General features: G+C 45.9%; 5 protein-coding genes and 3 long non-coding RNA genes across 32 annotated transcripts; 5 read left to right on the forward strand and 3 right to left on the reverse strand.

The window, feature by feature from the left end:
• The first annotated feature begins 5031 nt into the window (after positions 1-5031).
• CNEP1R1 (CTD nuclear envelope phosphatase 1 regulatory subunit 1) lies at positions 5032-24379 on the forward strand. 3 transcript variants are annotated; one of them, XM_070611833.1, is made up of 7 exons: positions 5038-5206; positions 6239-6310; positions 8450-8523; positions 11076-11185; positions 11838-11892; positions 23666-23706; positions 24362-24379. In XM_070611833.1, the coding sequence occupies exons 1-6, from the start codon at positions 5182-5184 to the stop codon at positions 23702-23704; spliced, it is 375 nt and encodes a 124-aa protein (XP_070467934.1). In that variant the 5' UTR covers positions 5038-5181; the 3' UTR covers positions 23705-23706; positions 24362-24379. The 3 variants fall into 3 exon arrangements, with proteins under 3 accessions (XP_070467932.1, XP_070467934.1, XP_070467933.1); XM_070611831.1 differs by lacking the exons at positions 23666-23706; positions 24362-24379 and adding an exon at positions 16315-17655 and having other exon boundaries at positions 5032-5206; XM_070611832.1 differs by lacking the exon at positions 24362-24379 and having other exon boundaries at positions 23666-24302.
• On the forward strand, positions 24362-59453 carry HEATR3 (HEAT repeat containing 3). 4 transcript variants are annotated; one of them, XM_070611827.1, is made up of 15 exons: positions 24362-24778; positions 24895-25067; positions 26828-26915; positions 28333-28442; positions 30391-30500; positions 33142-33282; positions 34768-35045; positions 39562-39652; positions 39762-39919; positions 40194-40276; positions 41230-41366; positions 46734-46822; positions 53714-53857; positions 56268-56444; positions 58669-59453. In XM_070611827.1, exons 1-15 carry the CDS (start codon positions 24647-24649, stop codon positions 58789-58791), a joined length of 2034 nt encoding a protein of 677 aa, XP_070467928.1. In that variant the 5' UTR covers positions 24362-24646; the 3' UTR covers positions 58792-59453. The 4 variants fall into 4 exon arrangements, with proteins under 4 accessions (XP_070467928.1, XP_070467930.1, XP_070467929.1 ...); XM_070611829.1 differs by lacking the exon at positions 30391-30500 and having other exon boundaries at positions 24431-24778; XM_070611828.1 differs by lacking the exon at positions 26828-26915 and having other exon boundaries at positions 24506-24778.
• LOC139082163 (uncharacterized) lies at positions 38112-80731 on the reverse strand. Its single transcript, XR_011537890.1, has 5 exons — positions 80347-80731; positions 62904-63122; positions 43863-43980; positions 42076-42195; positions 38112-40029 (listed from the first exon to the last, which is right to left on the reverse strand). It is a non-coding gene; the product is annotated as an uncharacterized lncRNA (long non-coding RNA).
• LOC139082162 (uncharacterized) lies at positions 79039-85442 on the forward strand. Of its 2 annotated transcripts, XR_011537889.1 has the most exons (3): positions 79039-79466; positions 84795-84897; positions 84996-85442. It is a non-coding gene; the product is annotated as an uncharacterized lncRNA (long non-coding RNA). The 2 variants fall into 2 exon arrangements; XR_011537888.1 differs by lacking the exon at positions 79039-79466 and having other exon boundaries at positions 84761-84897.
• Positions 85443-86956: 1514 nt separating this feature from the next.
• Positions 86957-154705, forward strand: TENT4B (terminal nucleotidyltransferase 4B). 2 transcript variants are annotated; one of them, XM_070611826.1, is made up of 13 exons: positions 86957-87655; positions 134534-134657; positions 136343-136389; positions 138217-138337; positions 140009-140116; positions 142260-142388; positions 143132-143345; positions 144582-144708; positions 144806-144909; positions 145013-145200; positions 146995-147159; positions 148658-148703; positions 154315-154705. In XM_070611826.1, exons 1-13 carry the CDS (start codon positions 87078-87080, stop codon positions 154365-154367), a joined length of 2004 nt encoding a protein of 667 aa, XP_070467927.1. In that variant the 5' UTR covers positions 86957-87077; the 3' UTR covers positions 154368-154705. The 2 variants fall into 2 exon arrangements, with proteins under 2 accessions (XP_070467927.1, XP_070467926.1); XM_070611825.1 differs by lacking the exon at positions 154315-154705 and having other exon boundaries at positions 86960-87655; positions 148658-151301.
• Positions 154706-162604: 7899 nt separating this feature from the next.
• ADCY7 (adenylate cyclase 7) lies at positions 162605-220984 on the forward strand. Of its 17 annotated transcripts, none has more exons than XM_070611841.1 (27): positions 163292-163347; positions 190907-191014; positions 192997-193423; positions 194774-194977; positions 195910-196071; positions 197939-198088; positions 198422-198570; positions 199615-199726; positions 202995-203122; positions 204536-204694; positions 204881-205013; positions 208159-208350; positions 208642-208676; positions 209197-209280; positions 209587-209659; positions 210750-210847; positions 211784-211868; positions 212290-212415; positions 213273-213371; positions 213994-214187; positions 215032-215122; positions 215501-215656; positions 216300-216446; positions 216976-217080; positions 217377-217491; positions 218076-218200; positions 218418-220984. In XM_070611841.1, the coding sequence occupies exons 3-27, from the start codon at positions 193253-193255 to the stop codon at positions 218562-218564; spliced, it is 3240 nt and encodes a 1079-aa protein (XP_070467942.1). In that variant the 5' UTR covers positions 163292-163347; positions 190907-191014; positions 192997-193252; the 3' UTR covers positions 218565-220984. The 17 variants fall into 17 exon arrangements, 13 of the variants coding, with proteins under 13 accessions (XP_070467947.1, XP_070467943.1, XP_070467937.1 ...); XM_070611840.1 differs by lacking the exon at positions 163292-163347 and adding an exon at positions 181850-181917; XM_070611839.1 differs by lacking the exon at positions 163292-163347 and adding an exon at positions 183076-183156.
• A 1209-nt stretch (positions 220985-222193) lies between these two features.
• On the reverse strand, positions 222194-257347 carry BRD7 (bromodomain containing 7). Of its 2 annotated transcripts, none has more exons than XM_070611849.1 (17): positions 257029-257347; positions 256673-256881; positions 244832-244961; positions 244426-244483; positions 241324-241468; positions 238026-238136; positions 233144-233328; positions 232004-232127; positions 231284-231359; positions 228904-229011; positions 228383-228518; positions 227820-227931; positions 226025-226081; positions 223808-223919; positions 223043-223186; positions 222710-222853; positions 222194-222375 (listed from the first exon to the last, which is right to left on the reverse strand). In XM_070611849.1, exons 1-17 carry the CDS (start codon positions 257075-257077, stop codon positions 222320-222322), a joined length of 1956 nt encoding a protein of 651 aa, XP_070467950.1. In that variant the 5' UTR covers positions 257078-257347; the 3' UTR covers positions 222194-222319. The 2 variants fall into 2 exon arrangements, with proteins under 2 accessions (XP_070467950.1, XP_070467949.1); XM_070611848.1 differs by having other exon boundaries at positions 223808-223922.
• Positions 257348-270227: 12880 nt separating this feature from the next.
• Positions 270228-273537, reverse strand: LOC139082159 (uncharacterized). Its single transcript, XR_011537885.1, has 3 exons — positions 273292-273537; positions 272355-272612; positions 270228-270913 (listed from the first exon to the last, which is right to left on the reverse strand). It is a non-coding gene; the product is annotated as an uncharacterized lncRNA (long non-coding RNA).
• Between the last annotated feature and the right edge of the window lie 10722 nt (positions 273538-284259).

The raw sequence follows: 284259 nt of genomic DNA on the forward strand, positions 1-284259 counted from the left end.
GTTTGCTCCAGCATCATTTGTTGAGAAGACTATTCTTTCCCCAGTGAATTCAATGGCACCCTTGTCAAAAATCAATTGCCCATAAATGCAGGCCACTAAAAGGGCAGTGTATGTCCGTGCCTGGAAACCAAAGCCAGGTCACCAAAGCAGAGCGTGCCAAATTTAACCACCAGGCCACTGGGGCTGGTTCCACATGAATTTTAAAATCAACTTGTCAATTTCTGCAGAAAAGCCAGCTGGAATTTTAACAGGTATTGCATTGACTCTGCAGACCATTTTGGAGAATACTGCTATCTTAACCATACCGTCTTCCAATCCATGAACATGGGATGTCTTTCCATTTATTTAGGTCTTCATTAATTTCTTTCAGTAATGTTTTATAGTTTTCAGAGTACAAGTTTTGCCCTTCTTTTGTTAAATTTAGTCTTAAACACTTTATTCTTTTTGATGTTATTCTAAGTGGAATTGTCTTATTAATTTCATTTTTGGATGATTTATTGCTAGTGTATAGAAATACAATTGATTTTTGTACATTGATCTTGTACCCTGCAACCTTACTGAATGCATTTGTTGGTTCTAATAGTTTATTGGTGGATTCCTTAGGATTTTCTACATATAAGATCATGTCTTACACAAATAGATAGTTTTACCTCTTCCTTTTCAATCTGGATACCTTTGATCTCATTTTATTGCCTAATTGCCTGAATAGAATCTCCAGTATGATATTGAACAGAAGCGGTAAGAATGGACATCCTTGTCTACTTCTTTATCTGAGGAAGAAAGCATTCACTGTTAAGTATGATGTGAGCTGTGGGTTTTGTAGATGCTCTTTACCATATTGAAGAAATTTCCTTCTATTCCTAGATGTGTGTTTTTATCAGGAAATGGGGTTGGATTTTGTCAAATGCTTTTTCTACAACTATTGAGATGATCATGAGGGGGTTTTCCCCCACTTTTTTTATTGAGGTATAATTCATATACCATAAAATTCACTTTTAAAGTGTACAATTCAGTAGTTTTTTAGTATATTTACAAATTTATGCAACCATCATCACTATCTAATTCCAGAACATTTTCATCACCCCAAAAAGAAATTTCATACCCATTAGCAGTCACTCCCCCTTTTCCCTTTCCCTAACCCCCTGGAAACCACTATTCTACTCACTCCATGAATCTGTCTATTCTGGATATTTAATATGAAGAGAAACATACAGTATGTGGTCTTTTGTGTCTGCCTTCTTTCACTTAACATAATGTTTTCAAGGTTCATCCATTTTGTAGCATTTATCAGTACTTTACTCCTTAATAATATTCCACTATTAGAGAAACACCACATTTTGTTTATCCATTTATTAGTTGGTGGACATTTGGATTGTGTCCACTCTTTGACTATTATGAATAATGCTGCCATGCACATTTGTGTACTAGGTTTTTCATGAACATATATTTGTTTCTTTCTTTGTTTTTAGTGAGGAAGATTGTCGCTGAGCTAACATCTGTGCTGATCTTCCTCTATTTTGTATGTGGGACTCTGCCACAGCATGGCTTGATGAGCGGTGTGCAGGTCCATGCCCGGGGTCTGAACCCACAAACCCTGGGCCACCAAAGTGGAGCACACAAAGTTAACCACTACACCACCAGACCAGCCCAGTAAATATATGTTTTTAATTCTCTTGGGTATACACCTAGGAGCAGAATTGCTGGTTCATATAGCAACTATGTTTAACTTTTTGAGGAACCACAAAACTGTTTTCCAAAGTGTCTGCACCAGTTTACATTCCTACTCACAATGTATGAGTGCTCTAATTTCTCTACATGCTCATCAAATCATGTGGGTTTTATCCTTTAGTCTATTGATACAATGTATTACATTAATTCATTTTTTGATGTCAAACCAACTTTGCATTTCTGGGATAGATCACACTTCATCACGTTGTATAATCCTTCTTATATGTTGCTGAATTAGATTTGCTAATTTTTTTTGAGGAATTTTGTGTCTATGTTCAGAAAAGACGTTCATGTATTTTTAAAGGGACGATGGTAGGTGTCAAATTGCCATGGTATTTAGATTCCACTGAATACCTTTAAAAGAGTAACACAACAGTTTTATTTCCAAACATCAATAACTACAGTATATCAGAAATTACATCTTTTATAAGGATACAAAGCCAAGACGAAAATTTCAGATGTCATTTTTAAAATGTGTAAGGAGGCATACTGTTTGTCGAAATTATTTCAGAAGGAACAGCCATGGAAATGGCATGAAGATCACGGGTGTGGTCACTCTGAGGGGCCGTTGGAAGGTTCTGAGCTCAAGAGGAACGTGATCTCTCAGTGTTGTACAAACTATTTGGGACAAGGGTGGAAGCAGACCAGCTGGAGGCCACTGCCGTAAATCCAGGTTTTTGGAGCTGATCAACTCACCTAGTCCTCTATAAACTCATCTCTGAAATGGGTTTGGCAATACCCTTTGCTCAGAGAGCTATTGCTGTGAGGTTGAAGGGAGATATAATGCTCCTGAACTACAAAACGTGGACTGCCAGGCCCCGCAGTAAAGTATAACTAACTGCAGCTATTGCGGTGGAAGCAGGTCTTCATCTTAACACTGATGTTCGAAGAGGCTTTGGTGCTTTGTCTTTTGTGTTTATACTAAACTTTACCCTTACGGAGTGCGAGAGCGAGAGATCTTTACATTCTGGGCTCATATCCCAGTGCCTGGAACATGTATTTCTTAAATACTTATTGACTATCTTCTTGACAAATCTCATTGATATGATGTTTCTACAAATACATATCCTTTGGTTTCTCCATTACCTCAAGTTCCAAAATTTCTTACCAGACTATGAGGCCCTATTTTCCTCTCCTCCTCCCTTACCAGCCCCAGCCCCCATAATCCATACACGTAGATGCCAATGACAGGCTAATAATGTGCATGCTTTTGAAGGCATGTTCAGCATTTATTTGAGCACAGTTGAGAAAGACGGAAAGGGAGGACCCCAGGAGGTAGTCCTTTGTCTGCCCTGTTGTCCCAAGTTCTTGCTAGAAACATGCACACCCCATCGGGCAAACAAAAGCCGTGCAGTTAACACAGCTGTCTCCTTTGAAGGCAAGTTAGCAAAGCTCCCACTTACCACAATGCATTGCAGTGTCCCATTCATCAGTCTCTGTCACTCCTCACCCCCCCAGGACCTGGCCCAGGATAGCTTGTCACACAGCAGATGTTCAATAGCCATTCTCTAAGCACTGCTGGGTGCCGAAGGGAGATGGGATGAATAAACTTGGAGATGGAGAACTGGAATACTGAGCAAGAAGTCAAAAGGGATAGTTTGAGGGCTGGCCCCGTGGCCGAGTGGTTAAGTTAGCACGCTCCGCTGCAGGCGGCCCAGTGTTTCGTTGGTTCGAATCCTGGGCGCGGACATGGCACTGCTCATCAGACCACGCTGAGGCAGCGTCCCACATGCCACAACTAGAAGGACCCACAACAAAGAATATACAACTATGTACTGGGGGGCTTTGGGGAGAAAAAGGGAAAAAATAAAATCTAAAAAATAAAAACTAAAAAAAAAAAAAGGGATAGTTTGACTTAGGGCTCAAAGCCAGGCTATGGCAATAGTCGCAAGACCTGGGCAAACTTACCTTTACTTTTCTCAGTTGTAAAATGGGCCTATTAATACCTACCTTGGTGGCTTTCAAACTTTCAAGCTGTTTTTTTAGTGGCAACCCCAGTTAGGTATATGCTTTACATTACGATCAGAACACAGTATGCACACATATACACAACTGAGAAAAAAGTTCATGAAACAATAGTTATCTTTACCTACAGTGATGCTGATATTTTTTATTTTACTTTAGTTCATTTTTTAAAAAAATAACAGTCATGACTCATTAAATGGACTTCATGACCTCAGGGATTTTGACCCGCAGTTTGAAAAATATCATCTTGGAGGATTAAATGAGATAATGTATGTCAACAGTTTGGTCCAGAGGAAGGCTTTCTAAATGGAAACTTTCAAAAGTGCTGAGATAAAGGAGCCTACAAAGTGAAATAACGGTGGCGGAAGGGTCAGTTAATTCTACTGGTAAGTGGGAAAGAGGAAGACTGAAGGATGAATAAAACACACAAAGTATCAATAGTGAAAAAATTCCAGTGCTGCTTGGCACTTTCTTAGCCCTCATCTCTGCATGGCTAGTTGCTTCTTGGGGTTCTCGGCTCAGATGCCGAGCTGGTGAAGCTCTCCCTGCTACCCCTCCTTTATCTCACTGTATGGTCTTATCCTGTTACCTCCTTCACAAAACTATCTTTATCTGAAACCAATTCTTATTTGCATATTTATCGCCTACTATAATCTTTCCACTTTGAGGACAAGAATCTTACCTTTCTCATAACTGTATCCTTGATAAGTACAGTGCCTACCGCTTCGTGCAATAAATAATTCTTGAATGAACGAATGACAAGGAAATAAGCAAGAAAGCATTTTAATCAAATATAAATGTAGTCAATGCCTTACAGATTTTTTTTAAGTTCTAGGTATTGGAGCTCATACCTTATGATTTATGAAAGTTGGGTGACGTGAGAAAAAAGTAATCGAGGGAGAAATGCTTACTTAAGGGATTGGGTATTTAGGAAAGAGGTACTAAGTAAGGAATTCCATTATACTGGGTTTTAGTTAGTTCTGTACATACCTTTTCTCCCCTTGAGTCCTAGAGGGGGGACAGCTCATTGATTTCTGTACCCCTCGTTAGCGACCAGAACACTGCCTGGAAGGTAGTGGGTGGTCAATAAATATTAGACGAACGCAAGAACCAAGCGGGAAACTAGGAATATACGAATGAACGAGCCGGCTCGGACAGGCTGCAGTTCCTCCCCGGAGCAGAAGGCGGCGCCAGCGTTACGCCAGCCCGACCGCCGGCAGTTCTTGGTCCCTCCGGCTAACCGTCCAACGCTGGGACCCGAGGCCAGTGAAGGATTAGCCAATAGGAAGCCGTCTTATTGTGGGGTCTGCAGAGGTGCCCAATGAGCGCAGCGGGTCTAGGCAAGGGGCGGTGCGACGAGGAGGGGCGAGGGGAGCGGTTGGAGGTGGGAGTTGGCGCTGCGGGCCGGGCGGGGGCTGCGGGCCGGGCGGGGGCCGCGGGGCTGAGATGCGGACGGGGCCGCGGCGGTGACCCGAGCTGCCGCCCGACATGAACTCGCTGGAGCAGGCTGAAGGTACGGTGGGCCGCCTGGGCCGCCGGGATCGTCACGGGCTCCTCCCGGAAGGGAGCTGGAGTCGCGGAGACCCCGCCCGGGGAGAGGAGGCCGCGAAGGATGCGCTGGCGGGGCCGGAGCTGGCGGGGCGCGGGGCGCGGCGGGGGCCAGAGGCCGGCCAGACGCTGCGGCGGCGCGTGGCCTCCGCGGACGCGGGGACGTTGGTCAGCCGCCCGGCCCCGACCGCGGAGCTCCTCGCGCGGGCTGCTTTCGCTTCTGAGCCGTCGGCGCACCTTCGCACGGTGCTGTGCCGATCGCTTCCTGTGTGCCGATAGCCCCGCGCGTGTTCCCCTGCCTCTTGCCGGGTTTGTGGTGACCGGCGCGGTGAGGGGGCGCCTCTTGATCCCCTTTGTAAGGTGTAAAAGACGTGATCTCACCTGCTCTCCCGGAGGGAGCCCCTGGGACGCCCCATCTCGTAGAGCCAGGGGTCGGCGCTTCCTTGTGCCGCGAAGACCTGTACGCCCCTCGGCGGGAGGAAGGGGGAGTGTCTTTCCACACCCGCCGTTCGCAGTGTCAAAAGTCCAGGGAGCCCAGCCAGGAAGCGTAGGCGTTCATTAAATATAGGGGCTGGAAATGGGAATCGGGTAATGCGTTCAAGTAGACCGCGAAGACTTTGATGTTAGATAATAGGTTCTAATAGAAAGTTCTTGGTTCCTGTAGAAGTAAAACTCGACCTGATTTTGATCCTTTTATTTGCAATCCCCCAAATTCTAGCTTTTGGCGCTGGCTGAGGCTGCTGCTGATTTTCCACATACCATTTTACGAAGCTTCTAAAAGTCAACCCGCCAGTTTCCTTATATGTGAAATTGGAATTAAAGAAACCTAATGTTTTTGTCAAGTGCTTAAAGCTGTCATAGTAAACGAAGTAAACAGTGCAGTCATACATGTAAGTTGGTGTGTCAGATCTGAAGCAGTTAGAGTGTCTAAAATTTCGTCTTCATAGACTCAAACTGGTAAGGCAGCTAATCAGAAAATTGGAATCTTTTTACCTAGATCTCAAGGCTTTCGAGAGGAGACTTACTGAGTATATTCATTGTTTGCAACCTGCCACTGGACGTTGGAGAAGTAAGTGCCTCAATGTTTTTTGCAAGGAAAATAAACTGACAATTCATGCTTTTATCCCTGCCTAGCAATGATTTGCTTTTATGTAAAACTTTTGGTTAACAGGTGCTTGCTTTACCAAACCATAAGATTTCCTTTTGTTTTGACAGTTTTTAAACTTATTCAACATTGTAAACGATGCATTATAAAGAAGTTTTTAAGAAGAGGAACTGGCCACTGTAAAAGAACAATATTTTATGTAGTTGAATTTTTATTTTTCCATTAAAATACACATACTTTTTTTTAAAACAGGTAGTACAGATCTGATAAACAACACACAATAAAAATTTCCGTAGTCTGTTCAGCACTTTAACAATTTGCCTGCAAACTATCGAAACAAAATTTCATTAAGGAAAATTATATTTGACTTATACTTGCAAAAGTTATCAAATTACCCTTAGTTGATTTTAACAGAGCATAATTGTGCCGCATTGGCTCCTAACCCGGAAAGGAAATTCACATTGTTACTGTTTATTCATGAGTATCATGAGTACTGCAGAATATGATTTGAAAGAATCGTGGTTACTGCCCCATGGAAACACATAGGAAATGCAGATCAGTATACAGTGATGACATCAGCAAACAAAACGCTTTGCTAATTTATGTAACGGCCAGTCTTAATTTCTTAGATGTTCATTGTTAAAATAAAATTCCTGCCAAGAAGGAAGTACCACTGCACCTAGCAAGCACATACTTTATGTCAAAGTGTAACTCAGTTTGCGCGACCAAAAGAGCACTGTTGAAGTTAGGGGTCTTTTTCTATGTCAAGATTTTTCGTATAGTATTTATTAGATCTATTTACAAAGTTTTAATCATACGCTGTGAGAATTCTGATTGGTCAGAATTCACAAGTAGTGATTTTCCCAGTTGTCTGGTTTACCTAGGAATTACCCCCAAAACCTGTTTCACTGCTACTTGAGAATATTTTCAAATGTGTATGATGCTGTCCTGTCTTATCAAATGTAATATAATGCTTCTTGGATTGATGTGCTTACGTATAAATGACATCAGCTTGGCTAATGTACCAATCAAATAAAGCGTGTGTGTGGGGTCTCTTCTAGTGGGTTTGATTTTGCTTTTGCTGCATACGTATGTGTGTATATATATATATTTTTAATCTGTGTGCTGTAGCATATTTCTTATTGGAAATATAGAATTATAAAAAATTGAATTTAATGTGTTCTGAGCTGAGAACATAATTTTGAAATTTTGGTTCTATTATTGAATGCCTAAAATGAGGTAGATTGTTTGTGATTTGCCTCTTGTGCAAGTACATCACCAGGAATTCTAGATAATTACGGTTTTACTATTTTTCTGTTGCTCTTTGAAGCTTGGTCTCTACATTTGCTGCATGTATGCATCCCAACTGAAAGACAATAACTGTATTGATCTCCAGAATATTTACCAGGTCTTGGTGCCCCTTTATTATTTTTTAGTAATACCATTTATCCTTGTTATACTTATGATCTATTTAGAAATTCTAAAATAATTCTAGCTTAGTAGGAAGAAAGAAACTTTTTCTAAGTTCTACTATCAGTAATTTCTACCCTGACCTTCAAGTACCTTAAAGAAAATCTGATACTGATAGGGTGCTCCACTCTTCCTAACACTGACCTTTGTTTAATTCAGGGCAGTTGTCTGCAAGGCAAAATCCTTTAGTCACAATTCTCAGTGCATTCATAAAGAAGTCTTTGTTTTGTTTGTTTACATTAGAAAATGAGAGGGTTTTTTTTTTTTATTTGAATTTACAAGATCTGCAAAATCAGCTCACAGCACATTGAAAGTTACAGCACGTTGAAAGTTACGTAACATAGAATCTTATGTTAAAGTTTTACCATCTTAGTTCTTACTACTTTTAATTTCATTAATCTTCATAAGTTCTGCCTAAAGTAATAAGGGAGACAGTGTCATCCTCAATTACTAAGGTTCACAATGTTTAAGAGAATTCCTCAAGGTCATGTGGCAAGTCTCCTCATTCCTGAGTGGAGTGCATTTTCCATTTGACGAAGTGCTGCATCCTTTAGCTGTCATTTATTAGCAACTGGTGGCAGTAGCATCAATTGAGCTTGTTTCGTTACTAATTTTGTGTTTGTCTTTCTTCAGTGCTTCTTATAGTGGTATCTGTCTGTACAGCTACTGGTGCCTGGAACTGGTTGATAGATCCCGAGACGCAAAAGGTAGAAGTTTTCATTTAAAATATTGAATAGATTAAATGAGATAATGGATATAGCAGTGCTTTGCTCATTGTAAAGTATTATTCAAATGCTACCTGTTACTACTAGGAGTGATATTAATCTTTATATTAAAAATATGCCTTATATTATTCTGCTTAAGAAAAACTTTGGCTGGCTGTTGTGAATTAAGTATCTTCACAGGGAAAAAGGCCTAAGAAATATTACTCCACTTATATTTCTTCTCATTCATTTGCGAACTTGTGTGCAATTTTTACATATCTCTTTCACATATTTTTATGTATTTCAGTGTAAACATTGTCTTTGTTCTGCTTTGTTCATTTAGTGTCATCAGTGCTAGCTTTTCAAAATTATAACGTTTTCTTTTATGCGTTATCTCTGTTAATACCTTTCCTCATCTTATAAAGCATTTGAAACAACTTTGCAGGAAACATGTAATAAGATAGCAAAACACAAGTATAATAAAAAGTTAGGACTAGGAAAAAGCAGAATAGACTAGGAGGTCAAAACCAAGAAGGAAACCAGGTCCCTAGTAAAGAGGCCATGTGGGCCAGTGCAGTTGCCAGAATTGAGTTATAAGTTAGTCTCTGAGTTACCTAATCAGTAAAGTCACAGTCAGCTCCATGGATTTCGTTGTCTGGGAAGAGAACACATGTATAAGTTCCTTAAGTCCGCAAAGCTTTGCTTTCTCAGTGTTTATCCCTCAAAAAAATTCCTTCCTGAAGTTTGACATAGGAAATATTGAGAGATCTCCCATTGGGGCCTGTCCAAGAATACCCCTCTAGCAAATGCATAAAGAATTTCATAATGTTATTTCTTGAAGCGTCCTTTGATGAAAGCTTATAGCATGTTTCTCAAGTTTCTACCTCTTTCTATTAACTTGTGCCTTAATTTCAAATTCAGGCTTTTTTATTAGAGAAGGTAGTAGTCTCCAATTTTTCAGTGAAGTTTTTTCCCCCCAGTGCAGCTTCATTTAGGTAATAATAGTGTAATTTTCACAAATCTTAACCCTACCCCCTTTTTAAACTGTAATTAGGTAGACTGCTTCCAGTAGCTTTATTTATAACCTCTTAGGTTATGCAGAAGAAAAACCTAATAGTAACACTTTTGTCAGCAGTCTAAATGGCAGTTGAGACTGCTGGGGGTTTATTTAGCATGTAGTCTCCCTGACTTTCTCCACTGGGTGGAAATAAAAAAGGATAGGAAGCAGGGGAGGTTGGTGATGGGATTTTATGTTAATAGAGGGGTTTTTATGCCAGTTAGGAAACTCTCCTGTGTGTTCATTTATAAAAAGCTGATCTTAAGGTTGTGCTTGGTATTCATCTTTAGGGGAAGGGTGAAGGAAGCTGACAAGAAGATTGAAAAAGGTCTATCTTGGGAAATGAATCTGACTTCTAATTGGGAAAAATATAAGCTGATTTCAGCTAGTTGAGATCTTAATAAAACACAGAATTAAATGTAGTTTGAAATAGGCCCAAAACTCTGTAGTTAATATAATTTTCTAAATTAGGTAAGAATATAACTATTAGCCTAAGGGTTAGTTCTTTATGTTTCAGTATTTAATAACCTCCAACTCGACAGGATTTTAGACAGCACTTGTGTCTGTAGTAGGAGTTGCCTACTCCACAGCCGGTGGCTCGCTGGAGGAGCCCCCGGAGAGAAGGCACGTGGCACCCTGGGCAGTCCGAGAGCGCCTGATCTAAAGGGGGCAGCTGCCCTCCAGATGCAGTTGATTGTTGCCGTGGAGGAAAGAAGGCTGATACCGACTGACCTAATTAAAGTTAAAACAGAAAATGCTGTATGTGCCAACATTGTGCAGGCTACGTGCTGGCCTGTGGGAGTTAAACTGTCCTCAGAGGTGTTAGGAAGACATTCCTCTAGAATATTAACCTTTCTTCGTTGTCTCATCTTTCTTCCCTCTTGATGTTTTCAGCCTTTCATTTCTTCATTTGACAAATGTATTTAATCAGTACCATGCTAGGTCATCTACCTGATTCTTTCAGTAAGTTTAGTTCTCTGCCTTGAAACATGGATGTATCTCCTGCATACATGAGAGTGGAGTGCACATGCCCTTAGCTTGATTCTCTTGCTCCCATTTAGTTACTAGTCCACTTGATTTCTTTTTCCAGACTCTAAATACTTGTCTTCTCTCCTGCTTCAGTCTACATTCCTATTCTGCAGTAGTCTGGCTTCAGTGCCTACTCTTGTTACAATCCTGGATCCTTGTCCCTCTACATATTCTTAGGATTAGTGTATTGTCCTGTTTTCTGCTATCATCTGATTATGCCCAGATCTGCGATTAGCCCTTTGTCTCTCTTAAACTCTAGTTCTTTATTGATAGCTACTAATTATTTGTCCCTGTTTGAATGTCGTATGGCCATCTAAATCGCAGTAGCTTCAAAACCAAACTCATTTTTTGTTCTGCAGAGAGGAAGGGTGCTACTGGAGCTGAGTCTTATAAGGACATGCAAAAATGGGGAGGTAGGAATCAGTGTTATTTTAAGATTTTTAACATTTTATCTTTCAAACTCTTACAGGTGTCCTTCTTCACATCATTGTGGAATCATCCATTTTTCACCATCAGCTGTATCACTCTAATAGGCTTGTTCTTTGCTGGAATACACAAGAGAGTAGTTGCACCATCAATGTATCCTTTACCATGAATTGAGTTATATTATCTGGACTAAATTAAAGCACCTTCTCAGTGTTCTAGGTTCTGTTAAAAACTTGCTCTTGAGGGGGCCAGCTGGGTGGTGCAGCAGTTAAGTGCGCACGTTCCACTTCGGTGGCCCAGGGTTCATGGGTTCAGATTCTAGGTGTGGACATGGCACTGCTTAGCAAGCCATGCTATGGTAGGCGTCCCACATATAAAGTAGAGGAAGATGGGCATGGATGTTAGCTCAGGGCCAGTCTTCCTCAGCAAAAAGAGGAGGATTGGCAGCAGCTGTTAGCTCAGAGCAGTTCTTCCTCAAAAAAAAAAACAACTTGCTCTTGGGGCCAGCCTGGTGACATAGTGGTTAAGTTTACGTGGTCCGCTTCAGCAGTCCAGGGTTCGTGGGTTCAGATTCCAGGTGCCAGCCTACTCACTGCTTATCAAGCCATGCTGTGGCAACATCTCACATACAAAACAGAGGAAGATTGGAATGGATGTTAGCTCAGAGACAGTCTTCCTCAAAGCAAAAAGAGGAAGACATGCAACAGATATTAGCTCAGGGCCAATCTTCCTCACCAAAAAACCGAAAAACAAAAAAAACAAACTTGCTCTTGAAATAAGTTTTCCTTTGACCACATTTATTCAGTATCGCCGCTCGATGTCGAACTGTATTAGCAGAGTACAATATGTCTTGTGATGATGTAAGTACTGTCTTCATTAGAACATTGTAGACATGCATGAAAGGACTGAAATGTTTTGGCTTAAGTAAAACAGACATTTTATTTATAAAATGTCTCCATGGAATTAATAGTAGATATAGTCCTTACAGCACTGATTCTAAGACTTTTTTTTTTTACATTTTAATATCTCTGAAATTGAGATGCATCTAATAGTCAATGGTGTCTTATAATTAAATTGATAGAATTGACAATTTAATCTTTCTTAATGACATAAACTCATGATTCATCTTATAATTCAAGCCATCTTAGATTCAATGAAATGTAGTTGTCATTATTGGCCTAAAGTGGCTCGGTGGGTGTTGATTTGTAAACTATTATTATTTATCTAATGGTATTCTGCCCTGAGCTAACTGCTGCCAGTCCTCCGCTTTTCGCTGAGGAAGACTGACCCTGAGCTGACATCCATGCCCATCTTCCTCTACTTTATATGTGGGACGCCTGCCACAGCATGGCATGCCAAGCAGTGCCATGTCCGCACCTGGGATCCGAACCAGCGAACCCCGGGCCGCCAAAGCGGAACATGCAAACTTAACTGCTGTGCCACCGGGCCGGCCCTATGAAAGCATTTTTAATCCTCAATTTTAAGAACTATTAAACAAGTAATACTACCCAGTTTAGAAAATTAAAGAGCAAAACAAGTATTAGAGCAAGAAGACAGCTGGATCAATGGCAGAGAATAACAACTGAACACTTCAATTTTCAAAAAATTAGTAGAGGGCTGGCCTGGTGGTGCAGTGGTTGGGTTCCCACGTTCCACTTCAATGGCCTGGGGTTCACCATTTCCGATCCTGGGTGCAGACATGGTACCGCTTGGCAGGCCATGCTGTGGTAGACGTCCCACATATGAAGTGGAGGAAGATGGGCATGGATGTTGGCTCAGGGCCAGTCTTCCTCAGCAAAAGAGGTGGGTTGGCCGTGGATGTTAGCTCAGGGCTAAGCTTCCTCAAAAAAAAAAATTGGTAGAGAACAAAGATAGTATTTCAAGTCATAGGGAAGAAATAGGCTGTTTAGTAGTGTTGAGACAATTGGCTCTTCACTTGGAAGAAAAATGAATTTAGATCTCTGTCTCGCATCAATTAAAAAACTAAATTCCAGATGAAGTCTTAAATATGTTTAAAAAGACATACACATCTCAGCATAGAAGCATTAGAAGAAAATACAGAAGAATATGTTTATAACCTTGGGACAGAAAAACATCTTAAGACACAAAACAAAAATGCTGTGATGGAAGAAATTGGACACATTTAACTGCACCAACATTTGAAATTTTTGTGCAGCATAAGGCAAGAAATTAAGCTGTGGTTAGAAGAAAGTACTTGTAAGGTATGTAATAGAGGATAGTATCCAATATATTTAAAGACCTATTAAAAATCAGTAAGAGAGGCCAGCCCTGTGGCCTAGTGGTTTAAGTTCAGTGTGCTCCTCTTCAGGGGCCCAGGTTTGGTTCCCAGGTGCAGACCTACACCACTTATCAGTGGCCATGCTGTGGTGGCAACCCACATACAAATTTGAGGAAGATTGGCACAGATGTTAGCTCAGGGTGAAGCTTCCTCAAGCGGAAAGAGGAAGATTGGCAATGGATGTTAGTTAGCTCAGGGCAAATCTTCCTCATCTGAAAAAAAAAAGATCAACAAGAAAAAGACAAATAGTACATTTTAAAAATGGGAAAAGGTAAGTCCTGTTACAGAAATGGAAATACAAATGGCCAGTAAACACACAAAGATTGGACAGCCTCATTTGTAATCAGGGATGTGCAAAGTAAAACTGAGTTTCCATTTGTGTTACCTGTCAGATAGGCAAAAATTAAATACTTTGCTAATTCCGGTACCGTGGTGAAATGGATGCACCCATACACTGCCTGTTGAGAATATACTTTGGTACAGCCATTTCGGAGGGCAGTTATCATCATTATAAAATGTAAAATGTGCGTCCTCATGACCTAACCGTTTTGCTTCTCTCCATCTACCCTGTTGAGGGGGACCATCACACATGCATACAAGGAGGGAAGTACAAAGTTGTTCATTGCAACATCCTTTGGAGTCGTGAAAAAATGGAAACAATTTGTATGTTTCTCAACAGGGGAGTAATAAAATAGGCTGTGCTATAGCCACATCATAGGAAATCAGAAGTGAGTCTATACGTGTAGACATGGGAGGATCTCTGAAACATAATGTTAGGTACAAAAAGTAATTTAGCAAACAGTATGCTCAGTTTGGTACCATTTTTTTACAATTTAAATTATGAAAATTTTCAAACAAAAAAGTAAAGAGAAGACTGTAATGAACTCCCATGTGCCCATCAGCCAGTGTCATCGTAACCACAGCTCACAGTCATTCTTATCCATGTTTACCCCGCCCAGCGTCCCTTCACTGCAGTGTTTAAACAAATCCCAAGTGATACATGTTACCCTCAAATATTTCAGCATGTTAGAAACACCAAATTTTTATTATTTATATATATGAATGTAAATCCATAGAAAACAATCTGGAAGAATTCATGCTAAAACTGGTTTCTTCTGTAAGAGGGGTAGAACTTGAGGTAGGTGGAAAGGAGGACTTTAGTTTATATGTATTATTTGAATTTTTCATAATGAGTTTACATTAATGTCTTATGTAATTTAAAATAGATTAAAACCTTGAATAAACAAATAGTGGTACAGTCATGTGTCACTTGATAGGGACATGCACTGAGAAATGCATCATTAGGCAATTTTGTCATTGTACGAACATCACAGGGTGCACTCAAACACAAACCCAATGGTATAGCCTACTGCACACCTAGGCTGTGTAGTACTAACCTTACGGGCATGACTGTATCTTCATAATGTGGAATACTGTATATTTCATGAGGTATGAAAGGTACAGACTACTGAAACATAGTAGCGTGGATGGATCTCAGAAACACATTGAGTGAAAGAAGTAGGTGCAAAAGAACACACACTGTGTGATTCCATTTATTTAAAGATCAGAGACAGGTACAGTTAATCTGTGGCAAGTGAGTGTGTCCATGTAGGGAGTGGGGATACCAATGACCAGAAAGGGACATGGAGAAACTTTCTGGGTAATGGTGAGGCTCTGTAGCTTGATCTGGGTGGCAGCTCCATGGGTGTATACATTTGTCAAAACTCATAAAACTGTACACAAGATTTGAGCATTCTGCTGTATATAAATTATACCTCATAAAACAGTGGAAAAATTAGTATCAAAGTACTACCAAGATATCAAGGAATTACCAAAAATTAAATGACCAAAATTTATGTGAAATTGAGAATCAAGAGGTAGCCAGAATCCTGACACTTTTGACCTGAGGATGATAATAAAATGTTAGTTAAAACCACCTAGAATCTTACCAACCAGAGATGATCACCATGTTTTATATATTGTATATTCTCATTTACTTTTTGTAAAAGAAAGATGTTATGGATTTTTCAGATCTGCTTCTTTGACCCAACATTAGAATTTAAAAGTGGCCGTGTATTGGACATTAACCATGTGTGAAGTCCTGGGCTTATCTTTTTACCTGCATTATCTCAATTAAGGCCTTCCATTTTGTTCAATTACATATTGTCCCATTTTATGGGGGCATCATAATTTAATCCCCTATTGGACATACAATTGGTTCCACACTTCCTTTATTATATGTGTTGTGTGTTTTCCACCAGAACTTAAAACCCTTGAAGACAGAGGACTTTGTCTAGTTCATTACTGGATCCCTAGCATTTCATGCAGGCCTGGCACATAGTAGGCACTCGATAAATGTTGAATGAGCATTAATAACACTTACATGTACATGTTTACATTCGCAGTATGGTTTCCTTCAGGTAAATTCCTAGAGGTGGAATTCTTCGGGTTATGTGGTGTGCACTTTTCTTTTTTTGAATAAACAGGGCAGCTGGCCCTACAGAAGAGTTGTTTCTACTTAAACTTAACACCAGCAGTATATGAGCATCTGTTGCTCCAACTTTGGTTTACAGTTTAACTTTAGGAAATTAAAAACTTAATGTTGGGAAAGGAGAAATGTGTTTGCTCAAATATGTAGTTTTGTTTATGTCTTATAAACTTTGGTAAGGAGCATAAATCAGTCTGCACAAGTTGGGGTGCTGTCTTATCCAGCAGGTTGATTGGCTGATTTTTAGGTAGCCAGTGGACAGGAAATTCATCAAATGAAGGTTGTATGTGTGTTCTTTAAAGGAATAAAGATTTCAGAAAAAAGCTCCACACAAAGAAAACGTTGACAACATAACCATTAATGGCTTAATCTTGACTAAATGTAGAGAGGTGTTCTCATATCCTTTGAACGCCCTTTACAGTTTATAGGTGAGTGGTGGTGTTTTTGCTAGAAGTGTGTATTGAAAAACTTTTTTTTTTCCTTTCATTTTTACAGACAGGAAAGCTAATTTTGAAACCTAGGCCACATGTTCAGTGACAATCTGCATTCATTGTTATGGGACCTAAAACAGCCTTTCTGCAAATAAGTGATAAAGCAAAAAGCCATAAGGGATTCCTCTTACAGTTGGACATGTGAAGGTCATAGTAACAACTGACGAGAAGTGTGCAATATTTCCCCAGCTTGTCCTGATGATGGTGACTCGCATCATCACTGGTTTGGTACCTTTGGTTATCTGTGTTTCAGTATTAGTGTCACTTTAGTACTTCAGACTCTGCAAAGATGTTTGCAGATGAAGGATATATGTATGTTACTAAGTTAAACTTAGAACCTCATCCAGTTTTTATAATGTATTTTTGCAAACTACTGTAAATAGTAAATCAATGCCAATGTTAAAGAGGAAACCGTTATGTGGACTTTGTTCTCCTACCCCAGTATTTCAGGAACATCTGCTTGCCATCTCCACAGCTCTTTACAGACAGCTGTTGTGTGTAGCTGTGCCTTTCGTTCTCACACTTCTCTCTCTCAGTCAATGCAGGAGTAACGTCGTCGGATTGAGCTTAGACTGAGGAAAACTCATCTCCATTATGTTGCAAAATTATAGATGTTTTGAGAAACGTTTTTGTTAAATGTGAACTTCAGCCACTATTGTGGTGGTGTTTTCCAGTTCATTGTTTTCATTTAATGCTAAATATACTTTATATTTTTTAATAATTTTAATAGTACTCCAAAGGCTTCTGAATATAAAGTTTAGTTATAAATTATGTTGTCTGGGAAAACAAATAGTCATTGTTTTAGGTAATTGGATTTTATGCTGTGGTAGACATGCTGTTAAATAGTATCGCACAAGTGTAATTGATCTCCACTCCATAACAGGGATAACTTGGGAGCTGTGCCACAAACTAGAGTCGACAATTCTCACTGTTTAGAGAGTGTTAATGACATACTGTGTATGCATATTAGCCACATGTACTATAATAGCCCTAAAAATTAAACTATTGGGATTGCTGTAAATATTTTAAAGAACTGGAGGTGCCTTTTACCTGTTTATTTGAAGATTTTGAAAAGGTTTAAATTATTTCATGAGCAATCTTTTACATTTCATTTAACATAAAGCTGAAAATTCAGTAACGGGACAAAAACTTTTTAACAAGGCTACCATTTAACTTAAATATGTTTATCTTGGCTTTCACATGTATAAAATTTTATTCTTTGAACTGCAGCAATAAAACCCTTTGCTCCTAAGAAGTCTTAAGAGGGTATTCTATACTGCTTTGTTTTATTTTCTGTAAATTTTGTAGGCAAATATGTGCATAAAAATAAATACTTTATATATAATTAGTGATTGGGCTTTTTCCTTGGTTTATTGTAAGTCTGTAACTCTGAAAAAATATAAAAGCATACTGTGTATGTCAGATATAGGCGAGCTCCAAATGAGATATTTTACTTCAATTCTGTGTCTGTTACTAGCACATGGGTTCTTGTTGTCCCCCAGGATGGAAATCAAGAGAGACAACAAACGGGAGTAGAAAAGTAAAAGATTATTAGCTTGTGCACGGGAGAGGCACAAGGGAGTCTGTGCAGAAAGGAAAGGGGCAGGTGACCGGCTAGTTAGGGAGCGGGATTGTGGAGCATTTATTAGGCAAAGGCTGGGAGGAGGGCCTTGTCATGGCATGTAGGGGTAGGTTGTGCCTGCACCTGCGTTGTGTAATACGGCACTACATGCGACACACATATCATTAGCATGCTAGCTCTCCACCGCTGGATGTGATTTTTACTATGCTAATGGAGGTAGGGTCGCTTTCAGATTTTTAGATTTTTTCATACCTTTACTTGTAGCAGAACAATTCGTTTTCCAAAAACATCTTTGCTCTGGTTGAAACGGCCCAGGGATCCTTGCCAGGTTAGCTGCCCTTCACCGCCACCCTCCGCCTCTCACACCCGCTTCCACGCGCTTCGGGAATTACTGACTGAGGCCAGTCCTCTGATTTCATAGGTGGGGAAGACAGTGTCAGAGTTTCAAAGTGACTTTACTCCAGGTCCCCACGACTTATTAAAGACAGAACCAGCACCAGAACCCAAGTCATTGACTCCGACTGGAAGGATGTTTGTGTGTGTGGAACTTAATTCATGAGCCATCACAGTGTTATGGTTAAGAATGTGGACTCTTAGGCCAGACTGTCTGGATTTGAATCTCAGATCTGCTACTTGCTAGTTTTGTAACTTTAGGCAAATTATGTACCCTTAGTGTCCTCATTTATAAAATGGGCATAATGCCAATCTCCTAGGTAGATAATATATAGGATATAGGTATAATGCCGATCTGCCGGGTTTATATCGAGTATTAAACATTTTAATTCATGTAAAGCACTTGAACAGTGTTTGGCTACACAGTCAATGCTCAGTAAATCTAGTTGTTAAACCAAATCCTAAGGTGAAAAAAAATAGATCTCATTGTTGCACATTTACCCAATGTCAACATCAGTTGAGATAACCGTAAGGAAATTCTGCTTCTCTTTTGAACCACGCAAACTCCTGAATACTAGATTAAATGCAAAAATAAAAGATACTTGGCCTCTAATGATTAAGAAACCTAAAATGGTTCTAGGTGTTTTCCTCCTCTCAAGCAACCTCACTTGAAAACATCATGACTTGTGGCTGCCTGATGGTGCTGATCTTGGGGGGCCCTTTTCTCCTTTAGAACTGGACTCTCGGTTAGCATTTGGTAGAGACAGCTCAGAATCCTAGCTGGCAAATGCTCTGCCTTCATCAGCAAGTAAAGTGGCTCTATCATTTCCTCTCTGTTGAAACCATAGAACCTTGAGTCTCATTCTTCTTCAGAATGAACTTTCTATATGCTTTTACATTGAGTAAGTATAATTTCTATCTTTTCCCCTAAAAATAGAAAGTGCATCTTGAATCCATCGTGGAACACAAACATTTTAAAAACTGATGTTTTTAGTGTATGATTGGTTATCTCTTATGTAAATCTGATTGTGTGAGAGACAAGAAAGTAAAAGGATATCTGTTGTCTGAAATTGTAGGTGTGCTCTTTCATCACCTTTGTAGACTGCCCTTTATGTGGCAGGTGCTTTGCTGGGTGTTAAAAATGTGTGAGGGAGAGTTTTTGCTGTCGCAGAACTTGTCATCCAGTGGTGAATGCAGACCAGTGATGGAGCAGTTACTATGTGGTTTAAGTACTATGAAAGGTAAAAATGTAGGACACCCAAGGGAACAGGGTCCAGCCCAGATAAGACTTTCTAAAGAAGGTTATTTCCAAACAGATGTGAAGGGTCCGGGGTGGGGAGCGGCAGGGGGAGCAGAGCGGGCAGAGGCAGTTCTTGAATGCGGCTGGCAGCATGGAGTTGGAGATGGGTTGTGACAAGAGGTGAGGCTACAAGTAGGTAGGAACCAGGGGTTGGGAGTTTGGTGAGGGCAGGGGGAAGCCGCCAAGGGTTTAGAGTAGGGAAGTGACTTAACTGGATTTGCATTTTGTGATCCGGACTGAGTGCTGTTGCAGGGGCATGACCTGGGAGGGCAGCTGGGAGCTGCTGTTGTCGTCCAGGTGAGAGCAGCGGGCTCGGGGACTAGAGTTCAGGGAGTGGAAGCAGGGAAGTAAGAGCTTTTGGAAGTCAAATGAGTGGGACTTGGTGGGAGGCCTAGAGAGGGACCAGTGGAGCGTAAAGCTACCACCACCACTACCACTACCGCTTTCTCATCCTATGTAACCTGTTACAGAAGTAAAGCTTCTATGATCACCAATTTTTGGTAACTATTATATCCTCCTCTTGGACATTCCCCATGCTCTGAAGCGTATTAAAAGTTCCAAGTGGTCCTGCAGTAGTTTCTGCCTATTTCCCTGCCATTTTGTGAAATACCTATTAACATACACTGGATATTTGGATATTTATCATGCTTTCTGTCTACCAACCTCCTTTTGAGTACCCTTGCTAGGTTTGGGGAATGGTGTCAGCCAAATCACTCCAATCTCTCCCAGGACAACCTAAAAAACATCTCTGACTCCTTTGCGTTTGGGCCCCAGGCATGAGGGGAGGCCATAAAGCCGCTTAGCTCTTGGTGGGTGTTGTTGCAGGGTGCTTAGTGCTTGGTGATGGTGGTAGTACCAGGCTCCTCATCTAGCCAGTCCGATGGCATGGGTTTGGCCATTTTTTCCTAAAAGTTTAGCCTTGGATTGGTCTCTCTAGACCTCCTCAAAATTCCATGAGTTACCCAATATCCTTTCAATAATCTGTTTTCTGTTTAATCAGCCAAAGTCAGCTTCTCCTAACTTGCAACTAAGATCCTGACTGGCAGAATATTACACAAAAGGAGTATTCCAGGGAGCACACTTTGAGGAGGGTTGATCTGTGTAAAACTAGGGAGCTGCTTCAAACCAAGCATGATGTCGTCTGCCAGCTAAGGGGGCTTCGGGCCATGTGTAGTGGAAGAGCCCAGGCTGGCAGATTGACTTGGGTTATGGTCTTGGTTCCTTCATTAACCACCTGGGCAAGTGACTTATTCTCTCTGAACCTTGCTTTCTTCATTTGGGCCTGTTAGAGCTACCTTGCAGAGTTGTTATAAGGACTAAATGAAATAATGCATGTAAGAAATAGAACTCTGATTTTTTTTATTACAAACTAGTTTTTAAGTCCCTATCCTGAGTCTTTGTCCTATGTGTATCTATAGTACCCAAGAGCACCTGGCATGTGGAAGATGCTCAGTTACTGTTGGTTGAACGAATGAGTGAATCCTGACTTTGGTATTGAAATTGAGTTTGTACATAATTACACTAACTCATAAGTTTTCTTACATAATTTATTTGGCTGTAGGAGAGGTTTTTCAGATAGAAAGCTAATGCTAAGACTTGTCCTTTCAATAACAGTAGGGAAACTAGAATAACTGTCGATTACAACTTTGTTAAGTAAATCAAGAGATGTGTCCTGGCTGGAAGTTGCTTTTTCAATTTTAAGTTTCCTACAATTATCTATCAATATCAGATTTATTCTTTTCCCTGCTCTACCCTGAAAACCATTCACAAAAAAACACCCAACAAGTTGTTATTATGGAAAATTTTAAGCACATGTAAAAGTAGAAAGAGGAGTATAACGAATGCCCATGTACCCATCACTCCAACAATTGTCAACATATACATAGCCAGTCTTGTCTCTCATATATGCTCTGTCTCCGTCCTCCCTCACCCCACAAAGGATTGTTTTGAAGTAAATCCCAAATATTTTATCATTTCTTTTATAAATATTCCAGTAAATATCTCCAAAGGATAAGGACTCTTAACCATAATACCATATCACCTAAAAAATTAACAATAATTTCATACCATTAAATATTCAGCCCATATTTTCCCAATTGTCTCATAAATGTCTCTTTTACAGTTTGTTTGAATCAGATTCAGATAAAGTAAATTTGAACAGCAACAGTTTGGAAAAACACAACCTAGGGGCTGGGACTGAGTTTCTGAAATCCCTGTTTCTGAATTACATCTGATTACATTTGTGAACTTAACTTATGCATGTAGAATATGTTTCCAATAAATAATGTAGAGTGACTCCTGCCAAGAGCTTCCACAGTAAACAGCATTCTCATAGTGAACACCACTACTCTCTCTTCATGTATTAACAACCACATAGGAAATGGGGAATCCAACACACAAGCCACAATCAAAGTCCAGGATGGCCACTGTGCAGCATCCTTAGAGAGCTCCCAGTCCAGATAAGAAGCAGGAGGATAGGAAGGAGATCGCAGGGAAGAAATTGGAACGGATATGTTTGACCGTATGGAAAACACTGTTGATAGACAGAGATGTTGGACATTTGGAAAAAAATGACAGATTGATGGGAAACCAGGATAAAGGCAATTATAAACTCCATTAAAAATGAAGGGTTGCACAACAAAGGAACTGTGGTTTTAGTGGACTTCTTAGTGCAGCAGTGAGCAATACTTGCATTGTCCTAGTACTTTAGACAGTGACTGTTGATTTAATCAAGACTTGTACAGTTTTGTTGGATGAAGGGAGAAAGGGAGGAGGGAGTATAGGAGAGCTAAGTCCTTACCTACCAGGGCAAGAAATCAAGAAATAACGTATGACAGCGACAAATTAGAAAGAGCAATAGCTTATCATTTGGGAGTATGGAGATGATAATAAGAGAAATAGGTACAACAGTTGAGAATGTTTGCTTCCTAGAAAGGGCTTGGGAAGAAAGAAGGCAAGGGACTGCTGTTCTTCCTTTTAGGACTTTTCAAATGGTGTATGCACGTGAAGTACTTCTTTTCAGTGAGGGAGCTAGAGAAATATGAATTTGCTAGATGGAGTAGTTCATTTTACAAGTAGAGGAACAGGTGTAGAGAGCCTTTCACCCAATTTGGGAGCCCTTGCCCTCCTCTTAGTCATTTTCTGTGTTCCTCCCTTTACCTGGTGTTACCCATTACAATTTGGATTTCTTCAGTTTACTAGCTCTTCAGTACATACCAGCAAATTCAGTAGGAGACTGTGTATTGCAATTATTACAAACCAACTCAAGCCTGTCCATGTAGGGTCAATCCTGTCTTTGTCATTTACAAATCATGTGCTCTTAGGCAAGTAGCTTAACTTCTCTGCGCCTCAGTTCTCTCATCTCTAACAAGGGGATACTAACATCACATGGGACTGTTGGGTTAAATAGCCTAATACTTGCAAAGCTCTTAGAGCAGTGTCTGGCACATAGTGATGGCTCAATAAATACTAAATGCCAATGGGACACTCACTCTCCAAATAGGGAACAGAATCCATTATAATTACCAATGAGTCTGAAGGGACTGATCAAAACAGGGATAGGTTCTGCAGGCTTTTTAAAATTCAACTTTATTCAGGTTAACCTACAGGTAATAAATCTCTTATTACTATAAAATATTCTACAGTTTGATGAATTTCGATAAATGTAGCACCCATATAGCAGTCACCACAGGCAAGATACAGAACATTTCCATCACTCCAAAGGATTTCCTTACATCACTTCCCAGTCAACTCCCATCCCCAACCCCTGGCCCCTGGCAACTACTGTCCAGCTTCTATCACTGTAGATTAGATTTGTGGTTTCTAGAGTTTCATATAAATGAAATTACAGTATAATCAAATAGTACAATACTCTTGTTTCTGGCTTCTTTTACTCAACGTATTTTTGAAAATTTATCTATGTTAATATGAGTATCCATAATTCATTCCTTTTTCTTTCTTTTTTGTTTCTCCTTATACCTGTTGATGGGCATTTCAGTTGCTTCCAGTTTGGTGCTATTATTAATAAAGATTCTATGAATATTCATGTACAAGTCTTATGGATATTTTCACTTTTCTTAGGAATACCTTGGAGTGGGATTGCTGGATCATAAAGGCTGAATGTATGTAACTTTAAAAGAAACTGCTAAACTGTTTTCTAAAGTAGTGTCCCATTTTAATTCCCACCAGCAATTTTTGAGAGTTCCAGTTGCTATACATCCATTAAAATGGCTAAAATGAGAAAGACTGACAATCCTGGTTTGGGGAAGGATATGGAACACTGGTTCTGTTGATTTTTTGGCAAAGAGGATGCCCTTACACTGTTTTCTCAGCACTCTAGAACAATAGTAATTAGTGTCTATTTTGATCATAACCATTTAAGGTTTGTCACTTTCCAAAGGCTGGGTAAATTAGATGGGATTTAGGGCAATCCGTATTAGGATTAAATCCTAATTTACAAGTAGAATTAAATCCTAATTAACAAGCAGAAGTGACTTGTTCTAACCTAGATATTTTTTCAGTGTTTAATTTGGCCAAACAAACAACAAGGCAGGCGATAGATTTGAAGGGCAAAGATGTAAATATCCTACAGCACAAAATTGATCTGGCTCATTTCAGCCAATGATATGTTTTCTTTAAAAAAAAATCTTTTAGAATATTGTTCTCTATTTGAAGACATTTTTAACCTGCTAGTACAAAATAAAGAATTGAAAGACTACTTCAGCAATTGGTGTATTTTTTTCACTTTTGCTCTTGGTCATTACCATTCAAATCCAGCCGCCTACTTCCCGGGAAAATCCACAGGACTCCGCCCCTCGGCCAGGTCTGGCCCCGCCCATCCTCTCCTCTACGCCTGCGCGCTCTCCGCTCCAGCCCCCTCCTCGCCCTGACACGCCGCGCGCCTGCGCACTGCTTCCCCACGTGGGCTCGGGCCGTCAGCGGGCCTAGCCGAGCAGCGGCGCGAAGCCCCCCTCAGGCGACAGGACCTTGCCACCGGCTCGGCAGCCTTGAGCGTCTTGCTCTTGCCCTCCTCTCTTGGTCTTTTCCCCGGCGCGTATCGCCATGGGCAAGAGCCGGACGAAGCGCTTCAAGCGACCTCAGTTCTCCCCTACCGGGGACTGTCAGGCCGAGGCGGCGGCGAACGGCACTGAGCAAGAGGAGGACGAGGGGCCGGCGGCGGAGCTGCTGGAAAAGGTGAGGCGGGGGTGGGGCGGGCCTCCCCCGGAGTCCCGGGACAGCGCCGCGCGCCGCTGCCGCCCCGGCCCGCGCCTGCGCTCTGCTCTCGCTCTGACGCTTGTCCCCTCCCGCAGCTCCAGCATCCTAGCGCCGAGGTCCGCGAGTGCGCCTGCGCGGGGCTGGCCCGGCTGGTGCAGCAGCGGCCGGCGCTCCCGGGCCTGTTGCGCCGGGATGCTGTGCGCCGCCTCGGGCCGCTGCTGCTCGACCCCAGCCTGGCCGTGAGAGAGACGGCGGCCGGCGCGCTGAGGTGAGCCGGGAGGGGTTCCGGGGCGGTGCCTCGGATCCGGGCGGCGCGGCGTCCAGCCAGCGCCTTCGGTGTATCCCGTTTCATGCTCAGGTCTCTTGTCTTCGGCAGTTCGAGAGGGCCAAGAACTGCCCAGGGTCTGCCGTTTGCAGGAGGGAGATTTGAACTCAGGCTTCCCACTCGAGAGGCTGCCGTGACCCCCAGACCGCACACATTCCATAGGTCCTCCTGGCTGCTCGCCTGCAGCAGCCACCTGTCAAGCTCCCTCTAGGCCGAGCGCACATTGCGCCCTCTCCAGGAAGCCTCCGTAGAGTCCTGAGGTTCAAGGAGCTCTTTCAGTGTGAGTGCCAGGTGCTCGAGGTGCAGAGGATTTTGAGCAGGCAGGACAGTGAGCAAGGCAGCCAAGTTCCCGGGCTTCACAGAACCCATGTTGATGAGGAGACAGGACACTAGCAAACAGGTAAAACGTAATATTAGATAGTGAGAAGTGCTGTGGAGAAAACCAAGAGGATGATGAGTTGGGGATGGGAAGTTTTGCAATTGGGTGATCTTTAGATGACGTTTGCGAACTGAGAGCTGATGGATGAGAGAGCCAGACTTGGAAAAACAGGGGGAAAAATCATTCAAAACAGAAGGAACAGCAAAGAAGTGCGCCAGCAAAGGGCTTGGCGTGGTTAAAGAACAGCAAGGTTAGTGCGGCTGAGGAGTATGGGGTAGGGTATTATAGGAGATGAGGCTGGAGGGATGGACAAGGATTCCATGGTGTAGGGAGAAAGGATCTGTTGTAATCAGGAGTAACGTCTCATTTACATTTGGAAAAGGCCACTCTGGTGCCTGTCCAGAGAATAGACTGTAGAGCGAGCAAGAGGAGAAGTTAATGTTTGTAGTTCTTATAGCTCTGTCTATATTTATTATGTTTCATTCATTCATTTAGCAAATATACATTAAGTGCCAGCTGTGTGCCAGGCAGTCATCTAGGTTGTGGGCATGTGATAGCAAGACAGACATAATTTCTGTCCTTAACGGATCTTACACTATCGAGAGAGACAGGCATTAACCAAACAATCACACAAGTGTATAATTACAACCAGTGACAATTACAAAGGATGCTGTGAGAGGGCATAACTGGGGGTTCAGGGAAGAAAACCCTAAGGGAGTGATGTTTGAGATGAGATGTGAGGGATGAGTGGGGATTGACCACTTGGTGGAGGAAACAGCATGTAGAAAGCCCTGCCCTTCCCGCCGAAACGTACACACGCTGGGAGCTCCTGGAAGACTGTGAGGCATCCTGTGACTTGTCTTTATATCCTAAGTGCTTAGCACAGTGCTGTGCACTCAGAAGGCAAGCAGTGTCTTCCCAATTAAGATTAAATTTAGTCAGGGTTGCTTTGGAGGTGTCATTCTCAGTAGCCTCACCCCTGCTGCCCTTGAAGTCTTGATTCCAAGAAAAGGTCTGTTCATATAAGATCAGGCTGTGATTTATTAACATTAAATAGGAGAGGTCTTTTCCCCTCTTCCTTCCCTATAACCACACACCTGTGTACTGTCTCAGACCTCAGAACTAAGCTCTCACATGACAGAGTCATTTGTTGACATCATGTACAACAAGGATTAGAAGAGATGAAAATCTGTGCATTGGTTCTGCAGCATCTTACAGAAATCATAAGCAGTTTCATCTGGGAAACCTTAAGTATGAAATAAATTTGAGAGCTTAGTATTTTATGACGTGATCTGAAAGTAAAACATTTAAACTTCTTGTGTAGAAATCTCAGTGCTTGTGGAGGCTTTGAAGTTTGTGACGACATGGTGACTAAGGATATCATGACTCCTCTGGTGGCACTGCTAAAAGAGGTATGCAGGTTTTAAAGCATCTTCCTGGCAATTTTTAAATGTAGCTTTTAGTATACAAACTTAGGTTTTTTTGTTTTGTTTTAGTACTTTGGTGTTAGTTGCTTTGTCTTCCCTCAAGACATCCTATGGGAATTTTATTTCTTTTCCTGGGAACACTGATCTCATCATTGATACAGTCTCATGTTATTTCATCCCCACTACTTTTATTTATATGCTAGTTGGAAAAGGCCTTCCTGAAACTATAGACTGACTCCTTTAGACTCTAAACTTCATACAATAAAAATTAGTATTTATTGATTGCTTATTTATGTGCCAGGTGCTGTTTTTTGTTTTGTGTCTTATTTAATCTTCACAGCAGTCTTATTTAGCAGGTATATTATTCCTCTTTCAGAGATGAGGAAGCTGAGACAGACACTAGGAATTTGGTGTGAAGATGATGTTAAGTCCTCAAATTTAAAATCATGCCAGCCTATTGCACGACGTAGTTCTGGGATTAAGGAGCTGGCTCTCTGGAGTGCCTCTAGTCCACTATTCTGTATTGATGGGTGACTTTCACTTAAGGCTGTATAAAGAATATCCAGTTTTGATGAGAGGTGTCACTCTTGTTCCCTTTGGAGCAGTGGTTCTACTTGGGATGATTTGCCCCTCAGAGGACATTTGGCAATGTCCGGAGCCATTTTTGATTGTCACTGCTTGGGGGTGGGGGTTGCTACTGGCACGTAGTGGGTAGAGGCCGAGGATGCTGATAAAGATCCCACAGTGCACATGACAGCCCCCCACAACGCAGAACCATCTGGTCCAAAATGCCAGTCATGCCGAGATTGAGCAGCCCTGCTTTGGCAGGTGTTTGGATTATGCTGGAGGGGCAGGACTGCAGAGTGGCTCGGAGCCCCGACTTTGGAGCCGGCGTGCCTGGCTCTGAACCACAGCTTTGCCGTACATTAAGCTGCACGTCTCTGTTCGGTTTCCTATTTGTAGAGAGACTGGGGGCAATAGTTCATCTCCTTCGTAGGTTTGGGGTGAGGATTAAATGACTTGATATATATTAAGTGCTTAGAAAAGTGCCTTGCACACAGGTGATACATAGATGTTAGGTCTTACTATGCATTACCTTTCTTTGCCTTATACACTATCCTTATCACGTTAGATGAAATGCTTTGTATTGATTTTACGCTTGCATTTAAAATGTGAAATCCTTTATGTCTAGTTTGTACAATGACTTGTGAACCTCTCTTGTCTGTATTTCTTGACCAGAAAAGGGCAGGGTTGTGGAAACTGTACTGCTTATGAGGATTTGATTGGTTCGTTAACCACTCTAATTTCTGATGTTCAGTTTTTGTGATTCTTCACTATCATTAGTCTTCTTTGTTTAATTATTCTTTTGAACCAGGGTGCTAATCATGATATTTGGTTACAGTGTAGTGCTGGACTGGATTCAAATGAGATGTCTCCGGAAAAAAAAGATCGGAGCAGAAATTCTATTGAGAACATAGCCAATGAGGCCATGAATGTGCTGTGGAATATCTGGTAAGATGCTTTCCAAGTGCAGCCTCCTGTTACGGTGCCCCGCAGCTGCAGAGTTCTCCTTCGCAGGCCTTTAAATCCATGATGCTGACGCTTGGTAGGAGGCGGTCTCAGGGGCCCTGAGGTCAGCCTTCCTTCCCAAGCCCTTTCCTCAGAGCATCACTACATCTGTTTTTTTGCTTTACAACTCTTCTCTCCAGTCATTGCTGCTGACAAAAATAAGAGGAAGCATGGTCGTTAGCATCTACTGCACCCGGTTTCTCCTGCTCCGCTCACATACCTGAAGCAGCAGTTGTCTTAAAGCTAGTCAGGCCGCGGTGCACTAGCTGCTTGGCCTGGCATCTGGAATGAGAGAGGACCACAGACTGGCCAGTGGTTTGTTCCTCGACCTTGGCAATTGCCGTTTGACAGGGAGGTCAGTGCCTGAAAAGAGCTCCCTGGGAGGGTGTAGGCCATGCTGCATTCCATGATGGTAGCAGTAGTGGGCTGGAGTGGACTTGCTGTTAGGAATGAGAAGGGCTAGAAACACTACCTGGATTATTTTTTTCTACCCCATTTTATGTCCCACACTTCTAGCAAGATTCTGTCATGGTTCCTTATTTTCAATCTGCAGCAATTATAACTTCTGACCTAAAAGCACAGATATTTCTTAGAATACAACATTAAGGATCCTGAAAAGCTGCCTGCATAGCAATCTGAACTTGCTTAGGATTTCATTTTATACTGGTGGATACATTCCGCCAGAAAAATTGGCGAGATCAGATTGAGGAAATGGACTTTGAGCAAGCAGGTGGGTGCTGTTTTTCTGTGCATTAGAGAACTTAACTGATATAAATTGTTGAACTTGGAAGTTTTTTAAACATTTCTTTGAAAAGAACCTGAAAAAGTGATCTCCACAATGATCTCTTTCCTGAATGCCTGTGAGTCCTATCTGTATCATTTCCGGTTATCACAGCTCTTAACATTTTTGTTTCATAGTTTATCTTTTAAATTATATTTACACATGTATATATGTGATCTTAACTCATAGGTGCTTTATCTTCCTGATTATACCTGACTTTACTGATGGCTTCTTAAGGGTAGCTCATAGCAGTATTGCAGTAAGTGGATGGATGGATGGATGGATGGATGGAAAGAAAATAGTTTATCTTTAGATAACAGGATTGAATTTAATAATTTAGTCCGCTCTGATAGCTATTAGTGTGTCATGTATATGTGGTATGTACGGAGGAATACTTTTCTCTGGAAATATTGATAAAATTATTGTAATTAGCTCAGTTTACCCTGTATTTAGTATGTATGTTTATTAATGACATTGATAACATTAATATTGGTTCTTTTATTAAAAGGTAGTGTAATTTCAAAAATATTTTTTAAGTAATTTCTCTGTTGAAGACTGTACGTTGTTGAAATTATAATAGTGGTCTAGAAGGAATGAATAAAATTTAATCTTACTTTCTTTTAAATGTGTGCCTTTTGTGTGATAAATATGGAGACCTTTGACCCTCACTTGAACTTATTACTGTGGTCTAGTGGAAAGAACAGTCGGCTGGGCCCAAGGAACCACTACTGACAAAAATATGTGATCTTTGGTCAGATCACTTTGCCTTTTGGGCCCTGGGTTTCCTCATCTATAAAACGAGGAGTTCAAGTAAATGATTGCTCAGATCTCTTCCAGCTCTAACCTTCTGTAAGGAAACTGGCATGTGGGTAAAGAAATTGGTTAAAAGATCCTACTGTGATAGAAATAAAAATACAGATAGCCAGTAGTGCTCATGTACAGTGAATATGAGGGGGCATTGGTTTCTTCATCTGTAAAAATGGCGAGTGTTTGACTCCAATTCTTGTGTTCTTTTATAAAGCCTGATTTATCTTTTTGTGAATTTCTGTGGTTGATTTCTTGATGTTAAAATGTGAATAGTAAAACTTTTTTTTCCCCCCTTCAATTTAGTGAATGCAGTAGTAGAGCAGTGTCTATATTCACCAAAGAAGGGTGTTTGGAGATTGTGTTAAAGTGTTTAAGTAGGTTTTCCACCAATGTTGACCTGGCTATTTCAGTAGGTAAGTGAAGAAAAGGTGATAATTTATTAAGTGTGGGTGGCCTTATTCAAAAATTGTTATTCAGACATAGCATGTTTATTCTTCAGGAGCAATTTTTTTCTCATTGTATGTAAATGCATAGCTGAGTTCTGTTTGTTCTGAATCTTTTAAAATCTGTATTTAAAACTTTACTTACTCATAGAATTTTCCTGCTCTTCCCTCTGAAAGGGAAGAAGGTAATTATGTGAGTATATATAGTTTCTAGTGTATTCCCATTCTTAGAAGACTTTATTAATTCTTGAAGCTTTCATCTTTCATTTACTGAGAAATAGTAACCCACAACTACCAGGCCTTTTAGCCAAAGTTAATTGGAATCTAGACTTATTCAAATGTCTTGTACCACTATCTCATACTTCCAGCAGAAAACTGATAACCTGTGGTTTTTTGAGAGAGGAAAATAAGGGATTGAAATATCGCTGGGACCTGCTTTCCTTCTTTGGGACAAGGAAAGCACAGTCTGGCAGCTTCAGCTGTGTTGGCTCCCTTGGCTTCTCCACATGGGGTTAGAGAGCCATTGGGGGCCCTCACTCAGCAGGAGGAAGAGACAGAAACTGGAGAGTGGGTGGCTCAACAGAACTCTGGGGGAGAGTGGAGAAATAATTGATGAAAAGTGCTTCTCTTGTACCCATGATAATGGTGGGCACCCACCTCTCCTTTTATTTCCTATGCGTTTCTCCTGGCGAGGACAAAGTGTGTTTCCCTTACTGAAGTGTATTCCCTTACTGGTGTTTCTCTTGGCTCTAATGGAGAAGCTTAGGAGAACAGAAAAGAAAAAGGAAATGGTGAAATAAACACTACTGGGAAAAATTTAAAAATCAGTTTCTTAAAATGGAGTCTCTGGCAGAAGGGAGATTTGTGAGTAAAAGTGAATTTAAAAACAGTTGAACTAAAAATTGATAGATGACTTTTAATCTCAGAGAACAGTTTTTATAACAATAAGAGAATTTCAGGAAAGTTAGTTCATAGCATTTAAAAGAAGAGCTTCTCTCCTATTTTACTAACTTTGGTCTTTTAGATTGCTATTTTTTTAGTTTTTTTCCTCTAATGAACTTTTAAAAAATGGATCAGGGCAAAGTAATTTTGCATTGTATAGTAGTGTTTTCCCTCTGCATTTAACTAGATTCATGATTTTTTAAACAAATGTGAAATTACTTTTGTTTTGAAAATTCAGCAGGGCTTGCAAATAGTAAAGTGAACTTATCTTGGCTTTTTGCTGAAGTGAATTTAATTAGTCTCTTAATGGAAAATGTTACATTTGCATATATGTCTATGTACATATATGCATATATGTGGATTTGTATACAAATGTATTTTGGGAACCAAACTAGATCATAGCAATAGCATGTATTTTGACTAATTTGGATGGCCATGATCTACTTTGAAATTTATAGACCTAGAAAGAAGTGGATTTGTATAGAAGACAGTATCTCAAAGAAAACAAATTTGGGCTTGCTTCCTCTTTTGTGCTTCGAAGATCTTTTCTGTCAACCTTTTATGCAATCCCAGTTGTTTTTATACTTTCAGTTAATTATTTCTAATATGCAAGTTGTAATCCATTGTCTTACTCTAATACTTTTTTTTTTTTTTTAAGATTTTTTTTTATTTTTTCCTTTTTCTCCCCAAAGCCCCCCAGTACATAGCTGTGTATTCTTTGTTGTGGGTTCCTCTAGTTGTGGCATGTGGGACGCTGCCTCAGCGTGGTCTGACGAGCAGTGCCATGTCCGCGCCCAGGATTCAAACCGACGAAACACTGGGCCGCCTGCAGCGGAGCGCACGAACTTAACCACTCAGCCACGGGGCCAGCCCCTAATACTTTTTTTCTTAAAGAAATTGCTTCACCAGAAATAACTCTTAACTTTTAAGGTCATGCTGAATTTGAAAGAAGCCGGAGTGTCCCCAAACCTAGGGCTTGTTGTTAGTGACGGCAGGACTACTCTAAGAGTGTTGTCTGTGGCCTGATGTTTAGTCCACAGGCTGTTTGCTGCTGGTCCACCATGAGTACAGAAACTCAGGATGAACCTTTATAGTATGTTTTGTTTTTTGGTTTTGGGGGGTTTTTTTTTCTGAGGAAGATTCTCCCTGAGCTAACATCTGTTGCCAGTCTTCCTCTTTTTTTTGCTTGAGGAAGATTAGCCCTGAGCCAACATCTGTGCCAGTCTTCCTCCATTTTATATGTGGGATGCCACCACAGCACAGCCAACAAGCAGTGCAGGTCCACACCCAGGACCCGAACCTCTGAACCCAGGTCGCTGAAGCAGAATGCACCGAACTTACCCACTAGGCCACAGGCTGGCCCCTATAAATGTTTATAGTAATTTCACATTGTCACAACATTTAAAGGCCTTTTAAATTGTTTTTAATAAAAGTGTAGTTCTGTAAAGAATTAGAAATTAAGAAGAAGAAAAGCAAAATGATCTCGAAGCACTGATAATTTGAGAAGCCTCATTTGTGTGTCCCATCCTTGAGGTAAAGCATATATATCCAAAAAGCGACGTGTATCTGAAGAAGTTTACAGATGCAAATGTTTTTGGATAAGTTATTCTGGTGTAAATTATACCAGCAGGAGTCATTTGTTTCTGAATATTTAATTTTTGTCTTTTAGCTTATTGTTTACAGACAGTGACCGAAGATAACCCAGAGCTACTGAGATCTTTCAGTGCCCCAGCATTGCATGTGCTGGAGTCAGCGATGCTTTCTCCTGTCAGCTCCATGGAATACCTTCTATTAAAGACACTGCTATCAGGTACAATTTAGCCGTATGCAATAGTATGCTTGTTTAGTAACTCGTAATGGGTAGAGATGGAGGCCAAAATTGAATCATTCCTTCATTTCGCATCAGGGCCTTCCACACTTATGTCTACTCTGAAAAATTTTAATATTTAAATAGAGATGCTTAATTCAAGCAGTTGTGCCTAGTTGCAAAGCCTTCTAGAATAGATTTGTTTTCAATCTAAAGAACTACTGTTGTCTGAAAAAGAAATGCTGCTGTCAGGATCCCCTCTTATTTATGAGCCAGTGAGTTCAGAACTTAACTGTGGGCACCCAGGACATGACCACTCACTTTTCTATAAGTTCTTTACCCCCAACTCTTTTCTCCTTGGAATTTCTAAATCCAGAAATGAGAAATAATCTGATGATCTGTTGAGTAACAGGTAGTTTATACAGTTTCTGTATATATTTTCCTCTTGCCCCTTAGCCTTGCAGAGGTGGTTTTTTCCAAAGTGGCAAAATACGCGTAACAAAATTTACCATCTTAACCATTTTTAAGGGTACAGTTCAGTGACGTTAAGTACATTCACATTCACCAGTCTCCACAGCTCTTTTCGTTTTGCAAAACTGAAACTCGATACACATTAAATTACGCTCCATTTCCTCCTCTCCCCAGTCCTCAGCAACCACCATGCTACTTTCTGTCTCTATGAATATGACTACTCTAGGTGCCTCATATAAGTGGAATCATACGCTGTTTTTCTTTTTGTAACTGGCTTATTTCACTTAGCATAATGTCCTCAAAGTTCATCCATGTTGTAGCATGTGTCAGAATTTCTCTCCTTTTTAAAGCTGAGTAATATTTCACACTACATATATGTATACCACATTTTGTTGATCTGTTCATCCATGAATGGCCACTTGGGTTGCTTACACCTTTTGGCTTTTGAATAATGCTGCTGTGAATGTGAATGTAAAAATATATGTTTGAGTTCCTCCTTTCAGTTCTTTTGGGTATATACCAGGAAGTATTTTTATTTTCACAGTTGCTTTTTTTTTAATTAGTCTAACTACTTAATGGTAAGTCCTGTTCTATTTTGATAAGCGAAAAACCAAGAACCTGCTCTCTGGTTTGTTTGTGAGACCTTGGAATTTTAGTACATTCCATTCCACTCTTGGAATATAAGAAGCTACTTAGGAGAGCAACTCAGGTTAAGATGAAAGAAAGTGAGGCAACTTAATTTGTTGTTTCAGAAGAAACTTGATCAGTATTCTCTTGGTCTGCTGCTATGTGATGGATCAGAGAGAGGCCAAGGCAGGGAGATGATTGTGAAAGATTGTAATAAAGTGAGCTGCTTCTGTCTAAGGCTTTTTCACATTTAATAAAAACTGAACAAAGGCAGTAGGGTTAAGATTTTTTTGAAATTATACCTGAGCTTAAAGAACCAATCTTATGGAAACTGTATTCAATAAAAGATTTCACAGGCAATTCCTTTGTCCTTATGTTCATTTTTTCCAGGCACAATGTGGAATCTAAAAGACATTATTCCATCCAAGAGTCAGGCAGAAATCATAAATGCCATTCTAAAGATCTTATCTGAGGTTTTGGAAATGGATGCTGGCAAAATAGTTATTCAAATGAAGGAGGCTGAGACTCAGAAGTTAAAAACTGCTGCAGAGACCGAGGAAATATTAGAAAATGCTAATGGTGGTGTTGTGGTTGAAGATGATGAAATGGAAGAAACTCCTCCAAGAAGAAAAGTCAGAAGGAAAACTTTCATTTCAGATTTACTTCCAGTAAGTCAGATTGATGCTTTCAAACATAGATTAATACAGCTGTTTTCTTTCAAGACGTGTCCTAAGCTTTGTAGAAAAATGTTACAGCAAAATTAATTAGAAAGTGAATTTCAATAAAAATCAGTCATGTTTTCCCATTAACTCTCACTACAACATTAGAAATCTACTCCCAAAGGGGAAGGAAATCTCCTGTGTACAATGAACTTTTGTGTGCAGGTTTCAGAGTTGGGAGAGACCAACCCTTCAGAAGCCCACGGTCGTCTTCCTGACCCACCTCAGTGGCACACTGTCTCCCAGATTGTTTCCATGCTAAAGGAAGGGTTTTTTTAGAATTTAAAAATAGTTTATTTGTTGGTTTTAGGTTTTTTAAATGCACATATGGTTTCTGTTTTGTTTTTTTTTTTAAGATTTTATTTTTCCTTTTTCTCCCCAAAGCCCCCTGGTACATAGTTGTTTATTTTTAGTTGTAGGTCCTTCTAGTTGTGGCATGTGGGATGCCGCCTCAGCTTGGCTTGATGAGCAGTGCCATATCCGTGCTCCAGCGAACCGGCAAAACCCTGGGCCGCCGAAGTGGAGCGTGCAAACTTAACCATTTGGCCACGGGGCCAGCCCCTGTTCTTTTTTTATTTGAGGAAGATTAGCCCTGAGCTAACATCCGCCACTAATCCTCCTCTTTTTGCTGAGGAAGACTGGCCCTGAGCCAACATCCGTGCTCATCTTTCTCTACTTTATATGTGGGACGCCTGCCACAGCATGGCTGGTCAAGTGGTGTATAGGTCCACACCCCAGGCCGTCGAAACGGAGTATGCGAACTTAACCGCTGTGCCACCGGGAGGGCCCCACTTCATCTGTTCTTTGGTGTGGTACGAGCAGTTGTATCATATTGAAGCACTTTCAGTTTTATGTCTACATTTTTCCAGACAAGTTGCAGAATTATTTTGTTCAGTATGATAAATTTGTTAGAGAGATTTATTGTTATTAGGCTAAAACTATAGAATAACTAGAGAAGAGATGATACTTTGAAGAGTTCTTCTTGCGGCTACAGATGATATAAGCCTCAATTTATTCACATTTTCCTGTAGGAATTTTTACTTTGCTTGCATTGGCCCTTGCATCCTTACCTCTTTTATTTTAGTGTGTAGCCTTACCAAAGGAGCAAACCAGACTCTCATTTACCCACTGCTGCTGAGCAGAGGCGGTTGGGTGATGGTGAGAATTAATGGTGTTTGTCATTTTGGCAGCCTGGGCGATTGTGGCACACTTGGGCTAGTAGGTGTGATGTCAGGGCAAGGGTACACAGTCTGGAGGCAGGAGACGCTTCAGCTGAGCCCGTCAGCAGAGAGGGAGCCATGCCATGGGAAAACGTCTCCCCCAAGGAGGGGGGACCAAGAGTTGGGTTTTGTTCATTCAGGTGCGCATTTTCTGTGCTCCTGCCCTGTGCCAGGCCCTCTGCCAGATGCTGATGATGGAAAGATGATTAAGACGTTTTTCCTGTCTTCAGGACCTTTTCCATCTTGAGAGGACAGACATATAATTATAATTTATTATAATGCCTGTGCTAAGAACAGTGCTGGGCTATGCACAGGTTTCTAAGGGAGTGGTTCCTACAGAGGAGGTTCTCCTGACTCAGCCCTGATGGGGAAACACAGGAAGAGGCTGTCAGGGAAGGCTTTTTGGACAGAACACTCGAGCTGTCTTAGAGTTAGAGTAGGAAACAGCATGGTGAAAGCAGGTTAGTGCTGTTCAGGGGGCCTGGAGGCAGGAAGATCAGCCAGGAAGCTGCTAAAGTCATTCTGAAGGAGGAGGATGAAGCCTGAACTGGAAGAATGCCATTAACGTCCTCTCGTACTTTCTGCAATTTCAGACATGGCCTGTCCTGACTCATAGAAAATGAACTGAAGCTGAGAATTGTCTTAAGTCAGTGTCTTAGAGTTTTGATAAGTTTATACCCAATAAGAACTCTTTGAATGGAATATACCTGAAAATAAATGTATCAGTACACTACTTTCTCTCATTCACAGACTTGTAAGGCATGCATTAGTGGTGTTTTAAAGAAATGCCGTAGTTAGCACTGCTTTCCCAATCCCCATGAGTAGCTGTCAGGTGCAAAGCCTCGTGCTGTGTGCTGGGTGGCACCGAATGAGGGGCTGTCCTGCCCTTGAGCTGCGTGCACATCATAAAGTGGCTTAAAAATCACAGACCCCCTTTCGGTGCAGGGGGTACGTATCTGAACCCCAGATTTACTCCTTGTCTCACCTGTGCATCTGCGTTAGTGTTGAGTAGAATTTAGAGTCAGTACAGGAGGGTAGAGCCTAGCTGTGCGCCTCGTCCTCCCAAAGGGGTGCTGTAAAGCACCTAGCAGCGTCTCCTTGGTCATCACTGCAAGGGTGAGCTGTAGGTCTGAGATGGACACAGCTTTAGCCACACGTGCAACGGCAAGTATCCCAAATCAGGGCTTGGGGCACCTGTGCAGCTGTCGGCAGTGCACTGACCTCGTCATGACTGGGCACACGTGCCATGTCTCACCACCAGGATTCCTGTCAGAGAGGAGGTGGAAGTGAGTTGGGCTGTCAGGAACTCTGGAGTAACTGGCGCCCTGCTGGGAGTGGGCGCAGGGCACTCTGAGGATTTTCCCCAACTCCAGCCTGGCTTCCAAGGGGCTCCTGGAGGGAGTAAGTGGGGATTGAGATCCTCGTCTACCAAGATTAAGTGCCACTGTTTAAAAAGTACTGGTAATTTAACTGCAATTTAAGAGAGACTTCCCTAAGTATTATTTTAAAATAGAATTTTGGTGCTATACAGTGCAGTGTTTTCTCCTAACAAAAGCTTGCTTTTTAAAGGCTGTTAACGGAACTGAGTAGCCTGGATGATTGACATGCTGGTCAGTGGGCCGATGTTGAAGTGCCAGCTGGGGGCTAGGCATCATGCTGATGCATGCCAGGAATGCAGATTTACAGTCCGTCGGCTCCCGGCTTTCACACTGCCCCGTGGCTTGTGCAGGAGTCCTTTGGAGTCCAAATCCTTAATGGCATCATTTAACTCAAGAAGGTGTAGTCACAAATAATGTAAAGAAAGAACCAACCCAAGTTGTTGTTTTAATATACGCAAAAGCAGAGTACTCCCCTCCCAGCTTTCACAGTTATCAGTTATCAAATCATAGTCTGTTTTATTTCATCTGTTTCCCCACCCACTCTCCCCTCTCGCTACTGAATATTTTGAAGCAAATCTCAGATGTCGTAACATTTCATCTAGATTGGTTCTTTATGTCAGATTGATAACAATAAGCAGCAGGAAAATGTTCTGAGCAGGAGAGTTATATAAAGAAGTGGAGCTTAATTCAGAGTTCCTCTAAGGCAGATTGTACGTTTGAACTGGTCGAGCGCCCAGCAGCAGCATGTCTTATTTAGCTGTGAGTCTGCTCTAATCAATGTCTATGTAGTTGAGCATCACACACAGGCAAATAGGAATAATTTTGATATACAGTCTTGCCAGCAGTAAGAGGAACACAAGTACAGGGATTCCTGAGCTACATCTATTGAACTAGCAATTTGCTGCTTTTTTTTTTTTTTTGAACATGGATTAAAATTGCTGCACAAAGAAGTTGCTGGAGGATTATAAATGAGTGTGAACATTCTGGAAAAAAAGTGGGACTATGTCACAGGAGCTAAAGATGTATTTTTAACCTTTGACCCAGTATTTCTGAGGAAATAAGATATCCACATAATCTGAAATAGTCCACACTGGTGGAATGTTAATAAATTATAGTGCATCGATTTAGTGGAATATTGTGTGGCTGTTAAAAAGACAATTAGAAAACTGTTGAAGTTAGGAAATATTCAAACGATAAAATGTAGCTACTTCATTTTTCATAGGAGACTTGAGAATTAAAGTCATGTAAATTTACACAGCCCATTTTAAGAATGGTAATTGATAAGTTCATGTTATTTATTTCCAGAGGAAAAAGTCCCCCTCGTTCTTCAGTCTTAAAGAAATGCTTTATTGTGGTCTTCAAAGAAAGCAGGAGGCAAGCTCTTCTCCTTAGCCAAGCTCTGTTGGTCGTTTAAGGGCTTGTTAGTAGTTCTCGTTAATGCACTCTTTTCCAGAAAGACGTCTGAGCGTCTAAGAGGTTTGTTGTGTAAAGTGCCTGCTGTCTGAAGTGAACTCTCGTTGTAACCTTAGTGAGCTGAGCTCCTTCTTAACACACTAGGTTAAGTTTCAGGGTGAATTCAGTTCAGAATTCCTGAATATTTATCTGTCCTCCACAACTAACTAAGCGACACTTCGAGTGACCATGCAGATGTATGGAGGCCCAGGCAACAGTGGCGCGTGTGCTCCTCAGCACCAAGGAATCAGAGTGCCTGTTCCTGCTTCCAGCACTTCACCACTGCTCTTCTCCTGTCCACCCCCCACCTGCTGCATTCCACATGCAGAAATCATCTAGTAGGCCTTAGCTAAGGAAATGCACGCAAAAGTATTTTCCCAAATGTTTGAGAGTTGGTTGTTTGCTTTCTTTTAGCCCACTGACAAGGAGCTGAGAGAGACCATGGCGTTGCTGACAGCTCAGCAGACCGCTCTGGAACTTATTGTCAACATGTGCTGCAATGAAGGTTGGTTACTGTTCACGTTTCGACCTTCTCCCCCTGGACTGAGAAGGCCGCTTCCAAGAGGATTTTCTTAAATATTCTGAAAGTTGTGTGTGATTTGCACTCTCCCCAGATGCTTCCGACGATGAATGGGAAGAGCTGTCTAGCAGCGACGAAAGCGACGCGTTTATGGAGGATTCCTTCAGTGAAGGTGGCGGGCAGCTGCTGTCTCCCCTCTGCCTCTGCCACGAGGTTCACTCTGCTCTCACCAGCCACCTCATCCCAAAGAAGGTAACCTCTTTTCAGTCTAGGCTCACTGTGGAGCGTGGGAAAGGCTTGAGAAGGCTCTCCATTCTGTATACAAAAGAGGCTCCCACTCCAGGTGTAGCGAACAGTAAGACCTGGGGAACAAAACAGAATTCACTCTAGAGGAAGTAGGCTGAAGAGTGTCTTTGTCAAGCCTAACCATTTCACTTAGAAGTCCTAGGTCAGGATCTTATAAAGGGATTGGATGTAAATGACTCTGCTCTTTAACCTTTGCTTTTACTGCCTTTTTTAAATCTAGGTTTTTGAAAAAACTGCCTTTCCAAACAGCGTTGCAGTTGACATATGTTTTAGGAACCCCACTTGGAAACCTTTGATTAGAAAGTAAGAACTTTTCTATTTTTAAAACCATTTGTCGTTATGTTATTATATGAAATAGAGGACCATTAAATAGAAGATGCTGACTTCCTCCCAGACTCAGAAGCTCCAATCCTGTGTCTATTCCTGAGAGAAATGTGTGCACATGCAGTAAAACATGAGAATGTACACGGCAGTGTGGTTCAGTCCGCCAACCTGGAAACAAGCTCAGTGTCCATCAATGGCAGAATGGATAAATAAATTTTGACATAATCATACAGTAGAATACGTACAGCAGTAAAAGGAATCTGAACTAGAACTGCACAACATGGATGCAACTTATAACGTTGAGCAAGAAAGCAAGGCACAGAAGAATATACACATTGCGATTCAGGGTTTACAAGGTTCAAAAACACTAAACTGTTTTGTTTAGGGACCCGTAGGTGGTGAACTTATAAAGAAAAGCAAGGAAATGTTTACCACGAAAGTCCAGATACTGGTGATCTTTAGATCTAGATGTCTACATTTATATATAGATATATAGAGGTCACCTTTAGAGGTCAGGGAGGTGGGTGTGATAGGGAAGGGATGGGGGGCTGAGAGGGTGCTGGCAGCGTTGATTTCTTACCCAGATGCATGAGTGTTTGCTTTATAAACTGTTTGTTAAACTCTGTATCTGCACTGAGAGCTTTACTCATGTATATTTCACAATGCAAAATAATTTTAAAGATGCCATGTGTAGAAATTTTTCTAAAGCAGATTTCTTATGATTCGTAAATGAATTGTCCCTCAGAGGCCTTGAGTGCTCAAGCAATTGACGTAGTAGGTTATCAGTTCACCTTAGGATTCTTTGCTGGCTGCCATAGACTTCCTGCTTACAGATACTCCAGTCAGAACCTGAAGCTTACGTTCAACTTTAATGTCAGCTTCTGTTGGGTGACTGGTGGGGAGACAGACGGCATTCTCTCACTTCCTTCCAGAATGAACACTATACAGTGCAGAGCCCTCGTGTGTCTCCAGAGTCTGGTGTCCCTCCTGGACGTGGACCATCTGGGAGGAGCCCCAGCCCTTCAGGCCCTTGCCCAACATCTGTCACAACTGCTTTTTTCTCAGCCAGGTAAATACTGAGGGCTTGTTGTGAAAGACTGCTCGGATTGAGCAGAAGTTTGAAGGAACAAAAATTTGGACTTTGTGGTTATACTTTGCCATCCGACCTGCAGAAACCTCTCCCAAACACTAGCAGTCATTTATTTATAGTTGCCAGTGGTACAGTCGAAACAAGGTGTGCAAGCAAGTCTATGGGTCATATTTTTCTTTTTTATTAAAATTGCTTGCATCTAGTTATGTCAGGCCAGTTAAGGCTGAATCACAAATATCATAAATATAGGCCTCATTAAGATATTTTGGTAATTCTCTATTTTTAATTTTTCTAAAATATAAAACCATTTGATTTGCATTTGATTGGGTAATGCATACATGTATTACAGAATTCAAGAGTTATTGAGATCATAAAGTAGAAAGCCTCCCTCCTTTGTTTCACACCATCCAGGTCCTCTCCCAGAGCCAGTCCCTGTCAGCAGTTTCTTGTGTATTCTTCCAAATTCTCAGTATAAAAGTGTGTCTGTGTGTTTTAAGGCATATGGTAGAATACCATACGCACAGTTCTGCACTCTGCTTTTTCCTAACACATATCTTTCTTCAAACACCTTCACATGCTAGGAGCTGAATCTCCAAGCTGCAGGTCTCTGATGTGGATTAATTTCATTTGTCCATAAAAACCGAGAGACATACTGTATGTGGTTAATTATTTTTTTCAAATGACTTGCCTGTACAAGGTTTAACGCATGCTCTTCTAACAGATTTTCATAGTTCGTTGTAGTGGAATCTCCTTTGGCTTAGCTACATTGAACTGGGAGCTCACACCAAATGAACAAGACAGATAGACACTGAAACAGAAGAAAGGTAGTCTGTTATGCATTAAAGGAAAATTGTCCACGTTACTCTACCCAGCGTGCGTGTCTGGGGTGAGGGTAACATGGGAGTGTGAATCTACCCAGCGTGCGTGTCTGGGGTGAGGGTAACGTGGGAGTGTGAATCTACCCAGCGTGCGTGTCTGGGGTGAGGGTAACATGGGAGTGTGAATCTACCCAGCGTGCGTGTCTGGGGTGAGGGTAACGTGGGAGTGTGAATCTACCCAGTGTGCGTGTCTGGGGTGAGGGTAACATGGGAGTGTGAATCTACCCAGCGTGCGTGTCTGGGGTGAGGGTAACATGGGAGTGTGAATCTACCCAGTGTGCGTGTCTGGGGTGAGGGTAACATGGGAGTGTGAATCTACCCAGCGTGCGTGTCTGGGGTGAGGGTAACATGGGAGTGTGAATCTGCCCAGTGTGCGTGTCTGGGGTGAGGGTAACATGGGAGTGTGAATCTACCCAGCGTGCGTGTCTGGGGTGAGGGTAACATGGGAGTGTGAATCTACCCAGCGTGCGTGTCTGGGGTGAGGGTAACATGGGAGTGTGAATCTGCTGCTCGCTCGGCTCCTCGGGTTCACATGTCTTTAGGGGTTTTTTGAGGGTAAACTTGAAGGTGTATAATACCTGCTTTTTGCACTAAGTTTAGAATCTAACCACCAAATAAGATCTAACTCCACTGTGTCACCTTCAGTGTATTGTTCATATGTTTCATTGTAAACTGTTTAACATTTCCCCTTCTCAGACACGACATTATGTCCAACAGTTGAAAGTCTTAAGAGATCAAAACATGGTCAATTTTGACAAAATACAAGTGTCTGTGTAAGCATTCATTCAAGAATATTCCCCAGTTCTAGAGACATCTATTTTGCACTCTGTCCAGTTCATAAGAGGTGCTATGTGTTTAATGGCATATGTTTTAGAAGTTCTAGGTTAGTTTTTTTTAAATTAAGTAAATGAACATCCAGAAACCCATATATAGTTATTGTTCTGTCTCTACTGACTTTTCAACGTTTGTCAGTTAATGTGGAGTCTTCAGGTGGTCTCGAGCTGTGCATTCTTTAACTGGCATAATCTTGTGAAGCCATGCCCCGCAGTACCAAAGACAGGATATAGACAGGATATGTGCAGTGCTAGCCCGATTCCCATTCCAAACCAGGGCTGGGCCAGCTCTGGAGTACACAGGCACTTGTCCGTGTGAGCTGGCCAGATTATGACTGTGGCTTTGTATTTCTCTCCCGGCCTTATAAACCTGGACGTAATCTGGATGGTATGGCAGGAAGAGGGTAGTTTTATCTGACTTTTGCTGGCATTCTAGCTCCCGTTAGCCCAGCAGGATGTTCCATGGGGTGGGGAGGGGATGGATGGCTGTTCCTCATGCCCACTCGCATCCACCCATTCCCATGGGTTCCCTGCAGGGAGTGGTAGCACACTGCTAGGCCCCACGCGAGCAGGACCTACCCTACCTCTTGCTGCTTTCAAGCTCTGTCTAAGCTGAGAGAACCGCGTCTGCTCTGGTTCCACAGTCTGCCCTCTCTTCCCTCTGGGCCTTTTCTCAGTGAAAATCTGATCAAGGTACCATAAGCCCCGTCCCCAGGCAGCGTGGAGGGTTTATTTCACTTGGAATAAATGCACGTATTCTGTACCTCTGCCCTACAGAAGCACTTCGCTGTGTTTCTCCCAGTTCAGCTGCTTTTTGTGGTCATTGATGCTTGCTCGTTTATCACCCGGAAGGATCACAGGAAGACCGTACCAAGCTGAGCCCTGGGGAAATAATGGAAAGTTTCTGAATTGTGGGAAAATAGAATTAAACACTTTGATTTTAAAGTAAATTCCAATTGCAGGGCTATTCTTGACATAATCTCTTCTTATCTGAATGAACTGTTTGATAAAGGATAATCACGTATATTTGGAGATGATATTCCAGTATAGTCCTTCTAAACATTTGGGATTTATTAAATGAGGTAATCCTATCCTATGGATTCTACATATGTGAACTCTTACTGGGAATCTGGCGGGTAGGATGAAGCTAAATGTCTCTACTTTTTCGTGATACCACGTTTGACATTTACTTATATTCTTTAACAATACCACTTGTGTTGACCTTTACTGAGAATTTGTCAGAAAGGCAGAATGATGTGAAATTCCGTTCCCCAATTTGGATAAATGACCAGAAATGTGAATTAAGTAGAAATTGCCAACATATTTTTCTTAATTCAGGCAGAGTATGAATTACACATAGTGTAAAACAGTTGTGTTGTTTAGATTAGAGTTTTGAATCTAAGGTAATGCTTATTTTCCTGAGAATGGAGGACAGAAAAAAATTGATTCTGAGATATGTTCTAGTTTGTATTGAGTTCTTCACAACATGACTCGTTTTATGTGTAGTATGAATTTCTAGGGCCACACTTACAACTTTAATCAAATAGAAATACAACGTACATTTCAGAGCCAGCGTGGTGACTTTTGAAGTTTGATGGTAACGACTTGATACCAGTTTTTGAGTGCCTGTTGGGTACGAGGCTGTATGACCTCGGCGCTCTGACCTCATCTTCCTGATGAGGAAGCTGAGACTTAGGGAGCTTGAGAAACTTCTTGAAGGTCATTCATTCTTTTAATGTGTTATTTATTGAACGCTTCCTTGATGCCATGTGCTGTTCGAGGTCCGAGGGATACAGATGTGAACAAGATGGGCAAGGCCACTATGCTCATGGAGCTTGCATTCTCGTGTAAATAAAATTTTGATGTAATTTCAGCTATGAAGAAAAACATAGAAGCTGAATGGTGTGAGGTGCTGCATTAGGCAGTTTGTGTGGAAAGTCCTCTCTGAGGAGGTAACATTTGAGCAGATACCAAAACGAAGTGAGAGGTTACATCCTGTCAAAGGCAGGATCCGTCCCAGTCTGTCTGACCCTAAAACTCTCGCATTGTCTGTTCTGTGATACTTAGGGAAAGCCTCACTGCTCTATGTAATGCAGAGCTGAAAATGAGAGAGCCAAAAATATGGTAAGCTTTGAATCAAATTTGTGCAGAAGCTGTCCCTGCTTTCATGCAGACAGCCTAAAAAGGGGCGTCAGAATCTTTATAGGGTCCCGGGCACCACAGGGCAGAAAGCCAAGGTATCTATTGCTTCATAAAAAATCACCCCAAAACTTTGTAGCTTAAAACAGCAATAATCACAGGCTGTTTCTCATGGCTTCTATAGGTCAGGAATTTAGACAGGGCACAACCGAGATGGTTTGTCTGTACTCACAATGTCTAGGCTTATGGTTCTCAACTGGGAGCAGTTTTGCCCCCCAGGAACATTTGGCAGTGTCTGGAGGCATTTTTTGTTGTTACAACTTGGGGTTGCTGCTGGTATCTAGAGGGTAGAGGCCTGGGATGCTGCTAAACATCCTACAGTGCACAGGAGAACCTATACACACATCAAAGAACGATCTGGTCCAAAATGTCAGTGTGCTGAGGTTGAGAAACCCTAGCTTAGGGCCTCTGCTGGAAAACTAGGAGTTAGCATCATCTGCAGTCTTGTTCCCGCACGTGTCTGACAGTTGGTGCTGGGGCTGTCAGCCAGAACACCCACAAGTAACCTCTTCATGTGACCCGGGCTTCCTCACATGGGGGCTGAGTCCCAGGGCAAGAGTCGGGAGAAGAGAGGGCACACACGTGAGCCAGTGGAAGTCGTGCTGCCTTTTGTGACCTGGCCTGTCACTTTAATGTGTTCTGTTGGTTGAAGAGGTCACAAAGTGCCACCTAGATTCAAGGGGAGGGAAAATAGACTCCACATCTTTATGGCAGGGGCAGGGTTCTGGAAGATCATGCAGAACTGGAAATACTGTTGTGACTATTTATGTAAAATGAAATCTACCACGCCAAGTCAGTCACTTTTCCTTTCCACCAAAGGGTTAGGGAGCCAGCGCACCCCGGCTTGCTCACCCTTCTGTGTGACGGTGTTAGCATAACTGTCTATTGTTCTTGTTCTGTTTGTCCCACGTGGGAAAAAGAGACCGTGAGAAAAGAGTAAAATGGGCAGGGGAGAGAAGGGGAAGTCGGATCAGTGAAAACATTAGAAATCACTGAAAACCAGTGCCAGGCCACTGCACAAGCAACAGCTCTTGGCTAGGCAGTGGGTCAGGCTGGCGAGGAAGCACTTTTGCTCGCGTGGTGACTCTACTCTAGGTCTGCCCAGCACTGTGATGGTGATCTCTGAAAAGCTGAATTCAGTCTGCAAAAGCTGGCTCAGGTGTGTCACATGCTAAAGGGTGAGTCAAATGAGAATCCAGTGTCTGGAAGCCAAGAACTGTCTGAAGAACACTCCCTGTCATGGTTATTTTAATGGTAGTCGTCCTTCAAATGCAAGTATATGGTTCCCACGGGGCTGTTTACTAGAAGTTTTGGCTTAAATATCAAGTGTTTCTATAATTATAGCATGTATTAACATTTGACATGCTTTGTTTTGATTCTTTTTCTACAGAATGTCTTGGAGAAAGACAAATTTATATTTCATTCTTGTGTTTTAGATTTTGCTAAACATGTTGACTTTCTAGAAGCCATAAGTAGTGCCTTGAGGGCCCTTTTGCAAACAATGGCCTCCAAGAACATTTCTCAGGTAAGATTTTTAAATGTTTATGTGAAACTAGCAAAGATTATGTATTATGGAGGCAAAATTCATTACTTAACTTTTTTTATGTATTTGTTTCTGTTATCAGAGTAATGCATGATTTTTATTTTTTTATTTATTTTTTTCTTTTTTCCCTTTGAATTTCATCTGCTTCAACCTTTGTTATATAAGAATTCTTTTTTTTCCCTAAAGATTGGCACCTGGGCTACCAACTGTTGCCAATCTTCCTGTTTTTTTCAAAGATTGGCACCTGGGCTAACAACTGCTGCCAATTTTTTTTTTTTTCTGCTTTATCTCCCCAAACCCCCCCTGTACACAGTTGCATATCCTAGTTGCACGTCCTTCTAGTTGTGGGATGTGGGACGCTGCCTCAATGTGGCCTGACAAGCGGTACCATGTCTGCGCCCAGGACCCGAACCCTGGGCGGCCGCAGCGGAGCACATGAACTTAACCACTCGGCCATGGAGCCGGCCCCGCATGATTTTTATGGTTTACAAGGATTTACATTTGTACAATTAATCCTTGTAAAAAGAAAATAAAAATGCTTTAAATAAAAAGTAAGATCTTCTCCTTCTCCCCACCACCACCACCAACATACATATAGAAGATTTTTATTGATCTAACTTATTTGACATGTGTTGTAAATATTTTTACTGAATGTCATTTGTCATTTTTTTAACTTTTTTTTTTCTGAAGAAGATTTGCCCTGAGCTAACATCTGTGCCAGTCTTCCTCTATTTTGTGTGTGGGTTGCCGCCACACCACGGCTGACAAGTAGTGTAGATCTGAGCCTGGAATCTGAACCTGTGAACCTGGGCCCCCAAAGCTGAGCATGCCAAACTCAACCTCTATGCCAAGGGGCTGGCCCCCTTTTTTTAACATTATATTACAGAAATTTTCAAGCGTGCCCTCCTGACCCTCCACAGTGATCCATTTGCATCTCTGTGATAGGTGCCTTATCACTTTTATTTTTTTTAATTAAGGAAATTTTCTAACATTCCAAAAAGCAAATAATAGTATAATGAACCTGCAGGCTCTATCACCAGCTGTCAACAGATTCTCAACATCCTGTCATTCTTGTTTCATTCATCTCCCCTATATTTTTGTGTTTTGCTTCCTGGAGTCGTTTAAAGCAAGTCATATTATTTCACCCGTAAATATTTTGTTATGCGCTTCATTATGTGTCTGTGACAGAAAATGAACTTTTAGGGGCCGGCCCCGTGGCCAAGTGGTTAAGTTCGCACACTCGGCTTTGGCAGCCTAGAGTTTCGCTGGTTCAGATCCCAGTCCTGGACGTGGCACTGTTCGTCAGGCCACACTGAGGCGGCATCTCACATAGCATAGCACAAACAGAGGCACTCACAACTAGAATATACAACTATGTACTGGGGAGCTTTGGGGAGAAGAAGAAGGAAAACAATCTTTAAAACAAGAAAGAAAATGAACTTTTAGAGAACTTAACCACAATACCATTACCCCTAACCCCCAAATTAACAGACGTTTCTTTTGGTTTTGTGTGTGTGTGAGGAAGATTGGCCCTGAGCTAGCATCTGTTGCCAATCTTCCTCTTTTTACTTCAGAAAGATTCCTGCTGAGCTAACATCTATGCCAGTCTTCCTCTATTTTATGTGGGACACTGCCACAGCGTGGCCTGATGAGCGGTGCTAGGTCTGCCCCCGGGATCTGAACCTGCAAACCCTGGACCACCAAAGCAGACGGGCAAAGTTAACCACTACACCACTGGGCCAGCCCCCAGACATTTCTTAATTTATCATTTGATATGCCTGAGTTCAGTTTTCCTGATTGCCTTAAAAATGTCTTTTTCAGTTGCTTTGTTTAAATCAGAATCCCACTCGTTGCTTTTAACAGCTTTAGTGAGATTTAATTTACATACCATACAATTCACCCGTTTAAAGTATGCAACTCAGAGGTTTTTAATGTATTCCTGGATTCTTGGGTCTCCTAATCTGTAACCTTTCCCCTGCCCAGCCCCCTTCCCCATGCTATTCATCCATTGTGGACGCTGTCGCTTGTGCTGTAGCATCTTCTGCATTCTCAGATTCGGCTGGTTTACTGCAGTGGTATTGTTCAGTATGTCCCTCTATCTCCCATGTTTCCTGTAAACTAGGAGCTGGGTCTAGAGCCTGAATTAGATTCCGGATCAGATTTTTTTGGCAAAAACAATTCATGGTGTTGTTCCTACTTTTATATCACAAATCACATAATGTCGTAAGATACTGACGTTAAGGTTAATCAGCGTGCTCACTTAGTGGTTGTAGCTCCCAGTGATTGCTGTGGTCTAGATGCATCATTTCATTACAAAATGGAGATATCCTAATTGTGTCATTCCTTTTACATTTGTTAGCTATGCTTCTTCTATAAATAAGAACTTTCTGTCTTTGATTATTTGGTAATTTTGAAATAAAGTTCATTCAAAAAAAGACAAGATAAATGTATGATTCTCCCCCCACCCTTTTTTCTGGAATAATTAGTTGGTGCCCCAGCCAGTCTCTAAGTGACCAGTGAAGTGGGTTTTTTTTAAGTATCATTATAACTCAGGGGTTTTTATAGATTTGTGTTTCATTCCATTGTAGTCATTCTTTTTGATGCAAAAGTTGTCCCATCCTTAGCTAGGAGTCTGTTCAGCTTGGCTCCTGTCTCCCTTTGACGTGGACCCAGCAGTTTTGATAGCTTCCAGGCACAAGGCCGTGTCCAACACTCATCTTGTACTTTTACTCTTTAAAACCTGACATCAGTTTTTTCAAGAAGCACTGATTTCTTTGGTGGGAAATTAAATTTTGGAGTGCTTACTGCTACTGTGTGATTGCTTCTAGACCTTCTAAGTGGAAATAGTATTTTTTAGGAAGATAAAAATACATCATAATTTCATGCTGATATTTTCAGTTTAAATAAAAAGAGTAAAGTATTTTTACTTAACTTTTGATTATATAATTGTATCTTTTTGGTCCTGGAAATTTTGCGTCTTAGTGATATTTAAATTATCATTTGCTTTATCCTACAGAATGTATTTAATTCAAATTTGTTTCAAAATGACAATGCTGTTATGATTACTAACAGTACACTGCCAAATGCAGTTTCAGCTTTCTTTGTGATTCTTCTCGTCCTTAGGAAAATCCCTCTAGGACTATACGGTCCAATTGCTGTGTTTTAAAGTTGCTTAAAAAAATTCTCTATGTGTCTTGTTATAAACTTAGCTTCAGTTGTTGCAGCTTTTTATTTTTTGAGACGTTTTTTGTTTGCTTTAGTTTTTATTTTTTAATTATAAAAAATAATTACAGTTTCAGAGTTAAAACTGAAGCAAGAGATAGAGAAAAATATGGTATATACGTACAATGGAATATTTTTCACTTTAAAAAGAAATGGAATTCTGGTACGTACTACAGAATGGGTGAACCTTGAAGGCACAAAAGGACAGGGAGTGAATGATTCCACTTTGAGGTGCCTGGTGTAGTTGGATTCAGAGGCAGGAAGGAGTGGAGTAGTGGTTACCAGGGCTGAGGGAGAGGGGGAGCAGAGTCAGGGCCTCGTGGGGACGGTTTCCATATGGGATGATGAGAAGGTCCTGGAGGTGTGGGTGGTGGCAATGGGTGCACAACAATGTGAATGTGCGTACTGCCACTGAACTGTGCGCTTAAAAATGGTTAGATGGTACACTTTACATTACGTGTACTTTATTCAAGAAAGATATTTAGAGAGGTCTAGCTTCTATCCCTTTTGCCCTGTTCTTTTCTTTCTGCCGTTGATAATCATCCTTTTTAGGTTTTTTTTTTTTTAAAGATTTTATTTTTCCTTTTTCTCCCCAAAGCTCCCCAGTACATAGTTGTGTATTTTTAGTTGTGGGTCCTTCTAGTTGTGGCATGTGGGATGCCTCCTCAGCATGGCCTGACGAGTGGTGCCATGTCCGTGCCCAGGATCCGAACCAGGGAAACCCTGGGTCGCTGAAGTGGGGCGCGAAACTTAACCACTCCACACTGGGGCCGGCCCCTTGGGTTTTGATTTATCATTCTTTTGTTCTTTTTTTGAAAACATAAGCCAGTATATATATGTTTGTATTTCACCCCTTTTCTTAAAAGTAGTGCTCTCCACCTTGCTCTTCTTCTCTCCCTTTCCAATCATCATAGTATATAGATGTCGTTTTTTTTTTCTACAGCTTCGTATTCCTCCATTGGGTAGATGTTCCATATTTATTCAGCCTGTCCGCTACTGATGGCTATTTGAGTAATTTTCAGTCTTTTGCTATTATAAACAGCACTGCAAGGAATAGCTTTTTTACAGATGTTGTTTTGTGTTTTGCTGTTGTGTCTTTGGGATAGATCCCTAGGAGTGGGCTTGCTGGGGTGGAGAGGGGACGGATTGCAGTGTTTCCGCATTGCTGTGGTCTCCTCCTCAGGTCAGCCATGGCGAGCCCCCGCAGCCGTGTTGGAGAGTGCCTCTTTTGCCGCAGCCTCACCAGCAGGGTGGGTTGTCAGAATGTTGGATTTTTACTGAATTGCTAGGTGACAAATTATATCTCAACTTTAATTTGCATTTCTCTTATTATGAGGAGGTTGGACATCTTTTAGTGTGTTTTAAGGGCCTTTGCATCTCTTTTTCTGTGACCGTTCCTGTCTTTCACCAGCTTTGCTATTGGGTTGGTAGTCGTCTTTGTATGTAAGAGCAAATCTAGGGCCTTACCTCAGTCTACTGAAGCAGAAACGTTGGGGAGGGCCCAGCAATCCATGTTTTAGCAAGTTCTCCGGGTGATTCTCCCACACACTAAAGTTTGAGAACCGCTGTTCAAAACCATCCTTGCTCTTCCTACAATCCCCCAGTTTGATTAACACGTCATCAGACCGTCCCACCCGCTTCTCTTGGTTGCAGTCATCTGCTGCCCTCTGAGGCACTTCCTGTTTCTTGAAGATTCCTGCTGTTGGGCTCTGTAACTCTTCACTAGTCCTGTCACAATTCTAGGTGACTTTACTGTCCACGCAGATGCCCTTTCCGGTAACGGCTTCGCAGCTCTTGGCCTCCTTTTCTCCAGTGTTCCTGTCTTCCTCCTCCCTTAGTCACTCCATGGCCGGCCACTCTTCTAGAGTGGTGCTCCCAAAACTTTATCTTGTCCAGAATTTAATGGGACTGTCTGCTGTTTCACTGTTAAATATAGTATGCTATTGGCTTCTAATATAAACTTTTTATTTAAAAAAATTTTTCTTTAAGGAATGCCACTCCTAAGCTTGGTCCTTTAAAAACTTCATTCCCCTACCCTCACCTTTTGCCAGCTGTGTGTCAATGCCCTGGGGGACTTTGAAAGCCTGATGTTGAAGATAAAGCATTTATCAGTCTGGTTCACTGAAGGTAACATGGAACAGAGACGTCACCACCATCTATCTCTGCCACTAATTGGAATATAGGTTATCAAGAAATAAATTGCTTTGAATCACTAAAAAAAAAAAAAAAAAAAAAAAATTTTCTTTATATATTTGAGAATTTTTTCTAAGAACGTAATTTTTGACCCTCAGTTTCTGTGAAATGAGAATGGTAATAATGCCTGCCCTGCTGTGTGGCTATTGAGAGGATCCGAAAACTCTATGTAGGGCCTATAGGAATATGAAGTTTTTCATTGATTTTCCCGTGGTGTTCGGACAGTAGCTTACTGGGTCAACCAGATGTTTAAAGAAAATTCCTCAAAGCCCGTGCACAGTGACCCATTCATATGTCTTAAGATCATGCATTCTCAGGTTGGCATGAGCAAGAAGGAGCCTGGCTCTCCAGTGCGTTCTGTGGAGAGGACATAAAGGACTAGGTTGCTGAGTGACGGCACCAGGAGCGAATACAGCTGTGCTGCTGCCCTGTGCTCTGCACCTCGCGGGTCTGTACACGCTGGGCCGCCTACGCTTGTGAGCCGTGCTGGTGCTGCACAGCGCACCCTTCCTGTTCACGGCAGCCTCGGCCCAGCCATCAAGAAGAGTTGGTGGAATTTTTTTCATGAGAGTATTTTCTGAGAAATGTGGGCCTGCTAGCTGTTACCTCTAGATTTGGCAGTAGCAATGCAAATGATTCAGAAATGAGTTTGAGGATTAGAACTGTTCAGTACTGCTATAGGTAATAACAGCGAAGACGGAGTGAGGGCTGTGTACGCATTATTTACTCCTCGCAGTAACTCTGTAGGGAGGTTACTTCGCCTGTCCCCATGTTCCCGATGGGGACGTGGGGAATCTAGTGGGTCACTGACTCGTGCTGGCGTGTGAGTGGGAAGTAGTGGGGCCGGGATTTGGATCTGAGACGTCAGGCTCCAAATCCCAGGCCTTCATCACCACACTCTGCTGCTGCCCACACGTGGCGGCCTGGCCACGCCACACTCGCTCTTTCTCTCGGAACCTCTGTCCGCGTGTGTGTTCACATTAGCTTAAAATGAAAAGGATCACTCCATGGTGGCAGCGCTGTATAATTTAACGGTTTTTACGATCTTTAATAATTTACCATAGCACATACATCTCAGAGTATGTTCTCGCCTTGTATAGATCCCACCAGTTTTTATTAAAGCAACGTGATCCTATTTACGTTTTTTATGATCAATGTTAAAAAGACATTAGAATCTCTTTAGTCTGTGTACATCTCAATGAAAGTCTCTTCAAATGAAACTACCAGGAGCTGAAGCCTGGGGTAGCTTCCAGCTGGGGTAGCTTGAATGACAGTGACGCGAACAGCCCCCTCGCAGTTCAGGATTCCCAGCTGCATTTGGGAGTGATTAAAACGTGTGGTTGCTTCTCTGTTCTAATTGTGCAGCCTATAGAAGAGATTCCTGTCAATCCTGTTTCACATTCTATTGGAATTGGTTGAGTTTAACACTGTAAATGCTCTCTTCTTCTCTTTCAACAGTGTATGACTCCTGATCAGCTGATGACGCTGTGCAAAGCAGGCATTCACAGTAGTAATGTCGGGGTTAGAGTAAATGTTGTTAGTATTTTAGGAATCACTGGGAGTGTCCTTGCCAAAGAAGATGGTACACTCGAAACTCTTAAGGTAAAGTAATATGCTTCCAACCTAAAATGGTAAATAATTAGAAATGGGGGAAGAGTATGCATTTTTAAAAACTTGCATGGACGTGAGAAGTCATATCAAGAAGTTGCTTCCTAAGGTGTATTATTAAGATAGACCCTCGGCTTGATGTCACTCCATGCCTCAGACAGCTGCTTGGAAAGTTGAGCCACAGTTTTCCACTTAACTTTACTCTGGAACTGTTTTTTCAAAAGTAAATTTGTCTTCAGTGAAAGGCCAAGTTCAAAATCGTTAAAGATTCCTCTGCCTTTGCTGTCACATAAAATGTGTGCACATCATAGTCTCCTGTGATGAAGGAGCAGTCCGCCCAGTTTTCTTAGCACACCAGGCTGAAGCACATACCAGCCAACACCACACAGTTCACTCTAAGACACTCCATACATTTTAAGCAGCAGCTCTGGTAGTGCCAATACCAAAGGAACTCACTCAACATATTTGCTTCCAGCACAGTTGCTCAGGAGCTGCACTGCTAGAGATGCAGCATCACGAGTAGCTAAACGGACAGGAATAGTAAAATTACCCTTCCTTGTGCTAGTCATTGCTGGAGTGTTATTACTGCCTAATGGGAAATAAGCCAATTACTAGAAAGCACTTCTTAACTTACTAAGTACTTTACAATGATAACCAAATATTTTAAGACCCTTATTCTGAAAAGATGATACATGCACATAGCAAAACATTTAGAAAAACAGAAAAGAATAATATAGTGAAAGGGCTCCTCTCCACTCGAAACTCCTAGTCCCTCAGTTCAGCTCTAGAGAGGCAGCTGCTGGCACCCGTTTGTTCTGTATCATTCCAGAGATTTTTGATAGGCAGCCCCAGAAGTGAGCGAGAGTGTGGCTGTGTGTGCGCACACGTACTCAGGTGGGTGTGTGTATGTGCCACCTCCGCCCCTTAAGATGAGAACTTCCAAGGCCTCACTTTAGAGGAACAGCAGTCTTTACTCAGGCAGAACATAATAGTCTTTAAATGCTGTTACTTAGTCATCTTTCCAAGCATGAAGCAGAAAGTACACTGAATTTTGTATGCCCGTCAAGTGTACTTAACAGCCGTTAGTATTCGATCATATGTACATCATAGAGTTTCCTTGCTGGGTATGTTACAGTAAATTAAAGACATCATGGTATTTTGCCCTTCGTGGTTCACTGCATGTCTTAAAACAGAGACAGTTTCTTATGTAGCCACCATTATGACTCCTTACACAGTTAACAGTTGTTTCTTAATATGTCTGATACCTGGTCCATATTCAGATTTTTCCAGTTGTCCCAAAATTCTCTCTTTACAGATAGCTTGTTTCAGCTAGGATCTAAGTCAAGTGCACATGCCATGCTTGGTTTGGGGTCTTTAGGCCTCTCTCAGTCTAGAAGAGCTCTCCCCCGGCACCACCCAGTGCCACCTGTTTCGTCCTCAGTTGCTGGGTCGTTGAGTTGCATGCTGTCGTCGTTGCCCACGGAGTGTCCAGCCTCGTGGGTTTGTCTCACTGCCGCCTTGTGGTGTTGAGTTTGTCCTTTATCCTCTGTGTTTCCTGCAAACTGGAAGTTAGGTCTAAAGGCCAGATTAGATTCAGATTCAGATTCATCTTTATAATAAAACTGCTTCATAGGTGATGCTGTGTGCTTCATGTTATATTATAGGATACTAAATCTAAGCACTATCTTAGCGGTTATCTAGCCCACTTAAATTCAGATGAGAAAGTTGAGGCCCAGAGGGGCTAGTGGACTGTCCAGGAGTCAACTGTTATTTACGGTAGAGCCAGAGCCTGGACTCGGGGTACTCAGCATTTCCAGGCTCCCACCCGTGATGCCGGACGAGCACATCACCCTTAAGACACAAAAGGTGACGCAGAGCAGCCAAAATGAAACAAATCCACTCTTGAACAGTTCTTTGCAGATTAGAAATGGTCTGTTCATCACCTAGCTAGTTGTGAAAAAATGGGTGGATGTTAAAAATCATTACAAGTGAAGCAAAATTAGGTAAGTGTTGTGGGGTTTTTAAATTGTCCTAGAGTGTTTGTCATTAATTTAAAAAGCAGAATTTTTTCTGAATATTTCTATGCATTTTGACACCATGGGGAAAGCCTTTTTGAGGAAGATAGAGGGGAAAATTTAATAATTTCCAAAATCAATTTTTCATATCTCGTTTATGGATCTTAATTCATTTTATTTAGGAATATAAACTCTAATGTTTAATTGATCTTGGTATATTTATAAATATATGCTGTCTTTAATCTTTAGTCTTTTCAAAGCTTTAATTTTTCCCTGGCATTTTTATATATAATATTATGCATAAATTATTGCCACATTTAAAGTCAGCACTTGTTTTGGAAGCTGACCTTAGACTGTTGTACGGTGACAGTGCGTTTTGTTGTCCCCAGACCATCGGGTGCCTTCTGCTGGAGGTGGCCACCAAAGACCCTTCCCTGGTTGTGGCAGGAGAAGCTCTGGACGCCCTCTTTGATGTTTTTGCCGACGGTAAAGAAGCTGAAAGGGCCTCAGTTCAAATTAAATTGTTCTCTGCTCTGAAAGAATTCCAGCCAGTCTTCAGAATGAAGGCATGTAGCCATTTTATTTGGAAATCTTAAGTGTCAGCAGTCTGTGAAAGGGCGAGTGGCCCCCTCCACGCAGTCCCAGTGCCTCCCGCGGCGCTGCCTCGTCTGTGTGGACGCCTGCGGGCTGGGCAGCTCAGCATCCTTGCTGCCGAATCACCGGGGCCTGAGCCCACACGGGGTCTGGCAGGTTCCTCTTTCTGCACCAGTTTAGTGCTGCTGACAGTGCTGCCCACAGGGAGCACTGTGTCTGCAGCCGACAGAGCACTTTCACGCACATTGGACTGTATTTTGCCTTGTAATCATTCTAGCTTCATTTCATTTTCATGACTGTTTCCCTTTGGTGCCCTGAAGAAAAGGCAAACTCCCAGCTGGTCTGTACTGGAGAATGTAGCTACTTTCCTTAGCCATTTTATTTATTTATGTTTCATCAGAAGCATCAAACCTAACTTTGAGTCAGAAAATAATTTTTAGTACTCTTTGGCGGCAGGGGGAAGAGCAACGAGGAATTTTAAAAGCAGCCTTGACTCACGTGTCTGCAAGTTGAAGTTTGCCATTCTCCTCTTATCTAAACATCAGTTTTTCCTATGTCACTAAGAAATAAAAATATTTGTATTTTTTGCTTTTAGATTTTAAACATTTTCTCTTAAGTCTTTGTCAAGAGAGTACAGGTTTTGATGAAATATTAGCTTACTTTTATTGTTTTCCAATATGTATTGCTTTTATCTAACAAGGTTCTAGCTCAAAATTCAGTTCTCATGGAGAGAACTCTGTGATAAGTTTTTAGGTGAATGTGATGGTGTGTCTGGAAATTTTAATTTTCTGGAATTTCTTTAAGGCATAAAAAATAGTTTTCTTTTCCAGAAGAAAAGAAAAACAGGAACACACACCATACACATTCTGTCATCACCACATTGAAGTCAGTGTTTGTTTAAGAGTGTGAATTTTGCTTTGTTTTTAGCATTTTCATGTTTTGGCATGTTACATTTAAAAATGTAATAAAAGTGGCTAACATTTGAGTTAAGCTTCACCAGTTGGTGACTTAATTCAGGGGGAAGAAATTGAACGGTTTGCTCTTAATTATACTTTGCTCAAGCCTGCAGTTTTTTCAGCAGTGAGAGGCTTTATTCCCACCTCTTACCTGCCTCATATGTACCAAATGGAGTGGTGTTTCTCTAAGCAAAGACTAATGGACATTAGTATTTTCCCCCTTATTATCCAAAGGGTAGCATAGTATATTCACAGCCCTGCACTCCCTGTGTTTTTCCTTAACTTACTGTCTCCTGGAGAGATTTCCATACCAGTACATGGAGCACGTCCACAGTTCTTGAGAGTCCCAGGCCCTCTGCCCTGCTGAGAAAGGAGTCTGCAGGATAGGAAGGAGACAGTCTCCCCCAGTTCCGTGCAACTGCAGGGAAGGCAGACGTGGTTAGAGCCGGCGAACTGCAGGAGCAAGTGCCTAGAAAGGAGGGGTGTGAACTATGAACTAGGAAGTAACGCGAACCTCTGGGAGGCCTGTTGTCCTGATTGATTTTTCTACTTTATACGCATTGCTATGGTAATAATATTTAATTAAGCGTTTTTCTTTTCTCAGAGGTATAAAGCCCTAATGAAATTTCTTTGTTAGCCAGGAGATCAGCCTGTAGTTTTTTATATGAAGCTCCTTTGTGAATGAAGCCACAATTTCATTAAAGGCTATTCAATATATATTTAGCCCCAAATTGCATTTAAACACAATACAGTGCGTTTGACCAAAGAGCTTCTCTAGAGCCCTGGTTCTCAGAAGTGCCCCGTGCCCGCCGCAGCAGCAGCACTTGATTACTGTTAGCAGTGCAAATCCTCAGGGCCCGCCTCCAGGCCTACTGAAAATCAGCGGCTCTGTGGACGGGTCCACCCGTCTGTTTGTAACAAGCTTTCTGGACGCTGTGGCGCCCTGAAATGTGAGAACCGCTGCTCTAGACGGGGCGCGAGGTGCAGTGCACATAACACAAAACCCTCTCTTTACGTCTGCGATTCAGCCGTCTTTGTAACTGTCATTTAAAAGGTGCACGATCTTAATTTATCTTTATGCTCATGTACTGTGTTCCATTCACCTTGGAAGTAAGAATGTTTTTACCACATTCTGGCAGCTGTCTTTTTCAGAAAATGGTTGAATGTGCCCCAAATTAAATGCTGTCTTTATTTAACAGAATTAGTAATATATACCAAATGACATGTTATTTTTTGGCAGATACGAAAAGAAGGGAGAGGTAAATACAGTCCAGATCAGCTGGGTGTCCTCGACAACGTGAAGATGAATTTGAGAAGGTTTATCACTTACCAGGAAGCTGTGGAGAAAAGACTGACTTCTTGAACCTTTGCAAAAGAGACCATCTCTTGCCTCAAAGTGTTGAGTGCTGAGGAACACCAAAGGGTTTCCTTCGAGTGTGTACACTTCTGAAAGTCATTTTTAATGCCTGTATTTCTGTACATTAATTTTGAAGTTCATAAAAACTTCAAAACCTGTCAGAAACTTTTTTTAAGCTCTGGGATCTGTGGCTTTTCCAATGCTCTCTAAATTATGTTTCCAGCGTGTTTTAATCCCGGGAAACAGGAGGAATGGAGGCGTGGAAACAAAGGAATCTCAGGTGGTTCTTTGTGAGCAGTGAAGAAACTTCCAAACAATCATGTTTCCCTTGAATTTTGCAAAAAGGAAAATCCAGAGCCTTGTTTGGATGATCTTTTAAGCCAGTATCATTTTATATTCACTCGATCTTTGACTAAAATATGATGACAAGCTTTATAAAATGTTTTTGTATGAAGTATACCAATTAGGCTTACCTTTTGTGAAGAAGTGAATGAGTTGAATTTCTGTTCCACTGTTTAGTAGATGGAGTATACTAATGAGCTAATGAGGTCATTGTCATCCTCTCCACAAGCGGATCTGATCAGTTACCGCTTTGTAACATCACTCCTTGTTTAATTTGATCAGAATTATGAGAAAATATTTTTTAATAAATAACTTTTGAATTGAAAGCTTTGTGTCTTACAAAATCTTTTTTTAAATACCAGATAACCCCATTCCTGGGAGTTAGCTTGCTAATGGATATTGCTTCAAATGCATGTGAGATACTAAAAACAAGACTTGCAGCAGGCATCTCCAGCATGACTCTCAATGTCCTTGAGGTAATAGGGTGACGGCTGGAGCGAGGGAAGGGCTTCAGTGTGCATAGTGTCAGAGAGGAGCCCTGGACCAGCTGTTTCCATCCGTTTGCCTGTTCACAGGAGTTGTCGGTGGAGATTTGACCGTTTTCACTGGTTGATCTCAGTTGCCCTGATGACAGGCCCAGTGCCCAGTATAGGCCTGACTGTTTAGTTAGCATCCATCACCTCACATAATCACCTTCTCTTTCTTCTGGTAGGAACCTTTAAGATCTACTCTCTCAGCAGCTTTCCACTGTACAGCTCAGTGTTGGCGACTATAGTCACCACACTGCACATCACAGCCCAGGGCCTGCTCACTCATAGCTGGGAGTTGGTGCCTTTCCACCCCTTCACCCGGTTTGCCCATTCCCCACCCACCCCCTCAGCTGCCCCCGGTCTGCTCTCTGTATCTGTGAGCTCCCGTTGTTTTTTTATTTGGATTCCACATACAAGTGAGATCATACAGTATTTGTCTTTCTCAGACTTACTTCATTTAGCATAATGCTTTCGAGGTCCATCCATGTTGTTGCAAATGGCAGGATTTCCTTCTTTTTCATGGCTCAATAGTATTCCATCATATATATATACCTTTTCTTTATCCGTTAATGAATGGACATCAGTGAACATTTGGGTTGTTTCCATGTCTGGATTTCATTGTGAATAATGCTGCAGTGAACATGGGGTGCAGATGGCTTTTCAAGAGAGTGATTTCATTTCCTTCAGACATACCAGAAGTGGAATTGCTGGATCATATAGTAGCTCTAGTTTTAAATTTTTTTTTTTTTTTTTTTTTTTTTGGTGAGAAAGAGTGGCCCTGAACTAACATCTGTTGCCAATATGCCTCATTTTGCTTGAGGAAGACTAGCCCTCAACTGACATCTGTGCCAGTCTTTCTCTTATTTTGTATGTGGGTCACCACCACAGCATGGCTGACGAGTAGTGTAGGTCCACACCTGGAATCTGAACCCACGAACCCAGGCCGCCAAAGCAGAGTGCACCCAACTTAACCACTAAACCACCAGGCTACCCCCGACATTTTAATTTTTAGAGAAACATCCATACTGTTTTCCATAATGCCTGTAGCAGTACATTCCCACCAACAGTGCATAAGGGTTCCTTTTTCTCCACATCCTTACCACTGCTTGTTCTCTCTTGTCTTTTATAAAAACCATTCCAACAGGTGTGAGGTTATTCTCATTATGGTTCTGAGAGACGGAGCCTCCCAGTGAAGAAAAGTTTCACAGTTCTCCTTCCTTCGAATATTTACAGAACATAATTATTTTAAAGGGAAACAAAATTTCCCATTCTGTCATTTTTCCCACACTTTCCAACCTATAGGCATTGTGCAGAACGTCTGGCACAGGGCCTAGTCTGTAGGAGGCAGTTGATAATATTTATTGAGTGAATAAATTAATGGTTTCCTGCTTTCTTAAGTAAGCTCACACACAGTTGATGAATGCAGAATCACCCCACAGAACAGTGGCAGGTGAGTTATTCCATCGAAGCTGTGCCAAGCTAAGAATGTTTCACACTCACGTTAATGGTTCGGTCTGTGTTGCTGCTGTGCAGTGTTGCTGCTCTAACAGCAGAAAAGGGGGCTGAGCATCCTCTATGGCTCTCGCTGTTCACGTGACAGCTCAGCAGAGCAGGCGAGGATTGCTCATGGCCTGGTGGAATAGAAACTATAGTTTTTCGCTGTGTGTCTATAGGAAAATAAATAGTCTGCTTTAAAATGCATGTATTTGTAAATGGTCTAGAATAGTCCACTAGAAATAGACACTGCTGTAAGCGTCGAAGGATGAACTCATATCAGATGCTCGGAGGAGAGATTTTTAAGTTCAGCCTGCCCTGGCGTGTTTGCCCAAGGAAACAGAAGTCACTGCTTCACTTCTCATCTTTGTGTTTTTTGTTTGCCTTTCAGATGGAAACTCACAAAATGTCATTTAATGACATTTCTTTATTTGCAATTTTATCTTTTGCCATAGTCTTTCAAAGAAACACCTTGGAGTTGTGGGGAGAGGAACGGCCCGGCTCTCGCGGGCTCGGCGGAGGGCTTGCTGCCTGCCTCTTGGGGATGCCCGGGCCGGTGCTTGACTGAGTTTAACCGAGATGGAGGACATGAGCAATCTCAGAACTCGCTTCACCATTCCCGAAATTCTTTGTTTTCAGCAACAATAGTGAAGTTGTGCTATAATATTTTAAAGCATCCGCTTTTAGGAGCAGCAGACTCCCTTTCCTTGCCATTTTCTTTTTGTAAAATTTGGATTTATAGTCTAGTTTTACTCCATGTATTCTATCCCCTTCAAAAGGAATCCTGTCATTGTGTCTGTCCTGTAACTGCTCTGGCCTAAGTCTTCTGTTTTGAGTAGACTAGAATACTGACAGATTTTCTTCACCAAAGAAATCTTGGCCCTTTGAATGATTCTGCCCTAGGACTTGGAATGTTGTGGAACCAACATAAAATCGAGGGTTAGTAGACATATTCATGCCAGCAGCAAGAGGCCTGTGACCACAATGGCGTCCTCTTTTCTCAGGCAGCTGCTGCTTACACTGTTCCTATGGCTGCACGGGGCCCCCTGTGCCCTGTGTCCACATCTCCTGTCCGTTTACACAGCCTGATCCTCTTTCCTTCTCAGCAATCTTGTGAGCTTCCTTGGAACTTTGTAATAAACTTTATTTTTTGATAGTCATGGTCCGTGTCTACTGCTTGCAGCCGGAAAACCCCTGATTGATAGAATATGCTGAACTTCTAGACACCTCTGTCTGTAACCTACGTGATTGCGTTGTTTGTGTAACGGAAGCATCATGTTCTGCAGCTCGGCTTTTCGCTTTCACAGTGATTCATGGTTGCACTGTCAGGTCAGGATCATGGTTAGGGTGGACCTTTCTTCTTGAAAATGAAAAATCATTTCATTTCCGCTAGATACTCTGTTAGATCTTAGCTTGATAGGTTCAGGTGGAGTTTGCTTTTCTCAGCTTGTTTTTGAGACAGCACTTTTAAACGTTCTTGTGAGTTTTCCAGTGGTTTGGAAAATTTAATCTGTTGGATCTAATCTCAAACTTGAATGAAAAATAAATCCATAGAAACTATAGGCTGAGGACCAAAGATTTTTAGAAATCTAGCAGTTGTTTCACAGCAGCAAATCTTAACCTTTTTCAGGTCGTTAATTTTGCAGAGAATCTGATGAAAATCATAGACTCTGCAAATTAATGCACAGCATCAGTTATCTATTGTGTAACAAATTACCCCAACTTAGTACTTTAAAATGAAAAATGTATTACCTCTCAGTTTCCATAGGGCAGCGATCCAGGAGCAGCTTAGCTGGTGGTTCTGTCTCAGGTCTCACAAGGTTGGCAGTCAAGGTGGTGGCCAGGGCTGCAGTCACCTGAAGGCTTGACCGGGACTGAAAGATTTCTTCCAGGGTGGCTCACTCACGTGGCTGTTGGCAGGAGGCCACAGTTCCTTGCTGAGTGTCATCATGACACAGCAGCTGTCTCCCCCTGGAGTCAGTATTCCAAGAGAGAGAAGGAGAAAGCTGTGATGCCTTTTAACGCCTAATTTGAGAAATAACCATCACTTCTGCCATGTTCTATTCACTGTGAGTCACCAAGTCCAGACCACACTAAGGTGGAGGGGAAGTAGGTTCCACGCCTTGAAGGGAGGTATCTTAAAGAATCAGTGGACGTATTTCTAAACCACCACATGCACATACATCCCTTTACTCTGCATCCGAGTTCAGAGTGTTTATGGATTTTTCAATTCAAGCATGGACATCAGGATGAGAATTGCGATTTCATATTGTACTGGTTACCCTTCAAGCTTTAAGTCAAAAGTATTTCAAGCGCTTCCAGATGCAATTGTCCAGAAATAATGATCTAGATGCAATTATTTGTTTTTATTTTATTAAACAAATATTGCCCATTTTACTTTTCCTCCAGAATGGAGTGAACATACATAGTCTTTCTGAAACGTGAACAAACAAGTTGCTTCCTTCCTTTTATGCTTTAACACCTCAGTGGTTCCCATTACCCACAATTGTAAAACCCTCGCCATAACCTGCAAGTACTTGCAGGTTATGTCAGGTTTGCCTGAGAGAGCCCGGATTTGTTAGCCTGTTAGCCCAGCATAATTATTAACAACACTCTGTTTGGCTGTCAAAAGGGCCCTGGATTAAAGTTAAAAGAAACTAAAAAGACAATGTGAAACCCAGGATCGGGTCTGGGACCAGGATGGAAACAGCTACAATGGACATAATTGAGACAACTGACCAAGTTGAATTTGTAATGTGGAGTAGATAATAGTACTTTATAATGCTAAATTTCCTGATTTGATTACTGTGTGTAGACAGTGTTCTTCTTGGAGGAAATACACATTGAAGTATTTAGGGGTAAAGGGTCATGATGTCTTCAACTTACTCTCAAATGATTCAGAAAAAAAATTCATCCATATATAAATGTAGAGAGAAAGAATAATAGAGCAAATGGGGCAAAATGTAACCAAGTGAATTGGGTAAATGATACATGGGACTTCTCTGAAGTATTCTTGCAACATTTCATTAAGCTTAAAATTAAATCAAAATAAAAATTTAGGAAAATAATTTTTTAAAGGGCTGAGAAAATAGTGCTCCAGTTTAGACATAAAATTATATGGTCATCCTACCATAAACCGCTGCATAGCGTGGTCCTGCTTGACCCTCTGGTCTCCTGCTCTGCTGTCTGCCTCACTCTCTAAGCTTCAGCCATTTGGTCCTTAATTCGGTGGTTTGAATGTGCCATGTCCTTTGTGTCACGTGCATATGCATTCTCACTGCCTGGCTTCTTTTCCCGCTTAGTCTAGTTAACTCCTGTTAAACTCAGCTCGAATAGCAGTTCTACAGGGAAACTCTCTCTCACCCTCCAGACGCAATCAGGGGCCTGTGTTCTGGACACTCACAGCATCTTGTATGTATGCTCTTCCTTCATAGCACTTCATTCTTTTTGTGTGTGTGAGGTAGATTCACCCTGAGCTAACATCCATTGCCAATCCTCCTCTTTTTTTTTTTTTTTTTCCTTTTTTGGCTTCAGGAAAATTAGCCCTGAGCTAATGTACGTGTCAGTCTTCCTCCACTTTGTATGTGGGATGCCTCCACAGCATGGCTGATAAGTGGAGTAGGTCCGCACCAGGGATCTCAACCTGTGAACCCTGGGCTACCCAAGCACAGCGCGTGGAACTTCAATCACTTTGCCACGGGGCTGGCCCCCAGCATTTCATTCTTTTCTTTTCTTTTTCTTAAGGAAGATTAGCCCTGAGCTAACATCGCTGCCATTCCTCTTTTTGCCAAGGAAGTTTGTCACTGGGCTAACATCTGTGTCCATCTTCCTCTACTTTATATGTGGGACACCTGCCACAGCACGGTTTGACAAGTGGTGCGTAGGTCTGCACCCAGGATCTGAACAGGTGAACCCTGGGCCCCTGAAGTGGAACATACAAACTTAGCTACTGTGCCACCAGCCCAGTTTCCCAGCACTTCATTCTTGATCAGATTTATTGAGGCTCCTAACTGTGTGCCAGACACTCTGCTAGACACTGAGGACACCAAGGTAAGCAAAATAGACATAGTCCTTGTCTTTACAGAGCTTATGGACTAGTAGGAGACAGACATAATCAATGTAAAATTACAAAAATGACAAGTCCTACAAAAAGAGAGTACGTGCTGCTATCAGATCACAGAGAGACTCAACCTAGTGAGGGAGGTCAGGGGAGCTTCCCTGGAGAAGTGATAGAAGCAGAAAACAAGGCGAAGAAGTAGGGAGAATAGTTCCCAGGAAGAGAGAATAGCATGTGCAAAGATCCTGGGGCCAGAGGGAGTGAGACAAGGTTGAAAGGGTCAGTAGAGGGAGTTCATTGCAAGATGTGACCCATGAGCCTGGCGAGGGCCAGATCTCCAGGGCTTTGTAAGATGCTACATATTTTTCCAAAAATCAATGGGAAAATGAAGTCCTTAAAGTATTTTTTTAGCAGAGAGGGATAGAGAGACAAGAGGGATGATATGATCAGACTTAAATTTTGAAAACCTCTTGCCTGGCTACAAAGTGGAGAAAAGATTAGAAAGGAGGCAGAGGAGAAGCAGGTGGACCAGTTAGGAAGTCATGGGGTAGTTTGGGAGACAGATGTGTTGGTTCTGGTCAGTGTGGTGTTGATGCAGTGGACTCAACAGCAGGTGGTAAAGGGTTAGATACGGGAGGAGAAGAGCAAAAGAGAGGCAAGGGTTACGGCTGACTCGGGTTTTGGGCTTACATCACTTGTTGGACAATGTTACTGTCAACCAAAATAAGAAGCAGTAGGAGAGTAACAGGCTGGGGGGAAACTGACAAGTTCACTTTTGAGTGGTCACTGTATTGGTTACGTTGTTTTTGAATGCAAATAACAGAAAATGTGAATCCATTTCTTAAATTGTAATCAACTTAACTCATAAAAAATCCAGTGAGGGCCAGCCCTGGTGGCCTAGTGGTTAAGGCTGGCACACTTTGCTTCGGCGGCTTAGGCCCAGTTCCCAGGCACAGACCTACCCCACTTGTCTGTCAGTGGCCAGGCTGTGGTGGCAGCTCACGTACAAAAAGAGGTAGATCAGCGGTGGATGTTAGCTCAGGGCAAATCTTCCTTAGGGAAAAAAAAAATTCAGTCAGAGGGTTGGCTAATTCACTAACATCATCGAATCTCTGGGTTCTTTCCACATTTTTTCTCTGCTGCTTCAGCATGTGGACTAGCTCCCTTCCGTGGTGAAAGATGGCTAGCTATCAGTGTCCAGACAGGATGGGGACTTTCTCCCTCTTGCGTCCCTGTCCCAGAAACCCCCGCAGCAGATCCCCTCCGTGTCGGTCATGACAGTTACTGTTGTGTGCCGTAACAAGCAGTCTCAATACTCAAGGCGCTTCCCTCAGGTCGTAGTTCCGTGCAGCTGGGGGTTGTTTCAGGGAGGTAGGACCCTTCTTTTGTGTGCTCCCACCATCTTGGTGTCCTTTTCTTTCAGCCTCATGAGTGGGTAGAACAGTGACCTACAGATCTCACTTGAAATTTCAGGGCCAAGCTCCAAAGTGGCAAACATCATTTCTGCCCACATTCCATTGGCCAAATGGAGTCCCTAACCTGACCCGACAGCGCAGGAGGCTGGGAAGTGTAGTCTTCATCCGTGCCCAAGAAGAGGAGCTGGGATTGGTCAGCATACAGTAAGTCAGCGGTCCTGTCACATATCAATGGCCAGAATTGGGTCAAATACCTCTTCCTACTCCTACCACTGCTAAGGGGATGGAATTCCCATGATTGGCTTATTTTAATCACATCTGTGTAAGTTTAGATTTTCCTCCTAAACTTCAGTCAAAATGACATATTGCGACAGGTTAAATGCAAAGCAACCCTGCTGGAGCCATCCTTCAGCCACCGAAGATTAGCCACCTTTCTCATCGGATTTTTTTATCAGATAAAAAATTCATTACGATTTAAACCAGTTGAGTCACATTTTCTGTTATTTGTACAGAATGAAAGTAGAAACCATATGGTCATCTTAATAGATGCAGGAAAAGCATTTGACAAACACTTAACATTCTTAGCAAACTGGGAATAAAAGGGTACTTTCTTGATGCTTTAAAGAATATCTACAAAAAAACTTACAACTAGCATACCTAATGGTGAAAGACTGAATTTTTTTCTGCCTAAGATCAGAAACATGGCAAGGATTTCCACTCTTGCCACCTTTCTTTTTTGTTTCAGCTGAGTAGGATTTGCCCTGAGCTAACGTCTATACCAGTCTTCCTCTACTTTGTATGTGGGTTGCTGCCACAGCATGGCTGCCACTGAGTGGTGTAGGTCCATGCCCAGCAATCAAATCCTGGCTGCTGAAGCAGAGCGCGCTGAACTTAACCACTAGGCCATGGGGCCAGCCCCTCCACTCTCACCACTTTTATTCAACATTGTGTTGGAGATCCTAACTAATGCAATAAGGCAAAAAATAAATAAAAGACAAACACATTGGAAAAAAAGAAGTGAGGCTGCCTTTATTTGCTGTTGACAAGATTATGTATGTAGAGTAGCCAAAGGAACATATGAAAAAGCTACTAAAACTCATCAGTGAATTTAACAAGGTCATAGAATACAGCATCAATATCCAAAGTCAATTGTATTTCTATACACTAGCAATGAACAATCCAAAAAAGAAATGCATGTAACAATTCTATTTATGTTAGCATCCAAAGATATACTTAGGAATAAATTTATAGGTGATATATAATATCTGGACATTGAAAACTAAAAAATATTGTTGAGAGAAATTAAAGAAAACCTAAATGAATGGAGAAATATACCATGTTCATGGATTGGAAGATGACATTTCTCCCCAAATCGTTCCATAGATTCAACTCAATCCCCATCAACATGCCAGCAGGCTTTTCTATAGAAATTTAGAAGCTGACTCTAAAATTTATGTGGAAAAGCAAAGGACTTAGAATATCCAAAACAACTTTTAAAAAGAAGAACAAAGTTGAGTTAAAATACCTGATTTTAAAGCTTACTATAAAGCTAGAGTAATTGTGACAGTATGGTATCGGCATAAGGAAAGACATGGAGATCAATGAAACAAAATTGCGAGTCCAGAAATAGACCCATAAGGATACGGCCAGTTGCTCTTCCACTAAGTTTCCAAATTCATTCAATGCAGAAATAATAGTCTTTTCAATAAATGATGCTAGAATAACTGATATTTATATGGAAAAAGAAATGTATTCAAGAGTCAAGGTTTAATAAAATTTAATATTTTTTACTAATTCATCAAGCAAACTCTTAAGCGCAGTTGGCTCTTTTCCTATGAGTGCATCATGGGGACGAATGCAGTGACTATTAACACAGTTTGGTGCGAATGTCTTGATTCATACTAGCTACCAGTAGTTTTACCCACCATTGCCTTTGTGCCCACAGTGTCAGTGTGTCAACACAGAGAAAAAGGCCAGTAACATTTTAGTATTGTCGCGAAAATAGTTTTGACCTTGTGGACCCCCTGAAAGGACCTGTGGAACGGACTTTGAGAACTATTGGTCTAGAAAGAGGTAAAGAGAGAAAAGAAGGAGGACTGAGACCAAGCCTTAAAGAAATCTAGTATTTAACGGCCTAGTAGGAGGATGAACCTAACCGGAAACACTGAAGGAGCAACCTGGGAGGTGAGAGCAAAACCCAAGAGTGCAGAGTCAGGGAGCCAAGAGAATGCTGTCGGGAGGGGGAGGGCGAACAGCAGGGATGCTGGGTGAGGACCAGGGAGAGGAGAGACGAAAGACGCCCATCGGCTCATCGTCCTAGCGACATGCATGTCACCGGTGCCATTAGCAAGAGCTCATTCCACCAAGTGAAGTCAGATTGGAGGGAGTTGGGAGAGCGTGAGAGGTGAGAAAATGAAGCTGGCGAGGAGAGACCTGCCTTCAGAGAAATTTGTGATGGGGAAGAAAAAGACAAGGCAGTAGCTGAAGGAGGGAGTCGCGACTGTTCATTTACCGTAAACGAACAAAGGAATGGCCTGGTGATGCATTGCATGTGGAGAATAGAGCAAAAGAAAACTCCAAGATGAGCCTGCTTTCCAGCTTATGGAACTAGGGGAATAGTGATCTGTTTGTTGAGAAGGAAACAAGACCCAAGTTTGGTGGGGCATACCTGTAGTTTGAGTTGAGGAAGCATTTATCTAGGAAATCTTAATCTCCCCTGTAAATAAGTTGGGTTTTTCTCCCCCAAACCTCGAAGCCTGCTTACAGCTTCTGTTGGTAACAAACATTGAGAGCTTCAGAGTCTTAGTTAATGCTCTTTGTATCTAGTCTCTTCTCGGAGTTAAAAGTTCACCTTAGTTTTACTATCTAATCAAAAAAATGTTATGTTTTCACATAGTGGAAGATACTCAAATTTTGTCCTATTAGAGAAATTTATATCTTTAATTAAAACTATTTTGGTCCACTTAATTGAGCATTTTCTTATTTTAATGAACAGAATTAACTTGAGTCATTTTTTTCTATGCAGAGTGAGAAATTATAAGCAAATGGTTTCCAATATTTGCCTAAATGTATTTTTATCCTCCCTAATCTTATATAGGAATTCCGAGAATACAGTTGCCCTAAAATTTTAACGTTTTCAGCAATGTATGCTTGTCCACGGAAAGAACAAATTCTTTTTAAATAAAGGAGCTCCTGTCGTCAATTATTTCCATTTAGTATGAGTGAAGGAAGGAAAAACACTTCCCTACTCTCATTTGTAGGGACCAGTTTTCTGAGTTCATTTAACGTAAAGATAATTAAGGTTATTCAAGTAAAATAGGAAGAAATAAAGATTTTTTTAAATAAATGCTACTGAATTAAAGAAATAACGGATGTGTTTTTAGAGCTACCTGATTTCAAATTACAGATAGCGGAAGAGGTACAGACCTTGGAGCTGAAATGATTTCACAAGGTGTTTGAAATAGCTGCCTCCCTTTTTATCTCAAAGATTAGTGTACAAAGTCAGAAAGTAAGTTTAAAATCATAGCAGTCTTTAAAATATTACACACTCTAATGAAAGAAAAACTCTATGTTATGCAACTATTTTCATTAAAATTTACCCATGAATTTAATGCATTTCACAATTTGAGAAAATAATCTGATAAGCTACCAAAAAAAAACTGGGAAGCCATATGAAAGATATGGAAGTTTTCACCTTTGATCTTTCACTTCCCCTTGAATTACAAGGTAAAATAAGTTCTGAAAATTTCAGAAGATGACATTTTCCATTATATTTCCTTTCAATTTTTTAAACTCTTGTTTAATAAAACAGGTATTACATGTGTATGATAAGCAATTAAAACAATGCCAGAAAAGTCCTTGAAAAATTTTTCTGTCTCCTAATTCCTCTCCCCAAAAATACCCCTACCGGTTTTGCATTTCCATTTCCAGAATGCTCCTTGCATAATAAAGCACATGTGTGTGTTCTTCGTCTGTTTTGTATGCAAGTGGCAGTGTATTCATACTGTTCAATAGCTCCTCGTTGTTAGCTAATATCTTAGAGGTATTTCCCTAGCAACATCTGTAGAACCGCCCCATTCTCTTAGCAGCTCCGTAGAATCCCATCGCAGGGTTGGAACCATAACTTAATTGGTCTCCCCTTAGACTGGGAGGCAGCATTGAATCCAGGTCAAGCAATCAGACTCGGGCCAGTCTGGGTTCGAATCCTGACCCTACTACTTCCTCACCGTCAACTTGGACAAATGACTTAATTTCTGTGCCTCAGTTTTCTCATCTGAAAAAGGGGATAATGACATTAGCCACTTAATAGGTTTTTGTTGGGGGTTAAATGAATTAATATCGGTAGAATACAGAATAATGCCTAACCCTATTAAATGCGATACAAATGTTTCTTACATACATGGATGTCTAGATTGTTTCCAGTCTTGCTGCTACAGACGATGCTGCAGTGAATGTTCTAGTACTTGTGTGAATATCTATGCACAAGATCTGAGAACTTGAGTTACTAAAGGGTAAGGAGAAAAAATATATATATATGTATATATATGTTCTATATATTATAATGTCCCTTTATCAGAGAGCCTTCCCACACCTCTCATCTAAAGTAGCACCCTACGTACACTATACCCCCTTACTATGCTGGATTTTTCTTCCTTAGTATTTATCACTGTTTGACATAGACATTTATTTAGAACTTTATATTTTTAATTCCACAAATTGGCCCAAATTTCTTCTCTTTACCTTTGGAAAGAAAAATAACAACCAGAAACCTGAGAAGCCTCCTGTGTTCTAGATTTTGTCGTTGCTTTAAAGAGGCTTAGGAAGAACCCGACATCTGGAAGCCGCGGGTCATGCAGCGCTCCCCACACTCTTTCCTGCTTGTGCTGGGAGGTGAGGAAGTTACTGTCCCTCCCTGCCTTCTGGGGGCTGCAGAATCCCCGCAGAGAATGAGGGGCTGTGACTGTCTGTGTGACACGTGTAATGACATGGGCAGCCGAATAAATTCTGGAGGAAACAGAAGAGGTAAGTAATCCTACTTTGAAGTTTCAGGAAGAGAGATGTGGCAGAGGCTGTCCTGCATATCTACCCTTATCCTTACCTGACTCCTAGCTGCCAGCCCCCATATTTCCTGCCTGAGGACTTTCTTTGGCCCCCAGGTCTCCCTTTGCCCCAGGATGACAGGTCATAAGTGCAAGGAAAGGATGAAACCTCCTCCCTCCTGACCCCTCCATCGCTGACTGATAGGAGGAGGTGTACAAATACCCAGCACTCCTGCCCCTGGACAGGGTAACCCTGAGGACCCCGAGTTCTCCAGCAGGACTGATTTCTGATTACTCGCAGTAATACCCTGTTTGAAAACAAACGCTTTTTGCTGCCCTCCCTTCCTCGTCTGACTCCCCTTTCCCGGCTGGTGTTTCCTGGGATCACCTCCCACCTAAACTGCTTGCTCTTGACACCTTGGCTTGGTGCCTGCTTCTAGGGGAACTCAAAGCAACACAAGACATGCTGGGGTTATGTTTCAGGGGGAAAATTAAGTGTGTGTGTTGGGGGGGGAGGTGTAAGATCCCTAAGTTCATAAACTCACATCCTGGGTGTGTAAGAGTTTTGTGCATTGGCCACACTCATGGAGCAGTGCTGGTCAATGTGTTAGTCAGTGTGCAGAGTGAATATCTTAGATTTCTTCCCTTAGATAGATGATAATTCTCATTTCCATTTATCAAACTAATTTCCTTCTGGAGATATCAAAAATTGCTTATCAATCCAAATCTCTATTTAGTAGAAATTAATTTGATGATAGATTAAATTATATTTAGATCTACTTAGGATCAGAACAATATAGCTTTTTGAACTGAAAAAAGGTATTAAAAAATACTAGTGGGAAAATATGATGGCATGCCCACACTTGCCACAGAAAGGCAATGTCAAATATATGGGAAGCAAATTCAAGAGGAAATCTTTCAGGCTAAAACTAAAAATTGCTGCTGTGTTCTGAGGTCTAAACAACCAACTTCAAGGCTAACTTTTGAGATCCAATCCATGAATGTGTGCATGGGAATACTCGCTGAACTGCATGTGCAACTGCAGCTGGAAAGCCTATGGATAAGTTCTTTTCTAACAGGAATGAGATGGAACGAGATTCTGGGAATGCAGAGCAGTACACTCTGGTTTGACAAACAATATTCTCATCTGGAAGAGACAGCAGGTGTAAAACGTACAGGGCCTTGCTTATCCAAGCTGTGCTTCCGTTTCTGCATCTGTTCAGGGGGACCACCTCGATGATTCTTTGGACAGGTCTGGGGGTTAATTTTTTTTTGGGGGGGGGGAAGATTAGCCCTGAGCTAACATCTGCTGCCAATCCTTCTCTTTCGCTGAGGAAGACTGGCCCTGAGCTAACATCCGTGCCCATCTTCCTCTACTTTATATGTGGGACAGCTGCCACAGCATGGCTTATCACGTGGTGCCGTGTCCGCACTGGGGATCCGAACCGGTGAAGCCCAGGCTGGCGAAGCAGGACATGCGCATTTAACCGCTGCACCACCAGGCCAGCCCAATATATATGTTTTTATAAAGATACATATGTATATGTATCTAAGAGTGTGTGTGTGTATTAAACTTTTATTTTTTACAGCCTGTCTCTCCCACTAGACCTGAGCTCTAGGAAGGCAGGGACTATGTTTTGCTCACTAGTATGTTCTCAGTATCTGTAGTAGGAGCTCAATAATTAGTTTATTTACTTGTGTGTGTGTGTGCTCCTTTCCTTTTTTGTGGTAAAATATACATAATATAAATTTACCATTTTAACCTTTTTTAAGTGTACAGTTCAGTGGCATTAAGAACATTCACATTCTTGTGCAACCGTCACCATCCATCCATCTCCAGAATGTTTTTCAATCTCCCCAACCGAAATTCTGTACCCATTAAACATTAACTGCCCCCTGATCCCAACCCCTGGCAACCACCATTCTACTTTCCATCTCTATGAATCTGACTACTCTAGGTACCTCATATAAGTGGAATCACATGCTATTTATTGTTTTCCGACTGGCTTATTTCACTTAGCATTATGTCTTCAAGGCTCATCTATGTCATCACATGTATCAGAGTTTCCTTCCTTTTTAAGGCTGAATAATATTCCATTGTGTGTGTATACATGTATATATATCATATTTTGTTTATCCATTCATCTGTCGATGGCCACTTGGGTTGCTTCCACCCCTTGGCTATTGTGAATAAAGCGGCTATAAACGTGAGTCTATATATATGTACGTGCTCAAGTCTCTGATTTCAACTCTGTGGGGTACATGCTCAGAAGGGAATTGCTGTATCATATAGTAGGTTCTAATTTAAAGATTTTGAGGAAGTGCTACATTGTTTTCCTGAACAGCTGCAACATTTTACACTCCCACCGACAGTGCACAAGGGTTACAACTTCTCCACATCCTTGACAACACTTGCTATTTTCTATGTTTTGATCATAACCATTTTAATGGATATGAAGCCATCAATAGTTATTTTTTGAGTAAACAAATAAACAAATATCTCTGAATTAGAATAATTACTATTTATTGCATTGTATCTTGTCTAAAGATATTAGTGTTTTCAAAAGGATGCTTGTATCCTTTTGAGATATACTGTCTCAGTTAAATTCAATAGCAAGAACATTGGAGTGTCCATTTTATATAAGACATCTAATAGGCCCTAAGACAAAATATATTGCTAAACCCAAATTACTGCTTTAGTTAAGATAAATAATGTCCATTGTCAAAGAGAGACTGTACTAAAAATCTTTCAAGATCCTCCTATACAGACTCATTTATGGCATGTAATTAAATATTTAAACACAATAAAAAGTAATATTCATTCTCAAAACATTGAGCATAGAATTACCATATGATTTAACAATTCCACTCCCAGGTATGTACCCAAAAGAACTGAAAACGGGTATTCAAATAAAAGCTTGCACACGAATGTTCCCAGAGGCACTATTCAATAGCCAAAAGGTAGAAACAACCCAAATGTCCATTAAGGGATGAATGGGAAAACTAAGTATAGTATATTCATACAATGAAATATGATTGAGCCATAAAAAGGAATGAAGTATGGATACATGCTACAACATGGATGAACCTTGAAAACATTACTGCAAGTAAAACAGGCCAGACACAAAGGCCACGTATTTAATGATTCCATTTTTGACATATCCATAGAGACGGAAAGCAGATCAGTGGTTGCCAGAGTCTAAAGGAGTGGAGAGCAGGAAGTGAGTGCCCGTTGGGGAGATGAAAATGTCTGGAACTAGACAGAGGTGATGGTTGCACAACATTGTGAGCATGCTGAGTGCCACTGAACGTAGGCCTTCCGATGGTTAAAATCGTGATTGTTTTTCTACGTGAATTTTACCTCGAATAAAAAAGAAAAGTAGCATACCTCCACCAGCAGAGAGGGTGGGCAAAGTGCAAACAGTACAGAAGGGTACGAGGAAGAAATTCTTCCTCCTTGTGCTCCAAGTCCCTTCCTCAGAGGTAATTGCCAATGGTTTCCTGTTAAATCGTTCCAGAAAATATTGGCGCTTAGGCTTTTTTTTTTTTTTTTTTTACAGAAATTGGATCATATATTGGAAGATTCTCTCTGAGCTAACATCTGTTGCCAATCTTCCTCTTCTTGCATGTGAGCTGCCATCTCAGCATGGCCATTGACAGACGAGTGGTGTAGGTCCATGCCAGGAACCAAACCCGGGCCACTCAAGTGGAACAGGCTGAACTTAACCACTAGGCAACCAGGGCTGGCCCTGGCTCATTCATTTTAACAGTTGAATAGTAATATTTTATTGGCTGAAAGTACCTTTCTTTGTTTACTAGCCCCCTCTTGATGGATGCTTAGGTTGTTTACAGTTCTAGCTACTTCTAGACCACAATGTAGACAATGCAACATTAAACATTCTTATTTAAAGATCTTTGTGCACATATGCAAACACATATGTAGGATAAATTTCTGAAACTGGGTGTGCTGGTTATACTGTGACACCCTCCCCAATTCATATTTGAAGCCCTAGCCTCTGATGTGACTGTATTTGGAGACAGGGCATTTAGGGAGGTAAGGTTAAATGAGGTCATAAGGGTGGGGCCCTAATTCAATAAGATTAGTGTCCTTATAAGAAGTGGAAGAGATACCAGAGATCTCTCTCTGTGTGCACATGTAAGGACATAGGGAAAAGATGCCATCTACAAGCCAGGAAGAGAGTTCTCACCAGAAACCAACCCCGATGGCACCTTGATCTTGGATTTCCAGCCTCTAGAACTGTGGGAAAGTAACTGTCTGATGTTTAAACCCCCAGTCCGTGGTGTTCTCTTATGGCAGCTGAGCAGGCTAATACGTTAGGTCAAAGGACCTACACATTGGTAATTTGATAAACAGGACCAAAATAATCCTCCAAAGCTATTGCTCCTCTTCACACTTCCACACGCAATGAACAAAACTTGCTTCTCCAATACCCTCACCAACACTGGGTATCACACTGTTTAATCTTTGTCAATCTGAGAAATGCAAAAGAGGTACTTAATTTTAATGTATGCTTCAAGTCGAGACTTTTCCAAATGTGTGTGTGACTTTTAATAAGCAAATTCTTCATCCTCCCCCTCCATCCCTGGAAGCCATTATGCGGTATGACACGAAAGCTTATTCAACTCCACAGAGACGTTTCAAGCAACTTTCTTATTCACTTTCCACTTCCTCTTGCTTCTTTCATATTTCATGAGTTGAAATGGCTATAAAAGAGCTAAAGGTAAGTGAACATTATTTTGAGGTCTCTCATATTTGGTAGTAAGATATTTAATTCACAGTGATTTGGGAAAATGAGCTATGGGTCGTATAATACTATAGATGAAAATAACATCCCACTGGAGTCTAATTTTCTCGACTGCCTGATCACAATGTGAAATGGATTTGAACAGTTTTAGAACAGAAGTAGTTACCACGTGTGTCCACAGACTCTTAGAAGTAGGGATGGGGGACGTGCAACTTCTGTTCTTTGAAATATGTTGAGCTAGAGTCTTCCTGAGCATTCTTCTTTCCTCCTTCTCACCACTTGGGAGTGCAAGGATGTGTCACCAGGACACTGCCCCAGGGGCTCCCAGGGGCCCCATTCGAGTTACGCATCCCTTAGGCCTGTCCTCCAGGTGCTTGCATTCCAGCCAACTGAAAAAAGATTGGCTACAATGACATATATTGATAGAAAACACATCCACACACCCATGGACCATTGGACCGTGAGCAAGGCCCCTGACTTATGCCTCTTTGTACCACAGTGTTAAATGTTGGTGGAATGAATGAATAAATGTATATACATACGAATGAATGGCAAAGACATCAATTAGTTAGGTACTCAGATGTTTCTTGGGAAAGACGTTATTTTGGCCAAGAGGCTGAGCATAGCTTTTGATCTTCCTAAGATTCAGTCATGACCTTGTAGCCACATTGGCAAGATGTGTAGGTTAAACAGATTGATCGAGCTGCTGTAGCCTTAGTGTCACCTAGGAGAAATTGAAATGTTTTGCACACAAACACACACACACTTATACACACTCACACAAAACTAATTACAATTTAAGAAGCTGGCATGAAATGATATCTTGTAACTCACTGTATTTTAGCATCAATTCACAGATGCTGATTAATCACTGAACATTCATTATGGTTGTGTGTTTTCAGGTCCAGTTTTAGAACTCTGAACAAGGTCAATAATCTAATGCTGCTGCGGTCACAGTCCCTCACTAATTCCTGAGAGCCAAGAACTCCGTCTCAAGCGTTCTCCTGAGCCCTGGGAGAAATGACTTTCAGTATATCTTAAATTTGTTATATAGGTTAGTTTCAAAACAGATCGGGGCTACAAATTTGAAACTGTTCCACTAGCATGATGTCACAGGAGTTTTGTAAGTGGTGACCTTCGCAGCTTCTAGTTGCGGCACATGGCGTGTGGCCTCCTGGAGCTCTATGCTTTACTCTCTTAGTTTTCCTCGCTGTGTAATGGGTCCTCCTGTTTGTACTCAGCCTGCAAATTTTCACTTGGTTTTTTTCACCTCCACCAAACAAAGACGGAAATTGTCCCCTCCTTATTCCGCCCATACTTGTCAAACCCTATAGGACCATCCTAAAACTCCAGGGTAATTGTAACTTAAACTATTCGAATTTTTCTTGAATGAAATGACTTTTAGGCTGGACACACAATAGCAATAAGGGAAAAGCTCAGCATCCTTTGTCTTGCATTTTACTTTAGAAAAGGCCCTTGTGGCTTGGCTTGCACGTCTGCAAACCAAGCTTGCCTTACTGCCTCTTTGTGAGCAGTCAAAGCACGATGTGCAAGTTCAATGCGTACTTAATTCTGTCTGTGGCAATTCTGCTGTTGACGATGCCTGCCATGAAACATGCTGGAGGGTATGAGGTGGAAATGAACAATAGACTAGGATGTTGCTTGGATGGGAAGGCAGAGTGCTGAGTGAACGAGTAAGTGCCGAGGAAGTGATCTTATTTTGGAAACTTAAAATTTGAAGTCACGGGGGCTGTTTTGTTTGGTTGTGTGTATGCTCTGTGCGTGTATGTGTTTAACACATTTACAGAGTAAATAAACATTCCAAACAGTTCAGGAGGGTACGAGATAAGATGACTGCCCCCTGCTTCACGGATTTCTAATTCTCTGGATCCCTCCCCAGCCCCCGCCAGCCTCTGTGCCCTTCCAGAGTCTGTTTATGCAGATGCACACACGGACACACTCAGGACTGGTTGCATACTGTAACACTGTCGTCCACTTGGTTTGTTCTGTTTTGCTTTTCCATAACAATACATACATTCAACAAATGCTTATTGAGCACCTAGTCAATACTGGATCCTGTTCTAAGCGCTTGGGATTGAGCAAGGAACTAAACAAACTATACGCGTTTTCTATTGCTGAGTAACAAACTACCATGAGTTTAGCAACTTAAGACAACAGACACTGATCATCTCCCAGTGTCAGTGGGTCGGGTCTGGTCAGCGCCTAGCCAAGTTCCCGCCCTCAGGGTCTTGCCAGGCTGCGCCAAGCTGCCAGCAGGGCTGCCTTCTCCTCTGGAGGCTCTGGAGCTGCCTGCAAGCTCACTCCAGTTGTTGGCAGAATTCGTTTCCCTGCGGCAATAGGACTGAGAGGTTCAGCTTTCACTGGCTGTTGGTCAGAGGCCCCGGGTTCCCTCTGAGAGGCTGCCCTCAGGCAGGCGGCTTCATCAGGGGCAGCAGGAGCTGGAGAGTGAGTCTGCCAGCAGCACGGAGTCCTGTGTTATGCAACGCCATCATGGGAATGCCACCCCATTGCTTTGCCACATTCTGTTGGTTAGAAACAAGTCACACGTTCCGCCCACACTGAAGGAGAGGGAATTTCACAAAGACAAACAAAAACCAGGGAGCAGGGATCATGGGGGGCCACCTTAGAGTCCATCTGCCTCACAAACCAAGCCCCGGCTGCCATGGAGCTCACATCATAGTGGGGAGGACGGACAACAGAAGAACGGACAAATAAATCTCGGGGCTGCAAACAAGTGGTAAAGCCGAACAAGAAAGCCCGCTGAGGGGAAGGAGCACTGTCGCAGAAGCAGGCAATCAGGGCAGGCTTCGCTCGGGCAGCAACACTGGAACAGAGACCTGAAGAAAGTGAGGGAGCCACAGAGAGAACTGAGAGAAGTGGGCTCCAGCCTAAGACAGCACGTGCATGGCCCCTGCCTCGTGAGCATGCCGGAGTCCTGTAACAGCGGACCAGTGTGGCTGGAGCACAGGGCTCCGGCAGTAGGACACAAGACTAGAGAGGAGAGCGGGTCAGATCAGGTAGGTCCTTGTGGATGTAAGGATCTCTGAGAGATGCAGAGCCATCAGAAAATCTGGGGCAGAGGTGGAACACCGTTTGGCCTACCTTTGCAAAGGATCCCATTGCTCCTGGGATGGGAACAGACTGAAGGGAGGCGTGGGTGGGAGCAGACAGACCAGTTTGTAGGCTGTTTGAATAATCTCAGCAAGAAACAATAGTGATTTGGATGGAGAGGTGCTGGTGTGTTTCCTGGATAGCAGGACGCTATAGTCAGATGGTGGAGCATGCAGCGTCCATGGTGGAATGGACGTGCAGCGGGAAGGAAAGAAAAACATTAAGGATTTTAGCCTGAGCAGCTTTGACTTTGAAGAACAAAGTCACCATTTACTGAGATGCAGAAGACAGTGAGAGAAATGGGTTTTGGCAGAAAAAATCTAGAGTTTGATTTTATTATGCACTTTAAGGAGATAGTCAAATTTGTATTTTTAAAAGTCCACTCTGGGTGCCACGAGATGGAGGGGGTTGAAGTGTGGACCTCTGAGGCCAACACTTGGAAAGGAATTGTGGAAGCCTTAGCCTGGGCAAGAAGTGGGGTAGCCAGGGCTTGCGGATGGGGTGGGAGTAGAGCGGAGTGAATGGCCTGAGACGTGTTCTGGAGGTCACATAGGGAAGGTTTGGGGGTGGTCTGAGCGGGGGATGAACACTTTTGTTGGGGGGAAGATCAGGCACGTCTGATAGACATAAAGCAGAGGGCGACTCAGAGCAGAATGAGAACAGCAGTAAAGTGGGCTACTCCAGGGGCTTGGAACCTTCTTTCACGACCAAGCGTCTTAGTTCGGGCTGCTATAGCAGAACACCACTGACGGGGTGGCTTATAAACGACAGAAATTTATTTCTCACGGTTCTGGAGGCTGGAAGTCCAAGGTCAGGGTGCCAGCGTGGTCAGGTTCTGGTGCAGACTCTCTTCCAGTTGCATGCTGCTGACTGTCCACTGTGCCCTCGTAGGGTGGAGGGCAGAAAGAGGGAACGAGCTCTCTCATGACTCTTAGAAGGGCACCAATCCCATTCATAAGAGCTCCCCCCTCACAATCTCATCTAAATCTAATCACCTCCCAAGGCCCCACCTCCTATGCCATCACGTTGTGGGGAAGGGTTTCAACACATGAATTCTGAGAGGACTCAGACATTCAATCCACAACATTCTGCCCCTGGACCCCTCAATTCATGTCCTTCTCACCTACAAAACACCCTCACTCCATTCCCCAAATCCCAAAAGCCTTAACTCACTCCAGCACCAATGCTCAAGTCTGAAGTCCAAAGTCTCATCTAAAGAGCATCTGAATCAGGTGTGGGTGGGACGTGATGATTCATCCTGAGGTTAATTCCTCTCCAGCTGTGAACCTGTGAAGCCAAAAGAGTTATGTGCTTCCAAAATACCATGGTGGGACAAGCATAGGACAGACACTCCGAGAAACAGGGAAGAAGGGAGGGGTGATGGGGCCCAAGCAAATCCGAACCCTAGCAAGGCAAACTCTAAGAGATCTTAAGCCTCCAGAATAATTCTCTTTGGCTCCATGCGCTGCCGTCTAGGCCCACAGGGGCAGAAATCCCAACATCCTAACCCACTGGGGTGGCAGTCCCAGCCCCGCTGGGGTGGAGGTACTGCCCCCAGCAGCCCCACTAGGCAGGAGTCAGCCCCCAGGGCTCTGCCAGGAAGCCCCATCCCCACAGCTCTAGGCAGCCCTGCCCCTACGGCTCTGGGTGGAGGCTGTCTGGCCTGTTGGAAGAAAGGCAATGGTCCCCTCTTCTGAAACCAAGAAGGAAGGCCTGATGATCTCTGAATCGCTTTTGTGGTTATACTACCCTTGTCTTAAAGAATTGTGCACAGTCTCAGCCAAATAGCTCTATGGTCTCATCCTGTAAAATCCACAAAGTCTAACAGCCTTCCTTCATTCCTTCCCATCTCCCACTCCCTCAGGTCAAGCTAGCAAGTTTCCACCTGGGGTGACTGATTACCTGTGGTTCATACCCATGCTCGTTTCCCAGTGACCCAGTGGTGGCTTGGCCATATCCTTAGTGTTCTCATTCTTTGCAATAAGGATAGGCTGAGAATTTTCCAAATCGTTAAGTTCTACCTCCTTTTTGCTTAATAGTTCTGTCTTTAAGTCATTTCCCTCTTCTTGAATTCTACTATAAGCAGCCAGGAGGAGCCAAGCCACACCTTCAACACTCTTTTTAGAAATGGCTTCAGTTAAATATTCCATTTCAACTCTTGCTAATCTTTTTTTTTTTTTCCGCTTTTCCTCCCCAAATCCCCCCAGTACATAGCTGTATATTTTTTCACTTGTGGATCCTTCTAGTTGTGGCATGTGGGACACCTCCCCAACATGGTCCGATGAGCGGTGCCATGTCCACGCCCAGGATCCAAACCAGTGAAACCCCGGGCCGCCGAAGCAGAGCGTGCGAACTTAACCACTGGGCCACGGGGCGGCCCCCCTCCAATTTCATTGCTTGCAAGTTCTACCTTCTGCAAAACATTAGAACACGAACACAGTTCAGCCAAGTTCTTTGCCACTTTATAACACGGATCGCCTTTCCTCCAGTTTCCAATAACATGTTCCTCATTTCCGTCTGAGACCACATCAGAATGGCCTTTACTATCATATTTCTATCAACGTACTATTCGTGACTACTCAGGTATTCTTAAGAAGACTGAGGCTTTCTCTATAGCTCTCTTTTTTTTCTGAGCACTCGCCAGAATTACCTTTAAATGTTCGTTCATGATATTGTAGGCTTTTTCTAGCATGCACCTCCAAACTCCTCCAGTCTCTACTCATCACCCAGTTCCAAAGCCACTTCTGCACTTTTAGTAGGGGTGACAGCAGCACAGCCACTTCTCAACACCAATTTTCTGTATTAGTCACGGTTCTCCAGAAAAACAGAACCAGGAGTATATACATACGAATTATTTGGATTCACTATATATAATATATATCCATAGAGAGAGATTTATATGGGGATTTATTATGAGGAATTGGCTCACACAATTACGGGAGAGCAAGAAGTCCCCCGATCTGCTGTCTGCAAGTTGGAGACCCAGTAAAGCCAGCAGCACAATAAGTCTGAATCTGAAGGCCTGGGAACCTGGGACGCCAATGGTGTCAATCCCAGTTTGAGGGCTGGAGAAGATGAGATGAGATGTCCCAGCTCAGTCAGCGAGGCAGGAACAAAGGGGCGAGCTCCTTCCTCCTCTGCCTTTGTTCTATTCTGGCCCTTGACCTATAGGATAAGACCCACCCACCTTGGGGAGGGCAATTTATTTCACTGAGACCACTAATTCAAACGCCCAGAAATAATGCTTAACCTGGGCACCCCATGACCCGTCAAGTTGATACATGAAAGTAACCATCACACCAAACAAATCTTTTTTGAGGGAAAGGTCCTGACAGAATTTCAAGTTGTGCAGGTTCTAGCAAGAGAATATTCTGGAGTGAGCCTTTGACCTTTAGAAATCGAGTCTCTGCTTGGGTGCACTGATGAGTTAAAAAGAAACGATAAAATCAGAGAGTTCTTTGGGTGTTGGACCTCAGCTGAGCCTCTGGGCTCTCTCCAGAGCGCGGCTGCCCAGGGACTGTCTCCTGTTCCGCATGCTCACGTCCAAGGATGCTACTTCTCTGACTGCGGGAAAGACGGGGGAAGGAGCTGCCTTAATAGGTTCGTGGAAACTTGAATCTGAAAAATGTTTGGACTTTTTACAGATTGGTCAAAAACTATGAGAAAATGCACCCGTTATGGCAGTGGCTTTTTTTTCGTTGTCATTAGGCTAGGCAGGCAATTCTCTGTGGGGGCTTTAGCAGCCAGCCACCAGGGTCAAACTCTATAGAAACTCCACTCAAAGCAGAGATTATCCAGAAAAGGCAAATCTATAGAGATAGAAAGTAGATGAGCAGTTGCCTGGGGCTGGGGTTGGGAAAACGGATTGACTGCAAATGGGCCCTAGAGATCTTTTGGGGGTTGGAAATATTCCAAAATTGGATTGTGGCAGTGGTTGCATAACTATGTAAATTTACTAAAAAATCATTAAATTGTATGCTTAAAATGGGTGACTTTTGTAGTATATAAAGTATACTATAAAGCTCTTAAACACACACACATACACACGCGCACACACACATACACACACATACTCACTCCAAAGATCCCACAATGGCATACCATTAGAGCAATTTTGTTTCTAAAACAGGAATGGAAGAAATTTTGACTGTCCAGAACAAGACACAGGTTTCCATATTGCCTATTATTTTGAAGTCTCATTGAAAAACGATTCCTCTCCTTGGAATCTTCTTTGTATTCACGTAGGACAAAAAACATGGTACAATGATGTATATTTTGTGCAAAAGAGGGCAAGTTTGTAAGTGTGGCCTAAGTCAACGATTACTAACACCCGGAGCAAATGCTTCATAACCTAAATACTGAAGCTACTAATAACTATATGACTATTATTCATTGTTCTTGTTAACTCTGAAGTGGAGTAATATAATCACATGCTGTCTAAGATTTAATTATAATGACATTAATAATACTATGTAGTAGTATGTATGTGCGATTCTTCTTCTGTTTTCTTCAAATTAATAAATCAATGAAATCATATTTAAATTTGCCTGGTTCTTGGTAACTTGCTTTCTTCTCATTTCTCTACTCAATTTTTACTCCACAGAATCTTGGGGTTTCAGTAAACCTTTCAAGTTGAGACCATCAGCTCAACATTTTCCCCCTAAGAACAAGAATATTGAGAATGAAGAGGACATTACATTATGTGGGAAAATGTCTTGGTTTGTGATAGCTGGGTTTTTTGGCTCAGCAATTTAATGCGGATGGTTTTGAAGACTGTAATAAATGTGTTTTATAGCAGAATGAAAAGACTGAATAATCAAAATTTATTATTGAAATTAGCATAGTCTATGTCTGTGGATGCAAAGTAATAGATTCCTTTGAAACAAAAAACACTGCAGATTTTTTTTTGGAAAGTGAATACCTTTTGTGTATGTAAAATTCCCTACTGTTTTGCTTTAGATGGGATGATTTTTGAGGAAATCTATACCATGCTACACATTCAAGACTCAATTACATTATCTTATCATCTTGCACACAGAGTATATTCCTGCCTCAGGGCCTTTGCGCTTACTATTCCCTCTGCCTGGTGGATCATTCCCTAGATGGTCATGGCCCACTGCTTCATTTAAGTGCCTGCTCAAATATCACTTCCTCAGAGCAGCCTTCCCTGATTAGCCCACCTAAAAATAGCACACGGTCACTATCCCTTTTGCTGGCTTTCTTTTTCTTCACAGCACTTAACCACTGTCTGACCTTATACACCTTACCCACTAGAAGGTAAGATGCATAAAGGCAGGGACCTCAACAGTATTGTTCATTGCTGTCTCCCCAGATACAGTAAGTACATAATACTTGCTCAAGACGTATTTGTTGAATTAATTGAATGAACTGCAGGATGACTGTAAATATTTACATATTTTTCTCTCCCTAAGCAGACGGTAAATTCATGGAAGGCAGTCAAAGACCGTGGCTGCTTATTTGTCTTCTCTAAAGCACTCAGCTCAGTTCCGCAAGGACAGACAGACACTCAGCCCAGACCCACTGAACGACCCGGAGCCTCCTGGGCTGCCCACCCCGTGCCCTGTGCAGACCCACAACAGCAATGTCCTGCCCTTCAGCTCACGTTTCACAAAGTGCATTTATGTATATTAACTCATTTGATCATTTTGCCAATATTTTAGTAGTTCTTGAGGTTTGCCTGAAGAAATGAGCACTCAAATATAACAAATGTTAATTACAGCATGTACTATTGCTAATTTTGAATACTTTTGTTTTGGTCTTACATATTGGTATTTAATGTCTTCTTAGATATCTGAAAAAGTATTTTAAAAGACTGAATAACATGTAAAAGAAACAAAAATAAAAGACTATCTTGACACTGAGATGCGCATGGAGAGATTTCTGGAAGAGTGTTTCACAAAGTCTTCACGGAAACTTCCTAATATTTACTTTGGCTTTCCATTTTTCTCCTTTGAACTTTTAAAATAAATTTAAAGTCGTCAAAAGAACCCTATTTCTATACAGTGCTTTATTTTTGCTTGTCAGTGTGAATAGCGTAAAAAATACCACTACTCATTTTCCTGGCTCTGTAATTTTCAGTATAGGGCAAACTGCATTCCGAGAAAACTTTTAAGACTGATTTGTAGTAAAGCACTAACGACAGAACGAACTAAAATTCTGAAAGTTTTTTTTGTGTGTTTTCCGCATTTATGGCCACGTTATTCTCTCAGTAAGAAAAAAAAGGCAGAGCAATGCTTTGATCCTTGATAAATACGTAGTTTTTCCGCATTTGCCAAAAAAACCCTCCAGGGCACTGAGCTCCCGGAGCAGAAGGCCGGCAGCGGGTCGGCCTCGGAGGGCGCGGGGCAGGTGCTGGCGGCGGCCCGCTCCCCGTCCTCCTGCTTCACCGCAGACGCTGGGGGACACGCAAACGTCCGCCTCGGGGAACCTGCCGTCGCAAGCGACGCGGTCCCCGTCCGAGCCGCCAAGCCCGCAGCTGATCGCGGGCACCCCCGCAGCCCCTCCGAACCCCGAGCTCCGCGGGCGCGCGCACCTTCGCGGGCGCGCGCGTGACGGAACCGGCGCCCGCGGCTCACACGCTCGGCGGGGACGCGCGTGCGGCCTGAGGGCGGCCGCCGGCTCCCCGTCTCGGGCGCGGCGGCCGGGGAGCTGCGTGGAGCGGCGCCGCCCGCGGCCCCAGAGTGCGGGCCGGCCGGCCGGGCGCGCCCCCGGAGGAGCGCTCGGAGCGGAGCCCCCGGGCGGGGTCGGCGGGCCCGCGGGCTCCCGCGGGCCGTGGGGAGGGGCGATGGGCGGGGCGGCGCCTCCCACAGCCCCTTCCCTGAGGAGCCGGCGCGACCTCCGGCCGGCCTCGCCCGTCTCAGGGGCCGGCTCCCGAGGCCCGCCGGCGCGCGCGCGAGCGCCCGGACGCCCAGGTACGAGCGGCCCCGCCGGCGCGTGGCGGTTGGGCCAGGCGGTTGCGGGCCCGCCGCGCCCGCCGCGGCCTCTATGACGCACGCCGCGGCCTGCAGGCTGCGCGAGCGCCCGGCGCGGCGCGGCGGGGCAGGGCGGGGCGAGCGCGGGCGGGCGGGGCGGGGCGAGCGCGGGCGGGCGGGGCGGGGCGAGCGGGGCGGAGCCGGCGGAGGCCCCGCCCCGGCGCCGGAGAGCGAGGACGCTACGGAGCAGGCGCGTCCCCCGCCGCCGCCGCCGCTGCTGCCGCCGCCGCCGCCGCCGCCGCCGCCGCAGCCGCTCGCCCTTCTCTGGAGCCGCCGCCGCCGCCGCCATTTGCACGGGGACCCCGGTGACAGGGGCTCGGCGGAGGGGCGGAGGGAGGGGGAGGGCCCGCGGAGCCCCGAGGGCGGGAGCGACGCCGCCGGCGGGCCCCCTGCGCGACCGCGCCGCCCGCGGCGGGCCCGGAGCAGCCGCGGCAGCCGCCGAGGCCGGGCGTGCGCCTGAGGCGCGGCGGCGGCGGCGGCCCGCGGGAGGCCGGGAGGGGCGGGGGCAGCGGCCGCCGCCGTTTGATGGATCCGAGGATCGCCTGGTTCCAGCCAGAGCAGCTCGGACCGTCCAACAGTCTGTGGATGCAGATCTGGGAGACGACCCAGGGGCTGCGGAACCTCTACTTCGGCCACCACTGTCACAGCGGCGCGGCCAGCGGCGGCGCGGCCAGCGGCGGGAGCGGCGGCAGCCCCGGCAGCCCCGGCGGCGCGGCCCCGGCCCCGGCCCCGGCCGGCATGTACCGCCCCGCGCAGCCCGCGGAGCAGCGGGACTTCCTGCCCCTGGAGACGACCAACAACAACAACAACCACCACCAGCCCGCCGCCTGGGCCCGCCGGGCGGCCGCGGCGCCCCCGGCCCCCGCCGCGGCGCCCGCCCCGCACCCCCCGGCCGCCGGCCCGGCCGCCGAGCCCGCCGACCCGGCCGCGGGCGGCAGCAACAAGAGGAAGCGCGACAACAAGGCCAGCACCTACGGACTCAACTACAGCCTGCTGCAGCCCGGCGGCGGGCGCGCCGCGGGGCCCGGCCGCGCGGACGGCGGCGGCGGCGCGTACAGCGGGACGCCGTGGAAGCGGAGGAACTACAACCAGGGCGTCGTGGGGTGAGTGGCAGCGCGGCCGCCGGGCCCGGATCCTCCGCCGCCCCCGCGTGCGTGCCGGGCCGCTGGCTGCCGAGGGCGCTCCCGCGTTCGCGCGTCGCGGCGGCACGGCGGCCGGAGGTGCTGTCCTCGCCAGGGCAGAAGCGTCCAGAAGGCTCCTCCCTCCGCCGCCCGGCCGGAGTGCGGTCCGCGTGCCGCCTGCCCGCCGGGGACCCTGGCCCGCCTTTCTGTTTCTTGTTTCGAAAACCCTGCTGCGTTGGCGGCGCCTGGTCCTGCGGAGCGAGCACGAGGTGGCCGCGGAGCCGGCCGGTGGGACCGCGCGGGAGGCGGCGCCCGGGCCCCGCCCTGGGTCGCCCCCTGCGCGGCGCCGCGCTTGGGTCCCGGCAACTCGGTGCTGACTGGCGGCCGCGGCGCCGCCGGCGCTCTCAAGTTGGGCCGTGGCGACGCGGCTGCCGCGCGACCCCGGGGACCGCGCACGGGCGCGGGTGTCCCAGCTCGCGCTCTCTTCCGGGCACCCTCTGGGTGCAAGAGGTCGCTCGGTCTTTTTATTTTGTAAAATAAAGCTTTTGGGCCGCGGGTGCGTGTGCGTGCGTGTGGCTGGAGTGTGGAGAGGAGCTTCCACCTTGCTTTCCGTTTCTGAGCCTGTTTTCCATTGGGGCAAGGGAAATCACCGTTGGTAGTCCCTTGTGAGGCGTTTCTTGGACTCCCCGGTGAGGGCTGCGCGGCCTTGGCGAGCGGGGCCGGCCCGTGCGCGCGCCGGGGGTCTGGGGCCCGAGTCGGTGCCTGCTCCGCTGCGGCTCCAGCTCCCACCTTGCTGGACAGGCGCTCCCTCGGTAGGACTGGCGCTGGCGGGCCCGTCACGGGGCCTCAGCCCTTCAGGCTCGAGTCCTCTGTTGCTGGGCTTCAAGGGCGCTCTCCATGGTCATCACATTTTCAGAAAAGGCTGCTCGTTCCATCCTGTTAGCTTTTCCAAAACGAACCATAAACCTGTGGTTGAGTGACAAGCAGATTGATAGGGGGCTTCTAGTAGTTTCATTTCACAGGAATAAGCTCCAGTTATCATTAACTAAAACCTTGAAGTTCCCTAATTTCATTTCACCGAAGCTTCTGCATGTGTGTGTAGCAGAGATATATTATAGATCTAAAATGCTGGCTGCCTCTCTTTTTGATAGATTAGAAATTGTTCTCTCTTCTACTTCTATTTAATGTCGAGGATACTGTAAAAGGTTCACATTTGAAGTTAGGAAGAAGCAAGATGTTCTTGTTCCTGATTCAAACATTGTGTTGCTCTCAGAGGGATTAAGAAGAGAAATTTCCATTTCTTAGAGGGATTAATGTTTAAAAACTGATTGTAAACCTGTTTAAAACTGCTTATCACTTCATCGGACTTTCATTCTTGTGCCTCCTCCTTTAGAGGATGTCAGCAGTTTAAATTTTTTATTTTATTTTATTAAGTGGTTCTAAGAGTGTCTGGCTGCTTAAAAATTCTTGTTTTGATTTATGGATCCTTATTTCTTGACTTTTACAGAAGTTTTGCTATTTTTAGTATAGGTATTTAAGAAACCTGAGTTCGGAGAGCACCTCACTGTTAGGCTGTTCTGAAATTAAATATAGTAAAAGTTCCCAGCATTCTGAGTTCTTGGGATGTGACGGGCGTTTAGCTGATAGGTTAACAAATTGTTAACCGATTTGTGGTGGTCCCTGGCCTCTGACCTGATAGTCCAGATAGGGAGAGGAGAAAAAGCCCATGAAGAGTGGACTAGAACTCTGGGACAGCCGTATGTGTACGTCCTCTCACATCTTTTTTGATCTCTCAGTGTTCTCTGCTTCAGCCGAACTAGTTGGTTGACTTACTCCCTGAACACTCCAAGATACGGTTCAAAATCCTGACTTCTCCCTTGCCCAGGTTCTTGGTTTTTTTGGTTCTTCCTCTGAAGTCTTAAGCTTAATGCTCTTACTATAGCTTGCTTATGTTTAATTTTTTTTATTATAGATATGTTTGTTCTTACCCACTAGGTCGCTAGTTAAGATGGAAATTTCTTAAATGTAGAGTAAGATATTTGGATTTCGTCCTGAAGTCTTCATAGTCCTCTTTTAAAATGAAACTCGCCTGGGCTCACCATCTCAGTCTTCTTCTCCATCTACCCGCAGCCCCAAGGAATTTGTTCGCTTTCCTTTCTATCTTGTTAAAGTTACTTTTACTTATTCTATTTTTTGGGATTCATTTCCCTCCAAAGCTGCCTATGGTGTAGGAAGCAGTCCACCACCTGCTCCTTCTGGTCGTCCATGAGAATGAGCCATAAGCCCTTTTCTTTTCAAGGATTTAATTGTTGATCACCATGGAGAAAGAAGAGATGACAAAAGGGAGCTAACACAGGAAACTTATGGAGGATTCAGAGTCCTTGGTCCCGAGCCTGGTGTCCAGAAACTTCTTGTAGTAGGTGCTTGGTGCTTGTCCAAGCTCATGAGAATAGGTTTATGTTGGCTGCACTGCCAGATCTTTAGATGTTTTTTCAAGGCTTGGATGACTTGTTCAAAGTAATGTTTGCAGTATGAATTTGACTGTGGGACATAAAGAAGATCCTGGTGGGAAACTGGGTTTAAGGAATAATTTCTTGAGATAGGATCATGGGAATGGGAAAGAAGAATGACTGAGAGAGATTCTACAAGGTAAGGCTGGAGAGCATTCTGACTCCCTTGTGGATTTAATAATGACAGTATAGCTTTGAACTGGAGTGACTGGGGAAATATTGGTATTATTATTGAAAATAGGCGTTAAGACTGTTGGTTAGCAGTAAAAGATAGGGTGATGTTTAGGTCTAGCAGGGAGTTGAAATTTGGGGGCTGAGATGTAGTCATCTTTACTGCGGTGGGGCAGTGTCTTTCTTTATGTCCACTGTGTCACAGTAAGCCCAGGATGCTGACACTATTCTTCAGCCCTGGCATTCTGGCCTCTTTTTGCTTGTTTCTACACAGTATAATCAGTGGGATTCGTGTTAGTGCTGGGCTCCAAAGTGATCAGGCAGATTAATATGGGTTGAATATGAAAGTATTATTCCAAGTGCTTGCTCTAAATATAATTTCTCTGCATTTTCAAATGTAGCCCCCAGTAGTTCTTTAGTGAACTATCTCTTCAGGTTATTGAATCTTACTGCATTTGGGTACTGAAATGTGCTTTCAAGAAGACAAGGTTTTCTACAGTGTAGATGCTACACTAACAGTGTAATTCATATTTGAGAATTTCCCAAAATCTAGTATACTGTGTTCAGCTAAGTTGCTTTCATGCCACAGCTCATCTTCTTTCTAAAATCTAAAACTGGTGAACACTGTCACTGTCAGAATCGTTGACATTTTAGTGTGTGGTATCTTTTTCAACCCCCGTTAAGTTTTTGCTGTTGTATGGCAAAAGGAAATAGGGAGTGAATAAGCTTTTTGGAGTCTACCCTGTGTTCACACAGAAGGTTGAGTATATTACAAGAGAGAAGGATGAGAAAGGGATCCTAGAAGAGTATAAGGTGGGGATGGGGAGTATGTGTGTTAGAACGATTCTGGTCCTGGTGTGAGAGACGGCGTTACATCACAACTTCTTCCATGAAACCCCTACTGATAAATTCATGGGAAGAAAATTCAAGGACTCCCTTGCTGATACTGGAGTGCTCAGACGGTTGTGGTTAGGTATTCTTATACCTGCTAAAGCTGAGAAAAATTTAAGCCATTTTTTCTGTGGAAAGTAGAAATGCAAGCTGTTGTATGATTTCACTCAGCTTTCTAGTCTCCTTTCTTTGAATTCGTTAGAGTAATATTTAGTGGAGGAAACTATTTCAGGATCACACCCACGGCACTCGAGACTGTATGTATTAATCACTTACACGCGATAGATGTGGAGAAATCCTGAAGGGGGGCTGTAGGCCAGAGGAGGCTTATTTGAAGAAGTGCGGTCCAGTTCCCGGCAGCTGGTCTGCGACTGCTGTCTTTGCTCTTTCCTACGGAGCCGGCTGGACAGCTCAGCCTGCTTTCGGAATTCAGAGGACCGCCAGCAGGGTGTTCTTTCTACCCCTCAATATTTGTTAGGGACTTAGCTGCTACAGAACACCAACTCATTTGTAACATGACACGCAATTATTTTTTTCTAAGACAATATTGATTGAAGTTGAGGATGACCTTGAGCTAGACTTTTCATTAATTTGGACCCAAACAGCTGGTGATACATTTATTTCCATTCTGTAAGTTACTTGAGGATATGAGAGACTTTTGTATACTAAGGGCTTCGGGCCAAATGGAAGTTTGAGTTCAAGATTTTGGGAAAGAACTGAATGTGGAGCCATTTATGTTATGTACTGGCTCCTTGTTTACTTGAACAGTTGAAAAAAAATCTTGCCATGTGCATAAGAGATTTCATGTAGCGTCTAGTAAGTAAACTTAGGAATTCTAGCTCAAGTCATGCTTTCTGCTGAAGTAGTTGGAATAGTATGCAGAAACCTGTATTTTTGAATTAGTTCGTTTATTAAAAGTGCTCGTGGTGGCCTTCTTACTATGTTCCAAATGCTATGTTAAAACTTTATGTTAACCTTCTCCTGCATAGTCTCATCTGATTTTTTTTTACTTTTTGTTTTGAAATATAGATTCATAGAAAGTTGCAAAAAGATAGTGCACAGAGATCTCCTAGTCCTTTCACCTAGTTTCCTGCAGTGGTAACATCTTGCATAACTGTAGTTTAATATCAAAACCAGGAAGTTGACATTGTTGCAATCCACAGCCTTATTCAGATTTCATCAGTTTTACATGCACTTGTTTGTGTAGAGTGTGTGTGTGTGTGATTCTGTGCAATTTTACATGTGCAGATTTGTGTAACCACCACCACAATCAAGGTACAGAACTGTACCATCACCTCAAAGATCCCTCATGCTACCCCTTTATTTTCACACACACACCCTCCTCTCTAACCCTAAGCAACCACTGACCTGTTCTCCATCTCTATAATTTTGTCATTTTGAGAATGTTATATAAGTGGAATCATACACTATGTTTCTTGGGCTTTTTTCCTCTCACCATAATTCGTTTGAGATCGGTCCAAATTTTGGCATGTATTAATAGTTCATTCCTTCGTAATGTTGAGTAGTGTTCCATAGTGTGGACATACCACAGTTTGTTTAACGATTCACTCGTTGAAGAACATTCCAGAAGAGTTTCCGGATAAATAAAGCTGCTATAAATATTCATGTACACGTTTTTATGTGAACATAAGTTTTCATTTTGGGGGGATAAATGCCCCAAAGTGCTGGGTCATGTGGTAAGTACATATTTAGTTTTAAAAGAAACTGCTAAACTCTCCTCTAGAGTGGCGGTATCATGTTACATTCCTCCCAGCAATGTGAGAGATGCAGCTTCTCTGCATCCTTGTCAGCATTTGGTGTTACCACGGTTTTATATTTTAGCCATTCTGATATTGGTAGTGATAGTTCATTGTGCTTTCATCATATTAACCTTCTCATAGATAATCCTACCTAACCTTAATTTTTATTTTAAAAGCTTCTTGGCAGTGTTGAGAATGTCCTCAGTAAAAATCTCTAAGTAAAATTGTAGCTTAAAAGGGTCTTAATTTTCAAGTTTTACTTAGTTTTATTCTTAGTATCATTTGAACTCTTTTTCTTTGTTTTGTCTTTGAAGTTGTTTGCAGTGTTTCCTTTATATGTTGCTGTTTCTTAGAAACTAGTTAGAAACTAGTATGAAATAGAGTTTTATTTTCATTTTCTAGAAACATATAAAAGGATAACTGCAGAGTTGATTTCAAAATTTAGAGTCCTGTCTTTTTTTTTTTAAGATTTTATTTTTCCTTTTTCTCCCCAAAGCCCCCCGGTACATAGTTGTGGATTTTTTTAGTTGTGGGTCTTTCTAGTTGTGGCATGTGGGATGCCACCTCAACATGGCCTGATGAGCGGTGCCATGTCCGCACCTAGGATTCGAACTGGCGAAACCCTGGGCCGCCAAAGCAGAGCGCATGAACTTAACCACTCGGCCATGGGGCCGGCTCCTAGAGTCCTGTCTCTTGATATGTTATGAGTAAACTTTATTTTCCGTTGGCTTGGATATATTTTGAAGAGTAAACCCTGTGGTAGTGGTGGTGGTTTTTTGTTGTTGGTGGTGGTGAAGTTTTTGTACAGTATTTTTATGTTGCATTTTATATTTTTATGTCTGAGCCTTCAGACTGTAGAATAAATACTTTATCTTCAAGTCCATCTTAGAATAAACTGTTTCATGGAACTGTTTTCTGGACTGAGAATTGGGACCTGGTCTCTCATTTTTCCCTTACTAGCCCTTTGTTGTCACTGTTTTGATTTTGTCAAAATAACAACTTTTAGCACTATTGAGTATTGTAAATTTCTGCCAAAGCAGGAATAAGAATCCATTAGGATTGTGGTTGTGGAGTTTTAAAAGTTAACTTCCAGTACTGTGGATTTAATAAAGTGTTAGATCAGTGATGAGTTTTGAGATTTTGTGTTTTTACTCCTTGAAGTTAGTTATTCACCCTTTATTTTCTTCTTTGTATGAGCTGTTAATACCACTGTCCCTTAGAATACTTGTTTTTAAAATCAACATGTATTTTACATACTACTAATAAATGCTAGTTGTCAAAAAACCCAGAAAATACAGCTAACCCAAAGGAAGAAAATACAGCGCATATAATACTGCTACCAGGATATAACTATTGTTAACATTTTGGTGTAAGTATTTTTAGATTTTTTAATGTATGTATACATATATTACCTTTTTTCATTTTATCAGTATGGACTCCTACTATGAGTATACTTAAAAATATATTTTTTTTCTAACTTAAAGAATTTTTTTAAGTAATAGTAATTTATTCTCTCTCAGTCTGGAGACCAGAGGTTAGAACTAGTTTTTATCCTAAAATTGTTTTCTTCTTTGGGAGAAGGGCATCGGAATATTGTGGGCATACTTTTTTGACTAAAAAAAAAATCAAACAATATGACAAACATCTCTTCCTGTACAGTGTATTTTTGCAGCATGTTTTAATACTCCGTTATGTTTAGTATGACTCCATGTACTTGCCGTGTGTGGGCTTGGTAGTCCACTGATTGCATACCCCTTAATTGATTTCACCAATCTCCTCTTGGACATTTAGTTTGTTTCCAGTCTTCTGTTTTTTACAGAAGACATGCTTTTAGCTGAGCCTTTGCCCCAGACAGGATTATTTCTTTTGTTTTTGTACTTACTTTTACAGAGATATAATTCACATACCATCAAATTCACTCTTTTAAAGTGTACAACTCGGTGGCTTTAGAATATTACAAGGTTGTATAACCATCACAGCTGTTTAATTCCAGAACATTTTTATCATCCAGGAAAGAAACCCCATACCCATTATCACCTCCCCCCCCCCCGCTTCCTCCTCAACCCCTGGTAACCTCGTACAGACTTTCTGTCTCTGAATTTACTATTCTGGACATTTCATAAGAATGGACTCATAAAATATGTGGCCTTTTGTGTCTCATTTACATAATGTTTTCACAATTCATTCATGTAGCATGTATCAGTGCCTCGTTTCTTTTTGTGGCTGAATATCCGTTGTATGAATATACCACATTTTGGTTCTCCATTTATCAGTTGATGGACATTTAGTTTTCGACTTTTGGGTGATTATAAATCATGCTGCTCTGAACATTCATGTACAAGTTTTTGTGTGGACGTATGTTTTCATTTCTCTTGGGTAAATACCTAGGAGTGAGATTGCTAGGTCCTTATAAAGCAGCTGTAACATTTTTCATTCCCACCAGCAATGTGTAAGGTTCCCAGTTTCTCCATGTTCTTGTCAACACTTTTTATTATCTCTTTGATTATAGCCATCCTAGTGGGTGTGATGTGGTATCTCATTGTGGTTTTGATTTGCATTTCCCTAATGGCAGTGATGTTGAGCATCTTTTCATGTGTATCCAGCCCATATGTATATCTTCTTTGGAGAAATGTCTATTCAAATCCTTTCGCCATTTTTTAATTGAGTTGTCTTTTTACTGTTGGGTTGTAAGAGTTCTTTGTATAGTCTTGATATTAGACCCTTAGCAGATAGATTATTTGCAGATATTTTCTCCCATCCTATGGGTTATCTTTTTATTTTCTTAATAGTGTCCTTTGAAGCACAAATGTTTGTTTGTTTATGTAATTTTATATTTTTTATATAATTTTTATAGTTGTACATAATTTTATGTATTTTATAGATTTCAAGTCTCTTTTTTTCTGTTGCTTGTGCTTTAGGTGTCATATCTAAGAAACCGTTGCCTAATCCAAGTTCATGAAAATTAACCCCTATGTTTCCTTCTAAGAGTTTTAAAGTGTTAGCTCTTACATTTATGTCCTTGATCTAGTTTGAGTTCGTTTTTGTATATGGTGTGAGGTAGAGGTCCAACTTCATTCTTTTGCTGTGGATATCCAGTTGTCCCAGCACCATTTGTAAAAGACTATTCTTTTTTTCTTTTTTTTTTTTGAGGAAGATTAGCCCTGAGCTAACATCTGCCAATCCTGCTCTTTTTGCTGAGGAAGACTGGCCCTGAGCTCACATCCGTGCCCATCTTGCTCTACTTTGTACGTGGGACGCCTACCACAGCGTGGCTTGCCAAGCAGTGCCATATCTGCATCTGGGATCCAAACCAGCGAACCCCAGGCCGCCAAAGCAGAAGATGCGCACTTAACCACCCGGCAGGCCCCCCCCCCCTTTTTTTTTTAAGTTTCAAAGAAGTATTTATTTTTAAAAACTATTTTTAAATTATGTTTTTAAATGAATTAAAGTGCTTTTTAATTTTATTGAGGTAGCATCGGTTTACAACATTGTGTAATTTCAGGTGTACATTATTATATATCAATTTCTGTATAGACTATATTGTGCTCACCACCAATAGTCTAGTTTTTATCTGTCACCATATTTGTGTGCCCTTTACCCCTTTCTCCCATCCCCCAACCCCTCCCTCTTCCCCTCTGGTAACCACTAATCTGTTCTCTTTATCCTTGTGTTTGTTTATCTTCCACATATGAGTGAAATCGTATGGTGTTTGTCTTTCTCTGTCTGGCTTATTTTACTTAACATAATACCTTCAGGGTTCGTCCATGTTATTGCAAATGGGACGATTTTGTCTTTTTATGGCTGAGTAGTATTCCATTGTATATAATATCACATCTTCTTTATCCATTCATCAGTTGATGGGTACTTGGGTTGCTTCCGTGTCTTGGCTATTGTGAATAATGTTGCAGTGAACATAGGGGTGCATAAATCTCTTTGTGTCATTGATTTCATGTTCTTTGGATAAATACTCAGTAGTGGGATAGCTGGGTCGTATGATATTTCTATTTTTAACTTTTTGAGAAATCTTCATACTGTTTTCCATAGTGGCTGCACCAGTTTGCATTCCCACCAGTAGTGTATGAGGGTTCCGTTTTCCCCACATCTTCTCCAACTTATTATTTCCAGCGTGTTATTTCTTGTCTTGTTAATTATAGCCATTCTATCGGGTGTGAGGTGATATCTCCTTGTAGTTTTAGATTTGCATTTCCCTAATAATTAGTGATGTTGAACATCTTTTCATGTGCCTGTTGGCCATCTTCTTTGGAAAAATATCTGTTCATATCTTCTGCCTATTTTTTGATCAAGGTTGTCTTTCTGTTGTTGAGTTGTATGAGTTCTTTATATATTTTGGAAATTAACACCCTGTTGGATATATGATTTGTAAATATTTTCTCCCAGTTGGTGGGTTATCTTTTCATTTTGTTCATGATTTCCTTTGCCTTGCAGAAGCTTTTTAATCTGATGTCCCATTTATTTTTTCTTTTATTTCCCTTGTCTGAGTAGACATGGTATTTGAAAAGATGCTGCTAAGACCAGTGTCAAAGAATGTACTGCCTATGTCTTCTTCTAGGAGTTTCATAGCTTCATTCAAGTCTTTAATCCATTTTGAGTTTATTTTTGTGTATGGTGTAAGATAATGGTCTACTTCCATTCTTTTGCATGTGGCTGTCCAGTTTTCCCAACACCATTTATTGAAGAGACTTTCCTTTCTCCATTATATGTTCTTGGCTTCTTTGTCAAAGATTTGCTGTCCACAGATGTGTAGTTTTATTTCTGGGTTTTCAGTTCTGTTCCATTGATCTCTGTGTCTTTTTGTACCAGTACCGTGCTATTTTGATTAGTATGGCTTTGTAGTATATTTTGAAGTCAGGGATTGTGATGCCTCCAGCTTTGTTCTTTTTTCTCAGGATTGCTTTGGCTATTCGGGGTCTTTTGTTCTTCCATATAAATTTTAGGAGTCTTTGTTCTATTTCTGTGAAGAATGTCATTGGGATTCTGATTGGCGTTGCATTGAATTTGTAGACTGCTTTAGGTAATGTGGATATTTTAACTATGTTTATTCTTCCAACCCATGAGCATGGAATATCTATTTCTTTATTTATGTCTTCTTCGATTTCTTTCAATAATGTCTTATAGTTTTCAGTGTATAGGTCTTTCACCTCCTTGGTTAAATTTGTTCCTAGATATTTTATTATTTTTGTTGCGATAGTCAACAGGATCATATTCTTGACTTCTTTTTCTGGTAGTTTGTTATTAGGGGATAGAAATGCAACTGAGTTTTTACCCTGCCACTTTCCTGTAGTTGTTGATTATTTCCAGTAGCTTTCTGGTGGATTCTGTTCAAGACTGTTCTTTCTCCATAGATTGTCTTGGCGCATGATTATTTCTTGAAGGTAAAGTTTTAGATTGGATGGTGTTTGTATCTTGTAAGGCTTTTGCCGAATTTTCCTGTGGAAAGATTGGACCAGCTTACCCTTACAGCTGTGTCTAAGAGTCCCCCAGTTTTCCCTAAACCCTCACCATTGCTAAGTAGTACAATTAAAAACAAAAACCAATACAAAAGAAAATAGCTTTTGCCTAGTTTATAGTTGAAAAGTAGCATTTTACTGATTTAATTAGCACATATCTTTGCATTAATTGGCTATTTGTTTTTATTTGGAATTGCTTGTTTCCCTTGCCTGTCTTTCTTTTGGAGATGTTTATCTTTCTTATTAATTTGTAAGACTTTTGGTGTTATATTACTTGTTGGTTTTGCGACTCATCTCTGAACAGGCCAGAACTGACCCACACATTTTTTTGTTGGATAATAACTGCTGTGTGCAAACGACTGTGCTAGGCTTTTTGTGGGAAATAAAGAAAGTAAAACATAGTTCTTGCCTCCTGGGAAATTATGGTTTGGTTGGATAGACAGTGTATAAAGTGAAGACGTTGCTTTCAATGAGTGAGGTGAGGGCACACTTTTAGAGTGGAGATTTTTGCCAGTGTTTTGAAGATCCAGGTTGTGGAGGGTTGGAAAGGAAAAACTGGTTGTATTGGTTTCAAATGAGAAGCTGTACAGGACAGATTGGATATATAATATTTAGCATAATTGAGCTGGATGGTGAACAGAATCTACTGTGAAGGTCAACCTCTTTCAAAGGAATATTGAGATCGGAAATTACTCCAATTCATTTCTTAAAACCTTTTTATTATAGAAAATTATAAACAATTCGTAAGTAGAGAGACTAGAATAATGAACCTCCATGTACTTATCAGGCAGCTTCAGTAGTCATCAACTCAGGGCCAAGCTTATTTTACCTTACCCCAGTCCCTTCCCACCCCACATCGTTTTGAAGCAAATTCCAGATGTCCTGTCATGTTGTATAAATGTTTCTGTATGTATGTGTGGGTAAGGACTTAAGAAGAAACCGTAATCACAGCACCATTATTACACTTAAACAAATTAACACTAGTTCTTTAGTTGCATCAAATATCCAATGTTTATGTTTCCCCAGTTGTCCCGTAATTATTTTTGTAACAATTCATTCAAATCACATCCGTGAGGTTCTTGTATTGTTATTAGTTGAAATGCTTTTTAAATCTTCATCTACAGCTTTCTCTGCCATCTGTTTTCCCCCCTATTAATTTATTTGTTGAAAAAACTGGGTTGTTTTTCCTGTAGACTTTTCTACTCTCTGAGTTTTGCTGATTGCATCCCCGTGATGTCAGTTTAATATGTTCCTTTGTCCTGCTGTATTTTCTGTAAGTTTCTAATTAGATCTAGACGTTTGCTTAGATTTTTTTTTTGATTTTTGCAAGAACACGTCATAGATGGTGGTGTGTACTTTTCCTGAAAGACACATAATGTCTGACTGTCTTTCTTTTTGTGATATTAGTAGCTATGAATGATTGTTGCCTATATTTATTAATTCATTACTAGAGTGATGAATTCATTACTGGGTAAACTTGCGGTATTCTTATTCTCTTGAACCTTTATCATTTGTTAGCTGGAACACTCCTAAATGGAGAAACTCTTCCCCCTCAGCTATTTGGTTATTCTGAGGGTACACTTGTTATAGGGGAACTGGGTAAGAGTGAAAAAGGGGCTCTAACTTCTAATGGGTGCCGTTCCTGAGCTGTCATCCCTAAGCTAAGAGAAGCAAGGTGGCTACAGGAAGCTGAAGCGGGCTTTGGGCCAGGCGTGTGGGAAAGGTAGTTAATTTTCCCTGTAGTGAGCTATGCTTGGCCTCTGGTCTGTGGCTTGGACTGTCAAGGGAGCCTTTCACCTGTAGCTGTACCTGACCCTTGCTTTCAGCTGTGGTAGCTGAAAAAAAACCGCGATGGATCTAGTGGCCTATGAGCCTCTGCTCAGGAGACAGAATTCTCATAGCCTTAACTCAACAACCAGTTGTAACACATTTATTTTTCCTTGAAATTAAACTTGGATTAGATTTCTTCATCTTGTATTAATATTCTTTAACCTTACCATGAATCATTCCTGTCCTCAGGCTAATGTAACCCATACAGCATTATAGGAAGGCTTCCTATTGGGGGTAAATCTGTCCAGTGATTTTTCCCCCCAGTCAAATATTGATTTTAAGAATCACTGTTTACATGTAAAAACCATGTAGCAAGCATGGTAGCAGCTGTGTAGAGAAAGGACTTTATGGCTTCTGTAAAGGAAGGCTCCAAGGTGACCTGACCCGAGCCTCTAGGCCACAGTTTGGCTTCAGCTTCCTCAGGAGTTTGTGGTAGCCTCTTCTAGGGAGGTCAGTAGGTAAGGTCATCTCTCGGACCTGGGCAAGATAGAGATAGTCATGGACTTTTCTATTCTGAAGTAGCTGTTCCTTTCTTTTTCTTCCCCAAGGCGTGTGTGTGTGTGTGTGTGTGTGTGTGTGTGTGTGTGTGTGTGTGTAAGTGTGTGCAGTAGTAGAATTTATTTTTTTTGAGCAGTTTTAGGTTTACAGGAAAATTGAGCAAAAAGTACAGAGTTTTCATATACTCCCTCACTTTCCTACTCTGATGCCAGTTTTCCCTATAATTAACATCTTGCATTTATTATAATTGATGAGCCATATATTGATACAATCCAAATAAAGTCCACAGTTTATTTTAGGAGTAACTCTCTGTGTTGTACATTCTGTGGGTTTTGGCAAGTGTATAATGACATGTATCCGTCATTATAATATCATACAGAATAGTTTCACTGCCCTAAAAATCCGCTGTGCTCCACCTATTCCCCCCTCCCTCCCCCGAGCCCCTAGCAGCCACTGATCTTTTTACTGTCTCCACAGTTTTGCATTTCCCAGAATGTCATATAGTTGGAATCATGCAGTATGCGACCTTTTCACAATGTCTGTTTAGCAATATGAATTCAAGTTTTCTCCATATCTTTTCCTGGCTTGATAGCTCTTTTTTTTTTTTTTTTTTAAACTGCTGAATAAATACTCCATTGTCTGGATGTACCACACTTTATTTATCTACTTACCTACTGAAGGACATCTTGTTTGTTCCTAGTTTTGGCAGTTATGAATAAAGCTACTATGACATCTGTGTGCAGGTTTTTGTGTGGACATAAGTTCTTAGCTCATTGGGTAAATACCAAGGAGCGAGATTGCTGGATTGGATGGTAAGAGTATGTTTAGTTTTGTAAGAAACTGCCAAAGTGTCTTCCAAAGTGGCTGTGCTATTTTGTGTTCCCACCAGCAGTGGTGCTCTACATCCTTGTCCACGTTTTGTGTTGTCAGTGTTTTGGATTTTGGCCATTCTAATAGGTGTGTAGTGGTATGTAATCGTTTTAATTTGCAATTGCCTAATGACATATGATATGGAGTATTTTTTTCATATGCTTATTTGCCATCTGTATGTCCTTTGGTGAGGTGTCTGCTCAGATCTTCTGCTCATTTTTTAATTGGGTTATTTCCTTATTGTTGAGTTTTAAGAGATCTTTGTATATTTCGTATACCAGTCCTTTATCAGATATGTGTTTTGTAAAAATTTTCTCCCAGTCTGTGGCTTGCCTTTTCATTCTCTTGACAGTGTCTCTTGCAGAGCAGAAATTTTTACTTTTAGTGAAGTCCTATTTAGCAAATCTTTCATGGATTGTACTTTTGGTATTGTGTCTATAAAGTCACTACCAAACATAATGAATCTAGACGCAGGTCTCCCACCTTTCATAAAAATTCACTCAAAATGGATCATAGACCATTTTATTTTATAGTTTTGAGTTAGTTTTGTCTAGTCTTTTGCCAGTACTACACTGTCTTGATTACTTTAGCTTTATAGTAAGTCTGGAAGTTAGGTAGTGTCACTCCTCTGAATTTGTTCTCCTTCTGTACTGTATTGCTTTTCTGGGTCATTTGCCTTCTCATATAAATTTTAGAATCAGTTTGTTGATATGTACAAAATGTCTTGCTAGAATTTAGATTGATATTTCATTGAATCTGTAGATCGAGTTGGGAAGAAATAATAATGCCGTCTTAGTATTGGTTCTTCTGAACCAGGCACCTAGAGTAGACCTTCATTTCTTTGGATCTTTGGTTTCTTTCATCAGAGTTTTGTAGTTTTCTTCATATAGTTCTTGTACATATAATGTTAGATTTATACCTAAGTATTTCCATTTGTTTATGCTAATTTAAATGATATTGCCTTTTAAACTTCAAATTCCAGTTGTTTATTGCTGGCATATAAGAAAACAATTGACTTTTGTTTATTAGTCTTGTATCCTGCAACCTTGCTCTAATGGCTTGTTAGTTCCAGAAATTTTTGTTGTTGTTTCTTTGGGATTTTCTATAGATAATCATGTCATCAGTGAAGAAAAGCAGTTTTACTTCTTCCTTCCCAATCTGTACACTTTTTCTTTCCTTTTCTTGTCTTATTGCATTAGCAAGGCTTTCCAATATGATGTTGAGTAGGAGTGGTGAGAGTGGACTTCTTGCCTTGTTCCTAATCTTAGTGGGAAAGCATCTTAATTTCTCATCATTAAGTACAATGTTAGCTGTAGGATTTTTGTATATGTTTGTTATCAAATTGAGCAACTTTCCCTCTATTTCCAGTTTGCTGAGAGTTTTTGATTGGGTGTTGGATTTTTTCAAATGCTTTTTCTGTGTCTACTGATATGTTGATATGACAGATTATATAAATTTATTTACTTATTTATTTTGTTGAGGAAGATTGGCCCTAGCTAATATCTGTTGCCAGCCTTCCTCTGTTTTATATGTGGGATGCTGCCACAGCGTGACTTGATGAGTGCTGTGTAGGTCCACACCCAGGATCCGAACCTGTGAACCCTGGGCTGCCAAATTGGAGTGTGTGAACTTAACTACTACGCCACTGGGCCTGTCCCCCATAAATTTATTTTTGAATGTTGAACCAGTCTTGCATACCTTGGAATAAATCCCACTTGGTCTTAGTGTATAATTATTTTTGTACATTGTTGGATTTAGTTTGCTAATATTTTGTTTATGATTTTTACATCTGTGTTCATGAGAGATACTGGTCTGTAGTTTTTCTTTCTTGTAATGTCTTTGGTTTGGGGATTAGGGTAATGGTGGCCTTGTAGAATGAGTTAGAAAGTATTCCTTCTGCTTCTCTTTTCTGAAAGAGATAGTAGAGAATTGAGATCATTTCTTCCTTAAATCTTAAAAGGTTTTGCCAGTGAACCCATTTGGGGTTGGTGCTTTCTGTTTTAGAAGGTTAATTAATTATTGATTCAGTTTCCTTAATAAATATAGGCCTATTCAGATTGTTGTTTTCTCCTTGTGTAAATTCTGGTAGATTGTCTCTTTGAAGGGATTAGTCTGTTTCATTTAAGTTATAAAATTTGTGGGCATAGAGTCATTCATAATATTCTGTTATTTCCCTCTTAATGCCTATAGGATCAGTAGTGATGGCCCTTCTTTCATTTCTAATACTAGTAATTTGTGTCTTCTCTCTTTTTTTCTTAGTTAATCTGGCTAGAGGTTTATCAATTGAATTGATCTTTTCAAAGAATCAACTTTTGGCTTCATTGATTTTTCTCTATTGATTTCTTGTTTCCATTGATTTCTCCTCTAATTTTAATTATTTATTTTCCTGTGCTTACTTTGACTTTAGTTTGTTCATCTTTTTTAGTTTCCTAAGGTAGAAACTTAGATAATTGATTTTTTAGATCTTCTTTTCTAATATTCGCACTCAGTGCTATGAATTTTCCTCTAACCACTGCTTCCCTGCATCCCACATGTTTTAATAAGTTGTATTTTCATTTTCATTTAGTTAGAAATGTCTCTTGAGACTTCTTCTTTGACCCGTGTTTTATATAATCTCCAAGTATTGTGGATTTAATCTCCAATATTGTATTTTGGGGTTTTCCAACTATCTTTTTGTTACTGATTTCTAGTTTAATTCCATTGTGGTCTGAGAGCATATTTCGTATGATTTCTGTTCTTTAAGTTTGTTAAAGGGTATTTTATGGCCCAGAATGTGGTCCGGTTATCTTTTTGTTTTGTTTTGTTTTTTTAAAGAAATGGTGATGATGTAAGGCTTTCTCATCTTTATTGTATGTGACTTCAAAATGACATATGGTTAAAAAAATCAAAATGAAGCAACCAAAGTGTTCATCAGCGGATGAATGGATAAACAAAATGTGGTATATACACAAAATGGAATATTATGTAGCCTTAAAAAGGAAGGAAATTCTGACACATAGTAGAACAGGGGTGAACCTTGAGGACATGCTAAGTGAAAAAAAGCCAGTCACAAAGGACAGATACTGAATGATTTTACTTCTGTGAGGTGTCCCAAGAGAGTAGTCAGATTCATAGAGACAAAAAGGATACCAGTGGTTGCCATGGGCTGTGGGGAGAAGAGAATGGGGAGTCAGTGTTTAATGGGTACAGAGTTTCATTTGGGGAAGATTAAAAAGTTGTGGAGCAGAGTTTCAGTTGTGCAGTTTAAATACGTTCTGGAGATTTATACAGCACAGTGCCTATAACTAATAATACTGTCTTGTATACTTAAAATTTGCTGAGAGGGTAGATCTTATGTAAAGTGCTCCTACCACACACATGAAAATAGAGAAATAAAGGGCACGAGGGAACTTTGGGAGCTGATATGCTTCTGACCTTGATGGTTTCGTGAGTATATACTTATCCCCTAACTCATCAAGTTGTATACATTAAATATTAAATGTTTTATATGTCAGTCATACTTCAGTAAAGTTTAAGAAAAAGTTCTGTAGGTGGATAGTAGTTATGGTTACACAACAGTGTGAACATACTTAATGTCATAGAACTATACACTTAAAATTGGTTCAAATGGTAAATTTTATGCATATTTTACCACTATTTTAAAAAATGGAAAATCAGAATGTTGGCAAGGAAAAGGTTAAAGAGTTATTTATAAAATATCTTTTATTCCAAATGTTTGTATTTATTTTGGGACTTATGCGACTAGTTTAATTTTTCTTTGTGGTTGATCTGATAGAACATAATTATTTTCAGTTAGGATTTCTTAGGGTCTGATAAGGAATAGGATTTTTTTTTTTAGGATTTTATTTTTCCTTTTTCTCCCCAAAGTCCCCCGGTACATAGTTGTATATTTTTAGTTGTGGGTCCTTCTAGTTGTGGCATGTGGGATGCTGCCTCAGTGTGGCTTGATGAGCAGTGCCATGTCTGCGCCCAAGATCCGAACCAGCAAAACCCTGGGACACCAAAGTGGAGCACTCGAACTTAACCACTTGGCCACGGGCCAGCCCCCAGGAATAGGATTTTTATGTAGACCAGCACAAAATTGTATATATGACAAATCTGATACTTGCAGAAGATGTTCATGCATTTATTTAAAGAGCACGCTGCTTATGGGCTTGATTGATTTGTAGCCACGTGGTAGAAACATCATGGCATTTGAGATCAAAGGGTCTTCAGGGGCCGGCCCCTGGCTGAGTGGTTAAGTTTGTGCGCTCCGTTGCCGCCACGGCCCAGGGTTTTGCTGGTTCAGATCCCGGGCGCGGACATGGCACCACTGGTCAGGCTGTGTTGAGATGGCGTCCCACATGCCACAACTAGAAGGACCCACAACTAAAATATGCAGCTATGTGCTGGGGGGATTTGGGGAGAAAAAGGAAAAATAAAATCCTAAAAAAAAAAATCCTATTCCTTAAGTTTGGCTCAGGCCTTGTAACACTGTTGTTTTTTGGATTGAAAGTAAAAATGCTTATTAAGGAATTTGAGATTACATGTAAGATTTTTTAAAAATATGGTCTTGTACTAAAAGTGTCTTTTTTCTTTTTTTGGAGAGGAGAGGGAAGTATGTGTGTGTATTTATATGTGAATACAGTGTGCCTTCAGTGCCGTTTATCAGTTAGACTTGAACCACCTGCATTCATAGAGATTTGAATACCCTTAGTGGAGTATTAGATAAATCACATGGAATTTGTGATCCAGAGATTTTTCTTAAATTTTAATTATGTAATAAGTAAAGCATGAATTTATTCTCCTTGTAAAAACTTAAAACATTACAGAATTGTTCAGTCTTGTGTGACCACCATTCTTAGCCCCAGCCTCTTCCTCCGAGGTAGTGATTGATTCCAGTGTCCTGTAGATCTTCCCAGAACTTTTCCTACCAGGTAGACTGACCAAAGAAAATGCGTATTATTTTGTAACGTTTGCTTTTTTTTTTTTAAAGAATTTTTATTTTATTTTATTTCTTTCCTTTTTCTCCCAAAAGCCCCCCGGTACAAAGTTGTATATTCTTCGTTATGGGTCTTTCCAGTTGTGGCACGTCGGACGCTGCCTCAGCGTGGTTTGATGAGCAGTGCCATGTCCGTGCCCAGGATTCGAACCAACGAAACACTGGGCGGCCGCCTGCCCCGGAGCGTGCGAACCCAACCACTTGGCCACAGGGCTAGCCCCGTAACGTTTGCTTTTTTCCACATAATTTATCTTGGAAATGTTTTCACGTTGGTTTAAGTGTTATGTAGAATCCGACTATGTAGCTGCACTATAATTTTTTAAGCCTTTTTTCTGTTGATGAAGACGAAAGTTGTTTCCAGTGTTTGCTATTGCAGTGCTGCAATGAACGTTCTTCTGCACACCTCCATGTCCACATGAGCAGTGACTGCCGAGGCAGAGGGTAAATAGGTGAATGCTAAATGGTCCTGCAGCCAGGCCGTGATGCAGGGGTGATGGAGTTGAGGAGCAGACTCGAGACAATTTGCTTGACTTCGTTGCAGTTTCAGATATTTGAGTGAAGACACAGAGTAGCAGAGCATATGTCAGTTTTTTGTTTGTAATTTTCCTGACTTTGAGGGGTGATTTGGGTTTGCCCTGTAGACTCTGAATGTCTGCATGCCCATTGCCAGTGTGCTGGGTGCTGACTTGGAAACATTTTATAAAAAAGGCTGAATTAGTTTAGTGATGTGAAGATGATTAACAGATAATGGTAGCTAGAATAATTGTGTCAAAACAGCAAGAAATATCAAGAGAATTTGATGTGTCCTGCATTTTCTTTGGGGCTTGCCTTTCATAATAGTGTTAGAAACTTTAGGTTGTTTCAAATAGTTTTCCTTATACATTTAATCAATTGACTATAAAATAACAACAAACATGCCATTTCAAAGAAGCTCTTCATTATATAAAGTATCAGCTATTTCTCCATAAAACCTTATTTGTGATACTGTAAATGACCCATTTTAAAAATAATTTTCACCGACAGGAAAGGTCTTAATGCTTCCCATAGTTTACATCATGATTTTTTCCATGTATTTGCATAGTTTACAAATGCAGCTTCTTTTGGAGGGGGGCAAATATATTTTCCTCTACTGATATACAGGGTTTACTTAAGCACTCTCCTATTGTCGGACATTTCAGTTGCTTTCTGTTTTCTACTGTGAATAAAGTGCTAGAAGCATACTTGTACAAAGTGTTTACTTTTCAAGTAGTTTCTCCATCTGCGTTCCTCCAAAAAAGATGCTGGGTTTCTTATTCTCTGTTACCAGAAAGACTGTGAGGGTTAACAGGGAATGAGGGAAACTGTTCCTGCTTTTGTGCAGGCTCCCTAGGCTGCCCCCCCCCCCCCCCCCCCGCATAGATTAGGTTTTATCAGTCTACTTTCCTGTGTCTTGGTATAGTTGTTGTGAGATTTTTGCCCCCTGGGTTTGTTGGTGCCCGTGTTTGTGTTTTGAGGTATGTGTAAATGTGTTAGTGTCATTCTACTTTGAAGTTTCACTAGTGTGTTAGTGTTTTAATTTGTCTCATGCTTATCACTTTCTTATCTGAAAGTGAGGCAGGTACTAGTAGACTTGGCACCATTGAATTAGCATGTTGGCTGTTTGTCTTTGGCCAGAAGATCGCATGCTCAGAAACGAGGTAAGGCAAGGGATTCAGCAGTTCCAGAAATTAGTAGTTGTGTCTTCCAATGGAGAAGAATGCCAGAGTTGTTCAGATCTGTGTAATTTCCCATAAAATGAGACAAGGCTCCCTAAGTAATGGTAAACTTAAGGACATGTAATATGAACACTGGTAAGGAAGTTAATGGTGAGAAGGCTTTTTTTGACCTTCTGTGGATGCTTCAAGATTATCCTATGAAACCAGCAGTACCAAGGAGGGAGCTGAGATGGGCAGATGTAGATTCATGGCCTTTCCAGGGATGTGTGGAGGAGCTGTTGGGATTCTAGGATTAAATTGTTTTTACATTAAAACCTCTGAATGCCTTAGATCAGTGGTGACCCTGGGATTCCTTGGCCTCCTTTGGGTCCTAATATATTGTGGTCTGCCAGTGTTTTCAGGATTTCAAAAAGGGTAACAATTTGCCTGTTACCTTGGTTCAAGTGCTAACTAAAATGTCAAGTTGATTTGTTTCGGGTTTATGTAAGTCATTTATTACTTGGATGTACAACTCTTCTTTTTATTGACTTAGAGACTTTCTTATTCCTCTTATTTTGTTTTGTGCTAGCACACAAGTTTAGGCTGAATCTTTTTACGGCTGTAATGGCAGCTTTTTTTTCCTGCCGTTTTTTCCCCCCAATAACAGCCTCATTGAGATATAATTCACACAGCGTATAATTTACCCATTTAAAGTGCACAGGTCAAATGGTTTTTAGTGTATTCACAGAGTTGTGCAGCCATCAACTAGAATAAATTTTAGAACATTTTTATCACCCCCAAAAGAAACTTCGTATTCATTAGCAGTTACTCTCCATCTTTCCCCAAAACTCCCCAGCCCTAGGCAACCAGCAGTCTGCTTTCTGTCTCTGTGGATTTCCCTATTCTGCACATTCATGTAAGTGAATCATCCAATACATGTGATCTTTTGTGTCTGGCTTCTTTCACTTAGCGTAGTGTTTTCAAGGTTCATCCACGTTGTAACAGGAATCAACACTTCATTCCTTTATGTGGCCGAATAACATGCCGCTGTATGGATATATACTGCATTATGTTTATCATTCATCACTTGAGGGATATTTGGGTTGTTTCCACTCTCTGGCTGTTATGAATAATGCTGTCACGAACAGTTTTTGTGTGGGCATACATTTCGTTTCTCTTGGGTAGGTACCTAGGAGTGTTCCCTCTGGTTTGTATTGTCATTTTGAGCCTTGCGTCTTGCGTGCTTTCACATCTCCCATACTTATGTGGAAATAGTGTTTTGGCTAAAAACAATAAAAAATTAAAAAGGTCTAGACTTTGTGTGTGTGTGTGTGAGTGTGATAGAAAGAGAGAGAATGGTTCTTCGGTTGTTTCCACTTGATCTTACTTGTACAGTTTTGATATAACTGGCAAGCTCCAAGTTGCAGTTGCTTCCAGGTTCCTGGCTTATTTGGAAATTTTTGCCTTTTGTTAATGACAATTTTCAGTTACGTGAAGTAAGTATTACAAACCAATCTTGACTGTATTACAATCCTCATATGAATTTGCTTGTACGTTGGTAGAAATGCTGCAGTTTTTACATTAGTTCTAATGGGAATTAGTGTTTAGTTTGCAATTTTGGAGGCAAGCAAATATTGTAGGGCCAATTATGGTCTCAGGGTGAGAGAGAAGTCAGGCTAGTGAATGCTGATTGACAACTCATTGCCTGTTGATGCTATCTTAGATCTATGGGGAGAGAGGAGACAAGTGGAAGGTGCTCTCTGTGATAAATTGGGGAACGTGGCCTGTGTGTCAGTGGGCCATCTGCTCATTCATCATGTAGAATGGCTAAAGGAAGTTTTAATTCCTCATTATGTAGACTTTTGATTCCTAGTCATTTCAGGAAAATAATAAAAAATATTATTAACTATTTCAAACATATGGAGAAGATACAGAGTAACATAATGAACCCCTGAGTAGTTACCTCCTGGGTTTAACAAATTTGACTTTTACTTTTTCCTCCCTCCCTCTTTCTCTGCTTCCTTCCTTGTTTTAAATTTAAGGAATACAGCTTTTCAGATACACTTGAACACCCTTTGGTATACCTCTCATTTACCTCCTTCCTTTCCCAGAGGTAATCACTCTTGCAAGGCAGAAGTGTGTCCTTTGCATCCATGTTTTTATGCTTCTGTCTATATTTACGTCCATAGCAATATACACCCTTGGAGTCTGTATTTTTAAACATTACATACAGTTTAATATTTAATTCTAACTCTGTAGCAGTGTTTCTCAAATTGAAATCTTCATAATATTTTTGGCAGATATCCAGTGTTAGCTTAAGTTTTTTTTATTATGATAAAATATACATAACGTAAAATTTACCATTTTAGTCATTTTTGAGTATATAACTCAGTGGCATTAAGTACATTCACATTGTTTTGCAACCATCACCACTATCCATTTCCAGAACTTTTTCGTTATCCTAAACAGAAACTGTCTGTTAAATTACTCTGCATTCTTCCCCACCCAGCACCACAGCCCCTGATGACTGACCTCTGTTGTACTTTCTCTATGAATTTGCCTGTTCTAGGTACCTCCTATAAGTGGAATCATTCAATATTTGTCCTTTTGTGTCTGGCTTATTGTTTCATTTAGCATAATATTTTCCAGTTTCATCTATGTTGTAGCATGTATCAGAATTTCCTTCTTTTTTAAGGCTAAGTAATATTCCACCGCGTGGTTATACCACATTTTCTTTATTCATTCATCTGTTGATGGACATTGGGGTTGTTTGCACCTTTTGGCTATTGAGAATAATTCTGTGAACATTGGCATATAAGTATCTGAGTTTCTGCTTTTAATTCTTTGGGATTTATACTTAGGAGTGGAATTGTTGGATCATATGGTAATTCTATTTTTCACTTTTTGAGGACCTGCCAAACTGTTTTTCACCACGGCTAAACCATCCAGCAGTGCAGGAGGCTTCTGATTTTTCTCTATCTTCACCAACATTTGTTATTTTCTGTTGCTTTTTTTTTTTATAATAGCTATCCTAATGGGTTGAAATAGTATCTTGTTGTTTTGATTTGCATTTCTCTAACTAGTGATGTTAGTATCTTTTCATGTGCTTATTGGTCATTTATGTATGTTCTTTGAAGAAATGTCCATTCAAGTCATCTTCCATTTTTGAATTGAATTGTTTGGTTTTTTGTTGTTGAGTTGTAGGAGTTCTTTATATATTGTGGATATTAATTGTTTATGAGATATATAATTTGCAAATATTTTCTCCCATTCTGTTGGTTGTCTTTTTACTCTCTTGATAGTGTCCTTTGATGCACAGGTTTTCAATTTCACTGAAGTTCAGTTTGTTTATTTTTCTTCTGTTGCCTGTGCTTTGGTATTATATCCAAGAAATCATTGCCAAATTCACTGTCATGACTCCCTAATGTTTCTTCTAAGAATTTTATAGTTTTAGCTCTAAAATTTAGGTCTTTGATCCATTCTGAGTTAGTTTTTGTATACCATGTAAGGTAGGGGTCCAGCTGATTCTTTTGCATGTGAATATCCAGTTTCCCCAGCACGTTTGTTGAAAAGACTGTCCTTTCCCCATTGACTGCTCTTGGCACCCTAGCTTAAGTTATTTTTGTTATAACATTAAGGATGCACACAAGTGTAAGTTTTTTATGCTTAAAAAATTATTTAAAAAATTAACAAATACAGATAAAATGACAAAACCAATAAAATTAAAATTAATTTTATGGGACAGATGATGTTTTGCTCAAATCAAATTGCTACTGTCAGTGTGAATATGGTATTGCCTGCTGTGGTGTTGGGAATGCATTGAGAGTGATTTTATTGCCTTGCCATGTGACGACTCAGTTCTCTCACCACTTTTCTGTATTCTGAAAACTGTAACACTTTGCAGGGGTGCCATTTGACCTTTACTTGGCATGTATGCGTGAACATGGATCAGGTCTTACTCTGTTCTTGACTGTTAGTACAGACCAATTAAAATCCTATTGTTTGGCCTCAGCCTGGTAGTAAACACAACAGCACACGTGGGCCGGGAAATCCCTGGGCAGCTCTGTGTTTCCAGGGAAGCATCTGGATGATCCAGAACAGGCTTATGCTAATGTTTTTAGAATAATATTGAAGTGAAAACACCCAATTTAAAAATTCTCATAGAGAACGTATGGACTTGGACAAGTGTCTACAGACCCAGTTTGAGACACATTTCTCAATGTTTGACAAACATTGCTTTATTTCCTATGCTGCTTATAAATTTAAATTTTTTCCCTTAAGTTTAAACAATTAAGATAGAGATGCTGACATTCAAGTTTGGCAGGAGGAATATGTTTTGCCTTTTTTTCCGTTTTCTTTTCTTTAGTAAGCGTTTATAGAGCATCTCAGTGCTGACTGTCTTCTGTATTGCCTCTGCTCTCCTAGATGTGGCGGTTAGGATTCCTTACCTTTAGCTGATGGGCCACCTTTTTCATAATTGCGTGAACTTTAGTTATTCTTATTGTAACTTTGGTTTCTCTTATTGCTCTTTTTTAGTGCTGATATCTTATTGCTTTTTCCCTTGAATACAACCAAAATAAAAACTTGTATTGTTAATCTTAGATCATGATATATGTATTTAAAAATAATTTTACTGCCAAAAATCTGTCAAGTGGGCTTTTACTACGTTAATTTTGTTTTACGTGGTTAACATGACCCTCGAATGCCACGTCTTCTCGCTGTTAAATTCTCAACTAAGTTGTCCTTATTTAAAGTGTGAGGCTTCCAATTTGATTTTAAAATATTGAAAGTAAGTTATGGTGAGATAAAGCTGCGCAGAAAGAACCTTCGTGTTCCTTTGATTATAAGTGCCTTTGGCATTGTTTCAACTTGGGGATAACTTTTTCCTAATGCTTTTTTGAGGAGAGAACCTCTCACCTCTTCAGACAGGTCTGGGGGCAAAGACATTAACTGAGGCCCTGGGCTGTCTCCTGTCAGGAGGTCCCCTTCATGCTCTCTCTCAAGTGTTCCAGTGTGTAGTGTGTTTCTTATTCCTGTGAACTCCTATATTATAGCACCTAAAATCAAACTTCTATCTTCTATGCATGATGTGATTAAATATTTCTACTGAAAATGTATTGGGTTTCTGGGGCCAGCCCCATGGCAGAGTGGTTAAGTTCACTCGGTCTGCTTTGGCAGCCCGGGGTTTCACTGGCTCGGATCCCGGGCACAGACATGGCACCACTCATCAGGCTATGCTGAGGTGGCGTCCCACATAGTAGAGCCAGAGGCACTCACAACTAGAATATACAGCTGTGTACTGGGGAGCTTTGGGGAGAAGATGAAGAAGAAGAAAAGAAGATTGGCAGCAGTTGTTAGCTCAGGTGCCAATCTTTTAAAAAAATGTGTATATGTTGGTTTTCTAAATTTGTGTCAAGAAATAACCAGAGAACCATATTTATTAAGAAAATGCCCTTTTGGGGCCAGCCCATTGGCTCAGCAGTTAAGTGCACATGTTCCGCTTCGGTGGCCCGGGGTTCGCCGCTTCGGATCCCAGGTGCAGACATGGCACTGCATGACAAGCCATGCTATGGTAGGCGTCCCACATATAAAGCAGAGGAAGATGGGCATGAATGTTAGCTCAGGGCCAGTCTTCCTTAGCAAAAAAGAGGAGGATTGGAGGCAGATGTTAGCTCAGGGCTAATCTTCCCCCCCCCAAAAAAAAGAAAAATGAGAAAATGCCCTTTTTGGTATTTCTTTTCACCTGACCAATAGCATTTATGTAAAATAACATATTGCTATGATTGATAGTAGGTTAGGACTATCCTAGTTACTCAGTGATGTCTCTCTGCTGATGTGTCTCTAGCTACATGATACCTAAGTGAACTGTGGGCTATTTTTGGGTTTTGTTGAGAACAGCGCGTGATTTTTTTGTGTGTGTCTGTGTGAGGAAGATTGGCCCTGAGCGAGCGTTTGTTGCCAATCTTCCTCTTTTTACTTAAGGAAGATTGTTGTTGAGCTAACATCTATGCCAATCTTCCACTATTTTGTATGTGAGATGCCATCACAGTGTGGCTTAATGATCAGTGTGTAGGTCCACACCTGGGATCTGAACCCTGGGCCGCTGAAGCGGAGCACGTGAACTTTCCCACTGTGATACCTGGCCAGCCCCAAGAACAGTGCATTTTTTAATGCTTTTTTAAAATTGTGGTAAAGCATGCAAAAATAAAATTGACCATTGTAAACATTTTTACGGGTACTGTTCAGTGGCATTAAGTATATTCACGATGTTGTGCAACCATTGCCACTACGTAGTTTCAGAGCATTCTATCCCTAAACAGAAACCCTATGCCCCATTCCCCATTTCCCTTCCCCTCAGGCCCTGGCAGCCAATAATCTGCTTTCTGTCTCTATGGATTTATCTGTTCTGGACATTTGATATTATGGAGTCAGACAATAATATATTGTCTTTTGTGTCTACTTCTTTCAGTTAGCATCATGTTTTCAAGGTTCATCCATGTTGTAGCATGTATCAGTAATTAATTCCTTTTTTTTTTTTTTTTTTTTGGTGAGGAAGATTGGCCTTTAGCTAATACCTGTGCCAGTCCTCTTCTATTTTGTATATGGGACACCACCACAGCATCACTTGAGGAACAGTGTGTAAGTCCACGCCCAGATCTGAACCTGTGAACCCCAGGCCACTGAAGCAAGAGTGTGTGAACTTAACCGCTATGCCACTGGGTTGGCCCCCCATTCTAACCTTTTTTTTTTTTTTTTTTTTTAAAGATTGGCACCTGAGCTAACAACTGTTGCCAATCTTTTTTTTTCATTTTCCTGCCTTTTCTCCTCACATCCCCCCAGAACATAGTTGCATATCCCAGTTGTGGGTCCTTCTAGTTGTGGCATGTGGGACACCACCTCAACATGGCCTGATGAGCGATGCCATGTCTGCGTTCAGAATCCAAACTGGCAAAACCTCAGGCCGCCAAAGTGGAGCACGTGAACTTAACCACTCGGCCATGGGGCTGGCCCCTCTAACCATTGTTAAGTGGCATGAACCATTTTAATTATAGTTCAGTGGCACTAAGTATATGCACATTGTTGTGCAGTCATCACCACTAGTGTTTATCTCCACAACTTTATCTTCCCCAGCTGAAGATACCCATTACATACTAACTCCCCGTTCTCCATTCTCCTCAGCCCCGGGCAGCCACTATTCTACTTTCTGTCTCTAGGATAGAGATTTGACTACTCTAGGTACCTAATATAAGTAGAATCATATAGTATTTGTCCTTTTGTGACTGGCTTATTTCACTTAGCATAAAGTCCTCAAGGACCATCCATGTTGTAGCCCATGTCAGAATTTCCTTCCTTTTTAAGGCTGAATAGTATTCCATTGTATGTATATCCCACATTTTGTTTATTCATTTATGGATGGACACTGGGTTGCTTCCGCCTTTTGGCTATTGTGAATAACGCTGCTATAAACATGGGTATACAAGTATCCTTTTTGTGTTCCTGCATTCACTTTTTTTGAGTATGTACCTAGAAGTGAAATTGCTGGATCATCTGGCAAATCTATGTTTAACTTTTTGAGGAACTACCATACTGTTTTCCACAACCACTGCACTATTTAATATTCCTACTGCCAATGCACAAGAGTTCCAATTTCTCTACATCCTTTCCAATCCTTATTATTTTTTGTTTTTTGATAGGAGCCTTCCTGGTGGCTACTTTAAAAATATATTTTAATTTTTAATGTATAGCTAAATTTTACTATATAACTAAGCACTTAGCAGTTAGCACTTTTTTAATATCAGTAACAAATAGGACCTTAGTTGACATTTTAATATGAACTGGGATGGGAGCATGGAGGATGTTGAGGAGACAGTTGTTACTATGGTACTTCTAAAACCTCTATTTCATAGCTTTCTTTATCTTCCAAATAATGGATAAGGCAATGCACAGGAAGATGGTAGAACTTGGTAGACTTGATCTGTCAAGTTACTCTTGGATCCAGTATGGAGCCTACCTATAGGGCAGGGCTCTGCAAACTTTTTCTGTGAACACAATAAATATTTTAAGCTTTTTTGGTTCTATAGTCTCTCTCTTGACTACTCAACTCTGCTGTTGTAATCCATGACAGCAGCCATTGACAATATGTAAATGAATGAGCATGGCCATGTTCCAGTAAAACTTTATGTATGTACACTGTAATTTGAATTGCATATGACTTACTCCTAACCCGCAATATTATTATTCTTTTGATTTTGACCATTTAGAATTCTAAAAACATTCTTACCTTGTGGGCTGCATGAAAATAGGAAGGACTGGGTTTGGCCTGTGGCTGTCATTTGTTGACCTCTGGTAGAGAGGAATTAGTGGATATTAGAGATGATGTGGAACTCATGTGATACTTGAGTTATTTGGTGAAATACGTTGGAGTTAACTTTTTGGTCCAGGCAAAGGGCCAAGAGCTAAGGGAGTCAGGCTGCTAGAGAGGAGGAGTAGGGTCAGAGGAGCAGATCCTGGAATCTCAGGTGGGATGTGTGTTAGATGTAACAAAGATTAAGTGATTGGACCAACATATGGCACAGTGCATGAGATGTCATCGCCTTCCATAAGTGTTTGTGGGAATGTAGGTAATGAGGAGGAGTCGTTAACGGTGGTCCAAAAAGGATAAGGGCGGCAGCTGGTGGCTGCCATATTAAGTGACTGTGCTGTTTTGGTGGACCTATCCTACCCTGTCATCATCCTCATGTATGTGTGAGCTCATGAAGACCTAAGGCAGCTAAAACCTGAGATCGGTGGGGACTCTAAAATGTACCAAGTGCCAGGCAGTGGGCTGGGGCCTCACGGAACTGCAGAGTGGGCATTAATGTGCCTGTTTTACAGATGAGACTCTGGGGCTGAGGGCAGTTGGTAGCTTTTGAAAGGTCACTCACCTAGAGAAGTCTTAGTGGGGATTTGAAAGTAATTTTATCTCTGTGATCCTAATGGTTGCCATGTTCGAGTGAGAGCTGTTTTCCAGATTTGGTTCTGTTGTTGATTTTTTTTGTGATCTTAGGGAAATCAGTTATTCCCCATTAAAAAAAATTCATTTAGTTAGAAAGTAACTTCTACCTAGGCTGCCTCACAGAATTATTGTGGCTGATTGAATTAGGGACTAGGTCAGAGCCCTTTGAAAGATACGAAGTGCCATCCAGATGTGAGATGCTTTGTCGGGGTGAGGCCTCTCCAGAATAGAGTCTTCCTGTCAGTACAGCTCTCAGAGCCTAGCGCCAGAACTGGGAACTCGGTTCTTTGGAGAAACCTTAAGCTCTCAGTGAGTTTACTTTCCTTTAATGCCCCTAGTAAACGAAATAGAAACTGAAAGAGAAGAGGAGTGGAAGTCAGAATGACGTAGCAAGAATGAGCTGATAGCCAAGCAGCAAAGCCCGCATTCAGACCTCGTGCTGCTCTGAATGATGCTGGACGACCATGAGTGTGCCCAGTGACGGCCCTGAGTTACGGAAGCAAAAAGAGGGCTTAAATATAGTGATACAGCATATTTTTCTCATTATTAAAGCTTTAGCTTGTAGAGAGGGAAGTTTGGCAAATCTTGTATATTTTATTTTGTTAGTGAAGACTAAATGAGGCATTATTTATCATTACAGGGCCTCTTTAGAAGTATCAGAGTGTTTACAGTGTCTCTAAAAACTTTATATATATATATATAAAATATATATTTTTTAATTTGATAGGCTATCTAATAGATTTTTTATTTTGTCCCTAGGTCTTAAAAACTTTAAACTGTTTCCAGGGATTAAGGATAAATTTAGTGGGAATTTTTACAAGGTTGATGAGTAAGCATTATTCTGATAAAGTGCTGTGTGGCCCAGTGTAGACATAAATAGTCTTGAAATAATAATCATCTCCGGCCTCACTTTGGAGTGGAACAAACAGTGTAGAAGAACTTCACAATACCCTGCAGATAGATGTGACTGCCCATAACTTATGCAGATTTTAAGAAAAGTTAGATAGTAAATGAGACGTGTATTTAAAATAAATTTGGTCTGAGAGATTGAACCAGATGAAACGGTACAGAGTCCAGATGATTTTTATAATCAATGTTTTTTATTTTTATTTTTATTTTTTAATTTTATTCTTTTATTTTTGTGAGGAAGATTGGCCCTGAGCTAACATCTATTGCCAATCTTCCTCCTTTTGCTTGCGGAAGATTGTTGCTGAGCTAACATCTGTGCCAGTCTTCCTCTATTTTGTATGTGGGATGCCGCCAGAGCGTGGCTTGACAGGCAGTGCTAGGTCTGCACCTGGGATCTGAACCTGTGAACCCCAGGTCGCTGAAGCAGAGCACACAAACTTAACCACTACACCACCAGGCTAGCCTTCAATGTTTTAATTTTTATGCACATCTGGAAAATGTCTTCCTATTAGGTGCTCATTAGGTTCTCAATGAAAATATAAGATGTATTGTTTCTATTTTGTTTTATTTGCTGTTTTTTGGGTTAAAAAAGTTACCTAGTTGGGAATATGGGGAGAAAAAGGTTGATTTGTCAGCCTATTAGGTTTCTGTTTGACTTTAAACATTTTTGTTGTTATCATATTAGTGACTTGTGAAATTTGTTTAGAAGAAAGCCACATAATTAAAGTTGTAGCATTTAATCATCATCATCAGCGTTGTCGTCATGAAAGGAAGAGAGTACCATGTTGCTTTGTTCTGGCAAAAAGTGTAACAGATGCTTGTATAAAATAACTTTATTGAGGGAGGCCTTAAGTGAAATTTGTTAAAAAAGGGACAACTGTAGTAAGCTAGGACTATGCAGACACTTCCATTGCCTGATAAAAAGTGGCACTTTCAAACCAATATTCAACATTATGTGAAAACTAGGAATACTTCCTGTTAAATCAGGAACATGACACAGATGCCTGCTCTCACCAGTGTTGTTTGGCCTTATCTTGGTAATTCTAGCCCATGTGGTAGGGCTAGAAAATTGTCTGGTTGGTTATAAAATAAATATTCAAAAGTTGTTAGCTTTTCTATATTACAGTCAGAAAATATAATTAAAACAAGGAAAAAAATTTCACTCACTAGCACATAAAAACCCTCAAAATAATTTAAAACAAAGCCAGAAATGTTAAGAAAATGAAAAATGTTATATGAGAGGCGTAAAAGACTTGAAGATGTTAAAGCAACTCATTAATTTGTTAATTCATGTAATTCAAATAAAAATCCTAGTGAATTTTTTCTGAAGGGAGAGAGTGACTTGTTAAAATGATTCTGAAGAGCATCTAAAAGAATAAACAGGCAAGAATAGCCAAGAACATTTTAAAACTAAAGATGAGTTTGGGGTAGGATTGGTTTTGTACTATCAACTATTTATGGATCTATACAAGAATTTTAAAGGGTAATCTGAGCCCTAGAATAGACGAAAACAGAAGTAAATCTGAAGAGAAAGCCTAAGACCTGCCTCAACTACGCGTATGAGTTTAGTGTATAATTAAAGGCTTGGTGTGTAAATTAGGAGTTTTTCAAGTGCAAGGGAAAGAAAATCAGTCATCTTGGTTTAAGCAAAAGCCAAACAAAGGCATTTATTTTGTCAAGATCCTAGGGTACCCTTGGGGTGGTACTTGCTTCAGTGACTCCAGAGAAGGCTCAGATGCCCTCTCTCTCCCTGACTTTGCTTTTTTCCCGGGTTTGGCTCCACTCTGTCCTATTGCAGATGGGCTTCCTTTTGCAGCTAGAGGAAAAGGAGGTGTGGTTGTTGATACTTCCAGGCTTCTATTTTTACAGCTCAAGGGGAAAGAAGAATATGACCGTCCTTAGTTTCAGTATGTAAAGTCCCAAGGAAGGACACCACGTGGGCTACTTGGGTCATGTGCCCATCCCTGGACCACAGCCATGGGATGCTGCGCTAACAGGGCCACTCGTGCCTGCTGCTGTCCAGAACTCAGCTGGCTCTGCTGTGTAGCCTCACTAGGATCACATGGAACAGTAGAGAAAGGAATTGTTCCCCAAAGGAAGGGGGTGGGCTGGTAGAATTACTGGGGGAAGCAGGAGACAGGCCACTGGGCAGACTGGAAACAGCAAGTGTTTACTCAATCTCTGAGGAAAGGATGGAGTAGTCGGTAAAGGGTGCTGGACACTTGATTAGCTAGCTATTCGAAAAAAAGAGTTATATCCCTCCCTTTCGTCGTATTCAGTTAAATTACAAATGAATAAGTGATGATAAGTAGGAAAAAGGAAAAAATTAAATAACTAGAAGAAAAAGAGTCACATTTTTTGATAGACTTTTTTTTTTTTTTTTGAGCATTTTAGGTTCACAGCAAAACTGAGTGGAAGGTACATAGATTTCTTCCCATATCCCACCAGGGCAGTACATTTGTGACAATCAATGAATCTTCATTGATACGTCATTATCACATAGTCTGCAGTTTACATAAGGATTCCCTCTTAGTGTTGTACATTTTATGGGTTTGGATAAATGTATAATGACATATATCCACTATCATAATATACAGAATAGGTTCACTGCCATAAAAATCCTCTGTGCGCTGCCTTTTCATCCCACCCTCCCCCCTGCCCCTGGCAACCACTGGTCCTTTTACTGTCTCCATAGTTTTGCCTTTTCCAGAATGTCATATAGTTAGAATCATATAGTACGTAGCCTTTTCAGATCGGCTTCTTTCACTTAGTAATATGGATTTAAGGTACTTTCATGTCTCTTCATGGCTTTGATAGCTCGTTTCTTTTTAGCATTGAATAATATTCATTGTCTGGATGTACCAGTTTATTCGGTTACCTAGTGAAGGACATCTTCGTTGCTTCCAGGTTTTGATGATTATGAATAAAGCTGCTGTAGACATCTGTGTGCAGGTTTTTGTGTGGACGTAAGTTTTCAGCTCCTTTGGGTAAATACTGAGGAGCATGATTACTGGCTCCTCTGGTAAGAGTATGTTTAGTTTTGTAAGAAACCACCAAACTGCCTTCCAAAGTGGCTGTACCATTTTGCATTCCCACCAGCAATGAATGAGAAGCTCCACATCCTTGTCAGCATTTGGTGTTTTCAGTGTTTTGGATTTTGGCCATTCAGATAGGTGTGTAGTAGCATCTTACTGTTGTTTTAATTTGCAATTCCCTAATGACATAGGATGTCGAATATCTTTTCATATGCTTATTTGCTGCCTGTGTATTTTTTTTGGTGAGGAGTCGGTTCAGGTCTTTTGCCCATTTCTTATTGGGTTGTTTATTTTCTTATTGTTGAGTTTTAAGAGTTCTTTGTATATTTTTTGGATACCAATCTTGTATCAGATTATGTGTTTTACAAGTATTTTCTCCCAGTCTATGGCTTGTCTTCTCGTTTTCTTGAGTCAGATATTTTTCTAATGTCAAGGTAAAAAAGACTTTTGAAACATATAGAAAAGGGAGACTTAAAAGCCAAGACTGCAGACTGATGGCCTAATGGCTGAATCAGAGCTGGATACGTATTTTTTTTTTTTGCCTACACCATTTTGTCTTGTTTAATTCATCTTTTGAAAATTGTGTCAGAATTTTAAAATGAAAATTTACCTACAAGTCTAGATTTCTGGTTTATCTTGAAACATGGGAAGTGCTGGCAATACTGGGCTTACATTCCTATGTGGCAACAATTAGCCAGTATTAAGTGGTGGCCACTTCTTTTAGATGGGGCCTGGGCTTTCTTGGTTACTGCCTTCTCCACCACTCCTCAGTGGGTCCTAGCACTGAAGTTGCATGTGAGTTACCCTTTCTTGTTACAGTTACATTCATCTACCTTGGCTGGCTGTTCCTTTTAGGCAAAGATAAACCCATCAAAATAAAAAAAAGAATTTATGCGCATTGTAGAAACTTAAAATGGAAAGAATAACAAGAAAGGATATTTGTGTCTATGGCAAAAGGTTAGTAGCCATAATATATAAAGAATGCTAATGAACCAGTAAGAAAATAGGACCAGCACAACACTAAAATAAGAATAAAATTAAAAAAAAATTAATTCCTTAATGGCTGTAAGCTTCATGATGGCAGGGTCCATGTCTCTCTTGTTCAGTGCAGTAACTTAGTGCCTAGCTCAGTGCCTGACACTTTGTAGGTATTTATTAAATATTTGGTGTTTTTTAAAAAATTTTTTTATTGAGTTAATGATAGGTTACAATCTTGTGAAATTTCAGTTGTATATTATTATCTGTCAGTCGTGTTGTAGGTGCAACCCTTCACCCTTTGTGCCCACCTCCCACCCCCCCCTTTCCTCTGGTAGCCACTAATCTCTTCTCTTTGTCCACAGGTTTAAAGTCCTCATGTGAGTGGAGTCATACAGAGATTGTCCTTTTCTATCTGGCTTATTTCACTTAACATAATCCCTTAAATATTTGTTAATAATTAATGATAGCTGATATTTCTTGAGGCTTTACTGTGTGCTGAGTAAGCAGTAAACCTATGCTAAGCCCTTCCCACACTCTCATTTAATCCTTACAGAAACCCTCCAAGATGGGTTCTGTTGTCCTCATTTCACAGGTGGGAAGTGGGCCTGGTGAGGTAAAGCACCTGCCCAGGCGTACCCAGTAAGGGGTGATGCAGAGGTTTGATTCCAGCTCATGCTCTTTAAACTACTGTATTCAGTCCGTCACATAGCTTATTTTGAAAGGCGTTGAAAAACAAAGAATATAAATGTCTAATAGTCATGGAGAAAATTCCTAACCTTATTGGGAATTAAAGAATAAAAACAGAACCCTCTCCATTGGTGTGGAGGTTGAGGAAGGACCCTCATCCATTTTTGTGGGAGAATATATCATCACCCATTCTGGCGGAGGGCATTTTGGGAATCTTCAGAAGTATTAACTGCCCATACTTGTTCCCCAAGGGATTCCACTTCTGAGAGAAAGATTAGAGTTGATTGCAGATTTATGTTCAGGATAGCATTATGATGTTAATTAAGTAGTAAAAAATTGGAAGCAACCTAAATGCTCAACAATAAAGGATTGGTAAAATAAATTGTGGTATATTCGTATACTAGAATATGTGCAGTCATTAAAATTCATTTTTATGGTATCAAATGCCATGCCTAGTGACCATGATATAGTCCCTGTGTTTTTCCACCGACTCCGAAGTGGTATGTGGAGTCAGGCGGTGTGCAGCAGGTGTTTGGTGAGTGTGTGTGTCTGGCACAGTCACCACTGGCTGTGTTTGCTGCTGTTAGGGGGGTGGAACTATAGGTGATTTTATGGGCTTTTTTCTGTTTGTTTTTCCAAACCACTGTAAATTTCCATAATTCTTTCAGAGTTTATTTTGTTGTTGATTTTGAAAAAGTATAGACCTCATAAAGTCAACCTAGGTTTACGTACATTGTGTTTTTGGTGTATGTGTAAATAGATTGTTTGTGAATCAGTTTGTTTTTGTTGTGTTTTTTTCTTTGCTTAAGCATTAAAAAATTCTGTAAGCAATACCAACACTTATCCTAAAAATCTCAACTGTACAGGAAAAAAAAGTAAATTATGAAAGCCTTTCTCCCAGTTAAGCTTGTTTCCAGTTCCATTATCCAAGGTAATCACTATTAATAGTTAAAATATTTTAAATATGCATCAGTTGTTTACCCTATTTGATTAAATTATTTATTAAGCAAATAATCACCTCTAATATGTTTTGGATATCTGGATTTTCATGTGCAGGGGCCCTTGAAAGTGAGGTACCCCTCTGCTGGTTCTCTGCCTCTTTTACCAGTATTCCAGCACAGGGGAAGACAGTACAAGTGCTTGTGTATTTATAGAGCAGCATCTGTTCTCAAACACCAGCCCCTCAACCAAAGATAAATATGTAAACAAATAAATGAAAAACAAATAAAAAATAAAGTTTTGGTATTAGAATTGTATGGGTTAAACACATCCATATTTCATTGTTATATTTAAGAATATAACAAACTTTTATAGAATAAACCATTCTTTTATTTTTTGCTGAGAAAGATTAGCCCTGAGCCAACATCTGTGCCAATCTTTCTCCACTTTATATGTGGGTCACTGCCACAGCATGGCTGATGAGTGGTGTAGGTCTGCTCCTGGGATCTGAACCTGTGAACCTGGACTGGCAAAGTGGAGTGCACCAAATTTAACCACTATGCCGTGAGGCCAGCCCCTGGAATGCACTGTTCTTATTGGCATTTGGACCCTGTAGATAAGGAAAGATTCAGCCTCATTTATTTGTTTTTTTCACTCAGCAAACATTTGAGGTTCTTCCATTTGGGAAATTAATTTATTAACTAAGCTTTTCAAGATATTTGATCTTAGTTGGGGGATACTGTCAGCTATTCTTTGGGCTTCCCAGCTTTATCCAAATTTGGTTAGATCTACTGAGAGTGGTGGGGGCATTTAGAATTATTACTGGACGGGGAAGGAATTAATGACTGGAATTAGATAAAGTAACCCTTAGGTAATAATTTCTTCCTTCTTTTATCTCGTTTCCTTTATCTTACAAGTGATTGAAAGTAGTGGAAATGTTGAGTTGCAAAAATAAGAGGCTTAGGGGAAGTCGTCAGATGGTTTTCATTCTCTCTGTCTTCATAGCAGTTAAGGGGGAAGGGACAGAGAGGAAATCAAACGAAAAGACCCTCCTTCTGAAACACTGGCCTCATAAAGCTGTGTCCAAAAATTGAGAGCAACAGACAATGGCCTTTAAAAAGAATGCTCTAATTTCTAGGGAAACAGATATGAACACCTCTTAAAAGAAGAAAAAAATGGAAACTTGATAATCTAGGACGCAGAGAGAAGGATCGGTTTTCTGCACTTTGACTCCCATGTCTTAACCAGAGAGGGGCTGACATCACAAATACGACATTCCTTAACTATGAATAACAGTTTTAAATGCCTACACAGTTTGCCAAAGTAAAATCTGTGGGCTCCTTCTTTTAGCCTTTTAATTAATTTTACGTCATCATCTGTATTTTCACTCCCCTTTTTTTAAATCCTAGGATATAGTGAGAGTTATGTGGAGTGTGAGTACATTTCTTGTCTACAAATAGAAGAGGTTGAGAGCTTTTTCCTTTTAGCTTTGTTACTGGTGGTCTTCCTGTTGAGTTAGGCATGGCTTTTTCCAAGTGGCCTTGCTGTATCCCTGTCAATACCTTAGAAAAGTAGACGTATTGTGTAGCTTTAAAATATAGAGATAATGGGGTATTCCGTTCTTGAAATACTTCTAAACCTTGGCTTTTAAAAAAATTATATGCTCATTGTGGATATTTTCTTATAGCCATATCTCGGTGCACATGCATACTTACCTCCTTAGGCTACGTTCTGAGAAGTGGAATTGCCTTCTTTAAAGGACATCTGTAATTCTTGGGCCAAATTGCCCTCCTTTCTCGTTCTTTTTGCACCCACAGTGTATGAGTGCCCATTTCCTTGGATTCTGGTACCAAGGTCATTTTAAGGCGCATAATCTCTGTTTTGTGATCACATGAACATGAGAGTAGAGAGATGTACACGTGTGGACTCAGGGGTCACTTCTTGAGGAAGCACTTCCCTGTGCTGCGTCTCGGGTCTGGGAACACAGACCTGAATCCAGGAGACTTGCTTCTGAGTGGGCTGGCCTGTAAGCAGGTAATTCATTGTGATTGACTGCTAGGCAAGAGGCAGGACTAGGACTGGGGTGGTACAGGAGCATTGAGGGGGGTCTGAAGTAATTCTGCTTCTGGAAATTCTACCAAGGAGGTGATATTTGAGCTCTCAAAGGCTAAGACTGTATTGCAGGCACTGGGTTTGCCCTGTGCAAAGGCAGGTTCTTGAAAAGGCATAGCATGTTTTGGCACAGTTCTGCGTGGCTGTACTGGGGAGAGGAGGGATCAGACCGGGGGCTAGCGAGGTAGGTAGTGCTCTGATAAGGAGTTTGAAAGTGGCACAGTTAGGTTGAGGAGGGGAACCCAGGGGACCACATGGAAGATGGCCTAGAGAAGGGAGCTGCTAGTGGCAGGGAGACCAGTTTGGAGGCTGCTACAGTGTCCTACAAAGACAGTCAAGGACAAGGACTTTAAGGCAGAGCAGGGTCTGATTTGGAAGTGGGTTTTTGGCAGGGGTGGGGGGGGGTGGGGGGGGTTTGGAGACCTATTAGCTCTAGGGAATGAGGAAGAAGGATGAACCAGGAAAGGCTGAAGTTTCCATCTGGGGATACAATAACTCAGGAAGGAAAATACAAGGGGAAGGAATAGGTTTTGGAGAAAGATAAGGAATTTCATTTTGGACTTAGTGAGTTTGAGGTGACATCTATGTACAAGTGTCTAGCTGGCAGCTGGAAATAGGGGAGCAGGGATATCTTTGTGTGTGACATTTCTTTGTAAAAATCGAATTCTAGTGCCTCTTGAAGATGTCACTCAGATGGACTAGGATCGCCCCAGGGCTAGTGCTGTCACTCACTTCTCTTGGTGCCTACCTGCATTTGGGAAAGATCAGACAGTACAAAGGGGAAAAATCTCTGCACCTCAGACCTCACACCCACTCCCCAGAGGAAACTGCTGCCAGCAGTTCTGTGTTTTCTTCCAGAAATTTGTCTTGCATATATACACAGACCTAAGTCTATAAATTCCTAGAAAGGGTAAGACAGACACCAACAGAAACTCTCTTACACACTCATCGGGCATGCAGCAACTTCCCAAATGTCATGTTGTGTGTCTGTTGCTGCATGCCTGGGTTTGGGGGGGGGGGGGTCCCTCTTATGTGCCCAGGTGTCAGTGCTTTCCACAGGCTGAGCACCGGGCTCCTTCTGAGATTGCTGAGGTTCTCCGGTTGCCAGATCTGTAGCTTTTTGGTCTACAAGGCTAGATTATTAGAGTAACTTGAGTCTTTCTCCTTTAAGTGGTAGTTTTCTGTAATAAATGTTTTCCTTTGTTATAAAAATATACAGTGATAATTAACGTGTGCATTTTTAAAGGTAGATCATACAAATGTATAGATTTTGTAAAAAGTGAATTTCCCCTCCTCCACCAAATTCACTCAGTAGATTTCATCACTGCAGACACTAAGGTATATATAGGCCTTGTCCTCTGAGGTGGGGTTGGAAATACAAACACATGCTATATATTTTTCATGTGAGAAAATATAGAGAAGATGACAAATGGCCTGTAATCTCTCCAAACAGATAATAAGCCCTGTTAGGAAAGCAGACAAACAAATACACACTGGTGGTTTAAAAAAAATTGTAATAGTATAGAATGATAGGAAATAAAATGTGAGAGTCTCGCTAGCTCTCCTCTCATGCCCTGTCCCTAAGGTGGTCAATGTGAGTAGCTCTCCTTCTGGAGAACTTGTCTCTCTCGGTGTGTGTGCATGTTTAATACACATCAAAGGGATCCTGCTAAACACTTTGTGCTTTTTCTTTTAAACTTAACAAATCTTAGATCTTTCTTTATCAGCTCATGTAGCTACTTTGTTCTTTTTAATGGGTTATTGGCTATAATTTAAGGGAAAGTCAATGAGTGCTCCTCTGATTATTTAAGTGGATCCCATTGATGGACGTTGAGGCTGTTTCTAAGTTTTTTAGTATTCCAAATAATGCTGTGATGAATATCCTTGTTCCCTCATGGAAATATTTCTGGAGGATGAAAAGAAGGGAATTGGTTTTTAAACAGCTTTATTGAAGTATGATTGATGAACAAAAAACTACACACATTTAATACAAATACAGTGATGTGTCACATAACGACAGGGATATATTCTGAGAAATGCATTGTTGGGTGATTTTGTCGTCGTGCGAACATCATAAGAGTGTACTTACACAAACCTAGATGATATAGCCTACTATACACCTAGCCTATATGGTATAGCCTGTTCCTTCTAGGCTACAAATCTGTACAGCGTGCTACTGCACTAATGCTATAGGCAGTTGTATCACAATGGTAAGTATTTGTGTATCTAAACATAGAAAAAGTACAGTAAAAATACGGTATAAAAGATAAAAAATGGTACGCCTGTATAGGGCACTTACCATGAACGGGGCTTGTAGGTCTGGAGGTTGCTCTGGGTGAGTCAGTGAGTGAATGTGAAGGCCTAAGACATTACGTACACTAGTGTAGACTTTATCAACACTGCACGCTTAGGCTACACTAAATGTATAAAAAATATGTTTCTTTCTTCGATAATAAATTCGCCTTAGCATACTGTAACTTTTTTACTTTATAAACTTTAAAATTTTCAAAACTTTTTAGCTCTTTTGTGGTAACACAGCTTAAAACACAAAATTGTATAGCTGTACAAAAATATTTTCTTTATATGCTTATTCTATAAGCTTTTTTCTATTTTAAAATTTTTTGTCTTTTTTACTTTAAAAATTTTTTTTGTTAAAAACTAAGACAAAAACACTCACATTACCTAGGCCTACACAGCGTCAGGATCATCAATATCACTGTCTTCTGCCTCCACCCCTTGTCCCCACTGGAAGGTTCAGGGGCAGTAACACCCATGGAGCTATGGTCTCCTCTGATAACAATACCTGCTTCTGGAATACGTGCTTTTATATGACTAGCAGTGCAGTAGGTTTGTTGACACCAGCAACCCCATAAACACGTGAGTAATGCTTTGCGCTAGGATGTTACCACAGCTGTGACATCACTAGGTGGTAGGAATTTTTCAGATCCATTATAATCTTATGGGACCACCATTGTATATGCGTTCCATTGTTGACTGAAACATTGTTATGTGGTGCATGACTGTATTCAACTTGGTGAGTTTAGACATAGCATACACCCATGAAACCGTCACCACAATCAAGGTAATAGACATATCCAAAACCTCCAAAAGTTTTCTTGTGTCCCTCCTTTCTTTTTTGCCATAAGAATGCAACATGAAATCTACCCTCTTAACAAATTTTGAAGTGCACAGTACAGTATTGTTAACCGTGGGCCCTATGTTATACAGCAGAGCTCTCTAACTTACTCATCCTGCTTAACTGAAACTTCATACCCATTGAACAACTCCCATTCCCCACTCCTCCTCCCAACCCCTGGCAACCACCATTCTATTCTCTGCTTCTAGGAGTTTGACTGTTTTAGATATCACATATAATTGGAATCATACGGTATTTGTCCTTCTGTGAGTGGCTTATTTCACTTAGCATAATGTCCTCCAGGTTCATCCATGTTGCAAAAGGCAAGATTTCCTATTTTAAGGCTGAGTAGTATGTCGTTGTTGGTATATACCACATTTTTTGTACCCATCTGTCAGTGGACATTTTGGTTTGTTCCATATCTCGGCTATTATGAATAGTGCTGCTATGAACATGGGAGTGCAGATATCTCTTCAAGATCCTGATTTTAATGAAGGAAGGGGAATTTCAACAATTATTTATAAAAGTGTTGTCATTTATTAATACAACAATCTCCAGAGAGCTTATAGTAATTTACACTTTGACGCATAGTATGTGAATGCGTTTTCCATATATCCTAGTAAAAATTCGTTATTATTAATCTTAAAAAATTTTTTTGCAGGGTGTCTTCTTATTGACAGTAATTGAATAGAAGTTTGTCAGTGCCTCCATGTAAGCCTGAAGTTAGTAATTAATGCGGACATCAGTTATGAAAACTGGAAGGCTTGACCTGGATGGGGAGGTGGCCTCAAGCATGGTGCAGGCTGGGCAGGAAGCAGTGCTAGCCCCTGCACAGATGCTAGGTGGGCTGCAGGGGACGGTGCTGAGCAGAGGGCCCAGCAGGGGGTCGTCTGCCTGCTGGGACTGGGGAGAGGGCCCAGCAGGGCGGCTGCCACAGTGCGTCCGGTTTGAGGGTGCGGCATCTCCCGAGGGCCCCAGTTGGAAAGGGGGAAGCAGATTCTTCTCTTTATCGCTAGAGAAATTGAGCCTTTGCGGGCAGCTCTACTTTCTTTTCCTATGATGAGCATTGTAAAATTCATATAATTTTGAAAGGCCAAGATTTCTCCTCTGATAGAGCTTTTCTCAGAGCAAGAGTGATTTTTTTCTTGTCTCCTTTTTGACCTAAATTATCTGTGGATTGTACTCTAAAATATAGAAACTATTTTTTGTTGCTGTCTCTTCCTTGTCACATTAAATTTTTGTGTTATCGTTAATTTTGAGATTAATATAAATTTTACCTCAGCAAATTAATTTTGATTCTCTTTCTTTTCTTGTTTTTTCGGGGCATCCTTTACAGTTATATAGTGGTATTTATTTTTATCATATTGCTTTTATATTATATACTTTTGTAAACAGGGAGTGGTGTCCTTTCTTGCTCACTTGACCTTTTAAAAAGCTAACACTGATATCCTAATAGAGGACACTGTATTTTGCTCACTCATGTGTTTTGATCACAGAAGAGTTGCATTTTATAGTTTAAGATGAGAAACTATAAGGCTGGATATGTGGCATTCAGCACTATTTACTAATTAATCATACTGAGTTTGGATCCAGATATGGGAGAAACTAAAGTTTTCTCTCTGTATTTGGATGATTTCAGAGGCATAAAGTTTCATGAATATATGAAAGCAAGCTTACAAAGTTTCTCTAGTTTCTGGCCTTTATTAGGTCATGATGTCACTCAAAAATGAGCCAGGCATGTATTGGGCACTCACAGTTCCTTCAGGATTTTTTAAGCACTGGAAATACATGGCACCGTGCCACTAAAATTATGCAATCCGTAAGATGGAACCCCACAGAATTACTTAAAAATCTGTACTGGAGGTTTATTTCCAAAGTGTACCAAGATTTCTCACTTAGTTCTTCTGCAGTTTACACATAGCTGGTTACATACAGGCAAGGTACGTTGTGATATTTGTATTTGAGGTGGGTACGGAGATGATTCTGGCAGACCTGAGATGGGTTCTCTTGTTCTTTCTGTTCAAGTATGTCTTTGCTTTAAAAAAATAAAAGCCCTCCTTTTTCCCCCTTCCAGTATGGCAAATGCAAGTCAATAAAAGAAGTAGGCTAACATGGGGAACCAGTTCTTCCTAAATAAGAAAGTGGTTCCATAGACTAGTAACAGTTAGAGTAGTCTTGTTTTAAGAGCTTGTCTCGTAAACCTATAATAATTTGCCTCCAAATGAATGTGCTAATTAGAAACCTAGAATTCTAGTGATAAACAGGAATTTTAGAAGCTTCTCTCCTTTTTACCAAGTTCAGAAATCTCTTTTTAGACCTTTGTTTGCCTCATGGTCTTCTAGTTTCTTTATTTATACTTGTAGTGACAGGGACCTCACTACCCTGCAAGGCAACCCGTTCCATTCCCTGCAGCTGTGATCACTGGAAAGCTCTCCTTCTGTTCATGTGAAATCTGCCTGTGGTGGAACAGTGCAGGACATACACATTACACATCACAAAATTACTTTAAATGAGTATTTCCTTTTGTCGTTAGATGGAAATTAGTGAGGGCAATGATCACGTGTGCTTAGTCTTTTTGCTTCTAGTGCTTTGAACATAGGCACTCAGTAATTTTGGGAGAATGAATTCTTACTCCGTTTCATATGACTTGAATATTAACTGGAAATTGGGCTAAATATTTTTTGAATTAGAGAATGTGCAAGTGGGCCTTTGTAGCGTCTACATACAGTCAAATTTAAGTTTTTCCATTAGTTAAAATGGAAATGTTCTATGGTGATGTGCTTTCGAACCACAAATAAACACTGATAATTCATAGCAAACGACACAGTTAGAAGAAATCCATTTGTTTTGCTGTTTATTGGTGGTCCTCATCTTTGCCAAAAGACCTGTGCAGAAGAGCAGGTTGTAGACTTGCTAATGACTAATCTTTGTGGCTGTTGTCTTCAAGAGAAAACCAAAGCAGATAACCTTAGAGAACACATTAAAACCTGGGAAGCTTTAAAAAAAAAAAAATCAGAAGGTTAAGATCGTGAGCTACCCAGAAGCATGCCAAGGAAGACTTGACTCAACTGGGAGACTCTGGACTCAGCTGCAAAACTCTCTGGAGTTTTAAGATCCAGTTTTTCTGCAGTATTGCACAGCAAGCAGGCAGAGTGTTGCTGTAAATCATTTCTCACCAAAGGGCCACGCTTTGAAACTAAGGGCCGGGAAAGGTTCCTGGTTGCCAACCCTTAGGTTTTGCCTGAGGATGCTGTGGCCGTAGAGTACCAGTCACTTTTTGAAAGGAACACAGCTGCCCTCAGGCAGAGCCTGAGTCTAAAATTCAAGTATTTTGACTCTCAGTCTAAAAATAAAACATCAGAAGAGGCAGAAACTGTGATTGCTTACTTGGCCACATTTTAAATGTTATAGCTAGTCGGGGTTGGGACTTAGACATTTTTTTCCTTCCTCAAAACTGTTTTTGGTCTCCTGGTGTTTCCAGCTTCCTGTGAATCCTGTACCTGCTCTGGACCTGAATGGGCTGTACAATTGCAGACACATTCCTTCTTCGAGATTCTGTTACTACAAGGCTGCCCTGCCTGGCTGCCATCCCCCAGGATGCTCCCCTCTGCTCCTCATGCATCCACGGTGCTTGGCACCCATTGCTCTTAGCACCCTTCTTCTGGCCTCCTGGTGCATCACAGCTGTGCTAGACAGATAGCTTGAGATGGCCCTCACTCCAGCATACCTCCAGCTACCTGGAACGCGGCCTCTGGCCTTGTCAGCATTCAACACAGGTTTAGTAGGTTTCCTCCCATTTCACACTCACTTTCCCCTCCCAAAGTTGCTCTTCACAGTTGCACCAGCTTTGTCAGAAATGCTACCTTATTTTTCTTCTGTTCTCCACTATTAACTGACTACATTCAGCTCATTAGCCAGCCTAGTTTTTCTTCTCATCCTGTTCAGTGAGTGATTCCTCCGGCCCCTCAGACGCCAGCCCTCGAAGCATCCTACCTCTCTTTCCGTTGCTGGTCAGGTCCAGCCATCATGTCTGTGAGTGTGTGATGTTTCTGGAGCCCATTCCTTCCTGCCACCATCCAGTCCTTCTACAGTTGCAGTAGTTTATGGGTTGTTCTCTCTGCGTCCAGTCTTGCCTCTTTGCCAGTCCATTGTTTGCACAGTTGCCAGATGAGTCTTCTTAAAGTGCTGCCTTTTTGAAGTCAATCTTTCCCTGGTCCCTCTTAGAAACATTTGCATAGTTCCCTGTTACTCTAGGAGAAAGTCTGGACTTCTTCTTCTTTTTTTTTTTTAATTAAGTTCATAATAGTTTACATTAATGTGAGATTTCAGTTGTACATTATTTCTTGACTGTCACCGTATAAGCGCTCCCCTTCACCCCTTTGTGCCCACCCCCAACCCTCTTCCCCTGGTAACTGCTGAATTGTTTTCTTTGTCCATGTATTTGTTTATATTCCACATAGGAGTGAAATCATCTGGTATTTGTCTTTCTCAGACGGGCTTGTTTCGCTTAGCATAATTCCCCCTAGGTCCTTCCATGTTATTGCAAATGGGATGAATTTGTCTTTTTTTCTGACTGAGTAGTATTTCATTTGTGTGTGTGTGTGTGTGTGTGTGTGTATACCACATCGTTATCCAATCATCAGTCGATGAGCATTTGGATTGCTTAAGTGTGGACTTCTTAGCTCATCATTCAAAGCCTTCTGTCATCCAGTGCCTGCCTTCCTCTCAAGGACTTCTCCCACTCCTCCCTCTGCCACAGCCTGTGTGGTTTGCTTGCTGCTTCCTGGGTGTGCCTCGGACCTCTGGGTCTCTGGAGTTCTTTAGCTCCTTCATGGAGCCTTGTCTGCCAGCCGTTCTCTTAGGTCTTTGCTGATGTTCACTGGCTGAGCTGTTCATTTGACACTTAATTCACAAAGCAAACACTATGAAAGACGTGCTGTTTTGCTCCTGTGAGGAATGGATGACAGAGGGGAAGAGGGTCAGTCCCCACTGCCAGGAAGCTTGCCTGTGTCACTTGGATTCTCTGTCTTCTTGTGGCTGTGTCATCTGGATTGGAAGTGTAAAGGTGGGAACCAGGGCTTACTTTTAACTTTGAAAAATTTTTTAAATCACCAGCACCCAGCAAGTTTTCTGCACAGGCACATAATAAATACTGAGAGAGTTGCTAGTACACTTCCATCAAGACTTCTTGGAATCTCTTGTTTTATTGAATTATTTTGGCTTTTTTGATTAAATTCTGTACATTCCCATTTTTAGCTTAGCATGAATTGTGACATTAAAATTAAGGTACAAATCTATGAATGTAAAGTCCTCAGCTTGAGTTATCTTATAAGACTTAATTAGGTAAGATTATTTAAGATAGTACTTTCTCATTAGATTGGCCTGACCTTATTAAATTTTCTGCTTTTTTTCTTCAGTCTGCATGAAGAAATCAGTGATTTTTATGAATACATGTCTCCAAGACCAGAGGAGGAGAAGATGCGGATGGAGGTGGTAAACAGGATCGAGAGTGTGATTAAGGGGCTCTGGCCCAGCGCTGATGTGAGTACCTGTGTGGGTAGCTGGGTGCTTAGGATAACGTCCCTGGCCCAGGATGAGGAGCATGTGTCGGCGTCTCATTCCGAGCCCTCACATGCAGCTGTGTGTGCAGCTGTAGGGTTAGAGTCTAAAGTTTCTTCAGCCTTTATACTTTTGGGCTTCCTTATCATTTGCATTGAATCAAGTGACTGACTGAAACTATTTCTTCACCATGCTGAATAGCAACTACTAAAGGCAAACTATATTTAGGAATCATTAGTAAGACAAAGCAAGCCTCGTTGTAGTAGACTGTTATTGGATGTGTTATGTCAAAACCTCATTACTCTTCTGCTCTAACCTGCCACTATAAATGTTATGATTGTTTATCACTGAGTGAAAATCTCAAGTAGGAATTTATGTCACTTGAAGTTCATTTTCTTGGGCTAATGCGGATGTAAGTCTGTTCTACTCCTCTCCTGAAACTGTTTTCTTCTCTGTTTCTGACCACTTCTTGTCTCCCAATGTCGCCCCCACCCAGTGAATAGAACTTTTGCCCAAGATTTCCTCTTTGCTTATTTGTGGTTCTTGTTGTTGACATGAAGTTAGTGCTTCACTTTTTAGGGCTCCTTTGAGGGTTTGCTCTATAATTTTGTACATTCAAGGAAGTAACTTATTAGAATCCATTACTTTGTGTTATAACTGTTCTTTAGACTCTGTCGTGGGGTGGTGAAGGGGAAGCCAGGGAACTTTTTTTGTCCAATTTGCAAAACAAAGAAGCTTCAGATAAGCCACTGAAGGCACCAGGGAGAGGGAGGCGCTCCTATTCCGTTGATGAGCTGCTGGTGCCACAGTCGTCTCTCCTCTGCGGTCTGAATCAGGCACCTTCAACTGGGGGCAGCTTTGCCTTCCAGGAGGCATTTGACAGTGTTGCAGACATTTTTGATTATCATGACTCTTGAGGTGTTCCTGGCAGATAGTGACTAGAGGCCAAGGATGTTGCTAAAAATCCTACAGTGCATAGGACAACCCCTCACAACAAAGAATCATCTGCCCCAATGTCAGTGGTGCTGAGGTGGAGAAACCCTGATCTAAAGTAATCCTCCTCCTTCTGAGGTGGGGGATTTTATCCAAATTGTTTTACAGACGAGGGACTCACGGCTATGATTAGGTTCTCGGTCTCCCCTCAGAGGATGAGCTTTTTCATCGTTTGTACACATACCCGCCTGAGGCTTCTATTGTTCTCCATGGGTTGAGATAGGATGTGTCAGGTTTTATGCCACAGCATGATGTTATAATGACAGTGCCTGGTGTTCTCTGTGGCGCTGGCCAACAGGCCAGTGCTTGTCCTGCAGTTGGAGTAGTCTGAGCCTCGTTCAGTAATCTGGGAGAAGACTCCTGCTTAGAGAACAAGCGTTAAGGATTTGTGATCGTGTCTCGGGATTGTAAGGGGACATTGTGACGTGATTATTACTTTTGAAAGTTTTCTGTGTGCGTCTTTATGTTTGATATTTGGACCTAATAAGTTTACACTATATTCCAAACGTCTGCCTATGAGACACAGGGTCCCGCTTCATCAAAGTGTGGTGCTATAAAAAATACTCTTGTAGTACTAAAAAAATACCAGTAGAGGGTAGCAGAAACCCAGCATTTCTTCAGTGCTTGGTGGCTTTTCATCTGATACCTTAATGTAATAATTTTTTCTATTTCAGGTCCAGATATTTGGAAGTTTTAAAACTGGCCTGTATTTACCTACTAGGTTAGTACATTTATGAAGCTTTCAAGGGATTGTGCATTTTTCTAGAGTGTATTCATTTTGGCTGTTGAATGTGTAAGAGTAGGAACAAAAAAGATTTATGAAACAAAAATTCACTTACCTGTATTTTATTCTAATTACCTAGAGGGAGACTGTCACTGCAGGTCATCTTATCAAACTGAGATGATAACGATATCTTGTCTGTCATCTCAGATACATGTGAAAGAGGGAGCATGTAGCAGTAGAATCAATTAGTTACGAATTTTAGCAATTGACTACCCTTCAGAGAACTGTTCAACCCCGTAACTCAACCCACTAACACAGAGGTTCATGTCATATGACAAGACTCCTGACTATATTGTAGAGCTGTGTATACTGTGGAATGCCAGGTCTCTCATTTTTTATTAAAAACTCATACTGCTAGCTACTGTCCCAGCATCCTGACCCAGAAATTCAGAGTACAAACTCTGAGGGAGGCCTTGGTCTTTTCAGGCCCCTTGTTTATCTCAGTGTTCGCAAATGAGGGCTGTCTTGGCCACAGCCTGGGGGCAGGGGGAGGGGCGCTTTTTGGGCATGGTAATGCTTCCCTGAGGGCTGAATACTTATCTCTAAGAGTTGAAATGCTGTAGTCTTTATGAAGGAAAAACATTTAGTATTGTTTTTGTTGTGGTAGGAACACTTAACATGAGATTTACTCTCAACAAATTTTTAAGTACACAATAGGGTATGATTAACTGTAGGCATCTGTCACCTTTTTTGATTTGAGCTTGATTTGATCTGCTTTACCCAAACTTAAAACGTGTTGAAGTGGATGTATCCTAGCAATTTCCATTCTTGTGTGTGTGTGTGTGTGTGTGTGTGTGTGTGAGGAGGACTGACCCTGAGCTAACGTCTGTTGCCAGTTTTCCTCCTTTTTGCTTGAGGAAGATTGTCACTGAGCTAGCATCTGCGCCAGTCTTCTCCATTTTATTTGGGACACCACCACTGTGTGGCTTGATGAGGGTGGTCAGGGCCTGGGATCCCAACCTCTGAACCCCAGGCCTCCGAAGTCGAGCTCGTGAACTTCACCGCCACACCACTGGGCCGGCCCCAGCAGTTGCCCTTCTTCCCATTGCTGCCCTAGGCCTATGAAAGCCATAACATTCAGTTTTGAGTTCATTAGTGTTTTCCTTATTTAGGTTCTGAGCTTCAGCAAAACTCTTGAGTCACTCATTCTAAAAAATTTAATTAAATTTTATGAATAGGTAGTACATTTACATAGTTGAGATTTGAAAAGGGCACAAAAATAATTACACTGAAGAGTCTGCACCCCACCTCTGTCTTCTAGGTTCTCTTCTTGGAGGAGCCACTGTTACCAGTGGCTCGCATAGCCTTCCAGAGACATTCTGTGCATAGAAAGGGAAATGTGTGTGCGTGTGTGTCTTCTTTCTGTTACACACATGGTAGCATAGTGGGTACCTTGTCTGCATCTCGCTTTTTACACCTAATAATCTGTCACAATCAGTGAATCTCAATCGACATAGGAAAGTCTTAAGGTTTTTAGTACCAGAAACCTTTATGAACAGGAAATGCTAGCTGGTAGTTTTTGAGGTTTTACCTCTTTGAAAATCTCTGTCTCCTGCGACCTGACTGTGTGAAGTGACTAGGGGAGGTTGTTGGAATCACCGCCCTCCACCCGCTAGAAAGCAGCATCCCCGTGCGTTTGTTCCTTGTGGGCAGGGTGCGGACAGGCTCTGATGCACTAATTTCAAGGCTGTACGCTTGAATGTAAGGTAAAACACATCAGTTTCTTGCGTCTTCAAACAACTTGTGTGTGTGTTGTGTGCTCAGTGACATCGACCTCGTGGTGTTTGGAAAGTGGGAGAACCTGCCCCTCTGGACCCTGGAAGAAGCTCTTCGGAAACATAAAGTTGCAGATGAGGATTCAGTGAAAGTTCTAGACAAAGCAACTGTAAGTTCTTCAGCATTTTGTCTTAAACATCTCTAGTTACTTGTTACTTATGCATGAAACTTATAAAATTAAGATTTAATTTTGGTGAGCACAGCTAGATTGTGAGCAATGACTCTTTCCTTTTGTTAATGATCACAGAACTTGCACATAAAAAGTTGTGTTTGTAGAGTAGTGGTTACCAGAGGAAAGAGGGGGTGGGGGTGGGCACTAAGGCTGAAGGGGTGCACCTACAACACAACTGACAAGCAATAATGTACAACTGAAATTTCACAAGGTTGTAAACTATCATAATCTCAATAAAAAGTTAAGAAAAAAAGAAGAGTTTGAAAAAAACTATGGTCATGGCATGTACAGAATTTGTTGTTTAGTTTGAAGGAAAGGCTGGTTAGGTTAATAATCTACTTGCTGTCATTTCTTAAAAATGTCTGACGTGATATGCCACAATCTGTAGAAACGTAGTGTTGATCTGTGGAAATAAATTGATTTTAGTTTGCATTTTAAAAGAAAGAAGCTTTGTGAAAAAAATGAACCTGTTCTGGTTATTCATTTCTTTAAAAAATAATATTCAATTTTGTAATACTCACTGTAGAGGTTTTTTAAATATAAAAAAATGGATATCTATTAAACAATTTATAGTTACACAGAAGATGTTGCTCTTCTGTCTTATTTTGTCTCCTTGAAAAATTTGTTGAAATTTTGTAAATCAAGTCATATTTTAACTATATCTGGACTGGCCATTAAAGAACTTTCATGGGAGCTCATTTTAGAAATAAATATATCTATTTTGGAAGTTTGGATTTTTGTATATTAGGTTTTCTTTTTTTTTAAATTTATTTTTTATTTTTCCTTCTTCTCCCCAAAGCCCCCCAGTACATAGTTGTATATTTTAGTTTTGGGTCCTTCTAGTTGCGGCATGTGGGTTGCTGTGTCAGCATGGTTTGATGAGTGGCGCCATGTTGGCGCCCAGGATCCAAACTGGGTGGCCAAAGCAGAGCACGCAAACTTAATTATTCGGCACGGAGCCAGCCCCATATTAGGTTTTCTTAAAGTGAAACAACTTATATTGTTTCTTACAAACAGCTGTTATTTTAGAAACTCATTTCTGCACACAGAGTTTATTGGCCTAAGTTTTCTAATGCATCGTGCAAATAAGACTTTTTCTTTTTTAAAGAACTCTTAATATATCATATAAATCATTCTCTCATTTTTCATTTGAGAATAATTCTCATGTTTTATCTTATCTTGTTAGATTCTGTTTAGACTGTTTGCAACATTGACCAGTAATGCCAGTGGGTTATTGTGTGTGACTAAACAATCTGGCAGTTTTCTTATTAGAAACAGTGTGGTGATATGCCTGACATTCATGATTCTTGATCTTTTACTGGGTTGGAAACTGTTCTCCAAAGTACATAAAGTTGAGAAAGGTTTTTGTTACCTGATTTCAAAATTCTCAATCAATAGAAATTTAAAAATACATTGTATGAAGTTCAACGCTAAGTATGTAACGTAAAATATGTAGCAGGCCAAGTTAACTGGTACATAGTGTTCAGAACACTCTGTTTTTATGTCTTCATGACGAGGTCGAACCTCAAGTCTGGTAACCTTCCATCCCCTGATTTTGTCGTTTAATTTGGTTGAAGTATTTTAATTTTACCTTTCTTCTCTTTCTAGGTACCTATTATTAAACTAACAGATTCTTTTACTGAAGTGAAAGTTGATATCAGCTTTAATGTACAGAATGGCGTGAGAGCCGCTGACCTCATCAAAGATTTTACCAAGGTCAGAGAACTTACAGTGTTTATTTAGTGAAACTTTTAGAAATGGAGTTTTGTTTTGAGATTCTGTTGTGGTGGTATTGTGATATATTTTGCTATTTTTATATGCCTGTTGCTGACAAACAATTCTTTTCAGTGCAATGGTTTTATTTTCTGTGATCGGCTTGTAATAATCAGTCATTCATAAAGTGACCTCAAGTAAGAATTAGGGGTTGGGAAAGCTTCTGAAAAAGTTCCCTGCTCTGGATCCTTCCTTAGAGAGACAAGGGCTGAAGTCCTGCTGCACAGTTGATTGCTCTTTGCTGTTAAGATTAACAACCTCCCTGGGAGCCTTTGCTAGATTTTGATCCCCACCTCATTGTCAGCTTAGTTGCTGCAAGTTTCCTTACTTATCTGGAAGTGATTTAAGTCTCTTTCTACTCTTGCTGTCTTCCCTCCAGGATAAGGAGTTTGTCAGCATCATCTTGAGGACATTTCACATGCTCAGACACGTCAGCCTTTTTCTCTCTAAGATAAAATCACTAACTGCTTTGGCTTATGTAGATTATCTTTTCTATCCGTTTACAGTTTTTTTCTTCAGCAGCTCTATGGGCTTACCTTTTTTTGTAAGAAGAACTTCTAACTGCTTTATCATGTTATAAACATTATATTCTTGTATAGATGTGCAGAGTACAGAAAAGTAGAAAAAGAAAAGAAATAAGAAATATTATCCATAATCCCAGTGTTTTGGAGATGTTGGGTTGTGTAAATTTTGTTTTCCCCAGAAAAGAAACATTTTTTAATTGACATAATATGCATGATAAAAATTTACCGATGGAAAAGGAGAGTGAAAAACAAGTCGCCCTTGTTCCGTTTGTGCTTAGATCAGCTTTATAGGATTTGCCACCATCAACCTTGTTTTTTTCTTTGCTTATTATCCTCTTCTTGAAATTTTAAACAAAGGAACAGCACACTACATGCACATTGTCGTATACTTTTTTTTAACGGAACATTTTAGGGTTTTTTTTCCTGTCAGCGCAGACAGGTCTCCTCCGTCCTTTTACTGACTCCACAGTGTCCTTTGTGTGGATGTGTCACACTTTGTGTGGCGTTCCCACTGTGGTCGCGAGTGGTCTTTGCGGTGATATAAGTGCTTGGGGAACATCGTTTCATGTCTGTAGCTTTCTTTATACTTGTGAAATGTTTCCCTGGAAGTGGAATTTCTGGGTCAAAGGATATAGTATGCAGATAAAATTCTATTGGAAATTTGCTTAATTGTTCTTAAAGAGACTGTATCTACTTTTGACTTCAACAATAATGTTTAAAAATAATTATTTCTCCATATTTTTGTTGTTTCTCATGCTTGCTTACCTTGACATGGTTTGCAAAGTATAAACTTTTTTCTTTCTTATGGAATTAGAATGTGTTCACTGTGTCAAGAAGAAACTAGAAATCACTAGTAATTCTACCACCCTAGGTAATGGCTGTTAAGAGTTCTTTCTAGATGTTTCTGCCTGCTTTGTTCCCCTGAGCGTCCCTGGCCTATGGCCTGGCTTGTGGAGAGTACTTAATGAGTATATGCATGAGTGAAAGGTGGACTCACACTGTCCAAATGTGCCAGCTCAAGTATTCTCACCGTTCTCTGTACAGCATGGAAGGTGGGTCTGTGTGTGGTCACCTGGGCACATGGCCGACAGCAGGCTGAACTGCTCCTCCTCTTAGGCTGTGCAGAATGATCTGAAGGACTCTGGTTTACCTGGTGGAGCGCCACCGGCAAAACGTGCTTCTTCAAAATCCTGCTGATTGAGTGCTTTCGGAGTTGAGACTGTCGTGTATTGTTTCTGTTAAGCGGTTTACAAATGAGTATCTGGTAATGGCCATAAGTGCGGGTCATCAAGCTTATACTGCTAGTGTTTCTGGCCTGCAGTGAGTGCTTGGCGCCATTGTTTACATCTACATGTCTTAGGTTTTAGATGTGAGGAGAGAATCCTTAGTTACTTACAGCTTACTCTTTTATAGCTTGTTTTTAAAATAGAAAATTAAGTATATTGCCTATCTCCACCAAAGTTTGTAACATAAGGACCAGTTTATGACCATTGTACTGTTAATGCTTAGAGCTATTACTGATAGAGGAATTCATTGAAAATATAATGTTATTTCTTTTTCAGAAATATCCTGTATTACCATACTTGGTTTTAGTATTGAAACAATTCTTATTACAGAGGGACCTTAATGAAGTCTTTACAGGTGGAATTGGTTCTTACAGTCTCTTTTTAATGGCAGTCAGTTTCCTTCAGGTAAGTTGTATGGTTGTAGCATGCTAATATACACTAAAATTTTTAAAAATCAATCAGTTGGGGAATCATTTTGGAAAAAATTTAAATCAGGCTCTCATTGGAATGCTTCCCTTGATTACTTATGACTTTCCCTTTTAAACTGGGTACGTTGTTATAATTTAGCACATAAGTATTTTAAAATGCCTAGGAAAGAATATTTTTTGTTTTTAATCCCACATGTTCTAGTATTTTTGAGACTTTTCACTGCAAATTGTAACATGCAAAGGTATGGCATGGTTTCCATAAGTGAAAACAGTAGTATAAATGCAAAAAGTAGGAATGTCTTCTAGGCAACTAATTTTATAAGTGTCGCTGGAATTGAAACCTGCTATCTGGATAAGATGAGTTAGAAGTCTTAATGTTGTCAGTGAGTATATTTATGTCACACAGTGTTGCCAACTGGGTGACTCTGCCAGTGAGTCAGAATGACTTCCCTGATGTGTTGGGCCAAGCCAGACCTGCCATCATCCTGGGGCAGTTATAAAATTCGGCTTTACAAACCCGCTAGCGGTCCTGCGCCCGTGAGCCTGCAGTGCTGTCTGTGACCGCAGCGTAGCCTGCTAGTCCTCCCTTACCTGTGGCCGCTGTGCTCAACCAAAACTCTGATAGTGTTTTTATAGAAGTCAGGATGTCATTTATTATCCCCACCTTGATAATTTAGAGAAAATCCAATATAATTTCTTTTTTTTTTTTTCTGGTTTTAGTTACATCCCAGGGAAGATGCTTGCATCCCCAATACAAACTATGGTGTTCTCTTAATAGAATTTTTTGAGTTATATGGACGACACTTCAATTATTTAAAGACTGGCATCCGGATAAAGGATGGTGGTTCATATGTGGCCAAAGATGAAGTACAGAAAAATATGCTGGATGGCTACAGGCCGTCTATGCTTTATATTGAAGATCCTTTACAACCAGGTATTGACATTAGGTAAATTCGTGGGCATTCAAAGAAAGGGCATTTTCAGTCACTTTATTGCACTTTAAACTCTCTTTGAATGAAAAACTAAAGATTAACTTCTAATTGTAGTCACTCTTTTTTCATCAAAATATTTTATAAGCAAACAGACCAAAATAAACACACGCACACACCAGAAAAACGTTGCATACTTCCAGGTGAGTTGAGGTTCTAATCCATTTGACTGTGAAAGGCAAAGGAGAATAGGTCTTAGCTTTTGGGGTGGATTTGTGTGCATCTCCCGTTTGACAGCCATTCTTCTTTCTTGTGTCCTCCTTGCCCTAATTCCAGCCAGTTGTGAGCCAGGGCTTTAATGTGAGGATTCCTGAGTCCTTAGCAGCAGTGATCATGGTAACGATCTGAGAATTCATAAGCGAAAGGGTTCAAAGAGACAACTTATTTTCCTTTTGGACCCCTTCTTTCCTCTTTAATTTGCGTAGTCTCCCTTTTTCCAACTTTATGTTGGCTTTTCAAGAACAGAAAATAGATTCCTTCCATGCTTCCATGAGGTTAAACATTTGCATGTTTTGTATCCTACTTTTTCTGGGCAGTATTTTTTCCTGATAAAATTGTAAAATATTTAAATCCTGCATTCTCGGACTTCAGTGGAAATGCTTTTAGTCATTTGCTTTAATGAGTAAGGACAGGGAGTTAAGAAATACAGTAGTTGCCTAGGAGCCCTTTTCTGGCTTGTTGCGCCATCTTACAAACATTGGTAGTTCTGTGTGTTTATTCATTGAGGAAATAGTTGTTGGGAACCTACTCTACTCTATGTAAAGGACACAAAGATTTTTCAGCAAGATGGTCCTTCCTTTTAAGGAGCTCATGATTTAGTGCAGGAGATATTTATATAGCTAGTAGAAACCAAAGAATAGGTATTTCTAATTTAGCTTGGCTTCCCTCTTAGTCGAGAGAACAGGCAGTTATTTCTTTTGTTGGCATGACTGTGTATGAGATAGTCCCTGTTGGGCCAGAATACATTTAGGCAATTTATACACCATAATAACATACTTACTACGTCCATACTTACACGTGTCCAGAGAGTGGGGAGTTGTGGGGACAAGTGACAGCACAGATTCTGAGTGCAACTCCAGCAGGATAGCAATTGTCCTTGCTCTCCAAAGAGGGCTCATGAACATTTAGTTCATAGTAAGCAGCGATCAACCTTACTGTTTTATGTCTGTATTTCTCTTAAGGTAATGATGTTGGAAGGAGTTCGTATGGGGCCATGCAAGTGAAACAGGCCTTTGATTACGCCTACGTGGTTTTGAGTCATGCTGTATCGCCAATAGCAAAGTACTATCCCAACAACGAGACAGAGAGGTAAAAGTTTAACTAAAATTATCCATTGCATCAAAATTGGTTGTGGCTTCTTATCTTCAAACTAATGCCCTCCCTCCTTTTTTTTAAACCTATGCAGCATATTAGGTAGAATAATTAGAGTAACGGATGAAGTTGCCACATATAGAGATTGGATATCAAAGCAGTGGGGCCTGCAGAATAGGCCTGAGCCTTCGTGCAACGGTAAGAGGTTTTCATTGATTGATTGACCGAGTGTTAGAGACTTTTCTATGTTGTGTGTGTTTAATGGGAAGAAACATTTTCCAATCTTTTGCCACTCTTTCAGGAAATGGTGTTACCTTGATAGTAGATACTCAGCAGTTAGATAAATGTAATAATAATCTATCTGAAGAAAATGAAGCCCTTGGAAAATGTAGAAGTAAAGCTTCGGAGTCTCTTAGTAAACACTCTTCAAACTCTTCATCAGGCCCCGTGTCTTCCTCTTCTGCCACCCAGTCCAGCTCCAGTGATGTGGTAAGTACGAAACATGGCTTTTTAACCTTAGAGTCTAGAGGGCTAAGGCTAACTCATTTTCTTATTTGTTACTGGGAAGTTTTAATAACTTTCAGATTGTACTTTTTCTCAACATGGTATTAAAATTTTCTGGCATACAGCAAAAGTGAAAGAATTTTAGTAAACATACACACACCACTGGATTCTACCATTAACATTTTACTTGCTTACCACATAGCTAGCCACCCATCCCTCTATCCATTAATTCATTTTGTTCTTTGGTACATTTCAAAGTAAATTGCAGTCATTAGTACACTTCCCCAAAGTACTTGTAGTGTGCTCATAAACCAGATTTTAATATTTGTCTAGTTTTTTCTTTTCATATAAAATTGACATATAAGGAAATCTTAATTGTACATTCACTAAATTTTAAAAAATATATACATGTGTAACCCAAAACCCTAACAAGATATAGAATATTTCCATCACCACAGAGAGTCCCCTCCTGATGCTTTCTGTCGGTCCCCAAGCCCACCCTGAGGATAGCGCTGTTAGGATTTTCTGATACCATAGATTAGTTTTGCCTGTTCCAGCATTTGGCGTAAATGGAGCCGTTATAGCATATACTCCTTTGTGTATACTTCCACTCAGAATAATGTTTTTGAGCTTCTTGATTGAACTTTTGAAAATTGAGATATAATTTACATAACATAAAGTTCACCATTTAAAAATGTACAATTCGGTAGTTTTTAGTATATTCACCATGCCGTACAGCCATCACCACTGTCTAATTCCAGAACGTTTCCGTCACCCAAAAGGAAAGCTTTCAGCAGTCCCTAACAATTCCTCCCTTTCCGCGTCCCCTGGCAGCCCCTAATTTACTTTCTCTCTCCATCCTGATTGAATTTTTAGTGTCAGTTACACCTACAGTTACTTTTCCTCATAGGGTTAGTTTTGAGTTTACTTAACTGAGATCTAAAACAGGCTTACCCATTATTCAAATTTTTATTTTATTAAGTATATGACATCAAAAGTAATCTAAATAAGGGACATAATGTTATTTTGTTGACAGTGACCATGTGTCATAATGGAGTCATAAATCCTCATATGCAGAATCTACCTGTGTGCCTTTTTGGGTCCTGGAGCAGACCTATGAAAGACAGAATGCTGAGCTAGATGTCACAGACATGGTGGGGCAGAAGCAGAGATGCGAGTGTTAGGGACTGAGCGTGTGTGGCTCTGAAATGCTGGGTGGAATGCGAGGGTGAAGCATAGCCCTGAGGAGAAAAGTCGCACAGTCGTGACCTAAGCAGCCCAGGCGCAGGCGGGGCAGCCCATTGTCTCTGGGAAGTCCATGCCACATAGTGCATTTGTTTGGAAGGACCACTGAGCTGTCATCACATACTCTCAGAGGTTGAGCTTCTTAAATGGTCTTTTTGTGTTTGGTTGAAGACATTGCATCGGGGACTGGGACCTAGGTCCTGATTCTTTAAGATGCTCTTTCCCCACTATACATGGTTCATTTTCTGTAAATGAAAATGCAAAGAAACTTGGACCTCTGTGAGCTCCTTCGAGGCCGATTAACAAGGTCATGCGTAGAAGCCTTCTGATAGAATAAGCCACTTTAAATGTTTGGAGGAAAAGTTTTGGAGGTAAACTTAAGCATTATTTTTGTAAATTACTCAGGGTGCTTCCTTTAACTCCAAATGTTTAAATTTAGTCCAGAGAATACTTAGTTAAAATTGTTTTCCTTTCTTAATATTGAGTATCTAAATTATTAATATATCATGTGATCACTCATGTGACTTGTGTTAGGATTCTGATGCGACACCATGCAAAACCCCAAAACAGCTGCTCTGCCGTCCGTCCACTGGGAACCGAATGGGGTCACAAGATGCATCCTTGGAGCCCTCTCAGGCAGTTGGGAAAATGCAGAGCACCCAAACCACTAACACATCCAACAGCACCAACAAATCTCAGGTGTGTGGAATTTGTGTTTTTAATTTTCAGTGTTCAATACAAAATATTTAGAATTTCTTAACACATGAATAATATATATACATCATGAATTTGAAGAAAACTCTAGGCTAAAGAACAAACTTTTTTTTTTTTTTGGTGAGGAAGATTGACCCTGAGCTAACATCTGTGCCAGTCTTCTTTTTTTTTTTTTTTAAAGATTTTATTTTTTCCTTTTTCTCCACAAAGCCCCCCCGGTACATAGTTGTATATTCTTCGTTGTGGGTCCTTCTAGTTGTGGTATGTGGGACGCCACCTCAGCGTGGTTTGATGAGCAGTGTCATGTCCGCGCCCAGGATTCGAACCAACGAAACACTGGGCCGCCTGCAGCGGAGCGCGCAAACTTAACCACTCGGCCACGGGGCCAGCCCCGCCAGTCTTCTTTTTTTTTTTTTTTTGGTATGTGGGTTGCCGCTACAGTATGGCTTTGATGAGTGGTGTAGCTCAGTGCCCAGGATCTGAACCCTTGATCCCTGGGCTGCTGAAGTAGAGTGCGCTGGACTTAACCTGTATGCCACCAGGACAGCCCCAAACCTCTTTTGTTTTAAGAAGCATGACAGTGCTTCTAGTAACAGGATGTCCTGAGGATCTTTATGAGACACCATTGTGACATAAACTTTTGTGGGAATTTAGTGACTGGTCCATATAAGATGTCCCAGCCAACCCACTTTGTTAAAGATTCAGCATAAAAAATCACATTAAGTTACCAAAAGGTTTCCGTTGACTTGAAGTAAACTCACATGAAGCTTTTGCATGACCTCATGGCAGTATTATGCATATCTGAAAATAATGTGTCCTTTTTTTATATTTTAACATTCAGTACCTTGTTGCCTGTGTTGAAATGATCAGGCAGTGGTCAGCCATGGTCAGTCAATTAGTGTCAGCTTTGACTTTTAAAAAGGCTACAGAGCTACTCTGTTTTAATTTTTTTAGTTTCCTAAAATTTTATTAATCATGATTAATCAAAATGATTCCATTTCCTATTGGGCTCTGGCCTAAGGCCCTCTCACCCCCTCTGAGTACAGTGGGGACTCTGGGGAAGAAAGCCTCTTGGTAGTAGAGATTGACTGTCAGGTCAGTCACCTCGAGTCTGATTTGACTCCCAGAATGGCCAGCCGTGACTAGCCCTGACCTAGCCACACATCAGTGTGTCTAACAGCTTCTTCCAGTAATGCTGTTTTTGATGTGGCATGTTATTGACAGGTTCCTTAAGAAAGGTCTTACATTCCATATCCTCTGTTAAGAAGGCAAAGCAATGGTCTATGTCTTTGAACATTTCCATTAAAAAATAATGTAAAAGTTGTATAGCTCAAGAGAGTTAACTCCTGTAGCATCATTTTCTGCCTGCTAGATAAGTCAGCATATTCCTAGTTGTGAAATCACGCTCCCAAGTCAGGTCTTAGCGAGCGCTCGCTTGAATCCCCAGTACTGATGTCTTTCTGACCGCTTTCCTTTTCTGCAGCATGGATCAGCAAGGCTGTTTCGTTCTTCCAGCAAAGGCTTCCAAGGTACAACTCAAACGAGCCATGGTTCCTTGATGACAAACAAACAACATCAAGGCAAATCCAATAATCAGTATTACCATGGCAAAAAGAGGAAACACAAGAGGGACGCCCCCCTCTCAGACCTCTGTAGATAGTCGGCGCTGTGCGATGGACTGTCTTCTGTGTGCAATGATCTCATGCTCAGGACAGTGGGTAGGGACTCCTGGGAGGCACTCCGGAGCCTTACGCTGTTCAGACGTTGATTTAGCAACTGCGTTTTTTCCCAGCTCGCCACGGAATGGATCATGAAGACTGACAACTGCAAAAACAAAAAGCAAGCAAAAAAGGGGAAAAAAAAAAGGCTGCTCATGATAAGTCATATGCTACAACAGGGTCATTTTAAGATTTAAAGCTTGAATGTAAAATAAATATATTTCTCATTGGCTTTATGCAGAGTTATAAGGAATAGTATTCAGTATGGGTAGGGTGATAGAAACAAAACACAATTTCAGACGTTGGGGTGGGGAAGGAAAACAAAGATATCTTATAGGAAGTCCAGATTTCAAAGGGGAAAGTGATCTGTGCATGTTTTTCTTTGTTTTGTTTTGTTTTGTTTTTTAGTATTTTTGCATATATTTACCATTTTATTGTGTGTATATATAGATGACCATATAGGAAATTGATATTTGTAATAGTGGATTTGTTAATACTTTTTACATAACATTACTGTTTAAATTGTAAACAGATTTTTCTCAGGATTAGTTCGAAAAATAATCTGAATTGTCATCTTAACATCCATCTATAGGGAAGTGATTAGTTCTGTTACTCAATTTGTTTTCCTCAGCATTGAAATGACTTAATAGAACCCTCGTGACCTGCTGCAAAATTTTTTCCTCTCTAAAGAAAAGGTTTATGGTGGCAAATGACGTTTATTTTATTTTGTAAAAAATAATATGTACTATGTACTTTTGTGTAAACACTGAAAAATCTCTAGTCATCTCTAAGAATTAACTTGCAACTGTTTTCTATAGTGCTGTCGTCTTGGGCAATGGGCAATTACATAACTTTGTGTTTGTTTCCTTTGCAGTCTTTTTTTTTTCTTTCCTCCTAGTAGGAAAAAAAGGCCACCTGTGCCTGGTCCCATTCCTGTTGCAGTGAAACCTCAAGTTCCCCAGACTTTGCATGCTGGCTCCTCTAACCCTGTGTGCTGCGTGTGCTTGTCGTTCTCATCTCTTATTCTTTTTTAAATTCATGCTTAACTGCTATGGGAGAGAATAACTGTAAACAGCTTTAATTAAATCATACTTATAAAAAACTATTTTCTTATACTCCCCTTTATGCTTTTGGTATTGTTGATCTTTAAAAATTAAATGGTCTTTGATAATGGATCTATTTTGTATTGCCTTATTAAGACCAAATACTTCTTGTCATCCCATTCTTTCCTCTCCTTTCATGGAATTGTTATCTTTAATTAAAACTTTTTTAAACATTGGCTTGTTTCAATCATACTGTAAATTTTGGTTGTGGTCAGCTTTGAGTGTAAATGAGATGTATTATTCTGTTATTCATCACATGTTGAGTTTGAAACTCAGTCGGGAATATTTAATATAATAGAATGTATGTGACATTTCTGAAAGTGCTTTCCTTCAAAGTGAAAGCTGTTATGTTTAGCATCTGTGTGTGTGGCTCTGTTCATTACAGCCATTTCTGAGATGAGATTCTTTTTTATATATATACACATATAAAGTACTATTCGCTTTTAGGAATTTCTTTTATATACATTTGTGAAATACTGAAGACCAATCAGACCACTAATGGACACTTAGTACAACTTTTTATAAAGAAAATAATGCTAAAGTAAGACCAAAATTGATGTCATCACTGAAATTGACAATTTTCAATATGTTCGTCTTTTAATTCACCGTGGAAAAATGTGTTTCAGAACTGGAGACTCATAATACGTGTGTAAACCATGGAAGATTTTAAATGTGATGTTATTCTGACAATGTTTTAAATTTGAGAGTCACATTTTATTCTGATCAGAGTTTTTATCAAGATGTTGAGCTTTTGTTTTTTGAAACTAGTTTGTCATAACATATTGTGCATAATCACAGTATTTATTTTCTAGGACTATTGTGAATGTGTAGACTTACGTTTACTGCTAAGGGAACAATTATTTATAAAATAATATTAAATCCAGTATTAGCTGCCTATTTCAGACACTTAATACTTACAGAGATCCATGTTACATTTACCACACTGAAGTTTTTTTTTTCTTTAAAGAATCACCCTCATCGTTGAAAATAAATGTACTCTTAGGGTGCGGATATTAGTGTTCCAATAAGCATGTGATTATATTAAGGTGGTGGTAGCGGGAAGATAATCTTGATTCCATTGGGAATCTTAGGTTTTCGTAAATTTATTGGGAAAATAGTTTTTCCTGTACTGCTGAAGTTTCTTTTTGGTAAACAGTATCTTTCTAAAAGAAAAAGCATGAAGGAGAAATTGAGGTGTGTACATTTCCTCAAATGACCAGCATTGTATTCGTGAATACTGTGTATCTTGCAATGAACAGTCTGGAAGCTGTTCATTTTTCAATCTGAAGTAAAATACTTTCAAGAACTTTTAGTTTGCCTGCTCATTTGTTTTGTACATTTCATCTCTGTATTTGACTCCTGTCTTTTTTCTTTTTTGAGTTTTAATACTTTCTATAAAGATTTTGTGAATATATCAGAAATGTGTCATTTAAATATTATAGTCCATCCATATCCATAAATCATAACCTTCCTTTGCTAGTATTTGTAGAATGGGGTTTTACAAATTCTGCCTCACTGTGGTGACATGTCTTGGGCGGTCATGTGTGTATACCTGTGCAGTGTCAAAGCTACTTAAAAAATCATAATAAACATTTAAATACTGGTTTTTAGAAGTGCTGATGGGTCAGAGAGGTGTCAGAACAAAACCGGAGTGGTTAGGTTTTGATGGTAACGGTAAACGCATTGCCCCCAGTTTAAGGCGCCCGTGAAGTGTCTGTTCTGTTTGAAGAAGTTGCGCATGGTTTCCAAATCCGGCTCTGATCTATGGGCTCTGCTGGTTTTACATGTGGTTGCCCTCCAGCCTTCAACAGTTGGTCATATTCTGTTTTTGTCCTGTTTTGAGTGTGTTTACCTTTCCTTGCATTTCGAGCCTCTCCTGAATGTTGTATTTAGGTGGTTTGCTTTGGCTCAAGGCCTTCCTGGATCAAGTCTTCGCAGAGCAGAGCGTGGCTGACGGGGAGAGCAGTTTTGATAGTCCTGTTCCCCCGGAGAGGAGACTCCTGTGTGGAGTCTCATAGCCCCATGTATTTTCTTCTCATTCCCTCCCCCATGTCGTAGTTAAGTGTGAGTTGTGTTTGCCTTAACCTGTGGACTAGTGTCTGGGGTTTCCAGAGCTCTAGCTGGGTCCAAAAGAGTGTGACTGCTGTGAGCGGCAGGACCCTGTTGCTGTGACATGTTCCTCTTTGCGAAGACCTCCCTAATGATTTGGGTGTAGTTATCAAGGTTGCTCCGTAGAAATCTGTGGAAACCCCCATTATCAGATATTATTGATAAGTTTTGCTGGTGTTTTTATTGTTCATGATACGTCTTCTCAATTTCATTTTAATACTGATTTACAATTTGAAACTGATCAATTCCTTCAATTGTCGTATGCTGTTGATTTCTTAGTGTTTCAGTCACTAACCAGGAATGTTGATAGGAAATTGGTTGCTTCTCAGTTACTTTTCAAACATTAAATGGTAAACCATAAAAAAGACATTCCCAATTTTGCTGTGATAAATATTAAAATGTTAAAACGAATGATCAGAAGAGTTTATTCTTGTCCATCAGCTCTTGCTCTCCTAGCTCATTAAACTGTTGCAGTTAGTGGGAAGCAACCTTCTCCTAAAGTATTCTGTGAGCAAAGTATTCTATAAATGGCTGTATTAAATTTAATTGGGTAGAAAAGTTGTGTTTGTTAGTCGCTCCTTATCCTGATGCTCATCAGTGGCACAGTTCATCTCGTGAACTGTTCAGAGACTGATGTGGCGTGTGGCGTTCGTGTGGGAGCGAAGACACGTATAGGCAGGTCCTTGGAAGTGGGTCTTCACCGTGCCTCAGCTTCGAAACCTCGAGATTCTAGCTATCTGCCATTTTGTCAAAACATTTATGGGCAAGATAAATGGGAAAGAACAAATTTTACTATCCTGCTTGGTATTTACCATAACTAAGAAACAAGCCAGGTTTTCCTGTGCAAGTTATTTGCATGGCTCGAAAACCATTCTGATGTAAGCCCTTTCCTTGACTGTCTTCTTGGGAACCTTCTTAACTTTATTCCTTAAGCAACTTTTTTTCATCAAAGATAATGAGCTGAGTATCTGTATAATTTGAATGTTGACAAAATTATTAACCAGAAAATCTACTTAAAAAGTCTGCTATTTGATAACCAGAATTAAATATTTACTTGACATTTTTAACAAACTGCTAATGTTTCACTCTTATGTCAGTTTTTTTTTTTTAAGTATTTAGCTTTTACATTTTCTACTTAAGTATGTGCCTAATTAAGTGTAACCTAGTCCACAGTCTACTGGCTTGAAGGAGATGGCCTTTAGAGAGAGGTTGACCCGGAGAGGTGGAAGTAGCACCTCCTTTGGTTGTTATAAACTTGAGGTATCTCCAGGATTCACTGAGAGAAATGTTAGCCACATCAGTAAGAACAGATGATAACAGGGAAATCAGTTGTTCTCTGAATTTGTATATTTCAGCAAAGTTTTCCATTGGTATTTGCACACGTCTTCATTTTTGCATTTTATCTTTAGTGCATGTGGTTCCATGTGGCCTTGGCTGCTGCTCATTGCAGCAGCTTCTATGTGGCTTGATTACAGGGAAGGTCTCCACTAAGCAGTCTGGGTGAATTTGTTAGGAATGGGGTTTTATCTTAAAGATGCCGTAGTAACAAGTGAGAGATTATGAAGTAAAACAAGCTGGTTGTTAGCTGAATGCTGGGGTGAGTGGGGAGGGGAGAAGCAAGGCCCAGGAGAAGGGGCTCTAAAGCCAGGAAGGGGCGAAGCTTGTTTACTCCTGTCTCACGGATTAGTCAGCCCACACCTTTAAAAAGACTGAGATTATTGGTAATCAGCCACATTCTTTGACTTTATCTTCACCTTTCAACTTGGATTCTGTGCAGTTCACAGCTGTTCCCTAAATCATTTCATTATTACCTTTTATATCTGGTTGCACTTTATCATATGTCACTTTGTCCCTAAACTTAATCTCCGAATTTTAAGATCCCCCTCTCTTTGATTTTTATATATTGAAATTTTCAGGAGTAACTTTTATTTTTTTAAGTCTTGTGAAAGTCCTTTATTCCTAAAATAATTCAAAGCCTTGTTACAGGTATCAGAGTCTTCACACTGTACTCACTACTAAAAAGCACTGGCTTGTCACATGGTGTGAAAGGTGAAAGGTTAGGTGGCAGCCAGTGTAGTTTCTGGATATAAAATGGAAAGGACTATTGAGATGAATATTTTTTAGTGGAGACGTAGATACATATGTTTAGCAGTTTGGTGAACCAGTATTTGTTTTTAATAACTTTTTTATTTATTTCCTTCTTTGATTAGCATTGCCTTCTGTGTTAAGAAATGCGGACTCCTGTGAGGTGCTGGAGGTTTGAATCATCTTGAAAGCTTTCCAATCTTGTCTAGTTACTGCTGCAGAGGCACTAAGGAATTTACCAGAAAAAGAGATTTGATACAAATGATTTATGAAATCTCGACATTTCCTGAGGTCGTATCACTGGGCACCAGTTATGAATACTGTGAATGAATTGCACGCCTGGAAGCTTTTTTTTTTTTTTAGCTAACGACGATTCCTTCAAAGATGTCAACTGTTTGCCTTGAAAATTTTATAAATTGCGTTTCTATGCACATCTGCCCCCACTGCTTACCGTTGGGTTTATTATTCACAATCTGCAATTCAATAAAGGCTTTGTGCTTTCATTTATCTTCAAAACCTCTGGTATGAGCCTTTATGTAAAACTTGAATGGCTACTATATATATATATATATATATTTTTAGTTTATCTTGTAATTCTAAAGACAGCCCTGTTTAGACTAATGGGAGTTTTCATGTACATAGGTAGCATTTCTGTGGGTTTGCATCCTTTAGTGGGAGATGCTTTAAGATGCTATTTTTTCTCTTGCCCAGGTCCTAGCCAAAGAGATCCACTGGGCCTCCCCACAGCCATCGCAAAACTGGAAACTGCCTAGAATTTGGTTATTTGCAAATTCCAACCCAGTTGTATCCTTTGCTTTAAAGTAACGGGTTATGCTTGCTGTACTAAGAAATCGAGATACTTTACCATAGGTCGGTGGAGCAACAAGTTACACAGACTGATGCAGTAGAGTAATGAAAATGTTTCATTCTCCAAAGAACAGAGAGAAGCAGGATTAATAACCAAGTGCAACCAAAGCATGTGTTCAGTATTCTGCCCCCTCAGGGAGCAGAACGGGCAGTCCTTTGGCTTGGACCGATGGTGCCTGCCTGGAACTCAGCTGAGTGGCACTGAAGAAAATCCTGGGTAGTTTCCTTCAAGATAAGCACAAGCTGACGTAGACGAAGAGTAGCTCAGCAGTCTAGACAAGTGGCTGGGAAACCAGACCACCCACACCAGCCCAACTCTCACTGCTTACACGTTCACTGACGTCTTCTCTTTCAAAAGCGGAAGAGTGTAATTCTGTTAAATGGAATCCCAGAAGATTCTCAAATGGTAAATTAGAGGATGAACTGAATGTACAGGACAGTTTTGTCCGTCTACCCAGACACAGTGAATTGACTCAATTTCTCACTAATACACACAATGTAAGTTCCAGTGTGAAGAAAGATAAATAGTATAGAAATATCTGAGGGAAAGGATCTGGTAGCCCTTCACTCCTAATCCCACTTAGCTCCCTAGAGCTGGCCACTTTAACATCTGGTGCCGTATCCTTCTAGGCTTTAAAAGTGCACTTGCACAAAGCCATCTGCGCATGTGTGACTTCGGGGAGTCTCTTCCCCTTTTACATGAGTGCATCGCCCTGCAGTCGCCGGCACCTCCCCTGCTGGATAGTGAGTGCCTTCCATCCGGTACATAGATGCTCTCCTTCATTCCTTGTTAGGATACTGACTTCTGCTTGCAGGGAGCTTTGATCAATTAACATGGCAGATACCGCAAGGCCCTTATAAACTAATGGACTCTGATGAAATGTGCAGAACTTTTCAGCTTATCTTGAATATGAATTTTATAAAGTTTTGCTATTTGTTGGCACTTTTCTTCTGAGTTTGAGGGAAAAAAATTTCCCCCCGTTTTAATCATCTTTTAGGTGAATTTTCAGGGGTTGCTTTGAGTGTTTCATCCTTTGATATTTTTGCTAGGATTTAAGTGTTAGAAATGCAACAATCTGTAGCTGCACCCTGCTACTTTGTATTTCTACTTTTTAAAAAAGATTGCCCTTGGCAAAACTGATAAAAAATCATTTATATTGATCATTTTCCACCAGCTGCCCCCTAAAATTTCATCTTTCAATTTTAAGCCCCTTCCATAACGGCAGCAGCACCAACTAAAACTTTGTCTAAGTTATCTGTCTTAAAATAGAATGAACTATACGGTGAGCAAAGAGAGGGAACTGGCGAGAAAAAGATTCCAGCCATTTGGGTCAAGAGAAAGCAGAGAGCTGCCTTGGATTTTAGTGGACAAATCTGCTGGAAAAATCTGTCAGGAGAGGATGAAGGGTAGCCTTGGGGAATTCAGACAGTGATCTCTCTAACCGTTAGGAGCACAGCACTAGCATTTTTTGGGAGGTGTTTTCCTTGGCATCACTTTCTCAGGCTCTCATTACCTGATAGGGGGTTTCTGCTGCAGTTTCCTTTCATTGGCATTCAGTAAAGTCTGTTAGGAGATGTTCTCTATTTACCAGGTTAGCTTAGGAATGCAACAACTTCGACTTTTAAATTGGGACCATTTTTCACCTTCTAAGTAAAATGGTTTATATTTGCTTGTCTAAGAAAACCATTAAAAAACCCAAACAAACAAGTCTGTGAAATAATCCATTTGGGAAATAGCATAAATTTGTATATATGGGTGTGTGTTTCTAAAGCAAGTAACTCCTATTTGAAAACATGGGATTAAAATGTTGACGAGAAACCCATCAGAGATAAAAATGTCAATGTTTAATGCCAACATTAAAATGAAGGGAAAGAAGAGGGTTGTTGAAAGTATCAAGTGGCCTGTTTAAATGGAGTATCAGTTTTTAAAGGAGCTTAGTTTGGGTTCAAACCATTTTTGTACTTAAGCTGCTCAGCGCGTACCTTGAGAAATGTGGCTTTGCACAAGCACTCAAAGTAGTTATGAAGGGAATTCCATCATGCATCTTTGTTTTTTGAAATTCGATTCAAGACAACAGTGCGTTCACATAAGAAGGCAGGACATCTCCACAGGATGACCGAAGGAAAGGGGAAGGCGACGGCGACGCAGGACAGCCCTGTTGGAGGTGTGAGACGCCAGCAGGGCGTGAGGGAGAGGCTGGAGGGCGCTGGGCTGGTAGGCTGGGCCCTGCCACCAAAGTGGAAAGCAGTGGACTGGGCAGAGCAGTGGCTTTGTCACCGTTTACAGCCAGATAGTTGTAAAAGTTTGTCTCCCATCCCGTCCCTCTGCTTTCACCCTTTCCTGAGGCAGCCACTCCCAACTTGCGGTGGTTTTGCGGGGGTGGAGTGTTTACCTCCATGCCTCTAAATAATATATCTAATGCCGCTTCTTGATTTTTAGTTCTTGAAACGATGTGTCAGCTTCCCACCACCCCTGAACGCCTGTGCCCCAGCCTCCCGACAGAGTTGTATTGAACTTCGTCTAGCACAGCATTCAGTGTTTACATCCCCGTGGCTGTGTGGATGCTGTTGTTTCATTCGAACAGGATAACAAAATGATTCCTTTTCTTTTTCTTCACACGTTCTTTTATTTTTCCCGGAGTTTTTTTAGTTTTCCACGTACTTCACTAATTCGCTCTAAACTTGGCCAGTTTTCCAGGCCTCACCAAATGCTCAGTTGCATCAGCTGTCTGGCCCTTTATCTTCTCAGCGGCGTCTCTCCTGGAGCGTCTACCACCTGCACCTGGTGCACATGGCATCCTCCACCGGGACGTCTCCTCCCTCCTACGGCTCCCTCCCCCCGAAACTCTCCTTTCCTCAGTGCACATTCCCCCCTGGCTTCCTGGGAAAGCTGCACAGGCAGTGAGCATCTGAAAATGTCTGTCTTCTTCATTTATGCTTAATTGATACTTTGGCTGAATATAGAATTCTGGGTTGGAAAACATTTTTCCTTCAAAATTTGAAAGCATTGCTTCATCGCTCCCAGTGTTGTTGTGAGGAAAGCTAGTTGTAACCTCTTTGTTTCTCTTGGAACTTTTAGGATCTTCTCTTTAGTTCCCAGTGTTCTGAAATTTCACTATTATGGAAATGAGGCAGTCTGTTTTCGTCTGTTGTGCTGGGCGCTTGATGGGATGGACCCTTTCCATCTGGCACCGCATGTCCTTTAGTACTGGGACGCCTTCCTGAATTCTTATTTATTTTCCTCCCTGTTTTCTCAGGAACTCCACAGTTATTCAGATGTTGGGTCTTCTGGACTGATCCTCTAGTTTTCTTCTCTCTTCTTCCCTATTTCCCATCTCTGACTTTTTATTCAACTTTATCCTCCAATCCCTCTGTTGGTTTTTCATTTCAGCTATTATGTTTTTCACTTCTGAGTTCTTTTTTTGTCCTCAGACGTTCCTTGTTAAAAAATAGTACTCTATTTGGTTTCATGGTTACAACGCATTTTTTCAGTCTCTGAAGATATTACTGATAGAGTTGAGGATTTGTCTGCCTGCAGTTTCTGTGAACTTTTTCTCTGTTTTGTTGTCGTGGGCTCTCTTTTTGGGGTTAGAGGCCTTCTTCAGACTCCTGGTGTTTTCTGGTCGCCTGCACATGTGTAAGAATGGGTGCTAACAAGCTCTCGGGACACTGTGACTCGGTGCGGCAGTCAGCTGTGTACTCCCCTCAGGGTGACCAGGCCTGACAGTGGTGAGGACAGGAGCTTCAGGGCTCGCTGGTGGGGCTCCTGCAGAATTCCTCCAGCCTGGGCCTAAGGACCTGGCTGCCGACATCCTGGGAGCTGCGTGGAGAAGAGGGCCAGTTTCAGGGGGCAGGGGCATGTCGCAGCTTTCCTATCAACTTGCCTTTTAAATTCCTCTCTTTTCCTGCAGCTGAGCTTAGTGTGGCCCAATCCAGAGACTCTCTCTGTTTTAGCTTTTCCAGAGAAGACTCCTGCAGAGTTCTGCTTGGGCAAGGGAGTGGCGCCTCAGCTGGGCCGTGGTGGTCACAGATGGAGAGATTGGCACTCTTGCCTGCTGCTTAGATATTCAACCCACCTTCCTCCTTTTAGCTCTGCCCTGCTTCCCAAGATCCTAGCACTGCCACTTTCTGAGACTTTGGAGCTGACCCAGCACCATTGGGACTGAGTCTTAGTTTTCCCAGCTGCACATTTAGGATTCAGGTTCTTGCCTCGGCCATGTCAGTACCACTGATCCACCTGCTTTCACCTTCCATGCTCATATAGCTGTTACTTCCTCTCTCATTTTCTCCATTCTTAAGGGCCTCAAAAAAAATCCTTCGAGCCAGCCCTGATGGTCTAGTGGTTAAAGTTCAGCACTCCACCTCAGTGGCCCAGGTTCACTTCCTGGTCTTGGAACCACATCACCCGACTGTCAGTTGCCATGCTGTGGCAGCAGCTCACATAGAAGAACTAGAAGGGGCCTGCCCCGTGGCCGAGTGGTTAAGTTCATGCACTGCACTTCAGTGGCCCAGGGTTTTGCTGGTTGGGATCCTGGGTGCGGACATGGCACTGCTCGTCAGATCATGCTGAGGCGGCGTCCCACATATCACACCAGAAGGACCTGCAACTTGAATATACAACTATGTACTGCGGGGCTTTGGGGAAAAGAAGAAAGGAAAAAAAGATTGCCAACATGTTAGCTCAGGTGCCAGTCTTTAAAAAAAAGGAAAGAATTAGAAGGACTTACAACTAAGATATACAATCTCACTGGGGCTTTGGGGAGAAGAGGAAAAAAGAAGAAGATTGGCAATGGATGTTACGTAAAGGCACATCCATCCCAGCAAAAAAAAAAAAAAAAATCCCTTTATTGCCATTTTGGTGGATTTAAAGAGGCAGCAAGAGTAGATGACGGGCTGAATCCACCATCTTTTCTGGCCAGTTGTTTTTTTTTTCAGTTTTACTGAGAAATAATTGGCACACAGCACTGTTTAAGTTCAAGGTGTACAGCATGATGATTTGATCAGGCAAGTTTTCTAATGTAATGTTGGATTGCCAGGGAGAAGGATGTGGAACAAGTATCCCAAGCCTTGAGAATCCCTTACTTCAGGGAGTGGCAGGAAGGAGATGACAGGAGACTTCCAATTCTGTGTGTCCTTGGGTTGTTTCGTGCTCTGCTGTGAAGTGCGTATCTTCTTTCTAGTTAAGAATCGTTAGCTGCACAGCCTGTCCACAGGTACTCGCTGAGCATCTATCCGTGGCGAGCACGAGTGGAGGAAGGGAAGGAAAGAAGGAAGCGCCTTCCTCCTCAGGGGTAAGCAGCAAGGACCACCTGCCGGGGAAGGCTCACACCGCTCCCTGTAGAGGTGCGTGAAGACGCTGTGCCAGGACTGACATCCAAGCACCCGCCTCAGGAGCCTGGCGAGCCCTGGTGCTCCGCGTGTCCTATTGCCTGCTGAAGAGAAGCTTGAGTTTGCTGAAATGAGTGAACCGTAGCTTCTGTTGTGACTCATTTTAGGGTTTTGTGTCTTCTTGCACAAGTGAAACAAGGCCCCTGACCTACTGCCCACCACAGAAACTCGTTCAGGCCACAAACGCTGATGGTCCTCTAGTATGGGCACTGGCCGTCCCTCCCAGGGTGGACACTGCCCTGGGCAGTTAGTGAGGGACTCTCCAGGCAAATGTGCTCTGGATAATTAAACAGCGGATAATCAAAATCACAAGTGCACTAGCTGTGGACATACTGGAGCCCCCTCACCTCGAGAGACATTCAGCTTTTAACTCCAGCCCTTCAGTGTGGATTTGCTTTCTTATGCAGACTTCTCCACTCCAAAATTACTAAACTATTTCCTAAGTTTTGTTTTCAAACACAAAAATCTTTACTGATTGATTGTTGTTGTTTTAGTATGGTGTGAGGTGGTATCTGAGAGGTTTTCCTCAAATGGTTGCCAATTCACCCAACACAATGTATTGAAGAAGGCTTTCCTTTTTCTTTCCAATTTGAGGTGCTATCCTTGTCATTAACTGAACTTACCTGGGTTTTTTAATATTGCATATTTACAGACCACTCCCCAAGATCAGACTCTCTGGGAGGGGGACTCCAACCACTTTTGGAAAGCGGTGCCTTAGAGCCTTGCTACCCAGGCTGGCCCGAGGACCAGCAGCATCAGCATCACCTGGGAGCTAGGTCAAAGCTAAAATTCTGGGTAGTCACTCCAGACCTGCTGAACCAGAAACTCAGAGAGGGGCCTGGCAGTGTGTTTTCACTAGGCCTCTGGGGAATTCAAGTGTTGCCTACAGTTTGAGAATCACTGACCGAGGACTGAGCATACAGCTCGATGACTGCCACTGAGATGGCCACAGCACAGCTGGTGGGGCTGTCTTGGCAGTCAGTGTCCACCACTGATGCAAGCACTGTGTTTAACTCACTTTCTCCAGCTCTTTTTTCCTGTCTGCTGTCAGGCGAGTTGGTCGTGGGTTTGCATAAAGATGACACACACGACCAGGTGGGAAGTCATAACGGCCATCCCCACCCCACACACACTGCAAAGTGCTGAAGGCTCCTAGTGCTCTGAAGAGGGGCAGGGAGCATGCTGAGCGTAAGCCCCCCAGGACTGCCCCATGCCCAGGGCTCCACTTCACTCTCCAGGGTTGACCTTGGTGGCAGGACACACCGCCTCTGGCCTGAGGCGCACACTGTTCTTGAGGCCTTGGGGCAACGCAGATGGGATCCCTGGCTTCCTGGGTTCTGTCGACCCGCGTGAGGGGGTGGGGGCTGCAGGGAGTGGGCGGGGCCGGTCAGAAGCTGGCTCCCACGAAGGGTAGGTGTGCCCACCATTTACCCACTGCAGCGATTCCCACTTCCTGCGCAAGGAAGTCCCAGCGGCTCAGATCGTCCCCTGTCAGCCCTCAGGATGTGGCAGTGACCTCGCCAGGGTAGTGGCACAGCTCCAGCCCAGAGGGCCAAGTGCCACCATCCGGACGCCCAGAGGCCGTAGGAACCAGTGTCCAATCAGGAAAGGCTTGCTGCAGACGGATCCAAGTCCCAGCCGGGCCCTTCCCCCTCCGCCGTGTGCAACGGAAATCAGATTTTCACCTTCCAGTATTCCACTGTCTGATTCCTCAGCATAGTTTCAAAGTAGGTGGCCTCTGGGCAAGGCTCTAGGCCCATTGCGGGGTCAAGAGCGTGGCACACCAGGCCTCTTCCCTCCAGGGTAAGCTGTGGTGCCTGGCTCCGGGACTCCACCATCGGGTTCCAAGCCGACCCGAGTCTCTCCAGTCTGCTTCTCATAGGATCACCTGGTGCCTGTTAAACTGCGGCTACCAAGGAGTCTGCTGTGAGCTCTGGGTAGGGCCACCGCGGTTGGACCTGAGCAATGAACTTAACAGCTGCCCGCGCGACCCCTCCCAGCAAAGTGGGAACCCCGGATTCCACAATGGGCACAAGGGCACGTTGGACAAGTGGGAGAGACTCATGACGTCCTGTGAGTTAAATGCCCTCCTGGTCTTGATTACTCCTTCAGTTGGTCTCCTTTGTCCCTCCCAGTGGTGACTCAGAGGAGTGTTTTCTTGCTCATCCAGCCTGGGTGCCTCGGAAACAGGACGGACTTTTTTGCTGCCAGCTCCGGGGCCCCACCCTGCGTTGTAGGCAGCAGCAAGTGGGGTCACGACCAGGTTAGCGCCCCTATCTTCGGAGGATACCTGCCTTCGTAGGCAGGCTTCGGCTCCCAAGTGCCGACAGACCGGCTGGTAGAGACCCGGCTTCCGTGGCTGCTGGGGGGCGGCTCCCCGCTCTGGACCCCCGAGGAGCGTAAGGCCTGAGTGGGACAGAAGGTTTCCGCCTAAGCTTCTGTCATCTTGCCTGGCCTAGGGATCCTTCTAGAAACTGGGGCGTTACTGGAGGGAGGATTTGGAGCACAAACAGCTGAAAGAGTTTGCTAGAAAGTGTTGCCCTGTGGGGTGGGGCAGCACCTGGCGCGTCCAGACACGTGCGTGACTTGGAGGAAAGCCATTTTTGGAGAAGGCTCTGTTTCCTGCTCCCGCGCTGCGGTGCCGGCGCTGCCTTCCGCCCCGACGAGGGAGGCGGGCGCTGGAGGCGCGCTCGTGCCTGCTCGATCTTTCTGGGCAACATCGAGCGGGGCGGGCGCGCGCGGCGCCCGAACGGGGCCGGGGTGTCGGGGGCCCCGCGGCGGGCTGGGCCGGGCCGGGCGGCCAGCGGGGGGCGCCTGCGGCCGCTCCCGCCCCCGCGCGCACAGCCGGGTCCCGCCCGCGGCCGGCGCGGCCACTCGAGCGGCGGCGGCGGCGGCAGGGGCAGGTGAGCGCGGCGACCCCGGGGTGCGCGCCGTCGGGTCCTCGGCCCCGCGTCGGGGGGCGGTCTGCTGGGGGCCTGGTTCCTGCCTCGCGTCGGCCCGGCCCACCCGGCGGAGGGGGCGTGCGGGCCGCGGCTCAGAGCGGGCGATGGAGGCGGGATGCCGGCCGGCGGCCCCGGGCCCGCGGAGCCGCGCCCCCTCCCCCCCTCCCCCCTCCGCCTCGCTCTCCCGCTCCCGCTCCCGCTCCCGGCCGAGGTTGGGGTGGGTCTTCTCAGCTTTGCCCCCGCGCGCTGCGGGAGACGCGCCCAGACAGCGTCTGGCGCGCAGGAACCGGGGCCAACCCCACCTACCCGATGGCCAGACTGAGATCTGACGGAGGGACTGGCTCTGCCCCTGCCTGTCGCCCTCCGACCACTCTGTTGGGAAGCCGGCTGTCTTGTATGGCAGAGAGGGGCTGGTTTGTTAGGTTTCGCAGACTTGGACAAGGCAGGGACCCCTGGGGCGTCAGTATAGTCCGTTTAAAGTAAAAATAGCTCAGGGGAAAAGGTTCGGTGAGGGCAAGACTAGGGGTCGTGGCCGGAAGCAATCCAACGAGAGCCCACAGTGTTGAGGACCCCTCGCCGGTGTAACGGGTTGGGCGGGTGGATGGGAGAGTGAGCAAGGCATGGGCCCTAACTTGGACCCCACTGCGGGAAACCGGAGCGAGCGTTTCCCGTGAAGGAGAGGGGCAAAGGTGGTTCCTGGCCCTAGCTGGGGGGTGCCGGAGCCTGTCCCGGTGTGACTTGTAGGTGTTCTCTCTCCTGGTTTGTATCTGGGTCTCCTCTCTCAAACGCCAAGACCTGTTCGTTCTGAGTCCTGGAGCCAACGCTGGAAGTGAGAGTTTGGCCTCATTACTGGAAGCAGAGCCTTTAAGATAAGGACCAGGGTGCCCTGTGTGGTTGGGCTTTGCCTAGAATGGCCACATCCGGACCAGTCTTAGGTTCAGGGCCCTCAAGGCTTGCTGAAGCCCCCTCAGACCTGGTCCAGGGAGATGCCCCACGGAAGAATGAGTGAATGAACGACAGGACTGCAGTGGTCTCAGGGCCTGAGGCTGACGACTTGGCAGACTGGAGCTGTGGGCTCTGAGATGAGGGAGCTCTGGCGTTCAGTCACTGCTTTTACGTGTGGAGAGGGGAGCTTGTGCACTGTGGCCCCGGGCCTGAGGGGGCAGACCCCAGGGGTCGTGAGGAGGTCCCGCAGGAGGACCAGCTGGGCCTGGGGAGCAGAGGTGGGCACCTCATGCGTGGCGAGCTGGGTCCCCTGGGGCCTTCTGGAGCTGCCTCCCCCCGTGCTGAATGCTCAGGATCCTCAGACGCTGGGTCATCTTGCGTGTCGGCGAACAGGCGGTTGATGCCCTCGGGCTTCCAAGAATGGGTGCTCTGGGGCCTTTTATGGAGGAGGGCAGGCAGCGGTGGGGCCTGCCAGGCCCCCCAAGGGAGTCCTCCAACTTCAGAGACCAGCTGGCTTACAGAGCCCTGGCCTGGCCCTTGGACAGTCTGACCCCGTGAGTTAGGCGGGGCTGGAATGACCAGCCCCGTTCACAGGTGGGAAAGCTGATGTCATCGCAGGTCTCACAGCACATCAGGCCTGGAGCTGGGACTAGGGCCTGGGCCCGGTCTTCTCCTCCTGTTCTGATGTGGTTCCTGAGCCCCCGCCCCAGCAGGCAGAGTCTCAAATGGGCCCATTAAATGCCTCCCGAAGGGCAAACATATTGCCTGCACACCCACCTGCCCACCTCTCCCCTCGTCCTGTTCCTACCCCATACCTGGGGACACCCTAAGGCTTTTCTGCTGATCCCTCACCTCTTGGCTCCCCTTCCTCTGTAGCTGGACACAAAGAGACGATGAGGGGATGGTAGCTTATGTGACTCTGGCTGAGTCCGGCAGGGGAGCCTCGAGTGGCTTGCCTGTGCCTGGGCAGGAGGCAGAGAGACGGGCTCTGTGTGGTCCCTGCCCCCTCGTAAGCCCAGTGGCCAATAGCGGAGACAGAGTAGTTGTCCCTTGACCCCAAACACCTCTATAGAGAGAGGCTCACACAGCAGGCAGGCTGGTCTGTGTGCGGGGCGCCAGAGCACTGACAGGAGGGGTCTTCATTGGAGTATCTTTGGGGAGCTTGTTGATGGATAATTTTTTGTTTCTTCGTGCTTTATGTATTTTTAACATCGTCTATAATGAGGAAGAAAAACACAACTTTATTCCTTTTTTGTTCTGGCAAAGTTTCAAAAGCAGTTCTGCTGCTTCTGAAACTTGGACCTGGGCTTGTAGGTGAGGTCTGGAGGCCACCGTGAACTTCCGAATTTAATAGGGTGCCCAAAGGGAGGGTCCCAGGGTTTTGAAATGTTTCAGCACAAGTTAACCTCAAAACCTGACAGAGCAGCCTGGAACTCAGGCAGAAGATGCCGTTGTAACTGGTCCGTTGCAGAGCTTCTCACGGGCAGCGTGACTCTCCCGCTGCGTGTCTGCTGGTATCTGTGGCTCGTGACCGCCGGTGGAGAGCCATCTGATGGGGGCTGGCCAGAGGGTGGACGGGAGCCAGGGGTGCTGGTGGCGCCTCTCAGGAGGGACACCAGGCCAGGGGTGATGGTGTCAAGATTGGCAGCAGCCTCTAGGCCCTGAGCTACCCCAATTTGGGAATGGAAGAGAGTGTTTTCTAAGTGCGTGCCGCCTGGCCTGGGTTGGAATTGCGGTGGGTCTCCGGGCCCCTGGAGCAGTGGCGGCTCCGCATCCCCCTGGGTTCTCACTGAGGATGCTGAGTTTGTGGGGTCAGCCCACAGGCCCGTCTCCCTCTTTGCACACGCTGCAGGCGGGGTGAACCCTGGCTTCCTGAGTCCTTCCTGCCCCAGCTGTGAGGACTCCATGCTCACCACCCAGCCCTTGCCCTTGCTGTTCCTTGCTCTTGTAAACCCTTCCCGCCACTGCAGCCCCGTCATGTGTCTTAGAAAGTGCTCAGCCACCTCTTGGACAGCTGACCTCAGGGGGCCCTGTTAGCGCTGGTGGCCTGTGGCTCAGGGCCATGGCCTGGAGCCCTTCTGGCTTCAGGCTCTGTCTTGGGAGCGTCTGCCTTCCTCTGCTTTTTGGACATGGCTGTTTGAGCCTGGACTGTCACGTTAAAGGGGAAAAAGGAAAGCAGGAGCTGTGGTCCCCCAGCCCTCCACTGCGCTCTCTGCCCCCTAGCTTGTACAGAGGGGGCTAAATGGGGCCCCGCAGGGTGAGGTGGTGGGCATCAGGCCAGGGCCACCGCCAGGTGTGGGGAGCTGGCAGCAGAAGGCCCAGCCAAACAGTGTGTCCACATGAGGCCACTCCTTCAGTTAATGACCACCTGCTGAGTGAGGTGGTTGTGAGCAGCCATCCAGCTGTCTGCCACAGGAGCTGCTGTTTTCAGTTGTTAACGACAAAGGCTATTATTTGCAAGCTTTTATGCCTGGAGGACAAGAACACAGAGTCTGGAGGGAAACCCCGGGCTTAAGGCCCAACTCAACATTTCCTAGCTGTGTGACTTTGGGGAGGTGCTTCAGCCTCTCTGAGCTTCAGTTTCTCATCTATACAATGGAGACAATAAGAATACTTATCTCAGAGCCCAAGGAATGGTTCTAGACTAGAAGAGACCAAAGACCCGTGACAACCAAATGTGGTCTGTGACCCTAGGCCGAGAAGCATTGTACAGAGGACACTGTCGGGGCAGTTGGCGAGACTAGATCTGGACGGTAGACGAAAGAATTGTATCAGGATGAAATGACTTGGCCACACTTACATGGGCCCTCGTTCTTAGGAGACACACACTGAAGTAGTTGGGTGGAGGGGTGCAGTATGCACAGTCCACTCTCAAATATTAAAGAGAATAGGCACATAGACAGAATAAAGAAAGGGAGGCAAAATGGTACAAATAGGCAAATCTGGATAAAAAGTATAGGAGAGTTCCTTGTACTTTCCTGAAAGTTTGAAATTATTTCAAAATACAAAGTTGAAAAAAAATGCCTATCTAATGGTGTGAATGAGATGATATTAATTTCTGTCACTTAGGACAGCGCCTGGCACTCAGTGAACATTAGTGTCATTGTTACCGTTGCTTTTTATTATCATTAGTATGGGCAAAGTGTGTCTTATGTCGTTGTCACAATAACCTGTGTTATTTTTCCACTTTGCAGATGACACAGTTGAAGCCCAGAGAGGTTAAGTGGTGTGCTCAGGGCCACCCAGCAGTGAGTCCAGAGCACTGATAGGAGAACTGCCTAAAATGTATTCTGGATTAATTGCCAACATCTGCAAACCATGAGATTTTACATAAAAACCTAGATTTGTAGTTTCCTCTGCTGACTCAGAAGGCTCATACCGCCAGCTGCATTCTTGCCTGGCAGCCCCTGGCTGAAGCTCAGCCACAGTCCCTCTCTACACAGGGCATGGGCCTGCCGGGCGCCCCCGTCCCCACCTTGCCAGCCAGCCTCACTTGTTGATGCCCCTCTGGCCTCTGGGGGCTCTGAGTTTGCTGTCCTGGGGAAGGGCCATTGGACACCTGATCCAGGGTGCTGACCCCAAGGCTTGGGTCCTTGCCCTCCCACACGATGCCCTCTGTCTGTCGCCTCCCCCCTGCTCGTCCGTCCAGGGTGCTGCAGTGCAGCTCCCTGACTCAGCCTACACCTGAGCACCTGCCGGGGGGCGGGGGCTGGGGGCTCAGGAGAGGAGGCAGAGGAGCCTGAAGCCTCGAGGCTGCAGCCCGCTGAAGCCTGCCCTGTTCCCAGTCCCCCCTCATTCTGGCCTGCAGCTCTGAGGCGGGCTTGCGCCTGGCTCTTCTGAAGGGGTGAGGAGGGTTGGCTGACCACCCAGGAGGAGGGTGTAGGAGGCACTCACAGAGGGGCCCCAGGCTGCCGTCTCATCCTGCTTGCAGTATGGAGGTGGGCAGTCCTTTCTCCTCTCTGAGCCTCTGGTTCTTCCTCTGTAAGATGGGATGTAGCGCCTTCCTAGGGGGTGGGCACAAGGATTGAGACCCGCGAGTCGGCCTGGAGCAGGGCGGAGGCCTGCTTCATCCCAGGGCTTGGCCTCTGATGCCCCTTGTTCCCCGCCAGCCTCGTGCAGGCTCAGTAGGTGCCCCAGAGGCGAAGGAGTGAGCCAAGGCTGGAAATGAGCATGCCTGTCCACAGGGGCTGGGGGGCGGGGCTGGGCAGGCATTGTTCCTGTGACTTTGAAGGTGTGCCTTATAGCCCCCCTGGCACAGAGGAGGGAACAGGCTCTGTGAGGATGGTGGGAGGAGCTCAACTTGGTGAGTTTGGTGTACAACAGATGGGGAAACTGAGGCTCAGAGAGGCGAGGTGACCCTCAGAGGTCCCACAGTCAGGCAGCTTCTGCCTCCTGAGCCAAGGCTCGGAGCTACATTTTCCTCCCGGGAGGAGGAAAAGTCAGCTCATTCCTTAGTTTTATTTATTTAATTTTAGTTTTTAATTAATTTTTTCAGTGAGGAAGATTGGCCCTGAGCAGTCTTCATCTTTTTTTCTTGAGGAAGATTGTTGCTGAGCTACCATCCGTGCCAGTCTTGCCCTACGTTCTATGTGGGACGCCTGCCACAGCATCTCTTGATGAGCGGGTGTAGGTCTGCGCCTGGGATCCAAACTGGTGAACCTCACGCCACGGAAGCGGAGCCCACGAACTTAACCACTACACCATCCAGCCAGCCCATTCCTTAGTTTTAAATGGCTTTAATTTTGTGTTAATCACAGAAATAATTCACATTTATTATAGAAAAATGTGAAAACATAAGCAATAAAGTGGGGGGAAAAACCAGAATCTGTACTCTCAAAGTAACCCGTTAACATATTCGGTTCCAGTGACTTCCAGATGACTTTTTTCTTTTTTACATGTATGACAAGAAAAAGAAATGGAGCATCACAACTTTCCTTCTTGTCGTCTAGGGAAAGTTGCGCCTGTGCAGCTTGCTCCCTGGCTTTGTGCGTGGAGCTGTTGGGTTCTCAGGCAGACCTCAGGCTCCCCGCGTGTGGCACGAGCAGCCCTGGTTAATCTTCTCTGTCCCCTGTTGCTGGACGCTTAGGTTGTTGCAGGATTTTTGCGGTGTAGCGCTGCACTGAGCGCGGAGCTGTGTCTTCTGCACACCGGGGGTTCTCTGGGGGGGAACGAAGACGGCCCGGTTCTCACCGGCGCGGGGGCCGCAGCCTGGACGGCGTGCACCGGGCCACGTCTGGGCGTGGAGGCCCCGGGCGCCCGCGGAGGCCGGCCGGGCGGCGGCTCCCACGGGAGGGCTTTGCGGGGAGAGGTTCAGATGCCCCCCAGGCTGGTGGTGGGAGCCGTTCCACTCCGGCTGGGGGGCGGCTGCGGCCCCCGGCTCCCTGCAGCTGGGTGGGGTCGTCGGCCCATCCACGCGCACGTCCGTGTTCAGGTTGGGAGCGCGCGCGCCCTGCGTGGCGCGGGGATGCCAGTCGGGAGCAGGGCTGAGGCTGGTTCTGTGTTTCCGGCGCTGAGACCCCAGCTGAGTCGCCTTGCTTCTCAGGGCCACACGTTTCCTCATCTGTAGGAAGAGGCTAAAGCCGTCCCTGTCCTGCCGCGAGCCTCGAAAGAGACAGCAGATGCCAGAGCTCTTACAGTGACAATGGCTCAACGTTTCCTATGGAAAAATGAAACACGCACGGGGACAGAGGAGTAGCCCCTCCACCATTCCTCAGCCGCCACAGCTGACAACTCTGTCGTCTCAGTGTTCAAATTTCCACTTGTTTCATTAACATCTCTCTCTATATATATTTAGTTTTTGGAAACCGGCATCCGAATAAGGTCTGCATAGTGAGATTGCTTGATGCGTTTCTGCAGTCTGCTTTCATCTGTAGGGTTGATATTCATTCGTTTTCTCTCTTGTGCCGTGTTCTTTTTGAAGCTGGGCCCTTTTTCCTGCAACAGAGCTTCCTATAATGTGTAATGCGTTCCTTATCCGCTCAACCTCTTATAAATTGGTAGTTGTGTCCGGAGGCTTCATCTAATTCACTTTTGATTTTTTTTGCACAAGAGCACGTTGGAGATGGGCTTGCAAACTTCTCCTGGGGAGCTTGCCCTGTCTGGGTGAATTCCTTTTTGTAATGGTGGCAGCCATTGGTGTTCAGTGCCTTTCAGGTGGTACTGTGGTTGATGTTTTGGTGAGGAAGATGGTCCCTGAGCTAACATCTGTGCCAGTCTTCTATTTTGTATGTGAGACACCGTCACAGCGTGGCCTGATGAGTGGTGTGTAGGTCGACACCCAGGATCCAAACCCACGAACCCTGGGCTGCCCAAGCAGAGCATGCGAACTTAAACACTATGCTACCGGGCCAGCCCTAGTATTTTTAATTATCATAAAAACCCTCCATTTTCACCTGGTTGTAAGTAGTGCTGAGTCTGGCGCTGGGTGGAGAGCTCCGGTCTCAGGCATTTGGTTTTCCTTATTCCTTCTTTTTCTTCACAGTGGTCGCTTTACTTGTCTGTCGCTGTCTGTTGATTATGTGGGTAGTGTATTCTCATTACTGTAAATTGGAAAACAGACATAAATAAGGAGACAAATATGAAATTAAAACTGTGCTAAATTTGGGGCTGGCTGGGTGTCGTAGTGGTTAAGTTTGTGCACTCTGCTTGGGTAGCCTGGGGTTCGCTGGTTTGGATCCTGGGTGCAGACCTACACACTGCTCATCAAGCCTTGCTGAGGCAGCATCCCACATATGAAATAGAGGAAGATGGGCACAGATGTTAGCTCAGGGCCAATCTTCCTCAGCAAAAAGAGGAGGGTTGGTGGCAGATGTTAGCTCAGGGCTAATCTTCTGCAAAATAGCCCCACAAAACTGTGCTAAATTCTATCACCCAGCAATAACTCCTAAGATTTGGAATATATTCTTCTAGATTTTCTTGTGTGCAAAAAAATATGTGCACGTCTGTGATAGTGTTAAATGAACAAGAGGTGGCACCTCACGTGCAGTTTTGTGGGCTGTGATCTTCACGTTGGGCATCTCCCTTTGCCAGGATCTGAGTGAGGGGCGTGGGCTTCCTGCCTGCCCCTCCGCAGCTCACACGGGGCAGTGTGTGGGGAAGGACAGGCGGCTGCTGGTGTGGCCCAGCTGCCAAGTTTTTCAAAGGAAATAAGGACTTTTGGTTGGCAGGGCAGTTGCTTTCACATCTGTTCTTTTAGGATTTTCTGCTGTTGCTCAACACACTGTGACCCTGGCTGCCCTTTTCCTTGTCCGAAGCCCTGTTGCCCAGGCCTGGCAGAGGCTGGGGCCCTGTGGGTCAGGGGAGCCAGCCTCCTGCCCTCTGGCAGGCTGTACCACCAACATGACGTAGGGTTGTTCTGGCATTGGAACTGGGATGAGCAGCAGCAATTTTGATTTCTACCCAGGAGGGGCAGTGGCTAAGGGGAGCTGAGTTTGGTAGCAAACATGCTGTTTACTTAGCACGTGTTTATTTGGCGGGCCTTGAGGCTCACCCCACGTCACCCCTTAGGCCTAGCACTGATTAGGAGTGAGAGGGTCCTAGTTCTGTCCTGTGGGTTGTAACCCATTGCATGACCTCGGTCAGCCCCTTCTCCTCTGAAAACCCAGTTTCCTGCCTGTTAAGTGAAGGGTGAGCCAGAGCATCTCCATATGTTCCCAGCCTGGGAAAGAAAGGGATTCCAGCACATCCCTGAGCCACAGCCGGGGAGAGATGAAGGCAGAGGGGCCGGAGGTGAGTCGACGCATCGGAATGCAACCACCCCAGTGTGAAAAGTCAGTCTGGGAGGAGGGTGAGCGATGGGACCACAAGGCATGCCTGCCTCAGCGAGCCTTTCTCCATGGGATCTCACTTCAGCCCTCCTGGCTCAGAGCATGGAGGAGCTGGGGGCCAGGATGGGGGCGGCCAGCAGACCTGAAGCTGGTACTGAGCCAGCCTGCTCTGTCCTCGCAGCTGGGGTGAGCGCAGGGGCACTCAGTGCCGCTGCCCGCTCTGTGTGGGTTCTGTGTTTCTGCTGACTTCATATTGGGAGAAGCTGGGTGTGGATCAATTCGGCAGAGGTGTCGTGAGGGCCTCTTGAATGCCTGGTGTTGGGGAGAGGCGGGTCTGCTGAAGAGAAGAGGTGACCCTCGGTCACTCCGGAGCAGGCAGGGACGCTCCAGCAAGAGCCATTGGGTCCAGTCTTGAGTGGGGCTGAAGGATCCACTTCCAAGGTGGCTCGGTCACACGGATGGCAAGTTAGTGCTGGCCGTGGGCAGGAGGCCCCAGTTCCACTCCACAGGGGCCTTGCCGCAGGGCTGCGTGAGTATCCTCACAACACGGTGGCTCGCTTCCTCTGACTGAGTGATCCAAGGGGGAGCACGGTGGAAGCCTCAGTGTCTTTCATGGCCTCACAAGTCATCCACTGTGATTTCTGCAATATTTTGTTGGTTACCCAGGTGGTGTGGGAGGGGGCAGTAAAGGGCAGGAACACCAGCAGGCAGGGGTTGTTGGAGGCCATCTTGGAGACTGATGACCACAGTGGGGAAGGTGGCCCCAGCAGCTCCCAGCTCATGTCCTACCAGCCTAGTGGAATGAGAGCACCTTTTCCTCCCATACTTCTAACAAAATTCCTAGAATTGAATCTCATTGGACCACTTTGAGTCACAGGCCCGTTCTTCAGTGGACACTGATCACAAGGCCACCCCAGGAGGGCTGGTTCCCCACGCCAACAGGGAGCTGTTACCAGAGTGAAATGGATGCTACAGAAGGGGGATAACTCTATATCCTCTGTAGAGAGGCCTGTGGCACTGTGGCCCAGATGAGGGGATGGTGGGGTATTGGGGAAGGCTTCCTGGAAGAGGTGGCATTTATACTTGTCTTGGCAGGATGGGTAGCAATGGCAGAATGGCCATTCCAGGTGGTGGAGAGGCCTGAGCCAAGGTATGGAAGAGTGAGGCAGCTGGAGAGTGGGGTCAAGGGAGATTAGGATGGAAGGATGAGCAGGACCACGTGTGGGGGCTCAGGAGGAGGACCAGGACTTGACTCAGGAGGCACAGCAAAGCCACGGAAGGCCTTTGACCAGGCCAGGCATGCGGTAGAGCCAGGATCTGGGGTCTGGGACTGAGCACTGTCAGCCTGGCCTCCTGTGCCTACCAGTGTTAGCGGAGCCCTTCCTATGCGCTTTACGTGCGCTTCTCACTTAACCCTCCCAGCCTCCCGAGGAGCTGGGGGATGTCGTCCTGACTTTACAGATGGGCTGCCTGAGCTGCCAAGGTCTCGTAACTTGGCCATGGTCACTCAATGGGGCCTCTGACTCCAGAGCTCTGAACCATCTTTGTCCAGCTGGGACGAGGGCTGGGCTTGGGGAGCTGCCAGCCTGATTGCCCCGGCTCCCCCTGGGGCTCCCGGGGTGTGGTGAGCTGTGGCTGTGGCGTAGGTGGTCCTTTCTCTGCCCACGCCCCCTCGCAGAAACCTGCCTGGAGTTGGAAACGCACTGCGTTGCTGTAGGGTTTCTTCCCAAGGGGCACGGGCTCGACATCTTGGCTTGTTGAATGGGGCCACGCTGTCTGCTCAGCACTCGCTGTGATTTGTCCTTGGCTGACTGACAACCCCGTCTGCCGGGTTTTTGCTGCAGCTTTATTCCTTCTCTCCTGCTGTCTCACTGCCTTGTCACCCTGCAGCCTATAGCTCCCGTGCACCAGTCAGGGGTTGTCCAGGCCCTCCTCTCGGCCTGGGGCACCTCGACTTGGGCCCCCTCCTCCAGGGAGGCCCCGGACCTCCCCCAGGTAGATGAGGTCTCTCTGCCCTGAGCTCCGGACCATGGTCTCACCTTCATGGATGCTGCTCCCGGGTCTCTGTGCCATGCCATCAGTGGGCGGGGCTTGGCCCAGGAGCTTTCTCGTGTCCCCAGCCCCTGAGAGGGGTGCCGCTCACAGGGGGGAGGCCGGCTGTTCTGAGTGGGGCAGGAACGGGTCAGGGCCGTGCTGTGTGCCTGGCACCCTGAGCGAGCAGAAACCAGTCTTCCCTGCCTCATGCTGAGGAGGCCCGAGCTGCCCTCCTTTGGGGGAGTTTGTGCAGCAGGTTTGGGAGCACTGAGCACCAAGGCGTGGTGATCTCAGTGAGGGCACCCTGCCGAGGAGGGCAGAGTGGGGTTTGGAGAAGCGTGTCCCTGCAGAAGCCCTTCCTTGCTCCCAGGAGGGTCGTGGCCTGAGTGGTTGACAGCAGACAGACTTGAGTTTGAATCCTAGCTCTGCCTTTTCTTAGCTGTGTGTGCTGGGACAAGTGAGTGGCGTGTGTGAGCCTCAGTTTCCTCTTCTATAGAAGGGTGGTAATAGAAGACCCTCCTTGTGGGGCTGATGGGGAGGTCCGTGAGGCCGTGTGCCAGTGCACGGCGGTGTCGCACGCTGCTCACAGCACGCTGCTCACAGGTGCATTGGCTGTGTGCACAGGCCCTGCCTGCTGGGACTTGGCGGGCGGTGTGGGGTGCAGCGGGTCAGCGGGGAAGAGTCTGTCCACTGCCTCCTCGGAGGAAAGAGCTGGAAGGGAGGCCTGGGGAGGGCAGGAGCGTCTGCTGGGAACGTCAGGCTCTGTACCCGTCTTTGGTACCAAGCAGTTGGGTTCACTGTCAGGATAAAAGGTGGACAATGGCCCCAGGACCCCATGTCAATGCTCAGAAGGGCTCCCTGAGGGCCAGAGGGCGTCTTCCCCCTCTTTCTCAGGTCTCCACTCCCTGCTCCCCAGCCCTTCCTAGTCTGCTGCCTCAGCATGGAGCACCCCAGGGGCTCAGTGGGGAAACTGAGGCCTGGCAAAGCAGAAGGGAAGCTAGGGTTCGATGCCCGGCCTCCTGGGGCCAAGGGCTGCCAAGCTTCTCTGGGGGCTCAGGTTGTTTCAAATAGAAACTCCAAGCATGTGCCTTGCCCACTGGCCCGGCCGCAGCATGAGGGCAGCTGTGGAATAAAGAGGCCCCAGGTGAGGCTGGAGACCTTTGACCTCTCAGATCATCCCCTCTCAAAGATGGACGAGGCCACTTCACTGTGTGGGTGGGAAAACTGAGGCCGAGGGGCTGTGTGTGTGTGACTGTGAGTGTGAGAGGCCCAGCCAGGATGAGGCTCCGCGCCAGGCCGCTCTTGCCTCTAATTCCTCATTAAGGATGCGTTTACGCCCTACATCCAGCAGTCGTTTGGGGCTTGTAATGGAGATTTTTGGTGCTTGTTTCATTTTTACTTTTCAAAAATTGTTCCAGTTTAAAGCTTCCAATTTCCATGAGGTCACTGGAGCCAGGAGCCTGGCCTGAGCTCCCCCCGCCTTTGAGGGCTGTGCTGCAGCTGGGAGAGCGGCCCCTGCACCCCGAGTGGCGCAGGGCTGAGGGCTCACCACTGGCCTTTCTGCTGCTGCCGGAGCAGGAAGTGTGGGTCCCAGATGTGACTCATTCTCATTAGGTAGCCGTGGAAGGAGCCTTCCCGTGTGTGAGCCTTGACGTGGGCTGAGGAGGGGACGGCGAGGGCCAGGCGACCTCCAAGCCAGCTCTGACCCTGGCCTGGCTGCCGAGGGACCCTGGAGGAGAGCCAGGTAAAGCAGGGTGTGGGATGTGGTGCCATCTGTCCCGGTGGCCTGGGCCTGAGGGGCCGCTGGGAAGAACCCCCAGGCTGGCCTGGCCTGGGAGTGGATGGACGGGGTCTGGCGAGGCTCTTGGAGCATCCTGGGCAGACAGCCTAGTGGGGCAGCCCCTGGACGGGGGACCAGGGACAGCTTGCCGGCGGCATTTCCCAGCCTGACAAGAGGTGCTGTGGTTACTGTGCTGCTGTTCATCTGGCTTGTTCCACCTGGAATTCTGTGAACCACAGCCTCAAATGTCCACCTTTGTTTTTAAGAATGTAATTTTACAAGTACACTTTAGTTTTCTCAGTGAAAGTAAAAATTAACAAGGGAAGGGCAATTGAACTTATTTTGTTAGAGTAAAACAATGAACAAACAAAAAAACCAAACTCTGAGAGTGATAGGGAAGAGATAGAGAGCCAAGACGATTCAAGAAAAGGGAATAGGCACCATTCCCTCTGAGCCCCCAACCCACGGCCCGGGCACCAGTGTGGGGCATCGGGAGCGGGTCCTTCTGGATCTTTCTGCACACTCATCCAAACACACGTACATGGACACAGGGCAAAGCAGGTGCCTCTTTTCCACGTCGCCACGTGAGGTTCAGGACAGCTGGCACTGGGGGCTCCCTCCCTGGCCAGCTCTTGGGGCGACGAGGAGCGGGGACAAGGAAAGCAGAGGGCAGGGCTGGGCCTCTGAGTGACAGGGTCTCTGGCCCCAAGGCCTGCCCGGCAGCCGGAGCCCGGCCTGGCTCTGCCTGGAGTGGCCATGTGACATGACTGTCACTAGCTCTCTGGGCTGCAGACGTGCAGGTGGGCGGTGCGAGGGGTAAGGAGACCAGCACTTCTCAGCGTGCGGCCTGCTCCCCTGGGGCCCTCAGATGGTTTTAGCCTGCATGTGGATGAACTTGTTTGAAGTGTTACATACTGATTTTAATATGTTTTACAAAAAAAAATCTGAGCGGGACCTTGAGTGATTGGTGAATGTATTGTTGCCTTGGACAAGGCTGGAGAAGAAGTGGGGCGCGGAGACTGGCCGGCAGGAAGGGCCTTCCCGGCTCCCCCGAGGCCGGGCTCCCGGCGGGCGGGCGGACGCCAGGCTCTCGGCCCTCAGAAGGGAAGGTGTGAACTTTGTGGAGGACGAGTCTCCTGTGGCCTTTTACTGAAAAGAAGTGGCTGTTCCTGGCGGCCATTTTGGGGGCTGGCGTGGGAGTGGGTCTGGGGAGAGGGTGTCCTCCTGCGGCCCTGTGGGCCTGAGGGCTGGAGCAGCGAGGGGCTGGGCTGTGAGTGCCAGGGTGGGGCACGGGCAGGGCCTCCAGACAGGCCAAAGGCGCTTTTCAAGGGGAGACGAAGGTCTGACTTGATGTCGCTTTGGGGATGCGCACCCCCCTTTACAGTTTGTAACTGTTTGTTTGAACCACTCGCTGCCTCTCCCACTGCCCTGTGTGCTAGGTGTCATCCATCCCCCGTTTACAGAGGAGAATGGAGAGGCCCAGCGGGGCACTGCCTCATCCTGGGTCTCCCAGCGAGTTGGTCCCCAGGGGCTCCTGCGCGCCCTCCCTGTCCTGGAGAGCTGCCTGGCCTGAGGCCTGGAGCGGGAGTGGACACTGTGCCTTGTCTTTGGAGAGGTTGAGTGGGGCAGAGCTGAACAGGGGTTCTGGGTGGCTTTGGGGGGTTGGGAGTGGCCCTCCCTGGAGGAGAGCAATCAGGTTCCTCTGAGGGAGCCCGTGGGCCTCGCCTGACCCCTTGTCTGAATGGCGGCCGGGCGCTGGGGCTGACTCTGCGCTCTTGCCCTGGGGCTGTGTGTTCTTGGACTTGTGCTTGAGTCCTGCCTCAGCTGGGATGTGGACGATCTGGCCCTTTGGGTTTTCCATGTCTTGCCATCCCACCGTTACCAGGGATCATCCAGAGGTGACTGGTGGCCCATTCCTCAATGCCATCCCGCTCCTGCCTCCTCTTGTCCTGGAGGGAGCGGGCCTGGGGCACATTCACGCTGAGCTGATGGCAGCTTTCTGTCTCCCGTGCCCAGGTGGAGAGTGGTGCTTGAGCTGGCTGGAAGGTCCTGGGGCCTCCGAGGAAGCAGGCCGAGTGGGCCACATTGCTCGCCGGAATCAGGTGGCGATTCCAGCCCTTCTTGGGGTTGGGTCTCAGGGTGGGAGGGAAGTGCTGGTGGTGGGCCTTCTGGATGTTCACTGTGTTTGCAAAGACCTACGTAGCCAAGAGCTGGGAGTTGCTTTGGCTCTGTGAATGAGGCCACCGCATCTGAACACCAGCCCGAGAAGCAGGGTCTTCTGGAGGTCGTTGGGTCCAGCCCCCTGCCTCCAGGCAGAGCCGGCTGAAGCTCTGGTGATGGCCGGGTCCAGCCCCGCTCTGCCTCCCTGCAGCAGCGTGTGTGTTTTGGGGGCAAGGATTGAGTCAGTTTCTTGCATCTGTAAAATGGGTTGCTCATGGTACCGAATGTCTCAGGTGGTCACGGGATTAAAGGAGGGGACACAGAGCAACACTACAGGCTTAAATGAGGCACAGACTGTGCTTGGCATGGGGGAGACGCTGCCCAAGTGGAGGTGTTTGTCATTTTCACTGTCATGGAGTTGTGTCGGGCTCTCCTCTGCCCCCACCTGCCTTGAGTGGGAGGGTGGACATCCCCGGGTGGTGGGAACCTGGGAGGTGAGGCTGGGCAGGGCGGGCGAGGGGTAGCCCTTGGGCTAATTGCTCTCTGTTCCTTGGTTTCCTCATCTGTAACGTGGCAGTGTGCAGTTTGCTGGGAGAGTTAAACGTGTGAAAAACGTTCTCCAGATGTCCGAGACCAGCAGGCTCAGGCGGCAAGGTCCCCACAGTGGCCGGAGTCCTCCAGCCTGTGTATGGGGGTCCTGCTGGCCCTCCAGCTCTGCCCCACCATTCCCAGCCCAGCCTGCCCATGCCTCCTCCCACCCCCACCCCCAAGGAGGGTGGCAGGGTGCCCACCCCACAGCCGTAGGCATCTGGCTCGACCTGCCGCTGCCCACGGGTTTCACAACCAGCCACGTCATGGCTGGGGCATTGCCCAATCCTGGGTGCAGACCTGCTGGGCCGAAGCACCTTCACCCCTGCCTTCCACTTCTCCCCACACCCCCAGCCCCACCTGAAGCCTTTGCAGGAGGGATGGGGTGTCAGCGGGGGGTGGGGGGAGCCTTGGGGCAGAGGTGGGCTCAGCTCCTCTTTGGTGGCGCTTCTCCCTGGGACACCGGGGGTCATTTCTCCCGTGGTCTGCTGATTTCTGGCAGGTCTATTTCGCGGGTGTTCTCAGAGCACCCACCAAGTGCTGTGCTGGGGAGACAGACTTGAGCTCCCTGGTGTCAGGACAGGGGCGGGGGGCGCGGCTGAGCTTGGGCCTGAAAAGAGGCCCCTGGGGGTCCTGGGTCCTCTAACACACACGTCCATTGGTTTCTCCTGTCTGGTGTCATGTTGGAACCCCTTCTCCTGCTTCTTTGGCCCGCTGGTCCTGGCCCCCCGTCCGCTCCTGTCCTGCCTCCGCAGCCTCTCGTGCCCTCTGGGCTGGCCTGCCGGTGTGGGCAGCGGACTGGCTCACCCGTCTCCTACCCTTCACCTGCGTAGACCCCCTGCTTAGACAGCTTCCCCACCTCGGCCCCCTTACTTGTGTCACCCAGTGAGGGCTTCCCGTTCAGGCATCCTCAAGCTTGGGAGAAGAGGGGTCAAGTGTGTCTGCTCCCGAGTCATCCACTTGGCAGCCTCCCGGCCCCCTTGTCTCCACATTGAGTCCCTCTCCCTGGTGCTGGTGCTGGGGGACACCTCCTCTCTCCATCCTCCCCGTTATGCCTCGGTCTACCCCCTCCCTGTTGACCACTGGGAAGAATTACCCTGCAACTGTGCCTGAGGGAAAAGAAGCAACTTGAGGTCTTTGTTGCGGGTACCCCAGTTCTCAGCCCTGTGCCTGGCTCCCAAGACCCACCTCCTCTCTCTTCCTCCTGGGCCCGGCTGGAGGTGACCCAGGGAGGGGCTCATGCCCATTTAGGGGTGGCAGCATGGCAGGCCTGGATTTTGGGGAGCATGATGCCCCCAAGGGGTACATGCAGTAGGTGGTGCCGCCACCTACCTCTTGAGACCCGGAGTACTCTGATGGGGCCTCTTTGTCTTCCAGGATCCAAACCCTTCTCACCCCGTCTGGGGCCTTTCCTGCCCTTTGGAAGTGGCTCGGTCTCACTGCTTCAGGTGCAGCTGACTTGGGTTGATGGTTCCTGGTGTCACTGAGCAGGGAGAGGCCCAGGATCCTGGGGCGCAGCCACTCTCTGCACAGATGGGGAAACTGAGCCCCAGAAGGCTCCATGGCCTCAGGGCCAATGTGAGTTTTCCTGGTCCCAGCCGTGTTGGAGGCGCATTTCCTCCGGCTTCGCTCAGTGGGGCCACGTGGATTTGGGGCCAGTCATGCCCTCTTCCTGGCCTCGGTCTCCCCATCTCTGCAGTAGGCAGGCTGATGCCACCTTCTGTGCACCTCCCTGCTAGTGTGGGTCGGGGACCTCCTGGTCTGCCCCTTGGGGCTCCCGGGCCTCCCACCCCCATCTCCCTCAGGCTCCAGCCGGCTGGGGAGGAGGAACCCTTTGCAGACGGCTAGAGGCCCTCTTGAGTGGGAGACCCACGCAATGGGGAAGCATCTTCTTCTGAAACAGCCAGACTCCCTGGGGCCACTGCTCAGCTCCCCTGGGGAGGGGGGCCTGGGACAGAGGCCAGCACTTCTGCATCCCTTTGTCAGGCTCCGCTTTCTGGGCCAGGAAGCAAGGGAAGAGAAGAGCTGCCTTCTGGGGACTGACAGGAAGTCAGACTGGGACCCTGGGACTTGAAGTGTGTCCCCCAGTGCCTGTTGAAGTCAGAGTTTCTCAGGCTGCCCATTCCTCCTGTTTGGAGCCAGCTGGGGTGTTCCCAGGTGATGGCACTCTCTGAGTGCCAGCCTCTGTGTGAAGCCCCTGAGTATTGGGTACCATTACCAGCTCACTCTTAACGTCAGGAAACAGAGGCCCAGAGAGGTTAACTAATATGTCCCGGGTCACACACCTCCTCTGATGTGGAGCTGGGGTTCACACCTGTTTGGTCTCAGAGCCTGTATCCTCAACCACTAAGCTTTCCTGCCTTTCTGACTGCCCGGCCTGAGGCTGCACCCCTGCCTACCCTGGCATTTCTTTTCGTCACATAGCTCATTTATCATACGTCTCTCCTCTACCCCCACCATGAGCTCTACAGGGCCCCCACGTCCGCCTTGCTTGCTGTGGTCTGCGCACCTTGCCCGGGGCATGGCGTGGGCAGGAGCTGGGGGGCACTTGTTGGATGGAGTGTGGGGGCCCCAGGCTGGGGCCCGCTTTCCTGTGGTAGAAACCACACAGCAAGATCAGCCCTTTCCAGGGGTGAAGTTTCCGTATTTATGAGGAGTTGTTGTAGCCGTGCGGTCATTTCAGTGCCAGAAGAGGCCAGGGAGCCGGGTACGTTTCCATCCCCGTCGCTCAGGTGAGCAACCGAGTCCTGAGGCAGGTGACCCCCAGAGCTCATGTGGATGGAACGAGGGACACCAGGCTTGGGGCCCAGCCCCTGACTGACAATTCAGTGTGAGCTGACTCAGTCCATGGAGTTTGGGGTTTGCGTGTCCCTCATGTGCAGGCACCATTGGGTTCTGGAAGCTGGGCAGTATATGGCCAGATATGGCCTTGGGGGAGGTGTCAGTAGCCCGGCGGTGGCAGGCCGGGTGCCCTGTGGAGCAGTGGGAAGCGCAGGCTCCAGGAACCCGAGGCAGGTGCGTGTCCAGATGAGGAGGAGACGGGCAGTCCTCCTGGAGGAGGTGGCCGCAGAGCCTGGCTCTGCAGGCGGGCAGGAGTTGGCCAGGCAGGGGGGGCGGGGGTGGAGAGGGAGGCAGTGCCTTGAGGCTGCCAGAGCCCGGAGGTGAAAGGGTGGGGCTTGTTTGGGGAACCGACAGACGTCAAATCACGCAGCACGAAGCAGGCCTCGCGGAGCCGCAGAGGAGTGCACTGGCCAGAGGGTGAGCAGGATTGGGCTTGGTGTGCCTGGGGTGGCGGACAGGTGCGGGGAGGCTTGGTGGACCTCCCTGAGGGGAGGCTTGGGCCTGGGGCATGTGGCCGCTGTAGACTGGGACCCATCACAGTGGCTTCCCGTGCCCAGCTGGGGCCTGGCTCTGGAAGGCCAGAGTCGGGCAGGAGGGCATACGTGTGCGGCTCGGGGCTTGGCCCAGATGGCGGGGAGGCTGAGCCCCTGTGTGGGTGCAGCTCCGGAAGTGGGGCTGGGGGTGGCGGGGCGGTGGGCGGGCTGCTTCCCCTGCAGAAGGCTCTTCCGGGCCGCTGGCCTTCCCCAGGCGGCTGTGCCTCCGTCCCGGCCTGCTCCGGCTCTCAGAAGCCTTGGGCTGTGGGGCTCGGCACCCTGGGTTCCGGTGGGCGCTCTGGCTGCTGGCACTGTGGGAGCCGGACGGGGGGCCTTGCTGGGCTCTGTGCACAGCTGGGGGAGGCTGGCCCCAGGTGGCCCGCTGAGCTCTGGGTGGCGGTGCCTGTCCCTGCACCTCTGTGCCTGGCTTCTCTGCTGGTCTGAGTGGGATGGGACCTTGCAGACCCTGGAGGCCTTGCCTGCCCTGGGGGCATCGGGCCTAACAAGCGTGAGAAGCAGAGCTGGACTGGACCGTAGGTCTCCTGACATGCAGCCCAGGGCTCTGTCCCCTGCCTGGGGCAGGTGGGCCACTTCCCTGCCTGGCACAAGAGAGGCAGGAGTGCCACACGAGGGGCCTTTCCTGGCTGGTATTTAAAGCTGTTTCTGGCTGCCTCCTCCCCAGGGCAGATTGCTTCCACTGAAAACTGCCTGGGGGCAGGGGCTGTTGGGGGCTCTCCCCGTTCTTCCCCTCACCCCCACCCCGGAGGTCCAGCTCAGGGTGGCCCCTGGCCCACAAGAGGTACAGGGGCTGGGCCACCTGTGAGCCCATCCAGCCCAAGCCAGGGTCAGGTGGACGTGGGGAGCAGGGCCCCAGCCTGGGGGAGCTCCCTGGGCTGTCAGGAAAGGGGACGACAGTGGCCTCTCTGGGCCACAACTGCCCAGGGAGGCTGCTTCAGGGAGGAGCTCCAAGCTGGGTCTTGGGGCCTCCAGAGTCAGCGTTTCCCGAAGGGAGTCCGTCAGAGATTAGTGCAGAGGGAGTCCCGTGACCGCCGAGACGGGCCGTGTTGAGCTGTTTGGTTCAGCAGGCTCGTCTCCTGCAGGACTTCTCAGAGCCTCTGACTTGGTAATGTGCGGGGGAATTTGGCAGAGGAGGAGGACCTGGCACTGCCTGTGACCAGAACCTGGTCTTGGGGGGTCAGCTGTGTGTGTCTCTGCTCGCAGGCCCTGTGGGCAGAGCACGCCTCAGGAAGTGCAGGTCGAGGGTTAAGAGCGGGCCTGGGCCGCCGAGTGGGGTGGGTTTGGGTTTGAGTCCCAGCTCTAATGCTTTCCAGCCAGGGGCCTTTGGACAAGTGGGTTAGGATCCCAGAGTGGGTTCCCTGGTGGAAGTAGAGTGGGAGCGACCCCAGCCCCGGGAGGGTCAGGATGGGGGGCCTGCCCCGGCCCTTTCCCTGCGGGTCTCCCTGCGGTGGAGGTCCTCAGGAGGGAGGCCGGAGGCTGATGGAGGGTGGGGATGCTGGCCTGGCTGGCTCTCTGCCCTCTTTATTTGCCCACCTGGGTTTAGAGGTTGCAAAGCGTGTCCTGCAGGCTGGGTCTTATGCTTTCTCTCCCGTCAGCAGCCCCAGGGGGCCTGGGGTGAGGACCCGATGCTGCCTGGGACCTCTCTCTGCCTCGGGCCAGCCTCCCCGCCTCCCCCTGACCCAGTGGACAGCTGCCCCTCTGGCCCACTAGGCACCGCCTGGGACGTCAGCCTGTGTTGCTGCCCCTGGCCCCAGAAGGCAGTCCTGAGGTGCTCGTTGCTGTTGTAGCCACCCCAGAGGCCAGGCCACTCGCAGAGCAGCCTGGGCCCCAGCTCATGACGGGCTGCCAAGGAGGGTAAGGGGTGGGTTCGGGCCCTCCCCCGGCCTTGCAGCCCGCGGGCCAGCTCCAGACACTTGTTATCTCGAACTGGGCACTTCGTGCCAGGTGCAGCCTCCACACTCTGCCCGTCTAACCCCCGCTGAGTCCTCTCAAAGCCCTGTGTGGTCAGAAGATTGTTCTCCCTTTTTTCAAATGAGGAAACTGAGGCACAGAGAGGGTAAGTAACCTTCTCAAGGTTGTGCAACTTAGACGTGATGGACCTGGGGTTTGTTTTTTCTTTTCTTTTTTACAGGCTCTGTTCATTTTTTGTGTGTTCACATATGTAGTTTCATATGTACACACATGTACCTGCCCCAATACGCATGCCAGGAGCGTCTCTCTCCATGTTAGTATATTCAACGTGTAGCGTTGCTTCACTTAGCAACGACTTTGTGTTGCCCTCTGAGTTTTTCTATTAGGGTCTTTATTTTTTAGTTTATTTTTTTTTAAAGATTGTATTTTTTCCTTTTTCTCCCCAAAGTCCCCTAGTACATAGTTGTGTATTCTTGGTTGTGGGTCCTTCTAGTTGTGGCATGTGGGACGCTGCCTCAGCGTGGTTTGATGAGCAGTGCCATGTCCGCGCCCAGGATTCGAACCAACGAAACACTGGGCCGCCTGCAGCGGAGCGCGCGAACTTAACCACTCGGCCACGGGGCCAGCCCCCTTTTTAGTTTATTTTTAAAACCACTTTACTGAAGTATGAGTGACATACAAAAACTGCATATTTAGTGCATACATCTTGATAAAAGTATACACTTGTGGAACCATCCGCACAGTCTCTGCCACAGCCCTAACCCTCATCTCCAAAAATTTCCTCTTACCCTCTTTATTCTTACTATTTTTGTGATAAGAACACACGATATCTGCTCTCTTAGAACATTTTTGGGTATACAATATAGCGTTTTACCTGTAGACACTATGTATACAGTAGATCTTGTTTTTTCTATTAAAAAGTTTTAAAAAAATTGCACAAGCTACATTCTGACAATAGAAATAGAAACTGAAAATGAGAAAGAAGATTCGTTACTCTGTCAAAGCAAGAGTTTTGGTTGTTCTGTGTCCTGGTTCAGTCGTTATCTATCTCAGGCGTTAGTGTTACTTCGTGGACTTTTCACAGGATACCCTGGGATGGCACATTTCAAGCTGGCGCACCCTTTTTGACAGCAGTATAGTATTCCAGCTTCTCCTGAGAGACGGATTGGTCTCAGTTGTTTACTGTTACAAGTAAAGCGGCAGTGAATGATGTTGTACATATGTCATTTCACACATGTGAGAATGTTTGTGGGATAAATTACTTGAAGTGGATCTGCTGGGTCAAAAGGTGTGTGTGTACGTTAGTGACTTTGTTAGATGTGCCTCAATTGTGCCCCCCGGGGTTTGTGCCAGGGGTGGGTAGGAGTGCTGTCCCCCGCCAGCCTGGCCAGCACCGATTTATGACATGCTATGATGTTTCCCAATCAGATAGGTAAAAAAGGTTTTCCGTGTATTCACAGTTCACATTTCTCTTTACGGGTGAGGCTGGCTTCTTTCCAGATGGTTAAGAGCCGTTTGTATTGCCTTCTGAGAGCTTGCTGTTCATACTCTTCTCCCCTCTTTCTCTTGGGTTGTTAGTGTTTTGCTGGGAGCTCTTTACATAGGAGGGAGACCAGCTCCTCGTGAGGAGAGCTGCAGATGTTTCCTTGCTCTCCTCATTCATCTTTCGCTTTTGCTTCCTGATCGTTTTCAGTCTGTAGGAACACAGACTTCCAGGTAACTTACTTTATCAGTCTCTTCAGTGTGGGTTTTAGGTATTGTGTCAGGTTGGGAAGGACTGCCCACCATGGCAGTGGATGAGGATTCGGTCATGGTTTCTTGCTCTCTGGAGACCATCCTGGGGTAAGGTGTGCATCCAATTTGCTCACTCCGCTCCAGTCTATGCTGCCTGTTTAATCAGGCGACTAGCAGCGCAAGAGTTAAGACTCGAACTCATGTCCTCCGTGCCCCTCCAAGACACTGTTACTCCGGGGTCCATCTGTCTGCAGGTCTGTGAAGTGGATCTCTCCTCCCACCTCCTGACCCCATTCATGCCTCCTTGCTGTCACCATTGGACCCGCTGTCTGGGTGGGGCCCTGGGGAAAGCATGAAGCCACTGTCCTGCCATCCTGGGCAGAACTAGCACCACGTGAGGTCCCCAAAGGCCAGCTTGGCTTCCCTTTTCTACTCTTCCTTATCTCGGGGAACGGGATCAGAAATTTGTCAAGCGTGGGCGTGAAAAGTGCTTCCATTCTAAAGGGCGAGCCTCACGAGGGTGGCGGTTAAACTAATGGAGTTTCAAGCAAGAGTGGGGGAAAGCACTGCTCTGCTTTGCAAAGGGGAGCCTGATGGATCAGTTAGTCACTTAATAAGCACTGTGGCCTGAGCACCGCTGTGTGCAAGCCCTTGCAGACGCTGGGGGGAGGGGACGCTGAGGTGTCTGCCTTCTGGAAGCCTGTGCCCAGAGCAGAGTTTCCTCTTGGCCCCAGCCTGGTGCCCGGCACACGGAAGGTGCTGGTGTGCGTCTGTTGAAGGAATGAGTGCCTGAGCGGGTGGGCGAACCCTTCCCCGGGGATCGCTCACCACCACGGGAGAGCAAATGGCATTTATCATCCTGGCAGCTGGAGCCTTGGGGGTGAGGGGTGAACAGGGTATTTGCGCGTTAAAGGAGAGACTGACTATGGAAACCCCGAGGAAAGTGGACGGGAGGTTCAGACATGAAGAACAGCTCCCTGCCGCACCCCTGGGATGAGCCCTCTGCGGCCAGGTGGCAACACCAGGCTGTCCCCTTCACTTTTTCTTCAGTACCATATCCTTTCCATTTTATGGTTCAGCCTCCACTCCCAGCTCAGTGCAGAGCTGGGCCTCAGAGGTTGGATGTAACCACGCCTTTGCAAGAGGGCTAACCGAGGCCCAGAGGGGGCAAGGGACTTCCCAGGGTCACAGAGCAGGTTGGGAGCTGGGATTGGACCACCAGACTCTGCACTCCAGGGCTGAGTGGCAGCCTGTGGTCCCTGGGGTAGAGTCGGCCTGGGGCTTCTGGGGAGCATGCTGGGGGGCGGGGATGGCTGGGGGTGCATTAGTGGGGGGCTTTGGCTTTTGCCCCTGCCTGGTGGCTTTGCAGGCTGTCACCAGGCAGTGGGGGGATGACGTAGCGGGTCCTTGGGCGCCCTGCCCTCTTCGCACCTGTCTCTCTGATTGGGCCCCGTGGTCGGGCTCCCTCAGCTCTGGGAACGGAGCCTTCGTCCTCTTCTCTGGGCTCACTGGCCGTTTTGTCCCCGTACGCCTGGCCTGTTGTCCATCATGACCTGTGCCTACTCTCCCCGCAGCTTGCACGTCAGCACCACAGTTTACCGATGAGAAAACTGAGGCCTGGAGTGTTAGGCAACTCTGCCACTCAGGCGGCCAGTGGCAGCAGAGCTGGGCTCTGAACCCAGGCCACCTCCCTCTCAGGCACAGCCACCCGGCGGGTGAGGCCTCCGCTCTTCTGACGGAGACCCTTTCCTCATCTCTTCATCGCCTTCTGTCCTCATGGCGGCCCCTCCTTCCTCACCAAGGCCCCCCTGCTTGCTTCTCCCACCTTTCCGCTGGTTTGGGATACAGCTGGTTGGTTTGCCTGTCCATCTACCCATCCGTCTGTCCGTTCATCCGTCTGTCCGTGTGTCCATCCGTCCATCCATCCATCCATCCATCCATCATCTGTCCGTCCGTCTGTCCATCCATCCGTCCATCCATCCATTCCACGTGCATTTGCTGGGGCCCAGCTGCAGGCCACAGACACAGATCCTGCCTCAGCAGTGTGGGGAGGCGGGCGCTGGGACGTCTGACAAAGGGGACGTTGACAGGGGTCGGGGAAGGCCTCCCAGGGGGCGTGCCTGGGAGAGAGGGGAGTAGAGAGGGAGGTCAGGCCCCCTGTGCACAGAGCTGTGGAGAGGCCGAGGGCTGCCGGGCTCTGGGGGATGGAGGGGCCGGTGTGGGGCTGGCGCTGATGGAGGGGAGGGCTTGAATGCCAGCCAGACTGGAATCGCTTGGTCCCCTGAGGTTTCCTGGGTTCCTCTTTGGGCCAGGCTCGTGCTGGGCCAGGCAGCCACTGGTTGTCCTTCTCGAAGCCCCGTGGCTGCTGAGGGGATGGCACTGCTGCAAGGTTGCTCCGCAGACGAGGACCGCCTCTGCCCTGGCCTGGGGGAGCCGCAGGCCGGCCCCCCAGGGGAGATAGGGCTGGCAGGGCTGGCGGCAGCAGTGTGGTCCCGGGCTGGGCACAGCTGGCCTTCCCCTCCCGGCAGGCCTGCCCGCCCCGGGGCCCCCACTTCCCCTTTCTGAGGCCTTGGCCCCCTGCAGCCCTGGGGCCTGCAAGTGCTGGGCCAGAGGAAGCCAGGCTGGGGTGCCTGCCAGCCCCGCTCGGGGAGGAAGTGGGTGCCTCGGCGTGTCTGTGAAAGCTGGGGGTGGTCTGTAACTCCCCGGGGGGTGCGGCAGGGCTGAGGGTGCTGCCGGCTCAGCCAGTTCCGCTGGGGAAGGATTTCCTCAGCAGCCCCAAACGCCCAGCCCTGCAGTCATAATTTGAGGCCCCAGCCCCTGGTTTCCAGCAGCTCTTCTGGTTGAGAAGCTGGACCTGCCAGACGGTATTTGGCGAGGAGGCCACAGTCCTGCCTTGGTTGCAGGGAAGGGAGAAGAGGGTGTACAGGGGTAGCTCAGAGGGCTTCCTGGAGGAAGAGGCCCTTCTGGATCTTGCTGGCTGAGAGAGGGCTCCCTGACCTTGCCCTACAAGGCAGAGGGAGGTCCTTGATGGGGTCTACTTTGCCCCCACCCTCTGTCCTGGGCCTTGATGGCGGGGGCAGGAAGGGGTTGGCATTTGGAGATGTTATGGGCTCTGTGGATGTCAACACTATGAGGATGGTCAGGACAAGAGGTGGACCTCAGATGGCCTGTGTTCAAATCCCAGCTCTCTTTTACTAGCTGTGTGACCTCAGGCAAATGACTGAACCTCTCTGTTTCTCAGTTCCCACATCCATAAAATGGAGTCCGTGGTCATACTAAGGTATGTGGATTTAAAGAGACCAGAGTGCTGGGTGCACAGTAAGTGCTCAGTAGGTTTTGTTTTGTCCACCCTGCTCTAGCACAGGCTACAGGGAGCTCAGCGCCCGTCTTTTCAGGGAGGAGGCGGTACCCCTGGTGTCCATTTCCACCTACGTATGCCCTGGGCCCCTAATTCCTCCTGCAGGGGAGGAGTCTCCGGAAGCGACTGGAGAGGATGTGATGAGCCCCCACCCAGCCTCCTGCAGCCCTGCTGCCCCAGGTCCTCTGCAGCCTGGCTGGGCCCGGGCCGTGGACTCCGGGCAGAGCTATGGGGGTTCCCTCCTGACCACGCCCCCTTCCAGAGGAAGTCTCCAGGATGGGCTGTGTCTGCAGGGGCCCCGTTCACCTCTGAGCTAAGTGGGGCCCTCTCTCCTGACTCTGGATGCATCAAGCGGCCATGAGGGCTTCCTGGCCGCAGCACACTGGGGCAGGAGGCTCAACATGGACCTTGGGACTCTGGTTGCAAGTGATAGAAACTCAGACTGGCTTCAGTTAAAAGGGGCATTGATTGTCCCATGCAGTTATGATATATGGAGGTTGCTTGAGCTTCAGGCAGAGCTGGATCTAGGGGCCCGGGGCGGGGGATAGTTTTGGGTCTCTGTCTCCCTCCAGTTCTCTGTGTTAGCTTCATTCTCAGGTGGGCTGTCTCCTAGTGGTGGCTCAGGTGGCCGCCAGCAGCTCCAGGCCACCAGCAAAAGAGAGCATCTCTTTCCCATGGGTCAGCAAACGTCCCAAAGAGACGATTTTGGTTACATGTTCGTCCTTAAACTGGTACCTGGGGCTTGTGAGAGACTATGCTGATTAGCCAGACCTGGGTCATGTGGCTCCTGAACCAGGGGCCTGAGAGAGCAGGAAACACCCTCTCCCCAGCTGGACCCTTGGGGTCCCACTCCCCCGGTCCCCAGCCAGAGTGCTAGTGAGGTGTGAATGACAGTGAGGGACCCTGGAGCTCCAGGAAAGGGGCCTGGAGGCTCCTGAGTTCGTGTCTCTGCTCTCGGTGTCTTTGGGTTCAGACAGGACCAACAGGTTAGGGTGGGGGAGGGATGGGGAGACAGGGCTTAGCTTGAGGGGAGGTAGGACTTACAGGCAGGAGTGCTCAGGGATGGAGAACACTGCCTTGAAAGGTGCTGAGCTCCCTGTCACCGGGGTGTACAAGCTGGGGCTGCACAGTCATTTGCTGGTGACATGGCAACAAGGATGGAGTTCCTTCATCAGGGCCTCAGAGGGGCCCTCCGGTCCCAGCTGAGTCAGTGATGGCAAGAGAGCTGGTGATGGGAGAGAGGGGCCTTGGAGCCTTCTTGGGCAGAGGGGGCATCTGGATCTGGATTTGGGGGTGGCTCCTAGAAAGGAGCTGGCCTGTGGAGATGCCTGGTGGGTTCTCGGGCTATCTCTCAGGAGTGGTCGGTGCAGCCTCTCCCAGCCCCAGCCCTGCCTCGCACTGCTCACTTGGCCCAAGAGCTGGTTGAGGTCCCTGGATGGGCCCAAGTCCCCATGCCCAGTGCTGACCATTGTCTGCCTCCTCTCCGGCCTGTCGTTGCCCAGGAAGTGGCTATTTAGATCCCCAAGAGGAGTATTTACTGAGCCGGGGTCCCCACAGGCCCCCGGGAACCTTTCACAAGGCCCCTCTCTCCCAGGCCTGGCTCAGCCCAGCTTCTCACACCTGGGAGGGCAGGCTGGCGTCTGGGGTGCACGGCATCGTGGGGCACGTGTGTGCGTGCATGTGCACGTCTGCGTGTTCTGGCTGCTCACAGCTCTGGTCTGGGGCATAGAGTGGCTGCTGGGAGTTGCTCCGGCCCCTTGGTGTTCAGGGTTTCTCACCCTGGCACTCCTGGTGCACCAGGCCAGAGGGACAGGCAGTGTCATATGCTTGTGGCAACTGTTTCATTCACCAGGAGCTGCTGCTGCTGGAAGGAGCTCAGTGGAGTCCTGCTGTGGGAGCTGGCTGACCCCGGTTTGAGTCCCAGCCCTTCTACCAACCAGCCCCAGCTGTGTGATCTTAGGCAAGCCACTCTACCTCTCTGGGCTCAGTTCCACATCTATAAAATGGCCATAACACCTTGGCCTTAGCAGGTTGTGAAGGTGAGAGTGGCGATGTGTGTGCAGGCGTCTGTCGTGACTGCACACTGCTGCTTTAGGGGCGCCCTGGACTGGGGGCTTCTCAGGGCAGGGGCTTCGTCTTGTTTTGCAGACCCTACAGGGCTGGTCATGTATGGTTACTAGTCAAAAAATGCCTCTTGGGGAATAAAGTCTGGTTAGTTTAGATTTAAAGATTCAAACGAGTTGGCTGCACCACTCACATTTTTAAAATTAGTTGCCAACATTTAAAAAGGAATATTTCCTGTAGAATCAGATTTGCAGCTTCTCTCAGCACTTCAGGCCCTTTGGCAGCCCTGGGCCCCACCCCCCCAGGGTGGCCCAGGTTAAGCAGGTGCCAAGGCTTGTGGACACCTGCCTGGGCCTGGGGGGAGCAGAGGGAGCCAGGAGCTCTGGCAAAGAGGAGCCTTCTCTCCACCCTCAAATATGTGGTTTCCCCTTTTGTTCCCAGGGCAGTAGTGCCTTAGGTGGCTCCTGGAGCCACAGTGGCCGCAGGGTCCTCATGGCAGGGGGTACTCAAGGGGGCTTCACTCGGACTCTGGGACTCTGGATACCCTGCTCTTCTGCCTTTGGAGGCTCTGGACCGCCTTTCTCTCGCAGCTTCTGCCGGGAGCCATTTGTGCCATTTCTGCCCCGAGCCTTTCCGTCTTCCAGCCTCCCTGCCCTCTGCCATCTGCCCTGTCCTGGTTCCAATCCCTGAGGCAGGCCTGGAGGACATCAGGGGCCTGGACTCCAGTCCAGGGCTGCCCCCTTGACACAGGGTTCCTGCTGGGAATATGGCAGCTGCCCCCAAGCCCCAGCTGCTGCATCTAGGGATTGCACACTGTTTGGTGACTTTCTCTCTTTGAGGACTGGGAGCCCCAGGGAGAGAGCCAGGCTGCCACACAGGAAGTGTAGTGGGCCTGCTGTGCCATTGGCATGATTGACACGCCTTTTTGGAATAAATGAATGAGCAAATGAATGAATGGTGCTGGGAAAAGAGGGGGCCCATCTGGGCTGAGTGTCGCAAGCCTGGGGTCTGCTCCGAGCTTTGTCATAAAGGATCCACTGTGTTCCCTCTGAGGTTCAGCTTCCTGTTCTATGAACGAGGCTTGCAGACTCCTTAAATTCCTGTCAGTGGGCCCTTTTTAAAAAATGCAGTCTTATGTGGAAGCTTATTATAACATGAGTGCAAGGGGGATGCTCTGGGTGAGACAGGTGTAGGGGTCTGAGACGCAGCCTCACCAGCAGCCCCAGTAGTTGAGTGAGTGCTCTCTGTACAAGGACCACTGGGACAGGAGAAAGCCTGCAAATGGACCTCACAGGCACAGTCACCTGACTCATGACAAAGGTGGGGCCCCTGAAATTCTGGGGGAGGGATGGTGGCTTCACTAAATGCTGCCGGAATAGTGCAACATCCACTCGAAAAAAAGAAATGAACCTTGATCCCTGCCTCACACCGTGCATGCGGGGTCCCTGCGATGGATCAGACACACACGCGACAGTGAAGCAGTCCCAGCTCTAGAGGAGCACTGTCAGTAGAAGTTTCTGCATGACAGAAGTGCTCTGTATCTGTGCTGCCCAATATAATAGCACCTGCCCCATGTGGCCGTGGAGCACGTGAAATATGTCTGGTGTCACTGAGGGACTGAATTTTTAATCTCATTTTTAATCAACTTAAGTTTCATTTTAAATAGCCACGTGTGGCACAGGGCAGTTCTCGGAAACACTGGGGTCCAGCTTTATGGCCGTGGAGTGGGCAGAGCCTTCAACAGCACCCGGAAGTGAGGTTCAGGTTGAGTGAATCAGACCCCAGGTTCTGTGAATTCTGGCCCCGCTCTCCCCTGACGCGGGTCCTTCCCCGACCGGCCTGTCCACTCACATCTGGCTCTGCTGTGTGTCTCTGCAGAGCTGAGGACCTGGCCAGCCTGGCCAGGACGCAGAGGAGGATGCGGGTGGCGCACTGAGCAAGGCCTGGTGGCTGCAGCGGTACAGACCCAGCATTGCCCATGGAGCTGCAGGCCCCGGGCGCCCCTCCCCACGCCCACCGGCCAGGCTGTGAGAGGCCAGAGGCCTAGGCCACCGGGAGGGTGTCGGCAGACAGATGCTCCCCGGGCTGTGGAGTCTCCTGAGTGGGCTGCCGGGCGGGGTGCCAAGGGAGGAGGATGCCGGCCAAGGGGCGCTACTTCCTCAACGAGGGCGAGGAGGACCCGGACGAACACGCACTCTACGAGAAGTACCGCCTCACCAGCCAGCACGGGCCGCTGCTGCTCACGCTCCTGCTGGTGGCCATCGCCGCCTGCGTTGCACTCATCGTCATCACCTTCAGCCAGGGGGTGAGTGAGGGCACCCATGGCAGTGGGGGCCTCCCTGGGGTGAGATCTCGGCTCTGACGCTCTGTACTTGCGAGCCCTTGGGCGCGTCACTATCTTCTCTGTGCCGGGGCTGCATCTGTAAAGTGCTATGGAGCATATTTGGGCTGGTGGGAGACAGGTTTTTTAATCTTGAAGTCTAGGGTGGTTTCACATATTACATTAATTTGACCAGATGAATTACCCTTGCTTTTCTCCACAATGAGCTTCGATTCTGTCAAAGACCCAGGTCAGGGATGGCCTGTGTACCACTGCTTCCACTTCCGGCACCGGGGCTGACATGAATCCATCCCAGCACCCCTTCCCACAGAGCCTGGCTGTGGCCTCAGAACCCTGCCCTACACGGCTGTCCAGCAGACACGCTAACGTCGTCCCTGACTTAGGCCTCGCCTTGCGACAGCCGCTCCCTGTGTGCAGCTGTCGAGCACTTTGAATGTGGCTAGTGTGACTGAGGAACTGAATTTTTAATTTTATTTTTAATTAATGTGAGTTTAATTTTGAATAGCCACATGCAGCTAGTGGCTACTGTATGGAACAGCAGAGTTCTGGAAGAAAACGGCAGAGACTACAGACTGCTGACAGGGTGCTATGTGTAAAGTGGCTGCACCCAGTAGGTGCTGTCAGTGCTGCCCATGTCTCTGTGGCTGCAAACCACAGGACATTTGTTTTGGCATTCAGCAAATAGTTATGGGGTACTTACTATATGTGGCTCCCAGGTCAGCCTCTGGTCATGGGTCTTAGGGACCCCCGGGGGAAACCAGATGCTGTTGCATCTGCAAATGGTCCTTCCTGCAAGCCCCTGGTGTCACCTGTGCACCTTTTCTCCAGCTCTTCCCCTATCTGGGACGCCCTTACTCATCATTTCCTCGGAAACCTCCATTCATTCTTTAAGAGTCAGGAGCAGTGGCCTCTCCGGGAGGCTTTCCAGGCCTTTTCTCCCGTCCTCTTGTGCTTGTCCCCTGCAGGTGTGCACAGAAGGCCCTGGGAACCCAGGGCAGGGGTGGGGAGGGAGAGTAGCGCGGCTGGGCTGTGAAGGATGCTGAGGGCTCCGCAGGTGACTAGGGAAAGGCGGCCATGTAGGCAGTCCTGGCAGAGACAACAGCACAAATCCTGAAGGTGTTTGGTGGTCTGAACACCAGATGCTAAGCACCAGAGAACCTGGTGTTTAGAGGGAGCGTAGACACTGCTCTCGTGGAGGAAGCCACAGGTGACACTGCTCAGGGCTGGCTGGGCAGGCTAACCTGGCAGGCTTTCTGGAGAAAGCAGCTCCTTGCTGGGAAGGCTGTGGCATTTCTGTGTGTTTGCCCCACCCAGGACCCCTCCAGAAACCCGGCTGTCCTGGGGACAGTATTCTTAATGCTCGCCGTGTTTGTGGCTCTCTATGTGCTGGTGTATGTCGAGTGCCTCGTCCGGCGGTGGCTCAGGGCCTCAGCACTGCTCATCTGGGCCTGCCTTGTGACGCTGGGCTATGTGCTGGTGTTTGACTCGTGGAGGAAGGCGGCCTGTGCGTGGCAGCAGGTAAGAGGGCAGGGGACCCCCGCGACCCTGGCAGCTGGATGCCTCCAGCCAGCTGTGCACCTGGCAACTCTCGCCCTTTCTGGGCATCGGGTCCCTTCTGGAGAATGGGCCTGCATTTCGTGTGCTGGCCTTGGGCCCTTTCCAGCCGGGGACCTCCAGCAGGATGGCCAGGTCCTGCTTTCTCTCAGCTCTGCTTTCCTCTGTGTTGTTTCATTTCCGAGCAGGCCATCCCCATGTTGGGGCAGAGATGGCCACAGCGGCTCTAGGCTGCCAGCCCACCAGCTTACTCCTAGGTGAAAGAGAGAGTCCTTCTCAACCAGCTTGAGGTTCACTATGGCCACGGGGTGGTACCCTCTGACCGGTGGGACTGGTCATCTGATGCTCCTGAGTCTGGGGTAGGGTGAGGCTCATAGGAGCTATGCAGACTGAAATCTCAGGGGAGGGGGCTGTTCCTAGAAGGGGTGCATGCAGGACAGGTTGGATGGCAGTGGTCAGCTTGCGGAGTGGACAGGCCGGGTGGGGCTGTGCTGCTGGGTGGCAGGTGAGGGGGCCCTGCCCAGCCTTCCCATAATTTCTGTTCCTGTGGAGGGAGAGCCACAGGGCCACAGGCACCAAGCTGGAACTCCCTGGGCCACGGGGCCATGGAGCCTTGCTCCTGGGGAGGCTCTGCCTTGGCCCCAGATCGTAAATCAGCTCTTAGGAGACGATGAATAATAGTAATGCTGGGCCCGACCCAGAAGCGGATGTTCCAGTGTGTGTCTATTGCTGGCTCTCACCATGCAGGGGAGGGGCAAGGGGCCGACCTGAGGACAGAGGGCTCAGGATTCAGGTTTCTGGGGCTGTCCCCAGAAGACAAGAGGCTTCGGGGGCCTGATGTCACCTCAGGCTCAGGCCGTGTCCCGGGCCCCAGACTCATGACTGCCTGTCCCTAGGTGCCCTTCTTCCTGTTCGTTGTCTTCGTGGTGTACACACTGCTGCCCTTCAGCATGCAGGGGGCCATAGTGGTGGGGGTCATCTCCAGCACCTCCCACCTCCTGGTGCTTGGCACTGTCATGGAGATCTTCACAAAGCCCAGCGTCAGCGTGGGGCTGCAGGTGAGGGGTCAGGGGCTGCAGTGAGGGGCGTGGGGCTGCAGGCGAGGGGTCAGGGGCTGCAGTGAGGGGCGTGGGGCTGCAGGTGAGGGGTCGGGGGCTGCAGTGAGGGGCGTGGGGCTGCAGGTGAGTGGTCAGGGGCTCTAGTGAGGGGGGTACAGCTGCAGGTGAGGGGTCGGGGCTGCAGTGAGGGGCGTGGGGCTGCAGGTGAAGGGTCAGGGCCTGCAGTGAGGGGCGTGAGGCTGCAGGTGAGGGGTCGGGGCTACAGTGAGGGGCGTGGGGCTGCAGGTGAAGGGTCAGGGCCTGCAGTGAGGGGCGTGAGGCTGCAGGTGAGGGGTCGGGGCTACAGTGAGGGGCGTGGGGCTGCAGGTGAAGGGTCAGGGCCTGCAGTGAGGGGCGTGGGGCTGCAGGTGAGGGGTCGGGGCTGCAGTGAGGGGCGTGGGGCTGCAGGTGAAGGGTCAGGGGCTGCAGTGAGGGGCGTGGGGCTGCAGGTGAGGGGTCAGGGGCTACAGTGAGGGGCGTGGGGCTGCAGGTGAGGGGTCAGGGGCTGCAGTGAGGGGCGTGGGGCTGCAGGTGAGTGGTCAGGGGCTCTAGTGAGGGGGGTACAGCTGCAGGTGAGGGGTCGGGGCTGCAGTGAGGGGTGTGGGGCTGCAGGTGAAGGGTCAGGGCCTGCAGTGAGAGGCGTGGGGCTGCAGGTGAGGGGTCGGGGCTACAGTGAGGGGCATGGGGCTGCAGGTGAAGGGTCAGGGCCTGCAGTGAGGGGCGTGGGGCTGCAGGTGAAGGGTCAGGGCCTGCAGTGAGGGGCGTGGGGCTGCAGGTGAAGGGTCAGGGCCTGCAGTGAGGGGCGTGGGGCTGCAGGTGAAGGGTCAGGGCCTGCAGTGAGGGGCGTGGGGCTGCAGGTGAGGGGTCGGGGCTGCAGTGAGGGGCGTGGGGCTGCAGGTGAGGGGTGTGGGGCTGTAGGTGAAGGGCGTGGGGCTGTAGGTGAGGTGCAGGGGGCTGCAGGTGAGAGACGGGGGGCTCTGGGCCTGGGGCTGCAGGTAAGGAGCGGGGGGCTGCAGATGAGGGGCGGGAGGCTGCCGGTGCGGGGGTAGGCCCAGGCTACTCTGGGCCGGGCTGTGGTTGAGTTGGTCCCAGAGGCCTTGGATGGCCTCAGACCAGGCTTCCTCTGAGTCCGCTGGGAAGCGACCCCAGGGAGGTGCCCTGCCTTGAGGCCTTTCCTCTGCTGGCCTGTGAACCCCGGAGGCTCAGCCCCTTGCTGGAGCCCTGACCTCGGCCTCCTTCCCCGCCCAGCGTGTGGTTGTGGGGTGAAGGCCTGTCCTGAGGTCTCGTCTGCAGAGCCCTATCCTGACAGGGGTGGGGGGTATGCCTGGGCACCCTCTCTTGTGTCTTTGTGTTGAGTGAGTGAAACTCATTTATAAGTCATGGTGACTTAGAGATGTGTTGTCCTCCTGCCCGGGCCTGGTGTCCCCTTCAGGAGGTGGAGGCTGGAGCCCTGGCAGCCAGCAGGGTGCTGCGCCTTCTGTGACTGTGCTTGGCACTCCCCTCGGGCTCTGGGCTCTGCAGGGTGACACGCTCCTGCCTCCCCAGAAGTGACCAGCTTCCCTGTCCTCTGGGCCCAAACCCTCCTGGACTGGGCAATGCCCAGCAGGTGCCAAGAAGGGCGTGAGACCTGTCCTGTAGTGACAGCGACTCACCGGGAGACCAGCCCTGTCTGGGCCTGTTTCCTTGCCTGCCTCAGGAAGGGTGCCAGCCTGAATGGGCTGGAGGTCAGAGAATGGGGCAGGGCTGCCATCACCAGCCCACCAAGGGGGCTGCTGCCTCGGGACCTTGGGCTGGTGGAATGCTGAGTCTGCCCTCGGTCCACCCTCAGCTGCTGGCTGTTGCCGTTGTCTTCCTGTGCGTGAACCTCACGGGCGCCTTCCATAAGCACCAGATGCAGGACGCCTCCCGTGACCTCTTCACCTACACTGTGAAGTGCATCCAGATCAGGCGTAAGCTGCGCATTGAGAAGCGCCAGCAGGTGGGCACCCTGCCTCCCGCGAGAGCCACAGCCCGGCCCCTGCCCAGCCCTCCCTGGCTATCTCCCAGGCCCCATGCCCTGTGTCCTTTCTCCCTGGACGTCAGTTGCTTGTTGAGCAGCGTGTGCGTAGGGTGCAGGGCTAGACTCTCATGCAGGCCTCACCCGGGGGTGCTGGGGACACGGAGCGTGTGGGCCTGGCTGGGCTGGTGGCAGGGCATCGGCCAGCAGAGATGGAGGGTGCTGCGGGCGGAGCAGGCAGGAGGGTGGAGAAGACAGGGCCGGGTGGGTCAGGCCTGGGGCCTGACTCTGCGCTGCCTGCCCCGCGCTGCCCAGGAGAACTTGCTGCTGTCAGTGCTGCCGGCGCACATCTCCATGGGCATGAAGCTGGCCATCATCGAGAAGCTCAAGGAGCGGGGGGACCGCCGCTGTGTGCCGGACAACAACTTCCACAGCCTCTACGTGAAGCGGCACCAGAACGTCAGGTAGGTGACTGGCGGGCCTGTGCACGGCGTCTCCGGGGCCCTGGGCAGGCGGCCTCCCTGCCCTCCTGTCTAGAGGCCCAGACCCCAACCACACAGAGATGGGGGAGGTAAATCCAGGCCCAGCCCTGGGCCTCAGGCTCCCCTTTGTTTGCACAGGGGGTGGGTTCAGATCAGATTGGTGTTGGGGGAGGTCCAGTAGCCCTCTAAAATTGCTAAACTCTGTGCACAAACATGACTGTTGGAAAGAAAGGGGTCCTTTCAAATGTTGCTCAAAAGGACACAGGCCCCCCAAAAGGAGGGGAAGCCCCCCAGGGCTTGGTGACTGCCAGAGCCCCCGAGTCCTGACGCCTGTCTTTGGCTGCTTCCAAGGGGCTACAGCATCTTACGTGAACGTGCAGCCCAAGTGAACTGCAGCCCCGCCCCGAGCCTCCGCCCCAGGCTCAGCGCTGTGACAGATGCTGGCCTGCTGCCTCCTGTCCGGGCTGCGGACGGTCCCGAACTCCCGGAGTCTGGAGCTGGGAGATCTGGTGCAAGTTGCTGCTCTGACTTCCCAGCAAGTCTCCAGCTCCCTGAGCCTCAGTGTGCTCGTCTGGAGAACGGGCTCTTGCAAGGGCAGTGTGAGGACGGGACGTGCTGGGCACGGAGCTTGGCTCAGGGAGCGTCGCGTCGCATCTTCCCAGGGGGTAGTTCTGAAGTCTGTGCTAAGGTGGGAACCTGGATGCAGGAAAGGAGCAGGGAGTCTGAGGTGCAGGTGCGCTCCACCTGTGACGGCCCGGGCGGCCTCCGCGGTGATGGGCGCTGGGTGGGTTTGCAGGGCCGCTGCGGGCTCTGCAGTTGGCTCTGTTTTGCTTTAGTGTGAAGGCTCTGCATCTTGAATTCGTCTTTATGGCTGGGAACGGCCCTCCCGTCCCTGTGGAGGCTGAGGAGGAGCAGGGGTGGTGGGGTAAGGGCTGGCGGGCGCTCGGGGGCTCCAGGTGGACAGTCCCTGTGCTCCTGCAGCCCCGCCTCTCAGGGGCCTGGCTCTGACCTCTCGGTGCCCCCCAGCATCCTCTACGCTGACATCGTGGGCTTCACGCAGCTGGCCAGCGACTGTTCCCCTAAGGAGCTGGTGGTGGTGCTGAACGAGCTCTTCGGCAAGTTCGACCAGATCGCCAAGGTGAGCCGGCCGCCCGCGCCGCCCGCGCCGCCCCTCCCCTCTGCTGTTGGTAAAGTCAGGAGCCCCTGTCATTGCATCCCAGTGGTGTCCTATGCCCAGCACCTCGGCTGAATTTTAGCATTCAGTCAGCAAACTCTCTGAGTGCCCCAGGGTGAAGTGGTGGCCAAGCAGTGGCCGAGGCAGCTAGAATCCTGTCCCAGCGTGTGAGGCTGGTGGGGAGACTGACAGTGTTCACCAGGGGTACACAGGGCTCTGGAAGGCTGCCTGGGGGAGGAGGCTCCATCCTTCCTGCACAAGGCCATGGCCTTGGCCTTACCTGGCAGCTTGGGAGGACTGTGGAATGCCAGGCCTCCCCCAGAGTCTGCCTTTCGGCAAGATCCCGGGTGAATCGTGTGGACATTAAAGTTTGAGAAACCTGGAAAGAGAACAGTGCTCTAGGCAGAGGGAACAGCATGTGCAAAAGCCTGGAGTGGAAAGAAGTTCCATGTACCCATGGAGTGAACATGGCTCAGTGTGAATGGAACAGAGCTGAGAGGACAGGGTCACAAGGTCAGCTGTGACAGGACTTGAGGGCTGAGGCGAGGAGGCCTGAGGACCCTGGGAAGCGTGATGGGTACCAAGCAGGGAGGGCAGTGGGAAAGGAGGGTCTAGGGTACAGCCGAGGGGAGAGAGGCCGGAGAGCGGGAGGGCTGGGCTGGGGCCTCACTGGGAGTCTGGGAGCAGCAGCCAGCTCGGGGCGGGGGTGGGTGTGTGTGTCTGTGTATGTGTGTGTGCATCTGTGTGTGTCTGTGTGTGTGGGTGTGTTCATTTGCCAAAGGGTCCTGAGACCTGCTGGGCGGTGGCCCTGCCCTCGCCTTGCTCCCGGCCTACATGCCACGTGCATTGAAGAGGGCTGTGGGGGTGGGGGGCTGGGGAACACCTAACCCCGCCCCAAGGGGTCAAGACAGGCTTCCTGAAGTGGTAGCCACTAAGGAGAGACCCGAGTGCAGGTGTGAGGCAGTGGCCCTCTATCCTGGCTGTGTATTTGAATCAGGTTTTTAAGTCAAACGCCAGTCGCCCTGCCACACCCCTGAGTCTGTAAGAGCGAACCGGGTCTCCCTGTGCGCAGGATCGGTGGTCTAGGACGTGGAGGGAGGCAGGTTCTGGCCCCAGCCTAGGAAGAGCTTTTCACGGTCAGAGCCGCTCAGTCCTGGGGGGTTGCCTCACCAGGAGTGGACTCCATCTCAGGGGGTGAGCTTCCCGTCACAGGGGGTAACCAGCTACAGTAGGCCAGGGGCGTTGTGGAGAACTGCTGGGCCCTGCGTATTGCGGGCCGAGTAACTAGGAGGGCCTGCCTAGCCTGGAGCCTTCCTTCAGGAGCTTCCTTCCTTCACGACTTCTCCTGGACCGGCAGGTGGGAGTCCCCAGAGGTTGGGCCATTATGTAGGGCAGGGGGCCTGGGTCTCAGGCCACAGCTGGCCCTTTCCTTGCCACAAAGCCCAAGGACCTGCCCTTGCCCTCTTGGACGCAGCCTGCCCTCTGTGGCAGGCCCGGGAGGCAGCCCCATTGTGCAGAAAGGAAGAGGTAGGCCGTGGCAGGTGCCGGCCTTCCAGCCCGAGCGTCCAGCCCCTGGGCCGAGACGGGCAGGGCTGGTCCCGCCTTTGCTCTCATCAGCAATCAGATTCTGGGACCCTCACCCCTCCCGAGAGCCAGGGCCTGCTCTCTCTGAGGCGTCGGCGTTGCGTCTGGCTTGGGCGCCTTCTGCCCCCAGCACACTCACAGACTTGCCCATTTGGGAAGCGTCGGAGGCACAGGTGCCTGTCAGCCCCGTGGAGGAGCAGCCTGGGGAAGGCAGTGTTGCGCGGAGAGAAGGCAGCCGGAGGCCTGAGCCTGGGCCTGGGCCTTGGGCCTCTCCAGGCTTCAGCCACTGTGCCCGTGGCCTCTCAGCGTGGGCCAGACAGGGCCCAGCAGGGAGCAGCTGGCACTCACTCAGTGGGGCCTGTCGGGGAGGGTTTAGTAAGGAGGCTGCTCGCAAAGGCGGGGCAGGTGCCGGGACTCGGGAGAGACAGTCCCTGCCTGGTCTCTGAGGCTGGGCGGTCACCCCCAGGCCTGATGGGCATGGATGGAGTGGACACTAGATCCGTAGACAGAGGACACCTGGTCCTGGGAGATGGCCAGCCCTTCAGGACCCTGTAGGAGCGAGCAGGCGTGCGTGCATCCCTCCCCAAGGATGCCAGGGGGTAAGGCTGCCCTGAGGCTGCCCCTCAGAGGGGACGAGCCTGCACGCAGCTCCTCCTTCAGAGCGCGAAAGCCTCAGCCAAGGCTCCGGTGTGTGGCCACCTCTGCCCAGGGCCTACGGAGGGCGGGTGGCCGCGGTGCCTCCTCAGATAAAACCTCAGCCAGCCTGCCTGGGCCTCCCTTTCCCCTCCATGGGCGTTTTCCTATGTGACCCCAGCCTCTCTCCCCACCCCCATCTTTCCTCTCTGCCTTCTCCCTGCTCCCCAAACCCCACATCCCTAGTAGCATATCTATATCTTGGGTTGCCTTGATACCTGCTGACCCCTTAGCTTGTGGCACCTGCCACCTCTCTGTCCTCATCTCCCCTACTTGCTCCACTTCAGTTAGTCTGGCTGCTTTGCTGTGTCTCAAACAGCCTTCTGGCCTCAGGGCCTTTGCACGTGCTGCTTCCTTCTGTCTAGAATGCTTTTCCTCCAGATATTGCCATGGCTTGCTCCCTTGGTTCATTTGGGTCTTTGCTTACATGTCACCCTCTCCAAGAGGCTTTCCCTGTCCCCCTGTGAATGTTCTCCTCCCTCTCATCCTCATTTTTCTCCTTAGCATTTATCACCATTGGGTGTCTCTAAATTTTATCTATCTAGTTTAGTGTCCAGCCATGCCATCAGCGTGGGAGCTGCATGGCTGCAGGGGTTTGTGTCTATTGTGCTTGTGGCTGTCCCCCAGTGCCTGGGGTGGGACCGGGCACTCAGTAGACACCCAAACATTGCATGAACAAATGAAGCAAAGCCAGCACCTCCCCTGGAAGCAGTCAAGTGGCCCCCTTAGTCACCCTTGCTTTTATCCCTGATGCTTGTTTGGGGGTTCCTCCTGGAGAGCCTGTGTCCCCAGTGCTTTGCCAGGCCCAGAAGCAGCTACTGGTGCCTGGTGCCCCAGAGGAAGCTCTGGCCGGCAGAGAGCCTGGCTCCCCATGGAGGGCGTGGGGTGGTGGCTGGCATGTGTGAACCCTGGCCCCCTGGCCTGTTGCTGACCGGGCCTCTCCCTTGCCCTGCAGGCCAATGAGTGCATGCGGATCAAGATCCTGGGCGACTGCTACTACTGCGTGTCGGGCCTGCCCGTGTCCCTGCCCACCCATGCCCGGAACTGTGTGAAGATGGGGCTCGACATGTGCGAGGCCATTAAGTAGGTGCCACAGGCAGGCCTGGGGCGCTGGGGCCTGTCCCCACGACGGACCCCTCCTCCTCTCAAAGCATGGTGGGGAATGCATTGTCCCCATTTTGCAGATGAGGAAACAGGCTCAGGAGTGACGGTGGCTTGCGTGGGTCCCTCAGCCATCTGCCGCCTCCCTCTGGGCCCACTGGGGTTCCAAGTCCCGGAGTCAGGAGCTCAGAGCCGGAGGGCGTGAGGGCGGGGCAGCTGGGCTCCCTGCCTCCAAAGACTGAGTGTTAGCAGCGGCAGGAAGGGTTCAGGACAGACGGCAGGAGGACCTTGCAGACTCAGGGTCTGACTGCAGGGCTCCACTTCTTCCTGCTTCCCCTGTGAAGACCCTGGAGGCAGGGGACCAGCCTCCTGCAGAGCCTTCCCAGCGACATCCAGCCCCCGAGGTTCTCGGGAGCCCCGAGCAGCCGTGGTCTGTGGGAAGACCCTGCTGTGGTGGTCCGGTGCATGGGAGGGCCAGGCGGGCTGGGCCAGAGTGACCAGTGCTGGGGGCAGAGCAGGGCGCGGCGGCTGGGCTGCCTGAAGGTGTGTAGCACGCGGGTGTAAACCCAGCCGCCGCTGGTCCTTCCTCCTGAAGTCCCACCAGAAGTGGCTGGTGCTGCTGGGAAAACACTGGACAGGGAATCGGGGCTCCGGTCCTAGCAGGGCTCTGCATCACCGCCTGTGTGACCTCGGGCAGGCCCCTGCCGCCGGGTCTCAGTCTCCTCCCCTGGAAGCTGTGGAGGTTGTTCAGGGCCCCCCTGCTTCCTCTGGCTTTGAGCCCTGCAGGCTCTGTCCATCCTCGGCCCTGCTGGTGGACACATGTGCCAGCTGCTCCTTGGGCCCTCACCCACTTGTCAGAGGTATCCTGAAGCTGTGCTCGTGTTTGGGGGTGCCCTGTGTCCCGCGGAAGCTCTAACTTGGGGCTCCTTGTACTGAGTGGTGCCAGCGAGCCCCGGTGCTCTCATTTCCCAGAGTTAGGGCGTGGGGAAGGTCCCCAAAGGCTGGCCCCATGTTCTGTGTCTCCGCTGGGTTTGGGGCAGTGGCTGGGGCCCCTGGGCAGTGGAAACGCCCCGTGATCATATTTTTGGGCCGTCCACCTGAGCCATAGGCACCAGTGACGGTTGGAATTCCTCTTCCTTTTAATAGCTTTTGAGCTTGGGGGAGCAACATTCATTTGCACACTCCCAGAGGTGGGGTGCTCACGCCCTTTCAAGGAGGCTGTCCCGTTAGGCTGAGAACATTCCCTCCCATGAGCTGGGCCTGCCCCTTCCCACACTCCCCCACAACCCTTGCTCTGCCCCCGCCCCATGCCACACCCATACCTGGGCTTGTCCCAGCGTGCAGGGCCCCCAGCAGCCCTGGCTGGGGTGGGCTGACCAGAGCGCTCTGCCTCAGGCAGGTGCGGGAGGCCACGGGCGTGGACATCAGCATGCGTGTGGGTATACATTCAGGAAACGTGCTGTGTGGTGTTATTGGGCTGCGCAAGTGGCAGTACGACGTGTGGTCCCATGACGTGTCCCTGGCCAACCGGATGGAGGCGGCTGGAGTCCCCGGGTGAGGCTTAGCTGGACATGGTGGGGTCAGAGACCAGGGGCCAACTCTGGACTGGGGGATCTCGGGGGGATCAGAGACGGAATCAGTGACCTTGTAGTGAGGGGCCATGGCCTACTCTGCCCTGCCTGCTGTGCACCCTGGAGAGCCCTCTGTGGTCCCTGCTGCTCTGACTTGTGTCTCCCCCAGCCGGGTGCACATCACAGAGGCGACGCTGAACCACCTGGACAAGGCGTACGAGGTGGAAGATGGGCACGGGCAGCAGCGAGACCCCTACCTGAAAGAGATGAACATTCGCACCTACCTGGTCATCGACCCCCGGGTATGAGAGCTCAAGCAGCAGGCTGGGGGTGGGGCTGCCTGAGGAAACCCTGCGGGCCGAGACTGCTGGGGAGCAGGGCCCAGCCCCTGGGAGAAGACCCCCGTGGAGGGAGAATGTTTTTCTCTTCCAGGCTGTGGAGAGGTGGGAGGAGGCCTGCCCGGGGGAGGAGTGAGCTTCCCGTCCCTGGGATGTTCCAGGCCCCAAGTAGCAGCTTCTCTGGGCTCCGTGTTCTTTTCTGTGAAATGGGAATCACAACACTGCCTGCCTAACAGGAGAAAAAGCTAATCTGAGTGAAGCATTCACTGCGAACTGGGCTCGTCGTAAACATTCTAGAAATAATAGTCACTATTAATTTATTTTTCATGAGGTTGTCACTAATCTCCTGGATTTTCAAAAGACACGTTTTAAAAACATGCTTTGGATGAGACCCAGGAAAGCAGGGAATGGCCCGGGGGCTGCTGGCAGGAGCCCTGGGTGTCCTGGGTTCTGACCCACAGCGTCGCCCGGCTGGCCATGCCCCACCCTCTGAGCTACCCCCTTTCCTCTGGACCCCATGGTGAGGAGGCTGTTGGGCTGCCCCTACCAGGGGGCCCGGGGCCTGCCCCCGGCCTGTCCCACGCCTGTCCAGGCCGTCCCTGCTGCCCCAGGGGGCCGGCTCGTCTGCGGCTCTGCTGAATCACCCTTGGGGCTGGCTCAAGAACGTCCGCCCGGCAGCCCCTTTCCAGCTCCCTCGCGCTCTGGCCTCTGCCATGCTCAGGGCTGGCCCGGCTGCCAGTCTCCACGGGAGCGAGAGCCAGCCTGCGAGCTGCCCACAGTGTCTCCTGCGGTCCCCCAACCCTTTGGGCCTCGTCCTGCTGCTCCTCAGGGCCAGGTCTCCCTGGGTACCCCCTCCGCAGGCCGTTGATGCTGAGTTAGCATCTGGGGACAGTCCTCGTGGGTACCTCAGGGCTGCTCCCCCCATGGTGGAATGCAGTCCAGCCCCTCTCCCTGCACCCCGCAGCTCGGCCCCGCCCACTCCTCCCTCCCTCCTGAGTGCACCTCTCCCCAGCCCCATGCCATCCTCGTGTTCCTCCGCTGCCAGGCCCTTCCCACCGCAGGACCCTTGTTGCTGCTGCTCCCTCTGCCCAGAGCCCTCTTCGCCTGTCCCAGATGCTCCTGCTGCTCTGTCCTTTTTGCTTATTCAGTGTGGGCCCCTTGCGGGCAGGCTCGGGGGAGGGAGTCCCCCTTTTCTAGGCTGCGCTGCTTGCGCCTCTAACGGTGCTCGGCGCGGAGCTGGTGCTCAGAGAGCTGGCGAGCACCTGAGGCAGAGCCCCCAGCCCCCAGTGGCAGGGCTGCCAGTCCCGGCAGGCGCCCTCGGATGTGGGTCTCACACTAACGGTAGAGACGCTGGTGTGAGGGTCTCGTGCTGCTTTCACTGGCATCCTACATTTTATCTGGCAGCCTTACCACCCTCCTGTTTAACTTTATTCATCACGTGGCTGAAAATTCAAAAGCACGAAGGGCGAGGGGAGGACATTTCCTGCACATCCTGTCTGCAGCTAGCACGCCCCCACGGCAGGGGACCAGCACATGGCTTTCTTGCGCTGCTTCCACAGAGATGTCTGTGCTCAAGTCAGTCGACGCAGCGTCTCACCTGCCCCCCGACTAAGCTGTGGCAGCAGGTCCCCACTGCGTCTGTCCCTCGCTCTTGTCACCTGACGACACACCTTGGGGCCCTCCCGTCTGTGTGCACAGAACACAGCCTCACTTCCCCCACGACTGCACACGGTGCTCAGTGGGCCTCCTGCAGTGCATGGCCTTTCCCAGCTCTGGCTCCTGGCAGCTCTGACTCGTACCTGTTCTGATGTGTGTGAGGACCCGTCAGGGACGAGTGTCCAGAGGCAGCTGGGGGGCACCTGTGGGCTGGTGCGGGCTGAGGTGCCCCCCCGCGCCTGCTTCCCAACAGGCGTGTTTTTATTCAGAACCCATGGATCTTTAGGACACGTTTATGTCTCCGGGAGCCAGTGTGTCTGGCCTCCTGCCCTAAGAGAGAAGTGCCAGCAACCCTGGACTTGAGTGGCGGGTGCTGCGGGGAGCCGGCCCGGGCGGGTTGTTCACGCAGGGCGCGCCCTGGCCTGCGGCTCACAGAGGCCGGCTTCCCCGTTCCCTCTGGCTGAGCAGACAGATGCGGCCCAGGGTCTAGAATGCTTCTCTCCCTAGAGGAGGCTGCACGTTTCCGGGGAGGTGCCATTTATGGCTTAGTGTTCGTGGCCGGAGGTGCTGGTCCATGGGGATGTCGGGGAGCCCTGGGGGCAGGAATGTCAGGGGTGAGGGCACTTGGGATGGCCCAGGCTGGTCTGTGGCAGTCTCGGGGGTCGTTCTTGCCCTCCTCCTTTTCCAGTCCTGCCCCGCCTCCCCAGCTGGGTTGATTCTTACTAGGGAGGGGGTGGAGGAGGCAGGGCCGGGCCCCTCATTCAGGGCCTGGCTGAACCACTGTGTCCCTCACTCGGCCATGGCGGGCACATGGCAGATAAGGGACCCCTGCTGTGGTTTGGGGGCCACACAAGTGGACCTGCTTGGACTGCTGCCCGGGGGAGGGGCTGGCTCCTTGGCTGGCTGTCTCTGTCTCTCCGTCTCTCCGGGTTGCTGGCCAGCTCTCCTTTCCTCCTGCTGCTCCCACAGGAAGAGCATGTGCTGGCCACATGTGGGTGGCCAGGGCAGGCTGCCTGTGGCTCCCCTGGGCGCCGTCCCCCAGGGCGCTTCCACGGGGAGGGCCGTGGGCCTTCAGGCCTCAAGGACAGCTTCTGATTCCTAGGAGCCTCCCGGAGCAAGTGTGGCCTTAGGGTTTAGGACCCTAACCCACTATTTCCCTGGGAAGGCAAAGAAGGACCTAGGGGCTGCACACCGTCTTGTGTGACCTTGTTTCCTCCCTGCCTGGGAAGGACAGGGCCTGGGCTGTGGCCTCCCCGACAGCCCAGCCAGGAGGGCTGGGTTTCAGCCAGGCCCCGCGGGGATGCAGAACCAGCAGCTTTTTGGCCATTTCCCCTTTTTGCCAGATGGGCCAGTGCCCTGGGCAGCACTGTGTTTCAGGGAGAGCAGGATGGGGTGGCAGCCCCATGCTGAGAGGGGAGGGCATGGGACAGGCTGTGTCTGTGTCTGCCCGCAGAGCCAGCAGCCACCCCCGCCCAGCCAACACCTCCCCAAGCCCAAGGGGGATGCGGCCCTGAAGATGCGGGCGTCCGTGCGCATGACCCGCTACCTCGAGTCCTGGGGGGCGGCACGGCCCTTCGCACACCTCAACCACCGCGAGAGCGTGAGCAGCAGCGAGCCTCCTGTCCCCAGCGGGCGGAGGCCCAAGGTGGGCCCCCACGGTCCTGTGAGGCAGTGGGAGGGCACATGCTCAGGAGCCGCCGGTGGTTGTCTCGGCCCTGCCTCGTCCTGGGGAGGGAGGCGTTTGGAGAATGCTCCAGGGGTCTGTCCTTGTTCTCCAGCGCGAGTTCCGCTTTGGTTCAGGATGCCTGCAGTTTAGATGGTCCCTGACGCCCCGCCCTGTGTGCGAGTGCACAGAGATAATACACCCAGTCCGTGATGGACCTCAGGGCCCCTCACTCTGGAGAGTAATGGTCCCCTCTCCTCCCTTCCCTTCCAGGCCATTCCCCTGCGGCGCCATCGGACCCCTGACAGGTACGTGCACTCTGTCGTTCCCGCCGCCCTCCCCCTACCTCCGCCCGTCATAAGCTGTGGCCTGCTTTCCTGGCCAAGTCCTGCCCCAGTCACCTCCTCCAGACAGGCTGCCTTGACCAGCCTCTGCTGAGTTTGCTGTGGCTTGGGTCAAAGTGTTTCTAGGAACCAGCACTTCACAATGATTGAGTGCCTGTCATGTAACCACCTGGAAGCAGGATCAGCAGGGTTGGTGTGAGGGAACCTTATGGGTTTAGTGGAAGGCACCTTGTACTGAGGGTCTGCCCTCTGCCTCTTGCTGGGCTGTTGGCCAGTTGGGCAATGCTGATCGATGCTGGGCCTTCACTTGCCTTCTCTGGGCCTTGGTGGGACCTGCCTGTCTTCACTGTCCTGCCTGAGGCTCTGGGGCCTCCTGCAGGCACCTGGGAACCCCACTTGGGTGAGTTGTCTTGTCCACACCCCTGCCTCTCGGCAAGTAGCTGTGGGCCCCTGGGGTGGTGCAGCTGTGGGGGTCTGATTCCAGAAGTACATCCCCCAAGGGGCGGTCTGAGGACGACTCCTACGATGACGAGATGCTCTCAGCCATCGAAGGGCTCAGCTCCACCAGGTGAGGCTCCGAGACCGCTGCTCATCCCTGCCCCCTCGAGTGGGCCCCCATATGGCCAGGCCTGTCTTGTGCCTCACACTCGGTGGCCCAGCTCCAGCTGTGTCTGGGCGGCTCCTTCCCCTCCTGGTACTGCCTCCTGAGGGTGGGCCCCTGCCCCCTATTTGCCTCTCCTCCCCTCCCGAGGGTGGGCCCCCGCCTCCGTTCGCCCTCTCAAGTTGCCCTCCACTCCCCTCTCCTCCGGAGGGTGGGGCCCCGTCTCCGGCTCCCCAGGCCCCGCATCTCACTGCCTGTGTCTGCCGCCCCCAGGCCCTGCTGCTCCACGTCCGATGACTTCCATGCCTGCGGGTTCATCTTCCAGGAGAAGGGCTCCGAGCGAGAGGTGAGGACCGCGGCTGCAAGAAGAGGGGCTCCAGGGCCTGCGGTGGGATGGGGGCACAGGCTGTGGGCAGCTGAGCTCCAGATCTGTTCCAGGAGGGTTGCAGGGAATCACACCAGCTGGCCATTGGGTGGGGGCTCAGTGTGGCTCTCGTGGCCTGTCTTGCTGCTGGCCTCCCCTGTACCTGGCGGCCCCATCGGGGAGCCTCAGCTGCCGGGGCAGGCCCGCCCAGGCTGACAGCATTGGCCTCGCAGTCAGGAAAAAGCCCTGCACGGGGTGCCAGCGTTGAGGGGACCTGATGGACCTCCAGTCTGGCTGCCGCCTCAACATGCTTTTTGTGCCACTAGTGACCTTTTGTCTATTTAATGAGCACCTACTGAGTCCTACAGCGCTCCAGGCGCACGACGCCATTTATGGCTCCACAGTCGTCTGTCACACAGGGTCTGAGGTTTCCAAGCCCATCTGGGCCTCGGTGTGGCTTGTCCAAGAGGGTGGCCCAGCCCACGGGGTGCTGGTGCTGGGACCTCTCTCCCGCCTCAGTCTCCAGGGTTGGGGGGTGCCCTCCTCTGGTTGGGGGGCACCCTCCTCTAGTTGGGGCTCCCTAGGGAGAGCTCGGGGTCTGGAGCAGGTGTGGTCGCCGGCGGCTGCAGGCTCTCAGAGCCTTGGTTCCTCCTCTGCAGCAGAGCCCTCGTGGGCACGACCCTGAGGGTGCCTGGTGTGGAGGTGTGGGCAGCACAGGCTGCCGGCCGTGCCCCTCGGGGTGGAGTCAGGACATCCCCACTGGCAGCCCCAGGCTCAGTAGCCGCAGAGCTCAGAGTCGGTTCCATCCTCAGATTGGGGCCACGAGCTTTCCAGGGACCTGGGAAATGAAGCTGGAGACCTGGGCGGGGGGTGGGGGGGCGGGGCAGGGTCTTTCCTCTAAACATTAAAGGACAGCTCATGAGGACAATGACGGAGTGCCTCACCTGGAGCTTGGGGGTGCAAGTGGTTTTCATGGTGGTTAACTGGAGCTGGGGTGGGGCCCGAGAAAGGGTCGGAGTGAGTGCCCTGCAGGGAGCCTCAGCCACCCTCTCACAGTCTCCGTTGCCCCCAGTACCGCCTGGCGCCCATCCCCCGGGCCCGTCACTACTTTGCCTGTGCCAGTCTCGTCTTCGTCTGCATCCTGCTCGTCCATGTCCTGCTGATGCCCAGGTCAGCCAGGGGGTGGGCAGGATGGTCAAGCCCACTGGGGTCAGGCTGGGAGGGGTGCTGACCTTGCAGGATCCACCAGAAAACCTGCAAGGAGCTGTGTGCCCAGCAGGAAGGGGCCGGCTGCTAGAGCTTAGTACCTTCAGACCTCAGAGTCCCGGGGCTGTGGCCCCCACACGTGGAGTCAGCAGCGCTTATATTTTGTTTTAGTTGAACGTGCTTGCTCTCTCAAGCTGCAGGCTTCCCACTCCCACAGGCCTCTCACCTCCGAAGTCACCTGTTACCTGTGTGGCCCTGTAGGCAGTTCGGTTTATGACCCTTGCTGGAGGCGTCTGGGATCCTGGAAGGGCGGGCTCCTCAAGCTGCAGCTGCCATCATCTCCCTCTTAGATGGGAAATACAGGCTCAGCGGGCTTTGTGCCGTACCCAGGGCACGTGGCCAGGACATCAGGAGCTGCTGAGACTTGTGCTTCTGCCTCAAGGGCCCTACTGGGGGGCAGGGACAGGGGTGTGAGGTCACAGGGACAGAGGAAGCTCAGCCACTTGGTGCCTTCGGGAAGGGCGGTTAGGCCAGAGGGCCCACTAGCATCGTGGTTTAGGATGTGCTTAAGAAAGGCAAAAGGGGGAGCACTTTCCTAGGGTACCTGTGTGCCAGACGTGAGCCTAAAGGCTCCGGGATCGCTCATTTCTTAAACATGTGGCCCCGAAAGGGGGCTATGCTGTTAATCACGGTCTTCATGTTGTGGCCAGGCCTCGCGTGTTGTTAGTAGGGCAGCTGGGCCACGGTTTTCAAAGATCCGCTTTGCTGAGGGCAGAAGAGCAGTTTGGGAGAGGGCGGAGGTGCCCATGAGCCCAAGAAGTGGGTGCTGGGGGCGGGGCAGGCCTATTGCTGGCCCTGGGCCGGTGAGCCTCCGAACTTGGGCTCCTTCCTCCTCTCCAGGATGGCAGCTCTGGGCGTGTCCTTCGGGCTGGTGGCCTGCGTGCTGGGGTTGGTGCTGGGCCTGTGCTTTGCTGACGAGATCTTGGTGAGTGGGGCAGCCCCTGGCCCGCCTGGCCGGGCCCTGCTTGGTGTAGGGCTGTGGTGGTGCTGGCCACCCCGCCCCTCCCCCGGAGCCCTCCCTTGTGCCTGTGCTGCCAAGCCCTACCCCTCCTGCTGCAGCGCTCTGGACCTTCTCCTAAGAATTCTGCTTTCCCAGGCCTGCTGGTGGCCCCCAAGGGGCCATGGCTGTCCAGGACCTGAGAGTGATAATGTCCCTTGTGTCTGCACACCTCATGGGTGCTGAGCTCTGGGCTGGGCACAGGGCACAGTGTGCCCGCGACTCTCCCTAGAGGAGCTCTCCCGTCTGCTGGGCTCTTGGCCCGCAGGCCCCCGGGCAAGGCCTCAGGCAGGCTCTCCTTCCTTGTCTGAGTGCTGGCGCTGGGTGACTTGACCCCGTGACTCCACAGAGGTGCTGCCCAGCCTGGGGGACACTCCGGGCCATCTCTGAGAGGGTGGAGACGCATCCCCTGCTGCGGCTGTCCCTGGCTGTGCTGACCATCGGCAGCCTGCTCACCATTGCCATCGTCAACCTGGTAGGTTCCGGGGGTGGGAGGTGGGCCCTGGCAGCGAGTCCTCTCGCCCAGGTGTGTTTCCTGGGTGGAGCACCAGTCCTTGACCCTGGGAACCTCCAGATCCTAGAATCCTACTGTCTTGTTGCCTAACAGCTGCATCTGGTGTCACCCTGTCCAGGGCCCTGTGGGTGGCGCTGTGGGTCCCACGGACGCTCAGAGCTTCTTACCTCCTTCAAATCAGGACGCGGGGCCCCAAGAGCTTACGTGGCCCGCCCCACAAGGACGAGACGTCTTGAACCACCACAGCGTCCTTGCCGTCCTCCTCCTCCTTCTCGGCCCCCTAGGGAGCCGCATCTCACTTCTCTGAGACTCAGTTTCCACACTAGGGCTGCGTCGCCCTGGGCACAGGCTGGGAGCACACTTGAGCTCCTGCTTCTTGGGCCGTGTTCACATGCTCGCCGCTGCAGGCAGTCCTGCCAGCTCCAACACCTAGAGCCAGGGTCTCCCCACCTCCATGTCCCCGACACTCGAGACTCTGTGACCACCTCCCTCAGCGTCACCTGGGGACAAGGGGCTCCTTGAAAACGCTGACAGCAGCTTCTCCCCCACCCACCCGACTCAGCCTCTGATGCTCTGGGCGTGGTGTCCGCAGCTCTTCATTTTACACCCTTCTCTCCCCCGCGCCTGCCCACGCCCCGCCATGGAGCGGACGGCTGCTGTGAGAAGCCGGGGCGCGGCAGCTCTGGGCCGTGCTCAGAGCTGGGCCTGGCAGGGGACGCCTGCGATGCTCACAGAGCCCGCGGCCCAGCCCTTCCGGCCCCCGAGTCCCCCACCCCGCTCGGCCCTGGCCCACCTCTCACAGATACCTGTCTCCATAGCCGCTGACTCCGTTCCCAGCCATGGAGCTGCCTGCTGGCAATGAGACAAACCTGAGGTCTGTGAGCAGCAGGGAGAAGGCCCTGTGCGAGCTCCTCCTGGTGAGTGTGGCCTGGCCTGGCCTGGCCCCTTGGTGCTGCTCGTCCTCACTAGGCATGTAGAGAATGCAGGGTTTTAGGTGGTTGTGTCATGGGGAGGGAGTGGGGGAGAATTTTGAGATGAAGCCAGAGGTAGATTTGATCCAGATCAGGGTGGTGCCTGAGTGCTAGGATGAAGAGCTTGATCTTCACTCTGGGGGCAATCAGGAGCCACAGCATGATCTTGAGCAGGAGAGTAACGTGGGCAGAGATGCACTCTGGGAAGGGCAAGCTCATGGCAGGACTTGAGGCAGGGGGCTGTTCAGGTGTGTGCATACCACTGCCCTGACCTTTGTCATGTCCACACACCACCTGCAGTTTCAGTTACTACCTTTTTTCCTTTGAATGAGTTCACTTGCCATACATGGAAGTAAACACGCAACACGAGAAAGCTTTAGGTTCTGCTGGCTGCTCTTTGTTAAGAAGGGCGGTCAGCAAGGCAAGAGAGCGATGCTGAAGACACATGGCCCCTCATGGAGTTCCCCAAGGGGGAAGGGGCTCCGTGCGTCAGTGCTAACGGCGGCCCTCCATCTGGTGACCACTGGTCCAGGAGGGGCCTCTTGGTGACCCACATGCCCTCTCCCAGTATTACACCTGCAGCTGCATCCTGGCCTTTGTGGCTTGCTCTGTTTTCCTGCGGATGAGCCTGGAGCTGAAGGTCGTGCTTTTGACAGTGGCCTTGGTGGCCTACCTGGTGCTTCTCAACATCGCCCCATGCTGGCAGTGGGGCTGCTGTGGCCACAGCCTGGGCAACGTCACCAAGACCAACAGCACCCTCAGGTGAGGCCCAGAGCACTCACTGCCGGGACCCCAGTCCCTCTGCCTGTCTCGACTGTGGCCCATGGCGGCACCTTTTGTTTTATTTCGAGGTCCTTTCAAACTCAGGTGTTTGCGTTCGTGGCATTCGAAGGGAAGTGATGGGCCCAGTCCGCAGTCCGCAGTGCTGAGAGCTAGGGAGGGTGGCTCGTTTGCAGGTCCTCTAGGGGACGTTCCTGGTCCCATGGAGGCCACCTGGGTTATCCTGGCTCTAGGCCAGGCTGGGGGTCGGGGAGGGGGCTTCGGCTCTAACCAGGTCCCTGCTTTGAGCCGTGTCCTGGATCTCCACAGCTGTCTGGTCCGTCCCTGGACAGGTGGGTGACACCTGTGGCAAGGGAAGGGCCGATGTGTGCGTAATTCTGGGGGCTCTGGGTCGCGGCGGGGGCTGGCTCCCCTTGAACTAAAAGGCTGGACTTTGGGGACCCAGAGTAAAACCTGCCCCTGCAGACTCCTGCCAGCCTGCGCGCCGACTCCCCCAGGGGCTCGCGGCCCCTTCCCGCAGCTCCTCGCCTGCCTCGGGTGCCCTTGCTCCTTCCGCCGTGGCCATTCCTTGTTGTCCAGGTGTGAGCGCGATGTCACCTAAGCAGGGCCACCCTGCTCGCCCAGTCCGCCTCTGCCCCGGACCCTCTTCTTTGCAGCCTGCAGCCGTCTCGTTCCCGGTCTCCGCCGTGAGAACGTGGGCTCGGGCGGCGGTGTCCTCGGTCCGGCCCCCTCTTCCCTGAGGGTGTGGGCCCCACGCCGCCTCCCGCGTTCGGGGGGCTGGACGGGACCGGAGACGACGGCCGCCTTTCCCCTCCGTGCCCGGCAGCTCCCCTTCCTGCTCGTGGAGGGACCTGCAGACGACGATCAACTTCGCCCTGGTTCTGTTTTACGTCACCCTCGCCTTGCTGTCCCGACAGGTGAGGCGGGAGCCCCGCACACGCGCTCCTCCCAGGGGCGCGCACATGTGCAGCGGCGCAGGGGCCAGCAGCCGTCCTGGAGGGGAGCTGCCAGGGGGCCCCAGTCAGGGTCCTCACTCAGTGTCCTTCTGTCCCTGCATCCCCTCCCTTCAGGACACGGGGGACAGGCAGTCTCGTGGCTCACTTGCGAACCGTGAATCACTGACTGGGATTGCACGGGGAGGCGGCTGTGGGGCGGGAGACAGTCGCCAGGGTGCAGGGTGGGAGCGCTGACGAGCTGGCTCAGTGGCCCCCAGGGCTACAGGCATGCCCGCCAGCCACTTGGTGCATGTTCTGCCCTCGCTCACTGGCCGCCACACTGACGTCCCGCTGTTGCAGATTGACTATTACTGCCGCTTGGATTGTTTGTGGAAGAAGAAGTTCAAGAAGGAGCACGAGGAGTTTGAAACCATGGAGAACGTGAACCGCCTGCTTCTGGAGAATGTGCTGCCAGCCCACGTGGCCGCCCACTTCATTGGTGACAAGTTAAACGAGGTGTGGGGCGACGAAGGGCTCGTTCCTGGGTGGGAGGCCTGGGACACAGTGCAGTCTGGCTGGGGTCGGGAGCTGCAGGTGCTTGCTCAGTGCGCTCGAGGGTCTGGGGCTCCTGCTGCGCCCAGGAAACAGCGGGTGCTGTCAGCTGGAAGGACACAGGCTTCGGCGTCGGAGGCCTGGGTCTGGGTGTGGCCACGGACGAGGTATCTCACTTCCCTGGGCCTTGATTTCTGCATCTGTAAAACGGGGCTGACAGTACCTAGCTAGCAGCACCGTTGTGAGGACCAGACCAGGCATCTGTAATCTGGACCGTCTGGGTTGATGAAGATGTGTTTCCACCAACTCTGTGTCGCAGTGAGAGTTACAGGGAAGGAAACTGAGGCCCAGTGGGTATAGAACCCAGGTCTCCTGATTGTTCCCAACCCCTGCGGGACAGACCCAGGCACTTAGAGCCAAACCAACCTGAGCCTGCTCCGCCCCGGCCAGTCAGACTCTCCCACTCCCGACAGTCCGCGGCCGCGGCTCAGGGACCGGCAGGCTGAGGCGCGCTGGCCCAGCCCTCTCGAGAGCTCAGCGGACAGCTGAGGAACATCCGCTCCTGCAGCACGAGGGCTGGTCCCCATGTCTTCCTGCCCCCATCCAGGACTGGTACCATCAGTCGTACGACTGCGTCTGTGTCATGTTTGCGTCCGTGCCAGACTTCAAAGTGTTCTACACTGAGTGTGACGTCAACAAGGAAGGCCTGGAGTGTCTGCGCCTGCTGAACGAGATTGTCGCTGACTTTGACGAGGTATGGCCTGTGACCCGGCCCAGCAGGGGGCGGCGCCGGGAGGCAGGGGCATCCTAAGCCCCGACTGCGGTTCCCTCGGGGGAACGGACAGTACACAAATTATAAAGGGTACAAATCTGCCTTTTTCTTTGTTTTATTCAGTGAGGATTTATTTTGTTATTTTCTCTGTGGGGGCGACTTGCTAAGATTAGGTCCTTGTGGAACAGCCTGACTTCCAGCTGGGCTGATGCTGACACCCTTTGAGAGTCAGGCAGTTTTGGCTGAGCTCTGAGCTGCGGAGAATCGATGTTCCTGTGTAGATACTGTTGGCTGAGTTTGCTCCTCAGAGATGGGGGACCAGATGGGAATGTCGAGGAAGACTGACAGCGGGAGGGGCAGGCAGAGAACCCAGGGGCCGTGTCCCCACTGGTCCTTAGGTGTGAGAAGTCTCTGTGTTAGAAGTGGGGGCGTGGGAACCCCACCCCCTCCTCGGAATCTGGGCGGCCTGGGCTGCGGCCGTGTCGGATGGCCCTGCTTCCTTGTCCTGCAGCTCCTGCTAAAGCCCAAGTTCAGTGGTGTGGAGAAGATCAAGACCATCGGCAGCACGTACATGGCAGCTGCAGGGCTCAGTGTCCCCTCAGGGCACGACAACCAGGTACTCAGCGACTCTGGTGGCCTCATGTCCCAGACCCACATGAGGGGAAATCCAACAGTCAGTCCCCAGCCCTGCCCCGTGAGAGGCAAGGGCAAAGGAGCTCCCGGCTCCGCCTGAGGGGGGTGTTTGGGGGCAGACGGCCCCTCCCCTGGAGGGGGGCAGGTCCTGGGCCCTCTGGAGGAGCCCTCCCTGTGGGCTCCACGCCCATGCTGGTGCACAGTGCTGGCTGGCCCGGTGCTCTCGAGGTAGGAGGAGGGAGGGTGCCCGCGGCCCACATGCAGGGCTCTGTCCCGCAGGACCTGGAGCGCCAGCATGCCCACATTGGCATCATGGTGGAGTTCAGCATCGCCCTGATGAGCAAGCTGGACGGCATCAACAGGCACTCCTTCAACTCCTTCCGCCTCCGAGTCGGTGAGGCTCCGGGGAGGTGGGCCAGGCCGGGCTCCGGGTGGGCGAGCTGCAGCCCCTGCCTCCTGGCAAACCCACCCGGGTCTGTCCAGCAGACCGTACCATCTGCTAGGAAAAGCTTTAGCAATCCCTCTTGTCTCACAACCCCAGGGATTCAGTAATTACTCTTTCTTTGTACAGTATTTATAAAGTTACTTTTGAAACTTTTAAGGAATATATCACTACAGAAAATGAAGAATCACAAATCACTGGCTGTGAACAGGTGACCTTAAAATACACTGAGAACAAAGCAAAGTTATTAACCTCACTGGTCTCTGTTAGCTGAGAGGGTCGTGCTCAGGGAGCAAATTCTTCTTTGTTAGGAGGAGATTAGCAGGTACTAGAGTATCCTCAGACCCAGACATCTTGAGCAAGGCCAAGGCTGGGCCAGGACTCCCAGGGAGTGCCTTCCGCACAGCCGAGTCTGGTCTCCGGCACAGATGTGCAGCTTCCTTCCAGCTGTGCTGTCAGTGCTCCGTGGCCTCCCTGAAGGGCAGTTGCCAGAGGCTTTGCCTCTCTGAACTACCCACTGCAAATGTCATCTTCAGGCATAAACCACGGGCCTGTGATTGCTGGAGTGATCGGGGCGCGAAAACCTCAGTATGACATCTGGGGAAACACGGTTAACGTTGCCAGCCGAATGGAGAGCACTGGGGAACTTGGGAAAATCCAGGTACGAGCCCCTCTGGGGAGACCCATGACCGAAGGGGAAAGAACTCCCCAGAAGTGCGGGGACCTGGGCGTCCGTCAGCCACGTGATGCTACCGTGAAGTTCTTGAGGGAAGCCAGATATGAGTGCTGCGTGCTGCCTGCTGGCTGGTTTCCATCTGTCCTGCCCACAGCAGGTTTTCCTCTTGCTTCTCAAGACTTGGGTTTCTTTTCCTTTTCAGGTTACCGAAGAGACAAGTGCCATCCTCCAGGGACTAGGTTATTCTTGTGAATGCCGTGGACTGATCAACGTCAAAGGCAAAGGCGAGCTGAGGACTTACTTTGTCTGTACAGACACTGCCAAGTTTCAAGGGCTGGGGCCCAACTGAAGGCTTTCGGTGGGTGCAGAACATGCTGGAAGCCAACTTCCTTCCCTGAAGCAAGGCGAGGGGAAGACTCGGACCTACACCAGTCACAGAGGCATTCCAAGGGTTTGGCCACCAGCACCCTGACAGCCGCGCACGGCTTCCTTGGACTGGCACTAGAGGATTTCTTGGAATGTGCGCCAGACCCCAGCTTGAGGCGACCACTGCGCCTTATCATGCACAGGCAGCGGACCCTCTGGGCTGTCGGAGTCTGCAACGCAGCCTGCAGCACAGCAGGAAAAGGCTTGTTTGTGAGTTTTAGATCCTTAGTCCCCTAGGTGCTGTGGAGAAGCTCTGAGGGCCTGACTCGAACACACACCCCCTCATGGCCTGGGAGCTATACCAGGGTACAAGACCGAGACAAGCTGTCCCGGATGGGTCGGGGACTCCCTTCTCCCAGTGGGCCAACTACAGGATTCTGCATTTCTATACAGGCATTCTTGGAAAAAGAACTGAAAAGGGTGGTTTAAACCTATAAATGGTTTCCAACAGTAAGGAGAAAAACCACAATGGACACGTGTTATTTCTTGTCATCTCTGGCATGTGTTTGTTTTAAATGGATACATTGTTAGGAGGTTTTATCCTTTTTAGTGACTTCTTAGATGCTAGACAAAATATCTTCCCTTCAGTGTATTCTTTGCTTTTTTAACCACTGACACATAAGTAGGACTGCTGTCCAGTGTGAGCTTATGGGATTAGCCCAGCTGTGGGGACGGAGTGCTGAGGAATGTGGCTCGTGGCAAGAGGCGCGTAGCCTTGGCTTGGAATCATACAGCCCTGATGCCAGCATTCTGAGGCTAGGCTCAGAAAGTGAAGAGCCTAGGAAAGAAGGCACAGCCTCCGAGCCCCTCCCTGCCTGCCCAGGTGGTTTTGAGTGCTCCCCTGCAGTCTTCAGCTATGTCTTAGTCTCGATGTCGGAAAGGACTGGAGTCTGTGTAGAGAGAATTTGGACAAGCTGTAGTACGTCTTCCCTTTTCTTTTGTCCTCATAGCTAAGTCTGAAGCCCTTCAAAACTAGGAGCTACTCAGCATACACACGTGTAACGGTTCCCGTCCCGGGAAGCCAGCCTGTCACAGGTGCTGTGTTCTGGTTCGGAACTGCACGGACGAAGGCAGGTGCACAGGGCCAGGTCTGGGAGATGGTGTCTTACAGTGCTTCACCTCAGTCAGAGAGGGCAACCTGTTTCAAGGTGAGACAGACAGTGCCATTCCTTCTGAACTGACTTCACTGCTTCATGCCCAGAGCACCCCAGGATTGCTGAGACAGCTGATTTCACTATCTGACAGGGCTTCTTAGCTAGACGTCATCCGTGAACCCCTGAAATTATACTGAAAGTCTTGCAGACAGGAGACTTCAAAAGATCAGACAGGGCTGAGACAGGTGACTAAGCAGCCAGGTCTGCCTGGGATGGGGGGGTCCGGGACGAGGCGCCACCCTAGCTGCAGAGTAGTTGTGTGCAGCCAGGGGCGGGGAGGGGCTGACACTGAACCTGCTGTCTGCGGGGGCCGTGTCCTGCAGGGCTTATGAGCCCGAGAAGGGGGCTGCTTCTAATGTGCACAGGTGCTGGGTGGGCTGGTGGCAGCTTTGAGGCGCTGCGCGTAACTGGAGTAGGTATGAGTAAATTGTAAGAACCTGCTGTATAAAGGAACTTCATGTCAAAAAGCTGGCAAGGGAAACGTCCTCTCAGAAGCCGTGGGACCAGGGCGGCTCCGCGGGGCTCTCCTGGGAGCCAGAGGCTCTGCCGCTGGTCGCGCATCAGCGTGCGGGGCCTCTCTGCGGGGCTGTGCGGCAGTCAAGCTCGCCAGCAGCAGAAATCCCAATTGGGAGTTTAAAAAACTGGTTACCACTCAAGTATTTTTCTTTATTTCCAATTGAAGCACTGTGCTCAGAAAAGAATACTCTGTAAGTTTTTCATTTTGATGTTCAGATCATGGTGTCTAACTGACCATACAAATCACTGCAGTTATTTTTATAAATCTGTTCTCCGACTACCAAGCCAGTTCCTCATTGGTGTCGTTTTGTTTTATGAAAGGACACGTGCCTTTTCTAACACTGACCTTCTCTATGGGCCGAGGACTTGCTCAAAGTCTCTATGCAGGCAGCCTCACTGACTCTCGTGAAAATCAGAAGTTTTCTGGTTCACTTATTAGGAAACTTTCCTCACAGAAAAGATCATCATTAACACCCTGTGTGCATTGTGTATATAACAGGCGAATGTACAGAAATATGCTTTGAGAAGGTGCATGCAAACACCTAGCGGTTATTCTGTATACTGAATATTTATACAGCTGTAACGTTTGTTTCAAAATGTATTTCATTTTTATAAAGTGCCAGTGTTTCTACTTTGTTCAGATTTTCATACATTAAATGAGCAATCTGGAAAACCTGAGTGTCCTCAAGTGTTTTGCATTGTTTTCGTGGTCTTCAGGAACTTAGCTGAGTAGATCTACAGTTTAAGAACTGATTACTGCCTGAATTGTATTTGAGAAATTAAACTCTAAAAACTCTTGAAAAATACACATCTGAAGTGATGTTTTAGTTCTTTTGGCATACGATTTTAAGTAGGTTTTTAAAAGATTAGGTCATCTTTAACTCTCTTGAGAGAATCAATTAATTGTCTTTCACCCTGCTTGTTCTTGCTACATGTTAGTTTTCAAAGTCAAGATTATAAAAAGGAAATGGCTTCCTGCCTGGGTGTTTTACCGAATGTGTTCAGTGAACTAGGCTACAGTGTGGGGCCTGGTCACAGAAGAGGATTAGGTCTCATGGTCTCCTACTCAAATAATTCAACTGCTCGGCACCGGACCTTTGTTTCACAGACAGCAGGACATGAGTAGGGTTCAGGGCGCATGGCTGAGGCACAGGTGGCCCGTGAGAGACAGTAAATAGAAACGCACATGTCCCTTTAAGCTCGGTGCTTCCCTTATGTATCAAGGATGATTTAGTCTGTTATCTTATTTGGCTCATCCTTTTATTACAGTTCCAAATAACTCTCTCAAAAATGGAAAAAATAAACCGAAAAGGAACACCAGACAAGTCAGTGCTGTGAAGCCCCTGGTATGCTTTTCTTCCGGGGGGGGGGGAGGGGGACACCTCATCACCTAATCCTTCTCCATAAGGACATTGTCCCCCAGCAGGTATGTAGGGGACACACAGTAAACTCTAAATGAAGTGTATTTGTTTTCATGGTATAACAATGAAAAATCTCACTGGATGGGGATTTTTTAAAAAGTTTCTTCGTTTTAGCCCTGTCTGTGAAGGAAGGAAGCAGTGTCATCACTGTTCTGAAAGAACTCTGCCCAGGTCCACTCCGGCTTTCTGCTCAGTATGGCAAAGGGCAAGGTGATATGCTGTCCTCACAAGGCCACTTTTTGAATAAATCATCAAGATGAAATCTGGTCAGTTAGGAACAAGTTGGTTATAATTTAACTAGGAGTGTGGCAAATGTGGAAAAATGAGGTAAGTCAATTATCTGGGGGACGTGTTTCTTTTAACGGCTGGTCCTGAAAGGCTGAGGGGTAGCTCAGCTGAGACACGAGACGGCGCGCGGTCGCAGGCTCAGCTTTATTACCGAATAGAAGCCCAGTCTCTGGAACATTAAAATCGTTCCAAAGTTTAATTAAAAACACAATTTACAAATATTTTATATCTTCTGAAAAGCATTTCCAAGTTAAGAATGAAAAATATATACATAATATATAATCAAATACCGGTTCCTTTCAAATCCCATCAGGTCCACACTCAGCAGCATCCATCTTTTTAGGTTCTTCAAAATCTGAAAGAAAAAAATACCATTTCCTTCATCAGTTTTTTCCTTTAAATTAAGAAAGGATGTGAAGGTAAAGGTAACATCCAGAATAAGAAATGCCGACAGCCCTCTATCACGGCAAGGGTCAAGGCTAAAGTGCATTATTAGGTTATCACTGTAGTTTTTTTGCAAATGTGTGAAATCTTTATTAATTCTTTAGATAAAACGGGAAGAAAACTAAAAGTAGTTTCTACATTCACAACACAGACACAGAAGCTTTCAAAGGCTGCTCGAAGGGAGAGGACTGATGTTCCCTCACTCACAACAGGCTTGTGCTCTCCCAGAGACCCGGGGCACATACCTTCTGTTAAATCGACCAAGTTGTCTTCCACGGCGGGGGAGGGGATGGAAATCCCCATTGCTTTCCGAACTCCATACATGCTTACAATATCACCTGGAGTTACTTGCTGTGCAAGTTCTTTAAGATTATTGGTCACTTGTTCAGCTAGGAAGAAAAAAATCAAAATAAAAACAGTTCTAGGCATTGAAATGTTCCTTTAGATAATTAAAAAAAAATCAGAACAATAGATAAATGCAAAAAATCAACTGTCCGTGGTGTTCACTTCAGCGTTCCTTTATAGTGGTGTCGATACTCAAATCAGCCCAACTCTCATCTTGCCGGAGGTGAACATACCGAGATGCATTTCTCTGTACGAGGGACCCAAGAGACAGATCGTGTTGGGAGGGGGTCTGGTGCTCAGACGCTCATTCTGGGCTTCTTGGAGCTCCCTGAGCAATCTGGTGGTCTCATCAAGTTTCTTCTGGAACACTTCAGCTTCTGTGTGGTAAGAAAAATAACACACTAAAGAAAACATGGACACACTTGTGTTTGATCTCTTTTATTTTCCATTTTTACTCTCACGTTTTATTTCACTCATGATATAAGCCCATACCAAGAGAACGTGATCCTTACGATGTGACGCCCATGCTCTTGTCCCTGGCATTTTTGTATTCTCTGCCTCTCCTACTATATTTGGGTACAACCCTGGTAATTTAAAGGCTTCCTGTAATCCATGGGAAGTTACAATATCTAATAAATTTTAGACAAAGTATAGAGAGAGAAGATGAAATCAAGGTATAGAAGTTGCTTAAAATATGCAGGCCTGGAAATCAAGACTAGTCTATCTGTTAGGTTTGCTTCCTCATTCCTCCTTGTGTCTGACCGTGTGCAGTAAACTGAGTCCTCTGCTCTGGGGTTCTGCTGTTGGTTAGCCTTCTCTCCTCATAAGACTATCCCCCCTCAAATGAAAAACCAGAGACATGCTCTCCTGCCCACTGAAGCACGGCCAGCCAAGACTTTCCTGTGGTGAATGGGTCTGTGAACCTGTACTAAGGTGACATTAAATCCTGACTGCCTGTGTCGTGAAGTGTTTCCATCAAACCCTCTGGAGACACTCACCTTCAGAGTCAAAAACTTCCACTGCAGCACCAAAGTTTGTCACTGCTTTCAGGGCTGTGAGCCTGTCCTGCGTACTGGAGTCTAAACGCCCCACTGGTTCTATTTCTGTAATCTGCTTAAAAAAAAAAGGAATTATTTGAGCTTGCTAAGCCCCGACAGTGCTAGACTGAGAAACGAGTAAAATGGCTGTGTTCACAGGCCAAGTTATTCCACCTATTTACTTTGGAATTAAAATTTTGATGCCTATAAAAAATGTCTTCCCAGAATCCTTTTAAAATACCATTCCCAAATCCTGGCAAAATGGTGCCCACAAATCCACACTTCTCTGTAACACAGTGACGTGTCTTATACAATCTGCATCGCTGTTCCACATGGCAGCCACTCTAAAAGTGACCAGGGCCTCGTGACTGCCTACGCCGTGAAGACCTTTGGGTGTTTATGACACTGCCCCGTGTTTCCGAGGCTCACAGGCAGTGTTTCGGCCCCCAGTCCATCCACCTGTGCTCCTTATCGCACATCTCGAACAGAAAGCTACTTCCTGGGTCTCCTCCAGGTCCCTCAGCCAGGCTGTCAGTATTGCAAGGGAGAAACAAAATCCTGGAAAGCGGGGAGTTTTATTTTTGGAATCACAAGACTCAGTTTTCCTAACTTCAACACTGTTCTTTAGGAATAGACCAACACAGATAATAAGTAATCAAAGTTAACAGTTCCATTCACACTTCCGTATTGCATGCCGAGCTCAAACCATCTGAACGCCTCATTTTTCTATCTACATGTGGGCTAAAAGTGTGTGGGAGAGAAAAACTCTATCAGCATCTATGGTTTGCCATTTCAGCTGGACCCTCACAACCCTACTCAAGAGGCTTTTCACTTCTTATCCAGTTTCCTTTCCCATTCTCAAGATTTCCTTCATTCTTGCCCCCTCACTAAGCACGTGACCTCGGCTGACTCCTCTTTCTTTGAAAACAACATGGTTTTGTAAAAACCATCTACATCTGCATCTAATCTACCTTTACTTGATCTCACATCTTCAAGTTTTCTTTCCCCTTAGTTAACGGGCTTATGTCCCCTGGATCTTAAATGTCTCAGTTTTCCTCTACTCATTTAACTCACTGAGGTCTTACTTTTGTCCCCACCATTTTACAGGTTATGAAGGACACTTGCCAGTCTCCTCTTCCTGGGCTTCCAGGCAGCATCTGATACTGCGGAGCACATTCCTCATGCCATTCTTTCATGGTTTTCCTGCTGTAACTACTGGTCTTCTCCAAGGTTCCGTCTTTTGACCTGGACCCAGTCTACATGTGCTCCCTGGAGAGTCTTGTTCACTTTAATGACTACAATAAAATTCTACCTTGAAGTCAACAACTTCCAGATGCACATACCCACAGCCCAGATCTCGGAGTTCCAGGCCTACGCCTCCAACGATGTCCCAAATCACATTCACCACAGCTGACACTGAATGTAAGTTCTTTCCCTGCCAAAGGCGTGCTCCTCTTCCTGCACTTCCAACACGAGCTAACAACACTATTGTCCACCTCATGCCCAGGGCCCTGTCAATTTTAATTTCACTGTATTCCTCGTTACTGCCTATCTTTACTCTCTTCCTTTGTATTGTGCTAGTTGTGCTTTGGCTTAGACAAGTCCCATAGCTGCTCACTGGTCCCCTCCCTCCAGCCCCTCTCCTCCACATTTCATCATAGCATCCCATCTTCTGGGATAAGGTTTCAACTTCTCAGCACTGCACACGATTCTTCGTCATCTGGTCCTCACCACCTTTCCTCCGCTCCCCAGGTCACCCACTTTCTGAGTGCTCTGCACGTGTGCCCTGCTCTCTCCGATCTATTTATGTCATCAAACATGCAGTTCTGCCCACTTCAGATGCCGGACCTGCCTGCTGGGAGAATGCCTGTCAATCCTTCAAGACCCAGTTCATCTGGAATCCCCTCTGTGAAGGTCTCCTCAGCTACCCGAAGCAGGTGGTTTCTCCCACCTGTGTCCCCGCATCACGCACAGGTACACTGTACGGTCACTGGTGTTGCTTCCTTGTTCACACGTGTGTCTATTGTACTGGCTCCTACGCTCGCCACAGGCAAAAAAATTCTTTTATCTCAGGAGATAGTCAATAAATATTTTTCTTTTAAAATAAAGGTTTATCATTTAAGCCTTTTAGCTTATTCCTCATTTAAATATTTTATATAAAGAATAAAATATAATCACCTCTATTTCTTTTGCTGTGTCGAGAGTCCTAGTCTGGCCTTCATCCTCAGGTGATGACTATGAGGATAAAGAAAACAACTTTTTACTAAAAGATATATAAAAAGGTAAATATCAAGGAAAATAGAAAAATATCAAGAGTTCATGGCAAGAGAAAAAGAATAAGAATATGAATTATTGAAATATAATTTTCTAAACCAAAAATGAACTAGATATGATTATTAGCATTCTGAGAGTATTTTGTGAGTGAAGAGTACCTCTTACTGGTGACTTCAAGATTGGCATCTTCATGCCTGATCCAAAAGCTATACACGTTTAAGAAGGTATTTGGTAAATAGCACATAAGTACCTAAATAAATGGAGTGTGTTTTCAAACAAGAGATAAATCTCTAGCAAGGAGAAAATAGGAGGAGCTCTGGAGACTATTTTGCGTTAACAGAGGGAATATTCTTAGATAGCAGAGGATTACTGTAAAATATTCAAATGCCGCAGAGAATGCGAAAGCTTCCCATAATCCTAGTCTTCAGAGATAACGCATATAAATAACAGACAAATGTATCATGCGCAAAAATCTTTTTTTTTTTTTGGTGAGGAAATTGTCACTGAGCTAACATCTGTTGCCAATCTTCCTCTATTTTGTATGTGGGATGCTGTCACAGTGTGGCTTGATGAGTGGTGTGTAGGTCTGTGCCCGGGATCCAAACCAGCAAACCCTGGGCTGCCGAAGCGGAGCATGTGAACTTAACCACTATGCCACTGGGCTGGCCCAAAATTACCTTTTTTTCTGAAAGGTTGCATTGTGATTTATTTAACCAATTCCCAATTTTTCAAAATTACAAACAATGTATCCTTACATACAAGTTTTTCCTTAGTTTCTAAGATAAATTCTGAGAAGAACTACTGCTGGATCAAAGAGCAGAGAAACTTTAAATTTGAAATATATTGCCAAATCGGCCAAACGAAAGATAGTCAATTTTAAAGACTATTAATTAATTCAGATTAATTGATGGGAAGGGTACAGGAAAACTACTTTTGAATTGATACAAAGTTGAATGTTTGAGGTCATGTGAAGCAAGCAGTCATGTGTGAAGGTCGTGCAGCAGTTCTCACTGAACCCTGGGTGCTGACAGGTCACCCAAGGACCAGCGGCCACAGGCACAGTGAGGGCAGAGGAGACAGCGACTACAGCCACAGCTGCCAGGAAGCGCTATGACCGCCAAGGGACACAGGGCTCGTCTAAGTCCGGTGACAAGGGAGATCAGCTCTCCTCTACATCAAAAGGAACAGTGTTTGGTAATCTTTGTGTCAAATCTCTGAATTATTCCAGATTATGAACTACGTCCAACTGAACTAGAGATAGTTTACAAGTGTTAATAAAAGACAGCAATGAGGAAGCTTTTTTTTACTCGAGGCCCCACCACTGTGTTATTACTGCAAAATAAAGAAAAGGACATTATCACTTTCGTCAACTTGGTTTCAAGCCAGTGAGCAAGACTGCCCCTTGCTGTTACGGTACATAGCCTCAGCTTACTTCTGGGTTGTAAACCCCATTTTTGATTCCTCCGTTCCCAAGATTAGGAGTTAATGACAATCCTCTGGCCTCGCAGATCCTGGCAGCTGAGCCACTCGTTTCCGCTCATTGTCCTCCACCCATGGTCTCCACCCGGGCTCAGCTGTCTTTTCAGGGGAATGGAGCTCAGCTGTCACACTGGTTAATCCCATGGTTTCACATACCACTGAATGACTAATGCTTGAGAGCCAACAATAAATTACCCTGTTTCTTTAGCAGCATTCTTACCATCTCCAACTCTTGCAGGGTTCTAGAATGCCCTCCTTTTGTTAAAACATCCAGTAAACTATCTGCCATAACATATGGATAATCTTGGCATGTGGCCAAAAACTCATGGATGCTGAAAGAGAGAGTGTTCGGAAAGTCACTTCCATATAAATCATCTCCATTGGCTTAATCTTCCCATCATAGCCAACTGTTTCCATTAGATGCCCTTAATTTATACACCATGATGTAAAACTTTCTGTCTAGGTCCAACACTGTATCTACATATTCGCCAGTGATAAATTTACCACCATTAGAGAATTAAATAATATCAAGAACACAGTGAAAACCTCCTGGGAAAACCCTGAAAGAAAAGTAAGACCTTAGTGATGAAGGGGTCCAGGGCTCAGTCGGTGGAGCTGCTTGCTTCTCCCACTCACTTCCTCCCTAAGGGGCTCCTATTCACCTCCGGACTTTCACATGTACTAAAAGACTCTCAAAGTTACCCCTCCAGTTTGGACCACACCGTTTGGATATACATATGTATGCCAGTATCTCAGGAAAACGTTGATGAATTGGTGACTTACCTGAAATCGCTCGGAAGGTCAGAGTCTTCCCCATAGGTTGAATAGATTAAATCAGAATCGCCCTTGCTGATATTTGCAAACGTGGAGTCATAGTGCGGTGCGTAAGAACTATAGGGTCCATAATTCAAGTATAACACTGTTGATAAAAATGAAATACTACAATGCTATTCTTTAACTTGTATGTCAACGTATTTTTTTAATTAAAGATTATTCCCTTCTAACTTTACTACTTCATTGACTGGTATACAAATCTAAGGTATACGTCTTCCCTCAAACAGAAGACTTGTGAAGTCACAACTCGGGTGAATATTTTCTCACAAAAGGGAGAGAGAAAAAGAAAAAAACTCATTTTGAAAACGAATACTTGATTTTTCAGTCTCTCCTGAGGTTAATACAATAGCTAATTAATGCTGCAAAAATACCACAAAGAAAGTTAGTGAATAAAGCAATAAATGGTAATGATGCTTCTTATCCCTGACTCCTTGAAAGAGAAAACAGGATTGCCACATGGGGAGCCTCACCTGGAGTCACTCTGTTCCTCTTATCCTCTTTGAACCCCTGCAGCGTGTTCACTCCCGACTGAAGCCTTCCAGTCGTCATCCCCAGTCGCACAGGGCAGTAGCCTGGTTCTAAAACACAAGACCAAGCACCGTGGAGGCGGCTCACGTGGTCACCAGCCAAAGGGCGCCCTGCGAGTGTCTACACGGACACTGCTTCACACCCTTGACATGACTCTGTGAAGGAGGCGGGGCGGCCCTTACTATGCCCATGTTCAACTTAAAATCTGAGCGTAGAAAGGCAGGAATGGAGCCAGGACCAAAACCTGGTCCTTTTCATTACACTTTACTGCTTCCCAGAATTCTTTATAATCATGTTGCATTTCACTTAAAAAAATAAAGATTTAAAATGAAAAGTTGGACCTTTTAATGTTAAGATGAAAGTAAACCGGCAGAGGAGGTTAATAAAAGACTGAGTTAAGGGCAAATGCCTGACGGAAGACAACCGGGTTAAGTGAGCATCTACGCAGTGAGGAACAGCCTCTAAAGATGGGAGCTCTGTAACCAGGAACAACCCGAAAATGACACTGCAGGCTGAAAGCAGCACGAGAGCCGAGGAGGAGGGCATCAGAAGGAAACGCGGTCTCTGGGACTATCCAGCAGGAGGGTGTTTCCTCTTTGAGAAGAGTCCTGGCGTTGGAGTACGATCCCTGGAATAGAGGCTACTGCCGCCAAGTGACCACGTGACAAGACAAAAGCACTTGTGAGAAACCTCCAACACCCACATCAAACCTCCCCTCTCAGGGAGCAGGCTGGAATTTGGTGTCCCAAGGCATACTGGTACCTCCACCAGGAAATCAAAACTGACAAGTGGACAGGGGCATCTTCTACCTTAAACCAGTGACTGGCCTCTTGGGGGAGCTGCTGTGAGAGGAGCCAGGTCAGCTCTGGCCACATCTGGTTGTGCCCAGAGGAGCTGGAACCCCAGGAACTCACACTAAGAGTGGACCGGACTCTAGGGTACAAAGAAAGGGGAAAACCTTAAGGCGTCCTCTAAATCAAGTTAACTGCATCTCCTATCACCAAATTTTCACCACAGCTATACTAGAAAGAGCAATGTTCTCAATCCTGTGGCATTTGATCCCAAACCACATAAATTTCTACTACGAAAAGTTCTCATAAAAGCCAAAGAGTTTTGATTTGAAAATACAGCACCAGTTACTTTTCTTTTAAGTAAAGGAACTCTGCGCTCACCACTTCAAGAATGGAATGCAATGCTGAAAGGCAACATTAACAGGCCTGTCCTTTCAGTTTTCACATGCATCAAGCTCTTCCCTGCTCCGAGGTGTTCACCTGCGATTCCCCCACCCCTCACTCACCTTTTTGGGATCGACCCAGACAGCACCGTGTGAAGGAGACCTTCTCTGAACACAGACTCTAGACACGTGCCTGTGCTACGTGGTCACAGCTGCTCTTCTCCTTGGTAGCGTGATACACGGCAGACAAGCTCATCTCTGTACCTGATTCTGTTTGTTTGTGGCCTCCTCCTCCCACCCGACAGAACGTGGTGGGGGACACTTGTCTGTTTTGTTCCCTGCTACACACCTAGCTCCACCTTCAGCTCCGGAGACAGGGCCTTGCCCATAGCAAACAATAAATACTGGAGACTATTTCTGAAGTGTAGGAATTCTGTCCTTATTAATTTTTGTATCCCCAATTATCTCTCATAATGGCAGTATGAAAATGGATATTTATAAAATAAATTAACATTCTCACATTTGCTTATCACAACACATGATTTTCCCCTCCGGATAAATGACAGAAAGTCCCAATTCTCACACTGAATTTCAAAATATTTCCTAAACTATTTCCATTAAAATATCATCAGAGAAAACAAAAACAGGACTGAAGTTCTAAAACAGTGATAGCCAACCTTTACAAACTTTCTACCGAGCACAGTGAAAGACATAATGTCATTAGGTACATATTATTCCATTACTATTACGGTACTATGTTGCATATTCACTCTATTCACTGAAATAAAAAAGTCAGTTAAATTTGCTGTCATAATCTGAGGGTTTTGATATATCTCTAGAAATAACTCAGCATACATACCACAGTCTCTTAAAACCAGGGCTAAAAACTACTGCCTAATTTTTCGTCTTTGCTAATGATTCCAGGGACTTTGTATTTTAAAAACTTGATCTATGTAGCACCCATTTTAGGACGAAGTAAAGTTAGGCTGGCTGTCAGCATGAAATACATGATGTCGAGCCAAGTTCTGTGTGGAGAACAACACAGTTGGATTTTTCAGCATTCAGGCTTGTTGCTTTAAAATGTTAACCCAGGCCACTGCTCTTCGCCAAACAGCAAGTCCAGGCACAGTCTAATTCTGTGAACCTACCGCCCACAATGGGATCCACAGGATGGAGAAGTCCCAACGTTGTGGTTCCATCTGGTTTTCTTCTTTCAAACTCACACTGCAATGACCCAAAGTATTCAAATGGCATTAATGGTTTTATATATAGTATATAATATATATAGCATACCAGAAAGCCTTACTTTAATTTAATCAAATTAGTATTGTAAGTGGCTAGCATCTTTACACTCAGATATCGATTTTCACACCTGTCTCCATATACACAGGTGCTGATGGGCTAAAGAAATGAAGGTTAGGAAAACCTCAGAATTTTCAAGAACTGTGAGGGTCCTTAAGGTCACCTAGTTCTGCCTACTCTTAAAAAAGACGGCTACTGAAGACCAGGGCAGGGGAGTGACCTCTCCAAAGTCATGTATTAACCCATTTGGTTTTAAAACCAATGTGTTAAATAGAATGATTTTAAAAGATCAGAGTATACATGCTTACTTGTAAGCTTAAAGGATGCGGCTAATTTTCCAATTTTAGAACATATTAACTTCACTAAAAAAGAAAAAATCCAGTGATAGAGGAAAAGATTAATCATGTACTTTACAAACAAATATATTATTAATATTTCTTCTGCAAATATTGTACTGAAGAGCTCTATGGCAGATATGGATTAAAAGTACACAAGAAATTTAAAAACTAAAAGTTTCAGACCACCCGAACCAGCAGGTCGTGAGAAGAAAGGAAAAGCTCAGTTACCTGACTGTGAACAAGCCGTCTGGTCAGCTTTCCTCCAGATTCTTTAACAATGCGGTCAATCTGCTCCTGCTCTCTTTCTAAATTATTGCTTTTAAATTTATCTTCAAGCATATCTTTGTCTTTCCTGAAAACACACATTAATACTAAGTAAAAAAAAAAAGGTAAGATGAAAACATTACAATGAATTCCAGATACGAATACAACTGAAGTGGGGCTGTTTGCTCTACTATCACCAATTAAAGCTTTCTTCCTTAACAGCCTGGAAAGGGGTCAGTGAGAATGCACAAACAGTAAGGCAAACCCAACATGTTCGTCAGTTCCCTACCTTTTTGGGTCCAGTGTTACTTGCCTTAAACATTTTTCTCAGTATACTCACAAAAATTAATTAGACCTTAAATACTTTTTGAGAGGGGAGGGCACAAATTTGTTTTATTTTTAAGGTTTGATTTTTAAAATTTAAATTTAAAAAACCCATACATTTAAAATGTATAACTCTTAGAGAACAAAAACTTGCCACGAGTGTACTTTCTTCTCATGACGACAGCAAAAATCTCAAACTGCTAACTAAAGTCCTCTCTCAGAGCTGACAGTGAGGTGAGGGCATCAGGGTTGGCAGTCAGGGGTGGAGCAGGGTTCAAAACTATGTCCAGCCATGCTGGCAGCTGCCCGGCAGGACCAGTGGTTTGTCACTGCTCCTACCAGCTGACATCTAGTGGAAAACATGCAGACATCTCAGTGACAGCCCATCTGCTCAGGAAGGAGCCTTGACTGTGCTCAGGCCTAAGTGCTGTCTCAACTCCCTGATGGAATGAGGTAATGAATACACATTTTTTCTTAAACAAATAGTTCTATTTAAATAAACTCACTGACAATATGAGTCCCCGAAGATAATCTATTGGTTTTAAAACCACTTTCCCAAGAACACACATTCAGATCTGTTTTCTGAAATCTGTCTGGACAATTCCAACCAGAGCTTTCTACGGGAGGGCTCTGACATCATCAAAAAGGACTTTTATGCCCAAACCAACCAACCCCAAGCTGACAGGACTTGTCTTCCCAAGGCAGGCCCCGAATCAGTATTCGTCCCCCTTGCTAGCTTGAAAGAGACAGCTTAACCTCAGCACTCCAAAGACTCTTTACTTTTTGCTCTCCTTGCTGGGACTCTTGCAGGCTAGTGCTTCCGTGTCTCCAGAGTCTTCCCGCTCTCTTGGCCAGCAGCCGCTGTCCTCCCCACTCTGCGAGGCGTCTGTCCTGTCTTTCTGTTTTCGGCTCTTCTGCAAGTCGGCCATGAAGTCTATGCTCTGCTTCAGGCTCTGAATTCTTTCCTAAAAATATTTAAGAAATTCTTATTGTATGTGTGTCATTGATTTTTAAAGTAATGCTTTTTTTCCTCAAAAGAATTTGCACTTATCCTGTCATCAACTAGGGAAGAAAAACAATTAAATATAGTTATACCAAGAGAGTATTATATTTAGGAACTAGGAATAAAGCCTATTCCTTCAATCTAGATAATTTATTTCCCAACATAAGAGAATGCTTTATAACTTTATCATCAAAAAGTTCATGGAAGAGAAAGTCTGAACAAAGAAAGACCAAATATTCTTTGTAGTACTAAGTTTAAAAAGTAAGATTTAGTTTAATAGCATGTTAAAATTTTATACTTATCAGAATGGCTTATCTTTTGAAATTTAAGAATTATTAGGTACTTGAAAGCCTGGAGCATGTGAACAAGCACCCTTATATTCTGGTAGCCCTGGGTGATCACTGACGACTTTGGCATTTTTCTCTGTGTGAAAACAGCTTGCCACAAGGAGGATAAAAGGTTGCTAGCTCAGTTTCTTTCGCAAAGTGCACAGTGTTCTTCTAACCAAAGAAGTCTTGTTTCTGGTTCGTGAAACGTGCTTAATTTTCCTTGCATTGACACGCTGTGAGATTTTCATTGTGGTCGAGGGCTTGAGGTTTCTGGAGGCGGATTTCTTCCCAGCGACTACTCTGCCCTTAACTCTGTGTTGTCACCGGATAAAATACGGTCTGCAGTCTCCTTGGGGCTACATAGCAACAGGAGGGAAGACTTCTGCAGAGTAACAGAAACTAAGAACTAGAAAGGACCAGAGGTCATTCAAATAAGAACAATGTAGCCCAGCAATGCTGACTGACTCACCTAAGGTCACAGAACCAGTGACTAGGAGGAGGCCTCCTGCGCCTCCTGACAGGCCTGTCCTCATCATGCTCTGCGGGATCAGCAGCGCGGACTGTGAGAGCCTCAAAACACGGATCCTCCTAATTTGACTGGACTTCTATTTTAAAGTAATCTTAAAACTATCAAAGTAATATATTGTATTGTAGACAAAGACATGAGTAGAGGAAAAAATAAAAACCTTCTTAATTTATTATCCAGAGAGGAACAGTGTTAACAGGTTTATCATTCCAGTATTTTTCTAAGCATTATACATATTTAGCAAATTGGAATTTTACTGAATATTTGGTAATAAGGGCTTTTTTCCGTTAATACATTACAAGAATTTCCCCTCCATGTCACTAAATATTCTTTAAAATGTTTTTAATAACTGCATAGTATTTCATGTTATGTATGTACCAAAATTTATTTAACAACTTACTATTAGAGATTTACATTATTTCCAAATTTCCACTATTACAAATGAAAGTCTCATGAACATCACTGTAAATAAACTCCCCTGGGAATCTCTATCTCTTTAGGATAAATTCCTAGAAGTGGAAACACTAGGTCAAAGGAAATGAGCATTTTTAAGGCTTTTGATATTTACTGCCAAACTGCCTTCCAGAAAAGTTATATCAATTTCTACATTAGTGTTTGAAAGTTTCTCTGAATCCTTGCCAAACTAAATAGCATTAAAAAAATTTGCCAATTATTAAAAGTGTCTTATTTTAATACATACTTAAAAACATTAGCGAGTGTGATTATTTCTGTAACTGTCTATTGGCTGTTTGCGTTCTCCCTTGTCTATGGTCACTGAGGTGCTTTCTCACTCATCCCTCTATCTCTAGTCCCTGCAGCAGAGACTGACATATAGTAGGTACTCAATAAATGCTCGTTAAATGACTGGGCTTAGACCACAAAGTTCTCAGTAATCTTTTTATTTCCACTCTCAAATTTTATAACACAGAAGCCACATGAAGAACATTTTGGGAATTTTTTTTAAAATAACAAGCACAAAATTAGAATAATTCAACTAGAGAAATTTTCTAAATTTTGACACAACTCACGGGAAAAAGTTGAGTTTAATTTTACTTTGAAAGCAATGTCTTTTTCTTTTTCGGTAATTAAAATGTCTCCAGGGGCTGGCCCAGTGGCGCAGCGGTTAAGTGAGCACGTTCCACTTTGGCGGCCAGGGGTTCGCCGGTTCGGATCCCGGGTGCGGACATGACACAGCTTGACAAGCCATGCTATGGTAGGTGTCCCACATATAAAGTAGAGGAAGATGGGCACGGATGTTAGCTCAGGGCCAGCCTTCCTCAGCAAAAAAAGACAATGATTGGCAGATGTTAGCTCAGGGCTAATCTTCCTCAAAAAAAAACCAAAAAAACAAAAAAAGGGCTCCAAATCAGCATATAGCTTATCAATCTTTGATTTTACAATATGAAATGGCCAAAAGGGTTTAATTCTTTGCCATTAATAATAGTTAACATTTATTGAGTGCTTACCCACGTACCAGGGATAATTCTGTGAGGTAAGTACTATCATTATCCCATTTACGTGTCTGGAAAAAGGCTACACAGCCTGCCTAAGGCCACACAGTGTCCCAGTGGCAGAGCTAGGGCTTGAATCTTGATTAGTCTCATTCCTAAGCCACTATGCTACAAATTGTACCCTTTGTACTATAATGCAGCATTCCAGTATTTATTCAGGAGACCAAAAGTTATTCTACATATGTCTATTCTTTATAAAAATAACATGTCTACTAATAGTCACCCTTGGTTTGTAACTGAAAAAAATGATGACTGACTGCTCTACAATCTACACTGAACATTCAAAAACAGCTATCTTTTAAAAGACACCATTCGTGGAAGGGTGTGCTGGGCTCTCTTGGGAGCACTGCTGTTAGACGAGTTAACTCAGGAGGTCTAAATTTAAATGTTAAAAATCACTGTTGCAAGGATCCCTCCCATCTAGGGTGGAGAGAACAGTCAACAGGAAGCTATAACACAGGATGGGTAGGGCTCCTCAACAGGAAGAGATCTGAAAAAAAAAGGAAAGACAACAGAGAAAGAAAAGGGAAAGTGGAGAAGAAAGTTTATTTTCTGTGCCTCCAACCATCCCACCCCGAGTAAAACTAAAGAGATACTGAAATGTTGCATGTTAATTAACTATATTATTTAAAGAAGAGAAAATAGTGGTAAAACAAAGTTGATAGATTTACTTGGGATATTATCTCCGCAAATGAAACTTTCTCCTAAAAATTCAACGTGCGTATTTTGGAGTGACTGAAGACTGCACTTGCTGAATGCGCTTTTACTGCACGTACAACACAGACAAGCACTTACGGCTTTTTAAACCTGGAATACGGCTTGCTTGTGGATTCTGAGACTTTCCGCAAAGAGTGGGATAAACATCTTATATTGCTCTCCTCTGCAAATTTTGCCAAAGATGGGCAACTGGCTTACATTACAGTTTCCCAAGTCTTTAGGAAAGGGTGGGAACTGATGTTGTCTAACTATTAGGAGTGCAAGAATACTCATCAATCCAAATGCTTTTCTTTCCCCAGTTAAGTGGATCCAAGACTCTTCGGAGCCAAGCCTAGACACTCAGACACCTGCACACCAAGGCAATTCTTCAAATGTAAAACTCACACAGATGATCACCATTAAAATTGGAAAACCATGTGCATCCACACGTGACTAATGTGCTATCGTACAACTCCCCTGAGGCTGAGACCAAGCTCTTCGTTCTGATTTCTTTCTCCTTCTTCCTATGTCTTATACTCACTCATTTCTTCTTCGCAAAATCCCTCTCCTATCTTGCTCTTCTTTTTCAGAGCTTCCTCCCTACTCTAGCTCTTATCTAGATTCAGCACATAAATGCTGGCAATTATCTTAGAGATCACAGATTAAATCTTCTTCTCTATAGACGAAAACACTGAGGCCTAGAGTGGTTAACGTCTTGCCCAAGGTCTGCAAGTTAGTGGCAAAGAGCTCAGTCTTCTGACTTCCTGGGGTGGTAAGGTGCCAGGATTATCTCAGTCAATTTCCCATTCTACTCAGGGTTGTGAGTAAAACCTCAAAAGACGTGACTTCTCTTGCGAGCTTTCCTCTTCCCCTAGCAAATGCAGAGAGATCACCCCAATTTTCTCTTCAAGGTCTTTCCTCAGCCGTCAGTCACTCTGAGACAACACGCACATAATTTTATGCCACTATTTACAGTATCTGTTTGGAATAAGTTACCACGTTTACGCTTTCTCACGCAGCTGGACAATGATGTGTCTGTGCCTCTGCACACGTTTCTCCCACTTCACACACCCTACTACGCACCAGTTCTTGTCTTTCAAGGGACAGTCTGCTCCTGTGGTAAACTGGCTTTGAGACAGGTTCCAAGTTACTGCTGATTTGTATATTTTGTTTCTTTCTACTAGAAGGAGTCCCTGTGCTTCACCCGAACAGTAGACTCCATCACTATAAAGGGAAATAAAAAGCTTTCCTTCTAAAAGGTCCCATAATCCACCTCATCAATCTTCTCCTGGAATTCATTCAATTGACGTTTCTTCCATAGCGAATATAAGTCCTTCTGGTGAACATCAATTCAAGAGCCTCTAAACAAATAATTACAACTGAATACCAATATTTATTTGCATCAATTCCAAATGAGAATCTTCCTGCTTTAATTTTCTTCTCTATATTAAAATTTTTCTCATTTATTATTTCATACTTCAGTATAATCTGCCTATAAAATAAAACCAGTACTATATTGGATCTGTATCACTACGACCAAAAAACAGAGATATAGATTTTATAATAACCATTATTTATGACAAAGAATTTCCTTTACCTGGCTAAGAATTTTCATGCCTGAGTGCAATAGCTTCTTTGCAGCTTTATAATAAATGGTCTCTGGTTTATTGTAAATCATAGCATTAGTACACATGAGTTTGAAGTTATCCTGCAGAGAGAATATTAAGAGGGAAAATGCATTAAAACAAAACAAAGTACCCTTCTACCCCAGTTTGAAATCATACAGGTCCTTGAAAAATTAAACAACAACAAACAAAAGTCCCTACCCCTTTTCTTTCACTGTTTACTAAACAACATTAACAACAATTTATTAAGTTTTAAGACTCACTAATAAGATATGTACTGTTAAATTAATTTAAATATCCTACTACATTCTTTTCCAAATTCCTAAACATTTTATAGTAACTATAAATGGGTTTCTTCAGTATAATCTTATTGCACACAAAAAGAATTAGAAGAAAATACTTCTATCTTATATTTAATAGAATAATCTTAACTGAGTGGTTCTTGTAATTAAAAGATATTACTCTTAGTTTTAAAATAAACATCTTAAGTTTCCATTTATGAGTTAAATATTTTATTTCAGATCCTGACTGAAAACTGGGAACAGCGCTAAATTACCACAACATTTCCTACCAAATCCAAATTAACTGAACAAAACGTTAAAATATTTACACCAATTTTCTTTGAAGTGTTTGGATACTATTGCAAGCTAAACATAATCTACAGAATGTTGCAAAATCACACCAATGTGAAATAAACCATACAACCTCGAAGAGTTGAAACATATAACTGGAGTAGCCAAATGATCAAAACTGTACCTTTGGTTTAAATTTCAAAGACTGCACATGTGCTGGAGAACTCAATCCCACTGGACCTTTTCATGGTTAAGTAATTCTCACATTGTGTAAATGTGACAGTGATTATGCCAAGGCCTTACTACGTCAAACTGATAAAAACCCAACAAAAAAGAGTCCGATCCCTCAAACTCTAAGTTAAAACATTCAGACTCCACTATTTAGTAATTAGTGATGACAGCTTAGAATACAAACGAAAATAGGTAGACCGAGCAATTCTTTAAAAGTGCATAACACTGATTCAACGGTCACAGTAAATTTGGTATTATATTTAAAGCGGATGGTACATGTGGATCCTTAGTTCCTGGCCTCGTTAGGATTTCGCTAGGTCCTGGATCTCTAAGAATCTGATGAAAGCTTTGGATCCACTTCTCAAGCAAATATACACAGGGTTGAGCACGAAATTTTTCACGTAATTTTATCAGGTCCCCAGTCCCCCTAAAGGCTCACTGACGGCTACCCAAAGGACTCCAGGTTATGAACCCTTGTTACAGATATTCCGGAAAGTTTCTGTCTTGTTAAGAATTATTAAATATATATTTGGGGGGAGGAGAGGCAAGTGAGGGGAGACACAAGACGGCTATTACTCACACTAAATGACCACTGGGCCTGTAACTGGCAAGAGTACTGGATTATTCTACTAACACAGGTCTGATCTGTTAAGGCAACTTTATCAATTCCAGGAGTCTTAAGGGTCATGTGCCAGGCTGTATTCAACTTCTGGATAATGGTACTTGGTCATTCAAAAAGCTGAAGGACCTTTCTGCATACTTTTCATGTAATTGGAAAAAAAAAAAAACACCAACCTGAACAGCCAAATGAGCTGGATGAGCTAATAAATATTACTTCAGGCTAGTGAATTTTCCCTATAAAAAAAGTAGTAATGTAGAAAACTCCAAAGAGTTCAAAAAACACTTGTTCATTCAGTTATGATAGACCAAAACCATTTCAAAAACACTTAGGGGCTCGCTTCTACCCTTTCCTATCATCATAGAGAAAGATCAGAGGACAACTGTTCACAAAAAGAAAAAAACTGTGAAAGTTTTTTCCATTAAGCTACAATAAGGTCAGAAATATGCTGAAATAAACAGTTCTAGCCTAATTTTGAACACATGAAAAGGTGGGAAAGTTTCCATTTCTCTGAATACAAGAGAATGTAATTCAGGTTTTTCACAGCAGGTGTAATATTATCTATACATTCACATTTAGCAAAGATGGAATTAAATGCTGGTGTTATTCATAAATCTCTGCTGACTGACATGTGGATGAAAAAAGAAAGACCAAGTAAAGACAATGTTCACTGTCTTATTTTCCTTCTGTAATGGATTAGGGTCTAGCCCCTAGGTCAGGTGAAAACTACAATGCTCATGCAGAAAAAATAAAGGTAAAACAGATACTATCCAAACCAGTTAAGTTTGTGGTGGTTTGGTACAAAGCAAATTTTAAAAATACACGGTTTCTGGGGCTGGCCCGGTGGCATGGCAGTTAAGTTCACATGTTCCGCTTCAGTGGCCCGGGGTTCACCGGTTCGGATTCCAGGTGCGCACATGGCACTGCTTGCCAAGCCATGCTGTGGTAGGCGTCCCACATGTAAACTAGAGGAAGATGGGCATGGATGTGAGCTCAGGGCCAGTCTTCCTCAGCAAAAAGAGGAGGATTGGCAGCAGTCAGCTCAGGGCTAATCTTCCTCAAAGAAAACCCCCCAAAAAACATGGTTTCTTTTATTTGGAAGATTAAAATGAAAAGCATACCTCTGAAATCAACATATACCAAGACTATGTAAAGCTGGGAAAAACTTCAACTATAACATCAGGCATATGCATCATCTTGGTGGCTTGTAGGTTCTTTACTCATAAGTTTTTAATTTCCTTCTTAAAGTTGAAAAAAATATACTCAACAAACATAGCTGAAATGAACTCAGGGAACAACTGACTTTCATCACATTAGAAAACGTAATTAAACTTCTGTTTAGTCTTTCTGGACAAGCCAATTAATTCTCTATTTTAGAAGATACGCACACCTTAGAAGCTAGAAATAGAGAAAGAAACTACTCTAATTAAATTTCATTAAAATATCGATTTTACCTGTCTTGACCTGAAATGAAAAATCAAGTACCTTTTCATCTTAAAGGTTGAGAGAATGTACTGTAGAACATATGAAATTTAAAACTTAGCTAAACCCCTCGCCCCCAAATAATAAAAGATAGCAGACAGCTTATTTCATCTGGTTTTCTATCATCAAGCTCAAAAATGTTCTCTAAGACAGAAAAAGACAAAGATTTTGGATACTAAAATAAACTTAATTCTTTGTGAAAGAAAAGGTCAATTAGAAAGATTCTGAATACCAGACATGCAGATTTCTATGAAGATTCTGTATATATAGGATCCAAGAGTTTGACTCTCAATTGAATCAAGATATGTTACTTTGTATCATAGCTCAGTCTATTTGTCCAATCACAACAAAAATAACTATAGTTACCTTTAGTTCTTCTATGGACTGGTAGTCATTGTTCTTGATCTTTTCTTTCATGGTACTAAAATCCATTGGGTGTTTAATGATCATGGAGTAGCCAGGAGCAATAAAATCAGTCACAGGAAATGAAAAGAAAGCACTTGGGTCTTTTCTGTGAAGATATGAAAAAGATAATTTTATTTCTACTACAAACAAATTTATTGGTCTAGGAGCAGAAGTCAGAAGAAATCCTTCAGATGTAGAAAGAATTTGTAGTATGCTAACATGTTTTTCACTGAAAATTGAAGGAATGATTTTCTTTTTGAGGAAGATTAGCCCTGAACTAACATCTGCCACCAATCCTCCTCTTCCTCTGAGGAAGACTGGCCCTGAGCTAACATCTGTGCCCATCTTCTTCTACTTTTTATGTGGGACGCCTGCCACAGCATGGCTTGACAAGTGGTGCCATGTCCACACCTGGGATCTGAACCAGCAAACCCCGGCCTGCTGAAGTGGAACGTATGAACATAACTGCTCCGCCACCAGGCCAGCCCGAAGGAATGATTTAAAAGACTAATAACTATTTAATAACAAGGTTAAGACGTTTTACATACTAGTGGTACCCTTAAGACAGAGAATCTTTTAAAATATGCAGCCTAATTAATTAGTAGCAGCTCCTATATAGAGAAAAATGAAAAAAAAACTTAGACTAACTGCCCAGTGTCTCGGCCTTTGGGAGACTAGTACTACGTGTTTTTATCAACCACAGGGGAAAAGGCAGAAATGATACCTATGACTGCACATCTGCAATCTTCCCTACTGGCTTCTAACTATAGGCTTGGACTCTTGGTAGGCCACAGAGTTAGCGCACCCAGTGAGTAGGTATATTTCCCTAGTCCATGGATATCACTTCCACTGAGTCTGCGTAAGGAGTGTGCTCAAAACACTGACATTAAAAAGATCTTCATAATACCCCCAAACTTGAGAACCAGTGCTTTCTATCATAGGTTCTCAACTCTTGCTGTGCATGAGAATCATTAGAGGAGATTTAAAAAAATCCCAGTGGGATGGGGAGGCTTTACTCCAGACCCACTACATTAGAATCTCTTAGGGAAGAAAGTGGGTCCAGGCATTGGTATTTCCAGTATTTCCAGGGTTGAGAACCACTACTCTATATAATTAGGTAATTAGACTGATTTTTTCCTCCAGAAAACTGGCACACCAAAGTTTCCTACTTCAAATAATTATAACAATAAAAATGGCTTAAAAAATAGTAATAGCAGCAACTTTTAAAATGTATTTACCACATGCCAGGCCCAGTAGTAGGGACATGATGTATTTTATATCTAATCCTCACCAAAGCCATCCAGTGGGTGGTATCCTCACTTAGAGATGAGGATACTGAGGCTTGAGGTCAAATCATTTGTTCTACACCATAAACCTGATAAAAGATAGAGTTGGAATCTGAACTCAGGTCTATGTGAATTTGTCTTTGTTCTTCTCAGCAAGATGCCTCAGAAGTGAGACTAAAAAGTAATGAGAATAAACAAAAAGATCCAGTTTGGAACTTATACATCCAAACACATGCTGTATAGCAGTTACTGCAAATAACAACACTCATCATCTCTAGAGGACCTCTTCAGAGCAAATTATCTATACCCCTAAAATTAATCATTTTAATGAAGAGTCCCCCTTGGTTGAAACAAAAATGTTATTACTAAACTTGATCAATTACCTTCTTTACCAGCATTAGCACTGAGCCTCAAGGATGAACAATCATCCAATCACTAAGGCTACTCAAAAACTGTGGCTCTAGGTTCTACTTCCCAAAATATTCTCAGCAACATGAACATCCTTGGACTAAGGGAGACTTTGTTAAGTAGATTTCTTCTAAGGTGACATCATTAACCTATATTCTGGTCTTATGTTACAAGAAATAAAATTAGAAGGCAGCTAAAACACTTTATAGTCATATATTCTAATTGAGATGGAATGCCCAAAACTTACCTGCTCACTCCTTTGGGACAAGAATGATTTATTTAAGTGTAAAGACCTGAGATTTAATTTTCTCAACTATTTTGTAAAACCAAAAAGGGAGAGAGGACACTAACTTCTAATCTTAACTGCAAAGCTGAATAGGTGTTGAATACAAATAGCATTAGAGGTTTTATCTTAAAAAATTATGATGTGTTCTGGGGTTGACATATAGGCACAACACACTGAGAAGAAAGTTCACTGTTAGAATGCATACCCTAAACCCATGACTCTTCTGCAAATAACGTAAATGTTTCTGAGCTGAAAATTCAAATTTTGAGTAGAGAGGTAACAAAATAAATATTTTAGTAAAGAGTGAATTATTCTTTTCCTTTTCAAGAATTTAACATTGGTTTAATTTAGATATTGAAATTTTCAGAGTAAATTTCTGCATTTATTTTATCTTTTTATTTTTTGCTGAGGAAGATTTGCCCTGAACTAATATCTGTTGCCAATCTTCCTCTTTCTGCTTGAGGAAGGTTTGCCCTGAGCTAAAATCTGTGCCAATCTTCCTCTATTTTGGATGTGGGTTGCCGCCCCAGCATGGCTTGATGAGTGGTGCGGGTCTGCACCTGGGAACCAAACCCGGGCCCTTGAAGCAGAATGCACTGAACTTAACCACTAGGCCACAGGGCCAGGGGCCCCTCTGCATATAAGAAAGGTCACAAGTCCTATTTATGGTATTTGGTGTCTTCTCCCAGACTTAGTCATTGTTGAATATTCACAGCATAAGCATTGCACAGATATAAAGAAGGTATTTTCATTTATGAGCAAAGTGGAAATATCTGTATTGTCTACTCCTGATTTAAAGCTTCAACATCAGAAGTTACTTTAGATTAAAGAGAAATTTGCCATTAAGAGTATTATGTAACACTCTTCAAGATGCCAATTAAAACAAACCCAAGAGAACATCAGAAAGCCTCTTGGAGTACTTCTATTGCCAGGCAAAATATTTATCATTCACTTTAAAATCAAGTACATTTTGATTTAGCCCACAAACTGTGGCTTTAAATCATCACAGGCAGAGAAGTGGTTTGGATCTTATATTTCCCATTTCAATTTCCATGTTATAAAAATGTTGAAAAAAACATTTACCTCTGTAATTGTCTCATCAGTTGATTCAAAGCTTCTTGAAGGGGTGTCTGTTCTACTTCTAAAGTAAAGAAGAAAAGAAGAGTGTTCTAAAAAGGAAGACTCTAGAGAGTATTGCCTAGCTTATTTCCTTTCTATATGACTTATCTAATATCCATCATTAAATATCTCATACGGAAATCCCACTTATATTAGAAATATGTTTAAGTATGAGAGTATCAATTCAAAAATTGAAGCTAATTTAAAGCTCTTATGCAGTGAGAGAAATAAGAAAACTTAAAAAAAATTCCATTAAAAAGCTTTTAAACTTTAACTTAAAAGCTAAAAACCCAGTCACTTTCCCCAGCTACGACCCTCAAAATAATTTCAGCCTTCTCATTCAGGACAGTTAACTCAGAGCTATTCCAACCTTCTTGTTTGGCTAAGGAGCTTGCGAGAGTCTTCTCAGGAGGCACGTCTAATCTTACAGGGGACTGACACTGGAGGTCTTTTTCTGCCTCATTCTCTGCACGGTCCCGATCTCGCTTCTTTTTATCCTCCTACATCGAACAAGGGGGGATAATTTAGAAAGATCAGAACCAATATCTTTAAAACAAATCATTTCAATTTCAGTGGAAAAAAGACACCAATGAAAAGAAAAAAAAGATTCTGAACAATGAAATCTTAATGTATTTTACTGCCATCTTCTGGAAAAGGAGAGAATAACATGTTCACAATGGGGGAAAAAAGTGTCATATGCCAGAATTAGAAAAATCAATTAGAAAAATAACACTATTCATAAAAGCAAGATAACATAACTAGGAATAATCTAATAAAAGATATCTAATATCTTTTGCAAAAAATTATAAAACATTATTGAAAAGCCACTGTGGGAGACCAGGATAAAGGAAATATACTATGTTCATGAATTGAAAGACAGTCAATTCTTTCCAAAGTAATCTATAAATAAAATGTAAAGGCAATCAAAATTGTAAGACATGATTTTGCATGGAATTTAACAAGCCAAAATCGTGTAATTTATCTTGAAGAATGAATCATCAAGAATAGCACAGTTTTGAAAAAGGTCACAATAAGATGTGTCTTATCAGATATTAAATATTTGTATAAAGTGATAATAATTAAGACAATGTGGGTCTGACATAGGGATGGACAAACAGACCAATAGAATAGATTATACAGCCCAGAAACAGACTCATGCAGATGGAAAATTCTTGGTTTATCATGAAGTAGCATTATAGATCAACGGCACAAGAGTAGTGCTGGAACAACTAGTTGTCTACATGGGGGAAAAAAAAGAAATTAGATCTCTACCTCACACCATACACAAAAGTAAATTCCAGATAGATTAAAGACTTAAATGTACAAAGCAAAGCTTTAAAACTTCACATAAAAGTAAAGAATTTTTATGACCCAGGAGCAGGGAAAGATTTTCTTACCATAAACAAAGCTAAAAGACTAGCTATTGACTGAGATAAAGTACTTGAAACACAAATAACTGATAAAGTATTAGCCAAGATTACATAAAGAGCAGCTACAAATTCATGTAAAAAGGCAAATAACCCAAAAGAAAATGGGTAAAGGGTATCACAGGTAATTCCCAGAAAAAACGTGAAACGTCAAGAAACAAGAAAACTAGATAGAACTCTGGGAATTATTAACTTAAAAACTACAAGGCACTTCACATCTCTCTGATTGGCAAAAATTAAAATGTCTGAAAATGTCAAGTTCTGATGAAAATGTACAGAAATGGGGCTCATCTAACTTGCAGATGGGTGAGTAAGGAGGTACACCATTAGGAGGACAATTAACAGTATCTAGTACAGCTGAAGACGCCTTCACTCTGCTGAGCTATCTGCTGCTGAGCACGTTCCCTGGAGAAACTTCCGTCCACACAGAACAGTCGTGCACTGCAGAGCCGCAGAACGACATTTTCGTCAACGACAGACCACATATGACAGCAGTCCCCTAAGATTAGTACCATTTAGCCTAGATGTGTAGTGGGCTATACCACCTAGGTTTGTGTAAGTACATTCTGTGATGTTCGCACAACGACTAAATTGCACTGTGAAATTATAACATATTTCTCAGAACACACCCATCGTTCAGTGACATACGACCGCACACATGAACACATGTACAAGAATATTTACTGCAGCATTCTTTGAAATAGTAAGAAATTAGGAACAATCCAAAGCCTACTAAAATGAAAATGGATTGACAAATTATGGCATATTTACATAGAAGGTAAGATTAATAAGCTAAAGATACACTGTATCGACATGTATAGGATTCAGAAACATAATTTCTAGAGAAAAAAGTTGAGAATAATTGTCTGTTACAAGATCAGTACTATAAGTTTGAAAATGTGTAAGTGTATATTATTTACAGACGTATGCAGAAGCAGTAAAATTATAAAAACAAGTGTGCATGTGATGCACACCAAACTCATGAAATGGTTCTCTCTAGGGAAAGAGGGACAGGAATGGGATTCTGGAAGGGTACACAGAAGACTTCACCTGTGTCTGTTCTCTAATTTCTCAAAAACAGAGAACAAAACATACAAGCAAAAGGAAAAATGTTGAGATTTGCTAAAGCTGGATGGCTGATATCCAGGTGGTAGTTTTATTATTCTCTGTAGTTTGAATTTTTAAAAATTAAATTCTGAAGTAAAATTGTCCAAAAAGGTCTATTTTACAATCTTGAGAATCAAGGTTATCAACAGCATCTCTCTGACCTAAAAAATTCCCTTGGCCTATGTCCTAACTTCTCGTTCTAGCATCTGGTGCAGTGGTTCTCCAAGTGCGGTGCCCAGGCCAGCAGCATTAGCACCATCTGGACAATTGCTATAAACGCAAATTCTGCGGTCCCATTATGGTTCTCAAGCTTCAGTGCACATTACAATCACCTGAAGGTCTTGTTAAAACACGAATGTCTAGGCCCTGTCCCCAGAGTTTCTGATCCAGCAGGTCTAGGCTAGAGCCTGTGAATCTGCATTGCTAACAAGTTTCCAGGCCATGTGGGTGTTGCTGGTACAGGGATCACACTTTGAGTATCACAGAGAGTGAGAGCTTCACGCTGTTCCCAGGGTCAAAGCATCTAACACAGAATATATGACTGGTTTAAAAGCTCCAGAGATCAACATTATAAACTGCACTCATCGTGCACCTGATCCCAGTTACCATTAAGATGATTGGCGCTTGTTTTCTATGGCCTCATGACATATTCTGGAGCAGTAATATTTTTTTTTCCCAGAGAACAATGAACCCCTTTATTACATGAGCAAAGACAGGAGGGAGGAGGACTTATTTGCCTTTCTGGGCCTCGACTTTCCCCAGACAGAACACAGCTCCTTGCCCTCTAGCACATAGCCATCTGCTCGGCCACACTGGCCTGGTCTCGAAGCGATGCATGCTGCAAGAGAGTATGTGGTCTTTAGCCAAATGACAATGTGGCCCTACCCAAACCTACGTATCCCCCTACAAGTCCAGGTTGGTTCAGGTATCCTGGGGACAGGAATGAAGTCCATGGGGCAGTAATTTTTCACTTTGGAAAGTTTTGTATCTTCTGCCCAGAAAAACTAGCATGAATCTTTTGTAGGTTGGCAAGTTTAGAACATCTGTTCAATGGAAAAATAGCCCCAGAGACATATATTCCTTCATATTAAATGGAAATTGTGGCGAGCAGACAGACAGAAAGGCAATAAGCCCTCTCTTAGGTGGAAAGAACAAGGGGCGTAGTGCCATGAATCTAGAGCAGAGGCTGGCAAACTTTTCTGTAAATGACCAGACAGTATAGATTTAGGTTTTGCCGTCTGTAAGATCTGTCACAACTACTAAACCCTGCGTTGCAGAGTAAAAGCAGCCACAGACAATACACAAACGAATGGGTGTGGCTGTGCTGCAATAGAACTTTATTTACAAAATCAGGTGGTGCTGGCCATAGTTTGCTGACCTATGGTCTAGAGGCTCAGGTTCTAGCTCCAGCTTCATCCTTAACACACTCTGTGACCTTCCTAGGCAGCTCATTTACTCTCACCAAGCCTCTTTATCACCTGCCAAGACAGAGTTCTAATTATTGATTTTATTTATCTTACAAATTGAATGAGATGGTGAAATGAGGTCATGAAACAGAAATGCTGAAAAAATACCAAAGGAAAGTATAATGTCTCTGAACTACCCCTACATAGTAACTTTACTCAGCCTGGTCCACGGTAACTGCTTTATTACGCAGTATGGCAACAGAATATAGCCTTTTGGGCTAGAGTCCAAAAGAGAAAAAGAATATAAAACATATACTTGGAAACTACCCTAAACTGAACGGAGATATCCTAACAAGTTATTGCCAGACTAGGAATTAGGAGACCAAGCTTCTAGTTTATCAGAATGTGACCTTGAAGAAGTTACTCCACTATTTCAGTCTCAGATTCACCTACAAAACAGAGAGACTTTGATCTCTATAGTTCTCTCTCCACCTAAAATTCTGATTCCAACCTTCTAACTTCCTTTTTATGATTCTGAATATAATATAGAATCCTATTGTGAATGTCACTTAACTAACACAGATATGTAAAATCAAAAATTAACAGTTCTAGTTAACAGTGTATTATGCTAATTAAACAAAGAAAACGAAACAAAAATACTAGAGCCACTCAATGTCAGGTAGCCCAGGAAGAAGGGTTTACAGGTACAGTTTATAAAATGGGTTCAAATTCTGGCTTTGCCACTTATTAGCTATGAGATCATACATAAACTACATAATTTTGGGGGGACTAATTTTCTCATCTTTAAAGCAGATACAACAATACATACCTCAGGAGATCGTTTTGAAGATTAAATAAGATAGTGTATGTGAAATTTTAGCACAGTAACTCTTACGTGGTGAACACTCATTCACTCACGCATTCAACAAATAAATGAGGTTCTACTGTGTGGATACACACTGGTGGATAAAACACACACAGCCCTACCCTTAGGAAGCTGACAGTGTAACAACTGAGTCAGACATTAAACAACTCATTAAGAAAAAGCAAACAGATTTCAAGGAGAGAATAAGTATTGGGTGAATCTAACTTAGACTGGAGAAGTGTGGGAAGTCTTCTACGAAGTAACAGCTGAGCCGAGATCCGAAGGACAGAGAATTCAGCCATGTTGGGGGTGGAGCTGGGTGGATACTGCAGTTTTGGAGGAGACATTTATATAGAGATATCTACATCTATTCAAATAAGGCTTCCAGCATGCGAAAAATTTCAGAACTTCCCTTTAACAGCTGATTTTAGAATTCAATTGAAAAATCAGTTTTATTACTTTGAAGCTATGCCTCATTTTCAGCCCTAGGTTGAAAAGAGCATCGGCTGCACACTTTAGCTGTCACCTCTATGATACTTTTCCCTAGCTTCCCAAAACAGAATGAGAAACACTTTCCTCTGGGCTCCCAGAACACTTTATTCATTCCTCCATTAGAATTTACCAGGTCATCAAGTTTATGTATCCTTTCATATCTGATTCTCCAGCCAAGCTCTGAGCTCCTGTAGGACAGGAACTGTATTTTACCTTTATCATTTGAGCCTAGTACAGTCTGATATATAGTAGGTATTTGGTAAATATTTGTTGAATAAACAAATAAACAGCCCTTCTATCAGAGGAGCAACATTACTCGTATGCCCTTAGTCAGAGTACTTCCTTCTCCGGGAAGAATGTTTCTGTGACTAAGAGGATGACCTCAGGAGGGAAGAGCAGAGTGGGAAAGAAGGGGCAGGATTTCTTGCCAACCCCGATAAGCCACAGCAGCCCTGACATCATGGGGGTGGCGGAAATCACAGCAGTCAAGTCAATAAACTGTGCTTTGACAGAACGTCCATTCTGCTTAATGATTAGTCATTAATTTCTCCTCCAGTTATAAGCTACCTCATCCTCTATGCCTCAGTTAACTCAGCAACAAAATGAAATACTAGCAGCACCTACCCCAGAGAGCTATTTGTAAGGATTAAAATAAACAGAAAGCACTTACAACAGTGCCCGGCATATAGTAAACACTCATTAGTTTTTTTTAAGATTTTATTTTTCCTTCTTCTCCCCAAATCACCCCAGTACATAGTTGGATATCTTTAGTTCTGGGTCCTTCTAGTTGTGGCATGTGGGACGCCCCCTCAGCATGGCTTGATGAGTGATGCCATGTCCGTGCCCAGGATTCAAACCAGCGAAACCCTGGGCCGCCAAAGCAGAGTGTGCAAACTTAACCACTCAGCCACAGGGCCGGCCCCCACAGATATTAGTTTTTAAGAGTATGTATCTCCCTTGGGATCCAGTATAGTGCTTTAACAACATAGGCGCTTATTGAAATTTATTGTGTATGAATAATAGTTTTAAATTTTCTTTAACAGTTTTACTTAACCTCAGCTTTATAAATAATAATATCGTATCTGGGTTAATGCTTATGATTTCAAAGAACTGAAAAAACAACTTTCATTTTATTCTGATAATCTCCCTAGCAATGGGACCAGCCTAACTTCTTTGAGTATCTAAACCTGAAGCTGATTTGCAAAGCTGTTAAGACAGAATTTGGGTTAGGATCACGCTTTTCAGAAGAACAGGTCTGAGTTTCAACTTAGGAATTTAGACCTCTCAGCTGAGCTATTTCAATGACAAGCTTCTAAGTAGGTCTCCTTACACCCAGCCTGCACTCTCTTCAACATCTGCTGGATACTGTTAACAGATTAACATTACTAAAGCTCAACCGCTATCATTCTTTCACTCAGAAAGTGTTTGACTCCAAATGGCCCACATATTCAAGTTCAAACTTCCCACTCTGACATCTCAACGGCCTTTCAGATCTTTCCTATACTCCCCTTCACGTATTCTGTGCTCAGAGAGAACTACTTTATGTCCCCTGTACACACACTCACATTTGCCCACCTTCACGCTACTCTTCTTAATTCTCTACTTGGTGTGTGAGCTTCCTCACTTCCACATCTCTATGCAGGAGTGTAGTACTCCATTTAGGGATCAAGTTCTCAACCCAGCATATAAATGAAAATTGGGTTGTCAGAATACCTTTGCAAATATCTGAAGTAGCCCACAAAGTACAATACTCATGGCTTTACACGTGATTCTTTACGTTTAATTGTACAGTGTGAAAATAATTCTACTGCACTACAATAATCGCTCACACTATACACAGTCGACCTCACGTTCACTGAATATGTAGTGTAACATCACTATACTTGCATTTCTAAAGACCAGCTCAAATGCTACTTCCTGAGCAAAGTCTCCTGATTCCCCTGGTTCCACGGAATCTCAGGACCCTCAGAAGTAGAAGTGTCTCAGTTAGGGCACTGATTTTATTCTCCCACGTACTGTGAGGGGGGAGGTTGGTGTCCACTTTAACAACTCTTTAGACTAAAGGACTTTTAAGGGCAGGATCTGAGTTCTTGTTCTGGCACTGATTGTATGACCTTAAGCAAGTTACTTCAGCCCTCGGAGCCTTAGTTTTCTCACCTATAAAAGAGAAGATAACATGATCTAGCATTTCTACTTCTCAATATATATCCAAAAGAAGTGAAAGCTGGGTTTTGAGAAGATACGTGCACACTCATGTTCACAGCAGCATTATTTATAATAGCCAAAAGGTGGAAGCAACCCAAACGTCCACTGATGGATGAATGGATAAACAAAATATACCCATACAATGCGGTATTATTCAGCCTTAAAAAGGAAGGAAATTCTAACACATGCCACAACATGGATGAATGCTGAGGGCATTATGCTAGGTGAAACGACAGTCATCAGAAGACAAATACTGCACGATTCCACTTATATGAGGTATCTAGAGTAGTCAAACTCAGAGAGACAGAAACCAGAATGGTGGTTGCCAAGGGCTGGGGGCAGGGGGAAACAGGGAGTTGTTTAATGGGTATGAAAAAGTTCTGGAAATTCGTTGTACAACAATGTGAATACACTTAACACTACTGAACCAGACACTTAAAAATGGTTAAGATGGTACATTTTATGCTATGTGTATTTTACCACAATTAAAAAAAAAGAGAATTAAAGTGAAATAACATACATAAAAAGCATTAAGCACAGAACCCGGGATGTAATATGTGCTTAATTGAGTACCAGGTGTTATCTGTAAATGTTACACGTAACATTTAACGTAATATTTATATGTAAAGGTGCCATATGTAGATTTTTAGTAATCATAATGGGTGTGTGTGTGCGTGTATATATATATATATGGTTGTGTATTTCACTTTAAATGATTTTATAAACACTTCTGTAATTTTTATAAATCACCAGTTTATCAATGTAATGTTCCACACAGAATCTTACTTATTGCACTGTACGCCAACTGCTCCACGTTTAAATGTTTAAGGGAAAAAAACTCAAAAAACACAACACACTTTCACAGGGGTGGTGTCCAGATTACGTTCTGATTAAAACCAAGGAATGCTGTACTCTTCATGTTCTGGGTGGTATTTAATACCATCACTCTACAGGGAGATACACTATGGATCCTATCTGTGGGAGCATTTGAAACTAATATAATCAGGGCCTTCCTACTCAGAAGAAAATCACGTCACTAAGACACTTTTGAAAAATCACAGGGTTTCGTGTTCTATGTGTGTTTGCTTCCTCAAAACTTTACCTTCTCCTTACCTTCCGAAGTAACAGACGCCTGACTTTTGTTTGGGTACAATGACCCCACCCTCTTCCTCACTAAAAGACATTTCCCAGCCTCCCTAGCAGCTAGGGTGGCCACATGATTAAGTTCTAGCTAATGAAATACAAGCAGAAGTTACCTATGCCTTTCAGAAAAACGCTTGCACCGTTCCTCCTTCCTGGAACTGACAGAAGAGTCACCAGTCCCTCAGAACCACATACACCCTAGCCCCTCCCAGGCCCATGGGTGTCACGTTGACTCTACCCACGAAGAGACTAGGCAATTGCTGTTTCTCAAACTCCCTGGAGATCCAGAACACAGCTCAGAGAGGAGTGTCCTCCTGAAGTCTCCCTGCCTAGACAACAACAGCAGAAGAACCCCCCCGTCCCCATCCCTGGTCTGGCCTGGAGAAAAGGCATGACCCGAACAGCTTCTACAGAACAAATGCCATCCCAGAGAGTCTGGAAACATCCCATGGTCCCTAACCCTGAGTCCTGGGGAGGTGGGACCTTAGGCAAATTCACTTCACCTCTCTGAGTTTCCACTTTACCTTTTGTACAACAGAACCCATCCACTTACCTGTCTTACTCTGCGGGGTATTATGTCCCAATGAGACTGTGGATGCAAAAGGCTCTTAATTTGCAATGGAATCAAAATATAATGGTGGCTAATGATATTTAGAGCCAGAGTCAAGAAAGGGCAGAGTGGCTGGAACAGAGGGGGAGACTTCCAGGAATCCATCCTAAAGATACCCTTATAAAAGTGTACAAAGACACGTGTGCAATGCTGCAGGCTCACTGCTGCATTACTTGTAACATTTAAAAGTAACAGTACATAAAATAAAATATGGTATGCCAGAGGCTGGCTGGTGGTGTAGTGGTTAAGTTCACGTGCTCTGCTTCAGCAGCCCAGGATCACGAACTTACACACGACTTGTCAGGCCACGCTGTGGTGGCATCCCACATACAAAATGGAGAAACACTGGCAACGGATGTTAGCTCAGGGCCAATGTTCCTCACCAAAAAAAAAAAAAAAAAAAAAGGTAGATCAATATAACCAAGTATGATGCAGTTAATAAAAAGAATGAGATAACTGATAAAACATGAAATGAAAAATATGAGCTTATCAGCTGGTGTTATGGGAGTAACGGCTAGAAGTAAAGCCAAAAGTAGTTAGAAGGGGGTAGACAAAGAATATAGAAGAGACAACAATGGATGAAAGATGTCAACACACTTGGGAGAGGAAAGACAAGTGGAGGAGTCTGCAGAATAGAGAAAGCACGATACCATCCTGCATGCAAAGAGGTGGATGCCTATGAGCAAAATTCAAAACCCAGAAAGCTGGGAGAGCTCAGAACTTGGAGACATAGAAACCAGAGTCTGCAGTCAGCTAGGGGAGATGCTGGACTGAAGGCAGAGCACTGAGTAATAAGACTTTCAGCCTCCTTCCCCTGGTTAGCTCCAGAAACACCAGCAGCCAGGTAAAATCCTTCTTCCAGGAGGGATCTTTCTCTGGCGAAACTGAAGAGCCCAGAGAAAATATCTGTAGGGTACACACATCGGGGGTTCCCCACCAAAATGATCAAGTCTCTGTCTATTGACTCTACAGTGAAAACCATCAACTGGCAAACTCTGTCCAGGCACAAAGCATTTAATCAGCGTTTTTGGCTGCACATTCAAATACAAACAGACTACAAAGGGTCAACAGATAACTATATGATGCCTAGGAGTCCAACATCCAAATGGCAGGGGTTCCAGAAAGAGAAGAGAGAAAATGGAGAGAAGGAAACTGTCACAGAAATACTTGAAGCTAACATCTCAGAACTGAAGGCACAGGTCTTCACTGTGGAACAAAGCACTCAAGGTAAAGGGGAAGACGCTAAAAATGTCAACTCGCAGACATGGGTCATATCCAAAGGACTAAGAATCAGAATAGCAATGGACTTCTCAACAGCAAATCTGGAAGCCAGAAGACCACAGAGCAATACTTTAAAAATGTGGGGGGAAAACAGTTTTCAATCTGGAACTTCACGCTGAGTCAAATCATCAATCTATAAGAGGAAACTATACGGAGGGAGGATAAAGATTTTCAAACATGTAAGAATTTACACACATCTACCTGCCATGAATGCTTTCTCAGGAAGTTCCTAGAGTTAAGACTACCAGAACAAGGCATAAATCAAGAGGAAGACATGGGATCCAGGAAGCAGGCAAAGGAGCGTTGCAGGAGGTCTAGAGAAGTCATCCAGGCTGGAGCAGGAGGGGACAGAGGCCTGCAAGATGGATGTCTCAAAGAAAGGGTGCATTCGACCATGTGAAAAACAGAACTCAGAAGCGTTTTACAGTTTTACAAACCTGTCAGAGTTTGCGAAGAATTAGTATATGATAACCAAACAAATGAAAGCAATTAATCAACTGGTCAAGCTCAGATCTGTATTTGTATATCTGTCTCCAGTGAACAATAATTAAAAATAAACATTAAATATTGATTTAACCAACAATCGTGACATACCTACACTGGAAGAATGGAGCAAAGGAAACTGCAGGCATGGAGCGGTATAAGAAAGCTAGTTTAGATGCTCATCTTCTGTCACGTCTCAGTAAAAGATGTAAACGGACAAACCAATCCAATCAATAAACAGCAATATAAACCTCCATTTAGAAATGGCGATAAACATCCAAAGAACAAACTAAAAAGTTTGGGAAGTAAAACTCCAGGATGGAGCAGGGGATGGCTTTTGTGTTGAAGGCCTTGTAACACTCCAGGCTCTTCAAAACTATGTTCCTGAATTACTTTACTAATAACGAACACTAATTTAAGAAAACAACTGGTCATCTCTGGAAAGGGGGATATATGAGAGACGGCTGTGAGGAAAACTCTTTTCCCTTCATTTTGTTCACTTCTGTACACTTGAATGTCTTAAAAAAAAAAAGTCATATCCATATATGACTTTTACTATTTAGGAAAAAGAAACATTAGATAGCTCTATCTGTTGTCACAGTCTAGCCAAGGCAATAAAGACTGGGGCAGAAGTAGATTTATGAAATTCCAAAGAGAGATCGCTAAGATTTAGTGAGTTGCCAATGTCTTTAATCACATGGAATAGAAACTTCTGCTGTATATATAAAATAGGAAACTACAAAACCAACCTGTGGGAATCGACTTCAAATACAGTAATTGATTTAATAAGCCACTGAGTGACAGGTTAAACACACTGACACGCAGAGGCGGGCTAGGATAATCCCAGGTGTGTGTGTGATCATCCTCGGAAGGAAAGTTGATTATTTTTATTTTACCCAGCACGCAAACCAAGACAACAGCTACCTATTTTTTCCTATTAACTGCAAATGGTTAAGAAAATGCTTATTTTTATGATTGGTATAACATCCCTTAAAGGGCTCTGATCCAATGTTCTCATCAACAGACTCAAACTTGGTCCTAAAAGATCAAAATTGCTCATTGTATGTTTGACAGTGTACGATTTATTTCAGAACAAAATGTGAACCCCGACAGAGGCCCCTCGCTCTGAAACGACTACTGACACGCCTCGAACCCGGAGGCCTTCCCGAGAGCTGGCCGGCGCGCCCCTCACCTTCACCCGCCGGCGCTTCCTCCCCTTCTCGTCCCCCGCAGCCTGCTTCTCCCCCTTCTTTCTCTTCTTGCGCTTCCTGTCCTTGTGCTTGTCGTGGTCGTTTCTGTCTTCGAAGTGGCTGGAGTCGGGCCCCGAGCTGCCCGCGGAGAGCTCGGTGACTTCGCTCCCGCCCACTCTGAGGACCAGCTTCAGCGGCTTCTCCACGTACTCTGCGACGGAGGCAGGGCCGGGCTGGACGGGCCCCCGCCGCCCGCCCGAGCCGCCCGCCCCGGGGCCCCCGCCGCCCGCCCGAGCCCGGCCCGCCGCCCGCCGGAGCCGCCCGCCCCGGGCCCCCCGTCGCCCCCCGGCCCCCTCACCCTCGTAGAGGTGCTTGTCCGACTTGTGCTTCTTGTGCTTCTTGCCCATGTCCGACCGGGCCCCGGTGCCCGCCCCCCGCGCCAGGCCCAGGCCGTGCGGCGCCGCTTCCGGTCCGGGCCAGGCGAGCGGAGGGCGGGAGCGGGGCCCGCGAGAGCCCGCGCCGCGAGGCAGGGGGGCGGCGTGCGCCGGCGGCGCGAGCCCTGGGGGAGGAAGCGCGCGGCCCGGCCGAGGCCCGAGAGCGGCGGCGGGGCGACGAGCGGCCGGCGCTCAGGAGGCGGGAGAGGGGGTCCGCCGCGCGCGCAGGGTGCGGCCGGCTGCGCGCGGGGGCCCCTGGCGGCCGGAGGTGGCGCTGCAGCCCGCGTGAGGGGGCGGAGTCCGGGCCGGGGGCGGGGCCACCTCTGGATCGCCCTTCTTTCCTCTCTCCGGCTTTCTCTCCTCTCTCTTTGCCTCTTCTCCCCTCTCTTCTCTCTCTCTGTCTGTCTTCCTTCCTTTCCTGCCTTCTCCTCTCCTTCCTCTCTGTCTCTTTCTTTGTCTCTCTCTGTCTCTCTCTCCTCCATCTCATTCTTTCTTTGTCTCCCTTTTCTCTTTCCTCCTTCTCTTTCCTCCTTCCTTCCCTCCCTCTCTCCTTTCTCCTTCTCTCTTCTCCCCTCGCTTCTTCCCTCTCTCCCTTCCTTCCCTCCCTCCTTCTCCCGCCCTTCTTTCTTTTTCTTTCCTTTTTATCTCCCTTCCTCCTTCCTTGACTCCTCCCTTCCATCCCGGTTTCCCTTGCTTCTGTCTTCCCTTTAACAATATTATTGGACCCTGTACTGGATGCCAGATCCAGCAAACCCAGCACGTCAATAACTGAAGGATTCTAATCTTAAAAAAAGTCTTATGTGCTGATAGGTAAAGGCCTCCAAGACCAACATCAACAGAGTATGGAGCAGAGTGTATATGATGAGATCCATTTATGGGAATGAATGTTGACATCTGGATAAAAAGGCTGTGATGGATACACAAGAACTGTTAATAGTGGTTATCTCAGGTGAATAGGACTGGAGGTGGAGTGGATTGTTTTAGTTTTATGTTTCTCTCTATTGTTTGATTTTTTTTTCATGTGTATGTTACATTTTTAAAAAAATGAATAGAAAAAAGATAAAATTTAGAAATTATATTGAAAAAATGATGAAAATATATCTATTAGATCCACACCCATGGGAGGTTCAGACTAACACCGTTGCTCTGTGGACGGACGTCCACTCCTTAACCCTGTTAAGCCCTTCTTCTCATTCTCTCTTACCTTAGGTGCTGAACCCTACTGGAGAGATGAGTTACTCACATTTCCGCTCATTGGCATCTGCCCAAATAATAGTGTTAAGGTGGTTTAATACAGTACATCTAGGGATGGTGACTGCAGAGAAGAAAATAAGGTCGATACTTTTCTACAGAACAACCTTGTAAGATAAGAAGGGCAGAAATATTCTTATTCCCATTGTACAGATGAGGAAATGGATGCCTAGAGAAGTGAAGTAGGTTGCCAGTTAGTGAGAGAGGTAGGATTCAAATTCAGGTTTTCTGAATCACAAGCTCTTTTTACTAGGGAACATGGTGAAGGGTGGCTTGACTGTCTCTGCTTTTAGCCTTATAATGTGTGTGTACTTTCAGATAAACCTGTAATCACAGCCTGCTCTCGAGAAAGGATCTGGCATTAGTCATTTATACTTTAGTAAGGGTTTGGACCTGGGGATCACATCTGCCAGGAAGATTGAACTCCAGTGGTGAAATGGTAGACTTGTAGTTCAGGACCCTATGGTTGGTGAGTGACAGAAACTCAGTTTGACTTATTTCAAGTAAATAAAAAGGTTTGTTGGTTCACATGTCCCGGAAGGGCAGGAGTAAAACTAGCCTGAGGGAGGACGGGAACCAGGGATTTGATGCTGTCAGGTTTCTCTGTCTTTCTGTATCTTGTCTCTGTGTATGTTTGGTTCCATCTTTTAATTAATTAATTAATTAATTAATTAAATTTATTTCCTATATGCCTGAAAACACAGTTACCAGCAGCTGCTTCCTGACTGGCTGGGAAAAGGGTCTTTTCCCCGTCAGCCTCATGCAGGAAAAATCCCAGGGAAGGGCTCTGATTGGATTGGCTGGGCCGCTTGTTTTATGGGCAAGGGAATGGGAGGTTGAACCAGCTTGGGTACCACGTCCACCACCATGGCCAAGAGGAGTGGAGTCTGTGACTGGCAGGCCCCACCGGACCCCATGGTTAGCCAGGGAGGATGAGGTTCCTCTAAGGAAGGGAGCTGCTTTTGCATGAAGGCTGAAAGTCTGTGTCTATTGCCTCCCTGTAACAAGCTTCTCTGGCATCCAGGAGGCGAGGGGAGAGTAGAGGAAGAGGGCTTGTATCGGGGAAAGGAACCTCTGCTGCTCTGAAGTCAAGCCACCAGTGCCCCCTAAGTATAGGGCCATGCTTGGTTTCCGCTTTTCAGCTTTTGGCTAGAGCCCTTTTTCCTTTCAAGAGAACAGCTATGCCAACTCCTCCTGTGGGTCTGGCCTCCACTGGGGCGTGCCTCACTCCAGGCTGAAGCTACGAGTTTCCCTGTCTGCTCCCCATCACCCAGTGTGCTTTCCCAGGGCAGGGTCTGCTCTTGCTCCCTGGGAACCCACCGCACCCAGCACGGTGACTACTACTCTGCACCTGCCCCTCAGAGCCAGCTCCCTCTCCGCCTTCTCTCCCCTCTGACCACCCTGGGATGGAGGCAAAGGGTCTGGTTAACAACTCATTCACACTATGGAGTTAGTAATTTCCCTCCTCCCCTCAACAGAGATCCTACATAGGTCCCAAAATGTTCACAGCAGTGAAAAACGAGTAAGAACATGAAGCAGAAGACACCTCACAGAAAAAGTTCCTGGGAGTTACCAACCCCAACTCATCTGCTTCTTTATTCCCAGCTCCAGGACAGTGTCTGGGCCATAAAAGGCAGCAGATAAAGCTGGTTGAACTGAACCATGCTGTGCCGGGCAGACTCTAAAATGACCCCTCAAGATCCCTGCCTCCTAGTGTTCATGTCCTCCAAGTGAGTGTGGACTGTCCTAGAGACTTGCTTCTAACTAATGGAATATGGCAAAGGTGATAAGATGTCACTTCCATGATTAAGTTACGTAAGTTTGTGACTTCCATCTTGCTAGCCATCTCCATTGCCTTCTTGGCTTGCATGCTTCTATGAAGCAAGCTGCCATGCTAAACAGGCCCATGTGCAAGAAACTGAGGGCAGCCTTCAGCCAACACTCAAGAAGCTGAAGCTGTCAGTCCAGCAGCCCTTGAGCCGTCCATCCTGCCAACAACCACCTCAGCGCCAAAGTCAATCCTTCCTCAGTGGAGCGTTCAGATGAGACCTCAGCCCTGCCCACGCCTTGACTGCAGCCTTTGAGAGACCCTGAAGCAGAAGACCCAGGGAAGCTATGCTTAGACTCCTGACCCACAGAAACTGTGAGATAATACGTGTGTTTACCTAAACCACTAAGTTTTAGGGTAATTTGTTATGTAGCAATAGATATCTTCACAAATATCATCCCATCAGGGAAACTCTCTGAGCCTGCTACATATCTCAATAAGAAGGACTGAAGTGGCAGCAAGTGAGCAAGTGCCTGTGCGGGGTACTTAGCTGGAGTGTTGCACACACTCTAAAGGGACACCCTTTTATCCTATTCTAGCCAGGTGATAGGAGAACTGGTATTCTGTCCCACAGGTGAGGAAACTGAGGCCTGGGGAAGTCAAGTGGTTTGTCCAAGGTCACTCAGCTTGCATATCTGGGATCTGAATCTATGTCTGCCTATCTCCAAACCCCACATTCTAACCACTAGGCAACACTGCTCTTCGAAAAGAGGGCCAGATAATCTCCAAAGTCCCTTCCTGCATGTTGGGAATATTGTTTGATGAAAACAAATTCCAGAAGAGGACACATATGCTCGTATAAACATGCAGGAATGGATGTCTGTGCACTAAAAAGGATCAGAATACAAGCTAAAAGATGGAAATAGTTGTTATTTGCTGTTCATGGATTTTTGTGGGTCCTGTGAGGCTAAATGAACAAAGAGAATGTGACGCATAAAAGATGACTGCTCAACTCGATGGGCCAGCTCTCGAATGGTGGGCTTCCGGTGCTGTGCTGCCTGGCGGGAGGCTGGTTCTGGCCTGGGCTGTGAGGGGAGGCTTCTTGGCAGCAGCTAGTTGCCACTCTAAGGAGATGGAGCCTTCTCTCTCATGCATCCTTATTGGCTGAAGAGAAAGAGGACAATCTTGGGAGAGGACGATGCTGGCTTTGCACCTTGCTTGGTCCTCTCTGGAACCTTCCTACATCTACGGGCCTCTGTCCCTTCCCTTGCAGCTGGTTTGCTGCGGCTCCATTGTGGAGGCAGAGTGGGTCCCTTCTCTTCCCAAGGTGGCCTGGCCTGACACATTTCACCAGATCCCTAGAATGCAGCTCCCAAAGCTTTGGGGACGAACAACGGCTGTAACACCTGGTGAGCATCTGTTGTGGACCCCTCAGCAGCCCGGACCCTTGCCCAGTGTCTGCCCTGCAACTCCAGAGGAGGACATAGTATGTCCATCTTACAGAGGCTGGAGCTGTGGCAGTGGCGGACCCCACAGGAACCGCCTATGTCACTCAGCTAGTGGGTGGGAGTCAGAATTGGAACCCAGGCCTCCCAACTCCAGGACCAGGGTAACACTACAGCTCTGGGGTGGGACAGACTGGCTGAAGTCTTGGGTTCGCACTTACCACGTCTGTGACCTTGGGCACGTCGCTTCGCCCCTCTGAACTTCAGTCTCCTCTCCAGAACAAGGGCAAGGGAATCAGGCCTGCTGTTTGGTCCGGCGATTGTAGGGTGAAAGACGATCATGCTTTTCAAAACACCGAGTCTAAGACTGGGTATGGACTAAGTGCTCAATGAATGTCAGCTGCTAATATCAATTTTTAAATATTTTATGATCTTTTAAAAACATAATTCAGATCATGTCGCTTCCCTGCTCAAAACTGTCTCATGGCTCCCCATCTCACTTGGAGTTAAAGCTAAATCCTCCCCTTGGCTTTCAGGGCCTATCTCTCCAGCCCCATGTCCTCCCCCAACACCATGGCCCAGCCCCACTGGCCTCCTCACTTGCTTCTGACACACCAGGCCTGCTTCTGCCCCGGGACCTCAACCTCTGCTACTCCCTGTGCCTAGAACACTCCCTTGTCAGCTCCTGGCCTGGCTCCTGCCCTCATGTCATCCTGGTCTCTAGGGTGACTGCCTCAGAGAAGCTTCCAGAACAGTAATCCACAGTGGCACTTCTCCTGACTCCTCAGTCCCGCATGGTTTGCCTCTCTTCATGGTACTTGTGGCCACCGGAATCATGCTACATATCTGTTATCTGTGTGTGCGTGTGTGTGTTCATCGACTGTCTCCCCTGCTGGATCCCCAGCTCCTCGAGGACAGGGACTGAGCCCTTGTCACTCATGGCTGTGTCCCCTGCACCTAGCACAGAGCCAGGCTCAGCACAGGCCCTCCAGAAATATTTGTTGGATGGATGAATGAATAATTATTACTGTTTTGTGATGAAGATTCCCTCCCACCTCCTCCCCTGAGGGTCTTTTTGGTTGGGGACAGGAGGAGACTAGTGGGCTACGGGAGAGTCTGAGGAGGAGGAGGAGGAGGAGGAGAGAGGCACTGAGGAAGGCTGGCCGCGGAGGGGTGGCATTCCCAGGAGATGGCCTCTGCCCACCTCTCTCAGGCCCAGGCTTCTCTAGAGGATTGTTGCCCAGGGGGCCTGAGGCCAGGGCGGGCGAGGCCCTCAGCAGACTCCCTACCCTGAGGTGCACCAGCCTCCACCACAGCGGGGCCTTCGGGCCTTGGTGCTTCTGTAGAGACGGAGCTCTGGGACACCTCTGATGTCCTGGACAGCTGACCCTGGGGTAGTGTGGCCTCCCTTGGTTGGGGCCGTTCTGGGTGACCCTGTGGGGATCCTTTGCAGGTCTCCCCTTAGAGCTAACAGATGAAAAAGGAGTGCTGGGAGTCAACCCCACGATCCAGACAGACTAAAAGCCTTGAGCATGAGGGGCTTCCGAGACCCTCACCTTTGCCCTGCTGTGCTCCTCAAAGCTCCCTCTTGCAGCGGTGAGACAGGGCGAGGAAGCCCCAGGACCAGTTGTCTGTGGGCTGCTTTCTTCTTGTTTCGTCTTCCTTTGTCTGAGCCTCGGTTTTCTCCTCTGAGGCATGGGCAGAACCAGCCCTGTGCAGCCTGTGTGGTTGGCATGTGGGTCAGGGAAAGTGAGGCGGAAAAAGGCTTCATGCACAGGGAAGGCCTTCCCAACTGTAAAGGGACAGAAGGCCGGGGGGAAAGGGCCTTCTTCTGGGTACTCTGGGCCTGCGCCACCCTCCGTCCTGGGGGAAGGGGAGGGAGGTGGCATTTCCCAAGCCCAGGCCTGCAGCAGCTGCAGCAGGTGCCCCAGTTTGGCGGCATGGACAGGCCTACCTGGCGCCAGCCTGTTAGTGCCGCTGGGAGAGGCCCCGAGGGGGCTGACGCTGGTTCGGTGGGCAGCTCTCTGGGGATGTAGTGGCCTGAGGTGATTTGCTGTGACAGGCTGTCGACAGCGCAGCTTCCAGGGTTGCTCAGGGTCATAGGTGGGGCTGCCGCAGCCGCCTGCCTCTGAGGGAACAAGAGAGAGACAGCAGATGGCAGCTGTCCCTCCATCAAATAGGAAAGAGGCAACGTGACAGCCTTCCTTCCCTCCCCACCCGCCTCCCTGCCTCCCTGCCTTCCTGCTTTCATCCAGTTCTGTTGAGTGCCTACTATGTGCCAGGCACTGTGCTAGGTGCTGGAACACAGTGGGAGGAAAATAGACATGGTCCTGGCCACGTGGAGTTATAGTCCAGTGAGGGAGATACACATTAAACAGGCAACTGCACAGATCATTATTTAATTACAGTTGTACTAACTGTTACGGAGGAAAACAACAGGGGGCTGTAATGATAGGGCTGACCCAGCTTGGGGGTTCAGGCAAGGCCCCCTGAGGAGGCCACACTTGACCTGGAGGATGAGTCTTAGGTTGGGTGCCCTAGAAGCAGAACCTTCCAGGTTGCTGGGGATCTGTTGGGGCGATAGGAAATACCTGAAAGGGAGTGGGAAGAGCAGGACGGGGTAGAAGCAAAGCCAGGATGTGGCCTCAGCCTCAGCTGGACCCCACAGTGGTGGTACGGTGAGGGGATGTGGGACATGAAGCATGCCACAGAACAGTCTCAGACGGGGGTTGGGGGGTTAGGCGAAGGGTCAGCCTTGGGGAGCCTAGGTCAGGGGATGAAGTTGGCCGGAGGGTTCCATCAGCCCCACAGTGGTGACTCTGGTTTGTCCAGGACAATTTTCCAGAGAAGGTGGATGTTGCAGGCCCTCAGTGGCCAACCCTGACAGCTGCCAGGCTGGGATGCCCCCAGGACAGCTGAGCTGAGTGGGGCACCCACAGCATCCACTACACAGGCAGAGGGGTCAGCATGTGCGATGGCAGGAAAAGTTTAGTACTCAGTTTAGTATTCAGGGAAGACAGGGCCGGGTTTGGTGCAAGAGAAAAGTGGGAGACAAGCCTGGAGATAAGGCTGCCTGGGCAGGGCCTCAGGAGGTGGCCAGAGTTTGCTTCTGTCTGGGTGCCTCTGAAGACAGTGGAAGTGGGCGCATGACCAGGTTTGCATTTTAAGAAGAGTGCTTTGGCTTCTGAATGAAGAAGGAATTGTGGGTTTAGGAAACAAGATCAGGAGAGCAGCTAGGGGTCAATGTGGACTTCAGGGGGAGATGGTGGTGACTTGGACTAGCGTGGGAGCTGTGGGGTGGGTGCAGTGGGATAAGGTGAGAGTCATTTAGGAGAAGAATTTAGGAGGGGTTAGAGATGCCATGAATGCCCCAGGAGGAGATGCTGAGCAGAAAGGTGGAGGCATGTGTCCGGGGCTCAGAGGAGAGACTGAGTCTGAAAAGAGACTTTTGGTCTAGAGATGTCTTTGGAACCTCAGCAGTGAATGAGACCACCCAGGAAGAGAGAGCAGTGACCAGAGAAGATGGAGACTTGAGGACCTTCAATATCTAGGAGGTCAGTGGAGGACGAGGAAGCAGGAAAGGAGACAGAGAGGAGCGCTGGAGGCAGGAAGGCGGCCAGGAGAGTGGGGCATCCTGGGAGGATGCCCAGTACCAGAGCTGGCTGAGGGCAGCAGCAGGCTGAGGGCATGTGGAGGAGGGAGCTGGGCCAGGCTGCAGGGAATCTCCAAGCCCTGCAAGGGTCTATTCAGGGCTGGGAAAGGGTGGACCAGACAAGCAGAATCATGCAGGCAAGGACACCAAGGTGGGGATGCTGGCAGAGTGGGAGGGTATGATGAGAAAGAGAAGATGAGGCAAGATTGCCAAGGCTTTCAACACCAGGCTATGGAGCGTAAAGTGGGATAAACCAGATAAAACGTCCTCCTCAGACATGGCTGGGCGTTTCCCAGGAGCCCAGGGCTGCAGTAGACACTCAGCAGCTCACACATGATGCTGTGGGCTTGGGCACATGGTCCTATATGGCTCCTTGGAACTCTGCTCTGGGGATGGGGCCCAGGCTCCCATTCCCTTCACGGAAAGTCACTGTGTGCTGTGGCTGTGGGCTTGTACTGTGTCACTCAGAGCCCTAAGGTCCCTTTGTCCTGGCTTCGCAAAAACCAGCTGTGAGACCTGGGCCTGTCTCTTCCTGTCTGTTTAGGGCCATGGAAGGACTAGGCTGGTTGCTTTCAGATGCTATTGGTTGTGGGGAAGTACTTCCAATGTTCTGTCTGTGTCTGATATATGATAAAAGTTTTATTTAAAATATATGTATGTATTTTAGATTTCTCTTGATTCAGTTATTTAGTTTTAAACTTACTTATTGCCTAAGTAATATGTGTTCATTACTGATAAATTTGAAAATACAGACAGGCATAGGGAAGAAATTTTAAATTGCTTAAAATCCCACCACTTTCTGTAACATTTTGGAATATGTCATTCAGATATTTTCCAATTTATTTTCAGATTAGAGATTGGTAGTGATTTTCATTTCCTTGCCTTATATATCAGAGATACACTGTATATTCCTTTATTGTGTATTCTAGAGCCCCGCTACTCAAAGTGTGGTTTGTGGGCCGGCTGCAGCAGCAGCGCCTGAGAGCTTGGCAGGAAGGCAGAATCTCAGCCCCATCCCAGACTGTAGGATCAGAACTTTTACCACGCTCCCTGAGCCATGCATATATACGTATTAAAGTTTGAGAAGCACCCTTTTAGAACATTAACTTATACCTAGACTTTATTTTCTTGGACAAGAAAACAGGAAACTTTCTCTAATGTTAGAACAATGAGACACCAAAAGGAGAACTTTGACAAAGCTAGACCCACTCATGTGTTCATGTTTTTACTCAAAATCTCAACAGAAGGATGCAAAAGATCTGAGGGACTTTTTTACTTATCCCAATTATTTAAAAAAATTTAATTATAAAAACCCTGTGATAATCCTCCATAATGCAATTATATATTATTACATATATATTTTGTACAACCAATTTTTTAGGGCAGTTTTCGGTTCACAGAAAAATGACAGGAATGTACAGAGATTTCCCATATACTCCCTGCTCCCACACATGCATAGCATCTCCGATTATCAGCACCCCCCACCAGAGTGCTACATTTGTTACAGTTGATGAACCAACCTTGACACATCATTATCACCCAAAGTCCACAGTTTATATTAGGATTCACTCTTGGTGTTGCACATTCTATGGGTTTTGACAAGCATATAATGACATGCATCCACCATCGTGGTATCATACAGAATAGATTTACTGCCCTAAAAATCCTCTGTGCTCTGCCTATTCCACTCTCCTTCTGCCCCCACCCCCAACCTCGGGCAACCACTGATCTTTTTACTGTCTCCATAGTTCTGCTTTTTCTAGAACGTCACATGATTGGACTCATACAGTATGAAACCTTTTCAGATTGGCTTATTTCACTTAGTAATATGCATTTAAGATTCCTCCATATCTTTTCATGGCTGGGTAGCTCCGTTCTTTTTAGCACTGAATAATATTCCATTGTCTGGATGTACCACAGTTTCTTTATCCACTCACCTACTGAAGGACATCTTGGTTGCTTCCAAGGTTTGGCAATTACAAATAAAGTTGCTATAAACATCTGTGTGCAAGTTTTTGTGTGGACATAAGTTTTCAATTCCTTTGGGTAAATACCAAGGAGCATGATTGCTGGATCAAATGCTACGAGTATGTTTAGCTTTGTAAGAAGCTGCCAAACTGCCTTCCAAAGTGGCTGTCACATTTTGCATTCCCACCAGCAATGAATGAGTGTTCCCCTTGCTCCATGTTCTCATCAGCATTTGGTGTTTTCAGAGTTCTGGATTTTGGCCATTCTAATAGGTGTGTGGTGGTCTCATTGCAGTTTTAATTTGCATTTCACTGATGTCATATGACATGGAGCATCATTTCATAAGCTTATTTGTATATCTTCTTTGGTGAGGTGTCTGTTAAGGTCTTTGGCCCATTTTTTAATTGAGTTGTTTGTTTTCTTATTGTTGAGTTTTAAGAATTTTGTGAATATTTTGGATAACAGTCCTTTATCAGGTTATGTCTTTTGCAAATATTTTCTCCCAGTCTGTAGTTTGTCTTCTCATTCTCTTGACTGTCTTTCAGAGAGCACAAGTTTCTAATTTTAATGAAGTCCAGCTTATCACTTACTTCTTTTATGGCTTTGTGTGCCTTTTGTGTTGCATCTAAAAAGTCATTTCCATACCCAAGGTCAAGTGGGTTTTCTCTTGTGTTATCTTCTTCGACTTTTATAGTTTTGCATTTTTACATTTGGGTCTGTGATCCATGTTGACTTAATTTTTGTGAAGGGTGTATAGTCTGCGTCCTGGTTCATTTTCTTAACATGTGGATGTCCAGTTGTTGAAATGACTGTCTTTTCTCCATTATATTGCCTTTGCTCTTTTGTCAAAGAGCAGTTGACTGTATTTCCATGGATGTATTTCTGGGCTGTCTATTCTGCTCCACTGATCTATTTGTTTGTTCTTTTGCCAGTACGACACTATCTTGATTACTGTAGCTTTATTGTAAGCCTTGAAGTTGAGTAGTGTCAGTCCTCCAACTTTGTTCTCCTTCAGTATTGTGTTGGCTGTTCTGGGTCTTCTGCCTCTGCATATAAACTTTAGAATTAGTTTGCCAATAACCACAATATGACTTGCTGGGGTTTTGATTGAGACTGCATTGAATCTATAGATTAAGTCAGGAGCAACTGACATCTTGACAATGGTGAATCTTCCTATCCGTGAACATGAAATCTCTCTCCATTTATTTAGTTCTTCTTTGATTCCTTTCATGAGACCTTTACAGTTTTTCTCATATAGGTCTTGTACATATTTTGTTAGAGTTATACTTAAGTATTTCACTTGTTTGGGTGCTAATCTAAATGGTACTGTGTTTTTAATTTCAAATTCTACTGGTTCATTGCTTGTATCTATGAAAATGATTAGCTTTTGTATATTAACTTTGTGTCCTGCAACCTTGCTATAATCACTTATTTGTTCCAATTTTTTTGTCCATTCTTTCAGATTTTCTACACAGACAATCATGTAATCTGTGAACAAAGACAATTTCTTCCTTACCAATCTATATTTTCTTTTCTTGTCTTATTGCATCAGCTAGAACTTCCAGTATAATGTTGAAAAGGAGTGGTGAGAAGTGACATTCTTGCCTTCTACTTGATCTTAGAGGGAAAGCTTCGAGTTTCTCACCATTAGGTATGCTGTTAGCTGTAGGGTTTTTTGTAGATATTCCTTATCAAGATGAGGAAGTTCCCCTCTACTCCTAGTTTACTGAGAATTTTTATCATGAATGAGTGTTGGATTTTGTCAAATGACTTATCTGCATTTATTGATATGATCATATTATTTTTCTTCTTTAGCTTGTTGATGTGATTGATTATATTAAGTGATTTTCAAATGTTGAACCAGTCTTGCATACCTGGGATAAATCCCACCTGGTTGTAGAGTATAAGTCTTTTATACAATATTGGATTCTATTTGTTAATATTTTGTTGAGGATTTTATATCTATACTTGTGAGAGATACTAGTCTATAGTTTTCTTTTCTTGTAATGTCTTTGTCTGGTTTTGGTATTGGGGTAATGCTGGCCTCATAGAATGGGTTAGGAAGTAATCCCTCTGCTTCTAGCCTCTGAAATAGATTGCAGGGAATGTATACAATTTCTTCCTTAAATGTCTGATAGATTTCACCAGTGACCCCCATCTGGGCCTGGTGCTTTACATTTTGGAAGGTTATTAATTATTATTATTATTGGTGAGGAAGATTGTCCCTGAGCTAACATCCATTCTCAGTCTTCCTCTTTTTGCTTGAGGAAGAGTATCCCTGAGCTAACATCTGTGCCAATCTTCCTCTATTTTATATGTGGGACACTGCCACAGCATGGCTTGATGAGCGGTGTATAGGTCTGCGCCCGGGATCTGAACCCATGAACCCCAGGCTGCCAAAGTGGACCACGCAAATTTAACCAGTACGCCACTGGGCTGGCCCCTGAAGGTTATTAATTATTGATTCAGTTTCTTTAATAGATATGGGCATATTCAGATGGTCTCTTTCTTTCTGTGTGAGTTTGGCAAATTGTGTCTTTTGAGGAATTGGTCCATTGCATCTAGGTTATCAAATCTGTGGACATAGAGTCATTCATAATATTCTTTTATTATCCTTTAATGTCCAGAGGCTCTGTAGAGATGTCCCCTTTCATGTCTGATATTAGTAATTTGTGTCCTCTCTCTTTTTTTCTTAGCCTTGCCAGGGGCTTATCAATTTTACTGATCTCTTCAAAGAACCAGCTTTTGGTTTCATTGATTTTCTCTATTAATTTCCTATATAACCAATTTTTATGCCTTGGAAACAAATACATTAAAATTTGGGTCTTCATTGATTATAAAAAGTAAATGTTATAACTTCTAACTTAAAAGGTAAAATACATTTGCACTAGCAAGATACTGCTTTTATTTCTTATACACAGGAGCTCTGCTTAAGACTTCATTTGAAACAAGAAGTTGCTAAAAATCTTTGAAAAGCACTCAATGATGTGATCTCCAGGGGCTCTTCCATGGCTGTGTGATTCAGTGGATAAAACACTATTGTGATCACATGTTTTTATTTTTTAAAATCCATCTTTTAGTAAACCATAAAGCCACACAAATTAGTCAAGTTTGGATGTGCTGTTGGATAAAGTCATCTGGAACACAATACAGGGTGAGAGCACTGGACTAGAAATGAGGATGTCTGGTCTTCATGCTCGTATTGCTCAGCCTCCATGTGACAGTCCGAATGCTTTTGTTTGGTGGTGTCAGAAACCCACCTCTAATGAGGTTGAGCTTCAGGTATGGCTACATCCAGGAGCTCAAATGATGTCACAAAATTCAGGCTTTCTCTATCTCTTGGCTCTGCTTCCTCAGCACTGGTTCTATTCTCAGACAGGTTGTAACAGCCTCTAGGCTCACATCCTTGTAGATCCCACTTCAGAGAAGAGAGAATGCTCCATTCCCCAGTGGTCCACCAAAAAGTCATGGAGTTATCTGATTGAACCAATTTAGATAGTGTGTCCACTCTGAACCAGTGACTATGAAGGGGTGATGGTGGTGGGGTGACCGTGACGGTGGTAGAACTCAATGACAAGTCAAATCCAGATAACAAGGGTACTCCTGGAGCTTAGATGGGAGTCTGGTGCCACCTCAACCATGTGGCCTAAGTTGAGATACCAAAGAAAAATTAGGGTGCTGTTACCACAGGATTGGAGAATGGATGCTGGACAGGCAAAGCAATTCTGTAAAAACAAAAACAAAACAGTTTCTAAGCTCAGTCTCTACGTGCCTTGAGGGGACTACCGCTGTGAGAGCTCGGTGTGAGGAGGGTGTGACCGACAGGGGGACCAGCACCTGTTCTGAGATGGACAGAGCCCAGAGGCACGTTGCTGTGCCAACTCGGCTGGCAGGCAATACCTGGTTGAATAGAAACACGTGGTATTTAACAAACACAACAGGCTTCACAACACGTGAACTCTTGCCCTCACGAGGCTGGTCACCAACAAAGGGCTGGCAGAGAGACTCTGACTAATGACATTCTGATGGGCTTGGTTGACGCTTGCCCTGCTTATCCGAGAGGGAAATGTGCCTGTTTCCCTGGGGAAACGCGACCAGGGAGGCGCTTCTGCCTCTCTCCCCTGTGATCTTGTCTCTCAGAGGCCAGCAGGGATCAGACTGGAACTGCTGACATCGTCAGCCCCGGGGGAAAATCTGTGAGGCCCAGCCAGATCTATTGATGCCAAATTTGACCACGTCATTGAGTTATTCACACTTGAAACTGCTGATGGTTCACTGTAATTGTTGTTGAAACCTCCATGGAGGTGATTGGGAAGGCACTCTTTGATGAATGGCCATCTCTTTCTAGTTTCTGAGGCAGAAAAAGGAAAAAAAAAAGTTTTCCCTTTATTCAGGAGAAAAAGGCTTGACTGGGGCGTGCTGCCTTCTCCTTCATTTCTGCCTGTTCAGCTTTCCCTTGGGGTAAAATTGCCTCCTCAGCCTTCCCAGGTGCCCCTCCCAGGAGGAAACAGCCCCCTCGTCCATGTACCCTTGACCCTGACTTACCAAGAGCCGCCATGCCTCCCAGCTTCCACTCTGCCCCGTTCTCAGTCCACTCTCCCTGTAACAGCCTGGGTGACCATCACAGACGTAGATCAACTGGTCTCTACCATTGCCCTGTTCACGCCCCTTCGGTGGCCTCCCGTCACGCTCAGATAAAACCTAAGCTCTTCTGGGCCTAAAAGGCTCTGTGTGACGTGGCTCTGGGCCCTCCTCTCTGACCCCATCTGTGTCTCGATCCACTTTGACTCATTATACCCCAAACATAATTTCCCTGATTTTAGTCCCTTGAACATGCTGCACTCTTCTATCATGCATCGCCTTCACACATGCTGCTCCCTTATTCTGGAATGCTGTTCCCACACTCTTTGTACGGCAGGCTCCTTCTCGTCTTTCACCACCTCAGAAAGGTGACCTCCTGCTTCAATGAGTCCCCTTTTCACTCCTTTCATAGCGCTCCGTGCTGCTCCTGCTTCCTTTAAACACATGACATGTGCAGTGGCATGTTTGTTTATTATCTGTCTCCCCCTTAGACTGAGAGCTTCATGAGCGCAGGAGCTCTGTTGGTTTGTATGTCGTGTTCACTGCTGTACCCCCTGCACCTGGCACTCAGTGCGGACGTCATACCTTTTTGTTGCCTGGAAGAGGAGAGAGTTGACATTCTGTCTCCTGGTAGGCAGGGCTTCCTTCTGTGTTCGTCCTTCTGCCTGTGGCTGATTTCTCCTCCCAAGAGGGGAGTGGGGTGGGGGACTGCGGCACGCTTATCCCGGTCTCCCTCAAAGCACTTAGTGTGGTGTTTGGCCTGCAGTGGGAGCCCCAGGGGTTGCTGAATGAACTCACGTTGCACGTGCTCTCCTCTCCCCCAAGCTGCGTGGCCAGCTGCTCCTGGAGGAGGGCAGAGAGCGACCTACAGGGCGGGGCTGCAGAGTTGCCAAGCCGTGGCAAGATCTAAACTCTCTTTCACTGGTGCTATGAGGTTCCTGAGATTCCAGTACAGCAGGGCCGGGGCACGCTCCAAGACTCATCTTCCCAGGGGCGGCACACCTGGATGAGGCACCGCCTGAACTGGGCCTAGGGGGCTCCCTCGGGGGCAGGGAGGGTGGGGGATGCAGGGACAGCCCTGGAGCCCCCAGGCTCTCACTTCAACAGGCATTCATTCAGCAAATAGTTGATTGTGTTAGGGTCTGTGGGGGCCCCTGACCTCAGAAGGCTCAGAGTTTAGTAGACCAGAACCATGACTTGCCCCTTTCTAGCTCTATGATCTTGGATCTATTACTTAACTTCTCCAAAGCCTCGGTTTCATCCTCTGTAAAACGGGGTAATAAGTGTACCAACCTCATTGGTGGTAATTCAGTGAGTTGACGCACAGAAAGTGCTTAGGGCAGGGGAGGCTCAATAGGGGTTGGCAGTATGATCTGCTGTGCTGGGCAGCGACAAGAGTCACCCGTAGCCCGGACCGCCGCCTGCTTCCCCTTGTCTCTAGGCAAGGCTGCCCTCTGGTGGTAATCATGCGGAATGCCACCGGCCTCAGCCCCTGCCTGCTCGGCCCCCATCCCGCACGCACCATTCCAGTCTCGGTCTTTCCTTGCCTGGTCTACCATATTTCCTGGACCTTCCCATTTTGCTAGGTTCCCAAGGCTGCCCTTCCTGGTCAACAGGGTTCTCTTCTCAGTCGTCCCAGAGCTAAGGGACCAGTCAGGAGAGAGGCAGAGGGAAGCCTCGGTGTTCACGGGTTCTCATCCAGCACCAAGCTGCTTCTTTCTCTCAGAACAGCACCCCACTTCCGTCTGGAGACTCCTCTCCCCGCCACGACGCGGGCCCGCCCATGAGTGCGTCACAGCTGCCAGGGCCAGTGATTGGCATAGCCTGGGCATGTGACTGGGGCCTGGCCAATGAGAGCATCACAGCCCCTGGCTTAGTGATTGGTGTAGGGCTGGGCATGTGGCTGAGACTTGAATTTTGGCGGGAGGTTTTGGTTGAAAGGGTCCTCTGTGTCCATAGGTACAGCAGGCCAGAGTGTCAGGGAGTCAGTGGCACCAAGGAGCAGCTGGGCCTGGGACTAGGGTGGGGCGAGTAAGGTGTCCAGTGTACAAGATGTAAGGAGTCCTGGTCCCAGCCCTGGGGCAGCCCTCAGCCAATGGCTGATGGGGGCTGGTGGATAAATGCCTCAGTTCCCTTTGGGGTGCACTCTCTCCCCTGTCTCTCCCACCTCCCCCGTGAGATTAGGCTCTGACACCCACAGAGTTATCTGCTTCATTCCCTCCTCCGGCTCACTTCCCATTCCCCACCAGAGTTTCCTGTGATCACTTCCCAATAAACCGCTCGTACTCAAATCCTTGTCTCAGGGTCTGCTTCTGGGGGAGCCCAAACCAAGACACTGGGACTCCTCCTGCTAGCTGTGGTTAAGGGATGTTGCAGTACCAGGAACTGTCAGCTGCCATCTTACCAGCCGTGACGGGCAAACCCTCCAAGAAAGGAGCTGACACAGAGGAGAGTAGAACTGAGAGATGGCAAGTGATGTGATTTTACCGAAGTTTTGCTATAAGGATCATATACAGCAGTTCAGACACGATGAAATTCTCTGTTAGATCTCTCTGTGCGCCTGTATTTTTTATCCTACAGCCAGCCACCTCCCCTCTTCTCCTCTGCCCTCTCCAAAAATCCTGTTGTCTGGAAGTATTCACCTCTGTCTCTCCCAGCTTCTGCACCCACTCAACAAGAGTGGTCTCCTTTGAGATCCACCTTTCTGGAAGTTGTTCAGATGTACTCAGGGAATTGTAAAGAAAAAGTAGAAAGGAGTGAGTGTATGCTGGTATGATGGGATGTGGTGTGCGTGTGTGGTATGTGTGCATGTGTGTATGCGTGTCTGTGCTTCATGTTGTATGCTCCAAGTTCAGGAGATATGGTAAAGCCTTGTCTACTGGGAACTCACGTGGGAACCCAAAACCTGGACCGGCGGCCTCCTCCTCCTTGCTCATCTCTTTCTGTCTCTCAGAAACTTTGTGTCTCTCTTATCTCTGATGTTCTCAGTCATCTGTCTCTTTCTCCTCATCTCTGCCTCCTTCCTCTGCTTTTTGCGGACCAACGTGATCATCAATCTGCACGTCCTGACAGCCTGAGCTCAGTTCAAATTCTCCACAAAGAATCGGACAGGCTCTGTTCAACTGCCAATAGATGAGCTTCCTTTGGGCCAGGCCCTTTTTGTCCAACCAGCTGTGGCCTTGGTGCTGGGGGCGGGGCCTTGGGGAGGTGGGCCAATGAGATATCCTCAACAGCTCCACCCCTTACGGGTGTCTCCTCCAAGAGCCTCTGGATGGTGTCTGGGAGGGAAGATAATAATGATAACAAGAGCCAACAGCGGCTGAGCACTTTTTCAAATCTGGCACGGGACACACGTTACCTCTCTTGCAACGAAATTTTGTCGAAGTATAACAAGTGCACAAACCTTAAGTGTACAACTCTCTGCATGTATTACTTCTTTTAATTCTCACAGCAACCTCGTGAAATGGGTGCGATTATCATCTCCGATGTACAGGTACGAAAACAGGCAAACAGGCTCAGTGAAGTCTGTCCACTCACCTAAGGAGTGGATCTGGGATTTGAACCAGGCAGTAGAACTCTAGAATCTGAGGGCCTCACCACTACTGCATACTGCTCATGTCACCAAGTCACCGTCAGGGAGGGGCATAACCTGTGGTCCTGGGCAGCAACAGGGAGACGAGGCAGGCGACATTAATTTCCAAAGTGCGTAGGGTGCTAGATGGAAGAACTCCAGCCCGGCTCTCCCCACTCGGCCACCCTTCCTCCTCCCCCTCGGGGCCACTTGGCGCCTTCCTCTGCTTTCCCCGGGCAGCACAGCCGCAGCTGGAGGCAGTCTCTGGGAACCACCACACGGCTTTATGATGTGCAGATGGTGTTTCCGCCGAGCCCCTCACTTTTCATGTCGGTGGCCTCTGGGAGCTGGGCCAGCCCAGATGTCCCTGGTCGTGAGAAAGCCTCCCCTGGCAAGGCTGGCACGAGATGCCAGTGACGGGGGCCTCAGGCCAGCCCTGGCTTGGCTTCTCTGGTGAGAGGGCTTGGGGGGATGCTTGTGAGGCGGATGGTTCCATGTCATTTTTGTCCAGCCCTGTGGATTAGGATGGGGCATCTGCAGAGCCAGGAATATCACTTCTGAGTCCACCCACAAACAGACAGAGACACTGCACAGCTAGCTTTTCAAAGGGCCTCTAGATTGATCTCTTTTTTCCATACATGTTGTTTTATCTGACTCTTGAGCTATCTATGGGCACAGACTGCCTCTCCCATCAGAGGAGGTGCCCTCCTGGGACAGGAACAATCTCACCCCATCAGTGATAGACTGGGCCAAGATCAGGAGCCGTGTGTCTCCTTCATCAGACTGAGAATTCCACAATCAGGGATAAATGTGTCTCCCCCATCACACTAAGCGTCAACAATATTGGAGAAACTGTGACTTTGCTATCTGCTATCAGACTGAGAGTTTCCCAAATCAGGACAATGTGACTCTCCCGTCAGACTGGGAGCTCTCAGGGTTGAGAACCACGTGTCCGTCTCTTTCATGAGGCTGAAAACTCCCCAGGGATGAGGTGAGAGCCCAGCAGCTCCCTGAGAGTGGGGCGATGGCACCCCTTCATCTCTCCCTGCCCAGAGTGTTCAGACCAGGCTTTGCCCGCAGAGGGCGACTATGGCAGCAGAGAGGCCTGCTGACAGCCTGGGGGCAGGCAGCCTGCAGCCTGGACTCTGCAGACCTGCCCCGGGCCCGACCACCTGCGGAGGGTGGGGACAGTGTCAGCCAAAGTGGGTGCTGGAGATAAACGGGTGAGGAAGATGAACTGTGAGATTTGTGGGCACCTGTCTTGTGACCTGCTGTAGAACTCAGCTTCTGGCTTGGGGCTCACTCAACAAGAGCTCAGCGATGATGGCTGAATGAATGAATGAGTGAGTGAGTGAATGAAGGCCTGGTTCCTGCCCTTGAGAAGCTCATACTCTACCAGGGAAGGGAGGAAGCTCACTTCTCTTGAGTGCCTCCTCACGCTGGACATAATTTTAGGCTCTTTCACGTATATTACTTTATTTAACCCTGAAAACAACCCTAGAGAGTAAATTGCATTTTCTCCACTTTACAGATGAGGAAATTGGGACTCAGAGAGGCAAAGCAACCTGTCTGAGGCCTCACAGCTGGGGAGTAAGGGAGCTGGGATTTGAACTGAGGTCCTGTGATCTCCAGACGTGATCCCTTTTCCTGGAGAAATTATTGTTATTTAATTTCAGAGCTACCCAAGACAGATGTGGATGAAGTGGCATGGGAACTGAGGGAGAAGGAAGCTCAGGAAGTCTTGAAAGAAGGAGTGACATTGGGGATGGGTTTTGAAGGATGAGTAGGAGTTCACTAGACAGAGAAGATGGGGAGGCATGGTTAGAAATGGAGGACAAATTGTCTACCTAGAAGATCCCCTTCAGGGGTTGGTGAGCAGGCTATCTCCTCCCACAGGTGCTCTTCTGCGGCCCTGCCTCTCCGGGAGCGGGGGCTTCCTCCTCTCTTTGGGAGGACATACAGATGGAAGCCTGATCTCATGCTGGCACATCCCTGCTGAGATGGCAGGAGATCTTTGCTGTGAGCTTCCCGCCCTGGCGCCGGGGTCAGCTGTGCTTTTAGGAGGCAGGAAGGGTGGTTGGGGGGCTGGCTGTGATGAGAAGTTTTCTCTGTGGGCCCTCTGAAGGGGGCAGGGCAGTGGCAGAGGAGCTGGACCCTGGTTCTGCATCTGGTCGGAAGGAGGAGGCAAAGAAAGATAAGGGTGGGTGAGTTGTTGCCCATGCCTGTGACCAGGGGCCCTCTCTCTCTGCTTTAGAAAGCAGGTGACAGTTTACCATGTCCCCTGTGAGTGTGGACATCCCTTAGACGCATTTCCTGGCTCTGGCGTTTGAGGACAGGCAGGTGCTGCCTTCTCCTGGGCGGGAGCGCAGAGTAGGTCTTCAGTAGATTCCTGATTGCTGATCGATGGTCAGACTTTGTGAATTCATCATTTTGCTACAGCTGGGTACCATGAAGTTCTACTCCTAGTTAAGCTCATCCGGGTCCTGTTAGAATGGCAGATTCAAGGAGGTCGGAAGGAAGGAGCAGCTCCTCTGGACCTGTGGATTCTAAATTGTATGTGTGTTGGAATCAGCAGAACCTTGAAAAAAGCTCGGCAATTTTACCTGAAGCCCAGTGTGTGTAACAGAGAAAAGCACGGAGCTCTGCTTGGAAGGACGTGGGGGACGCGGAGCAGTCCCCACTCAGTTCCCTCTCGACCTCGCCTTGGCCCCTCCGGAAGGTTCATGGAACCCCAATTCTTCCCAGCACCTGAATATCTCTGGTGCATTCCAACTCCGGAATTTTAACACTGGGACAGCTGAGACACAGAAAGGGCAATGATTTGTCTGAGGTCGTATGAGTAGTGGGTATGTGGAGTGGTACCCCCCAAATTCCTAGACTGAAACTCAGTGTTGGGGGTCTGTTCGGTTGTACCACCGGCTCTGATGCCATCTCCTCCAGGCCCCCCATCCAGGCCAGTGCAGCACCCATGACCCATGGCTTTGGGCTCCAGGCCCTGCTCCTCGACAGGACAAGAGAAGCCCTACCCGTGAGAGTAGACCCTGTCCCTTTGGCGGGAGGGCAAGCTGAGGTCAGGAGAGGCCAGGCTCTTGGTGGTGGGGGGTCAGGTGGGGTGTTAACGCAAGACGGGGTCAGAGGTGCCCTTGTTCTCTTCCTTCAGGATCTTCACCTGTCTCAGGCTCAGTCAGCCAAGGGAGATGCTCCCCCGGGCCCGTCAGACAGCCATCTGCCCAGGCCTCGCCCAGCCGGGAGCCGTGAGAAGCAGGTTCTGATACGGAAGCTGCCAGGGCGTTCCTAACGGGCTGCTGGTTGCAATTAGGGCAGCGGCCTTTCATCTCCCCGCCACTCCCCTCCTGCTTAGGACAGCCGCACGTCAGCTTCCCGTCCCGACTCCTTCTGGCCGGTGCCAAGCGCCCCTCCCGAGGTGGGACACCAGGCAGGGGCCAGGGCCAGCTGGCTTCACTGTAAACCATTGCCAGGGCCAGGCTCTGGATCCAACTGTTGAGTTTTCCGGGGCCGCCTCCAGCAGCCTTCTTTCTACCCCTCAGCCCTGCCAGGTGCAGCTAGGCCCCTCTCCCGGCCTCGGTCTGGAAGGCTCCATCCACTCCAGTCAGGCCTGCCTGAGATTACCTAGGTGTTCTGGTGACTTCTGAGGGCCTCGCATGAAAGATAACGCCCAAATCAACAAATCTGCCATTGTGGCTTTGAAGAGACTATTTCAATCACTTTATTCTGTCTTTATGTCAGGTTTGCCAGATGGCTTGGGTCTTTCTGAGGTCCTGTACCGAGGGGGCGCAGAGAACTGGTGCAGCTTCAAAGCTCCTTTTTAATCTTTAGCAACATCACAGCGGCTGGGAAACTGCCTCGGCTCCCTCAAGTCTCTCCCACAAAAGAGGCGCGGCCGAGGCTCTAATGAAAGCCAGATAAAGGGACGGCTGAAATCAGAAACAGAGGGAAAAGAGCAGTCGTTAGTCTTTCTTGTAGCTGTTTCAAAAGAAATTCTAAGACAAATTATGGCTTTGGGTGTTTTTCTAAAAGGACTGAAGCAGGGAGAGGAGCTGGGGGAGGATGCTTTGACCCCTCGGCACCCTTCCCCTTGCATAAAAGGCAGAGGAGACTGAAAAAAGGCCGAAATACAACAATAAACTTTCCGTGCGCGTGTGGGGATGAAAGCCTGGCTGGCATAATTATGGGCGAGGGTGCGCGAGCGGGCGGGCGTCTTTACCTTGCCTCCAGCGCTATTAATGAGGAGGCTCCCTCCTTTTCTTCTCTGGAAGGGGTGCCTCTGGTTTTCGGGGATGGGGGGGCGCTGTGCCACGCGGCTGACATTTGGCGGAGGCTGTGGTTATGGGATGTGTCGCTCCATCACATAAGGGCCCAAGGGCCCTCACCGGTGGCCAACGCCCCGTCATGGGCAACACCAAATGTGCCCGTGGGCCCCCCTCCCTTCCCACTCACCCTGCTGTAAGATTTCAAGGTCTGTCTCTTGGGGCCTGGGGAGGGGTTTTCTGACATGCAATTCCACCCCCACACGCTCTCTCTTTTAAGGATCGGCCCTGTTCTAGGGGAGTCAGAGGGGCGGGGGAGCCTACAGCTCTCTTTCCGGCGGGCAGTGTCTTAATTCCCCATCATCAGCCAAAAGGCCAGGCCCGTCAGGGCGGCTGTGTTCTCCGCAGGGGTGTGCACCAGGCTGCTCTCACCTCCTGTCTCACCTCCGGACATCGTAGTTTATGTGGATGGTAGGTCAGCTACCTGCAAGGCCTTGAGGGAACGCGACAGCTAAGGTTTGTTGGGAGGAGGCAGAAAACTGGACAGAATGGGGGGCTTCCAGGGGAGGGTCAGGGTGAAGTGTGGGGGGTGCTGGGCAGAATCCTGTGAGAGCACCACTGGCTCTGAAGGTTGGTGAGGACCAACAGAACCATAGGGTTGCAGAGTGCCAGCCCTACAAGGGTGCCTCACTGCAGAGATGGCAGACTGGGGTCCTGGGAGCGGAAGGTCACACAGCTGGTTAGAGACAAAGCAAGACCTCAAGTCCATGTTCCATGGGAGGAATCAGATGTTCTGAGAGATCGGGGGTCTTGTGTGACGTGGAGTCAGAAGAGAGCTCCGGGCGCGTGGAGAGAGATGGACAGGCTCTGGCATGTTCCCCTCGTGCTGGTCCTCTGCCTCCTTTGCCACTTTGCAGGGCTCAGTGGCCATGGGCCTTGGTCTCTGGAGTCTTGGCCAAGAGGTGTTCCCGGGGCTTTCTGAGCATCAGGCCCACTGCCCAGGGTGGGGTCAGGTGAGGGGCATCCCCCTGGGGGCCTCTGATTCCACTCACTTCACCTCTGGAGGCTCTTGCTCTGTGTATGAATCTTGAGGAGAATTGAAACTAAAGAAATGTGGCCGCCCAACTTCTACCTGCCTATTTGAAAAAGTCTTCCCCTCTTGTTCTCAGCCCCAGAAAGGGGTTAGATGTGTTGACAGGTGGGTGCTATGGGATGGGCTGCAGAGCAGCCGGCCCCACCTCTTTCTCCTCCTTTCTGCCTTTGCTCTCTCCCTATGTGTCTCCCACTTTCTCTGTCTATCTGTCTGTCTCCTCCTGGTCCCCCTCCAGTGATGCCCTGGCCCGGGGTTCTGGTTTTTGTTCATGGCACTGGGGCCTCTGTGGCCTCCCGTCTCGTATAGCCTCCCGATGCTTCTGGTGCCTCATGTTCCTGCTGCACCTGTCACTAAGCGAGGAGCTGGAGGTGCCGAGAGGTGGAGAACCCCAGGAAACTGAGGGGTCGAGGCTAGCTGGGGGCAGGGGTGGCGAGGAGGTGAGGGCTGGAATGGAACATCACACTTCCGGCCTTGGGGCAGACCCAGGCGGGAGCTGCCTGCCAGGCCCCTGGGCTGTTTTAATGAAGGAGGATTTGGGTAGATTAGAGATTATAACCACATGGGGGCAGGTTTCCCCTGCTCTCCCGTAGGTACAGTGTGCACCGGACATCATCAGCTCTCCTTATGGGTGGTATTGGATGGTGGGGAGGGCACAGCCTCTGTGACCACACACCTGAGGTGTGAATCCTGACTCCTCAACTAGCTGGGGAACCTTGGGCAAGTGACTTGCCCTTTTTGCGCCTCATTTTTCTCATCTGTAAAATGGGACTGATAATTGTACTTAGCTCATAGGATTGTCACAAGGAATAAATGAGTTAATACACATAAGGCGCTTAGAATAGTGCCTGGCACACTGGTACAGGCATATCTTGGAGATACTGAGGATTTGGTTTCAGACCATCACAATAAAGCAGATATCACAATAAAGCAAGTTGCACAAATTTTTTGGTTTCTCAGAGCATATGAAAATTATGTTTATACTCTACTGCAGTCTATTGAATGTGCAATAGCATTATGTCTTAAAAAACAATGTACATAGCTTAATTAAAAATACTTTATTGCTAAAAAATGCTAACCATCATCTGAGCCTTCAGTGAGTCATAATCTTTTTGCCGGTGGAGGGTCTTGCCTCGATGTTGATGGTGCTGACTGATCAGGGTGGTGCTTGCTGAAGGCAGAGGCGGCTGTGGCAATTTCTTAAAATAAAACAACAGTGAAGTTTGCTGCATTGATTGACTCTTCCTTTCACTAACGATTTCTCTGTAGCATGCGATGCTGTTTGGCAGCATTTTACTACAGTAGAACTTGTTTCAAGTTGGAGTCAATCCTCTCAAGTAGCTGCTTTATCAACTAAGTTTATATAGCATTCTAAATCCTTTGTTGTCATTTCAACAGTCTTCACAGCAGCTTCACCAAGAGTAGATTCCATCTCAAGAAACCACTTTGCTCATCCAGAAGGGGAAACTCGTCATCCGTAACAGTTTGATGATGAGAGAGCCGCAGGTCAGGCACATCTTCAGGCTCCATCGCTGATTCTAGTTCTCTTACTGTCTCCACCATGTCTGCGGTTACCTCCTCCACTGGAGTCTGGAACCCCTCAAAGTGACCCGTGAAGGTTGGAATCGACTTCCTCCAAACTCCTGTTAATGTTGATATTTTGACCTCTTCCCGTGAATCACGAATGTTCTTAATGGCATCTGGAATGGTGAATCATTTCCAGAAGGTTTTCAATTTACTTTGCTCAGATCCACAGAGGAATCACTGTCTATGGCAGCTATAACTGTACAAAATGTATTTCTTAAACAATAAGACCTGAAGGTCTAAACACTCCTTAATCCATGGGAGGCAGAATAGATGTTGCATTGACGGGCACAAAGACAACATCAGCTTCATTGTGCATCTCATCAGATGCTCTGGGGTGCCCAGGTGCACTGTCAGTGAGCAGTAATATTTTGAAAGGAATCTTTATTTCTGAGCAGTAGTTCTCAACAGTGGGTTTAAAATACTCAGTAAACCATGTTTTAAACAGATGTGCTGTCATCCAGGCTTTGTTGTTCCATGTATAGCGCATAGGCAGAGTAGATTTAACATAATTCTTAAGAGCCCTAGCATTTTCAGAATGGTAAATGAGCGCTGGCTTCAACTTAAAGTTACCAGCTGCATTAGCCCCTAACGAGACAGTCAGGCGGCCCCTTGAAGCTTTGAAGCCAGGCACTGACTTCTCCTCTCTAGCTATGAAAGTCCTAGATGGCATCTTCTTCCGATATAAAGCTGTTTTGTCTACACTGAAAATCTGTTGTTTCGTGTAGCCACCGTCTTGAATTATCTTAGCTGGATCTTCCGGCCAACTTGCTGCAGCCTCTACGTCGGCACTTGCTGCAGCCTCTACGTCGGCACTTGCTGCTTCCTCTTGCACTTTTACATTACAGGGACGGCTTCTTTCCTTAGACCTCATGAATCAGCCTCTTCTGCCTTCAGACTTTTCTTCTGCAGCTCCCTCGCCTCTCTCAGCCTTCACGGAATTGAAGAGATTTGGGGCCTTGCTCTGGATTAGGCTTTGGCTTAAGAGAATGTTGTGGCTGGTTTGATCTTCTATCCAGACCACTGAAACTTTCTCCATGTCAGCAATAAGGCTGTTCTGTTGCTTGTCATTCATGTGTTCACTGGAGTAGCACTTCCCATTTTCTTCAAGAACTTTTCCTTTGCTTTCACAACTTGGCTAATTGTTTGGCACAAGTGGCCTCACTTTCAGTCTGTCTTGGCTTTCAACGTGCCTTCTTCACTAAGCTTATCATTTCTAGCTTTTGACTTAGAATGAGAGACGTTGGACTCTTCCTTTCACTTGAACACTTAGAGAACATCGTAGGGTTATTAATTGGCCTAATTTCAATTTTGTTGTGTCTCAGGGGATAGGGAGACCCAAGGAGAGGGAGAGAGATGGGAGAACGGCCAGTCGGTGGAGCAGTCAGAGCACACACATTTATCGACTAAGGTTGCTGTCTTATATGGACGTGGTTCACGGCACCCCAAAACAATGACAATAGTAACATCGAAGATTGCTGATCACAGATCACCATAACAAATATAATAATAATGAAAAAGTTTGGAATATTGTGAGAATTAGCAAACTGTGACAGGAGACAGGAAATGAGTAAATGCTGCTGGGAAACTGGCGCCGACGGAAATGCTCCACTCACCTTGCCGCAAACTTTCAATTTGTAAAGAACTGCAATAAAGGGAAGCACACTAAAATGAGGTGTGCCTGCACTCGACAAATGGGGCTCTTGTTGTGCCCACCTATATCTCTTCAGCCATCATTGTCAGTAACAGCTAAGCTGGTAATCGACTATGTGAACCAGTCCTCATGCCTGGGTGTTGTGGGAGGACTTGGATAAATGACTGTCTTTTTTCTCTTTCTCCTCGTCTTCTGGCAACAGGCCCCTTTCTGTGGGGGGGGCCCTTTTCCATGTAGTTCTAAAGATGATACGGAGCCTTCCATGGCCATGTGACACAGGCCTGGCCAATCAGAGAACCCTATTCCTCAGGTCACAGTGATTG

Source organism: Equus przewalskii, chromosome 3 (assembly GCF_037783145.1).
Source record: "Equus przewalskii isolate Varuska chromosome 3, EquPr2, whole genome shotgun sequence".
Classification (NCBI taxonomy): Eukaryota; Metazoa; Chordata; class Mammalia; order Perissodactyla; family Equidae; genus Equus; species Equus przewalskii.

Excerpts from the sequence above, each read along its gene's own strand:
- CNEP1R1 (XM_070611831.1), top strand. The coding sequence starts at position 5,182 with ATGAACTCGCTGGAGCAGGCTGAAG. Across the intron at positions 5,207-6,238 it reads CTCGCTGGAGCAGGCTGAAG|ATCTCAAGGCTTTCGAGAGG; the intron begins GTACGGTGGGCC and ends CTTTTTACCTAG. Across the intron at positions 8,524-11,075 it reads TAGATCCCGAGACGCAAAAG|GTGTCCTTCTTCACATCATT; the intron begins GTAGAAGTTTTC and ends AAACTCTTACAG.
- HEATR3 (XM_070611827.1), top strand. The coding sequence starts at position 24,647 with ATGGGCAAGAGCCGGACGAAGCGCTTCAAGCGACCTCAGTTCTCCCCT. Across the intron at positions 30,501-33,141 it reads TGACCTGGCTATTTCAGTAG|CTTATTGTTTACAGACAGTG; the intron begins GTAAGTGAAGAA and ends TTTGTCTTTTAG. Across the intron at positions 46,823-53,713 it reads CCTCCAAGAACATTTCTCAG|TGTATGACTCCTGATCAGCT; the intron begins GTAAGATTTTTA and ends CTCTTTCAACAG.
- TENT4B (XM_070611825.1), top strand. The coding sequence starts at position 87,078 with ATGGATCCGAGGATCGCCTGGTTCCAGCCAGAGCAGCTCGGACCGTCC. Across the intron at positions 143,346-144,581 it reads TGAAGATCCTTTACAACCAG|GTAATGATGTTGGAAGGAGT; the intron begins GTATTGACATTA and ends ATTTCTCTTAAG. Across the intron at positions 144,709-144,805 it reads CCCAACAACGAGACAGAGAG|CATATTAGGTAGAATAATTA; the intron begins GTAAAAGTTTAA and ends AAACCTATGCAG.
- ADCY7 (XM_070611842.1), top strand. The coding sequence starts at position 193,253 with ATGCCGGCCAAGGGGCGCTACTTCCTCAACGAGGGCGAGGAGGACCCG. Across the intron at positions 212,416-213,272 it reads CCATTGCCATCGTCAACCTG|CCGCTGACTCCGTTCCCAGC; the intron begins GTAGGTTCCGGG and ends CTGTCTCCATAG. Across the intron at positions 215,123-215,500 it reads TCGCCTTGCTGTCCCGACAG|ATTGACTATTACTGCCGCTT; the intron begins GTGAGGCGGGAG and ends CCGCTGTTGCAG.
- BRD7 (XM_070611848.1), bottom strand. The coding sequence starts at position 257,077 with ATGGGCAAGAAGCACAAGAAGCACAAGTCGGACAAGCACCTCTACGAG. Across the intron at positions 232,128-233,143 it reads CCCAGCAAGGAGAGCAAAAA|GAAAGACAAAGATATGCTTG; the intron begins GTAAAGAGTCTT and ends GTGTGTTTTCAG. Across the intron at positions 226,082-227,819 it reads CCCTGCAAGAGTTGGAGATG|TCATCACCTGAGGATGAAGG; the intron begins GTAAGAATGCTG and ends TTATCCTCATAG.